Below are 260,842 nucleotides of genomic sequence, written 5' to 3'. Positions count from 1 at the left end.
CCTTTGTAGTGCTTTTATAGAAGTTAGTGTAGAGTCCTGTCCTTTGAGGTGTGACTTGAGTGTCTTAACTGAATGTCAGCAGCTCCCTGGTCTCTGATGGGGACCTGTGGTCTCCACAGCCACCCCCACCCCAGGCAGTCCTGGCCGTGGGCTTTGATAAAGGACACTTCCCAAACAGAAGTCCCATCATCCCCTTGGGGAGAGGCGTCTGATTGGCAGGTGGGTGTTGGGCTCTGAAGAGGAGCTTGCTAAGAAAAAAGACTGCAGGCAGACCTCTTCAGAAAGCACCCAGCAGACTCCACCGACAACTTCATGAACATTCGAACAACGAAGACATGGGTGGAGATGCAAACCCTGGCTACGAAACCTGTCACCCTGGGACCCTGGGAGTCGTGCCTGGGGTGGTTGACAGTGAGCGGGGTCCTGTTCCGCTGCATAGCTAGTAATGCCGATAGTGCAGAACTCACACCCAGATGGAGACCTGCCTGGTCAGACACGGGGGCAAAGCAGTGTAGCCAAGACTTGTAGGTCCCTGTGTGCGTGGTGGTCGGACTTCGGGGTGCGGGCTGCAGGGGGAGGGGTGGCGGGAGCCTTTTTTTTTGAAATGAACTAATGGAGAAATTGTTACTCATTCAACTGGAGCATCAGGACGTCTCACTGGAGTGGGTCCTGGGTGTTTGCTGCGCCCCAGACCGGGGGGGTCTGGTGTCCCTGGTCTCCTGGGTGTCTCTGTGGGCCAGTGGTGAGGAGGCGGGAGGGGGCCACAGCAACTCTCAGGTGGAGCTTCTGGGGGAGTTCTGCAGGAAACACCTGGAGCCAAACCAGAGCCCTGGGGACGCAGTCAGTGAGCGTGGCGTTGAACCCCTCAGGTGACCTGCGAACTCCTGGCCCTGACCCTTGCCACCCCAGGCCCTCGTGTGAAATGAGCTGACAAAGCACAACATTTGCTGTTTACAACCAACGACAATACATGGGTCTAAATTTTAGGTCCTCTTCCTCCAGGCCATTTGTTTTGCATTTTTAACTGCAATGTCTCCCTTTGCTTTTTTTAAAAAATTAAATAACGAGCATACTCAGAGCTGCCCAGGCACCAGACCAGGTGTGGCTGAAGTGGCACCACATGTCTGTGACAGGACCTGGTGTATCTTTTTGACAGCAAGTGGTCTTAAGAGACTGGATGACTCTGGTCCCACCCAGCAATTTTATACTCCCATGTCTATGTGAGGCACATTCTGTTGTCCCGGCACCTAGGGGACAGCCCTGCTCCAGAGAACTCTGACCCCCCCGTGAAGCTCCTCTCGCTGAAGGGGGCGTGTGCCCTGCTCCTGGTGGGCGGAGTCCAGCAGAGTCAGTGGCTGGGGGGAACCCCGGAGCAGACTCGAGCATGCTTCTCTTCCGCAACACCTGGCTCATTTCTCCTTTCTGTTCTCTTTGGTAGGGTCCTGTTTCCTAGGTGTCCGAAATAAAAGTAAATTTGGACGTGTACTTTGACTGCTTTCCTGGGGAGTGGGAAAGAGGGCAGAGGCGATGTCCCTCAGGAGGAAGCACCTTCAGTGGGTTGCACCTGCAGCTGGGTGGGGTGGGGGAACTGGAAATCACATGCTATCAAAGACTATAAGGAGGTTGTGGTTTACCAACACATTTGAAAGATCTAGCTAAGGAAAAACTACCCGAAGCAAGTGGGAAGTGAGAAGCATTAAGCAGGGAAAGCCTGTGGCACTGGTTACCCTGGGGCCTGGGTCTGCTCACACAGCCTCGAGTTTCAACTGAGCTCTCCTTGCTCAGAAACTGGATGGGTCTCCCGGGCCTATGGAGGGATGTATCTGCTGTGGCTCGCGGCATTTTAGATGAATCAGTCACGGAGACAATGTTTAAACAGGAGCATTTTGTAACGTGGCATCTGAAGACAGGACAGGAAGTCAGCCGGAAGTGGTCAGGCAGCTTGCTGGTGGCCAGGTCAGTGCTAGGTTACACACCCTACCCGGATGGCTCCCTGAGCTTCAGCTCCCCAGCAAAATGGACACAGGGTCATTCAGGAGCCCAAGGCCATGACTTGACTGTCCCTCTTATCTGCCTCCCTCACATGGAACTTCAAAGAGTCCACAATGGCCCTCAAGGCACAAAAGTGCAAGAACAGAAAATTTGAGTGGTGGGGGAACCAGGAGAAAATGGACCGAAGAGGGTGGAAGATGAATTTGTGCAGAAAAGGCAGCTGGGGAGTGGGGAGCTGATAGAGAAACTCCACACTGAGGCCTGGCAGCTACGTTGGGTGGGTGTGGCCAAGTGCGCAGGTGTCTAGGCGAGGAACCTACAGGTGTTCTAGAGACTAGCTGGCGGGGGTGCCATGCCCCCATGGTCTCCCACCTGGTGTGTTGGATGGGGGCAGGGGGGCGCGGCAGGAATCAGTGCACCTGAAGCCGCTTCCCCCAGGACAGGCATCCTGCATGGCGAGGTGCTGGGATGTAGGCTGCTGCTATCATTATTTAATTTTGAAAAGTGTTCCATGGGCATCAGCACCTGGTCCTCCCGGACAGCGGTCCCTGTGCTTCCCGCCCCAGTGTTCAAGTTCCGGCTGCGTCCAGGGCCTTTGGTTCCGGGGGCGAGACTGGTTCCGGGGGCAGCTGAGGTCCAAGGTCTGTCCTTAAACCTGCCCTGGCTACATGACATGGGTTTTGTTCTGTTATCTCTGAAAAGCAACTCAGCATCTCCATAAACAGGACAGGACTGCTTTGAGTGGGCTCTGAGGTTACACATCTCTTTATCTTTTATATTCCTTTGCTTTTTGTTGTTGTTCAGAGAAACCCTGTTGGTTGTCTGTACTCACAGTCTGGAATTTGGAGACTGCACCTCCATGGTACCCGCATTTCCTGTACACTGGTGGTCCTGGTGCACGGAGAAGGGTGATCAGACTCAGGTCCTTGTTCTGTTGGGAAGGAATACGCCAGAGGTGGCGGCGTGTATTTCCAGCAGGAGGACCATGCTCTCTCCTCATGTCCAGGCAGCCGTGCTGGTCACTGCTGGGCGCACCGTGGACTGGGGGGCAGAGCGGGAGCGTTTACATCCTATTGTGCTTTGAACTGTATTGTAGACTGAAGCACCGAGGACCACGTTTGTCTGACACGGTGTAACAGAGGAATATAAAGCTCACGCGCATGACATAATGCATAGATTCTGGGCACATCTGGGCTGTCCCTGTCCACTGCACTTTAGATGATGGACGGTCACTTCACCGCCCATTCCGATGGCTTGTCTTCCTCCACTACTTTCATCCTTCAGCGAGAATGGGAGGTGGTTCCATTTCATCCTTGACCTGGAACTGTCCAATGCCACTGCTGTAAATTCGGGTCTGGTGGCATCTGTGCCTCACAACTTAGCTGCTGTATGACCTCGGGCAGCGCTCCCCGCCCTGAGCTGCCTCACAGGTAGAGAAATTTGGCAGAGAAGAGCCTCCGCACAGGCTACTTTATTTTATTTTTCCTATCACACCACACAAAGGCGTTTGTAAGAGCCGGATGAAGTCACCGGCTGCGATGTGCTCATCGAGGGCTTCACACGGCGCCCAGCTCCTAACTGGTCGACACTGTCGTCATACACTGGGAACCACAGGCTCGTAAGAGATTAACCCTGTTACACGAGGGAGAGCCCAGGTGAAGGACGAGGAGGGTCTCGGTGGCTGTATCCCGTGAGTAGGCCACCAGGAACTTTCCCGATGACTCAGTGTGCCGATTTTGGATTAAATGCCACAGCTCCCTGGCAGAGCTGGTCATCGGGGGCGGGTGCAGCTGCAGCTCAGCACCTAAGTGGGAGGGGCAAGCAGCTCCCTGAAGGACGCTGATTCCAGAAAAAAACGGGGGTGGGGCTGGAGCTGCAAACATCTCCTGAGAGCTGCCTTCCCGGGGGGGGGGGTGGGGCCGGCCTGCTGCTCTGAGGCAGTGCCCGCTACAGCGGCACCCGGGCCACTCTGCCAAACCCTTTCCCCTGGAGCCAGCTGAGGCCAGCTACTTCTTTGCTAAGGTGCTCCACTTGGATTATTTTATCTCACCCTCCCAATAGCCCTGGGAGGCAGAGCTGAATGTGGCAACGGGAGCCCTGAGCTGCAGGAAGGCCAGCAGGAGCCACCTGGCCCCGGGCTATGGGACCGGCAGCACCCAGGGTCTCCCGGCGGTAGCAGGAGGTTCGGTCAATGGCGGTTTAGACACCAGTCAGCTCTGTAGAGGCCTTTTTCTGCTACCCCGCAGCGCCACGGTCCGTCCGCCTTCCTCGAGCTTCCTTTCTGGACAGAGCTCTGGTCTTTGGCCCAGGACACTAGAGCCGGTCGAAGGTCAGAGTGCCACCTAAGGGAGGATGGCCACCCAGCTCCCTTCTGCCTCTCCCTCCTGCCACCTCCAGCCTGAGACTGGGGCTCAGTTAGGTAGGCACTTCCCGCCCCAGCCCTGCGCTTCCCCCACGGAAAGATGGAGCCTGTGGACAGGAATTTCCAACCAGCTTCAGTCCCCCACCCCACCCCACCCCACCCCTCTGCGAGGCCTCGTGCACCACAGAGCTACTAGTGGACGGACCCTCCCAGGCGAAAGAGAGCAAAACGAAAGCCAGCAAACAGGACGGACCCATTCAGAGAAATCAAACAAACCAAGCTGCACGTGGCTGGAAAACACCCACAAGCCACAGACTGGTCTCTCCTGTGCTCGCAACCACGGGGGCCCCGGATGCTGTCCTGCCAGGTACCCCATCCCCACCCCCCATCCCGTCCAGTGTTTCTGGGGTGACCAGCAGAACTGGGAGGGGAACCGAGGGCATGTTTTCTTGCCGTGTGGGCCCCCCCCCCCCGCCCAGCAGTAGCAGCAGCGTCGCCCTGGGACTCGGTAGGAGACACTCTCAGACCCCACTCCTTCAGACACTAGCCCGGAAATCTGTGTTCAAACTGCCCACCAACGGACTGCTGAGCGTGCTGCTGACGTGCGAGGCCCGTGCGTAGGTTCTCCCTTTCTCCTGGCAACCACTCACACTTTCTCTTCTCGCTTCCCATCCCCACACCTCCTCTTCCGCCATCTCCACTCGGCAGATGCTGCCTCCCGGAGAACCGCGTCCGGTGCCCACCGCCGTCTGCGCCCATCTGCGTGCGGACCGGGGTCATGGACCGTCCCAGCCACGTGCTGCCTCAGGTCTGCGGCGCAGGCCCCAGCTCCCATCCCCCACCCCCTTTCTGCCCCACATCACGGTTTCAAAATGCCCAGTGGGTCACACGCACGGATTTACAACCAGGCTGTTACTTTTCTGAACTTGAAGTGTTTTCTCCATCCCTGGTCCCTCACCGCCGCCCCGTTTCCTTTCGCTCTTGTGCAACAACAGAGCTCCTTTCAGGCATTGTCTGTAAACTGGGCAGGTTCCTCAGTGGCCCCAGGCTGCTCAATCGCCTGGCCAGTTCCTGGTCTTTCTCACGGGTCACAAGCACCTTAAATAGTCGCTCGCTCAGCAACCCCTACACTGCTTCCTGCAGAACACTCCCTGCCCCTGGGGCTGCCTCTCCTCACCCTCCTGTGCTGCTTCTCTTGCCTCCCAGCCTCCCAGGGCTGCTCTGCTCCATCCTTGGCCCCTTGCCTGTTCCCTCCCTGCTAGCTGCCTTGATGAGCCCATCCACTCAAATGCTACCGCTGTGCAGACAACTCCGAGGTGGCAGCTCCCTTTCAGATTTCTCTCCGAACTCCGCATCTCCCCTGTCTTGGCCATCTCTAGCTCCACCTGCCTGACTGAACCTGAGCCCCGCCCCTCCTGCCAGGCCTGGTCCACATCTCCACTCCCAGCATCTCCTCCCTCCCATGGACCCAGGCATCATCCTTGTCTACTCGTCTTCTGCACCGACAGCCAGCAACCCTTGCTGGCTCCAGCTCCAGGACATGCCTAGAATCTGACCACCCCTCACTGCCTCCCCTGCTGCCAGCCGCCCAGGTGAGCCCCCAGCCCCCACCCCCAGTCTACCCTGCAGTCCCCCAGGTGATCCCTATTAATCAGGTGATGTCCTCCTTTGCTCAGAACCCCCAGCAGCTCCCTAGTTCACCTGGAGTAACAGCTGCATTCCTCAGGAGGGCCAGAGGCCTGGCCTTTCCCGGTCAGTCCTCGTCACCCCAGTCCCACCAGGCGCTCCCACCCTCCTTGACCGTGAGTGGCATGCCCTTGTCAAGGTGCTCTCTCCACACAGGCCCACGTGGCCAACCTCCTCGCTGCCTCCCAGTCCCGTTTCAAACAGCGGCCTGTGCTCCCTGCAGCACTGCCTCCTCCTCTGCTTCACCGTTTCCCGCACCAGTTGTTACTGGAGGGGAGAGCTGGGTTACGCCGTCTGTCTCTCCTGGCCGTGCCGCAACCTCAACAGGATGAGGATCTCGGATTTGTCCACTGATGATCCCACCGTGGGGGGGGGTCTTCCTAGAAGAGCAGGCGCCCCAGTTCCCGACTCCGGGCCCTGCCCGTCTTCCACCAGCGTCCCTGCTTTGCAGCCCAGCCCAACTTGCCCACACTCATCCTTCAGCCCGGAACCTGACACGTCACCCCCTACGGATAAATGTCCAGGTGCCTGTGGAACTTGGCACATGACATAGGGGACTCTGCTCCTGGAGACCACCTGTGGCCCCGTCCCCACGACACCCCCAGCCTGTGCCACACTGGAGGCCCATGAAAGGAAGGGCCCCTCGAAGCTGTAGAAGTGTTTAGGGAACCTGGACTTTGAACTTGGAATCACTGCTTCTGTGAACTTAGCAAATGAAGTAGTAGGAGATGTGAACTTGCCCCCCCAACTTAAAAGCAGTATACCCAATTACAGCTAATGGCCAGAGGGGCCCTCCTGGCCAAGAGGGTGGCGGAAGTACCCATGGCAGGGACGGGAAGGGCCCTGCATGTGTCCCCATCCCTCCTCCTAGTACCACGGCGCTCTGGGCCAGGTCACGGGGCCTCTCCCAGGTCTCAGTCCCTTACCTCCTGTCTTGGGGCAGATGCCAGGAGGCATCACCACGCAATGGTCTTTACTGACAAAACCAGAGAAACCACAGACCTGTGGGCATCAACTTTTCTTTCAACTTTTAAGAAGGTTTGGGGACGCACACGCTTTGGAGGACGGAGACGTACCCAAGAAACCGCGGTAAGATGTCCTGAGACCTCCGTGCAGACCCAGCCCTGACCCCGGCCTCCCGTGCTTTTCTATGTCCACGCCTCTCCTCGGCCCCCAGGGACCAAGAACCGGAGTGAGAGTTACCCAGCAGCCCCTGGGACTTGCGAGCGCCAGGGGAGTGGTCACAGGCTACAGGCCTGTTAGCCTCTGGTGGGTGGGTAGGAAGGTGTCCGCCAGCTGGCTCACACCAACTTGCAGGTAAAATCTCCGCTATGTATTCTGCATGTTTTCTCTCTCCTTCGGTGTGTTGTTCAGAAACAAGCCTAACAAGGTTTTTCTACACGTGATGAGACACCCAGGGAGCGGAGTGCCACCCTCACATTTCTGGTTTGGGACACGTGGCCAGAGTGGGGGCTTCTGTGAGCCGCCCCTCTGGCTGAGACAGGCTGTCCCAGGGGCCTTGGGGGAGTCCCAGGCAGCCCCCTCCCCTGGGGAGAGGAGACACAGCTGGCAAAGCCTCGGGCCTCAGCCTGCAGGGCTGTGTGGCGAGGCAGGCAGGCCCCAATGTGTGCCCTGCTGTGTGTGGGCCAGGTGAGGGGCGGCAGGCAGGGAGCGGCCTTGTCTGTGGGCTGGGACCTCAGATGAGCTCTTCAGCTCCCCCGCCCCCCACTCATCCAGGACAGTATGTCCACCTGCGAGTAAGAGGTGAGACACGCGGGAGCAGGCGCAAGAATACAACCGTGAGGATTTATGTCCACACAAATCACCAACCCAACTTGGAAGCAAACAGTCAGGACTTAGGAACAGTGTCTGACTCAGGAGCCATCATTTTAGAAACGAAGGTCCCATGTTGGCGTCAGCTCTAAAGTGGGGCTCGCAACACCCTAGGAATCCCCTGTGGATGGAGACCTGTCCTCTGCACCGACAGTCTCGCTCCTGCACCCAAGGGGACCGGAGGGCCCACCGATGCTGGGACAAGGACCAGGCCGCCAGAGGCCTGGTGTGTCCTTTGGGACCCGTGCCTCCGCTCTCGAGATGAGAAGCCCTGGACCCTCCCACGGTGAGAAAACTCTCCCACAGCCTGAAATCTACGTGGCAGGATTACGCAGTGTGGGCTCGTCCAGACCCCCGTTTTTAAAATCAGAATGTCAGTCAGTCCCACCGCTCTCCTGGTTAGAACAGCGTGCCCCCCACACGTGTAAGCGAGGACTCGTGCTTTTACGCTTCATCCACTTCATCAAGTGTGAGGTCTGTGGCGTCCAGTGGTGGACAGAATGGCAGGGCTGCACGAACCCCAAACTTGTACTTCTTGGTAACTTACCGGGTTTTGACATACGTTTAACTGCAGGGATGTAGAGAGGAACAGCTGAGTATCTTTCTGCTTCTCAGCCTTCCGGAGTTTTATTCACTGAACTTGAAACAATACTGTGTAACGCTTAGGAAAGGGAGGTACCGCCTGCTATAGTAACACACGCCAAGTCCGGACTGACACCGCTGGGTCACTGTTCCTAGCCTGGCAGCGCGGCCGTGGAAAGGCTCTCCTTGAAAGCTGTCCCTGGGCACTCCCAGGGGCCCCCACTGCCTGCGCCTGCCAGGGGCCCCTGGCACTTCACACACAGAGCCTGCGCCCTCCATGACAGCCAGAGTCCCGGGGGAGCTGCAGTGCGCCCCACTGGCTTCTTCAAAACACTGGGTGAGCGCAAAACAGGGCTGGTCCGCCACCCAGGGTGGGCTTGGCCCTTTAGCCAGACCCCCCGTCTGACAGGCGCTCTCAGCGTCTGGAGTGGCCTTTCCCTCGTGCTCACCGGACCGGGGCCCACCGAGGTGTGAGCAAATGTGTCGTGGGCATCGCCCCACAGACTGACTGCTGCCCGCCTGCCGCGCTGATGTGGCGACAGCCCCCTGAAGGTTATGTACAGAGAGGGACAGCGAGGGTGCCGCATGGTCAGCCCCGCTGTGGGCACAGAGGGCTTCCTGCTGAGCACGGCTGGAACCTACGGACAGCAAACAACAGGAGACATGCAACACTACGGAGAACTGGGTGAGGGGTTCGTGTTCCACGCGAGCCAGGGGCGCGTGACAGCCGTGGGGAGTGGGTGGGGGGAGGCCGCTGTCACTCAGGCTCAGACTCCGGCTGGGAGGGGCTGCTGCCCCTCTGCCCCTCTCTCAGGATGCGGTTGGTTCCCCGTCTGGCACTGAGCGGTCTGCTGGCTTTGGTCCAGAAGGGTCTCTTAGTCTCTTTACACCTTTTTGTCCCGCTGCGAAGAGGCAAGTTCAAACGCCGGAAACCGAGCAGTCTCCGGTTCTAGGACGTCGGAGAGGAAGTGGATGGCGCCGGCCATGCCTGCAAGGTCAAAGGGGGTCCTTCAGGAGCGGGAGCGGCACAAGGCGCCCTCTGCCACCCCCTTCCCGGGCAGCAGGATCTGGGAAAGGAGCGGGGGACTTTAGCAACAGCTTCACAAAAAACACCGGAAGCCGTTGTGAGCACCTGCAGGTAAGGGTGCCACTCTTCGTCACCCTCTTATTTTGAACGTTGCTTTCTGGGCTCTAATATTGTATTTCGACACTTTGAGAAGATCTCACAGAATCACCACCAGAAAAGTTACCTAGTGCTGCTCTTGAGATATTCCAACTTACAAAACTTCCTCTTTCAGAGCCTTTGTATTCTAGTCCAAACAAAAGTTGCATTTTATATCTTCTCTAGGTTTTAAGAATGTTATTTAAAAATGAACTTTATTTGCTTTGGTCAAAATCCCCCCTCAACCCCTCCCATGGGAGTGACCGAGCCTCGGGTTCCACACTGGGGTGGGGGTAGGGTGGTGGGCAGCAGCGAGGAAGGCCGCTCCTGTCCCAGGCCCCTTGTTCTCTCCTCAATCAGAGCAATTCCTCTCAGCTGGGTTTTTGTTTGGTTAGAGGTTTCCTTTCGGTGTAAAATCTACATGAAACACACCCACCTTTGCTACACTTCTCTGGGTCCTGAGACGGCACACACCTGTGCAGGCCAGCCCCTACCTGACGTGGAGTGCTTCCGGCACCACCCCGGAGGCCCTGTGAGTCCCCCTCCAGTCTACCCTCCCATCATCCCCACCACGGGCCAGTCTGCCTGTGTCAGACGCCACACGAACGGAACCACTCAGGACACGCGGCCTGTCGTGTCTGGCTTCTTCCCTCAACGCTTTTGCAATTTGTTCCTGGTTTGTATTGGCCAGTAGCTGTTCCCGGTGTGATGGTTCCCAGGCTTCCCTGTAAGTTTCTGTTTGAAGCACGGGTTCCAGCAGCTCAGGGACATCAGTTAGAACCCATTAGAGACAGGGACCATAACCCCCTCTGGAGGGGCCCTGGAGCACCCCGTGCTGAAATGACCCTGTTTTGGTGGGGTGGGGGGGCAGAGCCCCTTGATGGAGGAAACACCTCCGGAAGGGTCACAGATGTCAGAATGTGCACAAAGGCCAAACAGACACTATGTTATTCCAACAATAAAACCCAACAAAGTCAGTATGAAGAAGAAAACTACAGGCTGACACCCTTTATGACTACAGATGTAAAAATCCTCGACAGAATGTTAGCAAATACAATTCTGCAATTTATAGAAATAACCGTACATCAGGACTAAGTGAGGCTTACTCCAGAGATGCAAGGCCGGCTAATGTTTGAAAAATCGACCCAGACTAAAAATCTACCGTATTAATAGGCTAGAGAAGAAAAATCTCATTATCTTATCAATTAATGCAAAAAAGCATTCAACAAAATTAAACATCTGTTTACATGTGATAAAAAATTCAATCATTTATTCCTTCTGAAGTTTACTTTGGAATTAGTGTAAGATGTGGCCCTTAAGGAATGAAAAGTGACCAGTTCCTCCTGACGCCATTGAATCGCTCGCTGCCCTCTGATTTCTGGGGCTGATGTTACAGTCGCCCAGTTCTCCCCCCACCTCTCTCTCTCTCTCTCTCTCTCTCTCTCTCTCTTTCACACACACACACACACACACACACACACGCACCGGAAAGGGAAAAGTGGATCATCTCAGTGTAGAACTGGTGCTCGTCCCCCCGAACCGTGCCCAACACTGCCTGCGGCAGACGTCAACGCTGCGTTTGTTCATTTCCTCTCACTGCTTGTCTTTTGGAACTTCCTTCTTACTTTTTCCAACTATTAGTATTTCTAATTACTAATGCTTCTCAACTGCTAGCATTGCCCATTCACACTTCTTTATATAAGTAATTAAACACATGTAACTGACAAGCTTCCTCTGAGCGGATCAATAGTTTGTACACAGAATCGCAGAGGAGGAAGCCTATCATCTCTCCTGTTACAGGGGGCAGACACTCTACGTTCTGTCTGCACAGTCACCTCACAGGAGACCCGGACACACCGGGAGACGTTCACAGGAGCACAGGACAGCTACAGTAAAGAGACTCCCTGTGATTTCAGCAATAAACGACTCTAATTACCCACCGCTGTGGAGATGAAGGGGTGGGTGCCAGGCACGCAGAGGCAGGGCCCAGATGCACGCACCCAGGGCGTGCGCTTCTCCCTCCCTTACCTTCAAAGAGGGAGTAGGGTCTGTCGGGGATGCGGCACCCGTGGGCTCCATACTCGAGACACCACTCTGCAAACTAAGAAGGAGAAAGTTGTTCCTTTTGACGACTGGAGATTCCACTTGGTGAGAAGGCAACCAATGAGCCGCCACAGTGAACTCGCCAGGAACCGCAGTGAGGGGGTTCCGGGCAACGCAGAGGTCGGGAGTGTGCGCTCTGGGCTGGACCCCCGGGCCCTCTGCTCAGCTGGTGAGCCTGTCACCAAGCTCATCACTGAGCTGAGATGGGCCATAAGGGGCCTCCATGCAGACTTCGGGGGAAGGGCGTCCCGGGTGGGAGCTAACCCGAGGCTGCTTGGAGGGAACAGCAGGCCTGCTTGGCTGCCCACTGTGGGGGGTGGGTGGCCTGCTGCAGAGGGCAGTGTGCTGGGGGGAGGGGGCGGGGGAGGGTGGAGGAGCCCGCAGGCCTGACTCCCAGGGCAGTGGGGAGGGGCCGGGCCAGGCCGTGTCCGAGGAGAGGACTAAGGGGCAGAGCTGGAGCAGCAGGTGAAGAGGAGGAGGGAGCAGGTGCAGGCCCGGGCACTGCCGGGCCAGGGGCGGCCTTACCTTGCACGCCCGGTAGAGGTACTTCCTGTCCTGGGTGAGGCGGTAAAGGGAGAGGAAGGCGTAGCCGTTCCCGGCCGTGCCGTGGCAGATGCCGTAGCCCTTGCGCAGCAAGCCGCGCTGCCAGACCACGTCGCTGCACTCCACGGCGTCCTTCAGGTACTTCTCCTCCTTGAAAACCTGGGAGAGGAGAAGCAAAGCGGTGTTGGAACGGGGTCCTCAGAGAAGAGTTAGCAAAATGTTTCCCTGTGGCTACAAGACCTGAACTGGCCCCGGGGAGAACGGCCGCCACCGGCAGCTCCCACCGCAGCCCCGTGGTCTCAGTCTGTCTGTCTGCTGCCCGGCCCTCCCCCCAGCTCACGACCGCAGAGGGAACGCTGGGGTGTCAGTTTTAGCCGGTTAAAATGCACCCCCCCACGTGGAGCTGAGGCGCGGGGGGCGCGCCGACCTCGTGAGCCTGCAGCAGCATGTGCAGGACGCCCGGGGCCCCGTGGCACCAGTGGACCAGCCGGTCGGTCTCGTTGCTCAGCGACGACGGGTAGTTCCCCGACCGGAACCGCTTGTGGCGCACGTAGTCGATACTGGGCTTCACCATTTCCGCCAGGGTCCCCTGGTCCACTCGTGCTGCGGGCTTTAAACAAGCAAAAATAAACATTACGTGTTTCCCATTTTTTTTAAACCTCTGTTTCGTGGCCAGTAACAACAGAAGCAAAGCTCGAGCACCGTGCCCCTAAGGAGGAGCCGGACTTCCTTTCAGCTGGCGCGGTCTGTAGCCGCCTTTCAGTCCCATGCTCCCCTCTGAGGGACTGGTTTTTGATGCGGCCACTGAGCCGGCATTTCCGAGTGGCCTCGCTGACCTGCATTAGCATGTAGTAAATCCCTGCCATGCCATGTGCCGCTCCGACATACTGCTTCCGGTGCCACTGGTACAGGAGGGGACAGCGCTCGGTCTTCCTCTCCTCCCGCGACAGGGCCTTGCCCGACTCAATGATAGCAGTGACGACCTGCAGGGGCCAGGAGACGGCAGCCGTCAGAACACAGGTGCCCCGTCTCCGTCTAATGAACGCTAACAGTGTGGAGCCTAACGAATACAGGCAGGGGGGAGTCAGAAGACTGTCTCAGGAGAAAAAGACATTAAGAAGTCAAACCACGAACCCAAAAGTTCTTTGTATCAACAGTGTACTAGAATCTAGAAACTCTTCCCCCCCCCAAATATTCTAGTCTGCTTAGTGGCTTTGCAGCTGCTGGGTCTTCCCCCAAAGCCTGGGGGACTCCCACGGGGGCCGGGAGGACAGGGCTGTGGGTGCGCAGCACTTTGCTGGGTCACAGGCAGAATCGCACTGTGACGCATCTGCGGCACAGACCCTGACTGGCTCCCGACACCCCGACTCCCTTCCTACTTTTGGAAACCGAGCTCCGAGTTTTAGCTGGGCAGCGGCCTCTGAGCCCCGGACGCTGGACACAGTCACCCAAGTTCTGTAAGGGGCATGTGAGCAGAAGGGAGGAGGCAACTTGTGCTTCTTGGCCGTAAGAAGGAAGCGGCTCAGCCTCCGCTTCCTCACGGGTGCCTGGGCACAGGTGCTCACCGAGCTCTGGGCCCGCAGACACGGGTACGCCCCTGGGACACAGAAGCATGAGGCACAGGGACCCTCGTGTACTCCCAGGACAACTGCCAGCTCAGACAGCTCATGAGAAAGAAAGAAACACGCCATCTTTCTGAAGCTGTGGTTGTCTGATTCTAGCAAAGGCAGCTGGATCGATACAGGCCTAAGAGTAGGGATTTTAAAATGATCCCTGGAAAGGACGACATGGAGCTACTGATTAATTTGATGAGATTCTTTAAGGAGCTCCTGTTGCCTCGGAGCAGAGTGCAGCCTCTGCTGTGACTGTGCCCACAGGCAGATCCGGGGTGGGGTGGGGGGGTCCCCACGGGGGTGGTGCGGCCCCACAGTACCTCTTTGATGGCCGACTCGCACACGGCTCCCGGCCCGATCTCCGTGTTCAGGTAGAGTAAGGCATACAGGTACCCGGCCCGTCCGTAAAGCAGCTCGTCGGGAAGGTCTGAGTCTCGGCCGACAACAGTTCTCTGGAGCTGCAAGAGTCTGTCCAACGAGAAAATCTCTGTTTTCCCAGAGAACGTCCAGCACACGTTCCCTGGAACCGCGAACGCCCCCAATCCTGCAGGAGTTATCTGCCGTGGATTTTTAATTCAAAACGGATTTAAAAATATATTTAAAAAAACCCAAATAGGAAACAAAAACTTCTCTACTTAATTTCTCTCTCAGATACCACAACAAATAACAAAACATCTCTGTGTTCAAAACGTTGACCTCACAACTATCCTAAACCATGTAAGAGAGGACACTCCAGTTCGACATCCAGAATTAGAAGACAGTGACTTAAAGTCTACATGAGGCGGCAGTAAAATGTGACCAGTGCTTGGGAACTAGGTTGAGTCGTCCCGGCTTTCAACAAACGTGACTAGGCTCGAGTGAGCCCTGGCGCCTGCTTCCTCGGCCTGCTTCCTCAGCGAGAACGGAAACCAGCAGATGCAACAACAGACGACCCCTTCTAGCTGTTTGTAACAACTGAACCTGAGAATGAGCGAATTTGCAGGCGCTGATGGCAGCCAAACACCATTTCAGAAAGATGATTAGCACAAAGGAAGACCCATGTTCCCCACCCCCCCATGAAGGCAGACGCGGCTTGGGTCGGAGGGGAGCACAGGGTCCCGCCACTCTGCTCCAGGTGGATACACGGAACCCTTCCCTGCCGGGAGAGACCTGCTGGCAAAGGAAGATGAGTTCCGAACGATTCCCTTTGGAGAACCTCTCTCCAGCCAGACCTCCAGCTGCGAACTTGGACTCACTTGGTGATGCATTCCTGCGACTCACAGTCACTTTTGAGCTTGTGATAGACCACGGCTCCCACGGCGAGCGGCCCAGCGTCCCCACAGAGGAAAGTGACCCTGCGGCCACTCAGGTTCCGGAGGGTCCTCTTCACGTAGTCCAGGGACCGGAGCAGGTAGGTCTGGTCACTCGTGACCCGGTGCAGCTGCAGGTACAGGAGGGCGATGCCTGCAAGAGTTCCCCAGCCCCGAGAAAGCCACTGTTACCTCTTCTTTCAACCTTTAGGACGTAATTTTTATGATTATATGAAAGACCTACATAAAAACCTGCATTTCTGAAGGGGAACATCAAAGAAATTACACAGGGTAGATTTTTTTTTAGTTCTGCTTTGTGAACTTACTGCATAACTAAGTCTCCAAGCTGATGTTGAAAGTGCTGTAATTTCTCTCCACACTGTAGTGGGATTTTCCTGTTGCTTTCTTCTTCCATTGACAAAATTTGGTTTTTCCCTTTTTTCTAGTATTATGTATACAACTATTGAACTTTCTTCTTAAATTTGAATTAGATGGATTTTTCTGGATCAACTATTACCAGGAAGACTCTCTGGAAGAGGAAGCTCAGGCAGCTTTCCCAGTTTGTGACGTTCCAAGGGCAGCCTCTGCTGGTGACGAACAGTGAATTTAATACAAACCATCTGAACACATTGCAGTCCCAGGCCAGATGCCCCCGAGTCTCCCGTCCTCGATGTTCCGGGAGCGCTCCACGTGCTGCCGTGCTGTTTCCCTCCTCACCCACGACTCCCGCCAGTGCTGCCGAGCCCACGGCTTCTGCCTTGTGACTCTGTCCCCGCTTTTGCTCACCAGGGCTTTTAAAAAAGCCGACAGTCTCTGTGCCGGAACGCTCTCCACGCCTTTTCTCGCTGCCTGGGCCAGCACTCCTTGCCTGCTTCACACTCGGATACTCCCTCTGAGCCCCCTCCGAGGTCCGTCCCTCCGGGGAGTGATCGCTTGTTGACCAAGAAGGGCAGGAAGGGCGGCTTCCACCACCCTGGGGCCTTGGCGCCCCGCACCTGCTACTCCGCTGGGGCTCTGCACGGTCCCTGTGGATGCTGTTCGGTTTCACCCCACTGTTACTTGCGTGCGTGCTCTATCGTCATTTTGCTAAGGAGATCAGTTGTGGGTGCTTTGTTCAGGCTTCTTAGATTGTTTTAGGAGAAAAAGTAGGGAGGCGTGGGTCTACGTGGATTCCACACCACTGCCGGAACGCCAAAGCCAGTTCTCACTTTACAGCATTCAAACCAAATACCTCCGTGATGGCTCCATCAGTGATCCCAAAAGATGACAACAAAAGGAGATTAAAAAAACAAAAACAAAAACTGATTCTTCGCCTCCTCCCAGAGTTCCTGACACAGCCGTTGTGGGGCGGAGGCTGGGAATCTCCGTTTATTACAGAGCTCTCTGGACGAGTGTCATGCACCGCCAGCTCAGGGCCTGACGTCCCAGAGCAAAGCCATTTTCAATAACAAGAGATGCTTCAAGTGAAAGACCTTTTAGGGGAAAACTGTCTACCGATAACTATGTCATTTTCTCTTTCTAAATAACTTTATTCTTTGCATTTTATTTCAAGGTAGCCAAAACGACCTAATTTTACATTTCAGATAAAACTCTTTGGCTCTGTAAGTGAACTAGCTCCATGTCTGGAGGTAAAAGTTTGAAAATTTTACTTCTAGTGTCACTGTGCAAATGTTGTATTCATCACAGGCAAGTAACATGAATATATGTGTAAACAGAAATAAAAAGATCAGGGCCATCCCGTCTGTAAAACCCGGTGTCAGCTCACGGGACTCTAACTACGCCCTCCTGTCTGTGCTGTTCTTTCATTAAACTCTAGAGATTTACCAAGAAAAGGCTATAAATTTATACGTAAATTGCCATTAGTAATAATCACACTGCAATATAATCCCTCAAAATAAGGTCTGTCTTTATTTCTTTTATGTTCCCCAAATAGCTGTTGCAATGTTCTGGCTACACGGTAAAACAATGAGGGTGTAAAGATTAGTGAAAGGCAAGCTACTTTTCAAACTCAGGTTTTTGATGTGAAGTGTATCACTGGTTGCTTGTTTAATTTTCATCGACATAAAAATCTTTACATGTACAAATGAGTCAAATAAGTACAAGCAATAGGTTAAACAGTTATCATATATAATGGCCCAAAGAAATCACACAGCTACCGGTTGTCACAAAGATCGAAGCAAGACAAGCAAACAAACAAAAAGAAACTGGCCCTCGGGCAAGTTTGCTCTTATGACGTATTTTCACAGTTACATGTTTTATCAAATAATGTCACAAAAATAGGACGTACTACATAGTACAGTTCAGACTTCCAGGCAGAATTTCTCTGGAAATGAAATTCCAAAGCATCTCATCTATGAAGACAGCTTGAAGGGTATAAAACTTTACCATTTCCCAAGAGAAGGAAGTTTCAAACCCAAGCCGTGCATTTCGTAACTGGAGAATGAATGAGACGGACCACACACACGTACACGCGCACCCTCACCTGTCCAGCCAGTGTAGGCAGAGCAATCGTGTGGGTCGGCTGTCTTCAGCCCTTCTTCCATCTGCTGCAGAAGGTCTTTGATTTTGGTCTGGATCCGCCTCGTGAGGTTCTGGACGATCTGCGAACCGAAAGCAGATGGTGATGTAAAGTGCACGAGAACAGGACAACACTGTATCAAGCACTTCACCAGTCCAGGTGGTGAAAACCAACGGACGGAAATCACACCGCCCAGCCCATCTCAACGCTTCGCTGTTTGGAGCGTTACTGTGGTCTTATAACTAAGTTGTAAAACGAGATAATGCCCTATACAGACAATAAGTCTTCAGCAGGATCTCAAAAAATAAATTTCAGAAATGAAAGGGAACAGGCATTAAAAAAAATGGTGGATTTGACTACAGAAACATTTTAACTTCTATAAATTAAAGAAGATAAGAAAGATGGTTTAAAAGTTAATGACAAGAACTCAGACAGCAGGATGGTGGTTGCCCGAGGGAAGGGGGTGGAGGGAGGAAAGGGGGGTCCAATAGGAGGTGACGGAAGGGGACTTGACTTGGGGTGGTGCACATACAAGACAATATACAGGTGACGTATTACCTAATCATACACTTGAAACCTTTATAATTTATTACCCAATGTCATCTCAACAAATTAAAAAAGTTAATGACAAAAGGGAAATACTTGTAATATAAAACATTACAAATTAAAAAGACCATAACAATATAGAAATATACCTAAAATTATCAATGTACCTTGTAAAAAACAATAACAAGCATATGCAAAAATCGTCAATCACTTAGCAAGTAACGCAGTGCAAGTAAGTGCAAGTGCCATGGTTTGCCTACTAGATGAATAAATAATAAAGTATTTAAAACTACTAGGTACCAATGCTGCTAAGAGCTAAGGAAGCAGGTGTTCTTCCTCGCTGCTGGTGTTTTTTCCCAGGGGGAGTTTGGCCGTGTTCTTACAATGAATTTTTCGGATTTTTCTGTCTCATGCTTTTTGAAAAACCTAGTTGCAATACCAACTGCTGAGGTGTGTTAAAATCCCTCATCATGAATGTAGATTTGTCTACTGTATATTTCTTCCTTTAATTCTGTACTTTTTTTTTTTTTTTGGCTTTCGTGCGTTTTATGGTTCTGCTATTAGGTGTAGACCAATGGACATTGTTGTATGTCCCTCACGGACTGATTCATCATCATAACCAAAGGCCCCTCTGTGGGACAACAAAGAAAATGCTTGTGTAATTGAAAAATTAAAAAAAAAAAGAGAGAGAGAGAGAGAATTCATTGCCTCACGTACCTAAAAAGTCCAAGGAAGAAAACAAAAGGCTTTTCTGTTCTGCATGTTTAGGGCTTCCAGGGCAGACTTCACTGGAATTTGGGGTTGTGGACGAACGCAGCCTCAGAAAAGAAATTACCAGGGTGTAAGGTGTGCGAACTCCAGAGACGCTTACCTGGCGCTGGAGGTATCAGTTTATGTTTCACAGGAGGTAAGGCCCTAGAACTGGAGGCCAAAGGGTTTATCTTCTTCACGGGAAGAAGATACCTCCTCAGGTAATGAGATAAGTCTCTCATCTACATCCCAGAGACTTAGAGTAAGGTACACCCAATGGCACTTTCTCGGGGGGGGGGGGGGGGCAGGAGGCAGGTCCTCCTCCCCGTGTATGAAAAACCTTCACCAATTTCGTTTCCTTACATGGAAACAAGGTCCCATTCTGAGGGTGGTTGGGACTTGGACAAACCTTTTAGGGAGACAATTCAACCCATGATACCCTCATTTTCATGAAATTTCATGTATATCAAACAAGTGTACTCTTTGATATTATCTATCTTAATTACATTTCAACAATATTTTTAAAATTAAAAATGTAATAACTGGCCAATCATAAAGTATCTATAGAGAAGACAGTGGGATGTAATTCACGTTCATTTTGTCTTGTGATTTTACATAACTAAGAAGCGTTCTTTCCGCCTTTTAAAATCACAATTCCCCTCTTTTTCACGTTCAAGATCAGCACAGTTTCCACCTCCCCTTTCCTTGAGCAGCCACCACAGCCTCTGGCACGGTGCCCACCTGGCGCATTTTAATTGTTTAACCACATAGGATAACACGCCCCATCAGTTATTTGTGTTTCAATTTTCTTTTATATGAATCAGTTTGGTACAGAGTTGAGGCAAAATCTCATTTACCAGATCCAAAGGGAAAAAAGAAAAAAACGCAATTTCAGGGTCAGTGTTCATCACGGGCCCTGAGGCAGAAGATGGAACTCAGCTGCCTCTGTCTTCATTGTTCCCGTGGAGACTCCCGCGGGGTCAGGAGTTTTTCTCCCTCATCTATCACCAGACCTGGCACCAACCTCCTTACTGTAAGGGTCACATCAGGATAGCAACTCATAGTAAGTGCAAACGATGGATTTTTCAATGCCCACCAGCATTAAACATAACATTATTATAAAAAATGTGAACTCTCCGTAAAAAAGGTAACAGGTATGTGCAGAGAAGAAATGGAGAGAGACATCAACACTGACACGTGCATTCTAAGCCCGAAGACTGAGTTTTCAAGGGGAAGAAGGGGGAACTTCCCAGGCGTCTAATGGGGTACCACAAAGGCCGTTTGCCAGGCCATTCATAGCTCTGTTTATCTAAATCCATCACTAACAGCCATGTGAGTGATACCCACATCTAAGAACACGGAGGCTTGGAGAACTCACTTGCCTATGATTCTATATTCAGACCAAGGGCTCTTTTGAAACTGCCTTCTTAGCTTTGGCCAACTTGTACCTCTTGGAATACAAAGCACTTGGGAACCAGGGCGGGGAAGTGGTAACGTGCGGCTTTACCAAACAGAAAACGGCTCCGCTGAAGTTCCGTCCTTTCTTTCCACGGTCAACATCAATAAAGGACACCTTGTTCTAAAGGAGCCAGGAGGCCCTGAGGAAGAGGATCCCACTGGCACGTCATTCACTGCAGCCCGTAGTACCAGCAAGGGGAGGGAAGGCAGAGATAATTTACACAAAGGACGGCATTCTTCATATGGGAATCTCATCTCCTGCCTGTGAAAAAAGAGAAGGAAGATCCCTCCTGCCGGCAACAGCTCTAACCACAACCTTGACCTCGTTCTCCAACGAACTTCTGTTCAAAACCACTGCCGCCATTTTCCTCCTGAAACCTAAAAAAAGCTGACCTTCCTTTGCATCTTCGGACTTGCCTGCCACTTGCTACATTCTGCACGTCCCGAACTGCAGTGTCTCTGCTTTCCCCAAATTAAACCCAACTTTTTGAGCTTGCCTCCGTGTACCTGTTCATTAGCTCTGCACCACTCTTCCCCTACCAAGTTAACTTTTTTGCAGACATCCCCTTCCCAGAGCCTGGGCACACAGACAAAGGCACTCAAAACGTCAATACTGCTTGTGAGCAATGCTTTTTTGCGGTCAATTCCCAGGGCAGCGGCCCAGGGGCCAGGCCTGATGACACCATCGGACTCGGGAAAGCTAAGGGCAGGTTTTCCAGCGAGTCTGTTTTGCATGTGTATTGGCTGAATTTGCTCGAGGGCACAGACTGTCATCCGATCTGCTTTATCAACCACCACAAGAGCCCGCGGAGCCACTTCCAGGTGCCCAGAAACGGAGCGTACCATCAGGGCACTTCACAGGCACCGAACACGAACAAAGTGGCTAACACAGGAGCAGCGCCCGGTCCTCCGGGGAAGGACCCTGCTGGGCACCCGCAACGGGAGTGCAAGCAGGTGCGCGCGCCCGGAGTCCGCCCAGGCCGGGACGAGGGGCGCACCCAAGGGGCGGCGCGCAAGATGACACCACGCCCCCAATGGGCGGGGCGGGTTACGTCAGCCCGCCAGTGGGCGGGGCGGGTGGGCAATACCACTGCTGGCGTTCCCCCCACCGGGCGCGGCCCAGGGCCTGGCCGAAGTCGGCCGCCGACTCACCTTCCCGTCGTGGTGGAAAGGGAGGCCGAGCTCGTCGGGGGAGGGCGCGGGGCGAGCAGAGCCCGTCTCCTCGGTCGCTGCGGCGGAGGCCGCGGCCTCGTAGTCCGGGAAGGGGTTGGGGAACGCTCGCTCCTCCATCTCTGTCTCCCCGCTCAGGTGCAACTTGAGTCTCTTCGACATGGTCTCGCCCATCGCCGCCGCGCGCTTTCCCCAGCGCCGGGGCCGCGCGGTACGGCGCGCGCGCGGGGACAAACCTCCTGCGCGGCGTTTCCGCTGGAGCGGCGCTCCGGGACCCCGCGCGGCGGGCCGGGGTCTCCCCCTAGGAGAGCCGCGAGCTGGGAGGGCGAGCGGGGCCTCGGAGCGCGCCGGAGCCTCTCCGCGGGGCCTGCGGGGCCGCCGGCGGCGGGCACATCTGGGCGCAGCTGGTGCGCTCCACGTGGTGCCCGCCCGGTCGGACGCCGCCCGGGCAGCCGGGCCCGCGGGGAGCCCTCGGCGGATCAGAGCCCGGTCACGGCCGACCGCCCCGTCCCTTCGCCACCCGCCTCGGCCTGCTCTGGGCGACGCGCTGGGCAGGCCGGAGCCCGAGTCTGGAAGCGCCTCCCGTGGCCAAGCCCCTTCTACGATTCTCTAGGGAAAACCGGGTGACCGCGCGGGGCACGTTCCCGCTGGGAAACCTGGAGAGAGAACCCGCTGTCATTCAAGGTGTCTGCGGTCCCCAGACGCGCCGTCATCCACCTGCATTCTCTCCAGCCGGGCGGGGCCGCCGACGCCCTCGGCCCCCCGAAGCGCCAGGCACCGGCACACCAGCAGCTCTTTGTTCAATAATAAGGGCGGAAAAAAAAAAACCCTCCTCTAAAAAAAAATTGCAAAATAGCCCCAGACACTGCGAGGATAGTGTAGTGCCTCCCGGGGGGAGCGGAGCGGTCCCTCCTATTCATTACAGTTGGGAGGGGGTGTCGAGGGGGAGGAGCCACCGGCCTTTTTTTTTTTTTTTTTTTTTTGGCCTTATGTTCTATTTTCATGAAGTCCCTTTGTTTTGAATAAACGGATGTTTGGTTACAAGATAAAATTGGAAAACATACTTAATCACCCAAATATTTAATTGGCTTGAAACAGTCCTCCAGTATTAATTCCCGTGCCCAGGAGCATAACGTGTGTAAAGAGAGGACACGAACAAATGTCTGCTTTTATGTAAACACAACATGGCTAATTTAACAGTCTTTATTGGTGCTTCTTGTTCTTGTTTCGTTACTGTTTGAAACCAAATCGATGCAATGATTTCTCCTTGAGAAAAAATTACATTTTACGTTTTTTCCCCCATTTCATCACTGATTGAATGCCAGATGGTACTAGGCGATGACGAAATAGAGATTAAAAGGATAGTTTCTGCCTTCAGATTCCAAGGTAGTGGGTGAGAAAGGTAAGGGTTACAGCACAGCGTGGGATGGATACTTTTCTGGAGCCAAGCAAGGGATACATTGCAATGACAAACAGCCTGGAGCGCAGGGGAGCTCCCCTCTGCCTCTCTGAGGCCTGGCTTCCCTCTCCCGCCCCTCTTAGCGCCTGGCCCACTGCCCAGGGCTGTGCAAGTGAGACACTCCTGCTGACCCAGGGGAATGACCTTGTAGGAGAAGATCACTTTGAAGGGGTTACCTGGCATAATACCCTCCCAGTTACAACAGGTTACCTGCTAAGCGGCATCCTCGAGGGCCCACCCCACTTCCCTGCTTCATTCTCTGCCCTGGGGTCCCTCTTTCTCCCACCCTCAGTGGAGGAAATTTCCTCGCTGCTTCCAAATTTTCATGCCCTGGATGCTTACCTGCCTTCGGAGTGCTAAACAAAAAACCTTCCCAGCCAAAAGCTTTTCTGAAAGAGAGGGTTTATTGAGTCACGCGCTAGCCAGCCGAAGGACCAGGGCCTGGGGCTTGCAGTCTGAACCAGCAGAAGCGGGGCTGGGTGGAGGGGCCACATGTCCATCACCCTGGAGCTGAAGGGGTTCTATTATACAATTAGTTTGGGGAAGAAAAATGCTAAGTTTTTAAAAAAGAATTCACATTGGCTAGAGATGAGCAGGGAGGGGCGGGAAAGGGTGAAAGAAGAAATCCAAAGGCAAATAAACTACACCTTGAGACAGATGAACGTGGAAATACAGCCCTGGCTGGTGTGGCTCGGTTAGTTGGAGTGTTCTCCTGCAAACCGACAGGTCGCAGGTTTGATTCCCAGTCAGGGCACACGCCTATGTTGCATGTTCAGTCTCTGGTCCTAGTTCAGGCCCATGTGAGAGGCAACGGATGGGTGTTTCTCTCTCACGCTGATGTTTCTCTCCCTCTCCCTCCTTCCCCTCTCTCTAAAAATCAATAATCATGTCCTCTGGTGGGGATTTAAAAAAAAGAAAGAAAAGAAAATGGAAGTACAACATACCAACATTTAAGGAATACAACACACGAGTTCTTAGAGGGAAGTTCATTGTGATAATTGCCTCTCACTAGATCTCAAAAATGATCAACCTAACTTTACACTTCAAGAAACTAGAAAAACAAAACCACATAAAGCCAGAGTTAGCAGATGAAGGAAGCGACAGAGGTCCTGGCCTACATATTGCCCACAACTAGTGTGTCTGGGGAGCGCCACTCTCATTTTTCTTGAAAGGCCAGAGAAGCCAGAGGCACATAAGCACTGAAGGGCGTGGATGAACTGAGGGGACAGGAACCTCTCAATGGCCCAGAGCTTCAGCGTGGGCCTCTGGGGGCCAGCAGGTGTGTGTGGGGGAGACAGAACTGGGGCTGATCTGGGATTTCTGAGCACTGGTGGGTTCTCCACAGTAAAGAGATACCCTCCTAATAAAGGTGAGGAGGCGTGGGCCAAGCTGGAGACCAAGGAAAAGACAGAAATGCACAGAGATCCCATGTGTAGGGACTGTTCTGTTCTGGGCTCAGGCCCTAAGGGGTGGGCTGCCTCCAGAGAATTTACAAACAATCATAAAAATGACTAAAGTCCACGTGCTTTCTGTTGTCACTGTTCGCCGGAAATTCCACACGATGTCCGTGGTAACAGACTCCTCCCCCTACACACAGCACTGTGGAGGAGGCAGCGTGGTGTTAGCTTTGAGGAGGAGGGAAGAACGTGGAAGACAAGAGGTTGTGTTATAGGATCACCAAAACATGTGTGCGGTCATTTTATTGCGTTTCTTTCCCGTGACCCCGCGATACCATGTGGCAGGTGTTGTGTTTGTGCCACTGATTACTGTGGCCTCGCACAGGGCGGGGCACATAGTAGGCATTCAAAATATTCCATGGATGAGTGGATGAATGAGTGAGTGAGTGAGTGAATGAAGGAGAAGTCCCATCTGGCAGGGACTTTGGAGAATGAGGTTCAGCTGACTTATTTGTACTTGACCTTTCCATCTTAACATTCATTTTCTTGTTTGATCGAACATGAGAGGGCGCTCATATCTGAGTGACTCTGGCGGTGACGGTCCCATTCGGAGAGGCACCGGGATGCGCCCACAGGCACCAGGGGGTCAACGGCAGAGCTGGACTGGAAGGCAGTCTTCTGACTTGCTCCATCTCGTCCGGCTTCCTACTTTCCCAGATACGGAACCTGAGGCCCACGGATGTGAGATAATTTTCATGGGGTTGGACAACTAGCTTACATGAAAACAAGATCGTAGTGAGAGCCTGTCAGGGAAAAAACAGCCGTATTTCCTTCCATTATTGTCCTGTGGTTCTTTCATTCCAGTCCTGGGCAGATTCTGCAGCGGCTGTGGCAACGCGCTTTCCCACCGAGACGTTCTTTTGGAAAAGAGAAGTACCGTTGAACGGAGGGCCTCCTGGGTGTGACGGTGGAGCGGCCATCGGTCTCACTGGCTACCCACAATCTCTCAGGGAAGCCCTGCTGCTGCCCAGTAAAAACCACTCCGTGCTTTCCAGGATTTTCGAAACGAGAAGAAATAATCCTGGTTTGAAAAGGCACATACTTACGCACACAGGTGTTCAGAATAGAAGCCCAGGGCTGGGAGGACTTGGTGTGACCTGCCCCTGGCCGGCGTTCCCCAGAACTGGGAACTGGAGTGGGGAAGGCGGAAGGGCCGACCAGTGTGTGAGTGGGCCGTGGGGTGGAGGGGGCAGGGATGCCCGGGGCCTTGGAGCTGCCTCCCATGTTTTAACCCCACTGCACAGAAAAGCCCATCATTTCCCAGTTTCCCCTGCGTGTTGGCACTGGGCATGGCTCAGAGCTTTGGTGATGGAGCAGGAGAGACAGGGCCTTTAATTGTCCTTAGCAGGCACGCTAGTTGTTTGCTGCTGGAATATTAAAACAAAAAAATTATGTCTGAATGAAGTCATCTCATGAAAAGGGGTTCCGGAGTGCTGGAAATTACGGCTTTGGAAGAACAAAAGCTTACGGGAAATCGTGTTTGGTGGGGTTAGTCACTCGGATTCTGCAATGGCAGGAAAAAAAATAACTGCAGGCTTTAAAAAGATAACTTACCGCTCAACTGTGACTGCTTTACTGGTGCATAAATATCACAGATGTCTCTGCCCATTGGGTAGCCTCTCCCGTTTGCAATATTTTCAAACAATATTCTAAGAGACTAGATTTTACTTTGAACACCGTGCCAACCTCACCTTCAATGGCACACAGTTCGTTGCTCAAAATGTTTGCTGCCCTCCCCAAACAGCGGGGTGTGCCAGTATTTCATAGACAAATACTGCGATCGCTCTGTTTGGTTTTACCCAAGCCCCTCACCATTACTCCTCAAATTACAATTCCAGTCCCAGCGTCTGTAAGAAGTCTTCAGGGCTCCCAAAGCAGCTGTGTGTTCATTGTCTCATTTGGTCCTCAACAAAACCCCTAGTTCTTCAGCCTGGTGGAGATGGGGGGGGTGGACTCGGGCATGGCGGGTACGTGGAGGAAGCATAACTGGCACCTAGATGAGGCCCAGGGCGCATCTGCCACACACCACATGGGTCTACGGGCCCCCTTGATCGGCCCACACCTGCAGTGCGTCTCCGGTTACGACACACGGCCCGCACACCTGCAAGTGAAGACAGTGAAGAGCGCAGCAAACGGGTGGCTCCCTGCCTCCGAGGACACGGGCCACTGGAAAGATGGCCACATCCTGTCGCACTCGCTCAAAACCTTCAGCGGGCTCTGCCCCTTTCGTCCCGGGTTTCTCCCCAGTCTCAGATGAAGTCGCAAGCGGAGAGGAGGTGGGTTTTGTTGCCTCTGCTCCACGTGGGAAAGGCTAGTTTCCAAACCGTGGCAAGACACCTGGGAAGCAGCGGGGACCCTGTGCTCAAACTCTGCCTCCTGGAGCTCACCGCGGAGGCCCAGGAGGGGGCAGCACTTGTATGACGTCAGGAAGTCACTCAGAAGAAGAGCTGGGGCTGGAATTCAGCTTCTTCCCGTCTGAGTTCAGGGCCAAAGTCCCGCTGCCCTTTCCGAAAGCAGGATTAAACACCGTCCGAGGGTTGGTGTTGTACACGCCACAGTCCACCAGCAGAGGGCACCATTAACCTGCTGGTGTTTCTAAGAACTCGGGTGTCTGGCCCAGGCAATATTAGGAGGGCATGAATATTGAATAAAAGATAATACGGGGATCTCGCATCCACAGATTGCAAATATTTGAAGGCGTTGGCTTTATGAAAGAATATGAAACATCCTGCTGGACTCTAATGTGGAAACTGATGCATCTGAGACAGGGGGCCCTCATAGGAAAACAGGTTTAAACAAGAGCCCGCGCTGGCTGAGCGCACGGAAGTCCCTGGACATCTCCGCCCCGTGTTATTATCCAGGCGCAGAAACGCACGACCGTTGGTACCCAGATGAAAAGAGGTGGCAAGAACTGGACTCGTTCCCTTCTTAGAACAATCCATTGCTCTAACGTTGTGACTTTAAAACGAACACGCGCCGTTCCCATGCACCGCTCATCAGTCAGTGCCGCGGCGGCAGCGGGTGAGACGCGGTGAGGATGAGGCCGCCTGGCGGGGCTGTGGGGGGACCGAAACGCACGGTGTGGACGTCAGCGCCGTCCCTGAGAATGACAAACATAAGGAATAGGACTTGTCTCCCAGTGAGGCCCTTTGGCCACGAGGTTGCGTTGGAGGCAGCCAGTCGCTTGGGTTTGGGGTCAGGATAAAAGCAGAGGCGGGGGACCTTGAACGTGGGCCTGCTGCTTGGTCCTTGACTCAGGTGGGCCACGACTGAGTGAAGTGTGGAACTCTGACATGAACAACGTCGGAGTTCAGTGGCCAGGGGCCTGGCTCCCTGACCCGAGTGGTGGGAACTCAAAAACGTGTGGCCGCGTGAGGCCAGTTAGGCATCAGAGCTTGGGGGATAACTTTTTCATCGTGCCCTTGGGCAGAAGTGCTGAGCTTCACGTGTAACAAGTAAGTGAGTAAATAAGCCAACGGGCTGCCATTCTCACCGGCCATCGCCGCGTGCCCTCGGCGCCTGCAGACCAACATTGGAACTGACAGCAAAGCAGGGGTCGTGGCCCAAGGTTGGGGGGCTGTGACAGGGGAAACGTGTACTCAGGACGGGAAGTACTAAATGGGCCCCAGAGGGGCTTCCACTAAAAGCCAAGGCATTTCATTCATCTTTTCATCTAAAAAAAAATCACTCTGAAGGCGTCTTTATTGTCCTCCCCAGGAGCTCTGCCCGTGTCAGGTAGTCGGGTTAACGTCTGGTGACAGGCGGCTCAACGTTTGAAGACACTGTTGCATCTTTGGGATTTTCTTTTTTGATATATGGGGGAAATTGGAATGTGGAAGCTTCAAACTTACATTTCTAAAGTCCCGCTATGAAGTGGGGGTTTGTTGTGAATATGGCCCCAAGGAGGGCTGAGTGGCCAGGGCGGCCACCGGGAGGACTCGGTCTGCGGGAGTCCCTGAGCTCTCTGAGAGGTGGCCCACATCACCTCTCACCACCTCAGGGCCCACAGGCCCTTGGGGCAAGACTCAGGGACATGGTGGAGCCGTGATGGTTGCTTCTCCCTTGGGTAGGAGGCAGCCTCCAGGAACACACGGGATTTCGTGGGCCTCGTCCAGGAACATCAGCTTCGGAAAAGGACACTTGGAGAGTGTGGCGGGGACACTTCCATGCCATCAGCCCAACCTCAGCGTGGCTTAAAACTCTTCCGCAGAAAGGCCAGCAAACTGGAACAGCAAAGCTGCTTTCCAGAGGCCGAAGGTCAGCAAGGTTTGACGCTGGGGCTGGAACCGCGGCGGGTGGAAAGGGGAGGGCGGCTAGAGCGAAGCTGGAAACTCTCCTTTCTTCCCCGTGTCCCTCTGCTCGGTCCTGCCAGCCCCTTGGAGCAGCCTTGCTTTCCCACCATCATCGCCATCCAGGAGAACCCATGAAAGTCCTCCCCCCGCAGCCCGCATCGCCGTCTCTCCTGCCCCTGCCCCAGCTCTTCAGGGTTCTTCCTGGGGCAAAACGTTCCCAGGCTTTCTATTCCCCGCGCCCCTCCTCTGGGCAACTTTAAAAGTGGGGTGTTTCAGCTTAATTGTCAAGCAAGAGCAGCCCCTGCTCCCCGAGCCCTCAGATGCCGGTTGACACATGCTGTGTGACAAGCCCCCTGAGGCCCTTCCACTGTGGCCGCAGACCTGTGCCCCTTTCTTGCCTCTTCCATTCTGCACCTGGGGGGCAAACGTCACTGGAGAATGCAGGTGCCCTCCATGGCACATCGGGGAGGGAGCCCCGCTAGGCAGCTGTTGCCAGGTGAGGGGAGCTGGCGCCAGAATGGAGACGTGTTTTTCTGCTGGGCCTTAGGACCCTCCGCGCTTGCCTTGACTCCGCCCTGCGACCTCACTTAGCTCCTGATCCTTGATTTTGGGCTTCCCCTTCCTCACCCCCTCTCTTTACTCACGTTGTTGTCTCTGCCTGGGATGCTCTGCCCAACACCCAACAAATCCTCAGGTCAAGAGTTGATCTTCGCCGACCTCGAGCAATGCGAGCTCACGGTCCACTGGCTTCTGGCAGGGGACTAGGAAGGATCCATGGAAGACAAACACGGGCAACAGCTCTGGGGGGTGGCCGCCAAAGAAGACCACCCCCCAGTTTCCAGGGACTCTTCCACTCAGGTCTGTGTTCATGGCAACCAACTGAGAAAGTGTGCTGAATGGTGCGTGTTGCCCTAATCCGCCGGAGCAGGGAGGGCTGGACGACAGTGGAGACTCACACTGCCCTCTGTCGGCAGCTCTGGGTGGTGCGACTGGATCTCCCTCCAGGCCTGGAAACTCCGGGCCCAACCAGAGCGTGGCCCCGGGGGCTGGAGACGGTCTCCGCACCCGTCCTCCCACACTGTGGCCAGGCCCGGAGAGATCTCTCCACGCAAGCATGGATGAATGACTCCTTCCTTGCACCTGTGCCTGACCCCCTGCCAGGAAACATGCTACACGCTCTGGTGTTCCCAGCAGCCACGCCTCGGCACGCCCTGACCCGTGTCTCCCGGGCCGCAGACACAGCGATTCCGGTCCCTCACGTGGGTCTTCGCATTCAGCCCTTTGCTCGCCGGGCTAGGGTTCTCCGCGGAATTCGCGCCCTGCACCGAAGGCTGTGGGCAGTAACAACGTCTGCTCTCCCATTTCTCTGCAATAAACAAACTTGGGATTTTCAGCTGGGCACGTGGCCACCGGAATAGACTGCATTCCCCAGGGTCCCCGTCACAGCGAGGTGTGGCGTGGGCGGGCGTCATACCAATGGGATGCAAGTGAAGCCCGGCCTGACTTCCGAGAAGTGTTCTTCTGCGCACACGCCTTTCCTGCCTTTGTTCCCCTTGTGCCTGGAATGTGGATGTTGGGACTAGAGTCAGAACGATCGTCTTAGATTAAGGGGTGGGAGCTGCCTGCGGAGCAGGGCAGGTACAACGGGAGGGGAAAAGCAGGGGCCCCTCTGTGATGGGTGATTCACCATTTTATTTAAATTAAAAAAAATCTCTAAGGCTTTTTTTGTGTGTTTTTTCTACATGCATCATTTTTATAATCAGAAAAAGAAACCTAAAATCTCACCAGTTGGGGCCTATTTAAAATTTCACTTTCTTTTTTAAGAGTTCCATTATTTTCTCATATCAACGAGAATAAATAAAATAATTGATAATGTAATTCTTAAAATATTCCACTATTTTGATTTAAAGAAAACAAAGGTATTGGAATGCTGGTGGCAGAGGCTAGATTTCTGCCCCTCATTCTTTCCCTCTTTAAGTATTTCAGCCTTTCACGGAGCCTCGCACTCAACTGGCCCTGCTGCCCTGAAAAGACCTGCGCTCTGAGGTTTCCCGTTGCTGCAGCCTCTAGGAGCAAAGGAGACAAGGATCAGTAGACCTGCAAAGGGTGTGGGAGAACACACCCAATTCTTTTCCCTGTGCCTGCTTTTTGGGGAGCTGGTGAATGATAATCATCGAGAGAGAAGGTGGTTGATGGGCCTTTTACTCACTCCCCATCAAACTTAGACAAAAACAATGGGCATGTAAAATGCTTCGCCTTTTTCCCATCCTCAGGCTTAGCCCTGGACCGCCGTGGCTTAGAGCCCAGGCTGAGCGCTCCCCAGTCTTGGGGGAGACTGACCCATGACATGCGGGCCCCCGAGTGCCGAGGCCGAAACCATTTGCAGTCACCAGGGTGGACAATGGCCAGGTTCTAGCATGGGGTGGGCGGCCTTCTGGTTTTCCCATCTTAGTGGGACGTGGAGAGGTCCCTTTGCCCAATCCTCCTCCGCTACCCTTGAACGGGGGTCCTGTTCTGAAAGGCGGAGGCTCTACCGTCACACCTGATGGAAAAACCAGAGTGAAGAGGCTCTCACTGTTCTCGTTTTCCCTCTCCCGGTGTTCTGAGATTCCGAGATGCAAGTCTCGGCAGACCCAAAATAGAATTCCGCCTCCGTTGTAAACAATATGCAGGATTCTGTTCTCCCCGGGTGGAGCCACTCACAGGACAAGCTCTCTTTCCCTGGTCTCTGATTACATGATAAATATTATGTAATGTGCAGACCGTTGAGCCAACAGCCAGGTGGAGTTTGTCACCTGCACAAGCTCACAACCTGGGGGGAGACTGGGAGCTGAGGGGACGCAGGCAAGAGCGGTGTGAGCAGAAGTCAGTGGGAGCTGGCTAAGGACAAGGGTGGCTCAGCTGTGCAGGAGACTTGTCTGCATCTGTGCCTTGGGAGTTAACCCTACAGGGTGGATGGGGATGAAGGTCATCCCGGGCAGAGCCAACAGCTCCTGGGGTTGAGCAGCCAAGTGGAAGGTGGTGAGAGGTGGCTCTGGTGACGGCAGACATTGCCACACACACATCTAGACACCAGCCTGGGGTGACTTTCTAGAGAGCTTCAAACCCCACAGCCAGTATTCTGGATGCAAAAGACAGTTGCGTGTAATTCTGGAAGACAGAAGTAGCAGGTGAGCATCTGTGTGTCAGAAGAAGACGCAAAACACAGAGACTGCTGGGGAGTGAAAGTCCCCGCGTCACGCTGGTCATGTGGGGGAAGGAAAGGGAGTCGGGGGACAGCCTGTGCTGACTGAGGAAGGACGGGGTGGGGTGAGGTGGCCCTGGGGGCGCCACGCTTTCTGCCTAATTGTGCACGGAGTTTTCTGGCAGGAGACTGGCAGTCAGTGGACTTGGCAGTCTCGGGCACATTCCCTAGGGAAGGAACTTATAATCCATCACGGGCTGGACGTGTATCAAAAATCAGAGCCAGCCTTCTGGTAGAAGAGGCCGGGGGTGATTTCCTAGACTGAAGGGGGACCTCCAGGTGGGGGAGCAGCACAATGGAAGGGAACAGGGTGCACCTGTCCCCTTGGCCGTGAAAACCAGAACTCACAGGACCAAAGAAAATACTATCGGCTCCAAGTGTAACCTAAACAGAAACAATGGTAACAACAAAGTCACACCACCGCTACATACTTAACGCTTGGTGCGGCCCCCAGGGCATCGGAAGGGGTGCTGGGGGAAGTAGCCTAAAGTAAGTCCCGCATTAGCCCCTTAGCTGATGGGCTCCCCGGGGCGTGTATTTGTGGGAAGGTGCCGGGTCTTGGCTCTCACTGCTTTTGCACAACCAGTGTGAGTATCAACCCCGTGGAACGTCCCCCTTTATTCTGCGTTTATGAGTTGGCATTTACTAAGGAAGAACGCTCCCTTCTCCTTTGTGCGTTTGCCTTATAGCGTTGTGAGCTCTCGAACTCCTACTGCGGTCCATGGGTGATCATTTGTTGCAATCCGCACGCAATTGGTTGTTCACCTTGTTACAGGCTCGCAGGTGTATCTTCTTCTCTCTCCCTTAGGGCATTTTTCCACCTTCGGCTTCATTGGGCCTTTGCCGGGAATGGGATTAGTTTGCAATGCAGTCTTTTCCATTCAGGAGGTTCTCTGTATGTATATAATTTAACAATTTTAGCCCAGGTTCTCCTGAAGAGTTTGTGTCTGCGTATTACTCACGCAGCTGATAACCCGGATGTCTACCTAGAAAATTTTCCTTTGCGGGGCGACATTTCTAAACGCCAGTGACTATTGATATCAGGCCAGGTGTTGACACTCCACTGATGGCCAGGTGGGCCAACTGACCTGTCCCCGAGTCCCCATCTTCATGGCATCTAAGTTGGCCAGGTGACAAGGCAGGGGGCACACACAGAGGAAACGGCTCGTTCCTGCATTTCGTTCTTATTGTATCATTTTGTTTCTTTTTCTTTATTATGTTGTCTTCATTCGTATCCGAACACAGATGAGGATACAGAAGTAACACTTCCTGGCACTCAGGAGGGTGGGCTCCTCATTCACGGGCCCCTCGCCACCAGCCTGCCACCCCTCACGTGCCACGGTTTGGAGTTGAGCCCTGGCTTCTGCGAGTGTTCCTCTGTCACACGCAGCCCACCTGGTGCCGAATGAAGCTTGTGTGCATGGTGGCGGCTGGGGCTGCTGCCACACCGGCCTCTGCCGGCTGTGGACATTAGGCCAGGTCAGGCCACAGTGACCGGGGTCAGGACTGGCTGAGCCATGGGGTGGACACCCTGCTGCTTTCACCGGTGCACAGCAGAGGGAGGCGGCAAGTCCACAAGTCCGAACCCAGTTCCTTTCAGCGGCGGCCCTGTCTTTCCCATGTGCTTGAGGACAGGCGTGCAAAACATCACAGGGCGACCCGAGGGAGCCAAGAAGGGAGCAGGTGCTTCCAGAAGCAATGCAGCTGCCCTGACATCAAGCGCTACCCGGGATGACGCGGCCGCCGTCTTTTCATGGAATACCGTGCAATTCTGTCACGGGTTGTCTGCGGCACCACGCTCTCCTCTTTATAAAGCAGGAAAGTGAGGTGCAGCATGGTGCAGTGAATTGCCCCCTCTCCCCCGGAGGGTCAGGATTCCCACCCATTTGTGTGCGCGGCCCACAGTCTCCTCCCCAGGGAAGGTGTTTGGAAGGAGAGAAAAATGGACAGGAGAGCTGAGAGGCCAGAGGCGTGCTCAGGTGCGGCAGACGGAGACAGTGGGGAAAGACGAACACGAGGGAGCCCAGGTGGTGCCCAAAACTTGCAAGAAGTTCTGTCTCCGCTCTTCGAGAAACGGTGTCTCCGCCGCAGACACAGGTGTGCGGCTGCAGAGCCCTCAGTGGGAGGCCCCCTCGATCCCTCAGGCCACCTGGTCGTGGTGGGGCTCCAGCGAGAGAGACACAGGCCAACCTTTCCAGCGCCCCCATCTCTGCATTCAGAGCCACCTGGCTCTCCTGTCCCCTTGCCGAGACACTCTGGCCTTCAGAAAACCAGCTAAGCCTTGTGCCAGAAGGCCAGCTGGAACCCTGGGGTGTGGGTCTAGCACCCCCGGGATGCCAAAGGCTTAGCACTGTCCCTGGAAGACGGTGGCCCAAGGCCCCCTCTGCGCCTGGCTCTCCCCTCTGCTCCATTCTCCTCATCTTTTCTGGGCCAAGCAAGGGAGAAGGCGGGGAGGGCGGCGGGCTGGGGGGGCAGCCGCTGCCGTTCTCCTTCCCGACTCTGCTCACAGTGCTGCTGTCACCGCTCTGTTATCACTTTTCCCCAGAATTTCGTTGGTCCTGTAAGATCGATACATTCCTTTCTGAAAACGGAACTTCAGGGAGCTGTATGTTCTTTGAACTTGTACTTCTCCCCTACCTGGAGGGAGAGAGTCCAATTTTACACAGCCCTGTGTATCACCGTAGGGCCCCCGATGGCTCGTGGCTTTCCTAATGTGAGCGGACAGGCTGGGGCATGCAGGTGTTCCATAAAATATTTACTTTGAATTGACAACATAGCTGTGTTTGTGTATTCAAAGGTCTGACTTTCCTCAAGAAATGATAAAGCACATTTCCCTGAAAATTGTTGCATAGTTTCAGATAGGACTAGAAGCTCCCCAGACTGCCTGGTGTTTATTTCTTATAAACGTGTGAAAACCCTGTGAGTAGCTCATTGAAACCCACCACCCAGGAAGTGCTTCCTCAGGTTTAACCCAAGTCAGCGCATTTCCTTCTTGTGAGGACGAGGATGTAAAGTGCAGGAGGCAAAATAGCGTTTCCTGCCTGCCTTGAGAAGCTCCAGGCAGAGCGCCACCTGGAACGGAGCCCCTCCTCAGCCCCCAGGCGCATCTCTTTTACAGCAGGGGTGAGGGGAGAGACACTGGCTGGCCTGGAAGTGAGCAGGTCTCCAGGGGACGCTGAGCTTCGACAGCTCAGCAGGACCCACCTGGAGATGCACAGCCAGTTTCTGTCCTCGGCCTCCCACCGAGCAAAGCTGTCCCGGACCAATCGCTAACACAGCGCAGCCTCAAGGCGGGACTTGGTGCAAAGCTCAGCACCGACACCCCATACATATGTGACTGATAAGGGTGTTAGTATGAGCGTCCCCTGCTGTCTCTGTGACGTGGGAACACTGTTACTGACATCCTGGACTCGGCAGGATGCATGGAGACACAGGTCCCACGTCCAGCACAGGACAGAGGCTTGGTGGATGCCCACGGGGTGGAGGGAGGTAACAACCGAACCCACATTTCTTTTCCTGCATACCGACCGAGCCCTCCAAACAGGCCCCTGCGGGCATTTTGTTTTTTAGAGACAAGTTGTCTGCTCCTGAGACTTTAGCGAGGTGGGTGACCTCAGGGGCCCTCTGGTCCGACCCCCTCACGGTAGGGTAGGGGGATTCGGGGTGTATCCAAGGTCATGGCCCGCGGCGAGTGGCAGGGCCCAGACGCACTCCTTGGACGACGAGGAGGGGAAGGTGTGCTCCCCGTCCACCTGCGAGAGGAAGCCACACTCACTCATGGATTCCCACACCCGCCCACCCCGCCCACCCCGCATGCCCGCGTCAGTCCATCAGCCCTCTGTCTTGTCTGACGGGAGCTGTGATGGGACCGCTGGCGACTTCCGACGCCTGACCCAGTCCTTTCCCACCGACTTCTCCTTGTGGCCTGTTCCTGCTCTTACCCACCCACAGCACTTCCCTCCCTCCCTTCCTGCCCCAGTAGCCTCGGTGGCTTAGAGAGCGGCAGCGATTCCTCGGACTCGGGAGGGCGAGCAGCACCGCCAGCCCAAATGCGTGCAAAGGGACTGCCCTGCAGCGGTCGCGGGACTCTTGTTGCCCTTGGCCAGGGCTTTCAAGCGTGATCTACACCCGGCCTCCTAGACTTCCTGATGCAGAGGCCCCAGGCTCCTTCATCGTTCCTCCCTGACCCCTCGCCTGGAACTCCGGTTTGTCTTTGGTGCATGGCAGCCGTCCTGCGAGCTAGCTTGATGATGGGAGCCAACGTGATAAGGGTGGGGCGTGGGAAGAGGGTCTGGTGCCAGAGGCAAGGTTGAGGAGCTGCACCAGCTCCTGCATGTATCCCAGAAGTGAGGACATTAAACCCTTTTTGGTTTAAGGCTTGGAAGTCTTAGGGTTCAGTTGTTTTCTGGCAAGCGGGGAGGTCTGACGGAGGGGAAGTCTCTCCTGATGGCCAAGTGCAGCGCCTGAAGCTTGCAGGGGCTCTGGAGGAGCAGCCGACCCCCACGGACCTCCCAGGCCCTCGTGGGTGGCAGGGAGCTTTGCTTTGGCCCTGGGAGGGAGATAGGCTTGCTTCTGGGGTTGATTCTTTCGTGTGGGGGTGGCTGAGCACCACCCTGGCAGCCAACAGTGTCCAAGAGCTGTCCAGGCCGTGACAGAATCTGGCAAGGGGTTTCAGGGACCTCCTGCCACCCACTCCTGCTAATGGCTCTGCTGGGAAACTCTGGAGAAGCACTTCCCAGGGCCGTCCAGGAAGCACACCGAGCCCCTGCCCGTGAAGTCCCAGGGCTGCGGCTCGGGTTTCCGGCCCTGTGGGCGGCGGGGTCAGGATGGCCCCCTGGACTTTTCTCACTGAGAGCCCGGACTCGGGAGCAGAGGAGGCTGTGAGGGGGGGTGGGAGCAGAGGGAGGGAGGGCAGTGGGCCTGGTGGGACAGGGCCTGGAGGTGCCAGCTGGGGAGCAAGCCTGGGGCCGAAGGAGCAGCCCCGTCAGTAGGGTGTGTGGTTCGGCGTCAGCGGGTCGATACTCTGCGAGTAAGAATATGGGCGTGAAAATACTCTGGAGACAGAGAAATATGGGCAAAGGCCTTCCAGAGCAACACGCCCAAAGCCAATGCCATGAGAAACACATACCATATAAAAATGTTGAAATAATGTTTCACTGATGACAGTATCTACAGCACGTCATGTATATGATTAGAAAATTGACAGTGGGAGTCCGAGTTACAGAATGAACTTCTGTAAGTCAATATAAAAAGGAGACAGACACCCTCACAGAAAAAGGTCAAACAAAATTTGAAGGGGTAACAAAAGAAAAATAAAGACTTTTATTTTATATGTATTTATGCTCATTCTGCTTTATATAAAATAGACATATTTTATATGTAAATATAAAAATGAAAAAGATGCCCATTTTCACTAGGAAAATGCAAAAACCCCAAACAAAGAAAGCCAAGGCAAAAACAAACCGGACATGTAAGTTGTTGCAAATTATCAAATATGATAACAGTAAGAATTGGCAGGGGTGTGAAGAAATGGGTCCTTACAGTCTTTGGGCCATTTGACAGTCCCTTAATCAGAATGCCCCATCATTTGACAAGGCAAGTTCCTATTGCAGAGGCAGAGAGAGCGAAAGAGAGAGAGACAGAGAGAGAGAGAGAGGGAGAGCGAGAGCGCCTTGCAGGAAAACACAGCAGAGCGCATCTTGTTCACCGCAGAAGGTCCATCCATAGGAAGACAGTTGCCTTAAGAGAAGCTTCGGTCACACCACGGAGAGCTGGGCAATGTTTAGCTAGAATAAGCTAGATTTCTATGTCATAATAGAGAGAGGTCTCCGAAAAATGTTGCCAAGGGAAAATAGCAGGCTACAGAATCATAAAAAGAATAACTACCCCTCCCCACAAAAAAAAAAAATCTATCACCACTCGCAGTATTTTAGTTTTTAAAAAGAAGGATGAATTCACATAAACACGTATTCCATGGGTACAAGTGCTAATGGCCACATACAGGTATTGCACAGAGATCGAAGGACAGGGGAGGAGAGAGACAGGAATCTCCCCGCTGTGGGCCAGGTGGGCAGTGGGGAGGAGATGGGTGACGTGTTCCTGACACAGGAAAGGAAAGGGTGGCGTGGCACAGGACGGCTCACGAGGGATGGTGTCAGCCAGCACTGGGCTGGCCATTTCATTCTGCCGGCTATCCCTTGGGTGGTTGAGATACGGATGCTACAGTGCGAGGGGAAAGGCAGGGGGAGCGTCCCCATTCTGGCTGTAGGTGAGGGGTGGGGTGTCATGGGAAGAGGGGCAAGGCGGGGTGACAGCAGGGACTGGGGTAGTCCGTTCCCTGCACTGTTACCACACATGGATTAGGGAGCAGGGGCTGCTCTGGGCGCCAGAGAGTGACAATGAAGATGGCACAACCCCGATTCAAGGAGCCCCTTCTAGGAGGGAAAACTCCTTGCGAGCAGACGTCCAGTACTCATGTGATGGGTCAGGGTCGGGGAGCAGAGGCCCATGATGCCCTGACAAGGGGCGTTTGCGCACCTGGAGGTCCAGAGGGGGCTTCTGGAAGAGTGACAGCTGGATCCGGGGAGGCTGAGGTGAAGAGCTGTACTTGAAGATGTGGGGGTGGCACAAGGGATAGCAAAAGCCACTCAGCAGCGCTTGGACAGGGCAGCGTGGGGGAGAGGGACGAGCGGCGAGGGTGGAGAGGTCGGTCAGGAGGGCTCTGGAGCCTGGACGTCACTGTCACGGGCGACCCAGAGGGTGAAGGGGGGAGAGCTGGGGTCAGGGCTGGGTTTTAGGTACATCACCCTGGCAACGGTGGAGTGCGGTTGAATTGGAGGAACCACCTTTGAGGTTGAGGAGATTAGTGGGTGGGCGAGCCCAGGGGTCCAAGGAGAGACGACAGGAAGTCTGGACTTCCTTAGGGCTTGTGAAGAAGAAGAAGAGGAAGCCTGGGCTTTGCTAGACCCAGTGAGAGCGTGGAGGGGACACTGTTCCGGGAGGTGGCCGCCGCTGGACCCTCAGCTAGATGCCACTGGGTTGGGCCGGAACAGAGACTGCCTCCCAGGACCCCTCAGAGACTGCCCCACGCTCCCAGATGGGCCCTGGGCGGCCGGGCTCCCAGCCGGGCCAGTGCCCCTCCCCGGCCAGCCTGTGCGGCGTGCCCTCCTGGAGCGGGGTTGGGACCGGCTTCGGCCCGTGCTGCTGAATGTGAACACATGTAAGGAAGCCCTTCCGATCGCTCTCCTGCTCCGACGCACTTTTAAAAACACGCTACAGATCTTTCCGTGGCTGGTGCCTGTAGCCAATCTGCTTAAAAGTATTGTTTGGCTTCTTAAGCTTTAAAATGTTGTACATAGAAACTTGGACCTACAATGGCCAGGCCTTGGATCGATATCTCACTTAAAGAACCAAGATCCCAACAGAAATTCTGGGGGACAAACTGGGGAGTTCACGACTCCCAGGGGGGTGCTCTATCCACGGTCTTTGGAGATGGGGACTTTGGGGGACATGAGGGTCAGCTGAGGTCCTCGGTGGAGGGGTTAGTGTCCTCCTAAGAAGAGGCGGCAGACAGCGCCCTCTCCCTGTCCCTGGGCAGTGTGAGGAAGACGCAGCCAGGAGGTGGCTCCCAGCATCCAGCAGGAGGCGCTCCCTGGACACGTCACCGGCAGCACAGCACCCTTGGACTCCTCAGGCCCAGGGCTGTGAGAACGAGCCTGTGTTGTTTCAGCCGCCCAGGCCGTGGTGTTTTCCTACAGCCACCGCCGAGCTGACCAAGATGTTCACTCCCGAGCACTCTGTTGTCCCACGCTGTGAGTCCGCTCTTGGTCATCCAAGAACCGGTGCGCTCAGCCCACAACATCCCCTGCCCACCACATCCTCCCTGCCACCCCTGGGGCCCTGACTGCCTTCTCCCTCCACCCCCCGCTTTCCTGAGAGACTCGTTCCCAGAGGATTTTGTTCTGGGGACGGAGAGCTCAGGAGGACGAGAACACAAATCACGGACCGGCCGAGAGGGAAAACCTGTGAACTGACTTGTTACACTTCATCCCAACATAATTGCCACAGTTGTATGTGTTTGTTATACAAATCCAGACAGCACAGAAGCACAGAAAATAGAAGGAAGAATCCCCTTCTCGCCACTTCGAGACCTCCCATTGCAGCCCCTGCCCACCCCAGGTCTCCGCCGTGCCTGGGCCGGCAGCACCATTTCCAGAGAGTTTTCAGATTCTGTGCGGCTGAGCATACATGTGTGCCCACAAATGTGAGCTTTTTGGGAAAACAAAAAATATTATTCAGCAATTTGCTTGATTTTATTTAAAACTATATTGTGGGGACATACCTCTGTAATGTGGCTTATGGATTTATTCTGTTCTTTTAAACAACTGTGTGGAATTCCATGCTACGATGCTTCACAATTTATTTAATAATTTCCCTTTGGATGAACATTAAAAACGTTCCATTTTTCCTGTCTTACCCCTCATGTTTCAGGGAACATTCTCATTCTTATGTATTTGTGGAGTTACCGGGATATGGGCTTAGTCAGCTCCGGCTGCCAAAACAAAATACCGTAGACCAGGCAGTTTCAGCAGCAATGCATTTCTCACGGTTCCGGCAGCTGGGAGTCTGGGGTCGGGGTGCCAGGGTGGTTGGGTTCTGGTGGGAGCTCTCCTCTGGTGGCGTGCAAAGGGCTGCTTCCCCTCTGCGACCTCACGACCTCACGCGGCGGAGAGTGGGAGAGCTGCGGTCCCTTTCTCGCCTTGTAAGGACACTAACCCGGTCTTGGGGCCCCACCCTCAGGGCCTCAAGTGACCCTATGGACCTTCCAAAGGCCCCACCTCCTACTGCCATCACATTGGGGGTTAGGGCCTCAACTCGTACATTTAGGGGGTGGCGTGTTCAGTCAATAAGAGTATTTAGTAGGCTATTTGTTCAAGGAAAATTGCCATATTGAAGGATGCACATGTTTAAAATTTTGATTGTCATCTGAAAAGCTTATGACGCTTTATATTCCCACCACACTGTGTGGTGGAGAGGGACTGCCATTTCGTTTAATTGGCCTTTTCTTGATCGTTAGTCCAGAACACATGTGTTCGCACGTGTTATTAGTCACCGGTATTTTCCATGATTTGTCCGTTTACGCACTCACAGAGTTTTAGCAGTGTGTTTAACTTCTCTTATGGATTCAGTGGAATTCTTCATATTTTAAAACATTAACCCTTGCTGTATTTCAAAGTGTTTCCCTTTATATGAATTTGGAGCTTTTTTTTTCTTTTGCTGTGTTTATTTTTTATTCTCTAAAAATCTAAGAAAAAGTGCGGTGACCGCACTGCCTGGCTTTGAGGCTTTGGAGTTTCATTACTCACTAGCACGGCCTTCCCACCCTGAGATGCAAGAGTGTTCACGTCTATTTTACTCAACACTTGGATGGTTTTGGTTTTTACGTGGAGATCTGTGGTCCACCTGGACTTTGTTTGGGGGTAAGCTGTGAAATTAAGCTCTAACTAATTTTCAGATGCACAGAAGTTTTCTCCAAAGTCACTTATAGTGGGGGGGGGGCCTGTCACCCCTCCACTGTCTGGAAATACTGTCACTGCCATACGCTCCACGGTCGCACGTGTCTGTCCCCAGCTTCCGAATGTTTTCCATTAATTGTTTTCCAGGACGACATCGGTACTGTGCGGCTGTGATTATTATCACGGTTTTATACGGTGCGCTCGATATGGCTGATGTCACTCCTCAGCTGTTTCCCAAGTGTTCTTCACTCTCTTGCACATTTCTCTTCCGCATCCCAAGTTCAGAAACGTCTACTTCCTAGGTAATGAGTGACATTTCCATTGGAGTTTCGTGTCGCAATCGGGGAGAATGGGTATTTTTACACGGCTCAGTCCTCATGTCCATGTATCTCATCTTCTTTCACGTCTAAGCCGAGGTTTGCAGTTCTTCTTTTCAGCCCTGTTCTTGCACATTTAAGTTTATAACTAGCTATTTTGTAGTTTTAGTTGCTATTTTACTTTTATTTTTTCATTTTAAAATTTTAATGTTCATTTTTTAATTATATTTTTCCATTACCATTTACCTCCCCCCACACCCTCTTCCACCTCCACCCACCCCTACTCGTGGTTTTAATTAGGATTCTTTTTCATTACACTCTCTAATCAATGATTGGAGGCATGTAGGAAACCTGTTGATTATATTTACATATGGCTGCCCTACTGAGTTTTATTTGTTTGAAAACTTGTTTTTCAACCACTTGTTCTGGGGTCAGCCAACTTCTTTTCTGTAAAGGACTGGACAGGGAATCCTTTCGGCTTCGCAGGTCTCGGGATCCTTGCTGCAACCCCTCAGCTGCGCTGCTGAGCATGAAAGCGGCCGTGAACACACGCCAGAGGAACAGGCGGACTGCATCCCAATAAAACTTTATTTGCAGAAGCAAGCTGCTGGCTGGATTGGACGCCTGGGCACCGGACAGGGTTTCCTGACTGTATCTTAAAGATTCAAATATCTGTATAAATAATATGTTTTTCCTTGTCCCCAAAACAGGGAACCTCAGAAGAGTGCTGACTCACAGACGAGATCGTAGTGACTCAGGTGAGGGCACAGAGTGGGGTGGGCGGGGGCTGCTGCTCCCTCTGTGCTCTGCTCCCGTCTGCGCACCACGGGTCTGCACCAGGAACCCTTGTGGCTCGGGCCCAGAAGGGCTAACTTCCAGCAGTGGGGAAGAGGATACATTGTTGCTTCCTTTAGAACCTGGTGTCCAGGCTTTGTGGCTCAGGCCAGGGCACAGAGAGACATACTCTGGGCAGAACCTGTAGGGTGTCAGAGTGTGGACGTGGCTGTCCCCCGGTTTGTGACTCTCAGCCTGACCAATGGGAGCAGAGGGCGAGGCCCCCCAAGCTACACATGGATCAATTACAAATGGGTGCCCACAGGCTCTTTGGCATGTTTGTGAACCATTTCTGAGCCAGGGCAAAAGTCAGATGTGGTGTTTCAGTTTTTCTACCCCAGCTTTTAAAGGCCCCTTTCTGGGTGTGGAGGAAGGACCCCGGTGGCCTGGAGGAGGAGCTGCCCTGCGAAGCTGGAGCACTGCCTGGGCCGAATCGCGAGGTGCCATTCGGTCCCCTTTTCAGACCCTCCTGTTCCCAGGAAGCTGTTCTCTCCTCGCAGAGCTGCAATTACTTGGACAAGATTTGGCCCCCAAGCAGAATCTCTTCCAGCTGCAACCCCCTCTGCATGGAGGTAGAATGATGGGGGCTGGTGGAGAGACTGGGGTGCTGATGAGCTCACCCTGAGGTCAGGGGGTGCCATTGGGAGCCATGGCCTCCCCTTGCGGACGGCGGCTCTGGGTCCTGGCAGCCATGGCCCTGGGGCACTCCCTGTGTCTGCCTCATTTGCTGGACCTGGTCTTCCTGTACGTGGAGCTAAACCCCCCATCGAAGGCGCTGGGCTCCAAGGGGCCGAATCCCTTCCCAGGGGGCCTACGACACCAGATGTGGGGGCTCCAGAAGCCAGGACATCAGGGTGTCCTGGGGGCCCCTAGGGAGGGCACCAAAAACGTCTTGATTTGCTTCTTCCTCCAGGACCTCATTCCCCCAAAGTCCTGCTCCCACAGAATTTAGACTTTGCTCTCAGCTCTGCCCCGGCACGGAGGTGATCGCTGGTCTTCAGAAGGAACACCACAAACTTATCTGTGATTTTCCTGGACGTGAGTCAACACGGCCCATCTTAGGGGCAGCCGTGAGCCTGCAGAGCCCTACTCCAACGCCTGCTCTCACCGGCCCCCACCCTGTGTGAAGACGCCAGGAGGGCATCGTGGGGACAGCCGGGTGAGAGAGCAGTGGGTGGAGGACTGGGCTTCTCTTTCTCTGGGGTTAGAGTCTACTGAGATGTCAGAGAAGTCGGGAGCCCAGTGGACAGCCCCACACACTCCCAGGTGCTAGTCCCCCTGGACAACCAGGTCAGTGAGCCCCTCCCACCCCCAGGGCCATCCAGGGGCTCCATGGTGATTCTGGCCCCCTGGAAGCTGTTCTTGCCTCCTCAGGAAGTTTGCTTTTTCTCAGTTGGTGAGATGAGCTTGAATCCCCGAAGTCTTGCCCTTACAGCTAGTACCAGGGATCAAACTCTTCCCACCATTTATCTGGCCAAGCACTAACTACCATGTGGAACTGGGGTTTTTGCACTGCTTCTGCCTGGACCTCAGCAGAGCAGATCGAAGGGTCAGAAGGGAAGGGGCTATGTAAGAGTGCCCAGGCCTTGAGAGTCACCGTGGACAGGGCAAGCCTTCCAGAGGCAAGGGAGGTGGAGGGCGACGGCCAGCGGCCGAGTCTGGGGCCCCTGTGCACAAGGACGCAGTTCAGGAATCCCTCAGCAGGATCATGGGCATCTCAGCAGGACTCTGGCTGGTGTGGTGTGCTCAGGAAACACGACCTTTGGGGCAATGTGGAGCAGGAGGAACTGTGGAGGAAGTCTGGGAAGGAGAGGCTGGAGGGGTGTGTGTGTGAAATGACTGTGGAGTCCAGACCTCGAGTCGAATGGGCCGGGGGTAGTGCAGCCCCCGGAGCGACCCGAGAGCGGAAAGGAGTCTGTGTCCTCTTCCCGCTCCCACACGGGGGCCTCCAGACCTTCAGCCGTGACCAGGCCGCTGGGTGGGTGCGGCGATAGTGAGGGAGGGTGGGGTGAGGGAGGGTAGATAAGGGAGCTTCCTACTTTCTGCCCAGTTTTGCACTTTTTGAACCTGAAACTGCTCTAAAAATAAAGTTTATTAATGAATTTAAAAAAGTCAGGAAAGAACATCTACAGTAGGTCAGATACGATCAATATCGAATACCAACATTGTTAGCCAAGAATACAGTATAACTCTTGGAAGGTACGTATGAGTAAAGAACAATGAATAATATACATCTAATTGTTTAATACTCAACATACAATCAGCATGTGCTGATCCCACGTGTAAACCTTATAAAAGAGAACCTTGCTTTTCATTTGTACGAACATTGCTTCATCACAGCAAGCGTTTACGATGTTAAAACGTACCATATCTAGAGGCTGTGTAGCTATTGCTTGTTTCAAAACAAAAGGAAGTCACTACTGCCTGTTCAGCTACTGAGTTACACTGTCACCTCTAACCCATGGGGTCTCTTCATTTCCGAGAGATGGTATTATACAGCAAGATTATTTTGTAGCCCAGTTAGGTCAAAAGGTTTCCTTTTTAAAAAAGAAGAAAAGTAAGCGCATGTAGAAGTGCGTCTGCCAGGTGCCAGGGTGCAGATTCCCAGTGCTTCAGCCAGTAGCCTTGCGTCCTGTGCCGTAGATACATGGAAGAGAAAATAACACAAACGGCTTGTTTTCATCCCAGATACAATCTATGAAAGGGTATAAAAATGCTTCTTACAGCAAGAATCCTTTTTTTTTTTTTTAGAAGCCATCCAACTGCTTAGGGAATCCTGTTGACGTCTGATGTTTGGTAGGTTGATGTGTCCTTTCGCCCTAGAGGTAAAGGGGACCTGGTTGCCAGAGGGAGGTCAACAGCGGGTGGCACAAGCCTCAGGAATGCTCTCTGTCTTTATTTAACACCAGTCCATTGTTTAACAGAGAAAGTGGGAAAAAGGTATCTGTTCTCGATCTCCTTCCTTCTCATCAACCGGTTACACCTTTTCCCCTCCAATGCTTGGGCAGCTCTCCCGGGACCTGCGACCATCCAGGTCCCTGGCACTCAGGAAGGATGCTGAGGTCTTCGTGGCTCAGTGCGCTCTCTGTGCTGAGGTCTCTGTGTGAACAGAATTTGCCTGCAAACCCACACACCTGTGGTGGGTCCCCAGGTGCCACTTCTTAGCCTTGGCTGCACCTCAGAAGGACTCTGGGAGCTCCAAAAAGTGCAAAATCTGGGATTTGCACCCAGAGATTGGTACTGAAGTGTTCTGAGGCACAGCTTGCCTCAGGATTGTGCAAATCTGCCCTCGACTTCACTGCGCAGCAGGCTGAGAACCACCCACCTCGGCGGTCAAGTTAGGATGGTGGGACCATTGGCAGCCTCATCGGCACGGGAGCAACCAAATCCGTGGGGCCCTGCAGATTCTCTAGTCCATGTTGCTCAATGCATATCCATTGTAAACAGACAAATAAAACCATTTGCACCAAATGCATACTGATTGTAAAAATACCAATAAAATAATTTGCAACAAAATGCTCTGTTACTGCTTTTTTTACACCTCCAGGGTCATATTAGCAGAGGGGTGGAGGGTGGGACACAGTTGGATGTGTCTCTTAGTGGTAACAGACAGGAATTCTCTTCCAATAACAGCCTCAGACAGACTCAACAGAAACTGCTTCACACCCAGGCTAAGCTAAATGTGCTTTTCCACCTCCGCCCTTTTAGAAACAGAAGAATATGATTCTCATTCTCATCAGGGTAACGGCCTAAGCTTATCTCTGCCATGACATTGTGTGAGAGAGAGAGAAGAGACGGCTCCTGCTCCAGTGAAACCCCTCTGAAAACAAAGATTTCAGTTTCAAATTTTGATTCTCTTGCAGCCTCTCTAAAGTAAACTATTTCCCTTTGTAGAAAAAAAGGACTTCTAAAAAGTACCTTACAAAGTTTAGTGCTACAGAAAAGGATAACATTCCTGCCCCAAGTCACAGAAATAGAGGTACACAAAAACGCCCTGTGTGACTAGTGCAAAGGTGCGTGCGATGGAGGCAGGTTTCCGGCCAGTTACAGCCCCAGCAGAGAAATGACCCCTCTGTGGCCGTGTGCTTCTGCAAAGAGAGAACGCCGAGTGGACATTGAGGCCACTTTCTTCAGCTGTCCCTCTGAGCAAGCAGCTCATTCGCTGGCGGAGGGGACTGCGTGTCTAACTCGCTTCATGGAAATGCGCGCAGTCCAAGGGCCGAACAAGGCTCAGGCCTGGGTACCTGGCACTTTCGGGATAAGTGAGCTGCTGGGGACAAGGAACTAGAGGCTGCTGGCATATTAGAGACCACAAATTGCCCCACCCGTGGCCTCTGGGGGTCTTTACTGCACAGGGGCTGTTTTATTTGGTCCTGACTTCTGGGCATGGGGCAGACACCTGACCTGGTGCCGAGGGTGACCTTGGAGATGAGGGTTTCAACTCTGCTTGCTGTTCAACTCCCATGGGGAGCCCCTGAGATTTTGGTTACATCTGTCTGAGGGGGCCCTGGCCCTCTTCCCTTCAAATTCACCAGGAGACTCTAGTGGGCAGTGAGGTGGGGACCTTGAGTCACTGTGACCCACAAGCCTTGTATGACACTTGTGCAGCCCGAGGCCTGAGGCCAGTGAGTCCTGAGTGGCTGCCCATCAGCCGAGGGCCGAGTCCCACCGCAGAGCTTTCCTTCACTCCAGTGGTCCCCAGAATAGCCCGGGGGAGCTTGGGAGAGTCCCTGGGCCTGGGCTGCCCCTGAGACTCCTTGATCGAACGTCTCAGTGAGGACCTTGGGGACTCCCAGGGCAGCGAGTGGAGGACTGGCCCCCCATGGGCTTGTGCAATCCATGGTTCCCTCTCATCTGCGACGCAGGGGGTGGGCATGATGCCCCTAATGAAGAGCTTTCAACAGCTACCTAAGCCGTGAAGATTCATCTCCGTTTTACCTCATGAGGTGACAGAAGTATTTTTCACGGAGCATGGTTATAGGGCCGCCTTAGGGATTATCTGAGAGGGTGTCCACGAGGACGGCGGTCCATCGCACGTGTTGTTAGCATCCAGCTCTCCTGGCCCCCAACTCCATGTCCTGAGGCTGGAGCTGAGGCTGGGCCATGGGTAAGGCTGCAGGGACCGACCAAGGGAGAATCAGCGGACCTGCTCTCGGCATGGGTGCGGGACAGAGGGTGAGCTTTGAAATCTGGCCCGTCAGGGCTATCAGATGCAAACACTGCCTCCCGGGACCCCTTCTCCTGACTGGCCATAGGGACCCCCCCGCAGCCAGAGCTCTGCTCCCTCAGGCTCAGAAGTGTTGACAAGCCCCCTGTACCTTCCTGAACAGATGGGGTGAGAAGCACAACCTTAAGAGAACTTGGCAACTAGATTTCATGCAGGAAAACTGAAATCCAAAGGAGAAGCAACAGCTTGAATAGTTTTTGCTGTTTTATTACGTTATAGTAAACTATTTCAAATTACAAAAATACTAGGATTTTACTGCTACAATACGACTGGGGACAGGCGCCCTCCCTCACCGATCACCTGTGTTTTGGCAAACAAAAGTGACAGTGGAATGTGAATCATTGTTTCCCAGAGCCGAATAAACATCGGACTAAAATATTGACATTCTGTAGTGTACTAAGAATAAGTGATTTAATGATAATGGCATCAAATTGCAGATTCTTAGAAAGGGTGTCTAATCATCTCACTAGTCACTTTAAAATTTCTGGTGGGGACACAACATTCTCAAGGGGGGACACGGGGACCGAGGCCCGGGGAAATCCTAGGCGTAAAGGGGCAGCTGGGGGGACCTGACTCAGCGTTCTCCCGCGAGGGGTGCTGGCTGCAGTTCCCGCTGCCGCCGCCGGGAGCGCACTTTCTCGCTCCTCCTGCCTCAGACCCGGGCCCCCTTTCTGCCCCACTCAGAGTCCTTGAGGAGCTTTGGGTCTCCCCAGGAGCAGCCCACCCGCTTGCCCTCTGCTGTCCCAGGGCTCGGCTGACGCGGCTCATCTAGCACTCATCACATTGCTCTACGTTCTGTAGTTGTCAGTCCGTTTGCTTTGCTCTATGGTCAGTGCCTTGGAATCAGGGATGATGTTTATTTTTGTGTTTGCAGTATCGTTGCTGGGCTGGCTGGTGTAGGTGCTCCAGACCAGGTGAGAACATGATGGAAAGGACTTGAACAGAATGTGCATCTGCACTGAGACAAGATACGAGGTGGTGGAACACACCCAGGGGCCGGAAAGGTCATTGGCAGTGTTTCTTCCCGGGTGAAAGGGCGGGAGGGGGGTTGGGGACGCGTGTAAAACGCCACTACTGCTCAGTCAGGTTGCAGGGACGCACAGATCGGAAAAAACGTTAGCGTCCACCCACCTGGGTCCTCCCCCAATGATAGAGATACCTTTTTTAAGAAGAAAAAATATTTTTTTTCTTCTAATACAACTGTAGATGTTACAAAGGCAGTATCTTCCATTTCAAACTCAAATGTCATATTTATCACTTGAAGTCCACCCTCTACATAATGTCCTCTTCACTGCCACCTGTAAAATGTGCCCACTGTGGCCGTAAGTAGTGCCCGATCCTTTTACTGACACAGGACAATGGGTGGGAGAGGGGGGAACTTTAAGAACGGCTTACCAAGGAAGAATAAAGTACCCTTCGAGCAAAAAAACCCCAAACAAACAAAAACCTTTTGAAGTGAAATAAAAAGAAAATGATCGTCTATGAGTAGCCTAAACTAATTTTTTGGGGAGGGAAAGGTTAAGTGAGTTTTAAGCACAGCTTCATTTTTTCAGCCTAGGGGTTATGTGCTTAGCCCCTGACCCCTAAGGGCCGTAATGGGTTTCCTGAGACTCAAATCTGGGGGGATGGGCCCTTGTCTGAGCTTCTGCTTCTTCGTTAAAGGCTACCGTGCTGAGGGCAGCTGCCTGGGCTATCCTTTATCCTTTGCCGTACCGTCGCGTCTTGTGGGTCGGGAAACCAGATTGGGTTTCAAAAACAGTGGAATGCAAAAATAAACAAGGAAATCTTAATGCTTATAGTTAGAAAACACTGGCCAACCAGTAGAGAGTAAGTACCATGGAGACATTTGTATAAAAGTAAGTCTGACAAGGAATTCTAACCCCTCTGGTCCCTCCTGGCCCAGAAAGGGGTCCAAGTGGCTTGTCCTCTGCACCTGCTGTGACCAGATGCCGTGACCATCAGGCCTGCTGGGCTCACGGAGGCCTTCTTGTCTGAACTGCCTGGCAGTGGAAGAGTCTGGAAGCAGAGCCAACGCGCCGATCGAGTGTCAGCTGGAAGACTGGCCCTTGCTTCTTGGTCCCAGTTGGGCCCCATCAAGTCAGGGCAGTAAGTGTGACATACAGACAAGCTTGCTCCACACTGGAAACGCCTGCTCAGAACCAACAATGACAACGAAACCCCCAAAGGTCCCCAAGCAATAAAACTCCGTATATATGTAGTGTTTTTTTTTCTCTAATATTCCTCATTGTAAAGTGAACTTCGGTCCAATGGGCAACATTCTTTCCTGGATGCCTTCCACGAGAGCCTCCCAGTTTGAAGACAAAGGGATGTCCCTGCAGCTCCCCAAAGTGCATCGGGGTAGGGGGCACTTCCTGGTTGAAAGATGAGTTGATCAGAGCAGATACGGCTAAACTGGTCTGGAGGTCAAGGACTTGTGGGGACACGGCACTGGGAATGGGCGGGGTGGCACCGCTGGGCCCAGGGGCTGAGGAGTCTGGGATTCTTACCGCTGTTGCTCCCTCCACGGTCATGCTCCGATAAATTCACTGCTTGGGGCACCTACCCTCAGGTAGTCTGCATTTTCAGCTGTCGGCCCCTTAAAGATGCCATTGGACTTGGCTTCCCTGGGGAAGAAGTCCTGCTGGTAGTCGGGGTTGTCCAGGCTAATCTGGTGGCTGCCTTTCTGCACCCAGAGGGTGGGGCCATCGGGGACGCCGTTGACGGTGGGAGGAGGGGTGGTGTTGAGATACTCGGGGTTGCCCACGGCGTTGCTGTGGGGGTTCTGGTAGTGAGGGTCTCGGCCTGGAGCCAGGTTTAGGGGTTGATTGTGGTAGACGGGGTTCTGGACGGAGCCCGCCGGCCTTTTGGGAACCAACTGGTTTATGTATTCTGAAACGGAAAAGAAATCGGAGAGCATCAGCAAAGTGTTGTCCAGGCAGACGTCCACGGCCTGTTCTGAAGCCCGCGAATGTTCTTCAATGTCACGACTGGTGACAGGGGGCAGGGGAGCCTGGGGAGATGACCACGCTGCTATCGCTGAGAAGCAAGTCGTGTCCTTGCCTGTATGTCTCAAAGCAGTGGGCACACTTGTCTTTCGCCCGAGCCAAGTTCTAAGAGAATGGCCTGCCTTGGGGGGTGGGTGGGTGCAGGCAGGTGGGGGGTGTGTCTGGGAGAAAGCTTAGATTGGAAAAATCCATGGTTCACAGGCAAGAATGGATCCAGGAGAGAAACAGAGATCAGCTCTATCTCACACACACTCACACCGGGGCATGCACAGCCATACACAGTGTTCACACACCAACACACTCACACACCCTCTCACACACGTACATCTGAGTGGGTTGCTTCAAAGTCTAGAGAATTGGCACGTTCATTCTAAAACCAAAGCTCCAGCCAAGCCCCTGGATACACCCGTGCTCCCGGCCCACACCCGCGCGCCGGGCTCGCTCATGCGCTGCCTCTCCCTCCCTGCTCGGTGTCTGCAGATGTGCCACCGTCTCCGCCTCGCGGTCAGCCTGGAGGAAGCCATTGGCCAGGACACTGGGGCTGGAGGCCGCCGAGCGTGACCGGCTCCACGGCAAGCCACTGACCTGGCGCTGGGAGGAAAGTGCCGTTGATGACGTCCTCGGTCAAGGCACCGGTGGGGTCGGAGCTGTACCGCTGCAAGAAGCTGTCTTCCTTCAGGGGGCAGCTCTGCTGGGGGGCGGGAGGCAAGGTCATGTTAGTCAGGACCCCTCAGAGGGTGCGTGTGTGGTCACCTGAGGCCCTGTCACCGAGCAGACTCTGACCCAGGAGGTCAGGGGCAGGCCTGAGGCTGCACACTTCTAACACTGACAGCTGGGTGCGGGGTGAGGCCCCCATCAGCGCTGCCCAGCAGCCTGCCTACAAGGGCCTCTAGTCTATGCTCTTCAATATAGCAGCCACAGCCACATGTGTGAGGAACTGGCTTTAAGTTGCATTTACTTGTAATTAATGGATATGTAGGGGTAAGCAGCCGCATGTGGCTCGTAGCTTCCACACTGGTCAGGGGGCGGGTCTAGATCGAGGCTCCATGCCTTCGAGCATCGGCGTCATCTGAAGAGCTGTTTCGCGGTCTGGGGCAGGGGCCCCGCAACGTGCATTTGTCACCGACCGCCAGGTGAGGCCGGGGCTGCTGGTCCCTGAGCCACATTCTGAATTGCTCTGCAGTGAACTGCTGAGCGCAGGGTGGCGGTCAAGGAGCCGTGCAGGGAAGAACCAACACAGTGAGGAAGCTCAGGGTTCTCTGGGTGAGTCTGGGCATTTTCTTTTCTCTTTTTTTATCCTCCCCTGAGGACATTTTTTTTTCCCCCATTGCTTTTACAAAGAGAGGATGAGAGAGAGAGAAACATTGATGCAAGAGAGAAACACTGATCCACTGCCTCCCATACGCTCCAGACCGTGGATTGAACCCACAGCCTAGGTAAGTGCCCTGACTGAGAATTGAACCCACAACCCCTCGGCTACAGGATGACACTCCAACCAACTGCGCCACACTGGCCAGGGCGGTCTGGGCACTGTTCTGTGTGTGATAGAGCCGTGCCTCAGGGCTGCTACTGAGTTCCGGCCTCCTGGTTTCCATACGTACCCCGTTTCTGTCAGCGCACGCCACAGTGGAGCTGTTGCTGGTGGCGCTCTGGAAAGGAAGTGAAGGTGTTTACGGGTGCCCGCACGTCTCACCCACTTCGCTGAATGCGCGGGGAGCATCTCAGGAAGTGGAAACATGTAAAGGTGCTTTCGTCTGGACCCATTAGCTTTAGAAAAACCAGGCTTAGTTCTGATCCAATCCTCTCCCTTAGAGAGCCTCAGAAGCTTCTGATCCAGCCGTCATCACACAGCGAAAAAGCTCATGTGCTGAATGGGTTCGTTCCGAGTCTGGCTTTGCCATTTGGTGAAAATCACCTCTCAGTCTCTGGGTGAGTCCCACGAGACAGGGATCATTTTCTCGGAAACGTGTCATTCAAACCAGGAGCCACAGTGGGAGAGAGTGAAGCTTCTTACCAGGGAGCTCAGAAGGGGCGTCCGGGAGGTGGAGGGGCTGTGGAAGAAGGCCTGCTGGGGGATGAGGTACTCGTCGGCGTCGACAACGTCCTCCATGTCCTCTTCGTCCATCAGGGCGCGGTAGAAGTTGGAGTCGGTAGGGCTGGGCAGGTGCATTCTCTCATCCCCCTGGGGCAGAGGGTTGAGACCCTCAGTAAGGCCCGGAGGGCTGTTATTGGCTTCCTGGCTGCAGGGGGGTGGGGTGGGGGCAGGGGGTCTCTGCTGGCAGGCGCCTGGGTGTTTGCCATGTTAGTTACTGTGCAGTCACCCCGCTCTCTCATGCATAGCTGCTTCCTCCCTCCCCTGACCTGGAATTAAACATTAAAAATTCCTCGATGTCTCAGAATCCCCGAATGAAACACGAACAGCTTAGGAGGGAAGAGAAAGGCCCGAGGCAGCGACACGTACTGAGTGTCGCTTAGGCTATTGTTGCTATGATGCTGGGATTTGTACTAAGACACAGGGTGGGCGAAAGCAGGTGTGCAGCTGCGAGTCCACGAAACAGTCCCCGAGGGGCTGAGCCGTGGGTTTTGCGTGGATATTTCCCTGCATCTTAAACGGCGCCCACGAGCTTGGTTTGGTTAACCTCACACGATGGGGCAGCGTGACACCCGGCGCTCACGACGGGGACTTCTCCCGATGCGCGTGCCCACGGAGATCGGGTACCTGGATGACAAGGTAGCGCTGGGGGTCCCGGGCCATCTTGGAGAATTCATGGATCAGCTCCCGGAACTTCGGGCGGCTGTCTGCGTCTATCATCCAGCCTGCAGAGGGAGTGAGGGAAACACAGGGTGATGAGAAGCCTGAGGGTACGGGGACAGTGGCATCGCCAGAAGCGGGCGTTTACGGTGAGGCCCTCTTAGACGAGTGCGTGCCTAGGGAGCCTGCGCCTGGAGAAGGACCCTGCAGCCTGGGCCGAGGAGCACCAACCTGTCTAAAGCCCCTCCCCCCAGGGCAGGTGTGGATCTGCGGGGTGCTCTCACAAAGCACCTTTCTCTGTGCCTGCTCTTCCAAGAGCCAGCACTCCGGTGCCATCCCCTCCAGTGACCCGGTGGCCTTGTGACACGCCTCGCTTCTGGTGACCTGCTCTGAGGGTCAGGGCTCCGGCATCAAGCCGTCCTGCGACAGCCAGCCTCAGCTACGGTCACTCAGCAACCTTGCCAGTTTGAAACCGGATTCCGTTCAGGGAAATGTAGGGACTTTCTTTAAGAACCTCGGGATTTGGGATTTCCCCTCCCTGGTGCGGCCGTTGGAGCCCGTGCCCAGGAGTCACTGTGACAGGGTGGGGAGGGGCGGGTGTTCAGGGCTCTCCCAAGTAGGACCCTCTAGTCAGCCGTACTGGGGCGTTCGGTCACACTGCCACCCAGGCCTGGGCTAACAAGCTAGAGGAGCAGCTGTGACCTGGAAATCCTTGTGGCTCTCGGGGGTTCATCTTTATTTCCTCTCAGCGGGATGTCAGGCTATTTTAGGCTGGACTGGAGGTGACCTCAGACAAGTCACACCCCCCTCAGAATCCCAGCTTCCTCAGCCCCAGGGGCAAGGAAGTTAACATGGGAGAACTGCAACCCCAAGTTCGCAGAGGCATTAACGTTTACACTGCCTTTGCTCCCTGGGCCGACCCCTGGTCCCTTCCTGTGTAAACACGCTGCACACATGTCCCGTGGCCTCCAGGGCCCCCTGGACGGCGGCTTCTGCGGCAGTCCCAGCGTCAACCAAGCCGCACGCTCCGATCTAGATTAAGATGTTTACTTGCTACACTGGAGTAAGGCCTCCCGTAAACCTGCCATTTCAAAGATTCAGATCACAGCAGCAGTGTTGATTCTATTAGCCTCACGTGGCTACTCGTTATTCGGCATTTGAAACCATTCAGTCCCTCTGGCTTTTTCCTGGAGCAACTCACACTCGCGTACCTTGGTGTCAGGGCTTATGGAGGACTGTGACTTTGTTTACCTGCTTCCAACCACGGGCAGATGCCAGGTCACAGCGCTCAGTGAGTCAGGCTAGGGCTTCCTGAGAAATGTTCGAGGGGGAGAGTGACAGATGTCTCTGGACTTGAGTGCCCGCCCTAAAGAATGGGACAGCAGCCCTGGCTGGTGTGGCTCAGTGGTTGCGCACCAGCCTGCGAACCAAAGGGTCGCAGGTTCGATTCCTAGTCAGGGCACATGCCTGGGTTGCAGGCCAGGACCCCAGCGGGGGTGCACGAGAGGCAACCACACATGGATGTTTCTCTCCGTCTCTTTCTGCCTCCCTACCTCTCTCTGAGAGCAAATAAATAAAATCTTAAAGGAAAAAAAAAAGAATGTGACAGCATTTTGTGGGGTTAAAATCTAAGGTCTCCACTGTTTGTCTAAAAGCAGCAGTGCCTTTCCAGGCCGAGGTCCTGGAAATGGCACGTCTGGCCGAGGTCCAGATACGCGGGGGCGACGGCCACAGCGGCCACTCACACTTGACCATGATCATGTAGACGTCAATGGTGCAGATGGGCGGCTGCGGGAGGCGCTCTCCTTTCTCCAGGACGGTGGAGATCTCACTCGCCGGGATCCCATCGTAAGGCTTGGACCCAAAGGTCATCAGCTCCCAAACGGTGACCCCTGAGAGGATGAAGTTGTGGCTTCGTGAGTCAGTAACCACAACTCCTTGTCCTTAGTCATCACGGTGGATGCCGCTCCTAAGGTTTCAAACACCCAGGTTCCTGTGGTCTTGGGTGGCTGGCGTGAGTATGGGGAGCCTCAGTTTACCTCTCTGTAAGGTGGGACGATGAGTGTGAATCTCCTAACAGGGTTGTGAGGGTCCAATAAGGTAACACAACAGAAATGTTCAGTCAACACCCGGCAAACAGCCAGTGGCCGATAAATGGTAAACCCTGGTATCAAGGACGAAGACAACACAGCCATGTGAATGACTAAATGTCATTTACGGAGTGGGGGAGACACCCCCAGACAGCTGCCCTGAGCGACTGGGGAGAGGAAAGATGGGTCTGACAAATAAGGGTATAAACTGGGTGTTTGAACAAAAGAAAAATTAGAAGCAAAAATTCCCCTATGTCCCTTTGGTAAACACAAAAACCCTATACTTTTTTTTGTTTCAAAATCAAACATCATGATTAAAAAAAAATCAAAGCAGCGTTAATTCGAGAGGGGGTGTTGTTTTTAGACCGTGCCCCAGTCTTGTGGTCCCTCCACCTCTGAGCCTCTGTGCCTGGAATCCTGTTTTCTAGAAACAAACCAACAGCCTAGGGAGCCTGACCCCACCTGCACGTGAAGCGCCCTGCGGTGCCACTGGAGACGGCCGCGGCGGGACTGAGCCGGAGCCCCCAGAGGCCGCACGGGGGATCAGACACAGGCTAGGCCTGAGCCCCAGTGGGCCCAATGAACCTTTTTCTTTGGAGCTGGTTTCCAGATACAGATTGCCACAAATCTGCTTGGATTTCCAGGGGCCATTCGCAAACAAGGAACCAGAATTAACACACAGATTGCAGGGTTGGGACACGGAGAAAGGCAATGGGCCAGAGGCTAGGAAAGAGATTCTTTGGTCCTTTGCTGCTACAGAGTCCATATGGACTTGGTGCAAGAAAGGTCCTTCCCAGACAGAGGAGATCCACGAATTCTCGTCTGCCTGGCTGGAGCGCTGTGTTTCCATGTGCACGAGGAACCCCTCGGACAGGCACGCTTTCCAGGACTGGGAACAAATGGGGAAGGGGCGAGCTGTGGCTGCGAGTGGGGCTGGGGGGGTGGGGGTATGAAGGCTCTGTCTTCCACCTCCTCCGTGGGACACACAGCTCTGAGATTTATTAAAATACTTTGCCTTGACGGGACACTAGAGGGTGAAGTAACAGGATATGCGCTTCGCCCTAAAAATCCAGGCTCACGATCTAACAATCCCGGCGTACAGCAGATTTCGATCGCTGGCCACACGATTCCCACCACAGGGAAAACACACAGCCACTGCCGTGATGCTGAATTTCTGACCCTGTGAAAACACGCAACCACTGCCGTGATGCTGACTTTCTGACCCTGGCTGTCATCGTTCAAAGGCAGCGAGTCGCTGACCTGGAGTGTTTGGTTACTGGACAAATGTGGACCTAGTGTGAGCTGTGGGGGGGCAGGGGCAGGGGCGGGGGTGGGGCGGGGAACAGAACATGAACAGGGACGCAGCCCGTGGGGCTGGAAAGGTGGGAAGTGCCAGAGCATCATCTACCAGCTTATCAATCCTGGCTAGGAGCTCAGATTTTATTGGGAACATACTGGGAAACCAAAGAAGGATGCCACGTGGAGAAGGAAAAGCCTGATACGGTTAGAAATACATTCTGCCTGCTTGGGACTAGATGAGAGCGGGCAAAGCAGGAAGCGGGGAGACCCCCGGGGCTCCTGTAGTCCGACTGAGGGGGGCAGGTGGCTCGGGCTAGTGGGGTGTCGATGAAGAGGACTCTCCCTGGGCAGGGTCTAGGACTGGGGGAAAGGCCCTTCTTTCCACCTGTCTTGCGGGGGTTGACTTATCTCAGAAGTGACTGAAAATAACAAGGCATCAGAAGAGCTTAATTTCCTTATCTCGTTCACTAATCCCAAGCGGCTCAGCTCACCAGTGGCTGTGAAAATTCACTTATTCTTTCACACAGACCTCTGCCTTGGTAACGCTGGCCTTCTCATTGAAGAGACAGACAAAGATCAATGACATTAAAAAAAATGCATTTGGAGAAATTAGGAAGTTTACAATGCTGTGAAAAAGCATTCTTAATGGATGCTGCCCAGAATGATTTTGTTTTTGTGATGATGACTAGATTCCTCTTGGAAATTCCTTTCAATATTGTTCTCCTCAAATACACATTTCTGTGGAGGTGGGGTGACTCCTGCCATTCACGCCATTGTTCTGTAGCCGGGAGACAGACTGACAAGTCACAACTAAACACCACACATGGGGTGTTGGCAGCCTTTCAGCAGACAGCTGGGTGACTTGGGAGGCTGCAGTGTGGTCACAAGTGAAGTGCCCAGCACAGCGTCGGTGAAAACGCTTTAGTGACACTTCCTTCACAGGTGAGGCTCAGGAAACCCCCCGTACAGGAAAAGGGGGCAAGAAGGCGGAGGGGCACTGGAGAAGGGGAAAGTGCTGGAGGACAGAGCTCAGGCTTGTGCAGCGATGGTGGGATTCGCAGGGGGTGGGGTACGGGGCAGGTGGGTTGCAGGGGGTAGGATTTGGAGGGGGTGGTGTTCAGAGAGGGTGGCATTTTCAGGGGGTGGGATTTACAGGGGGAATTAATGAAGTCTGGAAGCCATAAGGACCTATTTCTGCTGTCTTCCAAAACATCCTCCCGGGGGCCTTTCATCAAGCCCTTCTCTCCGAGACACGGAGCTCAGCACCCTTCCCTCCATGAAGTGCCAGCCCCGAGTCTGTCAGCACCGAACCTCACGCCTCCACTGCAGACCCTTCGTCTTGGAGCCTCCTTTGCTACCTCCCTCCTGTTCACATCAGATTCCCGGCAAGAGATGGAGTTTGGTTTGATTTCGCAGATGCAGGCATTTCCCAAGTTGTCCCTCTCCCACTGTGCCCTCCTGACAAACTCCCTGACATGCTGTGTTGTTCAGCGTGGTAGTTAGACTCAATTTCCTGTGTCATGTTTTCTTAGCATAACAGACCCACAGCAGCCGTTCTGTTGCTGTTAGTCATTGTCTCGGAAGAAAACGCTGGGAAGGCAGGGTAAAACATAACTCAGCAAACAACACGGGCCAGCGTGGCCCCAGAACAAGGTCACCCGCTTCAGGACCTGGACTCACCATAGCTCCAGACGTCACTTTGGTGGGTATAAATTCGGTGTAAAATAGACTCCAAAGCCATCCACTTGATGGGCACCTTGGCATTATGAGAGACAACGTGAAAAGACAACTATTAGCTTCCCTCTGCTGGAAAACATTAAGTCACGCTGGGGCAAATGATGAGTGACACACTAGGGAAGTCAGGCCACCCCGCCCAGTCCCCGGGCCAAGTGCGCTCCCAGCGGGAGGGGCAGCCGAGTGCAGGGCTGTCGTGCTAGGGCCCTGAGCTGGCAGCCGAGGGCCTCTGGTCTGGGCCTGTCCTGCAGAGCTGGAGGCGAGTGTTGGCAGCTGGGGACCCTGGTCCTGCCCTCTGGTCCGATCCGCCCTGTGTTTGTGGTTGCTTGCTGGGGCCATGCAGGCCAGAGTGACACTGAAGAGGGGTAGAGCTGATTCAGAGCATTCTGGAAGGCCTAACAGGAGAGCTGTGTGCCTTCCTGCTCAGGGAGAGACCCCCGGAGAGCGCTGAAACCTGTGCAAGAGGACAGAGCATGCTCCTGCACACCGGTACCCCACGCGAGTAGCTCTCCGCATTTCTGACATGTTCTCAGCAGCAGTGGCCACCCAACCAGCCGGGTGTTTCCCAGCAGTCTGTCTGAAGCGGGCGTTCTCCCGCAGGGGGCGGCTGAAACCCCACCGCGGCTAACCCGGACATGGAGCTGAGCTTACCACTACTGCTTTTTATTCTCCGGATGTGTCAGAAACATCCTTCCTCGCTCACCCAGCAAATCAGATCCCAAGCCGCCTGCCTGGCTTGCACGGACAGCAGACCCCAGCTAGACCCAGGTGTCGGTGGCAGTTACCCAGAACATCTGAGGATGTCCCCCAAGTCAGTCGGTCAGTCAGTCGGTTGGTCAGTCAGTCAGTCCACGGGTGGGGAAGTGCTGCTGGGTCCAAGCCGGGCCCTTACTTTGCCCCCCTCTGCGTGGTACTCTTTCTCCTCCGCGCCCAACAGTTTGGCCAGCCCAAAGTCGGTGATCTTGACGTGTTGCGGCGTCTTCACCAGGACATTCCTGGCCGCCAGGTCCCGGTGCACCAGGCGCCGGTCCTCCAGGTAGTTCATGCCCTGAAACACGGGGCCATACAGTGAGCGTCACGAGCCGCCGACTCACTGACCCTCCCCAGCCCATCGCCCGAGTTTCAACCCCAGAGGGACCAAACAGGAGAGGACAGTCACAGGGCGGGAGTGCCCCACTGGACTGCCACCTGGCTGGCCCCCTGGCCCTGCGCTGAGCCGAGCTGAGCCCTGCGGTGGGCAGCCAGAGTCTTCCCAGTGTCCCAGTGTCCCACAGGCTCGCTCCCAGCTCGGCTGCCCCTCCCAGTCTCACTGCCAATGCAGAAGGTCTGTCCAGTTTTATTCTCTCTCATTTTAAGTGGAAGCCACATGGCTATTGAATTGGCTTCTATGAGGTGCCACGCCCTTCGCCCTCCCCAGTAGCCAGAATCCCTGCTGTAAGAGAAAGTGAGAAACACAGCTGAGAAGCCCCTAGCGCAGTGCCTGACACACAGCGAATCCCCGGGGCTGTCACCCAGAAATCTGGCCTTTGTCCACACCCGCCCTCCAGCTGGCAGGTGGGGCCCTCCTGGCCTCTGCTCCTACTTGCTCGACGCCTGCCTCCCTTCATCCTACTGAGCTCCAGGCTGTCCACATGGCTGGCAGCCCTCCCCTCTGTGCAGGGCCAGGTGGCAAGAGGGAAAAGCCGTGGGGGAGGGGTCCAGCCCTGCAGCCATCTCCGACTCACTCACTCACCCAGGCAGCCCTTCCCCTGCAGCCAGGACAGAGGACGTTTCCCCGGTCCTTTAGGGCTGATACTCAAGAACTCTCCAGCACAGAGTAGGCGCCACAGGAATGCTGCCCGAAGTGCATGAAAAGGATGCACGTGGGTTTAAACAGCTCCATGTCACTCGCTCACTTGTCTGCGGCTGTGGCGGGGGCTTGTCTGCTCCACTGTGGTGCAACAGTAGGGACAAAATCCCCCCTCCACCCCAATTTTCTGGCAAACTCTTTGCCTTCTTTCACATACCTATGAGGTGAAAGTTACTAGTTAGCTTGTCACAGCAGAGTGAAATTTAAAAAATGTTTTTTCTGGAGCAAAATGAGCCCTTTTAGCCCACTCGGATCAGTCACTGAGGGCTCTTTTTGAGGCCTTCCACGCTTTTCTTTTCTTCAGAAAAAAGTGATGGATTCCCACATCTCCCCTCTCCCTGGTATTATCCAGAAAGGTCCTGAATAAGATGTAAGATGCTGGTGGACTTGAATGCTTCCCTTCCTAAGAGTCCTCGGGTGTCGGGAAAGACAACAAGCGGGGCTCACGCCCGCTCCCGAGGCAGCCAGCAGCAGGTCTTCTCTGGACCAGCACATCCACAGTTATTCAGGGATGGCGTGTGGGGAGGGAGCGCGCAGGGGCAGAAGCTGAGAAAATGCTTCTGAACAGAGGGCTGACTTGCTGCTCCCTGTCCCCTCCCTGGGGAGCCCTCTTCCCCAGGCTCCTTCCATGGGCTCAGTCTCCCTTTTGAGCCCTGGGGCCCAATGGTGATGTGTGCTGGTCACCCCCTCGACCCCTGTCTCTTATGAAAGGGGAATTTCTCCGTTTTTAAATATGATGGACTCACCCATTCCAAAAGGCGTAGTTATGCTTGGCGCCTTGCCTGGTTGGGCGTAAAGTCTATTCCCTCAGTGTTCTCTCCTCTCTCTCCTTTCTCCTCCTCCTCTTCCTCCCTCCCCTGCTTTCTCTGTCCCCCTTGCTTACTCTCTCGCCTTCCACCCTGCTGCTCCTTCACTGCCGCAGCCCACGTTTCCTGCAGACAGCTCCGTGGGAGCTCCTGTGGTGGGGCACGTGCGTGTAGTAACAACCCCACTGAGTCCCTGCATGCAGAAACCCATCACCCTCTCCCTTTATATGAAGTTCCCGTGTTTTCGCGAGTGTGTTAAGCCCACAAGGAGGACTTCAGAAGGCATTTCTGGCCGCACTTCATTACCCTCACTCACGACCATTCTGCCTCTGTGAAGGCCCAGCAGAGGATCTGGTACACTGGACACGTTTTTATAAAAGTTTGCCGAAGAAGGAACGAACAAATACACGACAATAGCAGCTGACAGTCTGGAACACTCTGGATGTGCCAGGTGTTTCAAGCCTGTTCTAGAAGGTTCTGGAAGTCCCAGAAGCCACAAGGCTGCCCTGAGAGCTGACCCAGAAAGTGCAGAGACTGGGATGCTTCACAGACCGAGTCCTCTGAGTCCCCAAGACCACCGTCGGGCCGTGTCCTAATTTCCTGCTGGGGCCTCCAAGGGCAACTCGCCTGCTAGCCCAAAGGCTGCTTGGGATGTGGAAAAAAACCCAACCAAACTGAAACAAGGACTAACTACCCAGCCCATTGGCCCCGTGCCGCTGAGCACGTTCATGTGCAAACCTAATAAATGGAGCTGAGCTCCACCCCACCCCACTCCTCACCCACAGGTCCTTAAAGGACCAGAGCAAGTTGACTGAATTGTGATGTTTTCTCCGAAAGCAGGCTTGGGAAAGGGGAGGGAAGGGCAGTTTCCAGATTCTGGAGCCACAGTAAACCGGCCAGAGGGCTTTGAATCAGAGATAATTCTGGGACACGGAGATTAGACTCCTTTGAACTCCGAGCAGGCTGTATTCCTCGGTCTCTGTCCCACACTCCAGAGGCACTTTGAAAGGCCACCTCGGTGCCCAGCAGGGTTACACTTTAACCAGTCACCAAAGATAACAGCCAAGTGTGACTTGCTCGTGAACTCCCAGGAGCTCAGTGGAGACGCCACAGGAAGCAGTATCGGCAGCGCCTCTGCGGGGCCCTGTGGGAAACTGATTTCCTGATTTCCAGATCCCGACTCCAGTTTAACTCAATGTCTTTCTTTTCGTTAACTACTGCGGCACGGCTAGGATGAATTTTGAAATACTGAGGTTAAAGGGACTCTGAAGCGCCAACCTAGAACCTCAACACACAGAAGCAGCCCCAGGACACACTTCCCAGGACAGGGAGGAGTTTTCTGGCAGGGGGTCTGTGCCGGTACGACAGACTCCGTTCCCCGGGGGGCCGCCACATCCTGCAGCGCTGGGAGGGGTCCAGAGTGAGACAGACCACCATGTGTTAACGTCCGGCACACACCAACAGAGTGGGTGGGCAAGCGGCAGAGAGCGTGACACAGACAGAGTCCCCACAGCTGAGCCCGGTCCTCAGAGGAGGCAGGACGGTGTCCGAGTGTCCTCCTGCGGACAGAGATCATGTGGCACTGACATCCCACTGCGGGGATGGAAGGACAGCTGGGTTCACCCGCCTGTGGGCTCTCCCTGGAGCCGAGATGTCAAGTGAGGATGAGGGATATGGAGCAGGGCTGCCTGGTGTCAAGTCCTGGGTGTGCTGCTGGCCAGAGCCTTAGATGCCCTGTGCCTCAGTTTCCCCACAGTAAAGTGGACTTGGAGAATGAATCCTTTGATCTCTATCTTTGGGGAAGTTGATCCTCATTCAGATTTATCTTGCAGACTGAACTAAGTAGAGTTTGGTGCTGATAAGGCTGTGGTCAGAGAATGACGGCCAGACAAAAGTTGCCTTCTGAGACCGTCCCCCCTGCCTAGGCATCTCTCTTCACACCTCACCAGGGCCCACTCTCAAGGGTCTTAACCTTCTAGCGCTTGTCTGGAAACCCGACTCTGAGATCTTCATCCGGGTCAGGTCCAGAAGGTGTGGGGAATGCTAGCTGAGCCACGGCCTAGGCGGCTGTATTTACCGTAGAACTTTGCAATAAGGCAACTGCGGTGTCTACAGGGACACATGTGATGCTGTAGAACTGTTTTCCAAACTTCGGTGACAAGAGGCTCTTGTTGTATGACACGGCCATGCCACCTAAGGTATTTTGGGATCACTAGCTGGCTCGAAGAGCCAGAAAGAGTGGATATGCTTTCTGAAGTCCCTAAGTCACTCCCAGTAAGTGACACCCATGACCTTGTGAGCTAGGAGTTTAGCAACTTACAGCCTTTGCGATGGGCAGGCAGGTAGGTGACACCTCTCCAAGCTCCTGAGAGCAAGGTGTTAAGGTGGCAGACATATAGTAGAAGCCATTTCTACTATAAGCAGCAAGGGGTGTGGCTTCCTCCTGCCCCCCCCAATCCTGTCTCCACTTCCTCCCTCTGCCAGTTCTATTTTTTCCCCCCTTTTGTCCACCTGAGACGATTTTTATTCGTCCTCTTGGCAGTTTAGCCAGGACAATCAACCAGCTTCCCCTCAATATTTAGACAACTTCCCAAGACAGCCCCTGCCCCGGTGAAGCAACAGAGGATGTTTACGAGTCAGTAAACCCGGTTTCGAGCAGGCCAGGAGTTAGTGCCTGGCCAGCCCCTGAGTGTTTCTGGGTAGTTAGTTTCACTTAAACCTTTTACAAAGAAAATTGTTTAATACTTAGATAAATAGTCCTGATCCAAGAGCCAGTTTCTCTCTCCGAAGCTGAGAAAACTTTGACCTTCCTTCTCCCACCCAGGACAGAAGCTCCTCACTACAGCTACTGGAACGTGGCATCTCTTGGGAATGAGAAAGCAAACGGGTCCCCAGACCAAGGGCGCACAGCCACCTGTGAGAGGATCTCAACGCAAAGCCACGCCCCACAGAGCACGAGAGGCAGAACGAGGGGCTTAAATAGGAGGCGGATGTTGTGAGTGACATCCTGTAGACACAGAACCAGCTTGGAAAACATTCAGGGCCAGGACACACAGCTCGGGAACTGTGGCGACTCCCACGTGCCCCGCCCCTGGTGCAGGTGGGGGTGGGGTGGGGGGGAAGCTGAGCCCGTCCCTGTCGCAGGCACTGTTGTTTTTAGGAGACACTGCTCTAAGTGGGTGTAGAACGAGCCTGAAACTATGTTTGCGGTCAGAATTCAGTCACCACACCCGTCCGCTCTGGCTGCCTTCTGGGGAAAGACACAGAGGAAGGGGACATCAGCGAGCACCAGATGTGTGGCCGGTGCTGCACAGAGGCTGACAGGTGTCATCGCCACACCTGGGCAGACAGGTGGCAGAATCCCACTCGAGCCAAGAGACTCGGTGCAAAGCCATGGAGCCACCTGTCCGAGGTCGCCTGGTGGCTATGTGCCTGAGTCCAGACTGAAATCTGCAGCCCGCCACCTGGAATCATAAGCCCAGTTCTCCTTGGGCACTTGACCTGTCACGTGAAAAGTCACTCTCTGGGAGCTGTGGATGGACATGTGATAACTAGAGCAAAGTGCTAACCAGCTGGTGGGCGCGCAATAGGATCCGGGGTGCAGGGTGCTGCTAGGCATCCGCTCACACAGAGCCCCCCTCCCAGTGGGGGTGGGTGGGCATAAACTGCTGCAAACAAAGAAACACGCCAGACCTTCCCAGGGAGCGTTCCGTGCTACAAGGAAAATAAAGCACAGTCCTGGATATTGCCTGGGAGGGTGGCTGTGGCCTTTGCTTTCTTGCCGTGGAGGGTCAGGACCGGAGCGAGGGAGGAACTTTTGGGGTGGGGAGTCACGACATGGCCAGAGCCTCAGCAGTACTTCTTGATTCACTCAAGCCTACTCGGGACTAGCTCCTGCCTCCCCAGGGCGGCCGTGATTGTGGGCTGAATGGTGTCCCCCAAATTCCACATCTACCTGCAACTTCAGAGTGTGAGCTTATTTGAACATAACGTTTTAAAAATTGAATTAAAGATCTTGAGATGAATTCATCTGGGATTCGGGGATGGCTGGTGTCCTTCAGAAGAAAGGAGAGGTGGTCCGGACACACACAGGGACAGCTCCATGGGAGGTGATGTGGCAGAAGCATCTGTCAGTCCCCCTCTGCCCTACACACTGGGCCTTGCACCCAGCACCTGCCTCACCCATGCAGCCGCCAGGCTCCCAGGCCTCCTTCCAGACCCAGCTGGATGTGCTTGCCTTGTTATCAAGTCCCCACTCGGGAAAAAGATGTCTCCGCTCCTACAAATTACCGAAGAACCCCAGACAAATGAGAGCCCTGACACCCAACCATCCTGAGCACCCAACGAAGAGAAAACTGTTCAAATGTAGCTGGATAACAAGATTTTCAATGTGCAGTGGGACAGACCCTGATTGGATGCAGAAGACAATTCAATTTCATCCAAAAGGAAGCGTGGTTCTTGCTAACGATCACACACCACCGGAGCTAAGGGACTGGGCAGCTCGCAGAGGCTGTAGGCTCTGGCCGCCCGTGCCGTGTGCCCTCCTGGGCAGGTGTCCCCAGGACGTACCTTGGCGATCTGCACACACCAGTTGAGCAGGTACTGGGAGCCGATGTTGTCCTTGTGCTCGCGGACATAGTCCAGCAGGCAGCCGAAGGGCATGAGCTGGGTGATGAGCTGCACCGTGGAGGTCAGGCAGATGCCCAGCAGGCGGCACACATGGGGGTGGTCCACGCTGGCCATCACGTAGGCTTCCTGTGAGGACGAGAGGACAGGGGGCATCAGCAAGGCTCCCCGTGGGGCTGGAGGGAGAGGCCGTCAGACCTCGCTCCAGGTCAAAAAGCAAGAGTGTGATTTTGAATTCAAAAATGTGTCCATGGAGGGGTGGGGGAAGCCAGCCCATGAGACGGGGACGGACATTTCCAACGGGCCTGTCATGTAGCAGGCTGTGAAATGGACAGGCACTTTGCAGAGCTGGTACCTGCCTCGGGGTGCATGCAGATTCCCCTTCCCAGAGAGCCCCAGGCAGCGTTTGCCGCCAGCAAAACACTGGTTGAGAAAGAGACCAGCGGTCCCCGAGTATGGGCAGGGCCGGGGACGTTGTGATGAACCCTTCCACCTCAAGGATCAGAGGCTGCCGTCTAAAATGCTGTCAGGGACCCTGCGGCAGGCATAGACACCGCATAGGTGTGATGGTGGGAGCTCCAGCGGAGGCCACCTGAGCCAGCAGGTGGCGAGGGAGACTTCCAGTCTCAGCAGAGAACTCTGTGCCCCTGCCTGGGTGGTGGGAACTGCTGTGGTCCTTGGCCCCCCCTGCCAAGTGGAGCCGAAGAAGCCCAGGACTCACTGTGAAGGGGCTGTGGGGGGGTGGTTTGCGTGGCCCCTGCCTGAGTGTTAGGGCAGAACCACGCTGCTCTGCAAAAGGCATCCCCCACCCCCAGAAGTCAGCTGGCTGCCAGGCAGGAGTCTGGGACACAGGTCAGCAAACAGAGACTTGACTTTAACCCTCTGCTATTCTTGGGCAGAGGAAGCTGCTTTATTTATGACCCTGCACACAGCGAGGCCCTCTCTTCTGCCTGAGAGAGCACCACGGGATCCTCCTGGATTTCCACCCATCCATTCTGCCTCTTTCCCTTTAAAACACAAAGGGCGGTGGCTTTCTCTGAGGCTGTGAAAGGGACCACGTGGTGTGCAGGAGACAGTCCAGGGGCTCCTCTGTGCCTCTCAGCCGCTCCTGCGGGTGGAGGGCAGTTGGGCACTCTGCACAAGTGAAGACCCCGGGGCTGCTGGGGATGTGAGGTGGGGGACAGGAGACGGCGGTGGGGGGGGTGGGGAGTGGGGCCTCAACCCCCCTTTCCCTGGTCTCGCCGCCCCTGGGCTTAGCCCAGGGGCCTCGAGTTTGGGCCCCTCTGGTCCTCCTGCCCAGTTCCGTCAACCCTCCCTCAGCCATCCCCTCACCCCTACCCCCACCCCAGGGGCTGGTCTTGGTCTGTTCCCTCTGCCTCCTGTCCCCAACTCACTCCTCTTAGGGGCCCTCTCTGACCCCCAATCTGAGTTAAGCTCCCCCAGAATCTCCCACTTTTCCTTGGGGGAGCAGGCTCAGCACAGCCTGGAAACTTTTAAGTTGCAGATGCAAACTATTGGGCCTCCTTGAGCCGCAGAGGGAGGCGGGGCCCAGCGATCTGTGGGAACCCAGGGCTTCCCAGCACTCCCCATGAGATGCACTGACACATCTGTGTGATCCCAAACACCTCCTCCCCCCCGCACACTCTCTGGGGGCCTGCACATCCGCTCCAGGGCCACGCCCAGAGCCCCACCCGGACCACAGGGCCAGACGCTGGTTATTTATTGCCTCGATTTCCCCTGCATGTGCTGACTCAGCAAACGCGGTCAGCACTTTGGCGGGAGCTCCTGGCTCTTTCTTTCTCTTTTCCCTCCAGCGGTGCCTGCCCAACGTCCAGGCACAGAGCTGTCTCAGAAATGTCAGGGTTGAATGGCACTGAAATCTGGCAAAGCCAGAAACCCAAAGCAGAGCGGGCACCACGAGGCTTCCATGAACAACAGCAGAAATGCTGCAGGTTTTAACCTGGTTGCAGGCCTTTCGTTTGGATGCTTTCCTGAGTGGTTAGGCTCTCTCCTTGCAAGTACAGTCTGTACTTCTTTTTACTTAATTTTTTAAAAATTTCATCCTTACCAAAGGAATGTTTATTGATTTTAGAGAGAGAGGGAGAGAGAAACAGAGAGAGAGAGAGAGAGACAGAGAGACATCACTGTGAGAGAGAAACATTGATCAGTTGCCTCCATAGATGCCCAGACCAGGGATCGAACCACAAACTAGGGATGTGCCCTGACTGGGAATCGAACCCGCAACCTTTTGGTGTACAGGACAACACTCCAACCAACCAAGCCACCCAGCCAGGGCAGAGTCTGCGTTTCGTTTCTTTTATCTTGTGAACCTAATATCACCACTGTAAAGAGCAGATGTTTCTTCATACTTACGGACATTCGAATACCCCTTCACCTTTGAGAAGGGCTATTTATAAAAAGTGAGAACTGGCAAGGGCCTGAGAATACCTTTCCTTGGAGGCTGTTATTTGCCTAACGAGGGAACCGAGGCCCAGTGAAGCGAATGGCTGGCCTGAGACCCTGATTCCTAGTGTGAGAGCTGGGCCCACGCACCAGTCTCAGGCTGAGTGCTCTGGCTGAAGCTCTACCAGAAAGCTCTGGATGCTATGGCTCGCACAGCACATATATAAATCTGTTTTGCATTCTCTTTCCATGGCCTGCCCTGAGTTTACACTGGAAAGCCCATGGAAAAATTAATAGGCCCTGGGATTGCCAGAGAAGCACAAATCACGCCCTCCCCCAAGTCTGGGAACCGGGACAACCATAACACCGAAGCAATCCTCCAGCGGCTCCTGCTTTCTCAAGATCTGGTTGAGCTTTGGGAACATATTGTATTCATTGTGGAGGGGAGAAAAGCCTGCCCCCGGAGCAGTTTCAGCAGCCCATCTGTTGTGGGGCCAGTGAGGACTGGATCAGGACCTGGGAATCGGGGAATGGAGAGCGTCTGTGGGTGTCGGGCCACACAGAGCCTGGTGCCCCGCCAGGTCCCCGATCGCAGTAGAATCTGATAGAGCAACAGAACCGGGCCACCACTTCCGCCACACCCCCAGGCACAATGGGGACGTTGCCGGGTCACGTGCCCTGTTCCGTGTGCGCAGAAGTCAAAGTGAGCTTTGTTCTTGGCTATTTATTCTGGAGTCCCAGAGGTTCAGTGACCACGGCAAGCATTCCTGGTATTCCACAACAATCTCCACACTGGCCGCAGTCCGGCCAGGCGCGGGCAAAGCCCACACTCCGAGGCCCTGAGGGCAAGTGTCACACTCACGTGGCACAGGCTTCTCTGGGGCCTGGGGACCGTGAAAGTCTCTTACTTTGTCCCAGTTGCCAAAATGATGTTTGGTTCCTTCCTTCTTGCTTGTCTTCCCCATCTGAGAACTATTTCACATTAAGAGTTGGGAGAAGACTCCCCTAGAGGTTAAACTCCTTGAGCAGAGGCTTGTCTAACAGAAGGATAAAGAGTAGGGACCCAACGTTTTTGAAACTTGACCAGTTAACTGAGGCACAGAGAGCAAGGTCAGCAGAGGCCACAGGGCTGCTGGGTCTCAGGGCCTGATCAAGCTTGGATGAGAGAGAGGTCAGGTGAGGGGAACCACTCACAAGTCTGCACAAAGGTGCCCAGCCCCAGGGTGGGGGGGGGGTGGGGGTGTGGGGCCCTTATCTTCTATCTCTCTGCCCCAGAAAAGCAGATTTCCTCCAGTTTTAGGGGTCCTGGGGGCCCCTTTTCAGTGATAACTGCGTCCTTCCCAAAGCATAGCTCTTGTCTTCAAAATCGCCCTTACTCTGCATTGTAAATATTGTTGAAACTCTCATTTCAACAGCATTTCGTGAAATTTCTTAGAATGCCTTGAGTGGGTAAACCGTGACTTCGGTGAGCAAACTCGGCAGGAGTTTGGAGTTGTAAGGGAAGCGCCTTCACAGATGTGTCCTCCGCTCTGTTGCTCGCGGTCACGCTAACAGGAGCTGGCATTATGTTAATAGGACTTCACATTAATTTGTGAACCGTTACAACGAAAGCCAATTTTGTTTGATAAGGATACCATCAACATGGGAGGCTTTCTCCCACTAAGAGGGGGGCCCGGGCTGATTGGTCCCATGGTAACAGGATGGCTCTGGGGAATCCACTGTCCCCAAACACACCGAGAGAGGTCCATGTGGGCTTGGCTGACTGTGCGTCCTTGTCCTTTGGGTTAGAGACCTGAGTGGGGACACCGCATCTGACCTTCGTCCTCCTTGGCTGTAAGATGAACGGACTACCCTAGGTGTCTGAGTCCTCTTCCTTTGACTCTGTTTCCCTAACCCCTGCCGAGCCCCTTCACCTCCGTGGTCATAGGCTCTGCCTTGGGACAAAGGGAAGAGGGTTCATTGATGCCCAGTAGGCAGCAGCCTGTGACCCACAAAGCCCTGGGGGGTAGTCCGCTGGGGCTACCCGAGCCTCTGCTTGGAGTGGCCACTGCCATCTTCCAGGATGGCCACTTGCAGCTGCTGCTGAGAGTCCAAAGCACCTCACTGGCTAGGCAGGGGCCAGAGAAGGTGGAGAAAGTTTAAGAGGATTGTAAGTGTGGATGAAAAGGGGCCGCATGCTGAACCTGACAAGTGCGGGGGAGGCCTGTGTGGTCGACCGAAAGTAACCACCGAGGAGATGGACTGAACACAAACCTTCCTAGCTTCCAGTGAGTCACGGCGGGCAGTCACACCCTAGGCCTGCAGCTTCCCTGACAGAGGTCGGCCTTCACCTTAGGGAGGCTGCCCCTTGTCTCAAAATCCCCCCTTCTGGATCCTTCAGGGCACGATCTCCCACCAGAACAGGAGAGGTGCCCCTCATTGTTATCATGTTGCCCAAGCACCACTTCTATGTGCTGGAAATGGTAGTGAACTATCCTGCACCCAGAGGATAAGAGAAAGCAGTCTATGTTTCTTCCTTTTACTTCGTCTCCGATCCCTGTGATTTCCTGGCTCTGTTTTCCCCGCCCCCTTAATAAGCTGCCACCAGTGGACTTTGCGTAACTCCCCCTTAGGTCTCCTCCTTTGAGTCTAATGTATAAAATAAGTTGCCAAGTTGCCCTTCTCTGGAGCATTTTCGCAGTCCCTTGAGAATTTTGCTTCCCGGCAACTGTTGTCAGTTTGGCTTAAACAAACTCAAAACAGTTCTCTGCAGCTTTGGACACTTTTTACGTCCACGAAAGTAAAAATATAATAATCTGTGGGACATTCCAGAGACTCCTCCATCAAGTACCAATCTGAAGATGCTGAAGAAGAACCCTGAAATTCTTTTGGGAGAAAACACAGAAGGTGGGCGACTGTTTATAGAGTTCGAGGAGCGCCATATTGTTAATTCTAGGCACCTTTACAAGGTCATCTCAAAGACTAGCTACCTTCACGGAGCCAAGTGACCACACATTTCAGAACCAGAAGTGACAGTAGGCTGGAATCCTACCCCACCCCTGTGACGCTAAGCAAGTTCCTTATGCCTCCATTTCTCCACTGACAAAGCGTTGAGCATCAGCCTAGGCCAGAGCGCACCAGGTGCGGTCGGGTGTATGAAGCAGCCAGTACGGAGACTGGCCCCGGGTCGCTGCCTAGCGACTGTGAGTTTCCATCCTTGCTGGGGAGATAACAGAATGGAAGAGGTGAGTCTTCTCCATAAGAGAAGACCCGAGAGGGACTCATACCAACTGGAGCCAGCATAAAAAAGACGTGGAAGGTGGCCCTTTAGTTTAGAACGCGGAGATGAAGAAAGTCTAACACAGGGCAACCAGCTGCCAGCCGCCAGAAAGTGGCTCCTGACATCCAGGCCTGTGGGTGACTCGAGACCAAAGCAGAGACTCACATCGAGAATCTCCTTGTTGGCTTTCGGAGACGTGGCTTCTCTCAATTCCTTGATGGCCACGGGGATTTTGACCTTCTCGCCCTCGGGGATCCAGAGCCCCTACGATGGAGAGAGAGGGAAGACATGAACTGGCAGTCATTATGCCATGGCCCGGGGACTTCATGAGTGACACTGTCCACCAGGGGCAAGGGACCAGCCGAGGCCACCGGTGCCGGGAGTCACCACGGCTCAGCAGCCCTTTAGCTAGCATGTCCCATTGATCATAGCAGTTAGATAAAAGCCCGAAGCTCGTGACAATGATACAACCAGCGTGAGTCACTTCTTCTAGAACTCTCAGATACGGGGTCTAATGGAAATCAGGCTTCATGCAAAGAGGGTCTAGGAAAAAGCATGAGTTAAGGGGGAGCTGTTCTGACCTGGGCTGTATTCAGATGCTGTCCTTGAGAGCCTTCTGTGCTACCCACCCCTCCAAGAGGTTAGCGCCACCCTCTATAGAAATGTCTGTGTCCAAGTCTCTGAGACCACTTATTTGTCACCGTGATTATAAAAGAGTTCCTCTCGACAACTTGCGAGAAACGCTGGAACTTCCCAAACCCTCGGTGACAGGAACAGCTAGTGACACATGGAAACGGCAGCTGAGGACTCTGGGCTCACTCCCCCAGAGCAGAGGGCAGGGTAGCTGCTGACCCGAGTCCCCAGAAGCATCTGTGCTCTGTCTCTGGTGGCCTCACCTTGTACACGGTGCCAAACGCGCCGGAGCCCAGCACCTTGATTTTTTTGAATTCTGTCTCCTTTAAGATCCGCAGGAGAGCTTGGTTGGGTGCTTCTCCGCTGGGTGTAAGGGGCTCCACGAGCTGCAAGAGACAAGCGTGAGTGACCGTGGGCAGGGTCAGGTAGGGCCAGACACACAGGGGTGGTCAGGCTCAGGCACAAAGAACCCGCCATGGCCACCTTCTCTGAAGCACTTTGTAGAAGACCCGGGTGTCCCTGCACAGAGCCACCCCAGTTCAACAAACACAATTCCTATCTCTGTTTCTAGGCCAGCTGGTTAAATTGGGAACATTTGGGTGAGGTACATGTTTATGTGGGGGATCATTTTGGTCACCTGCCAGGCCCCCTAACACCCAAGCGCCATGATGCCACAGTGGCTGGGGGTCTCTCCTCCCCGAGAGTGGCTTCCGTCACTGCTAGCCACAGCTGCGGGGTGAGGACCATCCTAGGGAATGAGTGTCGGGAATACCACCGTTAGAAGCAGAGCTCAGAAAGGAACGGCCACCGGTGTGGACCAGGGCATTTTCCAAAGTTACTTCTCTTCTACCACAGTGCCCTCCCAGGAAGTCAGGAGATGCCTGTGCGCAAGGCTTTCCCCTGTGCATGGACACGGGGACGGTCCTTTCCGTAGGACTCCACGCAGCTGTGCACGTGCTGTGTGACTTATCCCAGAAACACGTGCATTTCACTGGAGAGCTGCCCCAACACACAACCCACTGGGTAACCGGATGTTCAGAAAGAAAGCATAGGATACAGCGACAAATGTGAAATACAAAATGTCAAAAGTTTGCACAGGAGAGTCCTTCTTCCTGTCTGGGACAGTGGGGATCCCAGAAGGAGCAGGGGTGGGGCGCGGGGCCGAGCACTCACCTCCCGCTCCTGCAGCAGCCTCCGCAGTGTGCGCTTCCGGACGATGTGGCGCCTGCGCAGAAACAGGCCTATCCCGAGGGCCACCACCACCACCAAGAGGAGGCCGCCCACAATCCCCGTGGCGATGGACGGGATCTTGGGCCTGGAACGGGGTGCAGACACAGGGGAAGGTCGGATTTGTGGGCAGATTTCATGACATTTGCACGTCCCATATTTCCGGCATGTACTGATACACTGACATTATTTAAAACTGAGAAAGTGGACTACTGTGCAGCTTCTGAAGGGGGAGGGAAAGCTAAGGATGCTGGGCAGCGTTTCTAGCTTCTGTCCTCACCTACACTGGGTGGCTTCTGTGCAGTTTTTAAATGGAGGTGTGACCTGGACCTTTCCACACGATGGTTATATTTTAATCTGTTAAGAAAATACATTAATTCCAAAAGTAGCTTGGGCCCTGGCTGGTGTGGCTCAGTGGGTTGGAGCATTGTCCCGCACACCAAAAGGTCACAGGTTTGATTCCTGGTCAGGGCACAAACCTAGGTTGCGGGTTCCATCACCAGTTGGGGTGCATATGGGAGACAACCAATCGATGTTCTTCTCTTTCCTTCCTCTCTCTCTAAAATCAATAAACATTAAAAATAACCCCCCAAAGTAACTCAGACTTCACTAATGCTTTTCACGTGAATCTGTATGTATCTCCGGAGTATCTTGGGCATTGGAAGCAGAGCCCGCTGCCTACATGAGACATGCATTGTCTGCTGGCCGGGCTGGGTGAAGGGGCCCGTGCACGGATGCTGAGACTCCTCCAAGGGTCCCTGGCTTTAGAGATGGGCCCACAGCCACATGAAAGGCTTCAGCAATGAGCTCAGAGGGGATTGTACCATGATAGGATTTCACACTGAAAGCCTCGCGGTCACAGATGAGGGCAGTCACCTCTCAGCCTGAAACCTCTCGGATGAGCTTGTGCCTGATTTCGGAGAGAGCAAAATCTCAAAGCTCCGGTTCTAAAGCTCACGGGGGAGACAGCCGTCTGAACGAGTCAGTTCTGCATTTAGGGCACACAGTTATTATTCCTACGTATCTATACCACTTTAGCTTCTGGTAAACATCTTTTCAGGCAGAAATGTTAACAAGTATCAAAGATGAATTAGTAGCATCCCTTGCATGTAAAAAAATGGGACATTGTTCTTACAAATTTCTCATAAGTGGGCCAAATTTACTTCATGAAAATGATATGAATTATCACTTTCTTCTTAGCAAGAGCCACCTCCTGCCACCTCGCCAGCCGATGCAGCTGGAATTAATGGGTTTTTACTATTTTGAAGGGAACACTGAAAGATACGTGAGACATAAATTGTTCCAGAGTGTGTGTTCCACTTTGAGTTGTGGTGAGGGCGAGGCAATGAGAAGTGAATGAGAAAGAATAAACATGACCAAGATTGGCCACCGCCTGGTCCCAGTGGGGAGGTGATGGGAATCCTCGTTATTAAGGTGCTGATTGTGGTTTATAAAAGAGGAGAAAGTTAGCTGTTCCCTCTCACGCTCAGTGAAGAGGCAGGGACCGAAGGAAATGTTTACCTCGGAGAGACTGCCTGCTTTCTTGCCTTGAATGTTTCCCCTGATGGCAGAAGGGATCCATTATCATTGCTAATTTGGGGGGTGGGAGGGGATGTCAGCTGACATGGAGAGAGGGATTCTGTAGGCATGGCTGGAAGCTTGGCTAGTGTTTGGGGCTATCAGGACGGCAAACAGCGGTCTAATTCCAATTCCCCTCTGGACATGATAATTGATAATTCCGCTCTTTGCTGTGGAGCCTACACAGGGATCCCTGGTTTTGCCGGTCTCAGTCCAGCATTTTGAACAGTGATGTGGCAAACTGATCGGAACAGAAATGCTGACGGATGACACGTGGACAAAAGGCTGTTGGGGGGGGGATCTCCCCAAGTGGGAGTTTTGTCACCGAAGCACAGAGAGGTCCCTGAAGCACAGGTCTGTGACAAGGCCAACGGGGTCAGGGAGGGAGGAAGAGAAGCTAGAAGAGAAGGATCCAACCACACAGGTGTGACAAAAAAAAAGTCCAAGGAAGGTGCAAAGCAGGAAGTACTGGGCGGGGCCCTGGTGGGACCAGAGCTGGGGTGCTGTGCTGCCCTGAGGTGAGGCCCTGACAGGGTGGGTGGTGGTCAGTGAGGCGGCCAAGCGACCCCTTTGCCCACTGCCTGCTGGGCCATTCCGAGGGTGCCTATCAGACACACAGCGGTCACACTTACCCCCTTGCACAGCCTTCAAGGCCCGGCCCCGCACAGCTGCAGGAATGGAAAGAGAAATACACAGTTTGATTATTCTCTCTTGGAGTGTTTTTTTCTTGCAGACTTGTTACTAAATCACAAGGCCATCCCACTCTCACCTATTCTCTTAATGCAAGAGGAAGCTGCTGCACAGAGCGGCTCAGTAAGATGCCCAAGGTCAGTCTCAGAGTGACTGTGGCCGGTAACCCGTGTGCTTGACTGACTCTCAGCATAATTAGCTCTCATTGTCTAGTACAAGGTCAAGTTCCTCTCAGCTCATTAAAGCCACAGTGCACCTCGGCTTGGGGGCGGGGTGTGGTTAGTCATTTGTTTATTAAGCAACATTCTAGACTGTGTTATCGCCTGTGGATTCCAGAATGACAATAAAGGTGCCCTGATGAACCCCAAGCACCTGGGAAAACAGGCAGACACGGTGGCAGACCTGGCAGGACTACACTCTCATTCCACCTGTCACTTGCTCTGTTTGGTCCGGACATGCAGACACTGCAGGACAGAGTCCTGTCAAGGTAAACTGCGGGAGGCCGAGAGGCATCCTGACTGCCCGCCAGCATGTTCTTGCTGTGGCCGTGACCACGGGGACCCTCTGAACCAACTGACTCCAACACAAACCTCCTCACATACCACCTGGAAATTCGGGAGGTGGTTTCAATCTACAAATTGCAAGATAGGAAACCTCTGCTCTTCAGCATTTTCTTGTCTGGGGCGACAGCATCACTCACCCGTAGGTACAGTTTGGATGGCACAGGTGACAGACGTGCTGGGCGTCCGCGAACTTCCAGACCAGCGTGCTGTTTTCGCCCATGACCCCCTCTGGGCAGGTGCTGACACAGTGAGGGCCGTCGATGTAGTGGGCACACTGCACGCACCTGTCCGGTCCCTGCACCGAGCCAGAGAAACCCGTTCACGTGGCCTCCCTCTCTCTCCGGAGGGAAGCACCTTTGTCCTTAAACACTTATCGTGCAGAAAAGTCGAATGGTGTCTAAGTTCTTAGAGAAGAAGAGAGCGAGTTTCTGTGTGGTTGTGCTTGCTCGATGGGGCCGCTGGGAACAGCTCAGCATGAAGCCTTGCTGACTTAAAACACATATAATGTGTAGAAACATAAAAGACACCGTACTACAAGTTCATTACATTTTGCTAGTGCTTCCTGGGCCCCTTGCCTTGGCAAAACGGTCTTGGCTGGCCTTCATGTATATTTGCAGCCCTACTGGCCGGCTGACCTTCTTCCACGTCACATTGGGGGCTAACGGGAGGCTTGTGGGAAGCAGACTTGCAGAGGAGAGTTTACAAAAACCCACGCCCGTGCTGGTCCGTTTGAGGACGGTGGCGAGTGTGGGCAGTGGTGGCTGCCTCATCTGTGATGTGACATGTGACAGGCTGATTTTATTTTGCAAGGCTGATTTCTCACCTACACTCTGTAAAACAGAACTACTGAACCTGTAGCAACGATATTGAGTTTTGAAAAGGTTTGCTAGGCCTTGCTTTAAGAATTCTCCGGAAATGATGCACTAATACCGCATAAGAATGTGGTAGTGTTTGATGAAGAGGGTCCAGTGATGCTGACAGGCGGGAGAAGCAGTGGGAACGGGCAGACGCCCGGCCCAGCCCACCCGAGGCTTCCTTGCTCGGCGGGAGATCAGTCAGCACTATGCTGGAGGACGGGGGTGGGGGGTAGGAAAAGCAGGTGCTCAGGGCAGCGGGTTGTGTGAGGACTTTTCTGCTCAGTCACAGCCCCTGGGACCCAGCGTGACATTGCACCGCCTCTCGTCTGGGAAGGGGGCTTGGGTGGCTGTCCTCAGCAGCTACCGGCCACATCGGGCCAGCCTCATGGGTCTACAGCTGTAAGGCTTTCCCTGGTGACAAACAGGTAATGTGAAATGTGCTCCTTACGTGTCCCGTGCAGGTCACGTTCATGGGCTGCGGCAGGCACTCCGGATGGCACCGTATGCACTCGGATTTCTCCTCGAACTCCCTGGGCTCGCTGCGGGGGGGCGGGGGGAGAGGGAAGAGTTCAGGGCAGCCCGGGCGCCCTGCAGCTGAACACTGGCGGCTTCCAACTGTTGCGTCGGTCTGCCCGACACTGTGGCTGACACAAGTCACCTCTCTCAGGACAGTCACAACAGTTCTGGGTGAGTCAGGTGGTCAGGACCCAGGACTCTCCTGCAAGTTGCACTGTTTGGTGTTGCTTGAACACAGAACACAAATTAACCAGGGGATGCAATTTGTATCAATGTAGGTGGACACACCAGCAATGGCGCGCCGCAAAGGACAGACCGAATGGCCTTGGCCTTGGCTGTGCACACCGTGATGGCGGTTCTATTTGTCCTGGGAACTCTGTGCAGCTTAGAAAATTGTAAGGTATTTCCAGAGAGACTCTATAAATTATTAGATTCAATTCAGTATTGGAAAGAGTTTGTTCATTTCCTTTTGTGATTAACAGGAGGCAATAGACAAAAACAAAGGAAAAGGAAAAAAGAAGAAAAATATTGAAATTGAATGACGATAAACCCATAAAAACTATCCTATGCTAAGTCTTATCTTCTTCATCAAAACAAAGGGATTAAGAAGTAGCGTCTTACCCCTCGAGAATGTTGCATTTCTCCACGCACTCCTTGTCTCGGCTGACGTTTCGGCAAGACATGCAGTCCCGGGGCCCCGGGCCCCAGCACCCCTCGGATGAGCACAGCGGGTTGCAGACGTGGCCTTGGGCCCCTGGGAGGACAGCCAGTGGTCAGTGCGGACTAGTGCAAGGGGACGGCACCTGACCACGGCTCTAAACGCAGGGCAGGAGATGCCAACGTGAAATGTTCGTTTCACCGTGTGCACACACGAGTGTGTGTGTGTGTGTGTGTGTTAGCCTCAGCCATTAGAGACTGAAATGAGCAGGCAGGAGCCTGTACCTAAAAGGTAATCTAATTAATTCCTAGTTTAGTTCTGTAATGGTCCAAACAATTGACAACGTACAGTGCCAGGCAAATCTGTCCTATGAAATGAGAACGAATGAGAAGCAAATCTGACGAACTTCACAGGGCAATGTCACAGGAGTATATAGATTTCCTTTCCTTGGCTTCTTTAGGAAGGGAGGAAAGTAATGTAAATGTTTGCAAAAGGCTCCGCAATATTCTGCCTCAAAATAAAAGACGCGTCGATTGGCAATCAAACCGAAGTGATTACTCACGGCAGTCTTTTCTGTCTTTGTTTTTCTCGACCTTGGTTTTCTGACCCGAGGTCCCAAAGAGCTTTTTCCAGTTCACTGTGTCTGCATAGCACAGGTGGCGGTTTCCTGTGATGACCACATCGCCGTCGCTGATCTCCTTCAGCGAGCGCAGTCCCAGCGACGTGATGTTCAGCCCGACCACCGCGAAAGAAAACCGGCCGCTAAGTTGGAGAGAAGAAAACTAACATTGTAAAAAAAAAAAAAAAAAAAAAAAAATGACAAAAACAACGTCACTAAAAGAGTTATTTTGTTTTTTTCTGGACCACTTTAGCTTTACTGCTTTCCAGGAACAAGTGCCTTGGCCAATGGTGTGTATTGTAACTTTTGAAATTTCCAAGTGGCTTTTCAAGTTCCTCCCAGGAGAAGCTAGTTCCTTGGTCCTTCAGTATCTTTGATCCCGGGGGCTGACTAAAGGCTGAACAAAAGTCTTCATGCCATTATTTTATTTACTGCAAGTTGAGCTTGCCTGGGGATCGAAGACATGTTTTAACCTCTCAGACAACCAAATAGATAGACTTCAAAAGTCTTAGGTTCCTAATCAGGCAGGTCCCTGTAGCGTCCTTGCGATACTTCCATACATACGTCGTATTTCTAAACAAAAGCACTAGGAAGGGACCCCCAGGTGGCTGGACCCACTTACTGCTGCTTCGTCCTGCCGCGTATGATCTCTAGGTTCTCGAATGCGTGGAGGTCCGTCCTGTTTTCCGGCCAGGCCTGAATCAGCAGAGACCCTGTGAGGCAGAAGGGAGGCTCAGACGCACGCTGCTTAGAAGTTTCTTTTTGGTGGGCGTCTTTCTTGTTGGATTCACAGGAGCAGGACACATGAGCATTTGACATGACCCTCTTTATCGTCTTCGCCGAGTGTGTACACATGCGTGCAAATGCCGGCCAAGGTGTCAGGGTACTTCCTGCCCCTGCCACAGAGTCCCCGTCGCCCACCCCACCCTGCGGGCGGTCCCCATGGGCTGCCCCCCGCGGGCCTGGCTGGGTCCCTTATTTGATGACTCCAAGTGGGCCCCTGATACCTGAGGGTAGCTGTGTATCGAGCTGTTATCACGAATAGGGATGTGGACATAGTTTTCTCATTTAATTTGAACCCTCAAAACAATCTTGTTATTTAGGTTGAATTATTCTCTTTTTAGGAATGAAGGAAGCAGGGCTTCGACGGGAGTCACAGACCCAAGCGGCCTGCCAGGGGGAGCAGGGATGTGATGGTCCCTCCCCAGTTTATCCCCTCTCCCTCCACCCAGGAAAGTCATGGGGACGGCTGGCCCAGGCCGGGGATGACGGGTTAATTGAGTTCATTCATGCGTAAAGTCGTCCATGACCTGTGTCTCTGCGAGTCGTGTTTGCCCCTCACGTGCAGGGGATACTGCATTTTTGGAAAACATTGAAGAACTCAGGAGCCGTTAATGGGAGGATTTCAGAAGAGTGGTGTGGCACCAAGGGAGGAGAAAATAGGGCCACACATTGTCTCTAAGCCCTGCTTTCCCACGAGCAGCGCCCACCTGTGATCTCCTTTACGGTCTTGAGAATGTCCAGCTCCTTGGGGTCCAGCGGTTGCGTGTGTGTGAAGGTGTCCCTGAAACACATCACAGAAGGGTTACCGACGACCCACCTCCGCCTTTCAGCACAGCCGAGTGCACCCCCTCGCGCAGTCTGCAACTCACCCCTTGAAAGCGACCGGCAGGATGTGGAGGTCCCCGCTGATGGACGTGCAGTTCCGGAAGTGTTTGATGTTCGTGGCGTTGATGGAGAGGGTGTCCTTGAACTCTCCGATTCCTATCCCATTGCAGACTGCGGAGACAAGGCAGGTGTTAATCCCCTTCACCTGCGCTGCCTCACGCAGGGCTGGCTCAGCGAGTGGGAGCCGAGAGAACCATCCCTGCCAGACAGACCGCCGGTCCTTCACTCAACAAATGCTGCCGGGGGGGGGGGGGGGGGGGGGGCGGGGGGCGGCAGCTGGCGAGCAGCTCTTCCTGCACAAAGAGTCCAGAAACGGGACGATCTAATGCAACCCACGAGGCTTGATTGGATTCTGGGTGGAAAATCAGCGAAAAGTGACTTCCTGGGGCGGCGGGGAGAAGTGCAAGCTCACCCGAATAGTGGAGAAGGGCAGTGGGCCGGTGCAAACCTGAGGTGAGGGGACACTGCCCTTGGTTAGTTACTTTCCCGTGCGTGGGACAGAAAGCGGACACGCGTCGGGGTGCGAAAGGCTGTGAGGTCGGTAATCCTCACCGGTCGCGGGGAAAGAGCTCACGCACGCACACGCATCACACAGACACGGACGCGGCGGAGGCATGTGGCAAAGCACGGAAGCTCGGTGAAGGCACGGGACGGCGCACACGTGCTCATTGTGTGAGCCATGTGCCGTTTCTAGGTGTTTCAAAGTTTACGAAATAAAAAATAAGGGTAAGGGCTGATTACCTGGCCTCGAGGATACTCCCAGGCCAGGCGCAGTTGTGAAGGAAAGAACGGATTTCTGAGCCCAGAGAAGGGGATTTACTCAAGTCGTTCCTGAGGGCTGCCGAGGAGCCGCGGGGTGCAGAAGAACCAGCCCCATGCCCTGGCGGGACCCCGGGGGGGGGGGTGACCCGTCCCCCCACCCCCCCATCCCCCGAGCTGGGCTCCTACCTTTGCGACAGGGCCCTTCACACTTTTTACACTTGCGGACGCCGTCTTCCTCCACCTCGTAGCTGTCCGAGCCACAGGCCCGGACACACGACCCGTGGTCGGTCACCACGTAGTTGCCTGTGGGGGGGACAATGGGAGGCAGGTGGCGACAGCAGCGCCAGGTGTCTGGGGTGCGCGTGTCCTCCTGAGAGGGGGCCGATGACAGGGGCCCCTTGTTCCCTCATTTTGTTTAGTTGAAGGACAAAGAATAACGGCTGCAAACTGAAAAGGAGTCAGTTCAAGAGCTTTAATAGCTTTCCAGACTGTGACGTGGAAGACGGAGACACTTCCTCGTGGGCGGCCGCAGGCATGTGAGGGGGAAGCACTGTGCCCATGCCCAAGCTTGAAACACCTCTTCCCAGCTCTTCAGAAAAGTTATTTGGAGGTTTCACCTTCAGGACTTGTGGCTAAAGCTTGAATACGTATTATTAAAAATTCGTGACCCTAAACAAGACCCGTCTTCCATCAACATTGCTGCCCTGGAGCCTCCATGTGTTCCTGGGGCGGCTGCCGGCCCTGCGCGGGGCCCTGTGGCCAGCGGGACACATCTGCCCTCTCGTCGCCTCCCCTCGCCCTTGCAGTAGTCGATTGGCGTCAGTGCGAACACAGACATTAATATTCCCGGGAGCTCTCCGTGTTCCTGTTTTGTCCTACCCACGTAGATCCTCACACACAGTGCCTGACGTTTGTCACTTTTCTCGTCAACTGTCTGCGTCTGCTCTCTCGGGCTCGTGTGCTTTCCTAGCGTGTCAGCCACCTGCCAGTCCCTCTCTCAGAGAGCGTGTCTGTGTCAAACTGTGACAATTGTTTCTTTATCTTTGTCACCTGCCTTGCAGTGGCTTATCGCTCTATATGTGTACTATATATATATTTTTCTGCACAGAATTAAAAAGTTTCCATCTCTGCTCATCTGTAGGGCGACTCTCCCTTGGTCGTTGTTTTTAGAAATGTTTTTCTCAGTTCCTCTCCTCTCTGAGAACTCAGGATCGGTCTCTAGTGCTCGTTCGCTAGACAGCCCTGTGCTTTTTCTACCAGGACGTCATCGGTGTCAACGTTACTGCAGGTGCCACCGCCATCAGCACAGCGCAGGCACAGGTGAGCAAAACCCAGTACTTAAAACAAACACCAGACAGACAAACAGAAGCCCTCTGCGGTTCTCCTAAGCGCACAGCTTTCACCAGAATTATTTCCACTCAAGGAGGCGGGTCTTCCGACACCCTCCCTGACGTAGGACTGTTAAATGCCTGTTTCATACACGAGCCAGACAGTGAAGGACCCAGTGGCCGTGGATTTGCACCCATCAGATGGCTGAATGTTTGGGACTCCCCGTACTGGACCTCAGTTCTGGGGGCCGCACCACAGGTGTGTGTCCTGCCCTGGCCACCCCAGCACCGGGCACCTGGCGAGCCACCCGTCTGTCCTCTGTGGGTCCTGGGGACACGCCTGGCAATGCGGCAAACACACCGACCCACGACGGAGCCTCACAGGCTCCAGCAGGGGACGCGGGGAATCGCTGCCTGATCGTGACAGGGTTTCGAGTGTGATGAACTCACGGGGACATTTCTTCACACAGGTGGCTCCAAAGCTGTATTTTCCGTCTGGGTTGACGTCCACCTGGTACGTGGTGGGGTTGTACAGCATGAGGGGCGGGCAGGTGTCCTTGCACGTGGCTTCATCCCGGAACTTCCGGCACACCTGTGTGAAAGGGAATATGAATGGGGACGTGATATAAAGCAGAGCCGGAGCCGGCGCCCAGAGGAACAGCCTTGCATGCCCCTACCTCGAACCTTCGTGATGTTCAGCAAGGCACCCCACCTTTGGATGGGGCCCGATGCAGCACGGTGCCCCAAAGGACTATTAGCAAAGATGCCAAGGAAGTAGACATGACTATTCAATTGAAAGTTAGAAACACTGTTTAAAATTAGTGTCCCTACGTTCGCTTTTCTGCACAGTATTAACCCCTTCCTGCCGTGGACATCACTTTCCCCTTCTCTGTCTCGCTAACCCTCCTCACCTTGGTCTCCTCATAGAACCAGCTGTTTGGGCTTCTGCCTGAGTCAGTGCCTCCCAAATTGCTATTTTTTTTTTTTTGATCTGAAATAGATGCTTGTTGCCTCTCCCTTTGAAACCGTGTAGTTTTTAGCTTGATGCTTGTCACAGCGGGGATGGCACGCAGGGGTAAACTGAGCAAGGACCTCAGGTAACTGTTCAGATATTTGGTTACGGCAGAAAAATCTAGCAGAGTGTTTTCAGGAGCCTCAGGAAGACCTTTCTCTTAAAAGCATGGTTTTTCTTAAATATACTGTCTGAACTATGACAATTTATCGATTACGGTGATAGGAAAAGACTTTATTAACTGACAAAATGACGAAGGAGTTCATCCACTGGGGTGGGAACTCAGGGGGGGCATTATTTTTAAACTCAGTTTACCCGGGTTTTCTTTACCAGAACACCTGAGGCTACGGTTTGGAATTTATTGCCACACTGTGGAGAACCCTGAGCAAAAAGCACGCCACGTGAAAGGACCAGCATAAAGACGGTGGTGGCTCGAAGACTCTCATGCCTGAGTCAAAATCTGGGTGGCAGCCATGGCCTTTGGAACTTAAAAACCTCTCCCTCCCTAACACCAGAGTCTTTTGGATTCTGCTGCAGCAAGCTTCCTTGTCTAGAAGCCACGAGGGTGTCATCACACTTGGCACTGACCCCAGGACTCCCTCTGGGCAGCCCCAGCATCTCCTGGACTTCCAAGGTGCTCACGATCCAGGTGCAGCCTGCCGAGACAGCCAGGCTCCTGTGAGAGCTCCCTGCGGTCACAGGGACCAAAGCGAGAGCTTTAAGACCCCGGGTGTGTGTGGGGATGCAGGCAGGTGGCCCCTGAGATGTGGGGGAAATGGCAGAGCCACTGGGGCAGAAGATCCCTCTCGAGATCTCTGTGCCGCTGGACGGGCCTCCTTACACCTCCATCTGTGTTTCAGGGCCCCTGCAGTGCCAGCGCCCGGGGCTTGTAATGAGAGTTCAGTTGAAGCGTATGCGGCATGACGATGATGGCCCCAAATGCCCTCAACAGTAAATAACTCGTGTTTAGTATCCAGAGCTCATTCCGTGCTCAGGGCCACCTGCGTTCTGTCTCTTAGACCATGTAACGCCCAGGTACTCTATCATCCGCCACCTTCAGGGGAGGAAACCGAAGCACAGAATTTGCCCGAGGTCCCAAAGTAAGTGGGGAAGGCAGGACAATAACAGGGGCTTTGTTCCCTGGCCAGGGGCAACATCCTTGTCTGGCACGACAAATGTTAACCTGCACGTCACAACCCCAGGAGGCTGCCCACAGTGGCTGGGATGGCAGGGTGGGGGGCGCCGGCGGGGAGGGGTCTCACCAGACAGTCGCTCTCGCGGGGCCCCGTGCAGCCGGACGCGCACTGGTTGTGGCAGCAGTCGCTGGGGGACTTGCCCCGGCAGCGTCCGGAGCACTGCTGCGCACAGATGATTTTGGTCACTGAAAAAGAGCAAGGACCTGGGTGAGCGGAAGGGCCAGGGTGATGGGAGTCCCATCCGGGGACCGCAGAGGGTGCTTGCCCACGGCGGGGTGAGGCAGTGATGGGAAGGAGGGACTTAGCGGCTTGTTCAAGGCCCCAGACAGGCCCTTTGGGCCAGATTCCTTCGAACTGTGACTTTTCTTTCTGGTACCTCTGCTTTTTTTTCCTAATTGTTTTTAACCACTTAGGAGAAGGGACCAGGTCAAGCCTGGATGTTAAGACCTGCTTAATAATTAGATACTAGTCAGAATTAATTGAGTTTCTGGGTGAAACAAAAGCATACACAAATGACAAAAATGCCAGCCAGGAAACAGGGTTTAAAAGGATGTGACGGTGATGTCACGTCATGGCCAGATGGTCTGTTACGGACAGGCGGTCAGCTGTTGAGCTGCCACGTCCGCAGATTCCTTGGCCATCCCTGCTCCTGCATTGGATTCCTGCAGAAAAACCCTCCTGGAAAAGTTTCTCGTCCGTCCGTGTAGGTGGGTCCCCAGGTGAGCGGGAACGGGTGGCCAGGCCAGCCTTCCGTCCCTCGGGAAGGTCTGGCAAACGCGCTGACCAGGGGGAGTGACTGGCAGCCGCGGCTGACGTTCTCTCATTTATGACTGACGGGCTCCAGTGCCCAAAAGAGCCGACCCGGGTTGTTCGCCGCGGGGAGACTGGCAGGACCGGCCACCCACAGGTCTGCTCGGGTCTGGCCCCACAATCAAGGTGCTTGTCGGAGCCCTGGACGGGAAGGGCGACGCCGGCAGTGAGCGCGAGGAGGGGCACGCGTGTGTCTGCAGGTCTGCTCACACACTCACGTTTCTGGCAGTTTTCCTTTCCCGCACCCCAGCAGCTTCCATTGGGGCAGCTCGGATCACACTTCGGGCCTGAAATAGAAGAGCAGTCGTTCGACCCACATCTTAGTGACAGGGAACCCTTGAGGAGGAGCCGGTGACACCCTCCCCGAGCCCGGGAGCAAAGCAGCGTTCCAGAAACGAGGGATAGCGTTCACGTTTCCTGTTCTCTGTTGCTGTGTTCGGCTGGTCTGCTTGTGGGATGACTTGAAAGACTCTCATAAGGAAAAAAAATAAAGCCGAACCACACGCTGCTTCGATTTCCACGTCAGCCTTGGAAACCGAGGCAGAGTGATTACTGACTTCACAGCCCACGGAACTGGGATTTAAATGGACTCAGGGGTCCAGGCGCGGAGAACTTTAGCACCTCCCTCAATAATGCTGAGAGAATCTACCCTGGTGGGGTCGGCACGCAGCCTTGCTGTGTCCACTTGTGGGGGGCGGAGTGGGTTAGTTGTCCCGGGGAGTTGGGGTCCAGTAAATAAAAGCTCCAGGGCTCTTAGCCGGAGAGAGGCACAGACCCCAGTTCAAAGGGACAAGTGTCCTTGGTGTGTCTCAGTTTGTCGATGATCTAAAACCTCAGCTATTAATTTGCATGCTACTGTCTGAAAACATTTCCAACGAATTGGTCAATTTTTGCAGTTGTCATAGTCGATGATGAACCACACATTACAGCTGCAGAGGTGTTTGACCTTGTTAGCCGCATTTTGCTTATTTCAGCATTGGGAATTCTGAGGGTTACAGCGTCCTATCTGTGGACAGAAAGCAGGCGGACCACCCGATCTGGTAACAAGGGGCCTGCCCACCTGTGACGACACAACCGCCTCAAGGAGTTAGTGTGTGCCCCGCAGTCTCCCACAGTTGGGAAGAATTTCATTTCTGGAGGCATTCAGATTTTAAACGGTGAGGAGCTGATGATGTACCAAGGGACCGTTGACCCAGGACACCCCGTGAATACGACCGACATTTGTTACAGCCGCCCCCAGGGGTGAAGGGCCTGATTGCAGGGCTGCCGCGCCTCAGAACCGTGCAGGACGGTGAGGCTGGACCCCAAGTGGACAGGGCTGTGAAGAGGGAGAGGCTGAGACAGACAGACCGAGAGAGAGGGACACAGAGACGAAATGGCCTATGTAACACGGAGGAATGTGCAAAGTGACTGTCTGTATAGAGCCACTGTGTTATTTTTACTTTTTATCTCTACTTTACCGTAGTTTTCAAATTTCTACTATGTATACATGGTAGGTTTACACAAGAAAAGCTTAACGGCGTCTTTCTGTAACGGAGGAGAACATTTGCCGACCGATGAATTCGTGTGCTGCCTCGAGTCCCAGTCTGTCTCAAACAGGTCTCCCCCAGGGGGCAGATCCCTGGTCCACTGCCCCTTGTTGCCCTCGGTGAATGGGACCTCCCGCTGACCGGGCCTTCTCTCCCGTCACCAGCCCTCGCGGCTCTGCACCGCCCTGGCGGACCACTCACAGCTGCCGGAAGGGTTGTTCTGAAAGTCGGTGGACATGTTGCCCAGGAAGCTGGCGTGGACGATGTCCTGCCACTGGATGGTGTCCACGCTGCAGAGGCTGGGGTTGTTGCTGAATCGCACGGCGCCGTGCAGGATCTCTGTGCGAGAAAGCACCCCCAGTGAGCACACGGTGTCTCCGCCGAGCTCGCGCGAGGTAGGCGTGGGTTTCTTTCCCGGTTGCCTCCTGCTAGAAAGGTTCCAGCGAGCACAGGAGTGCCCCTCCCGCTCCCCACCCCCAGACCTCAGTGGGGGCAGGTGGGAAATGAATTTGGGATTGAGCATAGAAGAGTTCCATTTCCCCTGAATCGGGCCTTTGAACCACAAACGATCAGAATGTAGAACTTCAGCAGGAAGGAAGAGAGCTCCTGAGTTGGTAGGCCCAGCATAATGATGGGTGTGCGGTGAAATTCTCATCCCCAGGCGGCCGATCCAGCCTGCCCCAGAAGGACCGTAGGATGTTGATTTGAAGGGGCAGATGGGGCACGAAGGGTGATAGCAATCGCCAGCATAGTAGGTGGGGGATGCCAGGTGCGGGTGGTGATTCTCTCGGTGGTTTTGGAGCCATTCAGGGGGACCGGGGTGTGAGAGCGACCAGGGTCAAGAAGAATCTGTGTGTATGATGATGACAATTGGGGCGAACACCAGGGATGCAAAGGGTGTGCAGGACTGAACGAGTGTTTCCAAGGAGGAAGTGACAGGACGTGGAAGAGTCAGGGGTGATGAAGAAGCGGCAAGCCAGAGCAAGGGGTGAGTATGGCAGCAACGCCTGGAAATGTAACAGGCACTGAATGAATTCAGTGCACAAGATACTGTAGCCAGTGCTGGGGAGTCAGCGAGACTGAGCCTGCTCTGCTGGCTTCTGTGTGAGAATGGGTGATGGGCAGGGGGAGACAGGGCACACAGCTGGTGGGCACGCGCCCACAGGAGGGCCGACACAATTCACATGCATTATCCGAATTAATCCTCACAATGGCCCTATGACTGCCACAAGTTAGCTGCAGATACATAAGTAGAGCCCGATGTCCTGTAGCAGGAATAGAAGTGCCTGCGCACAAAGTAACGATGTAGACAAGGAAGGGTTCTCCCTGGGAAGACCTCAGAGGCTGGCTGTCGGAGAGAGTGCTGTTTCCCAGGACGTGGACAGGAGCGGACGTGGGGGGGTTACTGTGGGCTTCAGGCAGACAAGACGGGGCAGGGATAGAGGCTGGGATCGGGGGGCAGTTTCTTCAGTGGAGGGTGGAGAATGAAGGAATCAGGAAGGGGGGCTGGGAGCTGGGAAGGGCCAGATTGTGGGGCTCTGGATGCCAAGCCAGAGGCGCAGTGGGTCAGTCAGGTGAAAGCATTCTCTTGGGGGGCAGAGTCCAGTGCGTGGGCCTCTGATGGCAGGTCGGGACTGGAAACACAGAAGAGGGGTGTCAAGGGTGCCGTGACAATTTGGGCAACAGACCAAGGTGCCAAGGTGGAAGGTGGAGGTGGGGCCTTACAGGACGCCTGCCTTCAGCATGTGAGGGAAGGAAAGGGAGCTGGCAAGGTGCTGGAGACCCAGGGGTCCCCGCTGGGCAGCTGAGAAGAGAAAGAGGGGATCCTGAGGTAGTTCTTTTATATTTACTTCCAACATGGGGTGACTCTCCCTCTGTGGCTGGCACTGGGTTAATCACCAATATCAAATAATTCACACTGAGGAATTATTTAATAACACTAATTTGAATTTATACAATGTCAGTGCCAATGACAGAAATAGTGCCAACAATAGAAATAGGGCATTAAGTGCTTTATCCACAGGAATTCGCTCCACTGTCTCAACAACCCTAGGGTGTGTGTTGCCACGGTTACCCACATTTTGCGGATGAGGGGACTGGGACACAGAGGGAATCCACTCCAGGGCGTCTGGCTGGTGAGGGATGGGGCCAGGGCTTTGAGGAAAAGGTGTGGCTCTTAGTGATGTTACTCGCCCGGCATTGTACCTGCCCCACGGTGAAGGCACAATCACTGTGATCTTCAATTAAAAAAAATCAACTTCCCACATCTTGTGTCATCGTCCATAATGTCCTGCCACAGGACCTGCGCTTGCGTCCTAGACACAAGCGCTCCATCTTCCCCTGGGATACCTTCATTCCTTGCCCCAACTCAAACATGGCTCTCCATGCGTGTCTCTTATACCTGAGGCCCAGGTAATAAGACTGGCAGTTTATTCTCTCCCCGGGCACAAAAATTCTGGCCATACCCTCTTTTTCCCAGACCCTTTACCATTTCTTACTGCCTTGGGATATTTTCCCGCGAACATGGGGCAACAGGTACCTGGCTTACATCTTCCCTTCCCGTCTCATCGTTCACCATCTTTTTCAGTAACTGCCACCTGCCCCATCTTGCACGTGGCTGACAGGCAATGCATTTGTGTTGGGCGGAGGGGAGTGTTCTCTGAGCGGGAGGAAGGAAGCGGGCGCCTCTGCGCGCCCAGCCTCCCCAGGCCCCGGCTCTCACCCTGCAGGCTCCGCATGGGCAGCTCCCGCAGCCCCGTGCGGTTGGGTCCGTAGTTGGATAAGACGGATAAGGCGTGGGTGCTCTCTAGGAGCACGTTTCCTCTGATGACCTGCAGGTTTTCCAGAGGGATCTTCTCCGCCACGTTGAGGGCGATGAGGACGTAGCCGGCCACCTCCTGGATGGTCTGCAGAGATGAAGCAGGAGCGTGGTGTTTTGCCTTGGAGGGGCTCAAGAACGCCAGGTCTCCCCTGGGTCCCCAGAGCCCCGGACACCTCACTGAACAACACACACGTGAGGTTGACAGGTGTCAAGCCTGTCGGTGACCACACTGAGGGCATGGGAGGTGACAGGACTCTTGGTCATTCCTGCACTGTGCCTCTCGAGCCTGCTGGCGGGAAGGAAGGGCGCTGGGACTCTACAGCAATGCTGGGGCTCCTGTTCGGCTTGGTGTTCAGCACACTTGCATGAGGATGGAAATGCCTTATTAATTTATTTTGTGCCTGTCTTACCTACTTTCTCATTTAAAAAAAAAAAAGAAAGAAAAAACCAGAAGGAAGCCAATCAAATCCAAAGTTCAACTACTGTCAAACTCTGCAGCCTTCAGAGCTGGCTGCTCCTGGCTTGCTAAGCCTGCTGAGCGCTATTTGGGACAGCTGTGGACGTTAACCAATCAACCACGGTGGGAGTGTTTACACCAAGAGAATGGGACACACCACAAAGCAAGTTGCTTTTTAGGTTAAGAGCCGGTCTACCAGGATACCACGGCCGAAGCCATGGTTAACAAGACTCCTAACAGCGTCTATGGTGAGAGGGGAATGCCGGCCTGGCCTGTTTCTCTTTGGTACTCTTTTATACCTTGACACTGTCTGGTAAAGCAGCCTTCTCATTAAACCCGCATCTAAGGTTCCGCAGGACTTGGAACTGCCGTAGCAGCAGCAAACACGTGTCCAGGTCCGTTCGGTCAAGGCCTTTATCTACACCCCTTTACCTCTCTGATATTCGGGTAAGATGAGCAAATTCCCTGAACTGACCTTCAGGAAGGAAAGGTCGTAGTTCCTTTGCATGTAGGTAATTTCCAGGTTCCCCAGGACCACCTCGCAGTTGTTCAGCATCCTCTGGAGGCTCAGGAAGTGGTCGTCTAAAGTGCCCAGCTGCGTGAGCTTGTTGTTGGTCCCCTGGCAGACTGCAGAGAGAGAGAGACCCCATGAGTGCCCAGGAAGGGAGCGAAACCGAGATGGCGCAAAACTTGCAAACTTCGACCGACTCTGTGTGCTTCAGCGACGTGCAGGGTCAATTCTGATCAAGGCAAATGTGATAGAACATGTCCAAGTTTTATAAGGCGCAGTTTATAATCAGGGAGAGCTCGTCCCTGTAGTGCATGAACTTGTCTAAACAGGTTACAAATTCAAGGAGACCCAGATGGAATTCCATAAAAACCTTTAAGACAAAATAGTCCGTAAGTGCTTCGGTAGGCAAAACAAATACGTATCGTAAAGCCTATAAAAATAATATAATTACAACGTTGAGTTAATAACTATAGGATGAACACTTTACTTTGCAAAAAGAGAGCATGCCGCATTCTAGGTGTCCGAAGCACGTTTACAAACATAATGTACGCTAGGCCACGTTCTGACCACAGCATCGTCCATTTGAAAGTCCACAACGAGAGCGTCAATTAATACCCAAATGGCTAGAGGTGGAAAATATTCTTCTAAACGATTGCCTCAAAAAACAAGCGGAAGGTCTAATTCTACAAGATTTAGTAGACAACTAAAGGAAAACACACACTTAAAAATAGATGCAGCTCCGGAGAAACCCGCGGCCCTCCTGTCTGTCTCCTCTCCCTGTGCGTGCAGCCTGCGAAGGCGGGGCTGCCCTGCCAGCACAGCCTGGGCACACTCAACCCCCTCACGTATGAAGGTATCGAAGTTAATACAAGAAAACATAGACAACTAGGGGACAAAGTTAGCCACGTGGTCGTCTGTATTTCAAAGCGAAGGAGAGGATTCTAATAAAGCCGTATTTACAGACCCAGCTCTTTAAAAGACAAGTTTAGGCAGGCATCACAAAACACAAAGTGGCTGGGGGCTTTGAAGCAGGAGCTTGCCCGGGGACGACACTTTGAACCAAGGCAATCGTCAGAGTGAAGAAACCAGCCCTCTGGCTTTGGCGTGTGATCCAGAACCAGCCAGGGTTCTTCCCGGTCTGCAAAGGCAGGGCTGCAATCAGTAACCCGGTGGCTGAGTGCCAAGATAAGGCCAAAGTCAACAGGCAGGGACTTCCTTCAGGAGCTCTTTCGAAATTCACTTGCTCTTCTGCAGGCTTTTCTGGCCCCTCCTCACGGGAGCTGTGTGACGGGCACCGTCGGACGGCCAGCCCTGGCTTCTCGGGGCCGCGTGTCCAGACGCCGCAGGGGCAGCCCCGAGCATTCACACCAATGTGGGGTGTGAGGGGATCTGCACCTCCTCTTCCATCCTGTGGGGTCCCCCCTCTCCTGCACTGCTGGGGTCTCGTTCTAATTCGGTGGTGGAGAGAACTCTCGCACGGGAACTCTGATAGTCGGCAAGATGGTGTCCTGTCGACTGGCTCCAGGGGCGGAATGGCTCCGGAATTCTTCCACCCACAGCATGGGAGCAGCCCAGCGACTCCAGGCTGCGTTCGCCCCAGAGTCCACGCTGCTTCCATCTCAGCCTCAGGTGGGAACCACTGCCCCCAGTTGGCGGCAAGGCGTGCAGATGGGGCCAGACCCATTTCTCAATTCCGAGGTCCTTACAAATGCCACTGCAGATGTAGGTACAGGGTTGTGACAATAACGTGTGACCTCTCCACCAGTACACCTGGAAACAGACCCTGCTTTCCTGGCTGGCAGACCGTGCTCGCTAAATGTCAACCTAACCGATGGGTGATGGTCTTGGCCACCACAGTGCGGGCCATGCCTTCATGCCAGCTGGGTACACGGTGTTGACTAGAACTTAGGGTTGCAGCAAATTTCAGAAGAGTTCCTGCGTCACACAGAGGGATGAAAACAACAGTCGTCGCTCTCGTCTGAACAAGGGTATCGGCTTGGTCGTTTCTCTCAGCCGAACCAAAGAGTGCTTATTATGAAATCAGACAGGAAGCAACCGGTGTCAGTAAACAAGGAAAGTGTGCCATGTAGGTTTAGCCTGTTTCACTGATTAGTTATTTATTTAAAGATTTTATTTATTTACTTTTAGAGAGAGGGGAAGGGAGGGAGAAAGAGGAGGAGAGAAACATCATTGTGTGAGATACATCAACTGGTGGCCTCTAAATGGGGAACCTGGCCCACAACCCAGGCATGTGCCCTGACTGGGAATTGAACTGGCAACCTCTCAGTTTGCAGGCCGGCACTCAATCCACTGAGCCACACCAGCCAGGGCTAACCTGTTTTGTTACAGAAAAAAATAATTTCAAAAAGACTATTCGTGCATTTATTCATTCATTCAAAAAGTGACAAATAAGCACCTAAAAGTACTCATTTGATGAATACCCATCATGAGTCATCATGGTTTACAATTAGTAGGAGTTACTTTGATATTCAGAAAAAAAGACCCTACGTTTGGAAGATAATGGTAACAACACTCACTACTGATGTGAATGTGAATTCATCGTACATTTTGGGAACCCACTGGCCAGCTTGAGCAAATAAACAAATATGCTTAAACTCCATGTCAGGATGGTTCTGGTTTGGAAACCCTCTTTGAGGAAACAGACCCAAATATCTAAAAAGGCATCGCACAAAATGTTGCCCATTATTTATTTACGTTTTTAATAACGGCAAAAGGGCTGCAAAGAACCCTACATGCCCGACTGTCCAGCAGGTCTATTCTTGGGAAGAAGCAAGCAGCGGATGTCTATTCGATTCAGTTTAAGGCAGGTCCACCTCGAATCCTCTTTCCAGAGGTAATTACGGAAGTGTCCAAAGACGTCTTTGGGAGGCTCTCTCCCACCATCTGCCCAAAGGAGGCGGTGGCTTCTGAGTGACATGCAGGGAGAGGATTCCACGAGCTGATTGTACACGGTGTAATTTTGGTTCTGTCTCTATACCCGGTATCACAGGTCAGGAAATAAAGCAGTGAGAACACTTCAGTGTGAGACCTCGGAATCAGTAAACTTATTAAAAAATAAAAATCACAGACCCGTTGGCAGATTTAAGAGGAAAGGTCAAAGAGCAAGAGCCTCTTAATTCATCCAAGGGAACATTTTGGTTTAGCCTCCTCCTCATTAGGTGACCTTGAATCTCTTCTCAGAGCTCCTGCACCACACTTCCCTCCAACAGAGACACGGCAAAGATAATATGCGCCTCCCGGAGTTGCCCTGAAGGCTGGGCGAAGACGCAAGGTCGCCTTTCTTTGGTGAAAGTTAACTACTGAGAAATGCGACAGTGATGTAACACAGGGCGCAGGTGGACGGATGTTAGGGGACGTCTGTGGATGCGCACCTGCCGTAAGGTGTCGTCTGATGTGGGGGAGTTTGGGTACGCAGGTAGGCTTAGTCAAATGTCCAGAGTTAAGCCGAGTTACTCTGGAGAATATTCATCGAAAGAGAGAGAAAGAGAGAGGAACATATTGTACTTTAAGAATGTCCTTAAAATATGCATTTAGGGTTAGGCATTTACGCATTTTATTTGAAGAGAAAGCTAACATCACTCTAGTGCTACCCATTTGACAGTTAAGTGCTTGTGTCCAGCTCCTCGCCAAATGCTCGCGATGTGCTTTACCCCTGGCGCACCTGCAGACGAATTCGACTGAGTCAGGGCAGCGGCGAGCCCCGGGAGGAAGCCCCTGCCCAGCACTTAGCTTTTCCTCCTCAGATTTTTGGAGGAAGATTCACAACTGCAGAGAAAAGATGAAAGAACCAGACTGCAAACTAGCTTCAGTGTCATTTTACTCTGTTCGCTGTATCACATAGGTACCTGTTTCTCTCTGATGCATTATGAAGGAAGGGACAGGTACCAGTACAGCTCTCCTGGCCTGCCGAGGCCTCTAGTTCAATACTCATTTGCAGTTGCTGCCGAGGTAACACGCTCACATGGCGACGTAATCAGTCTGAAGTGTACTGTTCCGTGAGCAGCCCCAGGTGCACACCCATGTGCAGCCTGCCCTCTTCCCAGGACACAGAGCTGCTACACTGTCACCCCAGGGAGCTCCTCACGCGTCTTCCCAGACAAGCCCTGCCCCGACAAACCAGCACCCCCACTGGTTTGCACTCAGAATAGTCTTGCTGGGCTTAAAACTCCACGTGCGGGGGACGACACGATGTTGCCCTTTTGGCTAACTGCACAGCACAGTGTTTTGGGGACTCACCCACTTTGCTGAGTGGCACTCCACTTTGAGTGACAGATCCAGGCAAGCGCTTTATGGGACGTTATCTGTGTATCGTCCTTGGACAGCCAGGGCTGATCCACAGTCTGGCTACATTTTTTTCTCAAGAGCCCTATAATTTATCTGAACTCAGAATGAGAGCAATCTGCCTCCCTTCAGCCTTCTTTTATGGGAAGAGCCTGTTGCTCTCCTATGTCTTTACGGGGGGAGACACCCCTCTTTGCCCACATGCCTGGGCAATTCTGCATTGCTGGTTGAGACACAACATTAAAACAAGTTTCTCCAGATTTCCACAAATCCACTCAGACGCCTTTGGAATTGCCTGAGTGAATGTATAATTGTTTTAATTTGTTGTTTTCTCTGCTCCATGTTGATGGCTGCCAAGGCTTGGGGCCCCTGTAAACCTCTCCCTGGGGCCTCCTTAGCTGCCTTGGCCCATTTTTCACTAGCGCCTCATTTTGAAACAGATACCTCACATTAAAAAAAATTTCTCCCTTATAGGTTTCTCATTTCTCAAATGTTCTATACTAACCATATATGACTTTACACACCGAGGATAAAATTCACAAAAGTCTGTGATGGACAGGGGCAGAAGATGGGTATTTTAACAAAATACATGTTTTTAAAAAAGAAAAAAAATGGAGAAGTGATCATGTACAACTATTAAGATCCTCAAAGTTTTCCGTTACTCGTGATCAGAGGCTCAGTGAAAGCACTTTGGAAATTAGAAATAACTGACCAATGATGAAGCGCTATCTGTATACAGAATGTGTTAGGCAGGCAGGCGACGAAGCTTGGTTTATTCACATCATTACTGTTCACCGTTGCCCATGGCCGCTGTCGGAAAGCACCATGCACGGCTCAGAGAGGGTTTCCAGATCTATAAATACATGCTTTCACATGCTGGTTTGGGGGAACAGGGAGTAAATTTATCCCATAGAAAAGTGTTATAAAATGTGAGGATAGAACCAGACTAGCCTATAAAACCCACACAACAGTTTGTAAGAAGAGAAAAGTAGACACTCCATGGTTGAGTCATAATAAAATTATTAGGAAAACAATAAAAGTAAGTAGAAAGGAGCATTTACATTTTCTCAGTGAGTCAAAGGCTTTGTGAAGTGGGATAAGTCTCATGATAATCGTGGAGATTTTTCTTTATCTTCCCTAACTTTATATATTTTCCAGTCGTTCCTCATTTATCACATTTGATTTCATAACTAATGAGGAGTTCTCAGCTCGTAGGCCTCCGAAGATGGTTGTTGAACTGAATTTGAATCTCCAGTGCAACTTGGAAGCACACGTGGAATACTCTGAAGTCCTCTCAAGTACGTGGTAATTTGCCCTGTGATTATAATATGCCTCCTGGACTGAACTGGCCAAGTTGTAGCATGTCCAACACAGCTGCGGACGAAAGTAACTCCAATTAAGTTAACAAGCAGAAGACTTTAAAATAACATCTCTTTTATTTCTGACTTAGGGACCAGAACACCCAAATCGGTTGATTTCCACCCCCCCAGGTTCTCTCCTAGCCATGAAAACAACCCCACGCCAAGTTGATGATTTAAAAAATATATACACCAAGTAGGGCAGGGGGAGCTTTGCATACTGTGTCTACTCTCTTGGGTGTGAATTGGGGTTTCTGAAACCAGACAGGCCAGTTCTGTGAGGGACCGTGGAATATGTTTCCAGTGACATCACCCGACATCTGCCTATCAGTATGAGGTATCATTATGGGATGGTCTCCAGCCAGTTATCTCAACTCTCTGGGTCTCACGGGTTAGAATGGGACCAGCCCAATGCATCTGGCAGGGTAGGTGCAAGCAATAGGGAGGTCGTGGGTGTGGAAGGGCTTCATGGACTACCAGTCTCCCCGCCGAAGCAGTGCCTACAGCAAGCGAAACTCGAAACCTCCTGCTGCCTGTGTGTCTCCAACGACACTGGCAAACTACCCCCCACCCCAAGGACTCTCTAAACTTCACATGGACTCAGCAGAATTGGTGAGTTGTGTTGAGACCTGGGATGCTTTAAAAGTCTGAAATAAAATACATCACTTTTCATCGTCATAGGATGTTGTCCAATAAAAGGTCCTAACTATAGAAATTTAAAATCTTAAATCACAGACCTGGCAATCCATTCCATTTTTTTTTTTATAGGTAGTTGAATAGCTAGTAAATCAGAAGTGAATTAGACCTCTTATTGGACAATCAGAAACTGATTTGGACTAAAAAAGATCTCAGAGAGTGACATCTTTTCCTCTTTTTATTCATTCAAGCCAATAAATTTTTGAGCACCTACTATGTGCTTAGCAATGTCTTTTGGCTTGGCAGCCTGGGTCTCTGGCCATCTGGATTTTAAATGGCTACGTCAGGTTACATGGATTCCGACACACATGTGGCCGGAATGGGCCTTGACTGAATACTGACGGGGAGCAGGGAGCCCCGGAGAAAAGACAGAACACCAGGTTTGGTGTGCGCACTCTGTGTGAGGAAGTACAAGCAGCGTGAACAGTGCGCCTGGCTTTCCTTCCCGGAGATGTGATGAAGTGCCTCCACTCTGGCCCAGGTCCTGTTTCCCTAATCTCCTCGCTGGGACGGCTGCTGACTCATGTGCAGGAACTCTCCTCACACATGGGCATACTTTTGAGGTGAATAACACCACTTCCCTTCCAGAAGTCTGTTGGCCGAGCCACTGAGGCCTCCGTTGCCGCCACTGCCATGCCAGGGCTTCTGATCTGTGGCATCCCCAATGTGCACCCCGGACCTGCTAGTGCAGGGCTGCACACAGTCAGGAGCAGCACCCCCAGAGTGCAGAGTGCTCCCTCCAGGGGGATCCTGCTGAAACCTGCCTGCCCCCTGCCGGGCAAGCGGTTACCCCAGGAGGCCCCAGTCCATTAGGATGGGTTTGCCCGCCTCATCAGGGGCCGGCACCACGAGAGCTGGGAGACCTGGACGAGTGGGGCAGCATGGGTGGGGGAGGGGTTGGCGAAGACGTGGGAAATGTGAGAGTACAAAATGGGGTTAGTGTCCAAGACCACTGCTTGAACACCGGGGTCAAATCCCGACAAGCTGGACACAAGACGGCCCGTGGTTGCCACCCCTTCTCACCTCCGACTTAACTGGACCTTGTTCTGTAGGGAGCTGGTGGTCCTCTTGCAGCTTCGCTCTTCCTAGACACACCCCCTGTTCTACGGCATTCCCAGCAAGGTGACGTGGAGGCAGAGTGAGGGAGGGCCAACCAGACTTCCTCCTCGGCGAGGTCCCCACCCGGCTCACACACCCCTGTCCTGTACTCTCCTCAGGGGCACGTGAGTCACACCTGAGGACACAGGCTGAATAGTATTCCCCATGCTGGGTTGTTTATTCGCTGAGGGAGTTGTCCCTCTCGGATTCACCTGAATGTCACGTGTGACTGGAAACTACCACGGCGAGGGGGCATCGTCAGGTGCCATTGTGGCCGCCGGGGAAGGCTCCTCCCATGCGTGCCCTGCAATCTGTTAGAGGGCCACGTCCATTCACTTACTCAACTGAAACATCATCAGTAAGACCACACGACGGTTGCCAAGAATGAATCAGACGTACTCACTGCCCCGAGGGACTACGTTGGCCCTTTGGGGAGATGGATTCACACATGAAATAACCACAGGACATCCCAAAGCCATGCAAGAGACGTGCTCGAGGACCACGAGCCAGACAGAGGAGAAATCACCAACCCCCAGTTGTCCGGGACAGGGACTCCATGTTCCTCGCTACCGAGCGAAGGGAGGCGTGAAGTCCCCATTCAGAGTCAAAGAGTAGTCGCTGTAAGTGCCAGGCCAGGTGACTTCAGCACACACGGTCCCGCGATTTACCACCCCAAGAAGATAAGTTGTCCTCCGCTTCTCAGGTTTGTTTCCTGAGTCCCCTCCTCTGGGTCACTGCCCATATTTTAATTTGGGGGTACAAGTGACACTTTCTGGGTTTGTCGATAGGTACCTAGAAGATTCGCTTCCCCAGCCATTCTTCCTATGGGACAAAATTCTCGTCCACCTTTATTGGCAAGGAAATAAAAGATTTCTGATCCAGAATGGGCGGTAAGGAACTTTCTGGTATCTCTCTGCAGACAGACTCTGTTCAGATTCTACCTGGCACTGCATGTCTACTCCCCACCCAAGAGGGTTTAAATGTCCTTTAAATTTTTCTGCTATTATTATCCATCTTTTTAAAAACAGTTTCTAATCCACAGTTGTGTTTTAAGGCTCTCTAAATAGACACACATTTAAGTTGGTTTACCCATGCACATTAGAAGAAACCCCCACACAACCCCAAAATCCCAAACCCCAAACAAATGACACCACCAAACAGCTAAGCAAGGACCCTGGTCCCCTCCCCTTGGCACACCTCCATGGGAAGGCCCTGTCCTGTTCCTCAGCTAGCCGGGGGCCCGCCCAGTCTCTCCTGTACAGGGGCTTCTGAACCCGTTTCTGCAGAATCCCAGGAAAGCCCGAGATGGCGTGTGGGGGCCTCACAGAGGACTTCTGAGGCTTCCTACAGGGGAATCCCTAGGACAGAGGGCAGATCTGGAATCTCCCTGAGCATCAAACATGGAACTATCCATTCCGGCAGGAGCCGGAAGGTGAAGTGAGGCTGTTGGGAGGCGGGAGGAAGCCCCGTCGCTCTCCGGGGTGCTTGGGAAAGCAATGGGTTTGGAGAGGGGGAGGCAGTCAGCAAGGGGACAAAGCTGACACGCCTGAGATTCCTTCTTTCTAAAAATGATTTTATTTATTTATTTTTAGGGCGAGGGAAAGGGAGGGAGAAAGAGAGGGTGAGAAAGGCCGATGTAAGAGAGAAATGTTGATTGGTTGCCTCCAGTTTGCCCCCCTCACTGGGGACTTGAATCCACAACTCAGGCACATGCCCTGACTTGGAATTGAACTGGGGACCCCTTGCTTTGTGGGACAACTCCCGACCAACTGAGCCACACGGATCGGGGCCTTTTTTTTAAAAAAAGATTTTGTTTATTTGACACGCCTGCCTGAGATTTCTAAGCTGCTCCCCAGCCTGAGCTTGCATGGTGCTCCTTCTGGCTGGGCGCCTGCCCTGGGTGGAGGGCATCGCATCCCTTCGCTGCTGCGGATGCATGAGCAGCAGTGGAAGGGAGAGAAGCAATCTCCCTAGAATGAAGAGTGGCTTGCTGTCTTTCAACTCACAGAAACATGTCAGGTCCTCGGCACAACCACTCACACCACCACTTCACGTTTTTGTTAGGTAGGATTTGAAAAGCAAAAACAGAAAAAAACCCCAAAACTGGAAAGCAACACCCCCACCCCCGAGTTTCTCTGACCTCAGAACAATAAGCAAACTGTTACCGGCCCCCATCAGGGCCCAGTGGCCGTGGAGCCACAAGGGCTGGGCGAGAACTCTGGGTCCCTCCCCACCGAGGCCACTTCTGAATCACAGGGTCTCTCTTTGCTTCGTCTAGAACTCAGGGACTTCCGACTCTAGGGAGGACCCGGCGAGGTGGGAGAATCTGTGGCCAAAGCACCTGACACATGGCAGACCCTTCATAAAAGCCGCTGGGACTCGCGTCTGAACTGAACCTGGACCGGGTCCCAGTGGGATGAGCCGCTTCCTTCCTCCCGAGCACGCTCGAGGCCGAGCCCTCTGCCCGCCCGCTTGCTCTGTTGTGTGTGGCCTGGCCAGCAGCCCTGAGCTCCTGCTGCTGCAGGGAGGACAGCTGGAGGGGACCGCAGCCAGGCCGCCTGCCCTGGTCACAGGGACGAGCCCGGGGCTCCGAAGGCGTCCGGACCCATTTCTGACCAGGCAGCCTGAGCTGGGTGCTTACCACTGAGGTGGCCAGACCTGTCGTGTGCCTTTCAAAATAATTCCCTTGAGAGAACTCCCAGCTTGCTGCTCAGAACATGCTCTACCACTATGATTTTTCATTTAGAGAAAGGCCTTCTTGACCCTTTGTGGTGGTTTCGTAAGTGTAGGGGGATTTGTCGGCTGTGTGTGCACATGCATTTTTATTTTATGCTTGTTTTTAAATGAACATTTCTTCCCCACTTACACCTACTTAATTAAAATATTATCCTATCTCTGGCTGGTGTGGCTCTTTGGAATGAGCGCCAACCAGCAAACCAAAGGGCCACCAGTTTGATTCCCAGTCAGGGCACATGCCTGGGTTGTGGGCCAGGTCCCCCATAGGGCATGCATGAGAGGCAACCACACATTGATGTTTCTCTCCCTTTCTTTCTCCTTCCTTTCCCCTCTGTCTAAAAATAAATATAATCTTTTTTTTTAAAAGAAGACTCCTTTACTATTCACTTTAAGAAAAAATATTCTTCTTAAGTTTCATTTGAAAATGGGAAAAGGAAGTAGCAGTTCAAGAGGGCGTACCTTGTCTTCTGGGGGAGGCCTGGCCCTCTCTGTCCTTCGTTAGCTCTGCAATCCAACACCCACTTCCTGGGGTCACTGAGCAGGAAAGACTGACTCAGAAATCTTCTAACAACTGCTGCGTGAACTCAGAGGCCGTGCAAGCCAAGTTTCTGCCACTGAAGAATCTTAATTTGGCTCACATACTATTGTTTCTAACACGTTAGCCCCTGACGGGGAGAGCTATCAATGAAAAGTACCAGTTCTCATAGGTAACCCCTTGCTGTTATTAGGTGGAAGAAGAAGAGATGGTGGTAGCAGGCAGAGCTGGCCAGTCCTGGCACAGTTCTCAAGTCCAGGAAAGAGTCTGTAGCCTCCTTTATGACAATCCAGGACAGGGCGGGCAAACTTGTTTTGAAAAGAGCAGGGAATAAATATTTCGGGGTTGCAGGTCCCCGAAATATGGTCTCTGTCCCAACCTCTCCACTCTGCTGTATGAGTGCAAAACCAGCCAGAGACGAGGAGCATGTGAATAGGCAGGATGCTGTTGTGTGCCAATAAAACTTTATTGACAAAAACAGGCAGCAGCTGGATTTGGCTGGTGCGCTGGACTTTGCCAACCTCTGTTTTCGAGGAAGGCCTAACAGGAGGTCAGGAATCACAGATGGTCTGGGCATACAATGGTCCGACTTAGGATTTTCAACTTACGATGGTGGGAAAGCAGTACACATTCGGTAGAAGCCGTGCTTTGGATTTTGAGATTTGACCCTCTCCCAGGTGAGGGGTACGAGGTACAGACTCTTGCATACTGCTGGGCAGTGGCAGACACAGCTCCCAGGCAGCCCCGCCATCGCCAGGGCGAATGGCCAGGGAGCTACAGCACGCTGTGTTGCCCGCGGTTTTGGATGTTGCATTCTGAGTCTGGTTAGGGTCGGCCAGGCCAGGCTATAGCGTTCAGCAGGTTAGGTGTAGGCAATGCGGTTTTTGCTCATGATATTTTCAACTTAACAATGTTGTGTATTAGGATGTAAACCCTTTGTGAGTTGACGAGCATCTGTATATGGTTAGAAGTCCCTCTCTCCTGTCTTTTCTAGAAGATATAGCAGGTTGAAGTGATTCACTCTCCTTCAAGGCCAAACTGCAGAAGGGTTTCTTGGGGTTAAGTCCTCCTGTTTCATCATCAGCTCAATGGAGGCATCAGAGACAAGGTCCTGAGAATGGATAGGAAGTGCGGGGCTGGGACAGTTATGGGTTTCGGTGTGGTGTTGTGTCCACGGTGCTGCAGCTCCGTGCTAAGTGTCATTGACTTTCAGAATTGGATCGACCACCCCAGGTGTCCCCCCTCTCTCCAGGAATCCTGGCTTCCCACCTCCGTGACAAATGGCCGTCCAGTCAGCGTGCCTGTTTTGAGTGACCAAGAGCTCTGCTCTTGCTCAGAGTGCGTGGCTCAGCTCACGCTCGCCCTGACAACTCTGCCAGACTCCTTCCTCACCTTGACCTGAAGCTAGTCCGCAGCTCGTTTCCTCCAGCTTAGCCCAGATGCAGCTTCCTTCCTCCAGTTTAACACAGATGCAGCTGCCTTCCCTCCCTCGCGGCCCTGCAGGTGTCTGATCGTGGTGACCACGTCTCCCTGCTCCCACACCTCTGCACTCGCGGGAAGTCCACGTGTGTGAAGGCCTGCACAGCGGCATCCTCTGGAGAAGATGCCCCACGTGGCTCCCCTTCCTGGCTTCCTCAGCCGAGGGGCTGCCTCTTCGAGACTTGCCTTTGCTCATTCTTGGCTGGGAAGACCATTCTGTTTTCTCACAGCACGTTTTGTCTCTTTCACGAATAACATGTCATCCGGAAACAGCAGCAAACATTGTGTTTTCCTTTGCTGTCCCTTTGGTTTATTACCCCTGAGACAGTCGACGAGCAATACAAGATAAATAAATGTTGCTGAGCCACTGCAGTACAGGCAGAAACATCATATATAAGTTTTCAGCAGCCTTGGTTCACTTTTTCACAGTATAATCACTCACGTAGCAGTTGAGCAATGGAAATGGAATCCCCACGCGTCTATTAATAGCAGGGCTGACGGTAAATTCCTGGATGAGAAGATATTTTTCCTTGCTTGGTCTCCCTTCGGTTTTAGTTTCTATGGCTTCCTACTGGCCTCATAGCATTAGATTTCCCACTGGCTGGAGTGGAAATTCGGGACTCTGTCGTCGGAAGCCCATTTTCCTGATGGAATATATGTGGGATTTAAACAGAGTGATGTCTTCCAAAAACATGCATCCATTAGAATCACAGGAAAACATATCACACGGCCCTCCTGGCTTCATTATTAATTATTTTCCAAGACAGCACTTAAAAATAAATCACCCAGGGGTTCACAAAACACGTTTCCTATCTATCATCTTTTGAAAAAATTGCAACCGTCAACCTTTTTCTTACGTTTTTGTCTTGTTTCCAGAAAAGATCGGGTCTCTCTTCTTTGTTAACCTTGCTTTTATAGCCTCCACATTCAAGGGTGACAATGACGGTGAACTGGTTCCATCAGGACAGTAATTCTAGGCCACAGTGTCCTGGTGTGGATTTCCTCATCTCTTAGCAAGAAACGATTTGATTTTTTTCCTCTTGGGGATGCTTAGAGATAATCCCCACAAGCCACTGAGGCTGCTTTGGATCATCACGAAATGCAGGTAGAGGGAATTGAAGGTACAACACGGTGCGAGGTGAGGGAAGCTTCACCCACCTCCTGAGGTTGCACGTCCAGGAGACAATTGGTCAGTAAGGCAGAGGAGTGAGGTGATGAGACCGGCCGCAAGTCACTGGGGCCTGGAAAGCCACCGCACACGAGGGCGGCTTCCCCCACGAAACATCTCAGCACCTCATCTAGACTCCGCGGTTCACTCCAGGAGACGGGAAGCATGCCCTCGCCCCTGTGCCTGCCCCGGCTTCCCCGGCTGTCCCCTTCAATCTGACAGGACAGGGCGACAAGATCAAGTCATCCTTGGTGATCCGGGGCTCTGCATGTCCCCGCAGGGCCAGGGTGTGTGAGGACGGGGTCCAAGGAACGGCTGGGAGACCCGGGCCTGGTGCATGGGCCCCTGTCAGTAGGTTGGTAATCTGTAATCAAAAGCACGCTTCGTGTTTGTTTTTTGGCTTTCTAAGCTGACAATCTGGTTCTTGAGGCCAGGAAGGAGAGAAATGAAAAAACTGTAATGTGCATTTTATGTCTTAACCGAACTCCTCCCTAAGCTGTGTCTTCTGGCCAGCTGTCAAACTCTAGAAGGGTGGGGTGGGAGCTGAAGGGGCTCCTCCTCGAGGCCAGGGGAGTGCCTTCCAGGGAACCCACTCCTCCATTCTGGAGTGGCTACTCCAACCAGATCTTTTTTTCCCCATGAAGCTGCGAAAATCTTCTACACAAGGACTTCTTTGTACGTCTCAATCAACTTTCACAATAAGTTGTGCTTTTAGTTTAAGAGACGCAGATGGTGTGTGGGTGGTGGCAAGGGCGAGGGGTGGGGCTGAAGGATAAAGGAGTAAGGTTATAGTTGTCTCCCCCTTTGGAAAATGTGGCAATGCTTTCTTCCATGGAAAAAGCTCATCGATTTGTAGGGTGGCTAAGACATGTGAATGGTTTGTAGAACAAATCGAGAAAGCCGTGGCTGTTGGGTTTGGGAGAGGCCAGACTGGGTCACCGCCTTCCTCCTAAAGAGACTCAGGTCTTTGGGATGGGGTTATCTGGAATTTACACTTGAAAACAGCCCGAAAGTTGGGGAGCAGAACCAAGCCTTTCCGGTGAATGCTAGCTCCATCTGCAGAAGAAATACAAACCCCCAAATATCCAGGAACAATTAGGAGTAAGTATTGATGTGCCAAGAAAGAAAACTCATTAATTAGACACTAAACTCATTGCCACTGGGGAATGGTTTTTACCATTAGAAATACATTTGCCCTTTTTTTCTCCCTAAGTCTATTCACTTAGCATTTTGTGTTGATTTGAGGTTAAATGGAGGTGTTTGGGTTTTGCTAAATGTATGTGGCTATTTCAGGAGATAATTCTTAAGTAATTTTAAAACCCAAACCCCATAATACTTTACATATAATGAATGCTATATTCATTATGTACTCATCACTTACAAACACTTTATGGTTTAGCATTTTATGATAAAATAACATTTACAAAATGCTTCATGGTTTAGACTCGCAAATACTCCAGGCTTTCTAATTCACGTCTGCCTGATACTTCAGCTATTTAAAAAACCAACCTAAGAGGGAAACCACTGGGAAGGGAGTCCACAAGAATGAAGCACTTGGTCATTTCTGTATACGTGTGGTTAATCAGAGCCGGCTCCGGGAATGTGTCCCTTTGTCCTCCCTACAGCTGGTGCTCACCTTCCCAGGGTGCGTGGGGCCCAGTGGGCAGAGGTCAGCCCCAGCATGTGGGCTGCCATGTTTCAGCATGTGGGTTCCGGTTCCAGAGGCCCACCTTTGAACCAGCCCTGTGGGTGCTGGTGGTCTCCCCTCAGAGAGATTACTCCTCCTTGCTGACCCTCCCTTTCCTCATCTGTGCCATGAGGCTAAAAGTGCCCCCCCCATGGGGTCATCACGAGGATCGAAATTGTTAATGCCTGTGAGACAGTGAGTGGCTCACGTAAGCTGCTGCTCCCATCATCATCATCATCACCATCACCCTCATCGTCCCCACCATCACCATCACCACCGTTGTCCTGTTAGTATTGGTGTGTCCCAGGAAATGAGCAGGATCCAGGGACATGGCCAGATGGGACCAGGCTATTCCTGCCTCACGAAGCCTACAGCCCAATTCTCTACTTGGGCTTGAGTCAACCAAGGGCATTGCCCTCTGAGTCCGTTATGCCCAGTCCAGGCCTGCGTACAAGGACAGCGGAAAGTTCACAACCATCCTGAGACCCGTGATACCCACATAGACTCCGCTGTAGTTCCCAACCATGGGTTGCAGCCAAAACATACCATAAACAACACCATAACTGCAGAGCTTGAATTTGCAACTGTGAAAAACCCGAAAACCTAACAGCAGCATCCCGCAACTGCCTGGGGCCTCAGTGCACACCTTACCCGTGTTCAGCATCCCGGCTCAATGGTTTAGTTAACTTCAAGCCTCCTGGGCCTTTGCAAAAACCTCGTAGAGGTTTGAGACATGTGGATCCCAATAAAACATGCTGAAACGAAGCTTTTCGGTTTGATGGACGTGGTGCGGGTGTCACAGGGACATTTGTGCCAATAGCACGGGGAAACAGCAACAAGTCTGGACACTTGAAAACCACGACTGATCTACCAAAGCAATCTTTTCCTGTGACCTGAATGATAGCTTTCTTGGGCATACCTCTGTTTCTTTATGTTCTCTCCCTAGCTAGACTTCAGAACTACACATGTGCACACAGACGCACACACATGTACATACACCTTAGGCTCCACGTCTGAGCTGGGAAGCGCCAGCTGCTCTGGTTTTTCATTATGTTTCCTCTCACTTGGATGCCTCCCTGTCTCCTGCAGCTTCCCTCTCCAAAGCTGCGTTTGGATGTCTGCTGCCATTCATGTCGGTGGGACACCGCAGCTCTGAATGCCTCTGCGACGCCTCTCGAGACTCAGCACATGCCCCATATGAGCGGAGGCTCTCCAGCATGGTGCCCACGTGGTCTGGGTGCACACGCAGACTCTGAGACACTTTACAAGGAGGTCCTTCAAGTGTGAAGAGACGCATTTCCCCACAGACGCTCTACGAAAGAGGAAGGCCAAATGTGTGCGTGAAACATATGCCCTTTCTGGGACTTACACTCTGGACCAGAAATATAAACATAAATCTTTTAGTTGCTTCGACAGATATCTACCTGCCAAAGAATGGCTCTTTTATCCCTTAGCTTTCAGAGTAAAATGTCACTAGCATTCGGTGAAACTTGCTAGGTCACACCAGGAAGGGTCTCTAGCCACACATCACATTTCTTCCAGACAAGAAATTTAAGACACAACCTGGTAAAAAATGGAGAAACCAGGGGGATTATTCTCACTGTGTTTTGGAGCAAGCCAGTAAACAGAATTGGTGACTTAGTCTTGTGAGATCTGTGGATCACAGACTGGCCTGGTGATCCGTCCAAAAGAAACCAGCGTGGGGATTATTTTAATGTGGCCTTTGCAGGGCAGGTGTGCTGCCGAAGTCTCTTCATTAACCAGTCAAGTCGTCATCCACTCATCAGCGTTTCCTGCATGCAGGGCCCGGTGCGCTGGCCCGTGTCCTGAAGGAACTCCGTCAGAGGCAGAGAGAAAAGGGGACACGCTCTCACAGAAGTTAAAGCACTTGCTCAAACTGCTAAGTTCCAGCTAAGAGAGTATAGGGGGCACCTGAAAAAAAGTAAAGCTTCCTAAAGGATTTGATGCTGAGCCGGTCTGTGAAGAATAACTTGCAGAGGAGAAGAGGGTATTAAGAGACAGAAGGGAGACCGCAGAAGTGGAGGTGGTAGGAAGACACAAGCATGCTCGCTGGCCAGGTGGGATCCCAGGTTGGGAAAAGCTGCTCAGCAGTTCCTGATTTGACGGGAGGGGCCACAAGGAGGGCTGGCGCATTTTGTGCAGGCTGGGCCCTGAGAGGGGTGGGTAGAGCCGCAGTGATGGGAAGACTGTGGCCTGCGGGCTGGGTGAGACTATAGACAGGCGCTGCTAGGTGAGAGTTCACGTTTTCAAAGGGTGGGGGTGGTGAGATCCAGGCCCTCCAGGAGAGAGGCTGAGAGCTGGGAGGAAAAGGGGTGGTGGTGAGGGAACTGTGGGTGTTCGAAGGCTTAGAGGAGGAGCCTTCTGGTTTATTGACAGATCGCACGGGGCTCTTGGGAAGAAGATTCCTTTGGTGGGTCATGGGCTAGTTTCACAAGGAACACCTCAATTGTCATCATTTCTTTCAGATCCACCCTCTAAATCTTTTTGGATGATAAAGAACCTCTACTGTGAATTAAAGAGATTCTAATGCTCTGCATTGACTTTTAAAAAGTCAACTAGACAGTGTGTCTACTTAATTTGTAAAATTCTCGTTGTGGTAAGATACTTCACACGACATCTATGCTCGTGACCGTTTTGCAGTGCAGAGGACAGTGTGCCCTGATGGCACCGGGCAGCCAGGAGCTGCGAGCACAGAACAGGCCTTGCCAGGATGCTCCGCCCCAGTCTAGGCCACCTGTCACACCGGGGTGGCCAGTGCGCTTGTCAGGTAACGGAGTCAGTTACAGCCAGCACCTGACTGCATCACTGAAATGACGTTTTTGTCCTCTTCCTGGGAAGTTCTCCTCATCCTTAGTTCAATCAATTGAAGCTACGCAGGAAAACTTGGTAATCTTAAACAAAAGACGCAAGCCACCCGTTAGGGTGCGAGTGTTGTATTTCTTCCAGTCTGTTTTTAATGGGGATTCTCCGACCCAGGGGTTCCATGGAGAGAGAGAGAGAGAGCAACGGCACTGTGAGCTGGGAAGCCAACCATGAGGACGGCAGAGCCACAGACAGCCTGTCTCCCACCCGCTGGTTATGAGCACAAATGAAATCTCTGGAGTGGGGGGACCTTTTGTCTTCCCCTCCAGGAAAACGCAAAGGTTCTGGAGACGTTTGTCTGACAGCTGAGCCAGGAGCTGGGAGAAAAGGCAAGGCCTGCCGCCACATTGCGTCTGATGCGTGCGACTCCGGGAAGAGCGGTCGAGTCTGTCCGCCCGCCCTCCGGTGAAATGCCTCCTGCAAGGGCAGAGCAAGGCGGAAAGGAGCGGCCTTCCCCTGCCAACGCCTGCTGAAGGAGAGTTCCCTTTGGCCTCAGACTCTTCTCTCCCAAATCTACTTGTGGCCGTACCCCCCTCAGCGCCCCGAGGTTCAGGTTGTCTGGGCTTCCCAAAGACGATGGTGGGACGAATTTTTGTGTTCTTGTTCCACTGGGGGTGGCATCGCCCCGCACAGCCTGAGACAGCACCCGGTGTCAGACACTGGGACCTGGTCCATGGAATCTTCCCCGCTTTCAAAACACATGACCTCTCACTGGAAGACTCAGTTACCTCTTCCCCCCATGGCCCCGGAAACCAGTCCAGCAGAGTCCCAACTTGCAACAAACAGGCAATTCACTCTACCAGAAAACAGTTATCTAATCGCCCAAAAATGACACCTGGCCGGTTTCTCACCAACATGCCCCTGGACTCATTTCCATCAGCTGCTCTTCCTGCAAGCAGTATAAATAATGCCTTTTAAGTCTGAATTCCACCAATGGAAAATACAATAATAAGACACAGCCTGGTGAGTGGCCGCCAGTCTCAAGGAGCATTTGAAGACATGCAGACTACGTTCCAAGGACAACAGGTGAGCTCACGCATCACTCATCAGGGTTTACTACGCCCTGATGTGCCCCAGGCTCTGAGCTTGCTCCTGGAGCCTCGGACGAAAGGTCTTTGCCTGCATGGAGTGGATACTCCAGGAAGGCAGGCAGACAGATACATGATGCTGCAGGTGTGAGGCCCCCACACCAGCGCGGACAGGTGGACTGAAAGGGAGAATGAGCAGCTGCCTTTTCCGATGCGTGATTTCCACATAAATGTCCTCATGTGTCAGACATTCTTTCCTCTCCAAAGGGAATAACTTGCAGATGAAAGAATGGAGGGATGACTTGCCCAACCATGAAAGGACCGTAGTGAAGTTGCTCAACAGCCACGCAGGGAGTGAAGTTATTCCTACAGAACACCGGGAAGTGGAGACTCGTCCCGAACGAACCAGCCGTGGCCATCCTGCGTGTAGATGGACATGCCACGCAGGAGGGTGGGGCCCCAGCCTTGGAGAGCAGGTGGGAGCTCATCCTGTCCTGGACCTCCTGCCAGGGAGGATGGCCCCTGAACTCATCGAGAGCCACACCGAGATGTGAGACAGACACTGAGAAAGAACAGCCTGGTCCGGTCCAGGGGGATGGCCTTGGGTCCATCCACGCTCACAAGAAACAAGAGATCCCCTACTCGTATCTAGCTCCCCAGTCAGAACACTGACCTCTGCAATATTTGTCCTTCAGGAGTGTTTCCGACGCCTTTGACATCCTAATGGAAATAGGAATTACTGGGGTGTTTGTTAGACGGCAGATTCAGGGGTGCCCAGGGGCCTGAGATGCTGCATTTCTAACAAGCTGCAGGAGAAGGTGGTGCAGGAAGGGTGCAGCCTCAGAGTGGCCGTGGACTGCAACCAAGAGTTCTCCCCACAGGAGAGGCCATCAAAGGCCCTAAGGAGAGATCGAGGAGATAGGGGAACCAGGGCAGGGTTGCCCAGCCAGGTGACAAAAAGCAGACACCATGTCGTCAAATGTGCCAAAGGGTTGGGCAGAGAAGAGGGAAAAGCATGAGCTAGACTTAGCTGCAGAGAGAGTGCAGAGGTAAGTTCTTTGAACTTTTCCCAGATGTGCTTCAGTGGCGTGGCTAGAAGAGATGCTATATTCTAAAGACATTCCAACGTTGTCTGGAAGGAGAAAATGCACAGTGATATTTCTTCTCATGACATTTGCTGGGATAAGACCACCTCTGGCCACACTTCAATTCTAGTTTCCAAGAATGAAACGTTCATTGGAGAGGTACAACTTCAGAGCCAATGTGATTTCCACAGTTTCCCCAACTTTGTTGCAGTGTAATCGACAAATAAAAATAGTATATTCTGAGGGTGTATAATGTGATGATTTCATACACATACACGCCGTGACATGATCACCACGGTCAAGTTCGTGAACACATCCGCCCCCCTAGTTACCATCTTTAATGAGGACAATTAAGATCTACTCCCTTGCAAATTTCAAGTATACAGTACAGTCTTATGCGCTGCAGTCACGTTATGTGAGGCGAAGCCTCCAAAGGCAGGTAGGTCATGTCCCATCGTATCAAGGAAAGGGAGAGTCTGAGTCACTTCTGGGTCCGTCACCTCACCAGGTCCCGTCTCGTGGGAAAAGGATTTGTAGACCGTTCAATGTACGGTGTGCAGAGAAAAAAACCACTCAATGTATTGTTAAAGAATGCTTTCAAAAGCCTTGGATTCTTTCGGCATTCATATTCTTATCAAATTGGACAATTATAGACCTAAGTTCTTCATAATGACACATTTCTTTCTTGCAGTGATAAACACACGGACACTTTATAAAATGAGTGATGGGGAGCCCTGGCTGGGGTGGCTCAGTGGATTGAGTGCCCGCCTGCAAACCAAAGGGTCGCTGGTTCAATCCCCAGGCAGGGCACTTGCCTGGGTTGGGGGCCAGGTCCCCAGTAGGGGGCTGTGAGAGGCAACCATACATTGATGTTTCTCTCCTTCTCCTTTCCTACCCCTCTCTCTAAAAGTAAAGAACATCTTTAAAAAAATAAATAATAATACATTTAAAAAATAAAATAAAATGAGCAATGGGAAGAGGGGCAGTGGCTTCAGGCTTACTGGACCACCACAGAACCTCATGCCTTTCTCCTTGACTTTAGAGCAAAGGTAGGAAGGATGTGTTAAAAATAAAACCATTCCTGAAGTGTACTTTTTAATGTAGCTGTCCGGTTTGACTTTTTCAAGTGAAATAGCCTTTACCCAAAGCTCCTGCCAGTTTGGTAGGAAGAAGACATCTATGGGGACGATTCGGCCTTTTGGTCTGTTGCTTCCACATGCAGCCGTCCCTGGAGGCCTTCCCGAGGACCCGCCAGGTTACGGTCCTCCCCAAATTCCCCAGGCCACCTGTCCCATGCTGTGCCTGACTGATGCCGACTGACTGACAGGGGCCTGCTGTGATGTCCACCCGTCCACGTGCCTGGTGGATGTGACATTTCTGGAGGCGGCAGGGTGTCTGTAGGACGAGCTAGTCACTGGGACATGGTGGGCGGTGGTTGCTCGGTTGGGAAGGACCAACCCTGAGTTGACAGCCTCTCAAGCAGCAGGAGGGACGTGGTGGTGGGTGACCTGCCCTTCCTGCTCTGGGCTTTAGGATGGTTCTCGGTTATCTGCTGGGCTGAGCAGAAATGACTCCAGCATTTCTGCCTAAAACCTGAAGGGGTGACCTCCTTGACAGGGTTTTATGAAGGCGAAGGATTCAGGAACCAGAATTTAACTTGTGCTGCGGACTTCTGATGCTACCCGTACTCTGAGACTACCATCACAATGCCACTCTCATGCAGGACACCCAGATGCCAGGCGGATGGTGTCTGACCCATTCGGTCCATTTCTTGCCTTTTTTGGTTGTCTGGGGGCCCGGGTCTACCCAGACCCTGCCTCTGTCTCCCTGGCATGGGCACTGAGGTCCACTGGGCAATGCCTTCTCTGTCCTTCTGTCTGCTAAATCCAACCTTCTGATATGTCGGAGACCTCACACAGGTTTTCTACAGCCTGGCCCCTACCAGTCCCAGGGACCACCATAGAGACCAATGTGGGGACCGCTAGGGGAAAGGTCTCCCGTTCCCACTTGGAGATGGGGAAGGGGTGCCCTGCAGACACCTGGGGATGGCTGAGAATGTGGGGCCAGCCTGTCTTGGAGGGGCCTGCTGTGATGCCTCGATCACTTCACGTGACTCCTCTGAGGGGGGGGCCATGTGGAGCATGGATCTCTCCACCCTCAGCCCCAGCCCGGGCCCCCGGGCCAGCCTCACTCCCCTGGGATCAAACATCCGGGGCTGCAGCAGGCTCGGCCAAAGTCCTTCTGCTTTAACAAGCTGCCTTGTTTGTGTTTTGCAGCTTAACTGTAACGTACTCCCTGAATGTGGGAGTCAGAAAGTTCGGGTTTTCCCAGAGGAGCTGCCCCTCCCTTCCAGGCTGTTCCATCTTTTTCTGGGCACTGACGCTGCATCCGTTCAGGGGTTCACTGAATTAACACTTACTGACCGGCAAAGGTGGCAAGAATTCTTTAACCACACCCACCAGCAGTGGAGTTCTGAGCACAGTGCAGGCACAGAGGTCTCAGCTGCTGGCCTCAGAGCAGACGCAGCGAGGGCGGGAGGCCTGGGGTCTCCCTGGGCCGGCGAGCGGGGATCTACCTGTGCACAGTGATTCAGGTGAAGAACGTGTGTGACTTTCTTGAGTCCACAATGCCAAGTCTTTCTTTTCCTCGGGTCGTCTTTTCTAGCGTGATTAAGATGTATTTTCAGGTGTCAAACAAGTCAGGTTACAATAAGGACCGTGGACCGACCTGTTCTGGCCCCTGTTCCAAGTTGAGTCAGGTGATAGAAAACACGGAATCCTTGCTCAGGACTACTTGTGTTCCCAACCTCAGGTTTACCCAGGTTGGCAGGGGAGTGCTCTGGGTGTGTGTGTGCGCCTCGTCCAAACGTGAGCTACTGCCGTGGAAAACGTAAAATCACAGCAATACACGATCTGCACACTGCAGTCCCCAGGAGCTTTTAAACCTCTGCCACCGAGGCAGCGCCCAGACCCGGGACACGAGGACGTTTGTTCCAAGCTCCCCGGTGGCCCCAGAGCCCCTGCAGGAAGAGCCTGTGTCCTGCTTCGAGGTTGGTGGGCACTTGCACAGGACTTGAACTCACACAAAAACATTCCAGAGCTCAAACAAAGCCTTGCTTCTTATCAGATTGCCTGGGGCTCCCGGTCAAAGCTGTGTGTCCAGGGACGTTTGTGTCAGAACTGGACATGTGTGAACTCGGAGAAGCTGGATTCCAAGCTGTGTGTTTGGATGGATAGTGAACAGAACTGAAGCTGTCCCTGGATTTCCCCTCAATGGCTCCTCATGGGAGGGTCACTGAACAACCGTGGGGGGTGTGGGAGGGGCTTTTCTCGTCTACAGGGTACACACCCAAGACCTCAGCTTGTGGGGGAAAACCAAAGCCAAAACCACCTTCCTGCAGACACACAGTGTTCCCAACCGGACTTCACCAGGGAAGCGGAGGGAAACCGCCTGGTGCCCAGCAGTCTGACTCGGCGTGGAGCTGACAGGGTGACCACGGCTCCTGGGTGCTCCCTGTACAGGAGGCACACACGTATCTCACTCCATCACCACACCCCTAGACCAGCCAGCGCTGTCAGCCTGTGTCACTGCCAGTCGGATGCTTAGGGAGTGAGCTGGCCTCGTCTTTGAACTTCCTGGTTAACTCAAGACTGGAAACAAAGCCTCTTTCCTACTCGACGTTTGAAAAAGTTTCGGAAGTGTGTGGGAATCCCTGTTCTGCCTGTTCGGGTGGTCCTATTGAGTGTGGTCCGGTTATCGCCTCGTTTTACTCTCAGAAGTGTGCTGCTTTGGAGGGAAAACTGTGTGAGTCTACTGGGCAAAGTCTGATCTTCCTTTGGTAACTATCACAGGGTCCCCACGGTCAGGGGCCACCTGCTGTGGAAGACCCAGGCTGGGATCTGGGCACTGGTGGCCCTCGTGTGACTGTATGGCTGGGCAGTATCATTTAAAGTGCACAGGACTGACAGTAAGGGGACAGAGGCCAGGGCTGGGACAGTGCCACCAAGCGCCCGTGTGGCCTTGGCTACGTACAAAAGCCCCATGGACAGCACTGTCACGGCCTCTAGAAGGCTCGTCACAATGTCCCATTTCAATGTCCCAATTCCCATCCATTGTTTCCGATTTTTCAGCGTAAACAGGCTCCCTTTTCCCGTGAGGCTGCTCCTGCCCAGACTCGGGGGCGTGACTCCCTCCTGGTTGGGAAGTGGGCTGGGCCACCTCCTCGCTGCCCCGTCTGCCTCGGAGCCTGCCAGGGAGCCCCGCCGGCCTCATTCAGAGGCCCCGTCTAGATGGTGCTAAAGCCCTTGATCGAAAGTGACAGCCCCCAGCTAATCATCTGTTTGTTCTGACCCCACATCACCGGGTTCGAGCTGTGGAGCCCTCCTACCAGCTGCCTCAGCCTCTTGGCCGCTGTGCTGTCCAGTCGGCCGGACTGTGTCACCTGCCATGTGAGGCTCTCTGCCGGCTGCACCCCAACCACCAAGATTCTGGGACGAGAGGCAGCCGGCAAGCATCCTGACCAAACTGCACCCGGAGATGGTGCCGAGAGCCACTCGAATGTCCATGAGCCGCGCGCAGAATCGAGAACTCACTTTGTGAAGGTTTTTTCAAATTATCAGGGGGTGGGGGGACGTCAGCTGTAGAGCACAGGGTCCAGTCTTGTGGCTACTGTGCTGGGGTTTTTCCAAACTGAGGAGGAGTCTGTAAAAGGCAGCGTTTCGGCATCAGGCAGATTGGTCTTTGCTGCCTCATTGCCTGTGAATCGTGTGCCCTGGGCAGCTGAGGGTGTTTCTGGGGAGGCTCGAGAGCCCAGGGGTTGCAGCCAGGCTGCCCACGAGGTCCAGTTCCAGTTCTGTCTTGGATGAACGTGAGACCCCCAGCTCAGCCCTGCTCCCGAATCCCCATCCTGGGGGGATGCAAGGGTTAAACGTGATCACGTGGACAAAGGCACTGAGCACAACACCTGGCGCAGAGCCATGCCCTTGACCTCCTGCCTGTTTTAAAAACGTTCCCTTTTCTTGACACCATCGCAAGCCCCCCCGGTATGTGGTGTCTGCGTGGTCTCCGCCTGGTGGGCTGCTAATGCGGAAGTGCAGATCTCCCCCAGAAGAACTCCCAGATACAAAGGAGCCCACAAACTTCTCAGGTTAACACTTGTCTATTCTGATCTTATCTCCATTTAACTTATTTAACTGAACTCATTCACTCCTGAAGTGAAGCCAGCTCACTTCCACTCCCACTCCAGGGCTTCATGTCTAACTAAGTAAGGGTGTTATTCGCTCTGGAAAGCAACAGTGCTTTCCGTCTCATCGTTGAGGCCACATTTGGGGCCACTTTAACCCCAGGAACCCACTCACGGCTGCATTTTATTCCAGACGGCTGCTGGGTCCTGCCCAGAGCCTGTCAGGATCAGTGGTAACAACAGGCTCGGGAAACTGAAATCCAAGGTGTAGGGGGAAAAAAAAATCCAGCAAGCAAGCAGGACGAAACCTGCCTAGTTCACAGCTGCTCTGAAACCGGTTCCCATGGATTGCAATCATACCCTGGTTGATTGAGCCCCAAACCACAAACTCTCTGAAGAATGGAGCACAAACACTTCAGTTCTAGGGCATGCCGCTGTCCGCCGCAAGCCCAGCAGAGCCGGAGGACTCAGAGGGCCGGCCCACGGGAGCAGGCCCCACGTGGTGCCCGGCCCAGCTGGCAGGGCTCCTTGGGAAGAGTGCAGTCAGCTGTCTGCTAGCATTCAGCGATTCCAAATCCAATTTCTATGGTTTCTGAATCAGTTCCTGGGGGATAAAGGGAAGGGGGGGAAGCAACAATGATGCTTCCAAGAATAAAAGCCGCGGACGTCTGGAAACCCCCCAAAACTCCACTCACAAGGAGGAAGCTTTTCTGAAGGCACTTGAACCCCCTTCATTTCTGCAGACTGTCAATGGAAAATGAAATCACCCCCTTCTTGGCCTGGAAAAGCTCCTCCAGCCACCTCACACCTGGGCCCAAGATCTGCCAGGGGCCAGCTGGTCATTGTGCAGAGCCTGCTGGCTGGTAGCCAGCAAGAGGCAGGGGAAAGGGAAGCGGGGCTACAGTTGGTCCCTAATCAAGTCTGAAAAGCAGTATTTGAAATTCGGCTTCCAGATACGAAGACACAGCAATGTGGAGACCCAGGGACCACGGGGTTGAGAGTGGCCAGGCCCTCAAGGCTGTTTGTGAAGATAGTATCTCTTAGGCATTTCTTGGCTACGGATATATTGCTAATTGAGCTATAAATAGTTTAATCATCTTAAAACATTTAAGATTCCAAACAAAGGCCTATAAGTCATTGAAGCTGGTGCCACCTGGGCTGTGCCCAACCTCTGCCCGCCGCTCAGAGGGCAGGGAGGGCTGTGCCAGCCCTGCCCCTGGAAGCCCACACAGGCGTGGTTGCTGAGAACCAGGGGTACCCTCCTGTCTCATTTCCAGCAGGATTGCTGGTGATCAGTCTTCTCTCCCTACTTTGGCTACATCCCTATGAAAGTTTAAAACTTCTCTTTGGAAATTCTTATAAGATTCATATGGAATCTCCTCCCTCCACCTCCTTCCCCAACAGCATCTTATAGTGCTAATATCACACCTCTTAGCAATGTAAGTTTGTATATGGTATCTCAACATTTCCTATCTTCTTGTGTTCCCGAACATACTTTTTGCCTTTGGTGAGCTGGAGAATGGTGCCTGGAAGTCATGCGTCGCAAAAGCACAAGCCAGACTTGGAGGGGACCCGGGTCTCCTCTCCCTGCTGCACTGCACTGAAAAGCTACTTGGGGTTCACTCAAAAGGAGCACGGCTTTGTGTCTGCTGCTGTTTTGTGAAATGCCCTGCCGGTAACCTCTGCCCACAGCCCCAAGCCCAAAGGACCCATAGAATCTGTCCTTCGAGGCAAAGTTTGCACCTAAACAGGAGGAAGTATCCCTTTAAGGTCTCAGATGGAATTAAGCCTGTCTGCAAAGGTAATGTTCTGACTAACGATGACTCATGTGGGAAAGAGGGGATGGCTGTGAGGCGCGGTTGCGTGGCCTGTCTTGTCTTGCGCTGTGCGTGGTCTCTCCCAGGAGGATCACTCACAATCAGTCTGCAGCCAGCAGGATGCTTTGAGCCCTGGGGGTTTTTTGTTGTTTTTTTTTTTAAGAGGGCCACGAGGCTGCACCTCAGGGGCCAAATCAGTCTGAAGTAGCAGTTTCCTGGAAACACACTCCAATACCCCACCTTTTACGTCTCTCGATATTCCTTACACATTTTCTGACGGTAATAGCATCCCAAGTTAACTGCAGTAAAATTTGATACTTGGAAAGAATGAGCCATCCTTGATACCTTTTGTTTGGATTACATCAATATTTTATGTGGAAAGAGACTTTAAGTAACTTTGCAGATGGCATAACGGAATCCTCAGCGCACATTTCTAACTTCCAGGGCTGCGGCATTTACTGCCTAATAAGGCAGCCTGTTCTTCATTCGGGGCTTTGCGTTTCTCCTGCTTGACTGTGCCCCTCCTCCCTGGTCTCCCTCTATCACATCACTCTACGTTTTGAAAGATTGCATTTATTAATTTTCAGACGGAGGGGAAGGGGGTTAGAGAGGGAGAGAACCATCAATTGGTTGCCTCCCACATGCGCCCCAGTCAGGACTGAACCTGTAACCCAGGCACGTGCCCCGACAGGGAGTAGAACCAGCAACCCTCTGCTTTGGGGATCAATGCCCCCCCCAACGGAGCCACAAGGGGTCAGGGCCATATTACTCTATTTTTAATGAGCACTGACCATTGTCGGGAACTTCCTTGTTACTCGTATGTTTGCTTCTGCCCCTTCTGTCAGGTTTCCGGTAAAACATTAGGCCCAGGAGAGCAGGAGGCTCACCCAGCCTGTGTTCCCACTGCCAAGACCATGGCCAGGACGTGCCAGGCACTCAGCCCATTTGTTAAGTTCGAGTAAGTCTCAGCCTCAGGAAGTTTGCAGTCAAATCTTGGTACCGTTCCACTTCCACTCACTCATTGTCTCGTGCTCAGCCACCTGGTGTCCAGCAGGTTAAATCTTGTGTGTTTTTTTAAACGACAGCCTTTTAAAAAAAAATTGAGGACGGCTGCCTGTCTGCAACCCGGTCCTCCCATCTCCTGTCACGACGCAATGGCCTCAGCTTTTACCCGGCACTCACGCATCCCAGGCGGGCTGCTTCCCTGACTTCCCGCAGCTTCTCACTTTCTTCAAGGGCCTTAAAACCCTCACAGGTCTCTGCCCAGAGCTGGCCCCCAGGGACCAGCCAGGAAGACTTGCCTCTGTGCATCATAGGGTGCTGTGCTCACTGCAACCCTTTTCAGAAATAACGCGGGCATTCAGCAACAGTGGACGGGGCAGCCCAAGGCTCCTGCACACACCGAGATAAAGGGCAGCTGAGAAAGGGGGGGGATGGGCCTTGATGAAGGTCCGTCACGCTTCGTGGGAAGGGAAAAGAAAGAGGGACCCTCTAGAATATGATTACGGACGAGTTACGAGCTGTAAATTATGACTTACAGCTCTCGAAAGTAGAACACGATTCTACTTTTGTGGGGATTTATCACACGTATCTACCCACACACACAGGTACTGAGACAGGTAGGTGGACAGATAGTTACACGTAACGAGTGTCAACAAAATTTGGGGAAAGCTATACACGTGTTATTGCTCAGCTGTGAGGGTGATGTATTTATAGGGATTTTCATTTTGTGTTACAGATTCACGTAATGTTTGAAGTTTGAATAAAGTACATGCAACCCCACACTGACCGTCAGAAAAATGGCATGCTGCTTTCGAAGTGGCCCGGCCGCTGAGCCACTGATCAGAGCGGCTTTCTCCTTGGCCCCGGAGCCCAGACATCCTCCCGTGAATTCCCGAGGTGCTCCTGGGGTGTGTTGGGCATAGTGAGTGTGCACTAGTTTCCAGGGTGGGGGATGGGAGCAGCCCCGGATGGGCCTCCCAGGAAGCCTCTGTCAACCACAAGTGTTGGGCTGTGCCCCCGTCCTCCAGACCCACACCTCACCGAAGAGTCCACGTGTGGCCAGTGCCTTGGCCCGTGGCCTTTGTAGGCTCCCAGAATTCACAGACCAGCTCAGGGTCAGAGAATTCTGCATTTGGAATGAATCTCGCCGCAGCAAAGAATCACCTTGCAGAAGTTCTGCCGATCAGAGAGAATACAACTTTTGTTTCAACGTCACCTTTCAATAATAGTAACTGAAGTGGAAACACAGATCGTTCCCAGAGATCCAGTGGGATCCAGTAAAAAGAAGTTTCATTTACACGGCGGGAGAGCTGCTTATGGGCTGTTCCTCGCTGACCGACATTTTCGTGCGTACCGTAATGTAGTATAACCATTTTATGTGGATTTTTAAAAATCTTCAACTGAGAACATGTTTTTGTAGATTTTAGAGAGACAGGAGGCGGGGTAGGGGGGAGGTGGAGGAGAGAAGGGGGAGAGAGAGAGAGAGAGAGAGAGAAGCATCGATCGGTTGCCTCTCCTATGCGCCCTGACCAGGAATCAAACCCACAACCTTTCGGTGCTCAGGATGTTGCTCCAACCAGCTGAACCACCTGGCCAGGGCCATTTCCATGGACTTTAAATATTTTTCTTAGTTTGCAAACCATGTGTTTTACAAGCGGGCCTGTCTTTTCAGGAGTTTGTTTCCAGTAACAGAGGAGGACGATGCAGAGCGAGTGGGCAAATGCTCCCCAGATAACGATTGGGTCCCCGCACAGAGTCTTCCAACCCCGCGTGCGGACGCCCCTGCGTCCCCACACCTGTGGCCTCCGGAAGTCACAGGTGTCACTCCTGCGCTTTGCAGATGCTCTGTCCGCAGCACGTCGCTGAGACAGGACAAGGGGCGACAAGGTAGGAACTCGACTAATTGCTCCCTCCCTGTGGCATCTACTCCTCACGTAACATCCTTATTTCCGGTTCTACTGCCAATATTTCACGTGAAATTCGCGTGAACACCCAAAAATAGACTTTTAAAATATCACCTAACCCCACAGGTGCTCTAGAAAACAAAACAAAGCGGCTGAAAGAAAAAGGTCTCTATCACAGAACTAACAAACCCTAATGGGCGTTTTTCCTTGTCGAGGGAATAATGCCCTTCTGGGGACCGTTTGCTTTCTCCGCAGCTTGCCAGTGGTGATGGGAGAGAACATACGTCTAAAGTCAGACAGAAAAAAGTGGAGAGGAAAAGGAAGTGATGGGCAGGCAAGAAAAACATCTGTTGTTACAACAGGAACCGTTTTGTGTAAACAGTGAGGATACTTGAGTTTCAATAAACCAGACGCTGTTCAATTATGCTGATTTTTTTTTTTTCCCTGACAGAGCAGTCTGACTTCTCCTGCACTGCAGTTTCCCTGGGAGAAGCACGAAGGTAGAAATACATATATACGTCTCCTTGTTCATCTAGATTTACCACGTTTGCCACAAAAACAAACTCCAGAACACCTGAGTTGTGAGAGCTGAAGACACCTCCCTGGGTAAAAAAGTAGTGTCTCCACTCCAGATTTTGAACAAGATCACTAAATACATTAAAAAAAACCCCAACTGATTTAAACACTCACATTTTACAGTGCCGGCTTTAGGGAATAAATAATAAGGTGCTGCCTGAAGCGTGCGTGTTGATAGGATGCAACGAGGCCAGAGTTGGGGAAAGCCACGTGGTGTGGATCAAGCACGGACTTTGGCGTGAAGTAATTCATGTGGTGGATGGTTTTACTTGAAGCCTCTCCGTCCGAGGCGAGTCTTCCTCAGGCCTGGGAGGGAGGAGCACACAGACGGGGCAGGGCCTTCCTGCTCCCACGGACCTCCTGCGAAGGGCGCGTGGCTGGGGACGGATGAACCACCCCTGAAGGATTCGATGCCCAAGGAGACTGCGCTGATTTCACGTGGAGGGAGCACACGAGACTCACGATGAAGTACGGAGATGCTGCTCCGCATGTGAAGGCAAGAGATGGGTATGGAGTTGGGGGGAAGGGGGCGGCATCGGTGACCTCTGACCCAGAGCGGAATCCGTGCTTTGAATGAGAGGCACTACAGCTGTCCCTCCTGACCTGAGGCCAGGCAGGGACAACAGCTGGACCCGCGGGCTCAGGTTTCTCTGCCCAGCTCTGCGGTTGGGGAGATGCAGCGTTCACTCTGTCTCTAGTGGCCGACCGCTAGCACAAGGACCTGGCACGACGCTGCTCCCAGACCCTTGGACCAGCTGCGGTGGGGCTGTCCCCAAAGTCCCTGCAGCTCAGCTCCCCGATCTGGGTGCGGGGGCATCCTGGGACCCTGTGTACCACCGGAATGCCTGCTTTACCGAGTTCCTGAATTCCGTTGTTTTCAGGAAAGAACCCAGAAACCCACGCGTCAGCGCTTATCACCTCATGCTTAAACCTTTCCTTGTGTCTTCTCACCATTCGGACGAAAGAAAAAAAAACGGGCTTTCAAAACCTACTTCTCACATAGACTACTTATTCTAAATTATGTCACCTCTATGAAACAGATTTTTTAAAACAAAATAGCTAACTTAAAGTTATGTACTTGGGATAATGTTCCATATAAATGAACTTGAGAATAAAATCAGGAGGCTTTCTCTGTTCTTGTGCACATGCCCTACTTGGATAAGTCCCAGGAGGGCCCTGGATGCTCTCACCTGTCAGCGGCCAGTGCAGGTGGCCGAGGTTGCCCCCAGCCCCCACGTGCTCCTCGAGCAGTGCTCCCGGCTCGTTCCCTCTGTGGGTCCCTGAGGAGGGAGCTCCCTCCGCGAGGGAGAGCAAACAACTCAGGTCCCCCTGCTGCGCACCGGAGCTACTCCACCCAGATTCTCCAACCGCTCCCGGCTTTCCTGGGGGAGAGCCGACAAATCTAATTGTCTGTGTTTAAAGTGTACAATGTGATGATTTCATATGCGCTTACATTGTGAAATGATTACCAAGATCAAGATAGTTAACATAGCAATCACCTCACTCAGTGAGCTCTGTGTGAGTGTGAGTGTGAGTGTGTGTGTGTGTGTGCGTGGTGAGAACACGAGGCCTGCTCACAGCTGCTGCCAAGTGCACAGCGTACCCCGTCATCCGCTGCGGCCACCACGCTGCACACTGGGTCCCCAGAACTCACTCATCCTACAGCTGAGAGTTCGCACCCCTGACCCACACCTCCCCAAGACCCGCATTCTCTCTGATCACAGACGACACCTGCAATGCTCCTTCATGAGAACGCGAGGGTACACCCTCTCTCCCGACACTAGAAAACCATGTTTTTAAACTTAGGACCGACCTGCAAAACCACTGAGAATGAGATAAAGAAGTCACAGCAAGTGAGCTGGCTTCCCGGGAAGGTGGCAGCGGGAAGGTGGCAGCAGGAAGGTGGCAGCGGGAAGGTGGCAGCGGGAAGGCACAGGCTCTGTCCGTTTCCCTCGTCAGCCGGGACCACACCCACAAGTGCCTGTCACTTTCCCCAAGCAGCTCTGCTGAGACTAGGATGTGACGTCAGGAGAGAAGGCTAAAAATAAGTGATAACGGCAAAGATGCAACGGCCACCAACTCATCTGAGAATTACAGATACCGAGTCTATTCCAAATTCTAAAGTCAAAGGCAAACACCCCTTGTACAAGTAACTTTTAAAGGGGTATATCCTTGCAGTATACATTGACTATATCAGTCAAAAGAAGTTGTTATGAATTAGTTACATTTCTATCACTGAAAAGGTTGCTAACCCACATCTCCCTCCTTTTCTTCCTGGGGAGCAGCTTTCTGAGAGCAGCTGATCTGCATTAGAGCGAATGAAGCCAAAGTATAAACAATAAATGACTCGAAATCTCTTTCCCTGACAGGCTGCCCACTTCCTCCTTCACTGGAAAGTGACAGGAAAAAAAAAAAGCAGCTCATTAACATGGATATTGAATGCTGTGCTGTGGTGGAGTTACTGGGCTGAGCCCGGCCTCCCTGCAGGGCCTGGGGACTTGGGGGAAGTGAGGCAGGTGGGCCATCACCCCACACAGACAGGCCAGCAAAGGTGGCTTTCGTGACCCGACACACTGCCTCTCCTCGCTGAGGGAGCAACCCATTGCTCACCACTGTGGAGACTCAGCACCACTGGGTGCTACGGACTGCGCACGTCCCCTGAGCGAGCCCCTCACGTGGGCCCTAGTTGTTCTCAATTTAGGGAAAGACGAGGGTTAAGAAAACGGCCTTGCTAGATCATACAGCCCACAGGCAACGTGGCTGGGATCTGAAGCCAGCCTGTCTCAGCATCCAATGTGATTTCAAGTCCCCATCTTCCCAGACATCTCTTGTCCCCGGCAGCTGTGACAGAGGAGCTGCGGACCGGCGGATGAAGGCTTCAATCCAAAAACCGGTGTGACTATTCCTAAATCATGTTGGGCATGTTCAGGTTCAATTACGAAGGTGTGAAGAGGAAGAGGCGGGTCCCAGAACATCGAGGGTCTTCCACAGGACATTAGTCTACAGACCGTGCATTTGGAAGGACATTCGCTGGTGTCTAAGTCCCCTTGATGGTGTTCCTGGCTCAGGTCTGGACCCCCCCCTCCCCCACCACTGATTCCTTCCCACAGTGCTCCACCCGCATAGCTCTGTCCACACCACCTTTCTTCCTTAGAGCGAGTTTCAAACGACAGAGGCCAGCTTTCAGCTGTGTCTTTCAATGGGACACTACAGGTTCACAAACGTTGGATTGATTTGGTGGTTATCTTGACAAAAATGCAGTAGGGAGTGCTTGCAAGTAGACATGTTTTAAGACAAATTTAAGACAAATATGGACTTCTGCAATGAGGAGATCTAGTTAACTAAACCATAATTTTAATTATTAAAGTAGTCCGCCCTTCCTTCCTTTCCTTCCTTCCTTCCTTCCTCCCTCCCTCCCTCCCTTCCTTCCTCCCTAAATCAAGCCAAAAAGATCCCTTTCCGTACCTTAAGCACACAATTCACACTGTGCTCACACAGGGCATGTATGTAAGGGCTTGTCCAGACTTGGCAACCATGACCAACTTAATAACACTTTCTGGCTCTCCAGTGGAAAGTTTCACAAGGAATCAAAGCCTTAACTGGGATTGTTATTTAGCATTTCAGCCTGTGAAGATGCTGGGTGCTGAGAGAGTCCTCAGCGAGAAGCGTTTGCGAGGCTCACGCACCCAGGAGAGACAAACCATGGAAGCCTCGCGAACCTTCAGGTTCACCATCTCCGTGCACAAAATACAGAACGGACCCTAAGAAGTCTGATGTGGAAAGGACTCGTGACCCACTGGGGGGCTCTTTTCCTTACACTCTCCATCTTCCCAAACTTCCTAATTTCTTCAAAGGAAGAGAAACCCGTACAGAGGTGTTAAGAATCCACAGAGTCAAAGAATGTGACCTTTTTATTGTGCGGTCCAGGATTTTCCTTCGGACTGGAAGGAATGTAACTTCTGCAGAGGCTGACTGTCCACCCTCCCCCACCCTCTAAACAAAATGTAACTTCACAGTTTATTCTAGCTGAGTATGCCAACCACCAGCTGCATGGCTGTCCTAGGAAAACTTTTGTCAGGATTATTATTATTATTATCATTACTATTAATTATTATTATTAGGAGCAGTTTAAGGTCACAACAAAATTGGGGGGAAGGTACGGGGGTTTCCCACGTGGCCACTGTGCCTGCACACACAGAGCATCCCCGTTATCAGCACCCCCACCGGGGGGAGTATTTGTCACAAGTGATGAACCACACCGACATGTCATATAATCCCCCAAACGCCACCGTCCACGTTAGGGTTCCCTTTGGTGTTGGGCATCCTACAGGTTTGGACAAACGTACACGACTCCTATGTCCACTGTTATGGTATCTACAGAACCATTTCTCTGCCCTAAAAATGCCTTGTGCTTCTCCTACTCCCTCAGCCACAGTTTCGCTTTTCCCAGAATGTGGTACAGTTGGAATCACACCGTATGTAGCCGTTCTAACGGGCTCCTTTCACTCAGTAATATGTATATAGGATTTCTCTGTGCCTTTTCAAGGTTTGACAGCTCATTTTAGCTTTGAATACTATTCCATTGTCTGGATGAACCACAGTTTATTCACCCATCACCTACTGAAGGACATCTTGGTGGCTTCCAAGTTTTGGCAACTATGAAAAAAGCTGCTAAACACATCCCTGTGCAGGTTTTTGCACAGACATAAGTCCTTTGGGTAAACACCAAGGAGCACAGAGGGATTTCTTGAATAATTTTTTCAAGGCTTCATTTAGGACACAAAAATGAAATGGAAAAGCGGTGAGGAAGACAGGAGCCACAATGCTGAACCGAGGTGGTTCAACCCTAGTGAACCCCTGAAAACGCAGCACGCTGTGGAAACGGTGGGCAGGGAAATGTGCCCTAACTTTCAGAAAGGGAAAGATGATGAGGATGAATACCCACTTCAGGAAAAAGATACAGTTATTACAACGGTGATGTATGTCGCTTTCAGACAGAGGGCCTGTTACTCCCACGTTCTGGGAGTGCAGAAACACAGATTCCGTGTGGTTAACTTGTTTCCTTGGGGGCAGCATTACAGAGTTCACAGGCCAGGCGGTCTCGGAGGACACTCGCTCCGTAGATACAAAGTAGTTGACAAGTTTCCTGGAAAAGGGCAGAGTGATGGCTGAGAGGAATCCACTGATTCCTGTAGGGTCAACTAAGCCTATGGATAGTGGATTGATTTCTAAGCAGATGAGGGTTTTACATTTCCTTCAAGATTAGGTACACAAAGCCAGAGGACGCACAATGAAACCACGCCAAGCAGAACTGTGTGTACTGAACGGCAGAATCGGATTGCGGGTGATGTCTGGAAGCTAGAATGAAGACGTGCGGATGACAGTCTTAATTTTAAAAGGGACAAGTGGCATGTGCTCTAATTAGGTCCCACACCCAGCTCTACAAAGGAGAGGGCAGAAGCAGGCGGGTCACAGGTCCGTGGACACCTGCCACTCTGGGCTGCTCTGCTCAGGAAGCACCGGGTCCCCTTCCAAGCAGCCCGAGCTGACTTGTCACTAGGTCAAAGTGATGGGAACTGCCAGCTGGTGGCAGGGAGGGGCCGCTCAGCCTCGGGAAGAGGAGAATCAGCTGTCTTTGAACCAAGTTAAAAATGTTAGTGTGTGGCAGCAGAGGGACAACATAAAGGCGAGGCAGGGACACAGATCTTGTATAAACAACAACAAATTAAAAAAACAATATCAAAAAACCCTGAATGCAGACTGTCCCTGGTGGTGGTAAGTTCCATGTCATCAGAAGCGCTCACATGACTTCAAGGGCCACCAGCCCTGGGTGCTCAGGTGGTCGGCTTCCTGTTATGTGTTCCAGGGCCCCAGGGACCTGTGAGGGGTGACAATGAGGTCTCTGCAAGATGTTCCAAGAAGGCAAGAGCTGAGACCCCTCCCAAGCCTCCCGTCCTTCAGCTGTGAGCAGGGCCACCAGCAGGGAACAGCTGTGGGGACTCTGAGACAAGTCAGAAAGCACAGCTATGCAGAAGGGAACTCCTCCCTACAGACAGTTCTCCTTGGAGGGCCTGCCACCCGCCTCAGACTGCACCCAAGCCTGGGGGTCTGGCCAGGGCGATGCTTTCAAGATGGAACCCTCACAACTGTTTGCACAGAACATCTGCTGGGTCACAGAGGGTGGCCGTGTGCATAGCCCCATGGGCTGGAGCGATCTGTGGGCCATGGGCTCAGGAGGTGCCCACGGGGCTCATGTCCTATGACGCACTGGACATAATTAAAAATTGGCCAACTAGGTCACGCTGGCTGGGTGGAAGGCTCTGTGATCTTCTAGAAAGCTTGGTCAGGTGTCCCAGGAGGGACATGTGCCGGCCCCTGAGCACACCTGTGGCTCCGGGGAAGGAGCAGGCTGCTCTGGGAGGCCTTGGAGATGCCACCTGCCATTCAGGTGGGCTGCCACGCCCACCAGGAACACGGACCTCTTTCCAACAAGACTGTGAGCCTGCTGGATGGCTTGGCATGCTCCCAGCCTGGTGTATCTCAGAGAAATGAAGAAAAGACTGAAGCCATCCAATGCTGCCCACAGCTGTAAACAGCAGCACATTCAATGCCACCGCTCTAGCTCTGAGATTACAAAGAGGCATCAGTCCACCCTCTCCTTTCAAAAACCTTCCAGTTACTGTATTAGGTTGAGAATGGAGGTCCTTTGTCTTATTTTTTTCCGATTCCACATCTGTTCGTAGAAGTTGGCAGAAGCCCTGGGAGCGGTTGCGAAACCCATACCACGCTTTCTCACAAGTCAGACCTTCGGACGGGGTGCAGAACTGTCCACAGGGGGATGCCTGGCTCCCCTCCCCCCAGCCCGCTGAGACCGCTCTCAAGGGGAATACGGTGCTGGTGATGGCTGGGCAACCCTGGGGAAGGTGGCCGGGCAGTGCGGGGCCTGCAGGGCCTGACTGAGGCCGTGAAGGCTCCATCGGCCGAGTGCTCCTGCTCCGGCCAGAGCCTGCGTTCCTGCGCTTCTGGGCCGAGGGTCCTGCTGTCCACACCGCTGTCCACGCTGCTGTTTGGCCTCTTCATAGAAAGGAATGTTGCTCCCGCTCCCCTGGTGTGTACCACCAGCACACTGGCCTGCAACTCCGCCAGCTAAATGGTGGCTTTGAATTCTTAGAAGGACATAGCACTAAAAAAAAAAATCACCCATCCCCTGGACCAAACAGAATGAGTCAGATGGAGCCACAGACAGGGCTTCTCATGGCACCAAGAAGAGTTTTCAACCCACTGAGCAACTGATGGGACCCGTCTGGTGAGGGCTTACGGGGGGGGGGGGGGGGGGGGTCGGGGGGGGAGGGGAGGGGGCTCTGCCCGCTGCATGTCCCATTGAGAGAAACCGCAGACCTATCATTGTTTCTTGCTCTCAGACCATGTTAAGACGGAGGTCCAGAAAAAGACATTACAATTTTTCGGTATTTATTTTCTGAATTTAGGGCGATGGAGAGAAATTTCACGAAGCAAAGGCTTAGGTGGGGCCTGGGGCTCCCTTTTGTGCTTCGCTGGCCGAGAACTGAGTCTCCGCTTCTCCATGTGTACAACTCCGAGAGAGATGAGCTTCACTTTCTCCTCTTTGATCAGCAGACATCACTTTGGGAGTGTGTGTGCGTGTGTGCGTGTGTACCTCTGGGTGTCCACCCGTGTCTCTGAATGTGATCCTTTGAACCGGGTATTAATTCTCTCATATCACAAGCCAGGAAACTGGGGCGCTGAGGCAAACCCGGCCCAAACTCCCACCACTGCACTGGGCAGGGCCCAGCACGGCAGCCCCCCGAAATGCTTTAGAAAAACGTACCAGAGAGGAGACTGGCACCACCCACAGCTGCCACCAGGACAGGGCACGAGTCATGGGGCAGTGCTAACCTAACCCCCACAACGGGCGGGCACCCTCCTACGTAGGGAAAAGGAAATGGGAGTTTTAGGAAGGTGGAGAGAAAAGTGAGCAGATAAAAGACAAGTTGTCCCCATTGGGTGGATCCACATTTTGAAAGGCCTGAACCTTGTGGGTAGGGGAGTGGGGGGCTTAAGAAAGGGTTTATACTAATTATGAATATATATTTGGGGGCAGGGCCCCAGGTTGTGCCCGTGTGAGGCAGACCCTGGAGAAAGAGTACCATTGGCTTCATAGGGAATCTACCTGGGCTACTGCTTTCTTTAAATGATGGACTTTTTTTTTCTTTCACTGGGAGAAACAAAAGCCGGAGATAACAAATGGGAGCTAAGACTGCTGGGGTAAGAGGCACCAGGGAACAGCTGGGGAAGGACTTGGAGCTGCTCTGCCCGGCTGTGAGCTGCAGGACTTGACTCCGGGAGAAGGCCAGGGCCCCAAGTCCTCCAAAGCCTCCAAAGCAGGTCCCCAAGTCTGGGTGTCCCCCCTGAGACTGTGTTTTTGTTGCTAAAGTGAGAGTCAATGACTTCATGTCACCATGAGTCATGGTTTTGAATGGTCCAAAGTGCTTCTGCTCAATCTGTGGGGGTCTTTCTAACATTGGAAAGATGTCTGCTTCCTCTGTGGAAGGGCAGGGTCTGTCCAGGGCCCGCAGTAGGAGCCCACCTAAAGCATTTCCGTCCTTTCATCCTGCTTCCAGTGCCACCTGGAGCCTGGAGCGTCAGCGAGAAGTGCAGTTAGAGAGGAAAGTGCTAGGGTGCGCTGGAGGCCACTCCTGTGCGCAGTACAGAGCCTAGTAGCAAACCCTGACCTCCGTGTTGGTCTCTGACTTAAGGATTCTCTGAGCGCCGGTCTACCCACGGTCCCACGTGAGGGCCTTGGAAACCTCTGCATGAGTGGGCCGCTGGACATGACAGGCCAGTCTGTCCTTGAATGGTCCCCCGGGCAGCAGGACGGCCCACGCCTCCGAGGCCCAAGGTGCGCTCTGGAAGCAGCGCCGTGCAGACCTCACCGGCGTGGCACTCGGACGAGGCAGCTGGCTCTCATGGCCGACCGGGGGCCTCTCCCCGGAGGATACAGGGCTGGACGCTGGGCTGGGCCAGTTCCTTTTTCTCCTCCCCAGTCCATGGAAACTCACTTCTGAGGTGAATTTCTTCCAAGGGAGTAAATGTTATCACCAGGCGTCAGCCCGTCAAGCAGGCCCTCTGGAGGAAACACTTCTCCTCTGTGATGGGGAAAACACAGTGTCCCTGGGCCAGCGAGCAGTCTGTGCAATAGGTTTCGCTGCTTCTGGGTCTCACAGGCCTCGAGTTGGCCGCGCGGTCAGCTGGTGGGTGCACGTCCTGTCCCCGTACGGTTTTGCCATCATCTGCCGTTTCACTGAGTTTTCTGAAGCCAGCTGCTTCATGTCCGCCCACACCTCCACACCCCTGTTTCCTGCTCAGAAACCCCCTGCGCTTCCAGGAACTCACGACGAGACGGGAACGCCACGCCGCCAGCAAGCACGGACTGAACGCAGAATCATCCAACGGGAAACATTAGACAGCACCACCTAAGAGAAACCCGGACCAGGGAGCCCCTGGAGAACAGACACCAAATGCCTTTGTGCCCCTTTCAAGTAAGGAAACTCGGATCTGCAGAAACACAACTGAACAGGCCAAACCTCAGACTCTAGCAGAAAGTTTCCATCCAAATCAGAATGGGCATGAACAGTCTCCTCCTCCAGACGTTACTTCTTCACTATTAACGGGCAACAGCTGTGAGTAGAAATGACTGTTTGCAGAAGAGAGAACTGGGGACACCCCGAAAGGACCAGGGCCAGCAGTGCAGAGCGCACCCCGTCACCGTGAAAACCGCTCTTGCTGAGCTGGTCAGCAAGCAGGACTCAAGCGACTGGTCAGACGCCCTGTGGAAAGGGCATCTGAGCTTGGCTGCGATGCTCCCCTCTGTGAGTTATTACTAACTCTCCGTCACCAAGTTTTGGTGATAATCCAGCCAGGCTAGCGGCTGCAAAACCAAGCGGAGAGAAAATAACCAACACGACCACGATCACAACACTGATTCCATTTCAAAAGCATGGAACTATGATTTCTGTAAGTTCAGACAAGACGACTAGAAGGCAAGATGGGACAAGAGTGAGCAACAGGCCGGACCCCACGGGAAGGCTCACAGGCGCTGACGGTGCAGGGGACCCACTGGGCCATTGGGCTCCTCTTCTCTTCTCTGCATGTCCGTTGAGGAGATCAAGACACACACAGGCTAAGTGGTTTTTCTCAGTCCCACTTAAGTTTGGGTTCTTTCTATTAAAATGAAAATGCCCACGTGAAAATGTGGGCAAGTCAGAAGGACGGAACCCATGCAGGTAACCAGTGAAGTGAATGAAGCTGGTCCATATCGGCTTTCAGACTAGAGCTCAGTACTCTACCCCAGGGGTCCTCAACTTCCGGGGCCACAGATGGGTATCGGTCCAGGCCTGTTAGGAACCATAAGGCCAATGCGACGGAAGCTGCGTGTGGGACGCTGAAGAAAGGGCTCCCTCTGGGGCAGGGACGGAGCTCGGCCTGGGGGCAGCTGTAGCTCCCCCCCACCCCGTGTGGGCTTCCTAGCCCCTCATCCTTAGCCAGTCACCTCACCCCTCTGACGTGCCAGTTTCTCTAGCAGCACACGAAATCTGTGCACCTGACAGATGATCAGAAGACTTTTCTTGAGAAAACAGACACTCTTATCCAAACTAAAAACACGCCTATAACCCCGGAGGCCTTGAGAAGCAGAGCCCGGGAGTGACAGCAAGTGGACAAGACAGCCCAGCAGTCAGGGTGGCTCCCCGTGCAGTCGCCCATGCCCACCGTAGGACGGAGCCTCGCCGGGTGCAGGATCACAGACGAGGACTATGGGCGAGGTGGTAGCCTCACTTGGGGTTATCATTCCAGCCAACCACCCGTTAAAAGACGTTTTTGAGGCAACTAGAGAAACGTCCACGAGACTGGTTGTTAGTGGACATAAAAGATCCACGGTGGAGTTTTTAGGTGGTGATGGCCTGGTGATCGCCTGAGAAAAACCAGCGTTTGGAGGGACTATGCGGATGTGCGGGGTGGGGGTGTGCTGCCGTGGCCGGGACGGGATCCGCTTCAAATTATCCCAGAGGTGGGAGGGCAGAAGGTGAAAGGGAAAATAATCTGGATGTGTCTTATGACTTCTGCGTGTAACTAACATTGAAATGTTTTTATTGAAAAATCCATTTCAAGGTACCTTCCCTTCCAGACGTGTTCTGGAAGATGCCTCCCCGTGTCCCCCGAGACACCTGAGACCCGTGCTCACTGCGTGTGTCTGGCTAACAGACCCGGGCCACCAAACGCCCACCAGCAGTGCAGGCCACGCGGCGGACAAGGCGCAACGACACACCCAAGGGAGGCTGTTTCACCCATCGGGCAGTCTGCAAAGCTCTCAGTGAGAGGAAGGTTCCCTCCCAAGGGGCCCGAGGGGGCGTTTTCGTATCCTGGAGTAAAATCCAGACAGATAGATAAAAGCACGGAGATGGAAGGAAATGACAGATAGAGTGAAAGCCGGAGGAAAGGCAGGAGGGATGGAGGACTGGCTGACTTCTGGAACTGGGTGCTTTCAAGTTCCCGGGGACGGGAGGGAGACGTGTTGAGTTTTTTGGCCAAGATCTTTCATTCCAAAAGGAAGCCAGTGTGAGCATCAGAGACAGGGGGGTGAGAGCGCGGCTGGGTCCCCATCAGCACAAAGGAGGAGGCGTCATCAATGCCCGGGGCGAGGCCGCCTGCTGCCCAGGTAATCTCGGGGAGAGTCGGGATGGCGGTGAGGGCCGCGTGGCCACAGGTGCACCCTGTAATTTGTTCTAATACACAGTCCCGTGCAGGCATTTGATTGGCAAGGGCAGATGCCTGGCGGTTGACTTGACAATGACTCTGAAATTACCACCACGTCATCTGAACAACCAGAGGTGGCACCGGGGCCCCCGCACAGGGAGAGTTGTGTGTGGGGATGGCTGATGGTGAAGGTAGCTTCCGTTGGAGGCGTCAGGGGCACCCATGTGGACTCGTGGAAACATCCTGGGAATGTTTCCTGCTGCTGTTTTGCAGTTTTACAGATTGGGTTTTGGGCTCTTTCACGGGGCCCCTTGTGCCAAGGGGGGTGCTCATCCCACCTTCCAAGTCGGGCAGATGGGAATGGAGTGCAGAGTCTGACCTGGGTTGTCCTCTCCTTGCTGGTGACCACCCTGCTCCTGACTGGGTCCCCTGACTTCGCCTGGTCGTTTATCTGATGGGAGACAGTGGGCCCTGGGCAGGTGTGGCGGAGGCCAAGGGTGGGCCTCGTACTCCCCTGCACTCTGTCGGGGTTTGAGGAAGATCACATTGCCGTCTGCCACCTCCTCTGTGGGCCCACCTCAGTCACCTGAGAAAACACACCTCTGTTTCTCTTTCGATTGAAGGATGAAGAAGACCCAGAGCTACTTCTATGGGCTCCTTTCTGTGGCCGTGGCACAGTTCTAAGGGCATATTACTAAGTGAAGGAAGCCAGCTGAGGGCGGGGCGGGGGGAGCCTTTGCACAGCAGGGACAGGAATGTCCCCGTGCTCAGCTGCACAGGTGCCCGTAAGCCCTGACTCACAGTCCCATCCTTGGTGAGATCAGGGCCTGGGCGAGGGCCAGGCCTAGACGGGGTGCATGGGTGTTCACCCACGGACACACGCGGGGGCAGGCGAAGCCTCCCGTGCATCTCAGAATCACAGTGAACACAGTTGTCCCTCCAAGTCTGGTCTCGTGATTAATGCCCCTCATAAAGCCGTCAGTCTCTGGTGTCAAGAAAACGTGTTGCCATCTCTTTGAAATGCCTCACAGGCTCTGGGTGCAGGCCCCCTTTCCTGAAGGCCCCTCCTTTGTTGGGGGCACAGGATGGGAGCCGTACTGGGGCACCCTCCCACAGACCTCCTGCGACTGGGCGTTGGGAATAAGTGCCGATCAACTGGCCAGATAAAGGGGCCATGAGCACGAGCTCAGAGCACAGATTGCAGAAAACCACCGAGAATCTTCCTAGAATGAGGATGAAGTGCTGGCACAAAGGGCCGCGCCGGGCACCAGGGCAGCCTGCTGAGTGTACGTCGCTGGTGGAGCCGGGCCAGCGGCTGAGCATCTGCGGTCACATGGAAACTGCACACTCAGGGCGGCGGGGAGAGGGGTGGGGGGGGGGCCGGGGAATATTTTCCCTTGTTTCAAGTGGGCAGTGGCAGTAGTGAAAGCTAAGTAAACTCTGGCTGTTAGATAATGGGCCATTATGACTCTGGACGACTTCCTGAATGGCCCTGAAAACAGGGGCTGTTCATTTCCTGCCTGCAGAAAAGAGAAATATTAGGGTAGTGCGAGGATCAAGAATGCAAGCATGCAGGGGATGTGGGCCGAGCGGGGGAGCGGGGAGCGGGGGTTGGGGGGGGGCAGTGGGGAGGCGGCCAGACTGACACTGATTCACGGCCGGGCAGGGAAAACAAAAGGAAGAGAAAAATGTTCTGTTCTCTCGTGGGCCATCAAGCCCCGCGGCTCTCATGTCTTTCCCACCAGGGCTGCCAGCCGCTGGCCCGTCCACAGCTGCCTCTGTCCCTGGCCATCCCTGCTGGACCAGAAGCCGGGTGGCCTGGGGAGCTGGGACCTGGGTGACCACGAGTCGGGTAGGCAAGGGCCTGAAAGGACTGTGGCAAAAGGAAGGGCAGAGGGAGGAAAGCATCGGAGAAGGAAAAGGCACCCGCAGCTCCTGTGGACACAGAGGCTCTGCTGGGGTTGGCCGGGCCCCGGAGGCCACAGCTTCGCTTCCCGTCCTCCCCACGGGACTTTCCCGCAAATCTGTCCTCCGAGGAAGCGAAATAATCTCGCTCTTTCGGATGACCACACACTTTCTTTTCTCATTTAGTTTTTGGCACATCTGACAACCTGTAATTATTGGTCTTAAAACATCTAAATGAAAAAAATGATCTAACAAGCAAAACTGAAACAGACTCATAGATAACGGAGAACAGACTGATAACCATCAGAAGGGAGGGGGGTTGGGGACTGGGTGAAGAAGGTGAAGGAATTAAGCAAAAAATGAAACAAAACACCAAAACCCCCAAATCTCATAGACATAGCCAACAGCATGGTGATTACCAGGGGGCAGGGAGTGGGGGAGGTGGAAGAGGATAAAGGGGGATAATGGTGATGGAAGGAGACTTGACCTTGGGTGGTGAACACACAACACAATACACAGATGATGTATCATAGGACTGTACACCTGGAACCTATATAACTTTATTAACCAATGTCACCCCAGTAAACATTTAAAAGGAAGACTTAAGTTATCTAGAGCACGGGAGATAATATATAATATATAATGAGTATTGTATAATGCATAATATATAGTGCATATTATTTATTATCACTATGGAACAAGATAATGTTGCCTATTATAAAAATTACTCAGATCTTGGTAGTATTATTTTGTAAGCTATATTTTCACGGAACCACAATCATTCATTATCATCCTTTTCTGTTTATTTAGGGACGTGGACGACGAATAAGATAACTGACAAATGAACACATTGTTTTTCATGGTTTGACTTTGGTTGAAATATAATAAGTAGTAACGGGTGAGGATTATGTTTATGTACTCAATGAAAGCACGATAAAAAGTTAAAGAACGTCCTGGGTCAGAAGCCTGTGACTCTGCACTGAACAGCTGTGTGAAGCGGAGCAGGTTATTCAGACTCTCCGAGCTTCGCTTCCCTCAGCGGCAACGTGCAGAAATAGCGAGGCAATACGGAAAGCAGGTAATCCGTAGAAATTACTCAGCGCAGGGCCCAGTACGTGGCAAGCACCGGGCAAACCCCAGCCATTATGATTCCATTAACGATAGTTTTAAACTACGCGTGAGATGTACAGGAAGTAGAAGAGGGTCATCCGCTCCTGGGGCCGGGGTGACGTTCCCCACACCCATCGTGACAGTGGTCAAATGTAGGGTGACCTGGGTCGTGGTGGATGAAGTCTGTGCCACACAGACACGAGCTCAGTTCCCGCTGTGTCCACTGGGCCTGATGGCCCCATTCTCTTATTTTTAGCATGCAAAGTTGTGTTGTGACAATTAAGAGAGGTGGTGTGCCCTTAGACAGACGTCCCCCTGAAATGTCAATTCTCTGCCTGACACTTAGCCGTCTCGCCTGGCAGACGCTCACTCCACGATGCTCTGGTGTGGCTAAGACTAACTCCTCCGTATTCAAGGTTCTTGTCCAGTTACCGTAGAGATAATTTTCAGAAAGAGGGAGGAGCATTGGTTTTGAAGTGCCAACTGTATAGTTTATTCATTTGGTTCCTTAGAGATGAGAATCGTCCCGTGTTCTAGAGGAGAAAACAGGCTTAGTCACACGGAGCCAATGTCCAGGGTCGGGGAGCACACGCAGGCTTGGGACTTAAAGCCACAGCCATCTGACCGCTGTGCCTGTGAGCTTCCCCTTCCGCCACACGGAATCCCGCGGAAAAACACGGTCTTCCATCTGGTTCATATCCTTTACCTGACTGAATACAAGATACCTGTGAGAATGCTTTTATTCTAGGGAGGCTGGCAGAACCTTTGGAGCTTCGAGCGTCTGGACTTCCTGCTGCAAGGGGAGCGCTGGAAGCCATAGAGAAATGGAGATAGGGGAAGGGCTCCCTTCCTTGGATTTGATCATCCCAAAGAAAACGTGCTCTGTCAGGTACCTCTCCGTGTCCACCACACATCTGAGTGCTCAAGGTCATGGACAGGCTGTACTGTGCTGTGATTCAGAAAAACAACCGATCGGGGCAGGCCAGGGAACAAGGTCACAGGTGACCCTCGGGACTCTGAGACTGCCCTGGGACACCTTGTCACTCCTCTCTGGAGGCAAAAAGTCCAGTCTGTCCAGTTGCTCTTCCCGAGAACAGCTCTCCAAATATCTGAAGACAACTCTTGTGTCTTCTCTTAGTCACCTGCCAGGGAAAATATCCCCATTCGTCTTCATTTGTCACAGCGACTTTGCCCAGGTGCTCACCCCACCTCTGGCCCATTCCAGTTTGCAGACCCCCTGCCAAGGGTGTCCCCACTAGGGAGCACTGTGCGTTGGCCTGAGCTTGTCCAGCTTTGCAGCTCCAGCTTATCCCTTACTGCAACTTGACCCAAATGCATGACAGGTATTGCTCTTGGGATTAGGTCATATGCCAAAGGGGAAGGGATTTTGCAGACATCCTGCAGGTCCCAAATCCAAAAGGAGAGACCGTGGGTGGGCCTGACGCGGTCAGGTAAAAGTCCCTAGCGAATGGCTGTGCCCTTCCTGGCAGAAACACTTTGGCCACAAAGAAGCAAATTGCCCTGCTGGGCACGGGCTTTGTGAGGGGGGGAGCAATGGGCCTCAGGCCTATGACCACAACGAACCGGACTCCGCCAACCACCTGGGCCAGCTGGGGTGACTGCGAGCTCCAGATGAGAGCCCAGCTGGAGTGCAGCCTTGGGGGCCCCCAGGACCCAGGCATGGAAACAGTGAGGTGATACGCATATTGCTGTCACGCACGACATTTGTGAAAATCGGGGACAACACCATAGTTTGGGCTCTTATTTCATCATAATACACTCAAGCAACTATTTTCATAGGTGTATTTGTTAAGCCAGTGGGCTGGCTTGGCCTTGACCTTGTTACTCATTTGTTCCCTAATTCTGTTCCATTCATCACGGTCCATGTGTAGGGGTCCTGATCTTGCCAACCTGTGTCTTCTGACCTCTCTCATTTCCTGTATGGAAAGCACCGGGTGCCCCCCGAACCCGCGTGCTCACGCCCGCATGACGCCTGTTCACCTGTGTGAGCAACATGCAGAAACCAGGGGTTTCACTTCCCCGAAGGCTTCCCAGGATGTGTAGATGTTAAAGACCGTCTGCATTGTATCAGTTCACATATTCCTAAAACACAGATTTGATTCACTGAGTAGCCCTTTGGGGGGTGGGGAGAATAGATCCCCCTTCCCCAGGCTTCACTTGTCAGCAGTGGACCCACCAGAGGTCCCCTCTCTGCTTGGAACTAATTCAGAACTTGGGACACACACACACACACACACACACACACAGTGTGCCTCACCACGCCATTCCTTTCGTGACACTGAACATAGGTTTTTGTGCCCCTGTAAGAGTCACCTACTGTGTGCCATGGTTTTCGTACCCTGTAAGAGTCACCTACTATGTGCCATTCTCATAATGCATTCACCAAAGACAGTGCCCAGCAGAGGGCTCTAGACCGTCAGCACAGGCACCTGCTACAGTCCCAGACAGTGGCAAGGGCACCGGGCAGTGAAGGAAACGCACAGGAAACCCCCTCGCTGGAGTCCAAGGCCGCCTGAGTACATGTGCACTAAGGAAGTGAATGCAATGTGTTAAAGGCATGTCAGAGACCACGTGCCTCTGCTGTCTGTGATGCTCCCACAGTTAAGGCCACTAGACTCGCCCTGGCTGGTGTGGCTCAGTGGACTGAGCACTGTCCTGTAACCCAAGTCACCGGTTTGATTCCCAGTCAGGGCACAAGCCTGGGTTGTGGGCCAGGTCCCCAGTAGGGGACGCATGAGTGGCAACCACACATTGATGTTTCTCTCTCTCTCTTTTATCCTCCCTTCCCCTCTCTCTGAAAATAAATCAATAAAATCTTAAAATAAAAAAATAAGACCACTGGACTCAAGTCTCCAGGGAAGCGGGTGCGAATGATGGTGTTGTGGGTGGAACCGTTGCGTCGGATATGTGCCAGTCCTATTCTCTGGCTCCTGTGAATGTGACCTTACTTGGACATTGGATTTCTGAAGATGTAATCAAGTTAGAAGGACGTCTCGCTGGATGAGGGTGTCCCTCATCCAGGAACAAGTATCTTTACAAGAAGAGGGAGATGTGGACACAGACCCACCGAGAAGGGACTAGCATGTGAGGATGGAGAGACAGACAGACCCTTGGCGGAAGGCTGTGTGATGCCAGATGCAGAGACGGGAGCAATGCATCTACAAGGCACCTGAGGGTGGCTGGCAACACCAGAAGCCAGGAAGAGGCGAGGACAGATTCTCCCCTACAGGTTCCAGAGAGCGTATGGCCTTGCCGACACCTCGATTTTGGACTCCTGACCTCCAGACCCATGAGAGAATAAATTCCTGTTGTTTTAAGCCACCCGCTTGGTTGTAATTTGTTACGTCAGCTCCAGGGAGCTAATGCACTCTAATTGCCCACTGCCACCAGACACCTTACGAAGTGTCTCAGACAGAGGTGACTTCCAGAGTGGCACGGAAGAGTGGCATGTTGCATTTGTAGACGGAGGGTCTGACAGTCTAGGGGCGTGAAAATGCGAGCCCTGGACAACGAATCTTCACAAAACACGTCTTTGTTTGAGGCTCTGGAAAAAAGCCACACCGGAATTCTGCACTGGGCGGTTCTATGTGCACACCACCTCTTAGACTTGTTGCTGCAAGCTGAGTTTACATAAACCTTCTGTATACATCTCCCAAAGGCTGTACGTTCATAGGTAGAAGACAAAGGAAATGAAAGGGAAGCAAAGATCCTTATAAAGGAAAGGTGGGGGCGGGGAAGGGGCAGAAGGGAGAAGATGAGAATGGGGAATGATCTGAGAATTCATTTTCCATAGACACATGCACAGGTTCGAGATTATCTCTCTCCTCACGGAGGTACTAAGAATGACCCAACATCACACATGTGATGTTGCAACAGTTTTGTAATCTGGACTCTGCCACTTTGTAACTAGCTTGCAACAACTTTGGGTTAATCCCATAGCTATGGCCTCAGTTGCTTATTCTGTACAGCAATGCGCATGCCCTGGACTGGTGTTTCAAACTGTGGTTCTCAACCCAGCTGTGGGTAGGGGCGTCATCTTAGTGGGCTGAGACCCACCTACCAAAGAAGACACAGGAAAACAAATAGACTAGAAAGAAGAAAAGAAACTGGACAACATCTGAGTAATATTGTAAAGGTGGAGATTATTTCATGAAACTCGACACATAGCCATATGCGTACAGCATGATTTTCAAATGCATTTCTTACTTTAATAAGATCAAAACTGTTTGAAAGCCACTGAACTACATGTTATCTTGGAGCCTTCCTTGTGGCGAGTTTTTGTGAGGCTATGACGGCTTAAAAATCTCTTACACAGGAAATGTGAAAATATAAACAGAATGTTCTAGAGAGAGACAGATTGCAAATTAAAAAAAAAAAAACTTTACTCCTGCACATAACCTCGTTATCCACTCTCCTTTCAAGAAGCACTGATGAATTGTGCAGAAACAGCCCCTCCTGCTCCAGGTTCGTGGGTAATTTGGTCACTGCCTGCTTGTCAAGGGGAAGAATCACTCTCCACCCCCGGACCCACTGAGGAGACCACCTCTGCACAAGATGGGCAGCTGAGGGCAGGTGAGCTCGGGTACTGCGGCTCCGTTTCTCCCAGACCACAGCTTCCTGAGGGCCCGGCCTTCATCAGGAGTCTGCAATGCACGCAAAGAAGAAAGCTGGACCCAGTTCTACAAGACAGCTTCGTGCCGGCGGTAGGAGTGACCGTGCAAAGATGGACCCTTCTGTGCTCAGCTTGGCGTTCTCCTCCCTCTCCCGCAGCGACGGGAAGGAGAATGTCCGCAGAACCAGGCGCCCGGCCTCGCGTCCCACGCTCCTACTACGTCAAAAGGAAATGCTCCTTCTGCTGCAAGAGCCCGCGGCTGATAAGCTCCCAGTTAATCATTCATTCCCACTCCCTCACTGCAGGGAGCCTGGCCAGAACCACTTTCAAAATCCAATCACTGTTGCTGTACAGCAGAAAAGTCTCCACCTGCAGAATGGCGGGGCTGGGCCTGGCGGTGGCGAGCAGGTGTCCTTGTTCAGCGTTTCAAACCCAGGACCGTGCTTTCATTCTTTGCCGTGTACCTTCTGGCGGGGGGTGGGGGGTGTTTCTAAGTGAGTAGTGGCTGGAAACTGAGAATCACCACCAGCACCTCAACCTCCTGATAAATAACTGTGGTCACTGGGTCACCTTTCGGTCATAGATCGACAGGGAGGAATGTCACACCTCTGTCCCTGCATCCAGCTGCAGTGGCGGACACTCGCGGAGAACAAAACCAAAAGAATGAGCTGTAGCGTCCAGGCAGGCAGCGTCCCTTCCACCAAAGGAGCAACATCAGGGGCCAGAGAAGGACCCTCGACCGAAGCCTCGCACATCATGTAAATATTAACTCAATAGAGAAGTTTAAAGCACAAAACTATTGAACTTTCAGAAGAAAACAGAAGACAAAACCTTCAGGCTTTAGACTTTGGTGCAGAGTTCTTCAACATGACACCAACATGACCCATTAAGGAAAAAGAGGAGATAAAGTAGACTTCGCAACTAAAGACTTTGCTCAGCCAGAGACCACCTTACAAGGTTAAAGATGAAGACGGGGAGTGAATATCAGCAAACCACGTTCCTGACAAAGGACTCATGTGGGGAATATAGAAAAAACTCTCAAAACCCATAAACGCTCCCTTCCGCTTTGCTGAGATACCTGGGTGGCAGCGTGCGGATGCTTTCTTAACAACTACCGGGCTCTTCTCCTCTCTGGTCTGGGGTTTTAAGGTGTCATGTCACAATCAAAGGTAAGAAACAAGCACAAAATCTAAGGGGGGGGCATCAAAAGGCTCCATAATCAGGATAGATAACATTTAGTGCGATATTTTTTAAAAATCTGAGTTATGTACGAACACACAGGCTAAAGCAAACGTCAGCACCTAACTGCAGGGAGGACCTGATGCCACCTCCTCACCGCCCTTGGCCGGGTCCTGCAGGAAGAACAAGGTGAAGACACGACTCTGGGGGCAGACAGTGGCACACATGGTCCTGACCTCTTCCGCTTCCTCTTCCCTGTGCAGCCTGGCTCTCCGGACTGGCCGCCTCCTCGCCTGCCTGCCACTCTTTACAAGCAGTGGTCCCCGCCCGGTCCTCACCTTCTGTTCTTTCTCCCCTGTCTGGCTGGAGCTCCTCTGCGGGGGCTTTTTCTCCACCTGGTCCTGGATGTTGGCGCCCCTGTCTCCCACCTCAGGCTGTCTTCATTGTTTGCAGGGTCACCAGCTTGGGTACCCTGGTTCCAGCAGGGGCCACACTGTCCCCCGCCCCCAGGCCTGCCCGTTACTCAGGAATGAGGGAAGAACTCCCAAGGGCTGAACGGATCCTCTCTTCTCCCCTTCAAAACCGAAACGGAACATAAGGAGCCTGCCTGGTGCCTGGGAGTGGGCAGAGGTGCGGGAGGGGGTCTGGGAGCCTTGTGCCACGATCCACGCCAAACAGGGCTGTGGGGGCCACCCAGAGCCTCTTTATTTCTAACCCACTTCTCTGTGGAGAAGGGACAGGTGATGGACAGGTGCTCTGGGACCCAGAGATCTCGTACCACCTATAGGTTGCCCAAACCTCTGTCCCCCCGAGTAGGGGAGAGGACCTATTACAGCATCCCAGCTCTCAACCCACCAGGCCCCCGTCGGCAGTGACTGGATGCACGTGGTGTCCACACATAAAAATTTTCTGTGGATGTGGAAAGACACGTGACAGGTGTGGATACAGTCCTCCTCAGGGTGCAGGGGGCAGAGGTAGGAAGGAGGAAGCTCAGAAACTCCTGATAAGATGTTCTTTAGTATTAAAAAGAACAATGTAAAGAAGTGTCTTTCTGAAATGTGCCTGGTAGCTCTGGAGACAGTGGATACCTGCAGGGATGGCTGTGCAGGGGGACCCTCTGGGCTTTGGAAAAGGTGTGGGGTGTGGAGGGCAGCATCTTCATTGCACACTCCCACCCTGGTCCCCTCCCCTCCCCCCACGTGCTCAGAGGCAACAGCACAGCAGGGACTGGCATACGCCATGAAGGGGAGACAGGGAAGCACTCCCGAGTTTCCAGCCATGAGAAGGCTGTGCAGCCTAGATTAGACGGTGCCTCTGCCCAGGGAGGAAAGCCGGGCAAACCTGTACTTTACCCCAAGACCGAGGCACCACCCTCCTCCGGTTCCCCACGCCCAGTGTCGTCAGCTCACTGCCCATCGTGACTGCCCGGTGAACCCCTACAGTTGGGCGAAGCTCTGTAGGCCAAACCCACCAGAGCCCAACGGTGTCAGAGCCCCGCCCCAGCCCCCCGGGACAATGCCCAGCTCTCTGTCTCTGCCTTCGTTTAGAAGGAAAGCCGAGGCTGCGTTTGGAAAAGGACCTGCCCAAGGTTTCCTTTTTATGAGCACGCAGCCATCGGCAGCACCGAGGGGTCTGTGTGGCCTCCCAGAAGTTGCCCTCACTCTGGAGGGACCGGGAGGCCCTGCTCTGGCCTGATTTCCAGGCCTCCATCCGGACAGGAGCTGTCGGGCTGCGCGCCACCCTTGCCTGGGCCACTCGGGGTTAGTTCCCCGGGACTCAACGTTTCTGCCATTTGTCACGTCACAATCCGGAGGGAGAGTGTTAAATTAGAAAGGGTGTGGTTGGGCCTGTGAAGGGGCACACGTGCAAATGTGTCTTTTCACTGTTAGAGAAAAAAAAAATACATCGAATTTGAATTCCTACTTTCTACGTCAGCGATGAGACCAGGATCAGAAACTGTGGCGACGAAACCGCGCTGCAACCTAAGCTGAGCCAACTGCGTGCTGCCATTCACCCTGTTAGCCCCACCCCCTCCCCAGGAATAGAATTTCACGGTCTTCACGGGATCCTCTGAACAGCAGTGTCCAGCCTTCTCTCCGATGGGACCAGCTTCTGCTGGGACACCTGAGTCTTGCTCACAGAGCTGTCTTGTATCACTGCGCCTTCGACTGAAGACCCTTAACCCATTTTCTTGGGTTTTAAGGATATCTGACTTTTGTTACCACTTCTGTTGATCTGGCCAATGGTTAAGAATTATGTTTTAACTGAGAATTTCAGCAAGGTATGCCACCTGAGGAACTAATGAAGCTCACGTACAGTTGGGACTTGAAACCCTTGCAGCCGACAGAAATGGTGCTAAGAGAATGTCATAATAAACCGGGGCTTCAAGGAGGTATTTTCCTGTCCAATGTCCCCTTTCTTCCCAGTCACTACTGGGTATGTGTTAGGCTGGACAGGGGGATAGGACAATTAATCGAGGTAAACAGGCTTGGACATTTCCAGTTGAATGGAAATTGTCATGCAATGTGCTGGTCTTTTTTATAAGAACTATTCAGTGGTTATAGGAGGCCCCCCCGCCACCCATTGAAAGCCAGCCTGTCTAATTTAACGGTCTTTTTAGCTCAGCAAATTCTGATTTGGAGGGTTGATTTGCATGGATTTTTGTACAATCCTATTTACAAACCAACTGAAAAGAAGAAAGAGTTCCAGGCCCAGAGTACATCGTGTAGCCCGGAGCGTGCCAGAGAAGGCAGCTGTGGTGTGCTGTGACAGCCGCGTCCTCACCACTGCGGCGGCCTCTGCCTCCCGCAGCGTCCACAGCTCAGGAACCAGAGCCGCAGGTAGCCCTCTGTGCTCAGGTTCAAGAAGAAGTGTCCCCAAGGTTCAGGAGGACGCAGGTGTGCGTCAGGCTGTGATGTAAGTGTGACCCAGTGTGGGGACAACTCCAGAGTGACAAATTTGTTCCAAAACATACTGGGTTTCACATTGTTTGTTGGCCTGTGGGACTGGTGTTGCTGAGTTCACTTCTCGGTGAGCGTGCTCTGAAATTCCACGTGGACCGTTTCTGTGGTAAAAGCCCTAAGACAAGAATTTCCGTCATCGTGTCTACAGCTCAGGTGGTAAAATGACCCGCACAGGAAGGGCTCGGAGCACAGAGAACAAGGCTACCAGTGAGGGGGCGGGACCTCACACCTCCTGAGACAGGGGGAGGCAGTACACAGACCAGGGAGGCCAGGGCTGCTGGATGGTGTCCCCTGGTTGGCGGAACGGTTTGCCATCTTGGTTGCCTGTAGCTCTATCCCTACCAATGTGCAGCTCCCTTGGGAAGAAAGAAGACTTGCCCCCCTTGCCCCTGATCTAACGGCTAGATGATGGGCCCAGCTACCTCCTCACCCTGGCCCCCTGGATGGCGGCCTCCCCACCATCGGAGCACATGACCAGAGTCCGCAAGCTGGGGGACAGCCCTCCCCAACCACACTGGCACCTGATCTCGGATTTCCCAAGCTCCAGAATGACAAGAAATAAATTTCTGTTATTAGGTAAAAAACAAAAAAAGGGAAAAAATTAAGAAGGTGACAAAGTGATTTTAGAGTAGTACGAGACTTTTTTCGGTTGTTCTTCTATTGATTTCACATTAAGGTGACTGTTTTAGTAAGAAGCTTCACCAAAGATGCCTAAAATAGGTCTTGCAAACACTTTATAATCTCAAGGTTCTAATTCCGGATGAAAATGTTGTATTGAAACATTCTTCTAAAGAAAACGCTTCACTTGGTAATCAGAATGATGGGTTAGTCATTGTTCCTTAGCTACCTTAAAAAAACGATTACGATTTTGTGAGCTCCTTAGCATATAAATCATGATTATAATTTTTTTTGATCTCCGTGGGTAGGTCCATTTGTCGAAGTTTGCAATAAAAAACATGCAAGCCTAAACGTTAGATGCTCTTTAATAATACTGTTCATTCCGCACCACACCCAAACATTTGGGGGTCCCATGCATGCCTTCCGTCGTGGGTGTGGGGCGCGGCTCACTCTCGCTGCTCCTCAGAAAAAGCTATTTGAACTCTATCTGAGAAACGATTATTTCAATTTTAAAGGGACAGCGAGGCAAATAGTGCTGTAACTATAATTCGCTTAAATTATTTATTTCTTGTAGAGGACATGCATTCCTCTAAGGAAAGTATATGTTATAATTGCTTGACTAAGTGCTAGAGCAAACAGAATATTTGCCTTTTTTTAAAAATACGAAGCAGATAACATCTGACCGGGTGGGGAAAACCAAGGCTGAGGTGGGTGTGGGTGTCTCTATGTAATTAACAGGGCAGCAAAGACCAGGGAAGGGGCCAGAAGACTCTGGACTGGACCGCAGGTTCTGTTCCTTGGCTTCCTCATGGGAAAAATGGGACAAAGTAGATGGCATTGCCCCTAACAGCAGCTAAGAGAGTCTGTGACGTCATGTGAAGTCAAAACTGAGTTCCCACTTGAATTTTATAAAATAACACACATTTCATTTTCCTGGATGCCACGTGCAACACGTGGGCTGGTGCCAGGTCTCGGTCAGGGCGCCTGGGCGAGTGTTTGCACCAGTGCGTGTCCACACTGGGCGCTGTGCCAGTCTCGGCCCCGGCATAAGTGTTTGGGCAAAAGCCTGCCCCACACGCCTTGCAGGGAGTATTTGCTTTTATTCTCACCAAAAACCCCGCCGGCAAGGCGCTCACATCTGTCTCACAGACGAGGGAGCGGGCTGAGCTGGGAGCTGCTCGGGCCACCCAGCGGCTTGGCAGAGCACACCGGTCTGCTGTGGGCACAACCGTTGCCTCGTGCTGCCCCCAACCTCGACTCACCCCTTCCTTGATGCTGGGCCTGTTTGAATCCAGGGAAGTCCTACAGCATTTGGAAATGTCATAGATAATTAAATGGTTACATAACAGGAAAGAAAAAAACAAACCCCGAGAAAGTTAGGAGGTCCATGTTTCTAAGGGAGGAGGAATGGAGACAAAACAGGTCAGGTGGTCAGTGCGGGGGGGGGGGGGGGGGGGGCCTTAGCCATGCCCCCGCCACGCCCCCAACCCCGCCCTCCTCTCCACAAGCAAGGAGACACAGCAAAGCCCGAGTCCTATCTGAAAGTAATGAGATGCTAACTTCGGACACTTCAGTCTGACTGTCAGGGAACGTTCCAGATGGAGAAATGAACTGAACCACAGCCAGGAGTCTAAAAAAGAGGAATGATGATGAAAGTCCTCGGTTCTTAACGTTTTAGAAAGTGGCAAATACGCAAGGGAGGAGAGCACTGGGAGGCATCCAGAGCTCCTGACATCTCTGCAGCTGCACTATCATCTTCCAGGGAGCCCCTTACAGACTACGAAAGGGGAGCAGGCGGCAGATTGGTCAGCGTTTACCCAAACACAACTCAGCAATGGGCGGTGGCCACAGAATGACTGAAGAACCATTCCTGGTCCGATCAGTGGGAACAATGGGTAAATGAGCCAATGGGAAATGTTCTTCTCTACTGGGTGCCTTTGCAAGGAAAAGTCACTTCCTGAAATGGGGAAACCATCCCCAGCATCACCAGTGACAGCAGCCACCACACCACGTGCCACACACACCCCAGCCCTCTGCGCCATGGTCCCCACAGGCACACGGAGGCACAGACAGCTTTAAGGACCCCACTAACATCCCACGGCTGGGAAGGGAGAGGGCTGGGATGTGCACCTCACCCGCCTGACTCCCATGGATATGCTTTTCCACTGCGACACACACCACAGGTCAAGTGCTAGTACCCACCGGGATGGGGTTGCACGTGCCCAAGTCTGCCAAGTTCCTTAGAGAAGGAGAAAGTCCCCAGCTGCTTTGCTAACAGTGGCTATGATATGCACAGTGATGTCATGCAAATGAACGTGAAGTTAGCACCGGAACTCTTTTATAAAGCGTGCGCCTTCCATGCCCCTGCAGGTCCCTTGCAGCCTGAGAGCTGCGTTCCAAGTCCAGGTCAGGAGCTTTGGTCGCGTGCGTGCACGTATTTGGGGGGTGGCCCTGCGGGGAACTGCTCTGATCTGGCTGATGGCACACAGGGCGAGGTTGCCCTCCTCTGCCTTCCCGGTGGCCCTTTGGAAACCAATGCAAGAAGAGAGCGTGCTTCAGTACCGCCTCTGTTCTGTTTATGTTGCTAAGTGACCGGACAGTTTCCTGGGCCTTGCCCAGCAAACTGTGCTGCTTGTCTTTGAAGAGATAAGCTACATTCGGAACATCTTCATCTATGTGACTTCAATGTGCTGAGTGGGTTTCTGCCAAGTAAACTTTGTGGGTGCTTTGTTCTCTCTCACGTGCAATTTGGGAGACTCGTGTGATCCTGTGCTGATTTGAAATGAAGATTCCGTATTCATTAGTACTGAGGCGGACATGTATTTACTGGGGAGTCCTTGTAAGCCACACACGTGCATGCACTTATTGGTAAAACTGTTCAGCAAGGAGGGACATCGCCTCTAGGAAGTGACAGTGAGACTGGGCCCAGCCAGTGAGGTCCCCTGACTCGGCCCCTGCAGAGAGGGGGGGCGTGACAGACAGTGACCTGGGCCTCTGTTTTCACAGACCCCGGCTCTCTATCTTCAATTCCCTTTCCAGAAAAAACCTGAGAATGCCTTTCCTGTATTTCTTGGTGATTCTGAATTTGAAAAAGTAAAGAAGAAGAGGTAAAAGACAATGGTAAGTAGCAGAGGGCCAGTGGAAGCTGATTTCTTTCTTCTCGCCCTGAAAGCTGTCACAGAAAAATACACAAGGTTGGTTTTGGAAATGAGCCTATGTGTTTATATCTTTTATGAGTTTTCCACTACTGCATAAATTAATGACATTCTTCCTGCTTTTGAACATAACACAGATTCTCCAAATTCCTTCCTGCTTTCTTCATAACAGTGCTGGGAGTTGCCTGCATAGTATTCGCTCAGCGACAGAGCTGAGTGTCCGGCAGCTCCTTCTCGGGCTCAGGGCTAGAACCAAGATGCTGACGGGTGACAGAAGGGTGGCGTGGGGACCTGGGGCTCGTCTCCATGCCGCCTGCTGCTCACAGACGTTGGCCTAGACCTCACCTGCTCCCACCTACTGAAACAACAGCGGGATGTGTACGCCCCTGTTGCTATGAACTGAAGCAGAACTTTATGAAGCTGGGATTAAGTAAGATCCTTCTGGGAAGAATGCCCATCCGCTTTGCTCAGTCCTTTTTCTTTTCTTCACCTCCTTCTCCTTCTTCTGCAAGACGGCTGCGAGGGAGTGAGAGACGTCTCACAGTGGCCCCCTTAGGCTGCCTGAGGATCGGACTGGCGAGCCGGAGGAAAGACAGGCCTAGGGCGTGTGCTTTTCTCTCGCACATGTTCGCACAGGTGCTTCTGAAACCAGCGCTGGCTGTGAGTTACCACAGAGGCGCGTCATTTGCAAACTGACGTCCGCATGGGACTCCGTGGTCTCGTCTGCAAAAGGAGACCACCGGGCCGGGGACCGCAGAGTCCCACGCTAACAGCCGCAGCTCGGCGTTTTTAAAGAGGCTGATGCCACTTGCTGTGGTTTATGTGTGTGTGTGTGTGTGTGTGTGTGTGTGTGTTTAAAGCCTGGAATTCTAAACGGAAATCAGATAAGACGTTGGACGTGTTGGTCCCTTCCCCACTCTAGCTTCCGAAATCAGACAACTGTGCTCCACTTTGGGTGGCAGAGGCTGAGCCGGAGCAGGCAAGTTGGTGATTCTTTTAAACACCCTTAAGAGAATAAGTTGATGGTGTGTGTATGTGTATGTATGAGAGGCAGATAAAGAGACAGACAGACAGACAGAGAATGTGTGGTGGTGGGTATAATCAAACCTCCCTGGCTGGTGGAGGTAGCAGGTACCACCTTTTTGGGGTGCCCTGTAAACATTTTGCCCTCACAACCAGGGGCGTCCATTCAGCCATCCAGGAGCCACTGCATCCCCCAGCCCCGCCGACGGCGGTCTAAGATGGGAATTCCAGTCCAAAAAGTCACTGAGGCTGTTGATTATTTTGCTCGGTGTTCACTGGCAGGCACACTGGTCCGCGGAGGTGCCTTGGCCTTTGTGAACCCACCGCACCACGTGTAGTGACAGACACTCAGTGTGAGCTCAGCCTCGAGCCCAGCGAGGAACACCCACGTGCAAATCCGAGTTTAGGACCTGCCCTGTGTGTAACTCAGCAAACCAGACTAGACAGGGAGAAGAGATGCCTCTGTGAGTTACTAACTAACAGTGATTTGTTCCAGGGGCTTCTGAGCTATTTTGCTTCTAGCAATCTTGGCTTGACTTGGTATTTACTCAGCACCGAGCTTTCTCTGGCTTGGGGGCTGGACTCCCCGGCCAGCAGGCATCGGACTGGGCGACCCGGGCCTGGCCCGGGCTGGCCTGGTCTGCTCGGCTACACCACCTCGCAGAGCACGCTTCACAGAGAACACGTCTTTGTGTTAAAAGAAGTGCTACAAAAGCCGCGGAATAAAGGAAGGCATGGCGGTAACTCGCGTGCTATTAATTGCCACAATATTCTGACCACGGCATTAATCCTTCAGTCATCAGTTTTGTGACTTTCTAACAGGTGGGCCGTAATTCTCCAAAGTCAAATGGATCATGGTGATTTACCAGTGTTACTTTATATTTCTGAAGGTGAGAACGACACCTGTGCAGAGGTAAAAGAGTCTTTCTAAACTGAGGGACAAGGTTGACCTGCGAAAAAGCGAGGCAAGACAGGCGTGTGTGCAGGGGGATCTTCTGTGCTTGGGGAAGCCACCTCAGCACCATGTACAGATGTCTCGTCTGCACAGGGCTTTAATCAGGTCACCATTCTGAGGGGAAACAATCTATAGCTACCTACTATCAAACTATACTACAAAGCCATAGGAATCCAAACAGTGTGGTATTGGCCTAAAAACAGACCCACAGATCAATGGAACAGAACAGAGAGCCCAGAAATAAACCCACGCCTTTAGGGTCAATTAATATTTGACAAAGGAGGTAAGAGCATACAATGTGGTAAAAACAGTCTATTCAATAAACAGTTTGGGGGAAATTGGACAGTTATATGCAAAAAAGAAAAAAAAAAAGTCTAGACCATCTTCTTACACCATACACAAGAATAGACTCAAAATGGGTTAAAGACTTAAATGTTAGACTTCAAACCATAAAAATCCTAGAAGAAAACAAAGGTAGTAAGATCTTGAACATTTTTCGTAGCACCATTTTTTTTCTGTTATAACACCTCGGGCAAGGGGAGCAAAAGAAAAAACAAACAGATGGGATTGTACCAAAATAAAATGGTTTTACACAGCAAAAAATCAAAAATCAACAAAATGAAAAGACAACTCACTGATACTTCTGGTAACAGGTTAATGTCCAAAATTTATAAAGAACTTATAAAACTCAACACCAAAAGACAAATAATCCAGTTAAAAAATGGGCAAAGGGACTGAATAGCCACTTCTCCAAAGAGGACATACAGGTGGCCAATACATATGAAAAGATGCTCAATGTCACTAATCATCATGAAGTGCAAATTAAGACCATAATGAGATATCACCCCACACCTGTGAAAATGGCTATTTTTAATAAATCAGCAAACAACAAGTGCTGGGGAAGATGTGGGGAAAACAGAACCCTCGTGCACTGTTGCTGGGAATGCAGGCTGGTGCAGCCACTGTGGAAAACAGTATGAAGATATCTCAAAAATTAAAAACAAACTGTCTTATGACCCAGCAATTCTACTTCTTGGAATATACCTGAAGGAACTTGAAACACCCATCAGAAAGAATGTGTGCACCCCTATGTTCACAGCAGCATTTTTTACAATAGCCAAGATTTGGAAGCACCCGAAGTGCCCACCAGTAGTTGAGTGAATTAAAAGGCTGTGGTCCATTTACACAATGGAATACTACTTGGCCATAAAAAGGAAGGAAATCTTACTTGTTGCAACAGCATGGATGGACTTGGAGAACATCATGCCAAGTTAAATAAGTCACTCAGCGAAAGACATATGCCGTATGACATGATGTCACTTACATGTGGACTCTGATGAACAAAATAAACTAACAAGCAGAACAGAAAGAGACTCACGGATACAGAGGACAGACTGACAGCTGTCAGAGGGGCATGGATAGGGGGCTGGGTGAAAAAGGTGAAGGGAGTAAGCAAAGATAACTCAGACACAGATAGCAGTACGGTGATCCCCAGAGGGAAAGGGGGTGGGGCAGGTAGAAGAGGGTAAAGGGGGGTAAATGGTGATGGAAGGAGACTTGACTTGGGGTGCTGAACACACAATACACATGATGTATGAGAGAATTGTACGTCTGAACCCTGTATAGTTTTATTAACTAATGTCACCCCCAATACATGAGATAAAAAATAAAAGCAAAGCAAAACAAAGCAAAGACATATTAGTGGAGAGGAGAGGCAGGGAACCACGGTCCCTGTCCCCTAACTCCCCCAACACCTTCTGGTGATGCTTAGTGCCACCACTGGCTGGAGACACAGCCCTCCCTGAGGCAGGCTCAACAGGTTTGCAGAGCGGTTCCTGGCGCCAGGATGCCAAGCTCTGTCCTGTTCCTTCTGCAATGGGATCCTTTTAGCAAATGCCCTCAGCGATGGGACACTGGCTGTCAGGCTTTTACGGCTTGTCAGCTTCTGCGTTGTCCTCTTCATCTTAAAATAGCACTGATCTTTCTGAGGCTACAAATATGTTCGTGGTCACCCAGATACTTCCAGTGAGCAAAGTGCCCTTCCGGAATAAGAAGTTGGAGGCTTTGGGAAGCATGTTAATGCTTTAGCCTGCCCCGGTGCAGCTCCTTCACACGGGGAGTTTCCACAAAACCATGAGTCAGCGGCAAAGGTTATTCCTCATCCACCCTCCGCCTTCCGAGGGCGCTTCCTTAGAGCACTAAGTGTTGAGACAGGAAAAGCCCAGAAGGCAGCAAGACGAAGGAAGTCCAGAGCTGCATTTCCGAGAAGGCAGAGGGGGAAATCCTCTTGTGGCCCTCTCATTTACGAAGGACCAAGCCACCACCAAGCAATGTCACCTTCCCGACCGCTTTCAGGGGAACTTCTGTAAGCCCCCAGCATGCTCATTTAAAATGCTTTTGGATTTATTTAAATGCTTATTTAAAATGCATGGAGTTCTAAACCATGCGTTGTGGGACTTCCAACGCCATTGCACTTGGTGTGTGGTATGGCATGCGGGAGAAGCTTTTTGTGGGGTCCTGCTGACCAGGCCACGCCGGGCCACGCCTGTCTCCTGGGGCTACAGGTATGTGTGCGGTGTTTGCTGTAACACAAATGACCAGGCCAACTCGGTTTGTGCCTTCTCTTCCCAGCCTTCACCCGTGAGCTTCCCTTTGCTGTCGAGTTAGAGGCGAGATTCGGTCAAGGAGAAGGGCCACCTTCTGTTGCTAAGCAGCCCTTCTCCTGCTCGGTCATTTCTTCACTGTCTCTTCTTGCGGCTGGCTGCCCAGACTTTTAAATCCCTGTGGATGTACAAGAGCTTCTAGTGTCTAAGGACGTTTAAAAATTAAGGAAAAATAGTTTTTCCTTAGAAGTAAAGACAGTAGAATTCAAATGAGAAAAATTTACTAAAGCCTTTATTTCTTGTTTTGGATGTTTCACTCTGCGAGGGCTGTGTGTGGAGGTGAAAAGAGAAGAAAACCAGGAAAACCCGGCAGCACCAGCAAAGAATCCTAAGAACGACTGCCCTAAGTTAGGTCTCTTTTTAGTTCCAGAAGAGCAGTTGGAATTTACAACCCAGAACAAGGTAAGAATCACCTCTGATCTTGACGGGCCCTGTTCTGACACATTCCGGCCTCTCCCCTCTGGTAACTTATCCTGCATCGCTCTGTCCACTTGCTTTCCCTGGAGCTGTGGTCAGCGCGTCCATCTGGGTGGGTGCGAGCCTGGCCGAGGTCACGTGGTCCAGCCAGCCTGTCTGAGGACAGCCCCTGTGAGTCCCAGCAGCCAAACACACCAAGAGGGTCTCCCGGGAAGAGAACATTTTCCATAAGTGTAGGTTTAGCCTTCGCTTCACGAAAATCCTATTTCTCTTCCCACCCCCACACCTGGTCTTTTCATCTCCAACATACACGCTCCAGTCCTCCCCAGCTCCCCCGCCGCCTGGAGCATTCCATACGGCCTCGGCACATGTGGCTGCATCTGAGCTGAGGACCAAAGTGAAGTAAAGGCCTGGGCCTTGATGACTTCAGCAGGGAAGAGGTTTCAAGCTAGATCAAGGAGGAAACGAGGGGGAGAGAAAATTGGCCCACGGTCGAAAAGGATGGAAAGGAGAGGAGGTGAATGGAGCCAGTCCTTCTTGTTTCTGGGCAGAGATTCCTCCATTCATCTTATTGTTGGAAACTTGACCCTGTCTGTTCTTTCCATTGGACCCCAGCTGGGGACCGTGAAGGTGCAACGTGGGGCCTTGGAGCAAACGGACTTTGGCAGCACCCAGCTCTGGGCTCGGGTTTCGGCTCTGTGAGTTTGGAGAAATCACTCCACCTCTCTGGTGCTCCTTCTTACCACAGTGAAAAAAACCCCCAAACCATGACGTCTCTCTTGCAGGCTAATTTTAAGCGCTCAAATGAGGGCATGATGGGCGTAAACCACAGTTTCTGGCACGGAACAAGCCCCCACTACATGGAGAGATTCCTCTCGTCTGAGCAAGGAGGGGTCCATGAACTTTGTATTAAAAGCACATTTTCAAATTCAGAGCAGAGTGGTACATTGGAAGGAGCTTTTCAAAGATGCCATACGTGAGATATTTCCAAAGAACTGGGGAGAAAGAAGGCAACTGAGAATTCAGAACAATACCCGCCCCCCACACCACCTCCGTGTAAAGTAATAATGTGAATGCACAGTACCGCATGGCTGTCTGCCTGCCCGTCAGACACGATCCAAATGGCACGCACACACCGGAAAGGAGCACCACCAAACTATACTTAGAAGCCCAAGCTCAGTTTTCCATGCAAATGGGCAGTGATGATAGAGAAAACATATGGCCATTCAAGCAATAAGGCATCGAGCAAAAATAATCCACAGTCATTTGTAAGTTGTATGCAGGACCCTGACCTTAGCTCGAGGGCCGAGAAAGGGTCCTCGGGATGGGAGTCCTCCACTTTTCAGTTGCACCTTTCACTGCCGTGCCTTCCTCCAGTGTTTATTCATGTGTCTTTGAAGCCAGAGCCATGGACACAAGAGACAGTGTGCCCAAATGCCTGGCCATGTCTCTGAAGATGAATCTTAATTCAGAAATGGAGTTTCCTTCTCTTCCACGTCTTGGGAGCTGCCAGGGCTGGGGCTGGGACCGAGTCCTAGAACAGTCCCTCCCTCCCTTCCCCTTCCTCACACCTCTAGCTTCCAGCCTCCCAGCTCCCTTGGTTTGATGTTTAGATTTTTGAGACTTCACTGATCCCTCAGCCTATTTCCTCTCCTGGTTAATGGGGGTCACTTAGCTTCCCCCTCACCCCCCAGGTCCATCCTTTCCCCTGGAACTGGGAGTAGAGCTTGCAGTGCTGGGCCATCAGGTCCCTCCTCGCCCATCCTGGCCTAGAATGACAATGAGTGCAGACCAGGCCCTTGATCTACTGAGGAACAGTCAGTCCAAGCCGCTCACTCCCAACAACTGGACCCTGTTAGTGACTTGGGTGTTTGCGATGCTTCCGGAGATTCACATCTTGGGGGCTGTGTAAAATGTGTCTGTCAAGTTATAAACTGCCTAGTAGGTTCAGGAGATTAGATCATAGCTAGTCCACCTTTTCCCAGTCTCTTGGCTAAATTCCATTTGTCCTGGTTCCAAAAATCCACATATGGAAAATGAAGTTTCACAGAGAGAGATGTTTATATTTATATAGTGATTTATATATGACATCCGTAGAGACCATTGTCCATGGGAGGGGAAGGTTTGCCTCACATTCAGTCAGGTTGGCCTAGGAAGTACGCATTCAGAGCAATAAAGGGAGAGCTGTGCTATAAAAGCAGAGCCGCGTGTCTCCTCGCCCTCTGCGGTTGGAATGTGCACGGACACGGGAGAATTGTCCTGATAGAGACACAACCCGAGGTTATGTGTATTGGGTCTCATGGGAAGCAGCTGAGAGCAGTGGGAAGCAAAGCTAGCTCCACTTGGACGACTGCTTTCCTTTCTGTGGGTGGGCTGGTGTGTAAGGGACCGCAGCCTTCCCAGGCCCGGGACCTGGGAGACGCACTGCACATGCCCCCTGAGCAAAAGGCAGAATCCCCATCCACACAAGAGGCCGCCACGTCCACCACCACGTGGCCTACTCTAGACGGCGAGCAACCCCCCCCCGGATCCACTGTACATGTTCACGGAGTGGCATGTTGGCTTCGACTCAAACGCAGCTGGTGGAAATGCGGTCAATGAGAGCCCCCCCGCACGGGGCTTGGGCTACGGTTTGCACCTTGTTTCCACAGCACAAGGAGCCGCGCCCACGCCCTAGCCCTCTGGGCGAGGGTCTCTCTGGAAGACAGACTATGGCTGCAGTTGACTTACAGTCCCTTCGGCCCGTCCATGCAGCACAACTGAAGAGTCATTAGCTGAGCTCCTATGCTACGCAAACCAGCAGACCCATCATCATTTGCAAGGCTCACAAATCGTGGTCGTATAGTCGGTAACTGGCAGAGCTAGGACTGAGCCCGGGCCTCCTGGCTGCAAAGTCCAGGCCTCTCCCTCTGGGCCATGCAGCATCCTGAGTTCCCAAATCCTACTGGTGGGCCTTCCAGAGAGAACAGGCCCAGATATTCTAGGTTATAGTGTCTACCCTCAGCCAGCCTGCTGCCCCTAACCACCGAAGGCTCCCCAAGCACGGGGTGAGACGTCACAAAATGCGTTCTGCAAATGAAGGCAAAATTGCGAGCAACCCACAGGGGCTGTATTTATGAAAGGATATTTGTTAGACTTTGGGATCTAGAAATAATCTGTTATTCTATAGACAGAGGGATGGGAAAGACACTAAGAATAGGTAGATTTACAAAGTTTTTTTTTAATCCTCACCCAAAGATATGTTTATTGATTTTAGAGAGGAAAGGAGAGAGAGACATCAATGTGAGAGAGAAACCGATCGGTTTCCTCCCCTACGCACCCCAACTGGGATCGGACCTGCAACCTTTCGGTGTATGGGACGGTGCTCCAAACAGCTGAGCCACCCAGCCAGGGCTAAAAATCTTTTTTTGTGCCTTATTACACTCTCCTTGCAGAATGTGGGACTTTGAAAAATCAGCCTCTCTTGTGAAATTTAAACATTAACTGTGAGACTGCAGTCATGTCACTTCTTGAATAATACCTCAAGGAACTCACGCAAAAGAGAAAAAGAATTTTTGGAACTACCAAAGCACTCGTGAAAACCCAACAATCAGGGAGCTGCGCCAATTGGCCCAAGAGAAGAGCCACTGGACAAACCAGAGTCCGATATTTTAAGGAAATAAACCCCGATGAATTTACATGACAATGTTGTGACGGAAAGTACATACAACTCTCACCAGGAAAGGTGAGAAAACTCCAAAGAAGAGAAGTGAATTAGAGTTACATCTCTTTTGTGGGGTGGGGGGCCCCTTGCCAATCTCTGCCCAGGGTGTGGACCCCCGCCTCTGCTCCTGGGCCCTTGAGTGGCACAGGCCCAGCTGGGCCGGAGGTGAACGCGGCCTCTGTGCCTCCAGTTGCACCTCCGCCCAGGCGTTATCTGGGTCAAGAACATGTCCAGTGTCCACTCAGCACATCTCCGTGAGAACACTGTTTTCTCACAGTGATGGTGTAACGGATACACAACCTTGCAAAACTCTGATCATTCATGCATTCATGCAAATATTTATTCAACAAATGTGGACCGAGCACCTACAAGAGACTAACTAAGCAGTTTCACATTCTCACACTACGGTAAGCGTGCCGCAACGCAGGGCGTACGAATAAACACGTTTAGGAGAAGGTCAGCGGCGGCCAGCAGTTCGAGGACGGGAGGGATGAACAGGTGGAGCACAGGGGACTTTTAGGGCCCGGACACCACTTTGTGTGACACTGTAAGGGGGGGACATATGACACTATGCGTTTGTCAAAACACATACAACACCAAGAGTGAGCCATGGACTTGAGTTAGTAACAACTACCAATATGGGCTCGTCCGTTGAGATAAATGCGCCACACTAATGCCCCACACTAGGGTGTTAATGAAAGGCGGTCTGTAGGTGAGGGAGGAAGGTGGAGGGGGGTACAGGAACTCTCTGTACCTTCTGCTCAATTTTTCTGTGACCTGAAAAGTGCTCCGCCTGGCATGGAGGGGACAGACAAGATTAGCGAGGACTTGCTTCGTGGTCTTTGTGGCTGGAAGACTTGGACCCCAGACTTTCACAGGTGACACTTAATCCTTTGTTCAGTTCAGTCTCTTGCATTAGTGTTCACGGGACTGCCACGTCCACCCACAAATTTGAACCCTCAGGAGGCCACACCGAGCCCAACAGAAAAACGGAGGGCCCATTCTTCCTGATGTCTTTCAGTCTCACCATCCCTGCCCACCTCATTCTTCCTGATTTTCATTTCTTGGCTGGAGCCCTTTGGACATATATTTTGAGCCGACAAATCAATGTTTACCAAGTTAGATTCTTAATTGAGATGTCACGTTTAATATCCTGCTTTCCCAGGTTGGGTTAATAACAAAACCACCTTTTGTTTTTAAGCAACTTTGGTCACGTATTTTAAAACAACACATTTGTTTAGTGAAAGGGACATCCCAGCTTCCAGGTCATGGGTCTCTGCCCAGTCTTCACGAGGTAGGGTTCTCACAAAACACAGTCCCAAGGCGAAAGGATACCTCCTGGCCTCTCTGGGATGCGATCAGCCCTCCACAGCTACTGACTGAGCAGACTCCAGAGAGCCGACCGGGGATCATCAACATTTCCAGCTCCACCCTCACCGGGCATTAGAAAATCAAGTACAGGAGATGTTTTATTAAGTGACTTGACCCAACCACAGAGAAGGGCTGCATTTCGCACCCACGTATCGGTGCCAAGTGAAGTCCAATAAAATGCTAAAATGTACCCACACCCACCACACACGTACTCCTTTTCTCAAACTTCAGTTCTATTCTAACCCAAACCCTTAGAGTTTTTGGTAGTGTCTGCAGAGGAGTAGGTGGTTTGTTTAACAGGGTTACCAAGAAATGGGAGCTGCAGACCTCAGTGTAAATAAAAGGGCTGCTCTGAAATCCTGAGTTGTGTTCATTTATGAGATGCTTGCAGTAAGAGCCGCTTCAGGGCTGGGAGCCCACCCTCCTAGGGAACACCAGCAGCATCCCCTCTCTGGAGAGACTGCAAAAGGCACATCCCGACTGAGCTCAAAGGCTTCCAGCGTGAGGCACTCACGAACAGCTAGCTCCGTTTTAGGACTGCTCTGGCGGCTGCTGAAGTTCTTTCTCGGGTTGCTCCACAGCTTGCCTCTCTCTAACTTCACACCTTTTGTCTCAGTTCTGGACTCTGGAGCCAGCAGAGTAAGCCAATGTCCCTTTTCCACACGACAGCACCTCACACACTTGGGGACAGCCATCAGGGCGCCCCTCAGCCTGTCCACGGTGCTCAGCACCCCCACGCCTTCAACTTCTCTCTGCATGGATTCTGACCCTCTGCCCTCCTGGCCCCAGGCCACTCCACACACTCCAGCTCACTGTGGTTCCTTTAAAATGTGCCCTGAATTACACACTCCAGGCCACATGTCTTCTGAGCAGCACAGGGCATGGCCAGATGACTACCTTCTGAATTCAGGACACTGCACTTTTATTAACGAACTTGGCCATCCGTGTGACGCCGCAGTTGGCTCATATTGAACTTGCAGCCAACTGAAACACCCAAGTCTTTTTCACACTTATGCAATTGGTGCTTTCTCATCCCCGCAGTCACTCAACAAATATCGCCTTCAAGAAAATTATTTCCACACCAAGAGCTGACGATTTTCCATTCGAGGATCGGGCGACAAACAGACTGAGGGAACACGGACTTCTGACCTACAGCTGAACCCGAAATTAAAATTTTCCATGCTAATTTAGAAAGTTAACCAAAGTATCTGGCAGTTAGCTGTTGAAGGCACAACCATCACGCAGAGTTCTGGCGGTAGGTGAAATGGGAACCACGGCAGACAAACGGGGTAAAATTCCATTTTGTCCATCTCCCATGTTCAAAGCAGTTTGTTTAGCAAGGCATGAGGGGTTTTTCTGAAAAAGAGTCACAACCTGACTATCGCTGGTTTGAAAATCAGTGGAAATCAATCTTCAGGCCCAAAATGTGAATCTTAGAGATTATTTAAAAGCACTGGTCACCATTCCTGACTATGACATCAAACAAATCCTTTAATTTTCCAGGTACCACCCTACACAGAAACATAGGATGATTTTACTTAAATACTGAAAATACTCATGAGTTTCCCATAAAACTCTTAAACTGCCCACATTGCTAGAGAATCACAAGACACCTTTATTCAAGCTTCCTGGCTTTATTCTGGCTTTCCATGGTTTGTGAATTACCTGTCGGTGGCCAAGGACCTAACTCAGCTTTCAGATTTGGTTTCAGGGGTTGCGGAGTGAATCCATCACGAACAGCGAACACATTCAGAGTGGGAGGGGCCCAGCGGGCCAGCCTCGCCTTTACCATACAAACGAGGACTCTGAGGCTCCCCGAAGCCGCCCACCATTCACTCAGGTGCGCTGAGCACCGGGCTAGGTGATGCGAATACATGCAGCTAAAGAAAGTGACTTTAAGTTGGTGGAAATCCAAGAGAAAATGCACATAACCAAGAGTAAAAACCTCAAACCCAACTGAGTTCAAGAGGACACTATGTCTACGACAGTGACCTTGTGTCTGTGTCCAGCGGAGGGTGCCCTGGGGGTGGGGCTTGTTGGGAGGATGAGAGGAAAAGGTGAGAGAGGAAGTTGGGCAACAAGGCCGGCATGCCATGCAGGTAAGAGGGAAATAACCACATGTACTATTCTCACACGTTCTGTCACACACAACTACAGTTCCTAACTGGTGCCTGTGGGCTGAAGGAGTGGCTGCCCACGTGCACAGGTGTGCGCTGATTTCAGATATTTTCAGTTTCGAACTGCAGGTAAACAGGGCTACCTAAAAAAAAAAAAAAAGATTTCAGGAGCTAGTGACATGACCAGATTGGCATTCTAGGACATTCTGGAGCACGCCAATCTGCATATGGCCAACCGGAGAGCTGGCCAAGGACGCCTGTAAGCCCCGCTCCAGACGGTGTAGAGCAGATGCTCAGGGGACGGGGAAGCTTCAGGATGTCCCACAGCTTCCCGGGCCATTTCCATGTGCAGAGGAGGCTGCGAACCTCTACTCTGGAGACGGCTGTGGTGGCACAGCGGGGGAGGCGTAAGGCAGAGCAGGGAGAAGGGAGCAGTTACGTCCACTCTCACGGACCGCAGCAAGGGCGGTCCCCAGATGGGCATGCTGGGATCCACAGGACAGGGCGGGTGAAGTGGGGGAGCCGGACGTGGGGGTCCTGGGGTGTGTGAGAAGAGACGGGTTCCTCCGAGCACAGCAGTGGGAGGTGCACGTGGACATGTGGGTCTGGGTGCATTACAGGGCTGCCGCTCAGCCTCCAGAAGCTCTGAAACAAGGGTGCAGGTGGGCGGCGGGGTGGGCAGCGGGGCTCCCACCCGTGGGTGAGAGGAGGCCTTAACCAGGAACGTGGAGAAGAGCACCGAGGACCAGGAGAGGGGAGGGCTGAGGATGGGGCGGGGTGGGGGAGACCTGATGGGACAGTGGAAGGCCCAATGCCATGAGGAGATCACAAGGACCCGCAGCCAGGCTGTGAGGAATGTCACTGTCACTGCCCCAGGCACCGACAGACACGCGGGCTGCAGTCTGGCATCTTCAGATGAAGTGCCCCATCTTTGGGACGAAAGGCACCCTGCATCTGTGTTTAACACCAAGCACTCTATCGGCTGACCCACCTAGAGCGATGCGGGAACCCTTCCCTCTCCCTGAGCCCCAGTCCCCGCGGGGGAGCCAGGAGCGTGCATGTGGGCACTAGCGCAGCGCCTGGTGAGGTTAGACTGAACCATCCTCTGTCCAGAGCCCCGCCACTCCTGTCTGGACAAACACGGCCCTTCCTCTGTCTTTGAAATGGTTTCAGTTCCCTGGGAGTACTTTCCACCCTGCACCCACCAAAGGAGAGCCACGCAGGGGTGAAATGCTGAGCAATCTGCTCAAGGTCAGCCAAGGTCGAGTTGGGGGTGGAGCTAGCACGGCCAGGTCCTCGCTACTGGCCAGGGCACTGGATCTTGGCCAGAGGGATGTGTGGCGCATGGATTGGGCATCTGAGGGAGAGAAGCGTGCGGTGCCAGGTGTAACTGGCCATGTTCAGTGCTTCCAGAACAGGGGTAGGGTGGGGGTGGGGGGTCTGGGGTGGAGAAGGAAGGAGACAAGAGGCCTAGGAGGCGATCCTTCCCTCATCTGGAGCTGACAACAGTCCCAGACACGACTGCCCTGGGCAACCCGGAGGGAGGGAGCGAGTGAAACTGTCCTTTTGGCAAATTGGGGGAAAAGAAAACTCTTCCTTAGAGACTGAGATCAGTGCTGTCCCTGGGGAATCTAGTTTGTCTGCTTCAGACAAAACTAGTTCATTGTGGAGCAGATCAGTTAAGAGCTAAAAAGGAAGAAAAAAAAAAAAAAAGGACTATGAGTTCATGTGAATAACCTGAAGGGAATGGCTGGGAATCAAATGTCCTCCTAGGAAATGTGCCACCCCACTGAGGTTACCTGGGACACCAGCCGGGCTGGGGACAGGAGTGGGCAGGCCCTCTGGGCGGGGAGCTCCGAATTCTCGGACTCCTGTTCCACCACCCTTCGAATTTTAATTGTCACCTTTGCTTTCTGGCCCTGGTCAGCCAACAATTAATTACGTGAGCCACGTCCCTCCTGACCTGCCTGGGGACAGGGACGTCCGGGGAAGCCTCCACAAGGCTCCCGGGGGCAGCCTGCCAGCTCTGGTCCCTGGCCGCGGCCGACAGTGCCGGCTCTGATGGAAAACGATGTAAACTGAGCTCCCGGAGGACACGGGCACTGTTCCGGCATAAAACACGCTCCAGGAGGAGGCGGTTCCAGGGACGCTCAGGGCTGGGAAACCTTAGACAGGGCCACCAGACACCCGTCACAGAGTGGTCTAGACAAGATGCCTCGGGCCGACTAAGTCTGGGGTGCACATGTGGCCAGGCCAGGCTCTGGCCTCTGGGGCAGAGACGGCACTTTGGGCTGCCGACAGCGACTTGGGCTGCGTGGTTGGTCTCGTTTCCAGAGACGCGGCTCTCGCTCCCTGCGGTCACTTGAGAAGTGAGTTCCTGCCCGAGTCGGGACGTGAAGTCTTATTTACTCAAATGCCGAGTTATGCCATTGAAGCATGTCAGGGAACCACAGGGATTTTCCTAAAATAAGCAAAATACGCATTAAACTGGTCATAATTAAAATGGTCTGCCCTGAAGAATGTGTGCCCGGCTGTGTTTTCTCCCTGACCTGGGAAAGGCGGGCTCACTCTGAGAGTTAGAAAGCTGAAATAACATCTTCCTCCGCAAACCTGTATCCCTGGAGGGTTGGGAGGGCACTGCTTTAGAGATGGGAGAGGGGAGCCCCTCGAGGCTGGGAACCAGGTTTTCCTGCCTTGTCCCCTCTCCCTGCCATGACTTCCCTCTGTCCTAGAGTTCACGGGAGAGCTGGGCAGCTGGGGTGACCCAGAAACAAGAAGTCGGGAGGAGTCACAAGCTCTCATCTGCTGTTTTCCAGAATGGCTCCCCCACTTCTGTCTGCTGCGTGACACAGTTCAGGCCACAGGCCCTGCCGTCGCCCCACAGGCCTGCCTGTCCATGCGCCCTGTCTGCCAGGCGCTCCTGGGCCATTTACGGGGACCATCGCGTGCAGCAGCCCAGCCGGCACATCCTAGCTGCCAATGCACTTCTCTACCTGGCCGTCCCTTTCCCTCGTCCCACACACCTGAGCTCAACAGTCGCTCTGAGGTTTCTGGGGACAGTAGTGTTCAGGCGGCGTTGAGTGGGACACGGCCAGCATGGGGCAGGATGACTCTCATCGTTGTTATTACCCGGACGATGGATGGGTTCTGAAACTACTGCAAGTCTGACGTCTGAGCCGAGAACACCCCACGTTTATCATTTTGTACATAAGAGTCCTGCCTGCTCCCTGCTGGACCCGAGGCCTGGCTCCTGCAGCCCCTGGAGGGTGGTGCTGGGTGACCATGGGTGGGGACAGCCAGAGGCCTCAGTCAGTGTCTTCACAGACCAGGACCACGAAAGACAACGTGTTCGGGGTTGATGTAAACTTGGGTTACCCTCTACGTTTCCCAGACACCCCTGCAGCAGCCGGACGACAACCAGCCTCGGCAACGTGCTCGCAGAAAAGAGTTAACTGTGGTGTCTCCACGTCCAGGCCACAGCGGTCTGATGGTTTGGTTTCTGCTTTATAGGGTGATTCGCATACCCAGCCCATCACACTGCAGACGCCCCTCCCGGTGCAGGGCATTAGATGGTATCCCGCGGCAGGGCAGGCAGCAGGCCCACTTGGTGTCTGCATGGAGAAGCCGAGCGGGGAGTGGGGGAGCTACTTACTAAAGGGAACAGGGGAGCCTCGCTGGGCTGGGTGCACAGCGGTTTCCTCCTATCATTTGCGTTAATAGCCTGGGTTTCCTTCAGGAAGAGGCAGCTCATGCTGATGTGCAGCTTCGCCCTGAGAATCTGCAGCATTTTAGACTCACTCAAAAGGGGAATTCTCAGTCACTCAAAAGAAAAGTCTGTTCTAGGCCATTTCGTCTGTCTTCCTACTTGTCTGAATTCTGAGTCCGCTGCAACGGTGCTTTGGCCACCCGTGCCAGGGACGGAGCCACGTAGTCACCACGGACACCCGCACTGGGCTGCCCGCTCTTCTCTCAGCGCGACCCTCATTCCTGGGCTGAGGACTCTGACCCTGGTTCCCACCCGAGGCCACAGGCCCGTGGGAGATGCAGCCCCAGGCGAAGCTGGTCTGTCCATGAACTACTCTACCAGCTCCATGAAAATCTGCTAGCAAAAACACAAACAGACAAAACCACTTGGAAGGCATCGTGGAAGGTCCTACCATGGTACAAAGATGGATTTCCGTATCTCCAAAGGTAAATGGCAGTCAGGGTCAGGGTCACCCAAAGGCCATGGGGCAGTCCCTGGCTGTGTTTACCTAAACTTTGCTGCGCTTACAACTCACATTCCATGCAGGGCCCTGGACCAGCTCACACCCTTGTCACCTACCAGCCACACAGTGCCCCAGCATCAGGCATGAGTCCCTCATTGTGGACTGAAAGCCGGTGACTAGGCTAGGACGGCAGGAGCTAAATATTTTTGCTCATCATCCTTGTTAGCAAAAGAGATTTTAAAGACACCCCTCCCAGTAATCGATTAGTTACCTCATTATAACACACATACACACTATACCGCTCCCCAGCGGGATATTTTCCGAGCTCATGAGTATGTTAACACATTTCTGAGTTACTATTTTCTAGCCATGTTGTCATATGTGCTTGGGTGACGAAGCACACGGGGGTTGTTCTCAAACCCTTCCATCGTGCTGAGAACAACTGAGGTCTATTCTCTCCGCCAACTCCAAGCATGCAATACGGGCTTCTAACTGTAGTCATGGCGCCGTACACTAGACCACCAGAAATTACTCACCCTCCAGCTGAAAGTTTGCCCCTTTGACCGATGTCTCCCCACTTCCCTCGACCCCCAGCTCCTGGCAACCACGACTCTACTCTCTGTTTCTACAAGCTCAACCTTATTATTATTATTACTTTTTAGATTCCACACATAAATGAGATCATACGGTACTTATTATTCTCTGCCTAGTTTATTTTACTTTGGATCATGTCCTCCAGGTCCGTCCGTGTTGCCACAAATGGCAGGAATTCCTTCTTTTTATAGCTGAACAATATTCCAATATATCACATCTTCTTTGTCTAGTCATTCGTCTGCCACACTTAGCTTGTGTCCCTATCCTGGCTGTTGTGAATCATGATGTAGTGAACTTGGGAGGCCGGATTTCTCTTTGAGATACTGATTAATTGGGTTTGGATAAATACCCAGAAGTGGGATTACTGGATCATACGATGGTTTTATTTTTAATTTTTTGAGAAACTTCTGCACTGTTTTCCGTAATAGCTGCACCGATTCTCATTCCCACCAATTACGTAAGAGTTCCCTTTTCTCCACATCCTCGCCAACGTTTCTCTTGTCCTTTTGATGTAGCCTTTCTGACAGGTGTGAAGTGAGGCCTCATTGTGGTCCTCATTTGCATCTCCCTCACAGTGGAGCGCCTTTGCCTGTACCTGTTAACCATTTGTGTGTCTTCCTTGAAAAGCTATCTATTTGGATTCTTTGCCAATTACTTAATTGAATTGTTTGTTTGTTCTTTGTTTTTTTGCTATTGAGTTGTATGACTCTTTATATATTTTGGACATGACCCCTCTCTCACACATATGGCTGCACACAGATGAATGTGATGACAGTTTTGATCTTGTAGAAGCAGCCGGCCAGATCCAGTACGTAAATACATTTTTCATTTGGAAACCATTTTGGCTGAATGCATTAGGTTTCTTCCTTTTCCGAGTTTTTTTGTAAAGAAGTTTTCCTGCATGACAACACTCCAGGAAGGCAGAGCCCTGCACGCTGAAATCTGCAGTGACCGGGTGTTCGAGGAGGCACCCAGGACCCAGCAGGCATACTGTGACTGAGGTGACAACCAAGCTGGGAGCTGGGACCATGGCCTTGCCAAGGCCTTCCCTGCAGCTGGGGCTCAGGGTTGGTTTTCCCGCTGAGTGGCGGCAGCCCCCACTGCCGGTGCAGTTTCTAGGAGGTCCACCTGTCTCCCGTGTGGCTGCATCACTGGGACCTCACCACCCCTCTGGACCGGCTCTACCGTTTTTGTAGCTGTCATAAGATGCCTCAGCTACTTGCAAGAAATAGGCCAATTATCAGTAAGTACACACGGGAGCCAGGCCCTGTGTCGCTTTCTCCTTACTTTGCTTACCCAGACGAGGCTTTCTTCCCCAGTCCCCTTCTACAAACCAAGGATAAGGATACTTTAATAAGAGGGGACACACTTGCTCAGCAGCAATTATTTACTCTTTCCCCTTCACTCTCTTAAGAGGAGCGCATTTATCGATGATTTCCTCCATCAGTACACAGCACTGTCCCGACCCTTTTCAAAGGGACGGTTTCAACTTGCTGTCCCCCAAAATGAGCACTCAGAGGCGCGATCCTGGTCACTATTTGAGAGACTGTCCCTGCAACCGTGGTCCATGTGGGGTGTGGGGGCTTACAGGCGTCCTTTGAAAAAAATGGTTCTGCGGTCCACGAAACCCGAGTAACTGTGGGTTGTCGCCGTATGCGCCGGGTCTGCTCGCGGTGGAACTTTCCAGACCCTTCAACGTGGAACACGCACAAGAGGTAGTCTTGTGGATGTTGAGTTTTCCAAGCTCAATGGACCGCAGAATGCTGTTGTATTTTTAGGAACACCTGTTAACGTGAGCATGTGTCTAGGGCACCCAGCTGGGAACCTCGGACGGAAGATGCACCCAGCCATGTGCTGCCCATGACAACGATGCTGAATGTTGGCCCCACGCCGCTGAGAAGCCACAGCAAGTGGGTGACTGCTTCCGGGTGGTTCTCCGAGAGTGAGGAACCGGGTCTCACTAGATATACTGGAGGCGGATTCACGCTTCCATAGCTCCTCCCCTTGGCCAGCGGAGAAAGGCCCGAGAGCAAATTAAATCGTGTTTGTCTAGATGTTTATTCTTCCGATCTATGAATGCCAACCGTTCTGAGGACGAAAGCCCAGAAGAGTAAAGGATTTGGGCCCGAGATGCAAGGGCTGGAAGGGAGGAGGAGACCAGGAGACGCTCGGAGGTTTTAAGCAAACAGGCAGCACACTTCTGGACCCTCACGGCCCACATGCCCCGAGGTCTGTCCAGCCCTGGAGTGTGAACACATGTGACACCGAACGTTTTCCAGAAGCCAGGCTAATAAACAAGTAAGGAGAAACAGCCAACATTTTAATATTCAGGGTCTAACACAGATAACGTCCCTTTTTACCACAAAAATTTTTATTACAAAATCATAAGCATGTAATTCTGCAACATAACAGTATCACACTTAAGCACACCCTATGACATTTTAGGTAAAATGTTCAAATTAAAACTGTAAATTATTGCACCCATATTAGACCCTACCAACTGCACTCAAGCGGGTGTTACTTCTGCCGGACCCTGTATATTATTCAGTGCAATAGACTTTTCATTTCAATGTGTGTAATTAATTTTAGAACATATTAAGAAGATTTTTAACCTATTTTCTTGTACTAAGCCTCCAAAAATCCAGCGTGCATTGTAACACTCTCAGTACACCTCAGTGTGGATGAGCCACATTTCAACTGCCCGGCAGCCACCAAACATGGCTCGTGGTGACATCGGATGGCAATGGTCTAGAAAAGACACCTCCGATGATGACAGCATCAGGAGCAATAAAACAGTTCATGTTCATTGAGCGCTTTCTATATGCCAGGCCCTTTTCCTGTATTACCTCCCTGAGTCCTCCCTACCGATCTATGGGTGAGGTGGTGTTTGACAGGTGAGGAAACTGAGGCCCCAGGAGGTGCCCCTGGTACATGGCACAGCCACTGAGGGTTGGTGCCGATGCTGGGGCTCCACGGCCCCCCCAGGGAACACCATCCAGAATCCTCCCTTGAGGCTGTTTTTCTTAGTCCGGTAAGTAGATGGGGAAACTTGGGTCTTTTGTTGGAAAAACATACACAAATTCAAATGAAGTTCAATCAGTTATGTAGCTGGGTGTTGTTGCACTGAATTTGACGAAAATGTGTCTCACTTATAAAAAAACTCCCCGTTTCTCAATCAGTTTTACGCGGAGAGGAAACGTGCATTACATTCACGTGGGCAGAGCACTAACTGATAGAGGAGTTTGCTTCATCACTAACTGATAAAGCAAACTTCTTAAAATCTTACTTAATGGGGTCAAAATGCGAAAATACCTGCTTCTCTGTTTTCAAACAATTACTTATGTCGAGGTCTTCAATCCCACGACCTTTTTTTAAAATTTTCTCACCTGGTGGGGTGGGGGCGTGATTCGAATTTTATGGATCTTAAAGCTTAAGCAATTTCGGGGGCTCTTTTTAGAAAGCTGGACACAGGACCCGGGAGGGTGCCCCTTCCAGCAGGGGGCTCTCACGTGTTTTGGGGGCATCTGTGTGAGCACATGACTCACAGGACCGGGCCAACCACGCCCGCGCACTTGCTCCCCGGCAACCACGGAGCCCTGTGGACCTCGAGATTCTCCTTCTGTGGAATGAGGGAGTGGGACCGAGGCCCTCCTAGTTCTGAGCTCATTTATTCACTCAGCAAATACGAACGGAGCACCCAGTCGCTCTTACAGGTGTGACTCCACAGTTCAAGAAATTGTATTTTATGATAAATTACGGGGCAAAAAGTATTATTGAAATCAAACTCCCAGCCACAATTTGTTTTGCGAGCTGGCCTCTGATTCCAATGAGACCCTCGGTCACCTGCCCTGCGCAAGCGCCCAGGCGACACCCCGCAGGTGAGCAGCTGCTCCAAGGTTCTAGCCGCTTCCCTCAGGCACTGCTAAAGGCGTCCTGACTTCGCAGGAGGTTTGGGGCGGCTGGTGGGTGGCACCCCAACTCTGATGTGCGCTCTGCCTGGCGGAAGGTGCACTCAGGTAAAACCTCAGCACAAACACCATTGTTTCAGAGACCTGGGAAGCAGAAACGGGAGTCCTTCACTGCTCGCCGCGCGATCCACGCTACTGAGCACATTTTTCCCGTGGGCAGGCAGGCTGCTGTCAGAGAAAGGAGCGCTCAGAACAGAGCAGCTGCCTCCTGCCCCCGACAAAGCCAGGCTAGAACAAGCTGGTTTTTCTTCTGGTTCAGAGGGAGGGGTGTGGTGAACGACTCCTTAACCTCATGCTGCCCTGGCACTGTCCGGAGAAGAAAAAGAAGGAAAAAGGGGAGCCCACATTTTATGTTCGATGTACGTGGTCTCTCCCAGCAGGGAGGGAGCCAACCCTGACTCCAAGGCCTCACTGGCTCCTTTGTAAGCAAGTTGATGGGTGGGGACAATTAAGGCGTCTTCACACGACTCTTGCTTTCACTTGGTAAGTGTTCAGGTTGGACAAGCTGGTGCAGGTGAACTTGGAATGCTGGCCCCAGTGCACCTCGTCAGGAATGCCAACCTCCCTGCTGGTTGTTGCACTTGGGGCGCACACAAAACCCAAGCCAAGGGATGATTAACTCCAAAGCAAGAGGCAAAATGAATCGGAGTGCACGCCAGGGTAACACGAAGAAACAGAGGCGTCAGAACTGACTGTGGGAGGTGGGGCCCAGCCAGGGGCCTCTCTGCCCGGCACTGCAGCCATCCGGGGCTGGGGGCCATGCTTTGTGGTGGGGCCGACCCGTGCATGTAAGGATGTTTGCAGCAGCCCTGGCCTCTCCCCACTAGATGCCAGCGACACGCCCCAACGTGAAAACCAGAAATTATTCCCAACATTGGCAGATGGCCTGGGGTGTGAGGTGGGGGGAGTGGCGTGCAAAATTGTCCCCAGCTGAGAACCACTGGTCTAACTCTCCGTATTCCTGAAGTTATAACTTGATTTGCGACTCCCGTCCTAGGCCGAACTGTGAGTCCTCGCTCTGAGGGTGGCAAACACCGTGCCTGGAGCGGACAACTGTTAAGCGGCGGTTTGAAGGGTAGACACCACTTGATCTGAAATAAGTAGAACACATGCTAATGGAGGGCTGTGCTGTCCATTTCCAAAGGATGCCCATTTGTCATACCGGACATGTGAATGGGATAGTCCGTGTTAAGCACAACAAACTGAGATTCACAGACAGCTCCTACACCCCAATAAAGTCACTGGCAAGGCTAGTTTCCATTCCCCGAGGTGAAACGGGGAAGAACTATTTGTGAAGCCTTTCCAGGCAAAGTCAAGTCCATGCTCCTCTCCAGACCCACCTGTGGCAGCAAAGTCTGACCTGCTAGCATTACCCTGTTTTGATTTTCTTCTGATTCCCTCTATGTTATGCTTCTGGCTTAAAGATTCAAAAAAACATCACCTAGCTGATGGTTCAAAACTTTCGGTGATTGTAACTCCCTCACGTGCTAGGTAGAGCGCGCTGCGTGGTCCCCCTTGCAAAGGAGACTGCCGCCCCGTCCCTGCCCCTGGGAAAGCTAAGTCAAAAACGGGGGAGGTCGTGCCCAGCGTTGAAAAGCATGTGCTACTTGGGATAAGAGTCATAGACTGAAATGAACGTTGCTTTCCCTGCCCTTGAAATTCAATTTCATTTCATTGACGACTCCTCAGTTAGGGCCTGTGGTCTTCTCGCCATTGTGCCAACACTGGGCCGGGCAGGACACACCGACAGCTGGACGTGACTTCTGCCTTTGGTCACTAGGCTGTCACAACTTTCTGGCGCAGAGCAACCTCCCTGTGCACAGCACTTCTTGATGTTACAGTCCATAGTTATTTCCCAGACAAATAAGAGTCAAATCTACTTTTCTTTGATGTAATATTTAAGAGTTGTCATGGTTACGACCTTTGATGAGGCACTTAAAATCGCTTCATCATATTTCATGCAAAAAATAATTAGCTTTTTCTTCATTACGACGGGGACTCTGAAGGTCATATATTACTCTGAACTGCCTGCCAATTTCTACTAATTTGAATTTTTGAAAGGAAATAGAAATCTACACCCCTGAGTTACTTGGATGACGGTGAAGACTGCAGAGAATTCTCTGACCCTTCCCCACGCAGGGAGCTAATCACAACTGCATGGAGCAGGAGGAGCTCTTCCTTGATGATTCAATTTTAGTCCAACAACTCTTCCTTAAACATACGTTTAAGCCAATGCATGCTCCTCACTTCAGAGGCGAATTCTAGGAAGAGTGAAATAGAGAGGCACTCGCCACTCTCCTTTCGACATGCTTGCTCCCTGCGCTCCCCAAGCTGAGGAAGGCCCATGAGAAAGTTTGTGGACTGAGACTCCTCTGACCTCATCGTTTGCTGGTGTAGACAAAGTCCCTTTCCCACTTTTTACAAGGCACTCACGCTGGTCAGTGAATACAGACGTGCTCGGCTTCCGGACGGTTGAATGACCACACGGCATCTTTTCACACGGAGCTCACAACCCGGCGAGAAAGCTGTGCCAGACCTTGACCCACGGCCGCGCCGTTCAGAGGGCTGCAGCAGATGCCTCGGCCCGCTCCGCGCCTCGGGGGAAACTTCCACGCACAGCCAATGACTCTGACATCGGGTCTACAGTCACGACATTTGCCGCGAGAGAGGCCCCGGCTGAACTCACTCAGGGCTGTCCCTTGCTGTCAACAGTCTCTGGTGGCCTCGCTAACTCTGGGGAAGACCAGGAAGTTGTCGGGATTTCTGTCATGGGAACAAGAGATTTCCAAGTAGAAGGAAACAGACTTTCTCACATAGCTCATGCTATTCCTAGATGAGCAGCAAACCTCCCTGCTTGGGGACCGCGGCCCCCACCTGGTGTTTACAGAGGAATTCTAGCGTTCCAATGACCTCTTCCCCAGTTAGCAGCGCACAATGTATACAAGGATGGCTGCGTTTCTCCTGTTCCTGTAAACAACAGCCGATAAACATCCAGTGCCTATTTTTTGTTAACCTGAGATTTTCTGGGAAAAGGCATGCTGTCCTCAAAACGTGGCAGTTCGGAAAACATGTTTTCTAAGTAGGCACTGGAAACAGAAACAAAGAACATCCCTCGCCGTTTACTCGGTCCTGAGATGACAAAACAGTGAGAACGAGTTTAGGGAGGCGCTTTTCAACGTGACTTTGCAGTACGTCGAACCAGCTCTGAAATGCAGTGGCAACGGGTAAGCTACATCGCAAGGGTCTCGTCCGCCTGTTTTTGTATCGCCAAAGCCTCAACCCCATGGAAATGTGTCCATGTTTATCCAACAGAGGACTTATATAATTACGCAAATCTTCCAAACACACCTTTTTCTTAAGTATCTCTGAATCCCACCTGAATTTAGCTGGCGGTCTCAGGATTAATATTTCTTTGAAGAAAGGCAGGGTATATAACAGCAGTCCTGCAGGAAGTTTACAGGCAAAGCCACCTTTTTCACTTTCTTGGGGTAAAAAAAAAAACACTTCTGATCGCCACATGACCAGATTCCAAGCTTGATGCAGAAAACTCAGCAAACATGCGGGTAAATATAAAACCACAGCTATTTTTTGTCCTCCTAATTTCTTTAAGATACAAGTGACTGTTTAAAATAATATCATCGTTAGGTGTAACTTACACACACACACACACACACACACACAGTGATTGTGACTTATTGCTACAACGTGGTTCCAGCTGTACATAAGTCCAAAAGAGTTTAGCTTATATTCAGAAGGAATAAACAAGATTTTAAAATCTTATTTAAAAAAAACAAAAAAGTCTTACAGAACTCTCAGGCCCTCCCCCAAGTGCACACGTGGCAGTGAGAAGATGACTTGCGGGCAGCAGCATAAGGGTTCCCCTCCTGCTCAGTAACCTCCCTGAGTGGGAGACGGGAACCAAACACATATTTGCATCCCAGAAGCAAGTGTAGGTCATGGCACATAGTAGGTGCTCAATAAAGGGTGGTTGGACAAGCCACATGCCTTTGGGATGATGCCATCCACTCAGCAGTGGTTGTTACCTGAGGGTTTTCACAGGTCTGAGCTCTTCCTCTGTAGGAAGCTGCACCGTTGCCCACAGGGTCCGAGACACCAGGTGGGGCGTGTGTCCTCCCCTCTCCTGTCCTACCGGTTTCACCCTACTGCCTGGCTGCTGACCTTGGACTCACGTTAGCAATCTGCAAACCAGGCAAGTGTCTCCTGCGGTCCAGAAGGACTCTCTGGGAAGCAGGGCACATCGCTTTGCTGGCTGTGCCCTTTCCTAAGGCCAAGACTCTTGAAGGTTCCAGGTCCTCCTCTCCACCGACACCTTCACAGTCACCCTGCCTGCCTGTTGTCACCAGTATGTGCTTCAGCCTCGGTGCAAGCCCTCCAAGATGCCACATGAAGGGTCAGCAGAGGGCCCGGCTCAGCACTGCACCACTGCAGTCGGGGGGGGGGGGAGGGGCAGCTCGTGGTACACCTGCTGCCCTGCCCCGTCTCCCGTCCACGTGTCCGACCACCCATCTCGGAACCGGCTTTCAGAACCGTCATGGGTCCGTTCAGGAAAGCATTAACGGCGTTTTTGATCAGGGAAAAGGATTGGCAGAAGGTACATCTGAGCTGACTGGCTGCTGGACCACAGGACTGAAATGCTCTCTCACCACCAGTAAGCAAACTTAGAACTGAGAAGACAGAGCAGATTTCCAGAACTAATCCCGTTCTCTGTGAGCACAGAAGCTGGAGGCTTGCTGCCGACCAACTGCACCCCCACGCCCCACGCCCATCATGAGATCAAAAGGGAAATGAGGCAATTCTCCCGTGATTATTCAAATGAGCCAAAGTGTGTCAACAGTTCTGAGAAAGCCGGGATGTGCCCTGCGAAGCCTGACGCTCTGCTGAACAGTCACACACGTGCTTTGTCGTGGGCCATGCTGATGAGCGACATTCCAGTTTGAAGTGCTCACAAACCACACGGGGATGTGCGGACTGAGTGGGGTTCTGGACCACAGCTCCTGTGGTCCGAGGCTACGTTCCCTATGTACCCCATTTTCCAGCAGCTTTTTGGCCCGCGGTACGCAGTAAACACCTAATGCTCACCTACGGAGTTGAACTGAAAAATGACCGTGAAACGCACACCTGAGATTCTGCCCAGTCAGACCGATCTATTAAAACACATGGGCCCCACTGGTACTGCCACCAGAGTCCATGGCTGTGCAAGGTCACCTGGGTAAGCGTCACCGGCCGGCTCTCGAAACTCCCCCGAGAGGATCTGTGGAATGAGCACGCGTTAGCCAAGTGGGTGGGGAGCCGGCTGCGCCGTGGGGTTGATGTCCTCTTCTCTGTCCCAGGGCGGGTCTGCAGACAGTCCCATGAGAGCCTGGCACTCAAGTCTGGGAGGTGACAGGGAAGGAAGCGTGTCTACACCCCCAATGACACTGTCTTTCTACAAGGATTCTGCGGGCAGTTTGTGCTTGCTGACGAGGCTTTCCATAGAGGGACTTGGGTACGTGGTGAGGAGGAGGAGGATACCACTTCGTTGCTACTCTTTTCAGCCCTATTTTTAAAAATAATTTGTAATTGACATAAATTGAAGTGACAGTAGTTGGAGTAACACTTTGAGTTGAAGAAATCTGTTTGCTGTGTACACCAAAAGAAAGAATAGATGCACCGCCTTGACTTTGAAGTCTGAGACTTTCTTTGAGATCCTGAATTTTCTAATGCAATCTTGGCTTTCCCTCGAGGTCTCTGCCACTTCTCTCCAGCGACCATGAGTCAAGGATTTAAAACTCTTGATACCAATACACCCAACACACAAGAACGTGGGCAAATCAAAAATAACTTTGTCACCAAGCGACTACCTCTGCGGGGTCAGTGTCTGCACCAAGAAACTGCCGACGCCAGCGTTCCGGAGGTCCCTCGTCTCAAGCTCCTTCCCTTAGAGTAAAGGAGGCAGAAGAGTGCAAACAGGGGATGGTGACACAGAGCAGGTGAAGTGGACACACAGACGCCTAACCACAGGTGACTGGAACAGAATACAAAGGTAGCACATGCAAACTATTCCAGAAACTACAGGAGGGCCCGGCTTTGTCGAATCCATCACTCACTCTCTCTCTGTTTCTCTATTTGTCTACCTCTGCTCTCCCTCCACCCTCGGCCCTGTTTCCTCCTCCTGCCTCTGAGGCCTCCAAACGTTAAAAACAAAAACATTTCATTTAGAAAAAAATTAACTGCTAAACAGAATTGTGAAGGCTACGATTCCTGTAACATCGCCTCCCTAGCTAATGAAAATGATGAGTGTTTAGCCTAGGTTAATATTAGATAAGACGTCAAACCAAACATGTAAAACTCAGCAGGTTACCACGGAAACGGGGGTGCCCGGGACCTCCCTGACTCTATGTTGCAACTTCCTGCAAATCTGTAATTCTTTAAAAGTAAAAAGTTAGCAACTAAAAGCCTTGTTATCGCAGCAAACCACGATTCACATTTACACAAGGTGGCCGGGGTTTTGTTTTTAGTGCGCTTTCCCTGAGGACCCCGAGAGCTGGAAAAGTCTTCCTAACTTCTCTAGGAAGTAAACGGGGACTGTGGAGAGAAACAAGATCAAAGTATTAAGTTCACACAAATACTCGCTCTACAATGTGATCTGAAAGCTTTTCAAAACGTTATCTAGGGGCCACACAATTACCATCCTTAATCCTCCCTTTCTAGCCATGTGTTTTTTTTCTCCCCTTCTTAAATGAAATTAAAAAAAAAGCTCACTGTAAAGTTAATATGCAAAGAAAATAAATGTTTGCCTCCCAAAGCCCCACATGTCAGCAGCGAGTCATTCCCCTGTGTCCGCAATGTTCTCAAATGGACCCACAGGTCACACGCCGCAACCCCGCTGTTGCGTCTCCAAGACACTCAGGGGTGGAGAAACCCGGCCCGAAGTTCAGGCCCCCTTCCGACCCGTCTGTAAAGCAAGTCTCTTATAAATCTGCGCCCTGTTTAAAGCAACTATGCTCCCAGCAATGCCTGGGAGGTGAATTACTGTCTTTGAACTATTAGCTTTTCCATTTTTGGTGTTTCTTGCAGCAAAAGCCATTTATTTTTACTCACAGATTTAAAACAACTTTAAAAATAACTTTTATCGGTTGCTGGTAGGAAACAGCAAGGCTCTAGCATACGTTAGTTGGTGACCAGGCTGCTGCTTTGCCGATTTGAAAACGACAGATAGGTAGGTAGGCAGACGGTGCACTTTTGTGGTTACAAATAAGCACCTGTAGGCCTGCGTGTGATGGATGAACTGGGAGGGGCACAGGAACCCCAAGGCAGTCCTGAGGCTAGAGACCCAGGTGCAGGTGGTGGCCCCTGGGGACAGGGTGCAGCACTCCAAGCCCATCACAAATGCACTGTCCATTTGCCCGAAACAGCTCGGTTAACTTCAGACCAAACAACACTGGAGCGGGGGAGGGGTGGCACAGATCAGTTCTTTTCTCTGTTTAGGAATAACTGTTGCAGAAAGGGGCCAAGGGCTACAACAGGGTGCTGTCCTCCTCCTGGTGGGGTGGCCCTCGCATCCAGGGGACCACAAGGACACAAGCAGCCTGGGGAGGCACGCGGCCATCACTACTACACATGCTTCAGGGGCAAAGTGGAGGAAGGACGAGCGGGAGAAGACGGACTAGACAGGGAGCCTTCACAGCGGCCACAGTAAAGTCCTACTGTGAGCACGGCCTGGGAGTTCACTGTAGCTCCCCTACGAGGAAAAGAGTGTTTAAAAGACCGGCCCAGGCTCCGCAGGACAGAACAGCGGCCTGATGAGGGAAAGGAAGGACCCCACTATGGAAGGATGGGAGGGGCAGCCGGTGTGCTCTGGGGGTCCTGCCATGGGGCTGAGCCAGGCTGAGTGGCACTGCCCCGGTCCCGAGGCCTCCACAGGTGCCTGAGTGCAGGATGGGCAGCTGGGCCAGAAGGGGTGGCCACCAGGGGCCCAGGTTCCCCAGTCAGAGGGCTGGGCCCTAGGCGGTGACCTAGGGTAAGTGACATGAATGAGCCAAAGCCCCGGTCCTGCACACACAACAGGAATCGTAAAGGTTGTGTGTGTGTGTGTGTGGGGGGGGGTTAGAGGTCACAGTGCAAGTCAGCCCTCCACTGGCGATAACATCAAGCACTTCTGGAACATTCTCTATCGGGGCCATCTCCCTCTCCCGTCTTTTCTGCAGTCCCACGTGATGAGCACTGTGATTATCTGCATTCTGCAGATGGAAATCAGGACTCAGGTGCTTACTCACCTGGCCAGCATCGCCCTGCAGCCTAGGTGGGGCTCCAGTCCCCTCCCTGCCCCCGCGTGAGCATGTGGAGGAGGGACGAGCCTCAGTCACTGACTTTGATCCCAAGGGGGCTCACACAGCAGGTCTTGAGATGTTTGGGTACATTTTTTTGGTTTGTTTTTTGTGTTTGTATTTTATCCCCTGTACACATTTTTTCCCTACTTATAAAAAATGTAACATTATTTAGATGCTAGAGATAAGGTTATCATTGGCTTTTCTAGACCCAAAAAGCCATGCCATCTGCCTACTGTTAGTGAGGACTGGTACTGGAATCACTGGTCTGGTGCATTCCTTAGCCTGTTACAATAATGTGCAGATCAGGGAGATCACTCATAGACACGATAGTCTGGGACACACACAGAGCCAGAGGAAGCTCTCAAACACCCACCTGGTGGCAGCGACCTCTGTGTGAACAGCACAGTTATTCCAAGAGCCCCGGCCATCGGCACAGGTGGCTTTTTGACCTCTGGCTCGGTGAGTCCCCTCTGCCCCCTAGGTCCAGTCAAGCCCTGGCCAAGAAAGTATCCCCTTTCCTTCTCTGAGTCAAGAATGCCTAGACATTTCCTGCATTTTTAATGAATGACAGACACATTCCACTTTATAGCCAGAAAAAATATAAAGAGACAGAGATTCCCCAGGAGAGGCAATTCCATACTGACCAGCAGGCGCTCATTACCGACACGTTTAAATATGTAGCTTGCGTGCCTTTGTGTTTGCTTTCATATCGCGGGCGCTCCAGCCGCAAGGAGCCTGGGCACCACCTAGTTTATTTTATGGAAGCTAAAACTGGGAAGAGAGACTCTAACCCATTTTATCTCCTGGTGTAACCAACCACAGGTAACAGGAAGAGTTACATTCAGCTACGTCCTAAGAAAAACTCCTTTAGCAATAGCACTTGGCAAAGTATGAGACAAGCATATGCATACTTGTGTTAGAAATAATTATAAATAATTATAATTCTATGCTGTCTTGGATACTTTCTAACTTTAAAACATTATATAGTATATATTTTGCAGTCATTTGTCAAACCTTTCTTTCTCAGTGGAGGTTTATTCATAGCAGCTTGCAATTAAGAAAGAAAGGGAGGAAAAGAGTGAAGTGAGGAAGGGAGAAAGAATAGACTGAAGTAATACATTAGTCTCACTCATAAATGGTTCCATGCATAATGCCTACTAAAGCACCAGGGAATGGCAGCAGAGATACAGACATCAAGAAGTAACTATAAGGTAGAGCGTTGTCCCGATACGCCAAGAGTGTGGGTTCGATCCCCGGTCAGGACACATACAGGAATCAACCAATGAATCCATCAGTGAGTGGAACAACAAATCTCTCTCTCTCTCTCCCTTTCTCTCTGTAAAAATCAATAAATAGAAACAAATAAAAAGAAGAAGTAACTATAAGGATAAGGTTTCTGACTATCTATTAACTTTGCAGCAAATCAAAGCCAAGAAAAAGTTCCGAAATTCGTCAGATTTCAAAGCCCCCGAGAGTCAATAGCTTAAAAACCAACAGGTGCCACGATAATTCGTCAACAGCCACCGTTTGTTCTTCTGTGTTTCATCCAGACTTAGTCAAAAGCAGAGGGAACGGGGGTCCTTTTCTCGTACAAGAGATAACGATTGTTTCACCATCTAATACTATATTAAAATACATATTAGTAAAAGAACCCCCAAAACAAAAACGGATTTTGCAAGTTAGGACCAGGACAAACTCGAAATAGTTTGCTAATTGACCTTGCTTAGAACAGCTTTATTCAGCTGTGGCTGCTCACGATTCGTGGTAATGAACTAGGAGACACTGACAAGTGCTGAGCACGGCCGGGAGCCCTCCCTACGGCTTTCGGATGTTCAATGTTGCTGAGAGAAACGCCAAGTCAGGTTCTTCTGGAAGAACTTTCTCAAATCCCACGTACAACAACGAGACATTTTCTGCGCACACTTGCCCGCCCTCAAGGACTCACACTGATTCAGTAAGTGATGGGCCCTTACTGCAGACACTAAAAATACTGACGGATTTACGAGCAGGGGCACAGAAGCAAAACTCTGCGCAGGGTCCACGTGTCCAGCTTCCGTTTGTCGCACCGGAGGGACTGTATGGAGTGCACGAGCTTTCTCCAAAGCCAGGAGTGAAAGAGGGAAACGTGAGCACGTGGTCACGATGACACCGTGCACAACTGCTAAGGCGATCGTGACATCACCGGCATGTCACGTGCATTGCAGGGAACCTTCAGGTATCACATTTCCACCTTTCCGAGGGAACCCATCACAGGTGCTCTTCCAACAACAGCTAAGTAAACGGAGGTCTGGAAGCGCTCCCTACTTCCTTCCCCGTGAGGGTGGGCAGGTGGGTGGGCACCCCAGGGAGCTCGGCCCTCATAGCCGCTCCTTCGCCTTCCTTACAGACCTGCCTGTTGGTTTCCGCATCAACTGCACACACACAGGTATAGCTGCGTGGCATTCAGTGGTGAATCAGGAAGTGGAGGTCTAAGTCACAAGTGGCAGTGACCCAACGAATTGGAGAGACATTTTCCAAGTTCAATGTGATTCAGCACGTAATCACTGTGTCTACAATTACGCAGACCTTTGCTTCCTTTCTCTCTTTGCTCTCTGTGCGAGGAGTTAAATAAAGGATGTGAAGTCGTTATTTTTCTTATTCCTAACAAGTTTTAGGATCAAATGACGCTATTGGGGAGAATGTTAAAACTATCAACATTCCATTTTATCCATACTCTACTTCAATTCTTCACATTGAGTTGTTACTTAAAAAAAAAAAAGACCGAAGGACCATTTTGATTTTTAAGTGTAAAATGTGTCACTTCTCTGGCATTTTACTTTTGACATTGTGTATTTCCTCATGGCCACTTAGAGAAATAAAGCAGGAAATTCTAAGACCCCTGCATCCACTCTACAAGACAACCAAATTTATAAAAGGACAAGCCATGGCAGGCTGCTACAGGGCACCAGGCCCACAAGTATCTCTCTTTTTTTCCCTTTGCCTGGAGACTGGGCAGAAATCTCATTCTTTGAGGTCCAGCTAAATGTCCTCTTTTTGAGAAAGTCTCCCCCTACCCACCACCACAGAGATAGAATGAGCCCCTTTTCTGGGCTCCCATTGAAATCCCAAACCACATCTATTATAAGTTGAGTTGCAGAGTGCTGTTCATGAGCCTCTCCCCGTGCTCAGCTCCTCAAATTCGTGAGCCCCCTATGGACCAGCCCAGTGGTCTTGTTCCCTTAGCAGAGCCGGAGCCAGGCAGGAGGTGGGCAGGTAGAACATCGGGGCTTCTTCAGCCTGGGCCTGCGTAGGCGCCTCCCGGGCGGTCTGCGGTCACAGACTGCAGGTCCCACTCCTGGAGGGTCCATTTGGAGGCCCAGGATGGGGCTCTAAGAATGTGTATTCTATCGAGGTCAAGGCACTCCTGCTGCTGTCTTGGGAAACACTGTGCGAGCTACTGTAGTAGACTTTTCATGGATTAATTCAATTAAAAAATGCAACTTTGAGGCTGATTTACTAATGAAATATAACCTGTTCTTGGACGTTGAGGATGCTCGTGCAAATGAGTAAGATCCCGATGGGAGTCAGAGAGCAAAGACGTAATTTATTCTCTGCCACGAGCTACACACACCACTCGGACATGTGACCACGGTGGGAGCTGCTCTAGCCCCAGGTTCACCGGGTCTGGGGTGCGGCAAGGCCCTTTCTCTTTCAGAAGAACCTTGGGTAAGTCTAAGGTCTGTGCAAGGTTCAAAAGCCACTGCTTCCGACGGAGAAAAAGGTCACCTCCTAGTCTTTGTCATTCAGCCACTAATGTACAAAGCCGAGTAATCAAATAAGAGATGGCGATTCTCATCTGAGGATCTGCAGCAACAGACAAATGCGATTCCCAGTGTGCTTACCTGCCCAGTTTATTATTGACCAGTCGCTGATCACTGCAGTGAATCAACGAATCGGGCTGCTAACCGGAGCTGCCTAGTCCAGCAAGCAGCTGGGAATCCAGGCCCCCCGCGGCTCCATAGGGTGTCGCCAGGAACACGTGACAGGCTGGAGGCGGGGTGTTCTACAGCCAAAGACAACACCTGCAGTGGACATAGCTAATAAAACAATAATTCAAGGGCACACTGGTGTCTTGGGCTCTAGACCCGCAGGTTCTAGTGCCTCCTGGGCTTTTCCATCCGAGCCCTTCAAATCCCCCCAAACCACCTTAGTGCTCCTGAAGCATTCACAGCCTCCACTCGGGACTCTGTGTGTCTCTCCAGGCTTCTGCGCCAGAAGCCTGCGTGTCCTCCTGGGACTCTATTTAGTATACTTGCTACACATGCTTATCAACAGTCCTACCTCCGGATCAGCCCGAGCGAGTCGCTGGTTCTGCATTCTCATTGATCCTGCCCCGCGGTCCCCCTCCCCCCGCCCCCGGCTCTGCACACCTGCCCTGACCTCCCGCTTCCACCACGCCCCGACAGTCCATTCCCCACACTGTCGCTGCAGCTGGCTTTCTGAAGTGCTAGACACACCCCACCGGTTCCTAGCTTAGAACCCCAGTGACCCTCCTCTCCCACGGGGACAGGAGAGCTCTCTGTGAGCTGTGGTCTCGCCGCCTCTCCCTTCTCTTCCCATCACTACACGGAATTCTCAGCTTCTTCAGACCTTGGCTATTCCATGCATTTCTCTGGCAATGTCTTCCGTGTCTTAGTTTTCCAGGGTAATACCCTGCACTCTCTGCAGTCTCCTATGAGTAATCCCTTCCACGGGGGGCTCTACCTGGCCCCCTCTCCAGGTGGAATTAAAAGCAAAGACCAGCACCAGAAGACTTCTCTTCCTGTACAGAATTCTGTCGTTGCTTCTGAGCCAGTTTCACACCTGTTATCTGCAGATCTCTCTTCCCCTAATTGGCTGCCAGACACTTGAGACAAGCACCACGCGTGACTCATCCCTGCAGCTCAAAACGCGGACAGAACAGCCCAAGTCGCTCACTGTGGTTGGAACATAAAGGGAAAAATGCAAACAAAAGCCTAAGTTGTTATAGGTCGCCATGCTTGCTCTTATGCTGAAGGACAAACAACAGTGGTTAACTGATGTAATTATTTATACTAAATCAAGGCCATGTGCGGGCCCAGTAGTGACAGGGTGCAATTGTGGGTGTATTTAGTCCTAGGGACAGGCACTCTCATCCAGCTATCAGCCCCCTAAATTGCATTTCGAGGCTCTTGTTAATGAGACGTTCCAGATATAGTTGGAAAGGACGCTTTGACTCCGGGTCTTCCTGTGAGAACCTGCCAGGGCAGGACGTAATGTGGAACCCAGAAGGAAATTCTACCCTCCCGTGCTAGCCGGCACACTCGACTCTCTTAAGCAAGCTGCTGACACTTGGTGGGAGTAGAATTTATTTTGAGCATATGCAATTCATGGCTGCTTAGTCAACGGGGTCAGACATCGGACATCACGCCTTCGTGCCTTTGGAGACTGAAGTGTCAAGTCCAGCACGTAGCTTCCAACAGGGCTAAGACAACAAGCCACCTCTGCGCACCGGCTCCGACCCACCTCTCCCGCTCCTGCGGGCTCAGGGAACTGTCTGGATGCCTGAACTGAATGTATCTACCTACATGTGTAAGAAAAAGACCGGACTTAATGACTCTGAAAAAGTGAAAATTTCAGTCAAACTGATACTCTGACATAAGGCTTAAAACCTGGATCCTGCCCTGGCTGGTGTGGCTCACTGGACTGAGTGCCCGCCTACAAACCAAAGGGTCACTGGTTTGATTCCCAGTCAGGGCAAGTGCCTGGGTTGCAGGCCAGGTCCCCAGTAGGGGGTGCTCAAGAGGCAACCACACATTGGTATTTTTCTCCCTTTCTTTCTCCCTCCCTTCTCCTCTCTCTAAAAATAAATAAATGGAATCTTTAAAACAAACAAACAAACCTGGATCCTTGCTCAAACTCAAACAAAGGTGCTTATACCCATGGGCCGGATGGCAGACCACCTTCAAATGTTGTGGAAAGAGCCAACTGTTAGAATTTTCTCAGAAAAGGCAACCTTTTAGGAGGAAGATGAAAAAGAAGGTGTGAGCAGAAGTTCTGATGTCGAATGCGAACGACCTTCGAGAACAAGCTCTATAGTCTACCCCATGTGTGTTCATGGTTCAAGAATAAGCCAGTCCTAATGACCCGAGACCAAAAAGGTTTCTTATCATATTTTCCAATGTCCGTAAGCGACAGAAATTCATTCAGTAGAGATCTGAGGAGCCCGATCTAGTTTTCTTGTATTTCCAGGGAAATGATGCACACGGGGCAGCCACATTCTAGAACTAGAACTTCAACCTTTTCTCAAAACGTAGCCCTACAAGGAAAACCTGCTTTTAAGTACGCCCATTTCTACTGTACCACGTGTAAATTGAAACACAACTACAAATACACAAACACAACTTGTGTATACACAAATACACAAACATCACAGCAACCCACACGGTGAGGGCCGTGTGATTTCCCAGGTGGGTCCTTCCATGAGCTGACTGTCCCCAACATTTGCACCCCACTGCCCATGTCAGGGCCTGGAGTCCCAGTGTGGGGCTGTCTTCCCTTAAACACCTATAATTACCCATTCGATAGTAGAGTTGGCTCACTGCTCTTGTTGAGAGAGTTTATGCCAGCTGCTGGTCCTGGAGCTTAGATCAAAGGAAAAACAAAGAGTATTTTCTTTTGAAACAGGGTGAAATCCTTCATCTTGACTGATACTACCGCTAAAAACACTTCCAAACAGGTACTTCTCTTGTGGGGATGGCGTCGAATGAAGGCGGTATGAGGGACCTTGGCGATCAGCTCCTACAAGCTGCAGAGTGAGTTTTGGAAACACCACGGACTGTGCAACTAAACATCCGAAGCCAGACGTGACAGTCACCCGGCAGGAGAGTGTTCGGAGGTGGGACCAGGGCAGGCTCGGGGGCGGAGGGCTCCTGCCCTTCCCCAATGTCACCCGGGTCTCCCCCTTTCCATTTTGCCAGAGCAAGGGGCTGGCTCGGCACCCCTCCCGCACTCTCCAAGCTTTCTGTTCATTTGGTGGCTGAGTTACCTCCAGGAAAGGAGGCCAGAGCAACTACTTTGTGACAGGGAGCAGCGGTCTAGGCCTGAGCAGGCAGCCACTTGTTCCAAGTTCTCAGGAGGGGCCGTGCTGAGGAGCCCGGTCCCAGTCCCGTTCCTCCCCACCCCTAGCCTCTGGCATTAGATGCTCTCCTATAAGCAGAACTCACACCAGGCAGTGGAGTTAGGTGTTTGAGGGGCTCGGGCCAAGAACGCTTGTTCTGTCTCTTCCAGCAGCTGGAAACTCAGTTCACTTCTCTGTACCTCGGTTTCCCCACACATGAGAGTGCCCACGTCACATGCTTGCTCTGAGGGTGGGAAGGACCGAGAGGCCACGCCAAGGCACGTCTGACAGTAGCGCCACACGCAAACAGCACAGGAGAAACTCTTATCCCAGGACCAAATCACTCTCTCTCAAGTGAGTTGCATTTCTGGAACAAAACGGAGTGAATTTGTTTGATGTGGGTCATTAACACTTTTTGTAAACAGATCTCATTGTATATTTTTAGTAATTTGCCCCTTAAATTTTGGTCTTTTTATGTCACTTTCACCGAATGACACTGGCTTGCCTAGCCTCACTATATATATATTTTTTCAGGAGCATTCTGTTTTAAGCAAATACAGGACTAACAGGCAGCTTAAGTGGCATTTATATATTTTTTTCCAAAACAAATCTCCAAGCACTAACAGTCATGTTCACAGGGGTAACAGCAAAAAGCTGGGAGTGTTTCCGGGGAAAAGTGATGTTTAAGGTACTCCCAAAATTTAGTTTAAAGCAGGGACACGGGTCCCCTGCAGCAGGAAGGGAGAGCCACACCTGCCTGGGACGCCCCCATCCTCAGCTGATGAGGACCCTCAAGGCCACAGCGGGAGGAGGGGCACCCGTCAGACTTGGAGGAGGACAAGCTTTCATCGCAAAGACATCCACTCTTACTGAAATCACTCCCACCTCCTCTTTCCCGGATTTTGCAAGATGCTTACAACTCCAGATGTTCCAAAAGAGCTCTTTACTTGCCAGTTGGTCTTTCCGGAGTCTTTACCAATCTTTCCTCTGTGCCAGTGATTCCCCACACCTGGCTGCCCGGCGGAATCACCTGAGGAGTTTTGAAAAACCGCGATGGGTGGCCAGGTGTCACCCCAGACCAAGGCCACCGAATGTCTGGGGGCGGGAGGCTGACATCGGTTTGTATTTGGTGAGGTTGGGTTTGGTTTAAAATGCCAAGTGATTCTAATTCGCAACAAAGTTTGGGACCGGCGGCTCCAGGCCCTAACGCTCCTCCAGCAGTCGCTCTCAGCACCAACCCCCGACTGCCTGGGCCAATGACATCAGCAACAAGTACAGACCTGACTCCTGGAACCCGGGCTTCTCGATTTTGAAATTGTGCAATTAAACCTTCCAAGGCATGTTTCTCAGGTTAAGTGGGTTGATGGTCGGTGGTCACGAAGCCAAACTCGCTCACGTTGGCCCTGGACATTTGGCGCACGTGAACCGTGGACACCAATCCGCTTTTTTAAAAAAATAATAAATTTAATATTTTGGTTGGCCCAGTGTCAAAATCTTCAGGAAGCTAAAAGAAAGATCCCCGAGAGAAAACCTCGGCACTTTGAGGAGGGAAGTTTTTCGTGAGCTCTATTTTGGAGGAGTGGGGGGGAGCCCGTGGGGAGGGACCGGATCGCTAGGAAGTTCGGCACCAGTTGTCCCTCCGCGGCCGGTCGCACCTCTCTGTCCTGCTCCGCCCCGAAGCCTGGAGACGTGACCGAAGGTGGGAAGTAAATCCCGGGAGTTACCGAAGCGAACACTTCACCAGACCCCACGGGCCCAAAGGGTGCGGCTGAGCGGGAGGGGGGTCGGGGATCTGCGCCCTAGGGTAGGGTCCGACCCCACCCCCTCTGTGCCAAAGAGAACACTAAGTCCCTTGCAGGTAGCTACAGGTAGTTAGCGACGCAGGCGAGCACTCCGGGCCGCCCGATCCTGGGCTGCAGCCGCCGCCCGGAGAAAGGACCCACGAGTCGGGGGAAGACGCGGTGCGGCGAGGCCCGGGAGGTACCCGAAGGGTGGCATGGGTTCTCGCGGTCCTTCGCGAAGCCCCTGGGGCGCACTTGCCGGGACTCCCTGCCGGCCCCGCGTGGGAGGGCAGGAAAGTGAAGAAAGTTGCGAGCGCTCCGGGGTGTCGGGCATCCCGATCCCCTAGCCCGCAGTTCCCTCCTCGGGCCGCCGCAGGCTCGCGCAGCTCAGAAACGCAGCACCGCGTCCCTCCCACGGTCCCGGCCAGAGGCGCAGCCGTCTTCGGGGCAGCCGGAGCGCGGGGCGCAGGGCCGCGGGCACGCCCTTACCTTTCTTTTCCTCCAGTGCCAGCCCCGCCGGGAAGTGCGCCGCCAGCAGCACCAGGAGCGCGGCTCCCACCGTGCGGGAGGGTCGCATCGCTGCCCCCAGAAGCTCGCTCCGGCGCTCCGCAATTAGTCCGGCGAGGAGTAGGGCGGCCGTGCGCGCTGGAGGTGGCGGCGGCGGCGAGGCGGGGACTCCGGTCGTGGCCTGTCGTCCGGTCTGGGAGGCGTCGGCCGCCGGGACTGGCTGGGGACTCGCTCGGGACTCGGGCCGCCCTGGCCGCGGGCGTGCGCACCGAGCCGGGGGCGGAGGCTGCTGCGGGCGCGCCGAGCCGGGGGCTGCCCGGACGTCTAGCTCGCGGGGCGGGGAGGCGGGGTGGCTGGGCTGGGAGGAGGAGGGACCAGACGGAGGAGGAGGGATCGGGAGGAGCAGAACGCGAGGAGGAGGGAAGAGAAACCCGCAGCTGGCACCGCGGGCAGGCAGGCCGACAGCGGCTCGGAGGCGGCGGACAGCGGTGGCCCCCGCGGGCCCAAGCGCTCTGGTGAGGGCGGGGAGGGACGCCCGGCGAACGGGAGTCTAGCGGGCGCCCCAGGTTCATCTCCGAGATGGCGTTCCCTGCGCTGCCCTTGAAGACCCGGCCCGCGAACTGGCCATGCGCTCCTGGTGACCCAGCCTGCGTCCAGCCAGATTTGTGCCAGGGTCGCCATTTCCCAATTCAACTTGCAGAACCAACTGCTCCAGGCGAGTTGGCCAAGCCTTAGGCCCAAGGGCGGCTAATGGCACGGATGGGGGAAGCACCCCTTAATCCTCTCCCAACTCCTGCGCAGCACCCCGGAACCCTAGTGGGGACAGAGGACGGCCTGTCAGCCAAGTTGTCCCTCGCTGAGCCCGGGTGACAGGAGCGCCAGGCGGCTGAGTCGGAGCTCTCGGGTCCAAAGGGTCCTTCACATCCCATCAAGCGTCCTCGAAATCGTCTGGGATGCGGGCTCCTGGCTCCTGGCACAAAGCCGGGCCTTGGGGAATGTTAACGCAATGAGTGCAGGAGATCCGGGAGCAGCCCACAGCGCTCGGAGGCCAGAAACCAAGCCGGGAGTACTTGAAAAGCAAACGCCCGCCATCAATTATTTCCCCCAAGTCAAGCGCTAGAATAAAGGCCAGACACCAGTACACGTGGAGGTGCTTCCGCAGAAAAGCCCGGTGCCCCACTCCCCTGAGTCAGCCCCACAGTGCGGTCAGGAGCAGCGCCTAGGAGGTTCGCCAACGACTGGGCGGGAAGAAAGCAGGTTTTCTTGGGGCTGCAGGGTCGTTAGCTAAATAACTTGCGCAGAGTCGCTCCTTCCCTGCTGGACAGATGTTCCCCGCCCGTTCTACACCCAGATCCCCAGGTGTCCTCATAAGGTCACCTACCAACATTGAGACTGGTTGGTCTGGTCTCTCCGGGGTTTGAGCAAAGTAAGCGGAATTCAAGTGTACTTTGTCTCGTCGTGGGAGGAGAGGAACACCTTTCCTTCTTGCCTTCCCGCAGGTGCCAGGCCCAGGGCTCCTCTGCATCCCCAGAACTGCCCCTTTTCCTCTGCATTTAGAGTCATTTATGTTCCTGTGTTTTAACAATTCAGGACGACCACTGAACCCCTGCCCCCCACTCCCCTGCCCCATCCCACAGCTCATTTTACCCGGGAGTGAAGAAGGCTGTGAAGACTCCAGAGGCAGTGTGCTTGGTTCCCTCCATGGGTCCTAAATGAGGTCCCTTGTTACCAGTCACATGTCACAAACTTAAAGTGGTTTGTGAAGTAACCCAGCTATGGACGTCGCATGTGTTAGGGAAGGGCACACCAGAAACACAAGAGCGGGATGTAGCAGGAAGCTAGGAGTGAGTCTTACGACCAAGTCCCATGCCTGTCCCCAACAAGGCCACGCTTTGGCTCGCCAGCCTTCTGTCGAGCAAATCCAATAGACGGCACAAATCAAGTTGTCCACGTGGTAAAATGCCAATCGATTGAAGCTGCAACTAACTGTAAAGACCACGTGAAAATCTCTGCCACGCGTCCCCCAAGAGAAGACAGTGTGTGAAGACTTTGGAGTTCTCACTACCCACTTTCATGAAGCAGCATCCTCTCCAGGGCTGTTTTGTGAAACCACCCTTCCATCCCATCTGATGACATCGAGAGGAGAGGGCTTTGTGGCAGCGATGACGCGAGGGGGCAGCGTGACAGGTACACACCCTGCACAAGGTTGACCCCAGAGAACGCAGGAATGGGCGAGCTCAACACCTCCTGGGATACCCTTGCAACGCTTGGGTTCCTTCTCTGAGCTTGTGACACACGAGTGACTGTCAGGATAACTTGGCACACTCCTTGGCTGGTACGTGGCGTGTATGGGTAACTGTGGTACTTGTTAAGCACAAGACTGTATGAGCGAGCTTGGGACAGAGCTTTGCCCAGCTGGGCCCTGCATAGATGGTAGCCAGGCACATCCCAGGCCACGTCCAGGGCAAAGGCCACCGCCATAGGGACAGCAAGGGCAGCCCTGACCCCAAGCTACTACACATTGTCAGATCTGATCCCCTGTGAGCCAGGCTACGCTTTGGTCTGGCTTTTATGGCAAGATGACACCATGGCTTGGAAAGTTCACACAAATTACCTGCCCTAGTCCCAAAGCACACTTGCTAGTCACAAGGCCAACCTTGAACCCAAGTCCCAGCCACGTTCTCCACCACAGAGTACAACTTTCCCAAACCTGAGACAGATAGACTTTGGGACTTCAAATTCTACCTCAGAGTACTGTGGAAACTTTGTAGAGGAGACACAACCAAGATTTTTAGTTGGCCAAAAAAATCCTGGACCAAACATTTGTGCACACTGTGTTCACGTGGACACGCAAAACTTCCTGGAGCTCCCGTGTTAAAGCTCACGTGGCCTCTCGGTGTTCCCAGCACTGGCTCTTCATTCTTTCTCCGCCTCCGATGAGCAGCTTCCCTCTTAGACAAGCCTTTGAGTGTTTTAAATGTGAGTTTAATCCTTTCTAGAAGGAATGTGGCGGTGAAGCCCCCAAGGAAGGGGAGGAGAAACGGGCACTGGGGCTGGGGGAAGATGGAGTCCTTCACATATTCACGTCTGCCTTAGGCAGGAGGCTTCTGACCACCTGTCTCCGCTGGCCTTTGAGGTCACTTTGAGGGTGAAGAAAAACATCAAAGGGATGGATTTCAGAATTATAAAACTTTTATAAACTACTGGAACTGTCTGAAAGTGGAAAGGGCTGCCTCCGAGTGGAACGGGTTTCTCCATCCTTAGATTTGTGTTTGGGAGCGGTAAGTATGAAGGGAGGCTGAAGAAGACTGAATTCAGTCGCTCCCGACCCTAAAATTCCCTAAGAACACGCACGCCTAAAACAGGCTTGCGTTTCAGAGGACATGCATGCAACAGCTCTTCTTGGGATATTTTAAGAAGACCCAAAATGTGCTAACCGCATTGCCCCTGGGGAGCACAGCTCGGGGGCTGGGGGCTGCAGGGAAACTTATTCTTTAACAGGCGTCCCTTATTTCTGTAAGGTAAGGGTCAGCGACCTGCGTAGGCCCCCTCACTGAGATTCCGGGGCACTCCTGGTGGTGAGCTCGCTTGGTTTCCTCGGCCACTTCCTCTCTCCCTTTGGGTCACTTTATTTGCGGAGACCTGTCTCGGCAGAGTGTGGAGGAAGCAGCTTCTCTTGCAGAAGTAATGTTGCTGACGCACAGCTGCTTTGGCATTCGTCTGTCATTAGCATTCTTATTAGTAGTTATGTCATTAGGCTTCTTCATTATCTCTAGGGCTGAGGATTACGAAATGCCTACCAAGCAGGATCGTGGTTTTGGGTGCCGGTTTCTGGCTCTGCTGTTTGGTCGTTACTTTGCACAGATATCTTGTAGGAGGTTTCTGCACAATGCTTTGCCCACGATGCAGGTTTAAAACCAAGAGGAAATAACTTGGTCCAAAGTGTCGCTACTTGTCTCAGGCTTAGAGTTGGAACTAGAAAGAGGAGCCTCAGAGTCGCAACTGGTGGCCTGCAGACTGAGTTCAGGATACAGGTGTGATTTTGTGGGACCTGTTCAATATTTATTTTAATGGAATTAGGGGCAACATTTAAAAATGAAGAGATTTCATATTTAAAATGTGGATTCTCTGTTTCTCCTGAAAAATGGGAAGTGCTGGCCAGCTGGGTCTGCTTTCATGTGCTTGGGGGTTGATAACTCTCCCCTGAAGAAAGGCCGTCAAGTCTCTCGCTCACGTCAACACCGCCAAACCTGGCTCTCCAGTTCGTGGGGCCGGCGAGGCTGCCGAAGGCATTGCAGCCTCCCGCTTCCTGGTTCGGTGATGCCGCCGTCCCTTTAAACCTCTGGCCCTTACGCTCCTTTCTCCGACTCGTTCTGGCTCATCTCGTGTGTGTGCGTATGTATTTGCTGATAGGTTTTGGTCTGGAGGTCAAGTACGTTCTACACCACGATAGACCTCACTTGAAATGAGCATATTTCAAATATAGAATATTATAAAAACAAGAGTTTATCACAGCTCGTAATCAGATCTTATCATTATTATGGTTGACATTATATAAACACATCCAGCTAAACATTATTGGGGGCGAATACAATCCCGCCATAGAAGAGAGAAAGAAGGACCTCCCTCTCGATTTGTGGTGTATGTGGAATGACCATGAACTCCAGCTGGCTGGCCTTGGAGAGAATCAGGAGTCGGAAGTGGAGGGTAAGGAGGTTGAACTAAATGTCATTGTTTAACCTGCCAAGCAGCAAGTTTTGCCCGGCTTACTTGTCTATATAAACCGTAATAATTGATAGAATGTGCAGTTTATTAGGGAACAACTAAAGAGGTGTTTTGAGGCATTTGAGCTACTTGCAATTTAATTATTGTAATTTTCTCTCATCTCATGTAATAAAGGTTACGTGGGAAAGACCTCGTGCCAAGCTTATGTTCTTCAGCAGGAACACAGGCACTTCACACACGGAGAGAGAATTGTGTGGCCTTATGTTTATTCGCAAAGAATATAGATGCAGAGAATATTTTGGAAGTCTTAAAATGTTCTCTTATGTTTTATTTGAGAATTTTTTCCATTTAAAAAAATAAATTGACACTGCACGCAAAGAATTCAAACGGCCAGTAAAACTACGGCCTTAAAAGTGTTGTCTTTGAGTAACAGAGGTGCTACAGAAGGAAAGAAATCACTTTCGAGTAAGGGCCCAGAAGCTCGATTCGAAGTGACATTTTTAGGTGCTGGAGGGTCTGCAAGGGGTGGGGGGAGTGTATTATAGGTTAAACGATGATGAACAGAGCTAGAGAAATCCAAACTAAATTGCTTTCCTGTTTCTGCAGTTGACCAGAGAATTAGAAACTGTGGCTTGTTTTGTGGCCTGAGCTGCCAGAAAGAAGGGGGAGGGGCCTCAGAGGCAGGCCCTGCCATGGCAGGTGACAGGCAAGTACCGGGTCCAAACCAGTTGTTTCAGGAAGAGAGAAAGGAGTAACAAGTGACAGTTTATTAAAGAAACACAGCACAGGAGCTTCCAGGCTTGTTAGTGATTTTATGAAGACTCAGAGTAGGAATAAATGGCATTCACTCAACACGCACTTGACTGAGTGGAAGGTGCTTGGGAGCCACAGGCCGGTTCCCACACTTGCTCTGGGACGAGCTCTTCTGCAAATGTCACCCAGACCAATCACCTCTGTGTGTGTGTGTGTGTGTGTGCAAGAATAGGCACCTTTCTATTCTTTAGTCACCAATTTCACTGATTTCTCAACACCACCAAAAAATAGGATGTTTTGCTTTTCCACTATAAAAATAGCACCCTGCATGGCCAGAATTCTCAATGCCTGCATTTAGGAACATCACTGTGTCATTGGAGATACTGGCATTTCCTCATCACCTGGGGAGAGCATTTGGCAAGTGCACGCTGCCTTTCTTCCCAATCACCTTGCCTGAGACCAGAGTTCATGGCAGCCCCGAGGAGGGCTGGAGAGCATGTCCTTCTGCACCTGGCTCCCCTACTTCTTCAGGAGGATGGTGCTTCCTGGTGCCCCCGAAATCAGCCTTGGACTTGAGTAACGTTCATGTAGGGACACATGTTCCTTCTCGGCAGAAGCCCAGAGGAGCGGGGCACACTTCCCCGTGACAGCCCCACCTCGGAGGCCCTGACTCTCCACCATCCAGGTCATGTCCCGAGGTGAGTGGCTCCACAGCCAAGCACTGAGGTGTCCCCTGACCAAGAAGTGCTTTGTATAGTAACCTCCTCAGTCACCCTACTCGATGTGTGCACCTTGTGGAGAGCCTCTGTGTGCTGGGCGTGGCTCGCTGTCCACTGCACACAGGGCTGGACAGCGGAAGACGGCCCGTGAGTGTATGCATTGTGGGATGAGTGCCCCTCAGAATAACAAGGGCGGGGAGGAGCAGAGAGATCCGTGCAGGCGTGGACGGACAAGGGCCACAGATGAAAGCTGGCAAGCTCAGGGGGTGCCTGTGAGGCGGCTTCACAAACTCAGAGACTGAAAGTGACGTCCTAGCATAGCCTGAAACAAGAACTTCTGAACTGAAAGTGAGTCGCGGCGGAGAGTCCTGTCCCAGGCCTGCAGCTTCCTCGACTGAGGTCAGTCTTGACCTTCAGGGAGCCTGTCTGTTGTCCTTTTGCATCTCAGATAACAGGCCTTGGATTGTCTGAGGAATTTTGTTTTGTCCAGACCCCTCAGGACACAACCTCGCAGCACAGCGGGAGCCCACGGAACCCCTGGTGGCTACCTTGCTCTCTGCACGGCATCTGTATGGGACATAGTGTTCATTGTTAACTGCCCTGCACCCAGCCCAGCCACTCAGCCGAAGTGTGGACCTGTTTCTTTATTTCACTCTTCATCCAGTCCCAGAGATTTCCCCGCTGTGCTTTCTCCCCCTCCTTAATCCGTCACCAACGGACTTCACGTGACCTTCCTGACCTCTCCTCCTCTGACCGTGATGCACAAAATAGACGGGGTGCAGCACCGCCATGTTCTTGGAGCGTTTCCCCCGTCTGCTGAGATGTTGCTTTCCAGCCGTTACCGTCACGTTGGCTCACATCAGCTCAGAACAGTTCTTACAGGTTTCTACGCTTCTTCCATTAACACCTGCTAAGTGAGATGGTGGGTGGAGACTCGCTGAGAGGCGGCAGGTGAGTGCACAGCGGAGAGGCAGGGAGTCAGGCAGGGCTGCCAGCGGTGGCTCAGTGGGCAGGGCAGAGTCCCAAAATGAAAGGTCACCGGTTCCATTCCAGGTCAGGGTACCTACCTGGGTTGTGGGCCAGGTCTCCGGTTGGAGCATGTGTGAGAGGCAAGCTATTGATATTTCTCTCCCTCTCTTTCTTCCTCCCTTCCCCTCATCTCTAAAAACAAACAAACAAATAAATAAATAAAACCTCTTAAAAAACAAACAAACAGTAATCCTGTTCATTTAGGTAGCAGCCAGGAGCCAGCGTGGCTGGAGGGAGGGGGCAGACGGGTGGGGGCCGCAGGGTCCAGGTGGGGCATTGCATCGTGTTCAGCTTCTACTAACAACTAGGCGGGGAAGGAATGTGAAGACTGCACAGAGAAGTCACCGCCACACTGTCAATGTCAGTTCTGCCCAGATCCCTCCCGGGGCTGTGTCCGCCTTGGAATGAAGGCAGGCGAGAGGCCGTTTTGACAGTCCAGGTGAGACAGGGGGCCTGGCGAGGTGCTGTGGGGGTGCTGGGGTCAGACTCCAGGTGCACTTTGAAGGAAGAGCTGCCACAAAGGACAAGGCACTGAAGGTGGGGTGTGAGAGAGTCCTCACGGAGACAGAGAGCAGTGGGGGATGGGTGTGGGAAAGGGGGAACCCAAGAGCCTGGGCTGGACTCCATGTGTTCCCGTTGGAGACAGTGAGCAAGTGGTTGGACTTGAGTTTGACCTTCAGGAGAAAGGTCAGGCGGGAGGTAACCTGTGGGATCATCAATGTATGTAGCGATGCTACTTGAGATTGAATGAGATCCTACAGGGACTAGAAGAGAATATAAAGGGCAAGAAACGGTTGGAGTCCTGAGCTCTGGGGCCTCTTAGGAGAAGAGACGCAGGAGATAAGGAGGAGGAGCAATGCAGACAGGAGTGGCCTGACCTCCTCCATCCTGGAGGCAAGCGGACAACTGGTTGTAAGAGGAGGGACCATCAGCCACATCAGAGCTGCAGACCCACCCACGAAAAAATCTGCACCTCCGCGTGCTTACCAGGAAGAAGTGTCACTGCAGGGGTGGGGGCAGGGGACAAGTGCTAGAATGTGCTGGGACAGGGAGGACACAAGCCACCACCTATGCTGGGACAAAGAAGGTATGAGTCATCAGCTAAATACCTGACCACCAGCTTCCCCAGTATCAGAAGCAATTGAGACATAGCCGCTGGCACCTGGCTGGAACTGGTTGAATCCTCACTGCCCCTCCTGTCTCCCTGGAGCTTCTCCCAGAGGCAAGGCCCTCTTTTGGACTTTCTGTCCATCCAAATCAGTCATCCCTGATCGGAGGACATGGTGTTGCAAACACCTATACCCAGGACACCTGGGGCAGATCAGCAGGGTGACTCACCTCCCTGGGAGTCTGCTACACACCCGTAAGAGCCCTTCTGCCCTTTCCCTTGTGGCTGCCATTCCGCTTGATCCCAGCGTCCCACCTCAAATTAAAGCCCTTAACTGGACTCTTTTGGCTCCCCACCCTTCCTCAGCCACCTCGGCTCCCTAACAGCCAGAATCTCCCTGGAGTAGGGTTTTAGTTGGAATTTTCTTTAATATGTAGGAATATTTAGGAAGTATTGACATCTTTCAAGTGTTTTCTCTACCTCTTTATGAGATTAAATCTTCACGGTCAGAAAAATAACATCTTCCCAGGTCTCTGCCCTCCTTTTCCCCTCATATACCGCAGAGGCTGAGGACGTGAGGGGCCAGTCCTGCTGGGGGGGGTGTCTGTGGAGGCGGACAGAGGGGTGGGTGCCGCTCCAGCAGGGGATGCCGGTGCCCACAGGTGGGGAGCAAGAAATGTCCAAACCTATGAGAGTTTTTGTAAGCATTTCTTTGAGCCAGGCTGAAAGCGTTTGCCAAGGAGCCAGATCTCAAATGCTCTAGAGAATGACAGGGTGTTTTAATGTGCATTTGGAATGAAGGAGGGACCTAAGGAAGAAGACTTGGGGGTGGGAGAAAGCCAGGTGAGGAACAGAATAGTTAATGAGATTAAGTGCTCTCTGGGAGGGTTAATACCCCTCAGGGGTGTTGCTGTGCCGTCCCAAAAGCTTGCTAGCCTAGAAGCACCCGAGCAGAGGAGAGGGCTAGCCGAAAACCTTTCACCAAGTAGTTACCGGCCTGGGGCAGTTAGGAATTTAAGACCAGGTCGCCCTGTGAGGTCACTTTTCATAGAACCCCTCTACGGCCCTCCCCATCCCCCAACCGTAAGGAGCAGGGAAGCGGGGAAGGGAAAAGGAGAAGTATGTTCACTGAGACTTGCCTCGTGATGAGGTGAGAGTCCAAGGGACCCTCGAGAGAAGACATGGGCTTGTGGTATGCTTCAGTATTTAAGTATTTCAGTGTTAAGAGATATATGGCGGGCTGTGTGTGTCCACTTAATTTACTAACTTCTTTTAAACTTTGAGAACTTGACACATTCACATAGTTTACAATTAAAGAGGTTTAAAAAGTGTCGAGTGGTGTCAGCTTCAGAAATATCCAAACCTGTAAGAATTTTTGAGTTCCTTTGAGCCAAATCGACAAGCTTTGGGAAGCAACATCCCAACGGACTGAGAAATGCTGCGGAAAATGGCAGGGCTGCGCCGTAGTTTTACACTACGGTCAGAGGAGGCCTAAGGGGGTTCCAAGAAATGCACCGGTTGCAGATTAGGGAGGGGGGAGAAAGCAAAGCGGGAAGGCTCTGAGGTTGCATAAAAAGGATGCAAACTTTTAAATTGGTGGATCCAGGGTAGTTCACGGTTAGCAATTCATGTGATAACCATCACACTGCGGGGACTTCTGGTCTCTGCTCTGGCGTGGTGGTTGTGCTCATGGGGGCTGGGGGGAGGGGGAATTACTCTGGTGTTCCCATATGGGATAACGGCGTGTTACCTGATATGTTATTGTAGATGCAAAAAGAGTCCAGGGACAGGCTCCGTGAAGGTGAAGACTGAACTTTGTCAAGGAAGTTACAGGCCTGGGAAGTGACTACCTGCCATGACTCGGTTGGAGTCAGGAATTTTTGTGATAAGATCATTCTGTGTGGCTACTTTCAGTTTTCAAGGCTTCCACACAGGCTTCCCCTGAGCTTGTCAGGTTTAGCATGTGGCCCCTTTTGGTCCACAGTGGGAAGCGCACAGTCCACGCCAGGTCCTCCCAGCCAGCTAGCTCTCCCCCACAGAGGTGATCGAGCTCACCAGCTCCTTGGGGGTTCTTCAGATACGCTGTGCGTGTTTACAGTGCTCTTTCTGCACGCAAATATGGAAACAGACTTAATAATACGTCATGGGTTCATTCCAGGCCAGAATTTAACGGTTCCAGTTCCTCATTCTTGCCATACTATAGTCTTTCCTTTTACGAATGTGTTATAATTTATTACCTAGTTCCCGGTGAAGGACATTCAGAGTGTTTTCCGACATGAATAACCTGTAGTACCAATTACACATATTTGCAGGTGGAATTTCTGAGTGGTTTGTTTCTGATGTTTAAGAAGTCTTATTCTCTTTTTTAAGGTTTACACGTTAGAATTTAAGGTATAATTTACAACGATAAAAATGCACATCTCCAATGTTTTTCTGTGGTTTAAATCTGTATTTATTGTCTAAGAGTGTTGACCTTTTTCACTTCATGGACTTAGTGGGCACTTGTGAAGTACCTGCCTTAAATCTTTTGCCAACTAGAAAATATTATAAACTCGATCCAGGTATAATTTATGTATAATAAATCGCGTCTGCTTAAAGTGTGTGATTCAATGTGTTGTCACCCTAAGCCCCTGTGAGCCCATCACAGTCAAGATACTGGACATTTGCATCCCCCCCAAAGTTTCTCATGCTCGTTTGCAGATCCCCTTCCCCTGCTCCTTGCCCCAAGACGCTACCGATGGACTTCATGTCGCCAGACACTGGTTTGTTTTCTAGAGTTTCAGAAAGACTCGAGGGTTCACGTGGAATTGCACCAGAGGAGGCGCTCTGGGTCTGGCTTTTCCCCTTCGATGATTTTGCCACTCACTCATGCTGTTGTGTTTACCAGTAGTTTGTCCTTTTTTTAATTGCCGAGTTAGAGCTGCATGGCATGCATGGGCCGCATCTCGTTTATCCACGCACCAGTTGTTGGACGTGGGGTTGTTCCCAGTTCTTGGCCGTTATTGATATCAGTAAAAGTGCTGTGAACACTCATGTCCAAGTCGTGGTGTGGACAGAGGCCTCTGCTTTGTGTGCATTAGTGCCTGGGAGCAAAGTCGCTCAGGTGAAGGGCAAATGCACATTTTACTGTCCCTCATCTACCCCGGCTGCTGTACATGAATAGCGAAGGATAGGTAAGGATTTTAAAGTAAATCCAATGGCCTTTAGACAGTTGATTAGAGAGCTGCCATAATTCAAAGCATTCAAATACTGGTCATACTTACCTCTCTTCTACAGGGAAGTCTTTGATGCGCCAAAAGTGAGGAAAGGAAGGAAACTGGGGACAGAGTGTAGGTGGGGAGGAAAAAGAGGTAACTGGTATGTGAGGGTTGAGGAGGAGGGAGATAAGGATCAGATTAAGTTTCTGCCTTGCTCAAATGGGTAGGGGGGCTCCTTTCTTAATATTGGGGCTACTAAAAAAATCATGATTGAGGTGATTAGTTTATATTCAAACATAGTCAATTTGAACTGCCTTTAAAATATCCGAATAGCAATGCCAAGTAGACAACTGATGAATCAAGTCTGAAGCCCCCCAATATAGTGTAGGGTGGGACATGAAATTTTTAGGAGTCATCAACCTGTCAATAATATTTAAAGCCATGGGAATGGATGAGTTTACGTACAGAGAGAGAGAGTGAGTGAAGCATGAACAAAAAGGAGAAAATCTTACCTTGACCTTGAAAACCCCCACGTTTACCACCCAAGTGGAGGAGAATCAAGGGGCAAATGGGACTGAGATGGAGCAGACACAAAGGTAAGAGGAAGACCAGGAGAAAGTGGTGGGGAAACTGAGGGGTAAACAATGATTCACAAAAGGGGAAATGGTCAGACTGTCAAATGTTGCTGAGAAGCCAAGCACTATAAAAAAATTAAATATGACCCACTAGATTTGGGAATGTCAAACCATTAGACACATTAGTAAGAGCTTTTTTGGGGAAAGCTGGGGTGGCAGGGAGGTTGTTGAAGCCAGATTTAAGTGGGCTGAAGAATGACTCAGAACCTGTTTTCAAAGAACTCTTGACTTTTGATTCTTTTAGAATTCCATGTCTGCCCTTTGAACCGGTCTCCCTGTCTTGTCTCTCAGATTGACTCAGCCCTGATCTAGTTGACCTCCCTCCTTTCCTAGTTAGTCCCTTCGGAACCCAGTTCCTGGTCCAGGCCCATGCAGCACCCAGGTCCAGGTGCTGTGTGAACTACTCAGTAAGTGGGATAATTAAAGCTTCGCCCATCTAAGTAATGAGATGTGGACCTTTGGCTCGAATCTGAACTTTACCTCTAGTTGCATAAAATTGGAAAGTTGCTTCACTTCAGTTTCCTCATCAGTGAAGTGAGGACTAATCACTGGGAGGATTAACCTTCCTGGCACATGATGGTTTCTCAACAAATGGTGACTACCTTCCACCAAAGTTCCTGCCCTGTCAAAATACAACATCCCTTTAGTCATCTTTCTAAGTGTTTCTAACGTGATGTATTGTCATCAAGGAATGTAGATACTTCCCTGGTGACATTTCTTGATTCATCCATCATGTACTTATCAAGCACCTTTCATGTGACAAGCAACAGAGCCAGGCTTTGGGCAGTCCGCGATGAATAGGGAGGCCATGGCTGTTTGCCACATGGAGCTCAAAATCCAGGGCAGCAGTAGACAAAGGTAACAAAAGTCAAGTCATAAATAACGTCAGTATAAATTGTGACAGGTACTGGGAAGGAAACAGAAAGTGCGCTGAGAAACTGATTGGTGAGTTAGGGCTGCCTCAAGCAGAGTCACTGGAGGAAGGTTTTTCTGAGACTGTGACGTGTCCACTGTCATCTGAAGCACAGGGAGGAACCAAGGACCCCTTCTGTTCTTGAGATTTGTTGACAGACCGGTCTGTACGTAACCTGGGGATCCCCGAGGAACCGGGGAGGTGTGTTGGTGTCTTAGCCTCTAAGCTGAGCCCATGTCTGGGCGGCTGAGCATTTGTGAACGTGTATTAACTGAGTGCTTTTCCTTCTCCTTCACCACCGTTCGGTTGGGCAAGTCAATCACCTTTAAATGTTTGCTATTTCCGATCCGTTCGCAGGATGAGAGACCTTAGAATCCTGCTGGCTGGAGAGACGTAATGATGAAAATGGAACTGCTCTCCCATGAATAAAGTAGTTCAACTTCACCCCAGCTCATCAAGTTGTGGGGGTGGGGGGCACTTTTGCTCCTAGGTTCTTGGCTAAGTGCTGACAAATGAGGTTCAGGGAAAGTGACCTCTGGACGCACGAGGTGAGGCTGTGCAATCCCAAACAAGGAGGATAGGTTCCCTTTGTGAATTCGGCGACCAGTTCAATCCGCTTTGTGTCCTGTGTGCAGAAGGATGAACTGTAGACCTGGGAGGGTGCCTAGACAAGCGGACTGACTCGTTCCTGCTCTGGTTTTGTGGTCCCCTGTCTCCCGACGGCGGCTATCCCTTGCACCACATAACGAGGCGTCCCTCATTAGGGTCTCTGTCTTTGTGCTCCTTGGGACAGGCAGTTTAACTTAGGAGACTTGTGTTTGGAGTAAGAAGTATGGTGAGAGGAATATGTAGGTGCCTCCCTCCCGGCTCAAGTTCATGGTTGCTCACTGGGAGTTTCTTTAGAAACACCGAGCTACCTTCCGTGTATTTGAATTTGAGGTTGACTAGGCACACAGAAGAGAGAAAAGGAGAAGTGTAGGTATAGCAACCCCTCTTCTGGGGTCTATGCCACTTCATGTGGGATTCGTATTCCCCACCTGCAAGAGAGCTTGACGTTGGGAGGTGAGTAGAAGGGGAAGTGGATTCTAAACTGGATTTCTGTCTTTAAAGAGAGACGGGAATTAATCTGTTCCTTGCTCCTTTGCTATGACATCTCACAAGCAGGACAATTTTTTCTTATTTCTGGATTGTTTCCCCGACTCCAAGAATAGCCACCCTGATTCAGGCAGCTCCAAGTCGGGGTCCACGAGAGAGACAGGAGAACAAAGGATGGATTCAATTTGGAGATTTTATTTTTGCTATTAACATTGTAATTTTGCTTGCCTCAATTGTGTAGCTGAATTACAAAATATATTCCTCTTCAGAAAATGAAGATTTCAGGCCCAGAGTGGGCTCAAGCATTAGAGGTCAAGTTTACAGAAACCATCTAGAAAGGTAGTTTGTACATACTCTTTTTGTTATAGCTCTCTCAAATGACAACCTAAGGCAAGAACTGGGAAAGAGGGATGAGGGGCTGGGAAAGCTCAGAGAGCCTCCCCCACTGCACCCTAATTTTGGTGACAAGTGATTGACAGGCAGTGGGTGTGACTGAAAGCCCTGGAGGGCCACCAGCAGGCCCAGTGACAATGGGTGATCCTGAGGCTAATTCACTGTATAACTCTGAGCAAGTCACATCATTTATTCTTGGCCCTAATTTCCTCATTTTAAAAATGAGATTGCACTCTAATAATGGCTATGGACTCTTCCAACTCAGAAATGCTGTTTTTGTGGGTAAATACGACATTTCAAAGACCAGTGTAAATCTACAGTGGACCAGTGGAAGTCCTCAAAATCCACTGAGGTGTTTTTATGCAGGGGTGAGGAAGCCCACAGGCTTGGAGTGGTTAGCGGATTAGGTAGATCAGGGCGGTGTGCGCCAGTGGCTGTAGGAAAACGTTCCCTGCTGTTATGTTTATGACTGAAGTGACTGTAATTGCAATCACAATACTCCATATAAAATCATAACAATTCATACGCAAACTCAATGAAAACAGGACCCCTTCACACACAGGGAGAAGACTGGAAAGAAATGGAATGCACTCTTCTGAAAACATAGTTATATATGGATGATGGAATTAGGAAGTGCTTTTTCTTTTTCCCACTTGTCTGCATTTTTATGTTATTCTTTGAGTATTAACTATGTTATGATCAATATAGCAAACCTTGTTTTATTTTGAACTATTTGTACCTGAACCCCGGGTGAACTTCTTTTAGGTCCAACAGTAATAGTGGTGAAATTATTAGGGCATGCTGGCTGACTTAATGATTCTTGAGAAATGCTTCCCACTTATACATTCGATATTTAATTTCTTTGCAAAAACTTACTTTTGGCAGAAAGATCAGAGGCCAAGGCAGCCCTCAGTTTCCTAGTCTCCTCAGAAATGCCTTAATTTAGGTGACTTGTTCGACCACCATAGGCCCCAATGGCCCCAGGGAGAGAAAGAAGGAAAAGTTTTCTATTTAGCAGAATGAAGCAATATCAGCCTTTCGGAAAATAAATGCTCTATACTTAGAAAACAGCAGCGAAAATGATTGGGTGGAATGTTGGCATCAGACATTCCACAAACTCGTTTCTTTTGCAGAGTGAGAAATTGGAGAGAGACACAGCTCGTTCTAGCAATAAAAGGGTCATTAAACCCTCATCTTGGTTTGAAATTCCTCATTTTTTTTGCTATTTTCATTGGTTCTTATTCAATACTTTTCTCGCTCTATATTTCAAATAAAGCCAGTTCTTTTGTTCTATTTTTAGTTCTAGCCCTTTTTCCCGCCCAAATGTGAAGACCAGATTTCATGGCCAGTGTATGATTATGTGCTGCAAGCCCACTGAGATCTTCTCGTGCCCTGGGTCCCTCTGGGAAAAAGGGTTCTCTCTCTCTGGGAGAGGGGAGGGAATGGACGCCCTCGCCAGCTTCCCCATGGGAACTCCCGTGACGGGAAGCGGCAGCGGGGAGCCTGCCACCCGCTCCCACCCACCCTCGGGGTCTCTGGGCACTTCCTACAGGTGCAGCTGTTGTCCAGCTGGTGTCATTTATGCTCCTGCCACCACTGGTCCCCACTGGCTCCTGGTGGCATGAGTCCCCAAAGGGTCTGGGACTGCAAACGCTCCAGAGAGGACGTCCAGTGCTATGGTCATTTGGAGCCTGGTAGGGTTCTCCATAGAGTCCGGGCACTTTTACTCCAAGTCATCTGTGAGCTCCGGGCTGCTCACAAGGGCCATCTCAGTCCAGGCCGTGCAGAGCCCCGGGGTGATGGGCACCTTGCTATCACGTGCTTTGGATGAATATCGCCTGTGCATTCATTCATTCCACAATTGTTCGCTGAGCGTCAGTAATGTGTCAGACACTGTTCTGGGTAGGAGGGATTTCCAAAGGAATTTAAAAATTGGCTGAGCCTCCCAGGAGAAGACTAGTATGAAAGATGCAACTTCAAAGCAAAGCAAAGCAAACAATTGGATTCGTTAGGCAACATCAGAAATGTGATTGAACAAACCACAGAGGGCAGAGGAAGCAAAGATGCATCCCTCCTGGACACAGTGAAGGGGAACATTCAGCCCTGCTTTTGGGACAGGGTTGGAGAGAGAGGAAGGAGAGCATGCTCAAAAGCAAGGATGTTTGAGCAGTCTGCAAATTTTCAGTATTGTTTGTTAGAACACAGGTTTCCGGGGACAAATAAATTGCAGGAGCTGACGCTGCAGAGGAAGATGAGGGTCCTGTTGTGACAGGTGTGACACGTCCTGTGCGAAGGGATTTGTGTCTATTCTCTGAGGACTGACCCTGCAAGAAAGAAAGAGAAACATTGCCTGTAACGCCGAAGTGTAATTCTAAAAGGGAATTCTCTGGCAGGGTGGAGGGTGGGCAGCGCCTGTGGGGTGGTTGGGTTGGTGTATCGAAATCCTTGGCAGCTTAGGAAGTCCTGGGGAAAATGTCCTGAGGTGGGCTCCATTCTTTCAGAGGAAGGGGGACTGAGGGCCAGCAGGACCCGTGACACACCCAGGGAGATGGGAGAGTCAGGGAAGCGCAGGAAGCAACAGGGGAGGTGGCTGGGGACAGCCGTTGGACAATCTCCGTTGCACATGAACTAAAACAGAGGGAGGCGCGCAGCCAGGGGTCGATGGCTGTGCCGCCGAGAGCAAGATCCGTAAATGCCAAATGTGTTTTTTATTCCTTTTGTGGGTCATTATTTTTTAAATTTATATGTTATTGTTTATGCTGTTGCAGCTGTCCCAATTTTCACCCCTTGCCCCTCTCCACCCAGCCTCCCCCTCCCTCTGGCAATCCCCACACTGTTGCCTGTGTTCACCGGTTGTGAATATATGTTCTTTGATCTCTTTGGCTTCTGTTGACCAGTCCCTCTCCCTCTCTCCGCTCTGATGACTGTCTGTTGTCTGTTCCATGTTCCCATGCCTCTGATTCTATTTTGTGCATTAGTTTATTTTGTTCATTAGATTCCACATATGTAAGCGAAAGCATATGGTATTTGTCTTTCACTCACTGGCTTATTGCATTTAACATAATAGTCTCCAGGTCCATCCATGCTGGCACTAAAGTTAGTTACTTTTTTTTTTTTTTTTTTTTTTTTTTACTTCTGTGTAGTATTCCATTGTGTAAATGTACCACAGCTTTTTATCCACTCATCTGCTGGTGGGCACGTGGGCTGTTTCCAGATCTTGGCGTGAGGTCCATGGAGCAGCAAAAATCCCAGGGGCTGCTTTGTGCCTGTTGGTGGTGGTGCTATTTCCTAGGTTTTGTTACGCATTTCAGCGTCTCCCCAAAGAGCCCCTAGGACTTCCTCTTCTTACACATGATCAAGATAGACTCTGTCATTTGCAACCTAATAAGCTGTTTGAACGCAAAAAGTGATTAGCATAAACTGTACCCTGCTATGCCTATGGAAGAGCAAGATCAATCCATAGCCATCTGTTTCGACTGGGAAGAATGTGGCCTTCGTGGAAACAGACCGCCTGGCGAGTGGCGAGTTTCCCGAAGCGGGAGGAGCTTCGGCGGGAACTGCGTGGCCATATGTCAGGATAGCCAGGGTTATGGGCAAGATTGGGCTGCTGAATGCCAACTCCACGACTTTATGATGGCCAATTATGTTATTACTCGTTTAGGCCATGTAAATGGATGGCGACAGGCACAGTCAACTGTCCAAATATTAGACGTAGCTTCAGTGAAAGATGTAGATCGTGTATCCCTGCTAAACAAGAGTCGTTGGTGCGGCACCAGCTCCAGAGCGAAAATACATGAGTTGTTTGTGCAGAGATGAAGGTGAGCTAGCATATTAATATCTGCTTCTTCATGATTGGGAAAATCTCCAACTAATCGTAGAAATTAATCATCTCAACACTCTTATTATATATATATATATATATATATAAAAATGAAAAAGTGGGTTACTAGTACCCTGCAGTGTTTGACTCCAATAGCATCTTTAACAAAGATAGCAATCAAGAAAATGATTGTTGGAATAATGAAAAATGAATTAAGCAAGGTTTCATTTATTAAAAACGTTCTCCCTTAAAATGAATACCCTCTTAGTTGCCAAGTCCGTACTCTGCCACTTACGGGTGTCGCCTTTCACAGAATCACGTCAGTGAGTTATCAAAACTAACCAAAGTGGGTTTTATCGTGAAAAGTCTGACCTGAAACTGTTTTTACCACGGCATGCTTTTCCCAGGTGGAACTTGTAAAACTACTGAGAAATGCGTATTTTTAAAAGCGATGTTGTAAACACTTCATCGCCCTTGACCTGCCTTCTTCCGTCTGGGTCTCAGGAAGCGTCAGCTTCTTCCTTCCCTTGTCCGGGGGCCTGATCCTCTGCCGAAGGCGCTCGGTGGCCCCTGTCCTCCCACCACACCACGACCTCTGCGAGGTCAGGCACCCGCTCCTTTACTAAGCCTTTGTTTTGTGTTTTGGTTGTTGTTGAAGATTAAAAATGACACACATCCACAATTAAAATATCATATAAGTATAAGAAAAAGAAAGTTAAAAAATGTTCCTCTAATTCCGTTAATGAGAAGAAGCTGTTCTTGGCAAAGAGGTGCCTATTTTTCTAAATATTTCTTAATGTATAGCTGCAGATATATAGAAAAAATGGCAGAAATCATTTTAGAAAAATAGAATCTAATTACATATGCTGTCTCAAAATAAACTGCATTACATTTAATTTTATTTGAATGTAAAAGAAAGTAAAGTGAAATTGAAATAACTGAAATTTATTTTTTTAATTAAAATTGTAAATAATCTCTTTAAATTTAAAAAAAGATTGTAAAAATTTTTAAGAGCAAACTGATTATTTGGGTTAGCCACATGTTTTGATGCTAGGGTTTAGTTATTTATTCTTTTATAATTGCCAATTTTTCTTGTTTATAGTATTATTTAAATTAAATAAGATTTTTATTTTGAGATAATTATAAATTCACGTGTACAAAGAACTGTCATAAATACAGAGAGAACTTGTCTACCCGTCACCCAGCTCCGGTCAAAGATAACATCTTGCAAACGTACCATATTGCAACCAGGAAATCGGCGTGGAGGCAACCCCTCAATCTACTTCAGATTTTCCCAGTTTTACGTGCCTTGAATGTGTGAGTGTGACGTTTAGTTCTATGGAATTTCATCACATGTGTGGATTTGTGTGACCACACCCGCAGTCAAGACACAGAACAGCTCCAACACGTACCCCTCACACCTCGTGCCAAGAATCTGTTCTCCATCCTTGTAATTTTTGCCATTTCAAGACTATTACATACAGGAATGCACCCGTTATGAAAACTTTTGATGCTGGCTTTTTCACTCTGCACAACCCCTTGACGTCCATCCAAGCAGCTGCGTGTATCCCGAGCCGACTCCTTCCCATGGCTGGATTGCATTCCGTAGTTCTGACGTACCCCAGCTTGCTCGACCAGTGCCCCAGGGAAACTGGGGAGTTTGCAGTTTGGGGAAACCGCAAGTGAACCTGCTGCATGCGTCCATGCACAGGTTGCTCAGTGAACACACCTTTCCACCTCTCTGGGATAAAGACCCGCGAGTGCCACGGCTGGGCGGTGCAGTCAGCACAGGTTTCCTTTTGTAAGAGCCCAGCTTTCTCTCGGCTGGCCGTGCCATTTTGATTCTCACTCACGGTGCCTGAGTGGCTCCATTTCCTGCCATCCTTGCAAGCATTTGGTGTGCTGTCCCTGTTTTGTACGTGTCCATGGCGATGGCACCCATGTCTTTCTTATCATCACCATGTACTACAATTATACACTTAAGTGGACTGGATACTCAGCACCAGTGTGGGTGATATTTAGGTTGGTGAATGGATTTTATTAAGCACTTCTGTTGTGTGCTTTGTGTTTAAAGATCTTATTTAAAAAATCTTATTGGTGTAATGGTCTCTAGACTCTTCCATGGCCGAGAATATTTTTGGCCTTTATATTTGAAGGATATATAAAGGCCACTTGAGTGTGTCGCAGTTCTGGTGGCATGGGCCCATTGTCTCTTGGCATTTCTTGTTACTGTAGATCATCTGGCTCTCCCCCCAAAATGCAACTTCTTCAGTGTACCTGGATCCTTCCATGACTCCTTACCCTTGAAATACACTAATTTCGCTGGCCGTGTCTTGCTGTGCATTTTCCTGAATGTGATTATTCTGGGCCAAACTGCATAGTTAAATATTTTTTTATTTCAGAGAAGCTTTGCTGTACCATCAATATTTTCTGTTACCTTTTCCTGTTCTGTTCTTAATAAACAGCAATCCATTTGCCTCTGGCAGGCTCTCTCCGCTGGAGCCAATGGAAAAGGCTGATTGTTGATACAGTGTCTCTCCCCCAATATTCCATGGTGTTGAAATGGTCTTTATGGGGACATTCTATTGTTCCCATGGCCTCGCTGCACCTGGCACCTGATACTACAGCACCGTGGCAGATGCCTCTGTCTCCTGACTGGGGCTTTTGGCAGAGTCCTCAGTCCCATCCCACCACATGTGGGTCCAGCTGTGTAGACTCGGCAGGTTCGGAAATTACTCTGACTCATAAAGATGGTGTTTTCCCCTGTACTTTTCATCTTGTTTTGGATGTTTTTGAAGGGTCTGAGGTAGGAGGATAGAGCAGAATGCCCAGTATACTCCTCTGTAATAGAAAGTACCCTTGACCTCACCTTCACCTTGCTCTCCTGCTCCAGGTGGAGTGTTGACCCAGAGTTGGGTAATCCTTATTGAATTATTGAGCAAATAAATAATGTCCTGTACTGAGCAGAAGTCACAGAAAACGATCGTGGCTGCAGTCAGCTGGAAGAACTAACCAAGACGGACTCTGGCAACCCTGGCCGAGGGACCCATGAAGAACTAACGCATTTCCCATTTGCCACCATTTCCTGAATTGCCCATACACAACTCAAGTAAGTGAATCACAAAAAATCCATCCTCACTGGGTAAACGGCTGAAATAAAAGAATCATTGTAGTCTAGTAATTTTGGTCGTAACAATATAGCTATTTTCATTAAGCTTATAGGGTCTGCCAGATTTTAACTGTTGCAATTACTATTAAATGTCATGGCAAGAAGAGATTAAAGAATTTCCAGAATAATGTTTGGGTTTCCTCACTGACCCTGTTCTCTGTGTTCAACACAGGTCTGGGCACCTGAGATAGGATATCAGGACCCCAATTTTCTGAGAATACTGGTAAGATCATTGTCAATTATTGCAAAGTTTAGAATTCTGAAATCCTTTCTGTCTGAGGTGCACCTGTTCAAGTACGTCTCTATTGAACTGTACAAATGCTGACTAAAAGAGTAAATGAAATAGGGAGCTGCTTTTGCGCACTGTTGGTGGAAATCAAGGGGTTCAGTCATCAGAGGTGGGAACCATCTATTAAAGGTGCAAAAGGCATTCCTGTGAACCAGTAATTTAACGACTAGATTTAGACCCGACAGAAAGGCGCGCCCACATGCTGCCAAGGCACAGGCAACGTATTCGCAGCTACGTTGTTTATAATAGCTCCAAATCAGGCACCAGCAAGTGCCCATCATGGAGAGCAGACTGGGTAAACAAACCGTGGAGATCACATGGGGAAATGCTCCGGTGGGCCAGCTAGTGAGGACAGTTTCTACGCCTTCCTTTCGTCGTTCTTTCAAAACGAGCTGTTGGGTGTTTGGCTGTTGCTCACATCACACGGTGCTGCAGGGGTGCACTTCCGCAGGGTGCTGAGGGGCCCCCTCCTCCATGACTTTCCTGTAGATACTGTTCTTTCTTAGGAGAGTTCGTAGATTTGTCCTTCTTCAACTTGATATCATCTCAGTGTTGTTTCATCGATAGTATAGTCCTCAGTTATTTGCCGTGTTATTCATTTCTCACTAGTTTTTAGGGACCTTTTAAGCGCGGGGGTGCAGGAACTGGAAGATATCTCCAGCTGACTTACAAATCATGAGAATATCAAGCGGTAATTAAACAGACAAACAAAATAATGACCAAAAGCATGAAAATGTATTTTCAGCTCATATGGGAAAATGTATTTGTGATTCAAACAAACGAGGATCAAATAAGGTATCCAAATTTAAGTATGGAAAATTTGCCCAGTGGAAAATATTTTTAATAGGCAAACCTCGAATGATGGTCACCATTGTTATTTACAAATAACATTGTATTTAAAAGACCGGTGAGATGCCTTGTGTGCTCAATGGGATGATACAATAGCTGGTGTGTGGGAGATGAAGGCGCTACACTTACCCGTGGCAGGTGTCGTGCAAACTAGCACAGGCCCCTTGCAATTAGCTCAGCAGCACCCGTCATGGCGAAGATAACGAACAGACGTAATACTGAAGGACAAAATTACCTTTTGATCAACACTCCACTTCTGGGAATTTAAACTGAGGATTTTATTTAAAAGTAAAAAGATGATTATTGAAGTGCTTATATGACAGCAAAATTTTGGCATCAACCTCAATATTCACAAAAAATTAAAATGAAAATAAATTAAAAGATGCAGAACTTAAGATAATAATTATAGTGTTTATGAAACATGAAAATTCTTGACACAAAAGAAAAATCCATACTCAATTTCTATAGCAAGATGTAGCGCTGTAGAAGTTACATTCTTTTTCGGCAACAGACACATGGAACTAGTTTGGCCTATTGGGACAGTAGCATCAAGTTAACTGAACAACAATTAAAGAAGCATTAATTGTAAATGTACTGTAATTAAATGTTGCATATACATATAACATTAAAGATACTTTAATTCCTAATGACTGATTTGGTGGTATCGAAAGGCTTTGCAAACATCAGTCCCAGTCTCTCCCAATTCCAAACTGCCCCCTGTAATCTCAGCCCTTCTCAGCCCATTGTAGACTTGCCTGGGTAGGCTGGCAGCTTCCCCTACACTCCTCTTGTGTGTGGGGTCAAGTTTGTCTAGTCCATTTGTCTAGTCCATAGAGGTCTAGTTTGTCGTGTCCATTGGATATATGTAAGCTTTTGGAAACCATTGACCTAGTTAGGAAGGACTCAATTACTGCAGTGTCTGCCATATCTAAACAACTCTACCCTGGACATGGTGGCTTCTCCTGGGTCACTTAGTCATTTGTTTTCCAGCCTCAGTCTGACTGACCCTTGCTGGCGGACGTTCCCAGCTGGACCTGAGATGGAGCATGACGACCGAGAGCACCAGGCTCCCGTCCCAGGCACGGGACCAGGGGCTGTTTGGGTTCTCGCGGGCGAGGAGATATGTGTGCTGGACTGCGGGACATAGCTGGAATAGTTGGCATCTGTGTGCGGCTTGGCACATTCCAAGGACACGTTCAGGTGTGCAACCACCTGGGCTGTTGCAATCCATCGAATCGGGGTGAGAACAATCTCAAACAGTGCAAAGCACAGCCTTTCATGAACTTGGAAGTTTTCTCTGGACTCCCCATGGAACTAGTGAATGCCAAAACCCCCTCCCCCCGACACAAATGAACTAATCCAGGTTATAGATGAGTAACCGTGACAGTATCGCTTGGGCTATCGCTTGGAATTCAGGTGCTTGTCTGAACCTTGGCATCTTGGAACTGGAAGGAAAAGACTATGAAAAGAATGCTGAACCTGCTCCCTGCAGAAACCTGATGTCCAAGCACTATTTAAAGAAACAGTTTTGATCATCTGTAAACTTGACATTTTGAACACACAGTCTTGTTGAACACACTTTTGAACACACTTAAACACTTGTTGAAAAGTATTTATTGATTTATTTCATTTGTTCTTTTAATTGTTAACAACTGCTGTAAGTATGGGCCAGACACTGAGCTGACCGTGACACAGTTGCGATATTTCTGTGCATCCTACAGCTTGGAGAACTGAGACCAAGAGAGGCCTGGGAACCTGCCCTGGTGAGCAAAAGCCTTAGGAAGTTCCAGGGCTCAGGGACTTGCGTGGCTCTTGTCTGAACCGAGAGAGTCGAATTCCAGGTCCACTCATGTCCTTAGCGCCGTGCTGTGTGGCTGCGACCAACACTAACACACAAAACTCTGCAAAGTCAAAGTGGGTGTCCCAGAGTGCCAGGGCCCTTCCCTCATGAGCGTTGCCCCTGTGTCTCCATTCCACTCTGTCCTCTGACCTGCCTCACACTGCCTTGGGGAGGGAGGATGTGACTGCAGGGACAGGGCGTGTGTGCGTGTCAGTGGCCGGGTGGCATTGCTCAGATGCCATGAGCTGTGTTTCTCTTGGACACGTCTTCTGTCCCAGTGCGCAGATTCTAACCTTCGTGTCCGGGGAAGCCGATGGCGAAACAGAGGGCACAGTGAACGCCTGCCTTTGGAGGAACGCTGACCTTTCCAAAGACAGCTGAGGTTGCTCCAGGTCGGCTCAGGCCTCCGGGCCAGCCTTAGGACGAATTCTAATGCCTCTCTCCCCGAGAGAAGCATTCTACCCTGAAACTTCCAGTATACCAAAAGGCTCTGACTGAGTGATTTCTGAATACACCTGATCTCAAGTCCGTAATCCAGAGAATGAAAACATTCATCATTTAAAATCAGTGATAAATTACTGAGGCCAAGCAGGAAGGTAAAGTTGCGAGGTTGGGGTGGGCTGTACCCCAAGAGAAGGGCCCAGCAGCTGAAATCACATAAGGCCAACTTGCATTAAGTCTTCATTCTCATATGAAGGGGAGAGGTTCCTTCGTTCTGGGGCAGGAGCAAGATCTTGACTGCTGTGTCATTGGCGGTGGGGGTGAGGGTTGACGCAAGACTCTAACCAGTAGAAGGTACAGGGAACAGTGGCCCGGCTGGTTAAGAATTAAGGCCACAGTGGCAGAAGGAAGGCGCAGGACAGAGATGCACAGTCAGCAAGCACCAGCGGGCAACACTGAGGGAAGAACTTGAACTTGGTGGCTGTAGACAGTGGGTAGCATCGCTCTGCTCGGAAGGGTCAGCCTTCACCAAGGGAAATAGCCCAGACACATCTCTTTGTCCAGAACACCATCTGTGTCCAGGCCCCATGCTTGCACAAGCTCTAGGCCTGGAGGGCCATGTGGATCGATCTGTGGCCAAGAGCTCCAGGGCATCTGTGGTTCCGTGATGAAAAACTTCATTCCCAGAGTCAGGGACCAGGTTTGTCACTCTGGGGACAACTCATATTTTAGGGTCGCCCAAGAGATACCAACCAGGAGACTGGCAAGGGAATGGGGTTCGTTGTACAGAATGCTTTAAGAAGCGTGGCTCCCCTATCCTGCAGATACCAGCGGGTTCACAGGGCTGACTGCAGTGCTGAGCTGAGTTCCCATTAAATCAGGTGATTGTCTTGTCATTGCCTATCTCTTCAGTGCTGGGAAAGCCTGAGACCACAGAGGTGCCTCCACACCCCAAGGTCCCTCGCATTGTGTCCGGAAGGTCCAAGTGTTTACACTGCTTGCTGTTTTATCAACCCCTCCCCCTTTATAAGTAGAGAGAAAGCCCATGCGAGGGGATAGGCAAGAAAAAAAAAAAACTCATCAAGGAGTCTGTGAACAGAGGGCTACTGAACAAAACTAATGGAAGAGACAGAAAGAGCTTCAATAGTACTGTTATCTAAGATACAGTCCTAATAAAATTTCAAATAGCCTAGAAGAGTGAGCGAGTTTCAGAAGCCCAGAAGAGGAAAAGAAATCCGTCAACTCTTGTGCTATTGTGCTCGACCCGATTTTACCCCCGTCTTGAAACACTAGATTCCTGTCTTTTCCTTATTGATCTGCAGTGCTTTGTATATTGTGGACACAAGCTATCTGTTGGAAATATGTAATACAGACATCTCTCTTTTCTCTATAACTTCAATTTCCATCCCATGATGGTGTCTTAATGGGTAGATTTTTAAAAATTGTATATTTCAAGTATAGTTTATATTCAATATTTTTCTGTATTAGTTTCAGGTGGACAGCATAGTGGTTAGACAACCGTACTTTACAAAGTGTTCCTTCCCCCTGATACTTCCAGTCCCCACCTGGCGCTATACATAGTTACTACAATGTTAGTATTTTCTATGCTGTACTTTACATCCGCCAGCCTACTTCGTAACTACCAATTCGTACTTCTTAATCCCTGTGAATAGATTTCCTTAAATCAATGTAGTCTGATTTATTATTTTTCTCCTTTATAGGATTAGTGTTTTTTGTGTCCTGTGTGAGAAATCTTTGTCTCTAGGAGATCTTGAAGATGTTCGACTTTGTTTTCTTCTGAAAGGTGCGTGGTTTCACCTTCCATATTTATCCACAACACATCAGGAACTGACCTTTTTATGCATCACGTGAGGTAGGAGCCAAGGTCAGATTTTTCCCTATTGACGCTGCCCCATGCCCGTGGTAAATGTAGTGGCTGTGTTTGTGTGGGGCTATGCTCATTCCATTGCCCAGTTTGTCTGCTTTTGCACCGATTCCACAACCCATTGTCTTAATCACTGCAGCTTCCTAATAGGTCTTGACAACTGGCCGCATGAGTCCTCTCGCTGTGTTTTTGTTCCAAGATTGCCTCATCTGTTCCTGACCTTCGGTGTTTCCAAGAGAGTGTTTAGAATCAACTTGTCAGCGCCAACACAACAACCCAAACCTGCCGTGGTGCTGAAGGGACTTCACTGCATCGGCACGTCCACGGGCGGGAAGTGGGGATGGTTACAATATTGCCTCCTCCAGACCATGAATATGGTACATTCTTCTTTATAACAGCAAAGCTTTGTAGTAGTTCCTTTCTCTTTTTTTTTCTGGATAGGTATTGTCCATGTCGTATTTGATTTATTCCTAGGTATTTGATATTTTTCAATGCTTTCCCCAAAGGGATCTTGTTAACATTTTTATTTGTTTGCTGTTACACAGAAATGCATTTTTTTCTAATATCTTACTATGAAAATATTTACACATAAAGTTTAAACAAATTTACAGTGAACATGTACATGCCATGACCTGGCTTTGATTATTACCCTTTTACCTTATTTACTTTTTCAGGTGGCTCCGTCTCTGTGTCCCCATACCCATGGGTCTGTCCATCTGAGCCTGAAGGCCAATGTCCAGCTCAAAGGCACGCAGGCAGAATGGGGTGGCAATCTGCTTTACTCAGTGGGCCGGCTCACACCTTCATCTCACTGAGAAACGCCCTCAGAGACACACCCAGAAGTAAGGTTTCACCCCCTGGCCCAGACAAGTTGACACATGAAATTAACCGTCCCAATGGTAAGGGCCCAAACTTGGGAATTCAGTGAACAGGATTCAAATTCTTGCTCTGTCATTTATTAGCTGTTATCCTTCTTTGCTTTACAGATACATTTTGATGAAAAACCTTATCCGTAATTGTATTTTGTATTTTGTTGGGCTTTAATTCCCACCCTGAAATGTTAATCACTTGGGTTCTTTTTAGACAAGGAGTCCTGTTGCTCTAAGAATTCTGGCAAAGTCGAAGACCTTTGGGGGAAATTTCTTACCTCTTTGGCATACCAGGTTCCACCACTTTGGAAATTTCTTTGGCTGACTCTGTACCTACTTCTTGGTAAATATCATGGGGATTATTTCCAGGTTAGCACACGGCTTCCAAAAACAATATGAACACTCACCAAACTGCTGCCCGAAGCCTTTCATGGTCCCTTTCTGGTTTGAGATTTCTAAACGACCCTGTTGCCAGCTGGGGAGTGTGCAGGTGAGACAGAAGAGAATAAATGAGTTTCCTGTGTTCCTTCTGGTCCTCCAGCCACGAGTCTCTCTCCTTAGAGCTGGAGGCTTGTAAGTGCTTTCTTTTTTCTTTTTTCTTTCTTTCTTTCTTTTTGCAGCTCGCTTCCCAGCTGGCAGAGATGTTGCCACGGCTCCAGAGATTTGCCAGGCATTGGGCAGTTTGTGAGTTTGTGCCCTTCGCGGTGAGTCCCAGGAAGGGAGGCAGTGTGATGGGCCCATATTCTGAGCCTACTCACTGCCCAGGCAGCACTTGGCTGTGAGACCTCAGGGCTGCTCGTTTAAACCGTGAAAGACTCTAGGATTAGAATTTGCATTTTGGCTCTGGTTCTTTGATAGTCTAAAACATATACCTCCTTATTCCAAACCCAAACTCTGAGATGGGAAATGCCATCTCTGTTTTACAGGTCTTATGCAAAATAATAACAATCAGCATCTTAATGTAATTTGCCTTAGTTCATCCATTTGGCAAGAAGCAGAGTGGGGGCGGGGACCCATGTTTGTTTCTGGTCCTTTCATGTGAAAAAAGGTTTGTATTGTTGTTTTAAATTTACTAGCTAGTTAATGGGATTTTCCTTATTACTTTGATCCCGTCTACTGCATAACTACTTTTCAACAGGTAGTTTGCAAACTGCTGGGCATCGCCCCACAGTCCCTTGACAACCCTGGTGCTGAGTGGTCCATGGCCAGCCCTCAGAGCCCGGGCTGGCCAGACGCCTTCTTCGTAGCTGTCCTACTTCATCCTCAACTCTGTCAGCTGCCCACCGGGTGGTTTGCTCTTGTCTCGCTGGCGGACACTTCTCTTATCTGGGATTTCACCAGGTCATTTTGGATCCCTCTGTTTCCCTCCCCCAGCATTCTCCACTTGGTGATTTTCAGGTGGTTCACTTGTCCTCATAATCGAGACTGGTGGCACAAAGGTCATGGGTCCCTCGTGGAGGAGCTAGTGCCCATTTTCCGTTATACTTGGAAGGGCTACCCCTCTGGGCCAAATGCACTGCCCTGCCCACCAGCCTAGTAAATCAGCCTCCCTCAGGGGAGAGGCTCTCCTGTGGAAGTCAGTTTGGAAGTGGGAAGGGCCATGTCAGGCCCCAGAGAAATGTGAATGTCCTTTTGGTTCCTCACATACGGTAATGAAATTGCGGTAAGGCGCATGGTTTCTTGCTGTTGTTTCTAAATGCTTTTTTCTCTCCTTTATCTGAGTTCCTTCTGTGTGGATTTCCTCAAGGGTGTCCCCTCCCATCCAGCACTTTTCTCCTTCAGGTTCTCTTTCAACTCCTCCGTATTCTCATTTCTCCTGAAACCTTGGTACTGCCCAACGCTGTCCCCTGGCCCTCCTCGGGGGTGACCTCATCTCTGGGGTGACCCCAACCCTGCCAGGGCTGTTCTTGACTTACTGTCATCTCTTCTCACTAACAGAACATGAGGAAGGGCCGACAGAGCTGAATACCAACATCTTTTCCCTTCTAATGAAGTAACAGAACCAAGCACTGTGGCAACTATTCACGTTTGCCAATTTCCCCCACAGGGAGGTAAGCTGACATGATGTGACCGGTGGTGGAACTATACAACATCGCCTATGTAGTTTCTTGTTAAATATATGAACTCGAATAGGATCAAATATCTAGATTTAATGACAACTTTATAGGAAATAGAGAGGATAGCGTACAGTCAATAAAATCTAGAATGTGTAAAATTCTACAGGACAAGCCACTCACTTTCTTCAACAAATAAATTGAGAAAGAGGCAGAAAGGAAGGAAAGCAGGGAGAGAGAGAGATACAGCACAAGAGGGAGAGAGAATAGATTTAAAATGAACCTTAAGAGAGATTCTTGTTTGAATTTTGATTAAAACAAAACTAAAAACAGGTATCAGTCAATTGGTCATTGGGGGAAACTTGTACACCAACTGGATATTGGAGAACATTAAGAAATATTTTGGATGTGATAAAGACACTGGGTTGTTTTTTTTTTTTAAACAAAAAGTCTTAACTTTTGAAACATTTTTGGGTGAAAAGATATATCTGATATTTAGTTCAAAATAACCCAGGTTGGGGTGTGGTGGAACATGGTAACACAAGACCGGCAATTTCTTTTTTATCCTGTCTCTTTTGAGAAATGAGAATTTCTGAAGCTGTCAGAGAAGGCTTCCTGGAGGAAGTGACGTGTGAGTACAACCTTCAAGGAGTTGATGCGGAGCCTTGTGTCAAAGAGGGAAGCAAGTTCCAGCTGGGGGCAGCCCATGCAGAGGCCCCGTGCTGGGGGCTTCCCTGGTTAAGGGCATGTTGAAGGACTGCAAAGATAGAGGGTGTCTGGAGGGGGTGTGGTGACCGAAACAGGAAATGAACTCAGAGAGGGAACAGTGACCTCCATCCTGTAAGGCCTGGTGGGCCTTCGATGAGATTTGGCTTTTACTTCTCTTCTGTTTGGGAGCCATTTCGTGTTTTGGGCAAAAGCATCTTACCATTGACTTGCATGCTAAGAGAACCACCTTGGACTGCTGTGTGGACAGGCAGAGTCCCAAGGGTAGAAGCCAGGCCATTACTTGGGGAATTCTTCCAAAAACTCACGCAGGAGTCTCTGAGAGCTCAAGGCAGGGCGAGAGGCAGTGATTTCTGAATGTGCTTTGATGGGATTGCTGATGGAAGTTACCAAAAATAGGTGAGAGAAAGTAGGAGTCAAGGACGAGAGGACCTGCCGTAGGCCAGGCATGCAGTAGGCACACAATGCACATTTGTTCAATTCTAACATGTTCTTCCTCACGAGACTGAAGTATCCTGGAGGGCTGGGATCAGGCCCTACCTGCTGTCACCCCACGAACATGTCGCCTAGTCCCGATGCGTGGAAGGAGCCCACTGAAGCCTTCCTCCCCAGTTGAGGGCTCACATTACCCCGACTGAGCGCAGAGCAGCCTTGTGTCAGGAGACCGGGTAGACGTGGACTGTGTGCTGATCGGGGCCTGCCAGGCTCTCCGGGGCGCCCCCACCAAGTTCCCAGACCCCCTCGGCCACGACGGACATGCCTGTCAGTGTGGAGCTTGTAGTGTTCATTCCAGGGCAGCGGGCGTGTTTCAGATGAATTTGTGCCACAAGAATTCAGCAAGTTCAGTGGGAAACTGAGACCACAGACGTGCACGCCCCGCTCTTTGTAGGTTGCCAAGCACTCAACCCAAGGAAAGGAGCACCGTCATTGTCTCGTGAGCAACAAAGACGAATCTTGCCCCAAATGAAGAATAGGCAGAGCTCTGGTTCCTGAGGTCCCTTTCAGACGGCCCCCTGTGTGTGGTGGGTACAGATGAAGGGCCGAGTGAAGATGGCCAGGATTCTAACCTGACCTACTAAGACTCGTCTGGGATGCCAGCTGCTGGCGTTGACTGGAGTCCAAAGTGCTGGACCCAGAGAAAAGGAAACGCAGGGGCTGGGACTGGCTTTAATTTTTTTTTTTTCCTGCCTCCCAGAATGGCCAAACCACAATTGGCAAGACTCGAAATTTCCCTGCTGCTTCGTGCTTCTCGGTGCTGCGGCAAATGCGGCCCCTTCAGACGGCCCGTTTGCTGACTTCCCAAAGTGGCCCAGCATCACCCCTCACCGGGGCGCCTGCTGTGGCCACCTTCAAGTCTCAGGAAGTAAACGAAACCCAAGATGTTCTTGTACCCACAGCAAAATGTATTAGCAGACAGCATGCGTGTTACCTGTAAAAGGGCTACACTTGGTGACATGACGGGAAAGGTGGGGGAAAAACTAGCTTCGTATATTATGTGTCACCTAGATACCAAACCAAAACCAAAATGCACTTGTGGACTCTCTTTCTCTGTCTGTCTCTCCCGTAACCATGCACCATAGACACAAGATCATACACACACATGCTTACTGCAGAGTCACACAGAATTTGCTCCATTTTCAGTGTATTCAGTTCAGTTAGATGAATACACAGCTAAGACTGTGCACAGCAAGTCACCATGAAATAATTAAACTAATGCAGTAGGTCCAGGAAGATTTAATAGTTTGGCTCAGGCACAAAAAGTAACAGACTCTTATTGGAATATCATCCCTCTTTGCTAAAATTAATTTAGTATAAAACAAGTCAATGCAAATGATGTTGGTACATATTAACCTTTGTTACTAAGGGCGACTAATAAATTTAGGGGCGTTGGAAGAAACTCCAGGTCAATTCTATGTCCTGTTTTAGTTAGGGATCCTCGAGGTTCATTTCATTCAGTTGGTTGACACACCAAAGTCGTTAAGCCTAGAACTTTCTTGACCGATACGTAATGGCATCCTATGAAATGTGGACGGGCTCTCAGCTCAAAGTCTCCGATGTAAAAGCCTTCCTGAAGTGAGACAAGCCATCAGGCCACTGGTCTTCTTGCTTCCTGCACGCAGGCTCCTGACGTCTGTGGGACCAGCCCCGAGGACAGCTGGCTCTGTCCGAGAGCGCCAGGTGCCCACGCAGGTGCCACGTACTTCCATATCTGAGTCTCAGAGTCACGCGCCTTTATTCATTAGACCTATTATGATTTATACAAGAGAAATTATGCAAGTTAAACCTCTTGGTTTGTTCTTTGCGGCCCCAGGATCTCATACGTGTGGGTGGCACATCTGCCCAAGAGGACAGAGAGGGAGGAGGAGCCTTGTGCTGCTGGAGCTGGGATTGGAAATCTGGGAGCCCAACTGCTTTAGGTGCACCTTTCAGTGTTGGGTAGAATTCACTGCTATGGCAATCTGTGCCTGGGCTTTTCTTTGTGGGGAGGGTTTTTTTTTTTTTCCCTTATTCTATTTCCTTACTTGCTATAGGCCTATGCAAATTGTCTATTCCATTTATTTATTTAATTTTTTAAACTTTTTTATTTTATCGAATTGATTGTGGTGATATTGGCTTTTGGGGAAAGTCCTGAAAGTCTAAATTCAGGATTTTCGACACGAAGAACTAGAACTGACACGTAGCCTTATTCAAGTTTGCAAGTACTTTAATAGAAGAAACTTGTATATACCGGCACAGCAGCTGCTCCCTGCGGTGGCCAGCAGGGAAGGACCCACCCCCTCCCAGGACAGGGTCCCTTTTCATAGGGGGTTAATAGTTACATCTTATGTGGGTAGTCAGGGAGACCACCAGAAGGAACTGCGCATTCCTGAGTTAGCAGATAGCATCAGGCTGTTGTCCACACTCTGTGCGCTCATTAACCTCCTTCCTGGGGGCATCTTTGGGGGGCATCGGTTTTCTGGGTAGTCAGCCAAGCCTGGGGCTACAGAGAGTTAAACAGTCACAGAAGGTTAAACAGAGAGTCTGGCTTTTCCCAGATGCCTTTGCTGCTGGAGCCATATTGCACCTCTGACTTCCCTATAATTGGTTAATAAAACTATATAGGTTTCGGGTACACAATTCTACAACACATCATCTGTATATTATGTTGTGTGTTCACCACCCCACGTATCTAGTCCTTGAAGAGTCAGTTTTGGGAGTTTGTGTTTTTCTATAAATCTGTTCATCAGAGTTATGTCTTTTATTGGCTTGCAACTGTTTACAATATTTCTTTTCTTTTTTTAAAAAAGATTTATTTTTATTTTTAGGGAGAGGAGAAGGGAGGGAGAAAGAGAGGGAGAGAAACACCAATGTGTCATTGCCTTTTATGTGGCCCCCACTAGAAACCTGGCCCACAACCCAGGCATGTGCCCTGATTGGGCATCGAACCAGCGACCCTTTGGTTCATAACCCGTGCTCAATCCATTGAGCTACACCAGCCAGGGCAAACAACATTTCTTTACAATCCTTTCTCCCTGGAGTAATGTCTTCTCTTTCGTTTATCTTTCTAGTGATTTGAGCCTTCTCTCTCTTTTACTTAATTAAACTTTCCAAAGTTTTGTTAATTTTGGTCTTTTTATTGAACCAGACTATAGTTTTGTTAATTTTCTCTGTTGGTTTTATATTCCATATTTTATTAATTTCCATTCTAATTTTTATTATTTCCTTCCTTGTGTTTGCTTTAGGTTTAGTTTGTTTCTCTCTGATTTCTTACATGGAAGGCTTGGTTATTTATTTGAAATCCTTCTTCCTTCTCAACATAGGTATTTAAGGTTATGAATTTCTCTCTGAGCATGGTGTTAAATGCATCCCATATGTTTTTGTATATGTCTTCATTTGAGCTGTGTTTATCTTGAAATAAACACTTTTGGTTTCTGTTTTTGGTTTTTGACAGTTTGAATATGCTACGTGAATTTAAATTTGAATTTATTCTAATTGGAACTCATTGAGTTACTGAGGTCCAGCCGTTTGCTTTGAGAAAAATGTTTCCAAGATTGCTGGAGAATTTTAGTTTATTTCCTGAGTTCCAAAAATGTTCATTCTGGCAAATTTTTGCCAGTAGTCTTGTGGCTTTAATGGAGAAGGGGGTTGCTGCCATTTCCTTAATCTGCCATTTTCACCGACATCACTCACTAAATTCATTTTTGATTATAAAAATATACATTTACATACATATCGTTAATGCTGCAGATGACTATATCATCAGACTACTGTTGGTACGCAGCCACACGGTTTTAGAGACCGTGTTCATGACGTCTTGGTGTTTGACACACGGCAATGACATCACATGTGTTTCGAACACAATTGATGTGGGAACTGAAGTGTTTGGTCAAAACCTGTGAGCTAGAAACAGCATCCTGTGTCCTCCTGACACCTAATTAGAATGGGTGCATCGCAGAGATTCAGGTTCAGGCTGCAACAAAGAGGCTCCTTCAAGTACAGGGTGAACTTCAGAATCCTGAGCAACCAGTGAAGGTCAAAGTTCTCCGGTGACCTTGTTACGACCTCCCATTGCTATGTGACTCTGGACAAGAGGGAAAGTTGAAAAGATCTTGTTGCTTCATTTGTAAATGACAATACCCACCCACACATGTACACACATGAGTGAAATTAAAAAAAAAAAAGCAGATCCCTCTGTGTTCAGCAAGAAAACAGCAAACGGACTTTAATTGAGTTTCAGTTCTAAGACAGAACCAATGTTTTATTTGTAGCTGTCAAATCATTTTGAGTTGTTCAAAGAAAGAGATGAACTTCCTGGATACGAACAACCAAATAACATCCTTCCTTTTTACCTCCCCGCCCTGCCTCTTTCCCAGACACACCCAACAATGATATATAACATCCATTTTTATTCAGTCTCCTGTGGGCGATTTCTGAGGAAGGAGTTTACCACACGGTGAGTAAAATCTCTCTTTTTAAAAAGGAGATTTGTCTTAAAGCTGAGTTTTCCTGAGCGGTACGTTTGACAGGGGTTCAGAGAGAGTCTCTGCCCAGGCTTATCCTGAGGTGCCACACCTGTTTCAGAGGTGCTAGCCCAGGTATGTACAAGGTGTGGCCGGCAGGATTGATCTCAGCTGAAATCATGACTGATACGTTCCCAGCCTCCTCTTCGCTGCGTTACTTTCTTCTTATTGGAAATTTGCTACTACCCAGCATTTCCCCCTCTCTTTTTTATTAAAACTGCTTCCAGTAGAAAGATTTGAGAAATTCATCAGCTCCACAAAAGACGGAGGTCTCCTGATCGACTCGGTGGACAAGGATGGTGGGCTGGAGGATGTGGTGGGGGCCCCTGCCCTTCCTGCCGCCCTGCCAGCCAGAGGCCCTTCTGGGGCCATTGTGAGTGGTTGTAGACCTCCGCCTCCGTGACAGCCTCTCCCCACCCTCCCTTCCAGAGTGACTTTATTTAGGACACCCCTATCCACCAAACAGAAAGCTCCTCAAAATTTATTTGTTTTGTCTCATCATTTGCTTATAGATTCTCACATGCATTTTATTCCTCTTCATTCTAGTAGATATTTTTTTCTGATTTTACCATGAAAATTTTTATACTCAGAACAAGGCCATCTGATGTGAATTTTCTTACTGTTTTATGGATGCGATTACATTTTTCATTCTCCATTATTATCCATTCTATCCCCCTTTCCTTCAAATTTAGAGATTAATTATTAAAAAAAAAGAAATGGAAGGAAATGATGTTAAATGATTAAAACTAGTACCGCTAAATAATTGTCAGTGTTGTTATAAATCAATGCACAAGTTAAAGATACATAATATAAAAGAGAGACATTCTATTCATAAAACTGGAGAGAACACCTGTAAAATAATGTAAAATGTGTTTAAAAGCAGAAGGTATAAAAGTATCCTAAATTTCTCATTTTATATTTACGTAAAATATAAAGAATGGTGGATTCTCCATGACATGATGTTCACAAGCTTTTTGTGAAATGGTACAGCATCAAAATAAAACCAAACTTTTAGAAGCGTAAGAAGAAACTGACAAAAATCTCAGTGGCAATTCTCTTCCTCCTTTAACAGGTGAATGGGCAATAATACGCAAGGCCGGAGTGGATTTGAAAAGTGTAACCAGAGCATGTGGTACTCGTGTACAGTGGAGCACTACTCAGCCCCGAGATAAGACGAAATGCTGCCACCTGCAAGAACATGGACAGACCTCGAGAATATCACGCGAAGTGAAATAAGTCAGTCAGAAAAAGCCAAGAACCATGTGATTCCAGTCACATGTGAGATATAAAACTGAAACTCACAGACACAGACGACAGCGTGGTGGTTACCAGAACCAAAGGGGTGGTAAAGGGTAAATGGGGTCAAATCCATGGTGATGGAAGATGATTTGACTTTGGGTGGTGAGCACACAATGCAATATACTGATCATTTAGCACAGACATGTACACTTGATTAATCTTATTAACCAATGTAATCCCAATAAATTTAATAAAATAAGTTTACTAGGTATACTTAGAATGTTGTTATTGATGAGCAGAAAGTACCCTTACTTAGCAAATACATAGACACCATTTACTAAAATGATTATTAAAAAACCAAATTTTTAATAAATGTAAAAACACAGAAGTATCACTGGTTCCACTGAACAATAAGAAAAAATCTAGATGTTAACAGAAGGTTTGTCAACTGAAAACAAAATCCAATCCTTTGGAAATTTCAAAGTAAAAGCATCCCAAGAATAATAGCTATCATGTGTAAATATTAAGTCAAAAACAAAACTAAAACTCTAATTCCAAACTATTTAGAAAATGAACACTGTAAAAATACTAAATATTCAAAATCAAGTGTAAAAGCCATGTTGTAAGTAACCCTATTGTTTATTTAAAGGAATAAATGTAAGTCAATTAAGTATCCATTACAAGACGTGAGAAAAAATCAAACCACTGTGAGGAGAGTGAGCGAAAGGAATTGAAGTGACAGGAGAGAAAGTCGTTAATTTGAAAGGGAAACTTTGAATGAAATAACTGGGACTCACCAACTTTTGGCCCAGGGTGAGGGGAAGGTGCCACTCCGTGTCCAGGTCACACAGGTCACAGAGTCCCCCATGACGCTTTGGAGGACCTGTCCTGTGCGAGGCTCCCAGTCCGGGAGATTCCACTTTCTGTGATCAGAGCTATAATGTTCGTCCTTTTTAACTAAGCTCCAGCTCTGATGTCGATGCACTTCTGAGAATGCAGTAAATGTGGACCTGATTTCAAAGGGGAAAAAGGCCCCTCTCGATGTATCTTGTGTTGATGCATGATTTTTTATTGTGTTATTTTCATATGTACGAATTCCTTATGTTTATAGTTCTTCTCCATCTGTCGAATCAAACACGTGTACTGAGTAAATACGCTGACACCCAAAGCAATAGTACGTCATAGTGACGGGTGATGTTTGCTGAAGCTAAAACCCTGTGGGAATGCGTAGAGGAAAGACAACATTTCGTGTTTTCTATTTTCTTTTTTTAACTCTTAATTTTGAGCAGGGAGGCCTACCATACACGTCATCCTCTTTCTAGTTCAAACCACGGTTTCGTTATTTAGATGCGATCCTCAACTTAGTCGCGCCCTCAAAATGCATGATTCACTTCTTAACACCTCGCTTATACGAATCATTGCTTATTAACTAGTATTTCTGCTGCTGAAAGCGCGGTGCAGACTGGCAAGAAGATGACTGAATCTGCACCGGCACGAGGAGGTACAGAAGGCTCCGCTTCTCTGTCTGACCTAGACTCAGTTCTCACCCTGCACTGAACCCGTCCAGCAGCTCTGAAGCCCCCCTCAGCCCAATGGGTTGTGCTATCTCTTAGGCTGTGCTTGGCTCAAGGGCATCACCATTCTGCACGAGTCCACCTCTGTGCTTTGCTCATCAGCACAGCAGTTAAAGTAGCGAGTTCCACGCCTTCATGAGGGGGGGGGGTCTCATAAGGCCGAGTCATGCTCTCAACTGAGAAAACTGAAGCCTTACAGCGTAAGCTTCGTCACTGGCAGAAGTTTGTCTTCACAACCAACTGGTAATGTGAGTGCATCAGGGACGGGCTTAATTATTGGTGTTTTAGCATGAGGTCTTGGGCCACTCAATGGGATAAAAGTTCACAGAAAACCCACGGACCCTCAAGGGTATGGCCACTGACATCCAATGGTCTGCAGAATAGTCTAAGAAACACTGCTCAGGGGGCCTGGACTTGCACAGGAAACAACAGTAGAAATTTCAGGGCCCACTGTCCCTTTTCGGGCTCCTCTACAGCCCATAGTTAAAGTTTCAGAAACCTCCACTTGGTTCCTGGTTTAACAGTGTATTCAGACTTGCACTTCGCGGGTCCAAACGAAAGCCCCGCCTAACTGCGCTTTGCACAATTCCCTGTTCCTGCTTCCATCCTGCGACCCCAAAATTCAGAGCTGGGCGCTCAGGCAATGAAGTGCTGAGTCTCCCTGGGGCACCAGACTGAGTTCTGTGTTCTGGGGGAGGAGAAGAGAAAGAGTGAGCAAATAAGGTTGGGGAGAAGACCCAGGAAGTCGGAAAGAGGAGATGCAATTGATGAGAGAAGCAATGGGACCTCTAGGATGATGTTGACAGTGACTGTGAACTTCAACCACAGTGGAGAGTAAAGAAACCCAGACTTTTCTGCTCCATCTCCCACATCCTGCAGCCGGAATCAGCTGAGACCACTCCTGTCACTGCAAAGAAGTGGTTTTCTCTGAGTTAGAGAGCTGGAGGCTGGTTTTGTTGAGCTTAGAAGAAGAAAACATACCCTGTGCCCACCCCACCCCTCAATCATGTTCCTGCGGGACCCACAACAGACATTCTAGAAGTTCCTACTGTGTACAGGTTTCACTGCTGACCTTGTAATGTATCAGGTTAATGTCACATCGTGGTCCTGGCAGGGACACCGGTCAGCCTTTCTTATCCTGGAGCCTTTACTATCGGGGGCAAAGCAGCCTTTTTCCACGAATGCAACTTTTGAAACATCTACATAACACATTTATTATGTTTGCATGTAGACATAGAAAATGGCCGGCAGAACGGTGGAAGGGACTATGCAGCAGCGTTCAGCCTCGTGGTCACCGTCGGAGGGGCGCAGAGGCGCGGGCGGGAAGACAGTTCTACGGTGTGGGGAATGCTGTTTCTTAAACTGGGGGTAGGTATGGCGTTTTATTGCTGCTCTTCAAACACACGGAAACACACAAGCAAGCCCACGTCCACTGCGGTTTCTTTTTCTGGACGTATTATACATTTAAGAACACAATTTTCAAAATTAAAGCCTTTTTAAAACTCTCAAATAGAAAATTTGAGAAGCCCTAGTAGACTCCCTAAAGGCTTGGTGTAGGTGCCAAGGAAATGTTGTTCAAATGTTAGCGTAGTACTTTTATTGACAATACTCTCTCATCTTTTAAAATAAAGCCTCTCTATGCAAAAAGTATGTTAATATCAAGTCAAAGGAAAATCAGGTCAGAATTTGAATAGGGGCACTTAGTTCGGTTCAGAGCAAATCAGGGCACTCGATCTCATGCTGAGAACAGTTGAGTGGCTCTTTCCACCGGGGAACCTGGCCTATATTTTCTTTCATTTGGCTGGTTTTATGGCTTTTTGCTCTTTGTAGCATTTTTTTTCACATAAAGGTTTGCTTCAGTTTGATCAAAATCTGCTTGTGTTTTCCTAGTAGATGGAGGCAAAGGACATATTCTTTCTCAGGAAAGAATAACACAGATGACAAAAACCAGGGCTGGTTACCGAACTGCAGAGCAGAGGCAATTTGGCCCAATTAATGGACACGTCTGTATGGAGACACATACCAAAAGGGATGGAGCACTTTGAATTAATTATCTAGAAAGTTCCAGTTTGTACACGACAGCTCAGAGGGCCTTTCACTGAGGTTGTGAAATGCTCTGTGGGCTCATCACTCCCTTTCTGGACAGCCTTCTCTGAACTCGGGTCTCGGGAGATAGTTTTTATTTTCTTTGTTGCATGTGGAATTCATTTTAATTTTGTACAAATAGGAAGCCAAGACACTGCTGTGTAAATCTTTTATTTCCCAAGTCGCTGCACATACGTGCCTTCTGAGTGAGTGCCCTCGCCCCTGTCAGGGAGGACGGAGACGACACTCCATTACTCAGAAGCGAAGTCAGTTCCGGAGCGTCTCCCTGACACTGAGAATTCGTCTCGGGGGGGTTGAGTCGATAGGATGTGCTTACTGATAAATCAGCTGAATTAAGTTCTGGAGCCGTCTCATTGCTAAGGAGGCGGATTTGTAAGTCTGCACGTGACTTCCTACAGATTTTTGATCCTCCCAAGCAAGAGGCGGCCCCTTCTCTGGTCATCATGTTCCTGGGCTGCGGAGGCAGAGCTGAGCTGGTGGATGGAGGGGTCACAGCCTTTCAAAGGATAAAATTATGATGACACCTCCAAGAAGAGACACATTAGAACCTTCCCAGCTCTTCTTGCTGGGTGCCTCCATTTATCACGGGTGAAGAGGGTTACGGTGATGTGGGCACAATGACATCTGTCCTCATAACTGTGACAATGTACCTTCCAAGGTGCCCACAGCATTCCTGAAAGAGGCACCTGGACGGGTTGTGACTCCACGAGCCCTGGTTACAGCACCTGTCCCTTTGTGGCTCCTGAGACAGTTGACTTGTTCCCTTGTTTCTAGTTCCAGGTGCCTGTACGACTGGCTACCTTTTCTGTCCTTCAGTTCCTTGAGGTGTCCTCACTTCCTCTGATGACTCCTCCTGAAACTAGCTCTTGTCAGGGTCTCCTTTCCAAAAGAATAGGGCTTTTGCCCATGACAAAGTTCCAGGAAAAGAGAAAACATCCTTTGGTTTTTGAATGTATGCCAGGCACTGTGCTCAGAGATTCGTCGTGTGTACCTGTGTGTGCGGTCTGTGAGCATCACGACACCTTGTGAGATTACATGATGAAGGTCCTGGTCCGCTGAGTGACCCCACCTGGAAGAGACGGCCTTGAACAGGACCGGAGGCTCCTCACCAGACGGGCGCATAATCTCTGATGGGTTGTCAATGCACAGCAGTTTGACGCACGGCAATGACATCGCATATCAGCAAAGCACAGGCTCAACAGTTTTGTAATTCGTTGGCAGAAGCTGAATACGAGGCATTTAGGGCATCCTGGTGAAGTCAACACAGGTGCAAGAGCCCTATATAAGGTGCCTGGCCAACCTGCCAGTACGTCGCCATCTGCTTCCGGCCCCGCCCAGGAAAAGGCCCCACGCACAGGAGGACTGCCCTGGTCCCTTAGCAGCCCCATGTCTCCCAGGTACTGGACGTGCCCACCCATGCCTGCCTCCAAATGGTCCTTTCTAAAACCTTATGTTCAATTGTATTTATTGAACACTTGCGATATAGGAGGCACCTGCTGAGCTCTGCAAGCTGCAGGAAAACGACTGAGCCCTGGCCCGCTAGCTCAGGTGGTTAGAGCGTCTCCCCGACACACCGAGCATGCAGGTGTGATCCCCGGTCAGGGCACAGACGAGGGCCGAGACGAGGGTGTGTCAGTAAGTGCAACCACACACCGATGTTCCTCTCTCTCTCTCTCTCAAATCAATAAATAAAAATTGTAAGAAGATTGAGAAATAGTATTGTAATGGACTGAATGTTTGTGTCCTTTCCAATCCACAGCTGAAGCCTTATTGCCGCTGTGACAGAATCTGGAGGCGGGGCCTGCGGGAGGTAATGAGGGTTAGGCAGCTGGTCAGGGTGAGGTGCTGGGGTGGAGTCGGTGTCCTTAGAGGAAAGGGTGAGACCAGGGATTTCTGTCTCCCGGAGCACAGAGGGGGCTCATGTGGATGCGCGGCCAGGTGGTGGCCACCCACAAGCCAAGAGAAGAGGCCTCAGATTGCCACCTACCTGGCCAGGACTTTGACTTTGGACTTCTAGCCTTCTGAACTGTGAGAAACAAACTTCTGCTGTTTAATCCACCGGTCTATGGCATTTCCTTAGGACAGCCTGAGCAGACGAATACAGTATTATTTTCAACAAGTTTAAAACGAGACCAAAGCGTAAATACCCTAACATATTGTTTAACCCCCCCCCCCCCCGCTCCCAAACACATGCCACGTTAGAGATAAAATGTTGCATGATAGGTGTACTTATGGATTAAAAAATCTTTCTTTCCCTACCGCTACATACTGACAAGAATGTAAGCCCCGTGGGGCAGAAGTTTTCATTTTGTTCACACTTGTATCCCGAGGGCCCAGAATGGCACATGGCACATAGTAGGCACTTGAAAGATGTTTGTCAGATAAAAGAAAAGGTTGTTGAGTGACCAAATAAAGAAAATCTAACAGAAAGGATTAGAGATTCCTCCATAAGGAAGGGTGACAGGGGTTCTGCAGAGGTGACAGAAGCCAGGTTCCCTCCGTCTGAGAGAGCAGAGCAGCGGGGGGAGCTCAGGAACCGTGAGGAATGTCTGCAAACAGCCGGGCAGTAACCGAAGGACAGAGACTTAAACACGAGCTGGGATTCCTAGTGCAGTCGTGATGAGGCTCTTTGAACTTTCTAAGTTAACACTTCATATACTGTGCTCCGTGGAAGTAAGATAAGAGGTGTTTTATAAAACTGGTGCTCTGTGGCACATGAATTTGGAATATGTTGTTTTTACAGGCCCCTTTCAGAGGTCAGTGAAGATATAATGACCTTAAGAACTCCTGCAGTAAAACCAACTAACCAACCAACCACACACAAAAATCTGGGTACCTCGAGGTAATCCGATCAATTCTCAAACTTCTATGACTACAGAATCTTTTCCTCAAAGGCCACCTTTTACCCTGTGGGGTGAGAGCTCTCCTGAGTCCACTTTCTCTCCCACTTACGAGGGTCTATTGGGACTTGTCCATCCCGTCCCATGATGAATTCATAAATGCAAGGATTAATGTAAAGACCTGTATTCTAGTCTAGCTTGCAACTAAGTCAGGCTCTGTATTCAACCTCCATGAGCTTTTTTTTTTTTTTTTTTTTTTGCAGCTGCAGAATGAAAAGATTGAATGAAACCATCTTTAACTTCTATGATTTTTGCTCAACTATTCCCTTGGCGAGCCTAGACTTCAGCTCAGCAAGAAGAATGACCTTGAGTTCTGAGGACACGATGACCTCAGACATGGGATGATGTTGCAACTTCCTCAGAGACCTGTTTCCAGGCTCTTACACTTCTTCCTCTCTGGATGCATTCTTTATATAACCCAACACCAGTCAAATCCTGCTTCCATCTGGCCTTTTCCCTGGAGAAGCAGGTGGAGCTCCCTGGTATTGGCTGGGTCATCAAATGTTGCCAATAGTTTTGAAACAGAACAGTTAAGGTCAAAATTCTTCTCCAGATGCTAAGGTTTTTCCACACTGCCGTCCAATTTTTGGAATCTTTGAGGGATTTCATCCCTGATCACTATGATTAACGTATACACATGAGCGTGACAAATAAACATTATACCAAATAGCACTAGACAGTTGGTCAACTGTTGAAAGCGTGACTGATTTAAATTGCTTGAAGTAAGTGATTCTGTTTGATAGTATCCTCAGAGGACATACAATAGTACAAGAGCCCTTATTTTTATATAATCAAACAGATCATTATCCTCTGCTCCATTTTAACCACCAAGCCGGCAGAGTGTGCATTTTGTATTTATGTAGCCTAGTAATATTTCCCACTGGCCCAAATTCAAAATGGCAGAAGGACAAGACCGCGAGAAGTGCCTTTCCAACATCGTGTGCTTCCTGCGCGTAGTTTTTCTTTCTTTCTTTCAGACAAAACCAATGTTTAGTTTTGCCTTAGATACAATGTATTTGGGAGACTGTATTTACCAACGATGACATCTGATAGGAGGTTCACATGCAAACTTTATAAAGAACTTATAACACCCAACGCCCCCCCAAAACCAAACAATCGAATTCAAAGGGAAAGGAAATAGTGGATTGGATGAGGATGAATTTCAGAAGAAAATACCTGAGTCAAAGCTTTAGATCGGCTCCCCTCTCTCCCTGCTTCTGCCCAAACTGTTACGAGCTATGAGCTGTCCCTTTGAATGAGGAGTGCCATGATTTTTAAAAAGTTCCCATGGGACCTGGGCGGAGATTCTGGAAAAAAAAAGGGCAAAGGATGTAAACAGAAGGCAAAGAGAGATCATACATGGCATGAAAAATTACCCTGTGAAAGAGAAAAAAAATTCCAGAGTCTCAAAAAATTAATACATAGACTCCTCAAGCCAAAGGGAGGAACCCCCTCCCCTCTCCACAAGACTTACATATTCAATGCAGAGCCTATAAAACAGAGCGAGGAGATAAGAGTGAGCTGGCCTGCTGCACTCTGCTGGGAATTAAGGAAATGCAAATTAAAACAAATGAGATAGCACTTCCCCATCCGGCTTGGCAACAAGGAAAGTCTGGCTGTGTCCGGGCTCTCCCGGGGAGCAAAGGACATTTGTATACACACACAGCTTGCTTCTTGGTCATTGAGAATGTTACACATATCGTGGCCCTTTACCCCTAAACCTTCAGTGTATATTTTCCAAGAAGAGAGATTCTCTCTTACACAACCACAATACATTTATTAATTCCATTAAATTTCACATTGATGCAATATCTTAATCTCCTGGACACATAATAACTTGTTAGCTGAGCCAGTAAATGTTCCTCACAGCATTTTTTTCCTCTCAGGACAAGACTCAACTGTAGCATCAGCCACTGCATTAAGTTGTTTTGTATCTTTAGCCTCCTTTAAGGTAGAGCAGTTCCACACTTTTTCTTTGTCTTTTATGAACTAGACACAGTCTAATGGCTTATGTTTAACAGGATTACTATGAGCTGCTCTGCCAAGGACACTCGGTTGAAACCTGAGACAGAATCAGCACAAGAAATAACTGAAAAAAGTCAGAGACCTGATAGAGAGGGTAGAAAAGAAACGATGAAATTCAAATTTGCAGAAATAACTTCAAACTCATAAATGACCCATGACATGTGAATGGGTTAAGTTTCTCACTTAAAACACACAGACTCTCAGGTTGTGTTGAAATGCTTCCCTCTGCTTCCCACTTCTACCCTCGTGAACCAGTGAAATATTCAGCAGCACGCTGCTGCGTATAACCTTTGCCTAAACAATTCTACTCACGACAAGCCTCCTGTTGAAATTCTCACCCACGCTGGAGGGGTTCAGCTAACAGTAAACAAACATCCCAACCCAACTGAGCTGTAAGGTAAGGCACATGCTACCTCACACTGCGGGAGCTCAGAAACCCCACGGTGGGCTGACTCAGTGGTTCCCTGGCGTCATCATCGACCCAGGTCCATCTGTGGCTCTGTGCCGTGTTCACAGAACTTACTTCATCTTATAAGGCTGCTTTCTCTCTGGATGATGAGATGAACTGTCTAGCATGAAAAAGTGATAAACTTCTCCTTGTGGACAAAGAAGGGGCTGCATGCTGAGCCTGACTAGCCCCAGGGAGGCCTGCGTGGGGGCCTCACACACTCAGAGGCCTAGAGTAGCCACACGGGATGACCTGATCATAAAAATTCCTGACTTAAAGCAAGTCTGGTGGGTAGTCACGTCCCAGGCCTGTGGCTTCCTTGACAAAGGTCAGCCTTCACCTTAAGTCAGCCTGCCCTCTGTCTCCGTGCATCTGAGATAACAGGCCTTTGAAATGTCGGGGTGATCTTTCCCAGACATCCCGGAGCACAGCCTCCGGCACCAGAACGCAAGACCACAGAACCCCTCATTGTTGTCCCCTCCCCTGCAAACCGTCTCTCTCTGTGGGCTGTTAGTGAGAATGAATTATCCCGTGCATGGTATCACCCTCATAGGATTGCAAGGAGGCTTAAGTGAAAGAATATTAGGAAGTAATTATAGATACATTTTTAATGGAAACATTTATTGCTTTTCTGTGAGGGCCTGGTATTGCGAGGACGGGGTCAGGTTGGGGTTTACCCTGGATGGCCTGGGCTGCACAGGGGGGTGCGGAGCTGAGGGGCGTTCACTCTCTTGCCTTCCAGCTTCTTTCAAGATAGTCTTTAAAGGGGGTGGCTATGCTTTTCTTGTAGAAAAAAAAGTAAATGTACTTTTCTTTTGAAATATGATTTTGTGCCTCATAATGCAACAGAGTGGGAATTTTCTTACTATCTCACTTATTCATTGCCTTCAAAGAACGATTCTTCCTTGCTAGAGAGAGCCCGCTGCAATTTCATGCAACTTTATCTTTGGTAGCCACTGGGTTCCGTTTACGTGTAATACTAGGCAGTCTGTCTGCCCTTGTCTTCCACCCACTAACTAGACAATCTCTGGGACTCCTCGTGGCGTGTATTTTTACTTCTGTTTGCATGGAAATATTTTTGTTTAGTGGGATTCGGGGTGTGCACATGGTTATGTGCCTTACTTTTTAATTGAACAGTACGTGATCAGCATGTATCGCTTCGTTTGGCGTGACTTGGGGAGCTATCATGTGACCGCGCTGCACGGCAGGTTGCATCGATCAGGTGAGGTGAGAGGAGGCTTCTCCGGGTGGTGATCTCAGTAGGTCCTCCCAGCCTGCACCTGGACAGGACGATGGTAAATTCTACTGAAACAGTCCCAGGATATCAGGGCACACCACTACACTAGTGTGTGCTGATGGGTGTTTTGTCTGGTTCTGTTTTGTTTTTCTCTCTCAGTTAAAGAAGAAATCAAGTCCAAGGCTGAGTTCAAGGCGTTCATGGCTTGGGAGGCAGCCAGGCCAGGCGATGGGCTCCGGCCGGGTGAGGGACAGCGGGCCCTGTGCACAGCTCAGCGGGGAGGGCAGCAGGTCCCTCCTGGCAGGCGCTCAATGCCAAGTCCGATTGTGCTCTCTCATTGAGCCTGAACAAGGACGGCGGAGCAGCTGCTAATGATGTCGCTTGAACACTGAAGGGAGGACACCATAGAGATGGGAGGCAGCTGCCAGAGAACCCTGCGGCTGAAATGCCTCCTGAAAGGACAGGGAAGTGACACTGACAAGTTCGTGCCCGGAGACCCATTAGGGAGAAGACAGAGTGCGCTAGGGATCAATATAGAGAGGGATGCAAATCAGTCGTCCTCCGGGGACTAAACAAATGATATTAAACCAACAAATAATCACCGGTCTGCAGCACTTCCAGCCTGCTGGGCTGGGAGACAGAGCTGGGGGGGGCGGGCAGACCGCATGCAGGCTGGGGCTCGCCTCCCAGCTCTAAGGTTTACAGCAAAACTGGCAAAGTTACATGTTTTCCCGTGAATCTGGGTCACATTTGTGAAGTATATAAAACACTCTTTTCCAAGAATGTGGAGAAAATTAATACAAAAATCAGGTGTACTCAGCAGAAAATTTGAGAAGCAGTTAAAACTATAAAAATGCAGAGAAAAAAAAATCTTTAACTCCACACCCAGAAAACTAATATTAACATCTGAAATATTTTTTCAGGAGTTTTCCCTATGTATTTTTTAGGGTAATTGAATTTGTACTGTACACACTTTAAATTTTACTTTGGAGACCTAGTGTTATTTGAAAGCATTTCCCCCTGGTAGACAAAGGCTTGATAAAGGTGATTTTAAAAGTTATATAACATTCTATTTTATTGATATATTGTGATTTAATTGTCTCTATATTACAGAGATTTTTAATGTTTTCTTTATGAAAAATAATGCTAGGTTGAATATATTTGGCTTAAATATTTGTTCACATCTCAGATTAATCGTAGAAGAAATAGATTCCTCAGCAGTGGAATTCCTGTCATTTTCATGTCAATATGCATGAAAAAATAACACCTTTCTTGCCAAAAATTCCTTTAGAAAAGTTCCGCTTCACTCACTAGCAGTGTCTGGGGGCACCTGGCCACCTCCCTCTGGTCCCCTTATTTCTTTCCCCATTCTGCCTGAACACTTCAAATTATGGCATTCTTAGTTGGAATATTTTTATAATTAGGAAGCTGATATCTTTCAAATGCTTACTAACCATTTGTAATTTATTTTATGATGTGGTTTCCTGGTTCACAACTTTAAAACATCACTTTGCTGATGTGAAATGAGTAAGTCATTTGGACAAACTCATACGCTAAAAGCGGCGAAAAAATATGGCCAAAGATCTGCTCGACAGCTTCAGAGAGCTGAAAACTCGGTGACCCGCCGAGCCAGGAAGCAGGGGGACCGAGGCCAGCCAGGTGATGCCGGGGAGTCGGGGTCTGCATTTCAGGAGTCTTTGCTGATTTCTGAGCAGACAGCTGCAGTGTGGGCAGGCTCGTCATTGGGACAGAGGCTCTACGGCCTACCGAGAGGGAGGATGAAATCTGGTGAACCCCCGTTGCTTTCGGTGACACCCTGGAAAGCTGCTCCCACTTAGTGACCTACAAGGCAGCGGCGGGACTCACCAGGGGCTGCCGTTTCGCTGGGAGTCACCTCTGTTGCTGACAGAGGACTTGAGTTGTCCAGGGCTGCTGCCCCTGGCATCTGCAAACACAGACTTGAGTCATGCTGGGTCTCACCTTTTCCCTCTAGACAACTGTCCAAATGTGACATCTGTGCTGGCCATCTCTTCTGTGTCACTCAGGTGTTCCTAGGCCCCCCTCTTACTGCAGCCAGGGATGGAGGAGTCGGTTCCACATGGGTGCTGCTGGACAGTCCCTCTCCTGGCCCAGCACCAGACCTCCCTCCTTTCCTGCCTGGGTTTCTCCACTGCGGAGGGATGGGGAGCCCAAGCCACCCCACTCTGTGCTCGCCATGCGCAGCCCAGAGTCATAGGGAGTGGACGCCTGTGGGAGCCTCCACGGAACATGGGTGATGGAGATAGCTTCATGCCCTGCCCCTTTCCTCCCTTGGAAACACATTTCATCAAGCTCCTTTGGAGTCCAATGGGCTCGGGCACCCGCAGTCCACACCAGGTCCAACCTGACACCGCTTCCCCGAATTGGCTCTCTGTTTCCTGGATCACTTTCCAAATCAAGTCCTGGCAGGAATGCTTTAGTCTCAGGCCCTGCTTTGGGCGGGTGGGCAGACTGATGTTGTCACATCAGCAGGAAGCTCAGAAACCAGACCCTCCGGAGGGGGTGTTAAAGCTCATCAGTCGCTCCCTCGTCAATGGAAATAGGGACATCATTTCGGGTTGTGAATGGAGAGGATTGCTCCGGTGTAAGTTAGATGGATGGTTCCATTTTTGCCTCTTTTGGCCCAGGGGTATGGTTTTAACACGGTCACCTCGCAGGTAGTCCAGGAACCCCATCTTCTCTTTGGGGAGAGGAGTCCATACTCTGGGCCTGGGACTTGGGCCACCTCGCAAACACTGGCCAGTGTCACTCCAAACGAGAGGCTCGGTGAGTGAGGGGTGACTCACTGACAGTCTCCTAAGGCGGCTAAGGGTGACAGCTCAGCTCTTCCATGCACTTCCCGGAAATGTTCATCGGCTTTCCAAACTGAAGAATGAGGGGTCTCCCTGTCTTCCTCCTTGTAGTCCTTGCAGGCTCCATTATTGTTATTATTGCTGTCTTTCTCCTCAGGCTTTGAGCTGCCCTCCCCCGCAGAGAAGGCACGTTATCCCCCAACTAAACATCACACTCACAACCTTTGTTTGTGTTTTCACTCCCTAGACTCACTCCCGGATCCAGGAGGTGAGTGAGAGAGGGGAGGCCCGGGGAACGTGGGAGAGCATTAACGCCCTTGCGTAGAGAGGAAGAGTGCGCATTGAGTTTTAGACCTGTTTTCCAGGCACTTTTATGTTCCCAACCCAGAGCTGTCTTCTGAACTTCACAGCAGTTTATTTGGCTGTTGAGGCACAACTTGACCCGAGGGCCCTGCAGGGAGCTCCAGCTCAACACCTCGGCCGCACCTCATGGATTCCCCACTCTGCGCCCCCACCCCAGGGTCTGACGTTGAGTACAAAGCCGTCTGTAGTTGAGTGTCAGCTCTGGCTGAGACCGGGAGATTAGAATGCGAACGTCAAGTGCTCTGTGAATTACTGAGTGCCAAAGGGAACTGCCTACCCAAGAAACGCAGTACTTGGCTTCCAGGACTTGGTTTTTGATGACTGAAAATGAAAGACACCCACGGCAAATATTTTTCTGCTCGAGAGGGTTTATGTGTCCTTTACTTATCTCAAGTGGCAACTGGTAGTATTCGTGGTTTTTGTGATAGTCTCTTCAGGGACTGTGGCCAGGATGATAGTAGGAGAGTACTTTGAATTTTAGAGGTAAAAGGAAAAGACTTGTAAAAATAAATGTCGGATTGATTACCACTTATTTCCACGTGTAACTCCCGCTGTTGATAACATTAAAGTAACGCATACTTGCAGAGTTTAGGGGAGGAATAAACCCGGTGAGAAATTCCATCCCCAAAAGTACATTCAGGAAATAGCTGCATGGATTTGGCTCAGTTTCAATTCCTGCCGTGAATCCTCATTTTTGAATGTGATCGACGCAGTAGTGAGAGCTGGGCGGGCTGCTGGAGGCTTGTCTTTAGTAACGCTGGCCGATGGACACTGTCTTTGCTTCTGATAAAACATTTTGCACACAAGAAATAGTACATATAAAAAATGTCATACTCGGGGTGTGCTGGCCTCAATGTAGAGGTGATAAAACAGAAGTTTGGAGACACACTAGGTCAGAAAGTCATATTACGCTTTTAAGGGACAAACTCCTATCGCAGGAGAAAAGAGTAAGAGCCAAGCAAATCGATGTCATTGTAGCCTCAGATAAGAGGAGGAAAAATATTGGTACAAGGAAATATTTAAAGAGATATGGTTGAAAATGTCTGATATTCAGTTAAATGTGTAAATTTACTGACTCAAGAAGCCCAGCGGTCCTAAGCAGGAAAAAGTCAAAGAACCCCAGGGCCAGGCATACAGTGGGCTGTGACCTGCTAGCTGTACATATGGTAATTCCTAGAGTACAACTAAAATTAAAAAAAACATACAGCCAAAACCCAATATATAATAAATTAAAATGAAACACTGAAAAATATTTAAATAATTTAAAAAATCAGAAAAAGAGCAACAGAGAAATAAAAACAGGAAAATAAGAAATAGTGCACCTACGTCCAAACGTCAATAGTTACGTCAACTGTAAGTGGTCTAAACATATCAAAATTAGGTTGTCAGCTTTGACTAATAAATAAGATGCAACGATATACTCCATACAAGAAAGCCACTTTGAATGGAAGCATGGGATTATAATAACGGCAGAAGGATCAAAAAGGCATACTGTACAAATAACACTATAAAAAGCCGGAGAGGCTACATACTATCCGGCAAAGCAGACCTCAGAGCAAGGCCCATGGCTGGTGATAAACAGGGATGTCGCACGATAAGAGGGTTATTTCACCACGAAGGTGTAACAACCCTAACGATGTACGCTCCTAACGGCTTTCTCAAACACGTGAGGTAAAACCTGAGGCAGCTGAGAAGAGAAATAACGAAATCCGTAGTCCCATCTGGAGATTCCTCTCTGAGTCGCCAGGAGCCACCACAGCACCCAGCACCCAGAAAATGGGTGAGGCCGGCGTGCCCCGAGCAGTGCGACCTGCCGCCCTGGCCTCTCTGACCTGCCCCGACACTCCACAGCGTCAGAGCACACGCACTGGTCAAGTCCCCGGGCAACACGTGCCCGGGCAGGTGGTGTGCTAAGCCGTTTAAAACACTTGAACAGACACAAAGGAAATGAAATAATACAAAATCTCTATTCATATTAGTTCTCGGGACACATGGGAACAGACTGCCCACTGCATGGTTAAGAGTTTGTTTGTATCACTTCCATTCTCATCACTAGTCATTTTTTAACAACACCAGACTTCCTTGTCCTCATTCTGGCCCTTTTCCACCAGCATTTCTCCACTCAAGGTAAGGGGTCTGCAGGCCAAAGGGGACATATTCACCTTCCAGACTATCCTTGAGAATCCAGGGCCCTGGGAACCGGGGCCACCATCCCCAGGGCCTGGCAGGTCCATCACAGGCCCTTCCCCCAACAGTGTGCAGCCTCAGGGACAGGGGTCGCCAAGGGCACCGCACAGAGGGATGGACGCTGAGCTCGGAAGGCCGGTTTATAAGAGTTTGGGCCAGGGGGCCGGGGGATGAAGGGGTGAGGTGACGGTCCACGGCTGCCCATTCCTGTGCCGTCTCAGAATCCTGGGGAGTCCAAAAATTCCAAATTCTATCCTGGCCTTCAGATAATTATGGAGCTCTGCCTATGAAGATAGGAGAATGGAGTGTGTCTTATTTAATAGTTAGCTTGGTTTATCACTCTAAGACATTTAGGCCTGTGCTAGGCGGGCTGCGTTTGCGCCTTTCCCTTGGGCCTGGCTATAGGTGACTCCAGACCCCCACGTAGAGAAGTCTAAGACACACGCAATGTTCACTCCTTACATTTGCCAGGGGTGGTCCCCACAGCCAGCGGCCCTGGCCACGGTGAGACGTGGCTGCACTGTGAGGCGCTCGCACTGAACCCCACAGCAGCACAGGGAGGAAGGCAGAATTTTTCAAATGGCTCTTTCCCCCGGTTCTGAAGGTAATTTATACCAATTGTAGCCAGCCCTGAATTGTACGGAGAAATAGGTTGAAATAGCCCAGAAAGTCACAGTCCAGTCGATGGGAAATTCAGACATTTTCTGCCGGGGCTGTTTGCAGGGACGGAAGCACATCTCCGCACACCACGCACACACGCGGTCGCCTCTTCCTCATTGCAAACTGGCCACGTGTCGAATCTGCTGTGTGACTGGAATCATTTTTAGGTGGGGTGTTGCATTCAATTTTTTTTTTTTTAAGATTTTGTTGCTGTATTTTTAGAGAGAGGGGAAGACAGGGAGAGAAACGTCAATGTGTGGTTGCCTTTCATGCACCCCCTACTGGGGACCTGGCCTGCAACCCAGGCACATGCCCTGACTGGGAATCAAACCCGTGACTCTTTGGTTGGCAGTTCCGCACTTAATCCCCTGAGCTGTGCCAGCCAGGGCTCAGATTTTTCATGTTTAATCCTCATCCGAGGCTATGGTTTTTGCTTTGAGAGGGAGCGAGAAGGACAGAGGGAAAGAGAAATATTGATGCAAGAGAGAAACATCGATTGGTTGCCTCCCTACACACCTCAGCTGGGGATCACACCTACTGCCTGGGCATGTACCCCGATGGGGAATTGTGCAAGCTTTGGTGCACGGATCGACATGCCAACTGACTGAGCCACACCGGCCAGGGCTACATTCAGATGCTTTTACTTATTCAACATAAATATTTCCTTATGCCATTGTTTGCATTTCCAAACAACCTTTTATGTAGCTGTTTAAACTATATTAATGAATAATAATATGTTCTGTATGGCTGTATACTGGTTTCCAATTATTCATTATCGTAAAGGAGACTTCAGTGAAGGTCTCGGAATGTGGATTGTGCCACATGAAATCTGAAGGTGTTTCTCCTCCAGCAGCTGTAGCCTGGGGAAGAATCTCCCACCTGATCCTCAGGGAACCACGGACCCACTGCCTGACCTGGCCCAGAGCAGCAGCCCTGCTCAGTTTCCCTTGGTCGGAACCATGAGAGCGGAGTGCCCTGGCTCACTTGAAAAGCTGTCTGTCTCCAAGGGACGGTCACCCAAGACCAAGCCGAAGCCAGCTCTGCAGTTCAGTCTGTGGTGCCGGTCAGTTCTGACCCAGCTGCGAAGGAATGATCTCATCAGGCTTCAGGCAACATTCAAACGTGCACACAAATTCTCAGATCAAGTCACAGAGTCGCACACTCACACTGCTGTCTGGTAGTGTGTGCAGTGTGTGTTCCTATAAACAAGGAAAAACTAAGAAATAGAAATGGGCGGAGGAATCAAAGGCATGAAAAATACTTGAATAACATGACTTGCAGAAACACAATATAGATTGTCCTGTGCACTGTTATTTCTTGGTAAATTTATTTTCCTTTTTAACAGAAAGCAATACGACCATCTCTTTTATCTGTTACAACTGCCGGTTGGTGAATACTTCTGTGATCGAGCGGCAGCCTCTTAGGTTAAAGGACACCACATAAAAATAACTTTTAATGATACACGGTTTATATTAACGATGTGGCAGCTCAGCCACGCTTTGGCTCCGGCAGCTGTGTGTACAGAATCAATTAGTCACTTGCCCCCGGTAGAGCGATTAGGTCACTGCAGCTTCTAATTCAGGCCCTTTTCTGCTGTCCGAGCTTTGCTGTCCTCAAAATATTTGCAGCAGACCTTGACATCTACCGTATTTTACATAAATACCGAAACCCAAGACGTCTGAAGTTGTCAGGAAACAGGAAAACAAACTCCAGCTTGTGACCGGAAGCAAGGTCCTGATTCATGTCTGACCACTCGCTCCCAGGGCGCAGTGCGTTCTCGTCCAGCAGCCGTTGTGTATAAAACGAACCGCACGCTCCTTCTGGGGCCGTTCTCAGAACTGGCCGCTAGGAGCCTCTCTCCGCCTTGGTCGCTGAAGGAAGCCATGCAGTGCGGGGACTGGTGGATGAAGCAAGGACATAAGCATCAAGGACCAAGTTTGACGCTTGGTCTGTGAAGGGGAAATGGGGAGATCTTGGGGAATAAGCTCACTTCATGTGCCCTCAGTACTTTCTCCTAAAAACCAACTTAGTTGTACTAGATGACCTCTAAAAGTAATGTCTTTTTGGACTGGCTAGCCTTTGGTAAAGAATGACAGCCAGAAATCCAAGACGTGGTTCCCAACAGAGGATCATTCTTCTTACTCTCAGTCACCTCGGCTGCAAGGAGAGTGGGGCAGAGGGAGCTGGGACAGGGCTGATGCCTGGAGCACAGGCCCCGACAACGCTGGATTAATGGCTCCGTTGGCACATACAAAGGAAAGGCTTGCTGTGTTTGCTTGAAACACTACCTTAAAGGCATCTGCGTTCCTTTTGGTAAAGATGGGAGAAAGTAAGCACCAAGATAAACACAGAAGAAGTATAATTCAAGAGTGCATTTTTGAATAATGCATTCACCTTAAAAAAAAAAGAAGATGGGTTTGTCCAACTAGATATTGACATAGTATTAAAACCCTGTAGAGTTGGCACAAGAATAGACGAGCAGACAAATGGAACAGAACAGAGACCCGGGCAAAAGGAGGGTGTATGAAGGGGAACTTAATATGCTATAAATCAAATAGCGAAGAATGTGTGGTTTCATAGATTCCATTGCCAAAACTGGCTCCCAGTGTGGAGAAAACAAAACCTGAATCATTTCTTAATACCATAGGAAAAGGTGGATTCCAGATAAATTACAGACCCAAGTGTTAAAGGTAAAATTACAAAGTCAATAGGAAAAACTATAGAAGAAATATGTTTTCAACTAGGAACAGAAAAAGTCTTCTTGAACAAAAATTTGAAAGGACGAGCCCAGAGGCAAGGTTTGATGGACTGATTAAGAGTTTCTGTTCAGTGAAAGGTAACCGCGGGTGATTCCCAGGACAGAATGAGCAAGGATGTTTGTGATAGCTAAAAGCCACAGGCACTTCTGGTTTCTGGTCCAACATTCACATCTGTTGGAAGTCCGAACTCCTGTCCTTAGAGTGAGAAAAAGAGCCAAACAAACTGAAAACCAACTTCTCTTAGGTCTCTCGGAGACTTGAGATCACAGCGCAGCCTAGCATCCCCCAAACTGGTGGGGCAGACAGGGGGGTCCAGGGAATGACAGCTTCCAGGGAGCAGAAGTTGCTGCTGGAAAGAGCCCCTGGGAGGCTGGAGCTGGAGCCGGAGCCAGCTCGGGGGAGATGATGACTCTGGGAGACCCAGCCTTCATCTTGCCCCCAGAAGCCCTACCCGGTCCTCAGCGTGAAGCTGGGAGACACAGCCACCTCACACTTCCGGCAGAGGGAGAGGCGAGGAAACGTTCCCATCTAAAACCCACCTGGAGCGTCCCGTCCTCCTTAACCAAGACTCGCTCTCAGGGAAAACCGTGTGGACAGAGAGCCCAACCACGGTGTGGAGGAGGAAATGCCCAGCTGCAGCCCTCTCTAGCCTTGGACACGGGGGAAGAAAAACACCCAGTTCCTTGTCCTTCTGGTCTCCCTGTCTCACTTACGGTCCGAAGGCTGGGGCCCACGAGGGAAGCTGAGGAGCACCGGTGCGGGTCACGGCCCAGGAGCACTGGGTCTCAGAGGGCTGAGAGACGGAGACAGAGGCCCTGGCCGGGTCGCTCAGGCAGGTAGAGTGGTGTCCCGATACACCGAGGTCGCGGGCTTGATCCCCTGGCAGGGCCCATACAAGAAGCAACCAATGGATGAATGCACAAATAAGTGGAGCAGCAAATCGATGTCTGTCTGTCTGTCTGTCTCTCTCCCTACCTCTCTCTCTCTAAAATCAGTAAATAAAACTTTAAAAAAAGACTGAAACACAGTAACAGAGTTATAGACCATTCCCCTGCTCTCTGCACCGCGCCACCACTGGGATAGGGCTCCGGTGCACCAATAACGAGTTACCACTGACACAACTAACTACAAGGCACAGACTCTATTGAGGAAGAAGTTTCTAGGAAAATACAAAGGCAGTAGGGGAGACAGAAGCAATTTTAGCCTTGAACCTTATAGCTACAGTAACCATGAGACACAGCTTAAGTCCCGGCCAGATAGATACACAGCCTCATGCTCCAGGCCTGCGCACCTCCGTTCCTCGCACCCGGTTTCTTCATGCCCAGCCTTCAACAAAAATATCACCCAGTGCGCTAAAAGGCAAAAACACAGCCCAAGAGACAAAGGAAGCATGAGAACCGGACTCAGAGAGGGCAGGATTTGGGAATTATCAGACTAAGAATTTAAAATAACTGATTATCTTGACCCTGAAAAGAAATTACCTGCCCAAAAGGACTGTGTGTGGTTCATTGGGCTCAAGTTCAAAACCAGAGCCTAGCAGCCATTGTCGGCAGAGGCCCTTCACACTCCCTGCATTTCAGGGAAAAGCCACAGGCTGGGCTGCCAAGCCTCCTGCACTGTGCTCCTGCCGCTACATCCTCATTAGCGTCTTCACTGACCAATCAGAGTGGCTCCACTCCCCCCAGTCAGGACCATGCCATTTGTACCAAAGGTAAGGAACGAGAGTCCTCTGTGCCCAGAAGTGGGCCCCTCGGGGACTGGGTTGGGGCACCCTGGTCCGCATAGGTCAGGCGCACCTCTGTCTTAGGGGGGCACACTTTCAGCGTCCATCAGAAACTGCGTTTTCTTGATCGGAGCTTCGTCCCCAAGGCTGCCTCACCTGGGCTGCTCTGGTCCGCCTCACCTGAGCCACCTTGCAGCTGTGCTGTCTCACTGCAGAGCCGTCACATGGGTGTCCTGGAGTAACTTCAGATTCAACGTTCCTCAGGTCAAACGATCTTCAGCTCTCCCGAAAGCTCCCCCCTGCACGTCTGTGCTACCCTCGCTCACCCACGGCCTTCTGTCCCCGAGTCATCTGCCTGCTAGGCGTCACCTACATCCACCCCTGCCTCCGTCCTCACTGCCCTCACTAAAGTCGCCCGCTGGGGCTCTTTCTGGATAGTTAAAAGCACATCCCTGTGGGCTTCCTAACCATACTTTATAAACCAGATTTGCTAAAGTCTCTTCCCTAGTGAAAACCCTCCCGTGGGACTCCACTGTCTGAATTATTCACCATATCTTTTTTAAAGATTTTATTTATTTATTTTTAGAGAGAAAGGTAGGGAAGGAGAAAGAGAGGGAGAGAAATATCAGTGTGTGGTTGCCTCTCACACTCCCCCTACTGGGGTCCTGGCCCGCAACCCAGGCATGTGCCCTGACTGGGAATCGAACAAGTGACCCTTTGGTTCACAAGCCGGCACTCAGTCCACTGAACTACACCAGCCAGGGCTATCCACCATATCTTCAACACGTCAGAGAAGACCGTGTTATACAGTTCTATCTCCCGCCCATCACTGCCCATCACACAGCCTACCTCCGGGCCGCAGGGAGGGGGCGGGGATTCCCAGAACACCTGATACTGTTTCCTGTCTCTGTGCCTCCTGTCCTCCTGTGTCAGAGCAGGCTGGGTGCTGGGTTCTGCTGTGGTCACGCATCTTACTGTGTTATCAAAACAAAGGGTTGTTTCTCAGTCCTGCTACGTGTCCCCTGTGGGACAGCTGCCACTCTGATTCATGTCATCTTCACTCTGGAATGCGGGCTGACAGGGCTGCTTCTCTGGGCCCTGTGGGGTCAGGGAAAGCAGAGGGCCTGACAAACCACAGCCTGGCTGCGAAAGCACGCCGGAAGTGCTGCGAGCTGTTTCAGTTCGCATTCCTCGTGGTCCAGCCTGCCGGGAAGGGAACGAGGCAGGCGCTCTGGCCCTGCCCAGGGAGGGGCTGCGCATATTTGAGATAACAGCAGCCTGTCGCACTCGAGCACTTTCCTTCTGGTTGGACTCGGTGCTCCGTGCATTCCCAGGCTCGCAGTGAGGCAGGTCTTAGCCTTACATCCTCTGCGGCTGTGTCCCAGACGTTGCAGGTAGAATTCCTGTGTGTTCCCGCAGCATCTGCGATGGGCGCTGACCCTCGAGTGTTGTGCGGTAACTGGGGGCTGCTGTGTTTGTTTTCCCCATTCGATTTTGAACTCCGCGAACACACGGGATGCAGCCTCGACCATTTTTGAGTTTGGAGCATGGTATTACACTTGGTCCCCCAAGGCTTGATAAGATTGATTGTCGAATTCATGTTTGTTGAGCCCTGTGGCGGCCATGAGAATGTGCCTGACAGACCAGCTACGTACCGGGTGTGTACCTGAGAGTGGCCATGCTCTGAAGTTCACGGCTGAGTTTACCTGGAGGCATACCTCCCTCCCAGCCCTTGACGGGACAGGAAGGCTCACGCTAGGACTTCCCAGAAGCCTTACGAGGACTTGCAAGCACTGTCCTGCATGCGGGGCTGCTTCTGGCCCCTCCGTCCCTCTCCTTCCCTGGAAGTCAGACTGGCATCAGGGTCTGCCAACATGTGCTGACTCCCCCGGTTTCTCTCACAGGTGTTTCCCAGAATAAAATTCTTGTATGTTTCATCTCTTCTTGGCATCTGCTGTTAGAGGACCCAGGCTAACACAAGAAGCTCCCATCATGGCCGTGGCTACTGGCAGAGTATGATGAAGCTTCTTCAGGACATGAGGAGAGGCAGATGTAACAGGTAAGGAATTCAGGAAGTTCCCTCCTGGCAGAGGTAGATCAGAGTCTGGCTCAGCGATGGTTTGCCGGGATGTTGGTGAGAGGAGCGTGGTGGGGGAGGAGGACACGGGAAAGGAAACCCTCTATAGTCACGTCAACGTGGCCATTTTCCTTCTTCTGTCTCCAGACTTGCTTTCAATACTGGGGAAAGATTCTTCTTGGACACGTTTGTTCCGTCTCTTTATTTTCCTTTGGGTTGTTTATCCTGTCCCTTTGCTCAGCTTTCTCCTTTGGGAGGCTAATTCTTCACAGTGTGGGTTTGTGCAAACTTCGCTTTGCCTTTAATGTCTTTCCTCCTCATCATCTTCATTCCTTCACTCCTTGTTCTGGGGTCGCGTCTTGTCCCATTTTCAACAAGATGGCAATCTGCAGCGTCAAATTGCTCTTCTCTCTCCCACAAACATTTCCATTTGGCTCTTACAACTTTCGTTTCCATGCAGCCTCCTCTTGCCTCGGTTCCAATGTGTCTTTTTTTTTTTTTTTTAAGAGTACAGAACAAATATATTTTAAGATAGTCTCCTGCTTCCTGCAGCAAATCTATGGGGAGGGAAAGTTTTCCTCCCGTTCCTCAAGCACGGTTCCCTCTCTTGTGTTGCGGGTCTTGGTTTAGTGTCCTGCACTGTGTGGTCTGGCCGCTGCCTCCCTGGGGGTCGGGGGCCATAGCTCTGGACCCAGGCCGAACGCAGACAAGAGTCTGTGAGAGGCCCTGGGATGAAGCCCATCTTGTTCACACACTGTGAGCATCTGGGAGGACGTGGGAGAAGTCTCACGATGACATGGGTCACTTGTACCCTGGGTTAGGAAGGAGGTGCCTGGTTGTGAGCCTATGGGACAGAAACCAGATGAAAGAGCCCCAGAGAGTGGGAGGCAGAGCCTGGAGTGCTCTCCTGGGCCAGAGGAAGTCTGCCGCGACTTTGCAAGGAGGGCTGGCGGCCTTGGCATGGGCAGGAAGGAAGATCTCAGGAATACCAGTCTGGTCTAGACATGCTTGTTGATTATTTAGGTTTGTTTGTCTTAGAATGAAGAGGAACTCTTCCAGACCAATTTTTTTTTTTTTTTAAACAGTCATCGTACACTGAGTCTCCTTAGTTCCCTCACAGGCCACCTGGGTGTGGCTGAGGCCCTGGCACGTATTAACTGAGTGTCAAAGGATTCTTTAAGGCACGCAAACAGGTCCACTCAGGTCTGAGCAGAGGAGGGAGGGAGCTCACCGCAGCAGGGCTGTGGTTCAGAGAGACAGAGGCAGGGGGATGGTATCCAGGCGATAGCCAGGGTGCATGACAAGACCCGGAGCTCTGCCCGGGCCCTCCTCTGCCCCCGGAGGCACAAAGGCAAAGGTGAGCTCCACAGCACCTCCCATCACCCTTTCCCCACTTACCTCCCACGCCTGCCTCCCACCTCCCGCGTTGATCCAGCTCGAGTAATCAAAACTTGAGTGTCTCTTTGGAGCCACTGCCTGGTTCCCAGACTGCTTCAGCGCTTTGGTTTTAAGGAAGTTAGAGGAATTTTGCTTTCTTAAAAACACGCTCCATTTCTATTGCTGGCAGGGTTTTTATGAGAGTAGCTTGCAGAGACAGAAGGAGGCCCCAAGAGCTGCGGAACAGGCCCTTTGCAAACCTGAGTTGCCTGCCTCCCCGGCATGGGTTCGGCCAGGCTGGTCCTGCTTCCGGTGCCCTGGCTCAGGACGCCAGGCACATGTTGTCCATTAGCAGAGTTCCTACATCGGGATCCCCGGGGGTTCGCTTAGTCAAATGGCCTCCCATTTTTGGTATGTGTTCACTATCATCTTTAATTCCCAGTACTGGCGCAAACCTTTTTCTATTTTTGTTTTCCTGGGTATTTTAATGGAAATTGAGTGACACCTTTTACTGTTGCTTCCTAGGGTTTAAATTTTTTTTTTTATTTATTGATTTGAGAGAGGGACAGAGAGAGAGAAAGAGAGAGAGAGAGAGAGAGAGAGAGAGGCAGAGAGAGAAACATTGATTTGTTGCTCCGCTTATTTATGTATTCACTCGTTGATTCTTGCATGTCCCCTGACCAGAGATCGAACACACAGCCTTGGTATATCAGGAGGACACTCCATCCAGTTGACCCATCTAGCCAGGGCCCCTAGGAATTTGTTTTTTTTCAATGACAATGAAGAAAAAAAATCTATGGCTTTGAATTTATTTTTTGCAAATGTGCTTTTCAAAGAACTCTCACTGCCTCCTGCAATTATGTTACAAACTATCTGAAGGCAAGGGGTAGAGTCCTGGGTGGTGTCTGAGTAGTGGGAAGAATTCTGCTCAACCCGTGAGACTGATTCCTGATCTCTGTTGGTAAGACTTCGTTCCTCAGCGGAGGAGAAAAAGGAGTGGGATAAAGGGTCTAAACGCCATCTTTTACATTTCTTTTGTTTAATCGGACTGGCTGTCAAAGCAACACAATGTGAGAAAAAGATACTTGAAAGTTATGTAAGATTCTATTTTTATTAACTCTCAAGAAGGCAAAGACCACGATTTAGTATAATGGTTCTTCCAGGGCAGTTAGGGGAGGTGGGTGCCACAAGGTGGACATAATTTTCATAACAACACTTAAGTTTTTTGTCTTTTTCACTCTCATTTCCTCACGAGCGCACGGTGGGGTTTTCCAAGTCTGCACCCTGTGTGAAATCGCTCAGGAGGGATGCACAGTGCGCGCGAGCAATCAGCTGTCTTCTCTTAAGTGAGGCTTGAAAGGGGCTTGCGAAATTGTGAAACAATACTACTTTTCTCACTTGTTTGTTGCAAGTATACTTTTTTAAATGAAAAATGTTATTTATTTTAGTGTGTGGTGAGTTTACTACTTGACATTTTTAATGAATTAATTTTATAAAGTTCCGTTTTCATTTTATTCGGAAAACACCAATAAATACAACCCACCTAAATATGGGCTCTTCGGGGGTCCTGGATAATTCTTAAGAGTGTGATGGAGCCCTGAGACAAGAAGGCTTGAGGACCACAGAGCAAGGCGACGTCAGGCCTAGAATTAACTGATAGACAGACAGCCATGCAGCTTCCATCATCTCTGAGATCCTGAAAGACTCGCTCCTGTTTTCAAAACTGATATTCATCAGGCATCATTGATTCAAAACTGTTTATAGTAACTAGGAGGGGGATGTGTTCAGATAGTTCTGAGGGTCTCTATACATTTCAAAAAATGATTGTGTTTATATTACCACCGCGAATTGTTATTATTTATTTATGGAGCAATTACTTTATACCCAGCATTTTACATGTATCAACTCATTTAATCATTTTATTATTGCTATTATTACATAGGTTTCAGGCATAGAACATTATAATTGGACATCTGTATGCAGTGCCAAAGGGACCGCCCCGAAAGCCGGGGTGCTCTCCATCATTATAAAACTTACCCCCTGTGCCCCTTTGTCCTACCCTCCAACCGCCTTTCTCTCTAGTAACCACCTGTATGTTCTCTGTATCTATAAATTTGTTTGTTTGTTTTATTTGTTTTCATTTTTGGTTTTGTTTTTTTAGGTTCCACATAAAGTGAAATTGCAGGTACTTGTCTTTCTCTGGCTGACTTATCGCTGACTTTAAAATCGCTGACTTTAAGCGATTAGCATAACCCCTCAATGTTCATCTGTGTTGTTGCAAATGGCGGTATTTCCTTCTTTTTTACGGCTGAATGGTATCCCTTTTGATAGACAGACAGGTAGATAGATACCGTATCCTCTTTATCCGTTCATTTATCAACGGACACTTAGGTTGTCCCCATATCTCGGCTGTTGTAAATAATGCTGCAACGAACATATGAGTGCTTCCTGAATTACTATTTTTTGAGTAGTATCTTTTTGAATTAGTATTTTGCTCCTCTGGATAAGAACCCATAAGTGGGAGAGCTGGATCATGCGGTGATCTCCATGACAACCACATGAAGCAGGTACCACAGCTTCATTATCGTTCGTGTGAGACAACTGAGGATTTGAGTGAGAGAGTGACTTGCCCAAGGTCACCTGGCTGGTAAACGGTGGAGCAGGGATTTTAACTAAGGTTTTTATGGCTGTTTTTACTACCATATCTTACCTTCTCTATGGCCTAAAATCTTGATTCAGATTTCCAGTTCATCACCTGTGGCCATCATTTGCTGTTAGACTAACGTCTTGCACAAATATTGATTCAACTGAATGTTCACATTCGGCCATAGCAGCATGCCCGCCTGTGAGCATTAAGTGACTTATCTACCCATTTCTTCACTCAATACACATTTATTGAGTGCCTACAATTTGCCAGGCTCTGTCCTGTTTTGTCCAAAAGTGACAATAACCTCTGCTTGCTTTGAGCTTACATTCTAATCAGGTGAAAGAGAGGATAAACAAGAAATAATGAATAGAGGGCTTATGTAGGAGGTTGGAGGTTTTAAATTTTATGGAAGTAACATAGCAGGCTAAAGGGGCTTGTAAGTGTGGGGGCCCAGCGTATGTTAGGATGAGAGGCCCATGGGGTTAGGGTGGAGTGAGCAAGGAGCGCAAGGAAGACGTCAAGTGAGAAGCACCCCAGGACCCGACACCCTGCTATCTGCCAGCCCAGGGTGGAGCTTCGAGTGAGACCGAGAGTGGGGCTTGGAGAACGGAAATGACGTGGGCTATATTTTCTAAAGGGAATCACGCTTCCTAAAAGTTACGTTTTTTAAGGATCACCCTGGCTGCCATGTTGAGAATGACGTGAACAGTGGCAGTGACCCAGGAGACACTTTGGGAAACTTGCTGAAATCCAGGTGAGGCACGAGGGTGGCTTGAACTAGGGTTCACGGTCAGAGCCAGGGATTCAGCTTCCCGAGTGGTGAGAGGCGGTCGAATACGAGAGATGTACTAAAGGTGAAGCCACGGCGCCAAGTTCCACCAAGAGACAATTCCACACAGCAGAGCGTCATTGTTTACGACTTAAGTCATTCTTGTCCTATGTCATCTACCGGAAAATGAAAGGGAAACATCTCCTGTCTCCTTTCTGTTGGCATTGTTTCACTTTTAGAACTGCTCTAATTAAAGTCAATTAAAAGCAGCAGGTCTGAAAGTGATAGGAACTGGTAAACAGCTGTCAGTGAGTAATCACTACATTATTCAGAGACTCGAATGAATTTGTGGCTTAAGGCAACTGCGCTAGATGGTAAGTGACTAAATGACTACATGCACACGGGTGCCAACCGACTTCTGAGACACTTCAGTCTGGAGTAGCCCTTTTACTAGGCCTTCAAATGAGTTGTCGGCGATTCTTACATCTACTCCATGCAAGTACAACTGTTAGCCCTGTCTAGAGAAAGGCCGATTGTTCAATGTCAAAGGCAAAGAAATACATAATTCAACTGTTTGCCTTTGCTCTGAATATGTTTTAAAAAAGAGCCATATATATATATATATATATATAAAAATAATCTCCAAATACATATCCACTGAGCATTTTCCCTGGAAGAGAGGTACTGTTTAGAAGGCTGCGAGTTAAACCATCAGGGTTTGACTCCTTACACTATCGTTACTAGCTGTGACCTCCAGCAAATCGCTGAACCTTGGTCTGAATCTCCTGGTCTGAGAAAGGGAGATGCTACTGCTGCTGTTCATGACGATGGCTCACGGAGGTTAAAGGAGCTCATCCCCTGCGCTGTGTTTGGTACAGAGCGTGGCGCAGAGTGAATACCCAGTAAGTTCCGTTGTTGTTATAAGGCTACATTGAAAACTTCCAGGAAAGCACCCTCATTAATGCACAACGTAATCACTGTAGTGATGGGTCAATTACTTCTTCTTTCAAATTCTATTAGTGACTTAAGCCAAAAGGCTTATGGCTATGTAACACAGCAGTGTTTTGTCTCAGGCAAGGAAAGAACATTCTGGTACTTACAGTTCGCTTACTGATGGCTGACAAGTTTTCCCAGGACCGGGACTGTCTCACTCAAGTACTGCAGCTGACATACTACTCCAGTCATTACTACGCTGAATGTCAAGGTGGAAAAACTTCTTCCGCGTGGGGGAAAAAAACCCCCTTACAGAACCTGGTTAAACCTTCCGCATTAGCCTTCTCTTTGAAAACCATTTTCTCTCCAGCCTTGTCAGCTCAGCATAATATTTCTAGAGAAAATATATCTTTACAAGGCAAAAACTAGATGCTTCTTCATACTAGAATTAGTTGTAATTTCTAAAAGACTTTTTCTGGTTGCATAAGTATTGTTCACCCAAAACTTCAGAGAAAACTCTAAATGAGGTCACGTTTTACATACGGTGGAACATTTGGAATTCCTTGGAAGTCCCTAAGTATGTATTTATGACTGTGTAAATGTTTCTGCTATAAATACTTAGATATAATATACCTCTTAGATACACTATGTTGGTATGTTGATATGCAACATATCATTATGCATGTAGCAATATTATTGAAATTTTTCTGGAAAAAGGAAAATAGCTAAACAGAAACAAAAAGGGTGATTGTGAATGATTAACACACTCCTACGGGGCCAAAGAAAATTGCAGGATAGTAGAATCGTGAGCAGGAAAGAAAACAAGCCGTAGCAGGGCCGTTAATGCAGAACATCACAGCTGCGTATCTTCTTTCAATTACTCTTGGTGCCCCGGGCCAAAGATTCCAAGTTTGTTTGAACAAAGCCGCAGAGGAACTGCTGTTGGGGATCTGTTTCAGGCTCTGGAGAGAGCCCTTCAAAAGCCAAAGAATTCGGCCTCACGCAGGGTGTGGGATTCTGAAGGCGTATTTCGAAGTGTGGGAATGATTTTTACACCGACACAAGGAGACAGGGCGAAAAGGGAGAGGGTCTTCCCGCGCCCTGGAGGAACGTGAGCCGCACGACGATGCTCCTGCAGGTCGGTCAGACACAGCATAGCTGTTCCTCTGAGATGATGGGTGGTTAGCTCCTGACCAAACGGGTGTGCGTTTTCCAACGTGGCCAAAACTGCCTCAGCGCAGTTGCGACAGGCAGACTCTTGTGTCTGCTGAGCCTCGCAGTCAACGTGCCCTGCTCCGTCGTTTTGTCTCAGGCCAGCTCTTCTCCGCGGGACAGTCATCTGACGCAGGGAGGCTCCAGCAGCACAGTCTTTTGCCGAAGTGGTTTTCCTTTGAAAAAGTCAGTCTCGTTTCCAAAAACAACCACTTCCTCTGGGTGCAGAAAGGCCTGTAGTTTCTGAGGCACTCCTGTCTTTTGCAAGTTTGGTCAGAACCTCCCCGTTTGCTTTCAGTCCCCAGGACACTTAAGAAAGGGGGAAGGGATGGGGGGAGGCGGGGGAGGGTAAAGGGGGTAAGTGGTGATGGAAGGAGATGTGACTTGGGCTGGTGACCACACAACACAACGTGCAGATGACGTGTTACGGAATTGAAACCCTGGAACCTACATCACTTTATGAGCAAATGTCATCCTAGTGAATTTAGTTAAAAATAAAGGAAGAAAGAAAAGAAAGGAAAAGAGATTTCAAAATGGTTCTGCTAAAGCCACAAGAAATGAAGGCCAGTGACTTACTGGACTCAGTCCTGCAGCCTGCCGGTGGGTGTGAGTGCACATTTCAGTGCAAAAGGCCGATGTGCAGTGGACAGAATTTAAAAGTCCCCAAACGCATAGCATGCCTGTGACCGACATTGACTCTTTAAATGCAGTGGAAACTAACTGAGATATTCAAAATGACCACTAAATGTTATACGAGTGACTTTTTTTTCCTCTGTAGAAGTTCTTAGATATTGCAAATATCCAAACAAGAATTTGTGGTGTTTCCCCCAAACCACAGACTTCTTCTTGTGTGGAGCATCTTCAAGGGCTAAGGTCCAAGGACCAGTCTTTAGGAACGACTATTTTTAGAATTTGTGACCTTAAACATGAACGAATACTAATGCAAAAATGTTCCTCTATGTTTATGTTCCAGGAAATCAGATAAACTCTCCAGTGAAATAATCACAGCAAGACAAAACATTGACGTAACTGTAAAAAACTCACTCAAAATACCTTTCTTCCTCGTGATCCTCTGGAGGACTTAATCCACATGTCTACCAATTTTATATGAAAACCTTCACCTAATATCACAAACTCTTTGGATCTTTCTGTTCTGAGTTAAAACGAAAAGTAAGCTATTATTGAATGATGGAAGATTGAACTTCTCAAGCAGTCTCCACCACAGTAAATCCATTAAAATACTAAGTGAAATATTTGAAGTCCCATCTTCAATAATAAAATAGTACCACCCATGTGAACACCTAGAAATCTTGCCATTTGTGACAACATGAGTGGACCTAGAGGGTAATATGCTGAGTGAACTGAGTCAGAGAAAGACAAAAACATGTGATTTCACTTACAAGTGATACCTAAAAAACTAAACAAATGGACGAAGAGAACAGACTCGTAGATACAAAGGACAAACTGATAGTTGCCAGAGGGTTGGATGGCGGGGTGTGGGAAAAAATGTGAAGGGAATGAAGAGATACCCATTTATAGTAGCAACGTAAATATAGTCCCTGTGGCACTAACCTCGCACAGCGATAGAGGGACACTAGACGTCACGTGCTGATGACTTCTTAAGGCGCATCAACGTCAAATCACTATGCTGTACGTCTGAAGCTAATGTAACATTGTGTGTCAACTCTAATGAAAAACAGCTTTACATTCCAAAAAAAAAAGAAAAAAGAAAAGAAAAGAAAACCATGAGAAGAAGCACAATCAGGAATGCAGAGAATGTCGGTGTGGACACACGTCCGCCTTCCCCTTATTTTGCATCCATCTGTGTGGATGTCCTTAAACTTAATTCTCGTGACCTCCTGGAGTGTGCGCTCATAGTCTCGAAGGACCCGATTTTTAATTTGGTCTTCCTACTTCATTGTATTTCAACTTTTTAATGAACATGCATTTTGTGTAATCATAATAGATTACATTTCTAAGCATCATTTTATGAGATGTCTATTATAATAACTTTGCGTATGTCATTTGGGTACCGTATCACACAGCAAAAGCTAAATTGTAGCTATGTGATGAGGATATGTTTGAATTTTTAAAAAATGTTTTTGACACTCTTTTAAAACATTTTATACGTTTTAATATTCATTTTTAACAAAAGAAAAGATGCAGTATTGTAGTTTTTAACCATATCGCAATCATTGTGTGGACGAGCAGGGGAGCCAGATTGCTGGGGTTTCTCCCCTCCTTCCCTGTGGCATCTCGGCCGGTGACTCGGCCCCTCTGCGTCTTAGTTTTAACATGTGTACAAGAAAGGAAACCAGAGCCCACTGCCACAGTGTGCTGTGTTGGGGTAGGTGGACGGGGATGGCGGAAGTACCTGGGACCTGGAGAGCATTGTGCTGAGAGAAATAACCCAGTCAGCGAGAGACAAACACCACATGATCTCACTCGAATGTGGAATCTAACGAACGAACGGCACTAACAAGCAAAATGGGGACAGACTCAGAGACGGAGAGCAGGCTGACAGCTGTGGGCAGGGGGTGGAGGGAGCAAGGAAACGGGAGGAAGGACTCACGGACATGGACAACAGCAGTGTGGGGATTGCTGGGGGAAGAGGGTATAAGGGGCCTAAATGATAATGGAAAAATGCAGTAACGATTAAATAAAAATAAATCATCTGACTCAGCTTAAAAAAAAAAAAAGAAGAGAATGCCAGCTATGACAAGGCTCCTTATTTTTGAATTGTGTTTCCACGGAGGGTGTGGAAGGGCGCCACCGCAGACACGGTTTCGCCCAGGAGGGCAAAGCGCTGGGAAATAGCGCGCTGGGGCCGGGCGCCCCTCCTGCCTGAACTGTGACTGGATGGTCTGCCGCTCCGCATACTGCCTGGACACGCGGACACGAACGTCACAGCTCTTCGGGTCCCGAGTCACCCCGGACGTCACTGGGGCACTGGCCCCACTGAGGACGCCCGTCCTGCAGACGGCCTCGCTGACCCCGGGTGCGGATTAGGCGCCCTGCCCTGCCGGCCCGCGATGTGTGGCTGGAGCCCAGTGAGCTCGCTGGCATTGCCCTCGGAATGACCACGAGGCCCTCTGACCCTGTGGCTGACGCTGCGGCCCTGATTCTCGGTTCCCGCCGGGTCGCCCCTAGTACTGCGTTCGCAATAAATATTGGTGAAATAAACGGGTCCTAGGCTTTCATGCATTTTTCAGGGAACAGAGGCATTGGTCGCTGCCCCAGCAGCTCAGTGTTCCCGCACAGCAGCCCTGATCTGTTAGCAGGTGGGTCTGCAGCAGGGGTCTTCCCACGCCTCCACCCGGCAGCCTCACCTGGGAGCTTGTTGGAAGGACAGATTCTCAGTCTGCACCCCAGACCGGCAGAGACTCTGGGGTGGGTGGGACCTGGCAGTCTGCCTTGTAACAAGCCCCGCTGGTAGTTTGGACCCACCTCTGCCCTACGCAGTCTGATTCTGCAGGTCTGCTTGGGGTGCCCCTCTGGTCGGGGCTCACTTTCTTTTTTAAAGACAAGACAGCTGTGTTGAGGTAAAAAAAAACAACAAACAAAACCCCCCCACAAAAAACCCCTCAGAACAGCAGGCAGAGTGAAGTTACAGTGTGTGCCATTCATTCCTTTGCTCAGAATCCTCTGGTGATTTCCATCTCAGTCAGAGTAAAAGCCAGGGTCCTTAAAACAGCCTGGGAGGCCACATCTCACCCACTGTGGCCCCAGTCACCCTCACTTAGGGGGCTGCAGCCACACTAAGTAAAGCAGACCGAGGGCAAGGCCCCCCCTGGGGAAGGCAGGCCACCCTCGGGGAAATGCCACCCTTCTCTCCAAGCTTCGCTAAAGTTCCAGCCCTCCTCATACTGCCTACCCCTCTCTCTGGCTTTGGTTTTCCCTTTGAACTTCTTATTGTCAAATTGACATTTATTTTTCTTATTCATCTTCTTTATTGTCTTGCTCCTGAGCCCAGAAGTTCCACGAGGTTAAGAATTTTGCCTTTTGCTCGCCGTTCTGTCCCCAGACCCAGAACGCTGGTGGGCACGTAATAAGTGCTCTGTTGAATGAAAGAATGAAGTGCAGTTCTTATGATTGAACTAGAGCTCTGCAGATTATAGTAATAACTGAGGTTTATGGAGCCCTTTCCTTGGCCCGGTGTTTACGCACATCATTTCGCTTTGCCCAAGGGCGGGTGTGCAGTGGTTGTTGTACAATTGCGGAAAAATTCAGTGTACTTTTTTCCCCAAGAAACCTCCAGGGGTGACTGGCATTAGATGGGTCATTTTGATGGGGGGACAAGTTCGAATGTTCAGGTATAATTTGAAGTGGCTTCCAGTGTCTTAACTTGTGCTGTAGAACAGGGCGGGGTCCCCAGTGTTGTTAGTGTGGACTGAGGCAGGCACCCCAGAGCTGATTTGGGAACTGGGGTTACTTGGAGATGAGCTCAGTAACCCTTAGTCCAAGTCCCCAGCTTTGTAGTAACATCAGTGTGGCACCAGGGACACATTAAAGAGCCAAGTAGCTCAGGAGTCCCCTCATCTAAAATCCTTCTTATGAAATGCTACTCAACACCAGCCATCTCATTTGCTGTTGGGAACTTCAACCTAAACTTGGCCTGGATGCCTATTCTGTTTACTCAGGTTCTATAAGCCCCTCTATGATGGGGGAAGCAGTGCAGGACTGGTCTGCTAAGAAGCAAGGTCCTCAGGAAATATAGATGCGCAAAGTCATCTTCAGCTGGTAAAAAAAAGTATGTATTGTTTTGCTTTGACATGGAGAGATTTGTCTAATTGAAATACCCCCACATATCTGGCTGGCTTTAATCGTCAGCATTTTGAAAAGTCAAAGGAAGCAACAAAAGCAAGACCTCATAACTCTCAAGCAGCTGGCACCTAGGATATCAGAAATGCAACATTCATCATGAACTGAGAAAAGTTGTGCAAGATCCCCACACTGGTCTTCCCTCGCCAGGGGTTGTTTGCCGAGAAATGTTTCCCAGCTTTCCCCCGCTGCACACTTTTGCCAAGTCCCACACTGGGGTGGCCCTCTGAGGGGTGGCCCCAAAGGCACTCTGGGCTCTCTCCTATGCAGTCCCCTCCGCCGAAGGCCCTCTCCAGCCGGGTCGAGGAAGCCAGTTTCCCCTGGTTGCACAGCGTCTGTGCGTCTGGGTGCGTCAACTCCCCGTGAGCTCCGGGGGCAGGCTCTTGGGTTTCATCAGTGAACAAGACGGGAGGATCCTCACCCTCACGCAGGTTGGAGTCTAGTTCATTAGAAACCTCATGACTTTTCCTTTCTTTCTTAAAAAAATATTTTAGGCCAAGAGTCTGGCTTAGCTTTGCGCAAGTTTCATTCATTTCCTCTCTTTGAAGTCCCACTCTGTGCCTGGCAAGGTGTTAGACACTGGAGTATAAGGGACAAGCGAAGGGACACCCCTGCGGCTCCCAGTCCGACAGAGGGCCAACTAGGGACCCTCACGAGAGCCACATAAATGCGCATAACGTCCGTGTGTGGTGAGCAGATGATGTTAGGAGACTTCCTAAGGAGGGTTCCACTCCCAGGGGAGGTCAGGGATGTGAGAACTGAGATGGGAACTTGAAGAGCAGGAGGAGGAGAAGGTGATAACTGGGAGTGAGATGAGAGGAGATGCTGAGATGCGGATGAAGAGCCTCTCTGGCCGAAGGCCGCACGGTGAGCAAGGATGGCCAAAGGGCCACCGTGCCTCTTTTTCCGCAGGAAGAGTTCGGAATTTAATCCAGGCGTTGGGGGTGGGGGGAGGGGTGGGAACCAGGGTACAGGAGGAGATGTGGGCTCTGGAATGACTAAAGGGCATTAAAACAGTAAATCAGTGTGGGACTTTGCCAACCCCGGGGAAACGGCTCCTATCGGGGTGTAACTGCGCACGCAATGTGTGCTTCACGTCAAAAATTAGAGTACTATTCACAGTATCTATTGCCAGCTGGATTTCTGCAGAGAAAGGTCATTTTGTTAGGTTTTATTTTTTCATAAATTCACATTTCTTCTGGGAGCTTACGTCTCACGTTAAGTTCTATTTAAGCAGCTGCTAAGTAGTAGGTTCAACAAATCTCTAATTTAGAGGGAGACTAGGAGTGTGTTTGTATTCGGTGTAGATACCCGAATGCAGTTTTCACATTCTCCATGGACCACGCTCGGCCTATTCTTGCTTCAGTGGCAGCAGCAAGCAGGTTCAGATGACGGAGAGCCACTTCAGGACCAGCGTGAGCCCAGGTTTCAAGCTCCCGTCCTCGGAACGGACATGTGCTCTCCTCCCGTCCGTCCGTCGTGTGACGCAGCCAAGGTACACCCCGCTGACTGCACCCGACGTCCCAGAAGTGTGTTTACACAGAGGGCCATATGGAATGGTGGGGTCACTCCGCAGTTCAGCCTTCCCTTTCTCTGGTAGTGGGAGGCAGCGC

General features: G+C 51.0%; 2 protein-coding genes across 5 annotated transcripts; both read right to left on the bottom strand.

Annotated features, from left to right (window-relative positions):
* Positions 1–8,474: 8,474 nt before the first annotated feature.
* LANCL2 (LanC like glutathione S-transferase 2) lies at positions 8,475–22,483 on the bottom strand. Its single transcript, XM_024563084.4, has 9 exons — positions 21,590–22,483; positions 17,648–17,765; positions 15,112–15,319; positions 14,197–14,344; positions 13,100–13,246; positions 12,691–12,873; positions 12,246–12,422; positions 11,646–11,718; positions 8,475–9,443 (listed from the first exon to the last, which is right to left on the bottom strand). Exons 1-9 carry the CDS (start codon positions 21,779–21,781, stop codon positions 9,340–9,342), a joined length of 1,350 nt encoding a protein of 449 aa, XP_024418852.2. The 5' UTR covers positions 21,782–22,483; the 3' UTR covers positions 8,475–9,339.
* A 22,323-nt stretch (positions 22,484–44,806) lies between these two features.
* EGFR (epidermal growth factor receptor) lies at positions 44,807–188,156 on the bottom strand. Of its 4 annotated transcripts, none has more exons than XM_053927344.2 (29): positions 187,815–188,156; positions 91,175–91,326; positions 90,144–90,327; positions 87,623–87,760; positions 86,111–86,179; positions 85,149–85,267; positions 83,325–83,466; positions 81,733–81,849; positions 80,769–80,895; positions 80,607–80,680; positions 79,739–79,829; positions 79,060–79,259; positions 78,461–78,593; positions 77,772–77,862; positions 76,604–76,761; positions 75,846–75,881; positions 73,582–73,723; positions 72,672–72,794; positions 71,941–72,039; positions 66,057–66,242; positions 59,725–59,880; positions 58,779–58,854; positions 55,455–55,601; positions 53,677–53,774; positions 52,972–53,139; positions 52,559–52,606; positions 51,543–51,648; positions 50,460–50,841; positions 44,807–45,357 (listed from the first exon to the last, which is right to left on the bottom strand). In XM_053927344.2, exons 1-28 carry the CDS (start codon positions 187,900–187,902, stop codon positions 50,480–50,482), a joined length of 3,630 nt encoding a protein of 1,209 aa, XP_053783319.1. In that variant the 5' UTR covers positions 187,903–188,156; the 3' UTR covers positions 44,807–45,357; positions 50,460–50,479. The 4 variants fall into 4 exon arrangements, with proteins under 4 accessions (XP_053783319.1, XP_053783318.1, XP_053783317.1 ...); XM_053927343.1 differs by lacking the exon at positions 44,807–45,357 and adding an exon at positions 48,144–50,324; XM_053927342.1 differs by lacking the exon at positions 44,807–45,357 and having other exon boundaries at positions 48,144–50,841.
* Positions 188,157–260,842: the final 72,686 nt, after the last annotated feature.

Source organism: Desmodus rotundus, chromosome 6, assembly GCF_022682495.2.
Source record: "Desmodus rotundus isolate HL8 chromosome 6, HLdesRot8A.1, whole genome shotgun sequence".
NCBI lineage: Eukaryota > Metazoa > Chordata > Mammalia > Chiroptera > Phyllostomidae > Desmodus > Desmodus rotundus.
Note: the sequence above shows the minus strand (reverse complement) of the source record. Positions and strands in the feature narration are given on the sequence as shown.

Coding starts and splice junctions, on each gene's coding strand:
- LANCL2 (XM_024563084.4), bottom strand. CDS start 21,781: ATGGGCGAGACCATGTCGAAGAGACTCAAGTTGCACCTGAGCGGGGAG. Junction 17,766..21,589: donor CTTTCCACCACGACGGGAAG/GTGAGTCGGCGG, acceptor TTCGGTTCGCAG/ATCGTCCAGAACCTCACGAG. Junction 13,247..14,196: donor GCGAGTCGGCCATCAAAGAG/GTACTGTGGGGC, acceptor TGGCCCCTGCAG/GTCGTCACTGCTATCATTGA.
- EGFR (XM_053927344.2), bottom strand. CDS start 187,902: ATGCGACCCTCCCGCACGGTGGGAGCCGCGCTCCTGGTGCTGCTGGCG. Junction 72,795..73,581: donor GGCTGCTGCAGGAGCGGGAG/GTGAGTGCTCGG, acceptor TGTCTCTTGCAG/CTCGTGGAGCCCCTTACACC. Junction 51,649..52,558: donor CGTGCGCTGACAGAAACGGG/GTACGTATGGAA, acceptor CCCGCCCCCCAG/CAGAGCTGCCCCCTGAAGGA.